This window comes from Mesoplodon bidens, assembly GCF_964165515.1.
Source record: "Mesoplodon bidens genome assembly, chromosome: 13".
In the NCBI taxonomy this organism is placed as follows: Eukaryota; Metazoa; Chordata; class Mammalia; order Artiodactyla; family Ziphiidae; genus Mesoplodon; species Mesoplodon bidens.
In genome coordinates, this window is record NC_138169.1 from 18,173,451 (window position 1) to 18,423,726 (window position 250,276).

The 250,276-nt window shown below is 49.1% G+C and overlaps 5 protein-coding genes and 1 long non-coding RNA gene across 12 annotated transcripts; 2 read left to right on the forward strand and 4 right to left on the reverse strand.

Moving 5' to 3' along the window:
- Window positions 1-61,834: 61,834 nt before the first annotated feature.
- On the reverse strand, window positions 61,835-82,313 carry MVK (mevalonate kinase). Of its 2 annotated transcripts, none has more exons than XM_081251626.1 (11): window positions 82,243-82,313; window positions 81,223-81,314; window positions 80,190-80,337; window positions 77,355-77,499; window positions 75,389-75,544; window positions 72,153-72,256; window positions 71,517-71,562; window positions 67,458-67,548; window positions 66,966-67,082; window positions 63,666-63,740; window positions 61,835-62,570 (listed from the first exon to the last, which is right to left on the reverse strand). In XM_081251626.1, exons 2-11 carry the CDS (start codon window positions 81,298-81,300, stop codon window positions 62,541-62,543), a joined length of 990 nt encoding a protein of 329 aa, XP_081107752.1. In that variant the 5' UTR covers window positions 81,301-81,314; window positions 82,243-82,313; the 3' UTR covers window positions 61,835-62,540. The 2 variants fall into 2 exon arrangements, with proteins under 2 accessions (XP_081107752.1, XP_081107751.1); XM_081251625.1 differs by having other exon boundaries at window positions 63,587-63,740.
- Window positions 82,314-82,575: 262 nt separating this feature from the next.
- Window positions 82,576-95,150, forward strand: MMAB (metabolism of cobalamin associated B). 2 transcript variants are annotated; one of them, XM_081252004.1, is made up of 9 exons: window positions 82,576-82,730; window positions 83,864-83,925; window positions 85,342-85,435; window positions 88,106-88,163; window positions 90,105-90,177; window positions 90,427-90,524; window positions 90,863-90,927; window positions 92,466-92,525; window positions 93,933-95,150. In XM_081252004.1, the coding sequence occupies exons 1-9, from the start codon at window positions 82,615-82,617 to the stop codon at window positions 93,988-93,990; spliced, it is 684 nt and encodes a 227-aa protein (XP_081108130.1). In that variant the 5' UTR covers window positions 82,576-82,614; the 3' UTR covers window positions 93,991-95,150. The 2 variants fall into 2 exon arrangements, with proteins under 2 accessions (XP_081108130.1, XP_081108129.1); XM_081252003.1 differs by having other exon boundaries at window positions 93,965-95,150.
- Window positions 95,151-97,474: 2,324 nt separating this feature from the next.
- Window positions 97,475-99,256, reverse strand: LOC308626925. The gene is made up of 3 exons (XR_014017324.1): window positions 99,018-99,256; window positions 97,876-98,103; window positions 97,475-97,778 (listed from the first exon to the last, which is right to left on the reverse strand). It is a non-coding gene; the product is annotated as an uncharacterized lncRNA (long non-coding RNA).
- Window positions 99,257-106,169: 6,913 nt separating this feature from the next.
- UBE3B (ubiquitin protein ligase E3B) lies at window positions 106,170-164,013 on the reverse strand. 3 transcript variants are annotated; one of them, XM_081251985.1, is made up of 28 exons: window positions 163,682-164,013; window positions 159,772-159,878; window positions 158,202-158,383; window positions 157,929-158,049; window positions 156,557-156,616; window positions 156,033-156,137; window positions 154,478-154,574; window positions 153,147-153,232; window positions 152,176-152,258; window positions 148,709-148,814; window positions 148,290-148,410; window positions 147,112-147,289; window positions 146,502-146,665; window positions 145,194-145,361; window positions 131,160-131,331; window positions 129,470-129,588; window positions 128,719-128,833; window positions 127,844-127,943; window positions 123,396-123,515; window positions 119,004-119,180; window positions 118,766-118,876; window positions 116,703-116,840; window positions 116,281-116,346; window positions 114,175-114,233; window positions 111,618-111,800; window positions 111,031-111,142; window positions 109,255-109,347; window positions 106,170-108,367 (listed from the first exon to the last, which is right to left on the reverse strand). In XM_081251985.1, the coding sequence occupies exons 3-28, from the start codon at window positions 158,360-158,362 to the stop codon at window positions 108,176-108,178; spliced, it is 3,207 nt and encodes a 1,068-aa protein (XP_081108111.1). In that variant the 5' UTR covers window positions 158,363-158,383; window positions 159,772-159,878; window positions 163,682-164,013; the 3' UTR covers window positions 106,170-108,175. The 3 variants fall into 3 exon arrangements, with proteins under 3 accessions (XP_081108111.1, XP_081108110.1, XP_081108112.1); XM_081251984.1 differs by having other exon boundaries at window positions 163,667-164,013; XM_081251986.1 differs by lacking the exon at window positions 163,682-164,013 and adding an exon at window positions 161,505-161,524.
- Window positions 164,014-164,034: 21 nt separating this feature from the next.
- KCTD10 (potassium channel tetramerization domain containing 10) lies at window positions 164,035-196,915 on the forward strand. Of its 2 annotated transcripts, none has more exons than XM_081252002.1 (7): window positions 164,035-164,198; window positions 171,162-171,375; window positions 179,978-180,147; window positions 182,779-182,868; window positions 183,194-183,246; window positions 184,767-184,962; window positions 194,158-196,915. In XM_081252002.1, exons 1-7 carry the CDS (start codon window positions 164,196-164,198, stop codon window positions 194,380-194,382), a joined length of 951 nt encoding a protein of 316 aa, XP_081108128.1. In that variant the 5' UTR covers window positions 164,035-164,195; the 3' UTR covers window positions 194,383-196,915. The 2 variants fall into 2 exon arrangements, with proteins under 2 accessions (XP_081108128.1, XP_081108127.1); XM_081252001.1 differs by having other exon boundaries at window positions 164,095-164,198; window positions 182,782-182,868.
- Window positions 196,638-243,264, reverse strand: MYO1H (myosin IH; the record flags this gene model as incomplete). Of its 2 annotated transcripts, XM_081251987.1 has the most annotated exons (31): window positions 196,638-197,660; window positions 198,712-198,811; window positions 199,419-199,516; window positions 199,650-199,717; window positions 200,083-200,218; window positions 201,081-201,136; window positions 201,339-201,432; window positions 202,218-202,301; window positions 203,152-203,311; window positions 203,994-204,078; window positions 205,484-205,552; window positions 207,163-207,239; window positions 209,781-209,894; window positions 214,738-214,855; window positions 215,574-215,679; window positions 216,828-216,908; window positions 220,545-220,591; window positions 223,682-223,776; window positions 225,496-225,587; window positions 227,549-227,629; window positions 227,928-228,033; window positions 228,370-228,437; window positions 229,471-229,590; window positions 230,253-230,324; window positions 230,647-230,760; window positions 231,879-231,977; window positions 235,056-235,235; window positions 237,566-237,646; window positions 238,611-238,809; window positions 240,086-240,201; window positions 243,124-243,249. In XM_081251987.1, the coding sequence occupies 31 exons, from the start codon at window positions 243,247-243,249 to the stop codon at window positions 197,637-197,639; spliced, it is 3,066 nt and encodes a 1,021-aa protein (XP_081108113.1). In that variant the 3' UTR covers window positions 196,638-197,636. The 2 variants fall into 2 exon arrangements, with proteins under 2 accessions (XP_081108113.1, XP_081108114.1); XM_081251988.1 differs by having other exon boundaries at window positions 196,638-198,811; window positions 243,124-243,264.
- Window positions 243,265-250,276: the final 7,012 nt, after the last annotated feature.

Below are 250,276 nucleotides of genomic sequence, written 5' to 3' on the forward strand. Positions count from 1 at the left end.
CCTAGGAAAATGCCCAAACTCACAGCTAATCACAATGTAGCCTGCATTTCAGGGGGCTCATGGGCCACCGAAGTCCATCGTAAAGCTCCAAGGACCCAGGGTCAAGAATCTCAACTTAGATCATTTCATGGACCTACTACCAGTATGGTTGAGTTTATTCCACCATCTGGGTTCTGAAGTTGCTCTCTGCTGGATATTGCTGCCATGTTGATTGGGACATAGGTATTCATGACAGTTAACTGCTGACTTTGGATTGGACTTCTTATCATAAAGTGCCCAGCGTTGTCCCTCAAGGCTTTTTTATTTTGCCTTGAATTTAATGGGCCAGCTAATTTCTACAATGCTGCCCAAACTCTGACATTCTAGGATCCTTGCTAGTAGGTAATGCTCATCCTCCTCGAGGTCTGATAAAAAGAGCTCTGTTTGGAGTCAAACAGATCTGAGTTCGAACCTCTCCATACTTCTTTGTTGGCAAGCTACCAGCTTCCCTGAGCCTCTGTTTCCTCTTCCAGGAATCCGGTTGTCATGAAGGTTAAATGCATCAATGCCCCTCAGGTGCCTAGCATAGAGTAAGCCACCAATACATGCCAGTTTTTCTGCCCCCATCACACTCTACCACCACACTGAACTCAGGCCCTCCTCTCCCTTTCCTGGAGGGAGCTGAGAAGGAGTCCTGGGGAAAAGCTCTCGGGAATGGAGAAGCCTATTTCCAAGTCATTAGTCCCCCAGTGTCGGGCTGCAGGATGGATTTTGATCAAGAGCGGGGTGACATTTGGCAAAAGTTGCTGATGAAGGATTGAATGATTAATCGTCATGACAACCAGGCTGGAGTAATGACAGGGATGCGATGGCGCCCGAGTTAAACACAAAGCGGCCCTGCGAGCCGGGGCGGTAAATTACTAGGCATGTCACCGCTGCGCTTTTGGAGAAAGCGGCCGTGCGTTCCTAATGAGAGGTTAACTGTGTCCCCAAAGTAATTACAGCCGATTGAAGAGGTGGCTGGTAATTAGAGGATTAGCAGTGATGAGGCTCACCTGCATGGTTGCCATGGTGATGGAGGGTGGGTGGGGTAGGGTGGCAAGGAGGGTCCAGGCTCCTCCTCAAGGCAGGTACCAAAGGCTTCTCTTCTGCACCAGTCTTGGTGTCCACCACCGATGCGACAGGCCCTGGGGAACTGGTAGGCAAGCCCCAAGGTTCTGCCTCTGGTGGCTGGGCCTCAGTCTTCCCATCTGTAAAGTGAGGGCTTGAACCCATTTGAGAATATAGAATATCAAAGCTGGAATTCTGGAATGTGTTGAGTGATGTCACTTTCATAATTCAAATAGTGTTTAATTTGCCACCCTCCCCCCAAGCCTGGCTTTGCCGGGACCCAGGAAATTACACACAAATTCCACTTCTTGGCTGGGTGACTCAAGTCAGGGGTCTGATTGCAATCCTCAGTTTCCACACCTCTAAAATGAGAATAATAATAATGGTTCCTACCTCTGAGGATTATCTGGAGAATAAAGTGAAATCATAACTGCAGAGCATCTAGAACAGTGCCTGGCCACTGCAAGAGCTCTATAAATGTTAGTGGTGACGATCACCTTTGCAATCACCTCTCCTCTCCACTGACCTGGGGCAGGGAGGGAACAGGAGCCTCAACCTTTTGTTGAGGAATGGGCTGAACCCTCCCACAAGTGACAGGTCACAGGAACTCCAGGGAAAGGAAGTAGGCGCCCACTTTCTGCTCACTTGCTGTGCATCTTTGGTCAAGTCCCGTTGCCTCTCTGAGCCTCTGATTCCTGACTGCCTGAGCACTCTGTTGGGAGAAAGTCATGAAATGCTGGATTTGTGAAGCACTTACTATAAGCCAGACCCACCCTCACTATGTACTTTACAGCCATTGTCTAATTTGATCCACCACATAACCCATACAAATATTATTTTGCCCATTTTCGAGCGGAGAAAACTAAGGCTCAGAGTGGTGAAGTACTAGCCCAGGGGCACACAGCTGGAGAGTGAGTCAAGATCTGAACCCAAGTCAGTCCAAATTTCTCACTACTATATGAAGAAGACTGTTTATCTCCCCAGGAGAAGCCCGGCCAGTCACCTCCACCTAAGCGGGCTGGGCGCTGCCTCCCATGGGCGGAGCTTCGAGGTCTCCCTGGGATTGGCCAGGGCTGGTATGACATCAGGAGGGCGGGGCCATTGCTACTGAAGTGCGTGCTGGCACCTTCCTTGGTGCTGGTGGAGTCTGCACGCCCAAGGGTCAAGTTTGAGATGCTGCGGGGGTGGGGGGGAGGGGGGAGAGGGGAAGGGGAGAGCGATAATGAACACCCCAAACCAGTTCAGCTGCTGGTGACGCCTGGTGTCCGGGCACAGGCCTTGGTGAACTGCCGAGCTCAGTGGCTTAATTATTCCATCCATAAATGATAAGCCCCGTTCATTTCCAGGCCTTCATGACAAATTTATGGCCTTAATGTGCTCGCTGCCCAATCTTCCCCGGAATTGCAGGGAAACTGGGGGCCCTTTCTGGAGGGCGCAGCGGGCGATTCTTGCAGCCTTAGCCGCTGGGCCACGCATCCACCCCTCCCGGCAATGGCTCCCAGGAGCCGTGCTCAGGTCGGCTGGTCTGTTGCACTTTGCAAACCCATTTTTCTGTTTTGCTTCTGGGAGGTGCTGGAGCTTAAGCTAAGGGCAGCGAATCAGTGAAGACTCAGGTTCAGGTCCCAACTCTGCTCCCTGTGTGACCTTAAGTATGTGTGGGTCTCTGCCTCGGCTTCCTGGTTATGAGGGTGAAATGAGATGAAACAGATGGGAAATGTTTAGTGTGTAGTAAATTCTCAGGATAAGGTAGTGGTTATTGCAGCTTTGGGGGTTTTCACATACAGTTATATGTTCTGTTTTTGGAGCCACTGCTTGGGGCCTGGGGACCCAGGGATGGGACATAGCTTAAAGTAGAAAGCCGCCAGGCTCAGCCACCAGGCCCTGCTTCTGCTCTGACTAGGGAAGGCTGCAGAAAATGCTGGCTATGTAAGCCTTGCCTCAGCGACCAGGAGCCTGGTCACAGTGTCAGTCTCACCTCCAACTCTGGGCTGGCCTTGGTGACTCCTGCCTTTCCCTCAGTTTCCTCATTTGTCACAGGACCTCCAGCACGGTACTCAGAGCTGCCATGGGCCATAGGTTCCAGCATAATCGAGGAGTGGCAGAATCACTCTTTGGGGGGCCAATTTCTTGAACGTATGCAAGGCCCTCCTGCCTTGATGGCGGACAGGCTCTGAGTTGGGGGGGGTGAAACTCAAAGAACCACAGAAACTTGGAGCTGGCAGGGGCCTCAGAGAGCACCCCCTCCAGCCTCACACTTCACAGATGAGGATGCTCAAACATGGCTGCCATATATTAAGTGCTTACTGTATTCCACACACCACAGTCATAGCTTACCCTCTATTGCCTTATTCAGTCCTCACCACACCAAGTATGGGCCAGAGATGACTAACCCCATTTTACAAACGAGGAAAACAGAGGCCCAGAGAAGTACAGAGTCTCGGTCACGGCTACACAGCACCACCTGCCTCCAAGTCCAGACCCTTCCCCCTTGGCTACAACCATATACATTTGCATGTTCATGCATATGCATGCCTCCCGTGTGTGTGCATGTTTGTGTAGAGGTGCCGATATAAGGATGTGGGTGTCCACCCACATGTGAGCATGTATGTGCTGTACCTGGAGCACATCTCCCGACTCCCTGTCCAGTGTTCTTTCATCCCTACCCAGTGCCTTTTTGCAAAGAGCTGATTGGAGACAGGAGCCTTTCAGCTTGGGGAGTGCCTGGATTCTGAGAGTCTTAGGGACTTAGCTTTAATTTGTATGCTCATTTGCATGCCAGTGTAGCCACTCCCTTAGCAGGATGCAGCCTGGCCAGGGACTGTGCCTGTAACTCCACCCTAGCTACCCACTGGAGGTTCAATTTCTGTGGGGTCATTTCTATCATTACACCCATTGGGTAGATCATGAAAGTGAGGCTAAGAATGGCTGGACCAGGATCATGCGGCCAGCAAGTGGCAGAGCCAAGTTCTGATTCTTGGTTTGGGGACTCCAAATCCAGTGGTCTTTCCCCAGTCCCATCCTGCCTACAGCCTCGAGGTGGGTATGGAAGAGTGAACAGTGAGGAGGGGCTTCAGGGAGAAGAGGCCATGAAGTCCTTGAAGGTTCAGGAGGGGTTGAGGAAGCAGAGATGAGGGAGGGTAGAAAGTGTGTTTGTGTGTGTGTGTTATGTGTGAATACGTAGGCGTGGAAGAGTGTGTTTAATCATCTTCAACAAAATGATTCAGAGCTTATTATGTGACAAGCACATAAACAACAATAATAATAACACAGCAAATATGTATCTACTGCTCATGGTACACCAGGCAAGTGACTTCCATTAACTCATTGGTTTTTTTTTTTTGCGGTATGCAGGCCTCTCACTGCTGTGGCCTCTCCCGTTGCGGAGCACAGGCTCCAGATGCGCAGGCTCAGCGGCCATGGCTCACGGGCCCAGCCGCTCAGTGGCATGTGGGATCTTCCCGGACCGGGGCACGAACCCGTGTCCCCTGCATCGGCAGGCGGACTCTCAACCACTGCGCCACCAGGGAAGCCCCTCCATTAACTCATTTAATCCTCACACCAACCCTATGAGATGGTAACATTATCATTCCCATTTTACATATGAGGAAACAGAAGCAGAGAGAGATGAAGTAAGCTGCTCAAGGTCTCACAGCTGATAAGTGGCAGAGCTGGGAGTCAAACTCAGGCTATCTGGGCCCATGGTTCATGGACGCTTCCCTCTCAAGTTGGGAGACCTTGCCAAGTTGCTGTGCTGCTCCCAGAATGATGAGACACATGAGGATGTGTGTATGTGTATGTGTGTGTGTGCGTGTGTGTGCGTGTGTGTGTCTTAGCTCAGGCTGCCATAAAAATACTACAGACTGGGTGATTTAAACAACAGAAATGTATTTTCTCATAGTTTAGAGGCCTAAGAAGTCTAAGATCAAGGTGCTAGACTATTCAGTTCCTGGTGAGAGCTCTCTTCCTGGCTTGTAGACAGCTGCGTTATTGCTGTGTGCTCACATGGTCTTTCCTTGGTTCATGTGCATGGAGAAAGACAGATTTCTCTTTCTGGTATCTCTTCTAATAAGCACACTGATCCCATCATGAGGGCTCCACCCTCATGACCTCATTTAACCCTAATTACTTCCCAAAGACATCATCTCCAAATACCATCATCACATGGAGGGTTAGAGTTTTAACATATAAATTTAGGGGGCAGGGGGACACAGACATTCAATCCATAACAGTATGTATGCTATATACTTGTGCATATGTACATGCATGAGTGTGCATGTACACGAGTGAGGTGTGTTTGCATGTCCATGCATGCATTTCATGTATGTGCGTGTTTCTGTAAAGGTGCCTATTGGTATATAAGGATGTGGATGTATATACATGTGCAAGTATGTGCATGTAAGCACGTTCTGTGTTTATGCATATGTACATCTGAGTGTGTACACTCAGATAAGAGGTTGGGAAACCTCATCCCAGGTCAACCCCTCTGCCAGTTGGTCCAAGAGCCCTGTGAAAGTCAGGGTCACACAAAGGGGACTAAGGTGGGACTTTGGGGAGCTAGGGCCTAAGAGCTAGTGCTCCCTGGATCAGGGGGGAGGGGACTCCCCAGCTGCTCCTGCCTGTCACCCTGGCCTCCGGCAGACATTAATAATAGATCAGCAAATTCCAAATGTAAATAGGGCAATCAGGCCCGAAAACACAGACATTCATCACCCAGATACAAATTATGCTGCTGGTCCTGATGTAATTACTGGAGTTCAGCTCGATGCATGAGCCACCCCCACTCTGTACCCCTGCACGTTGCTTTGTGCTGGTGTTCTTCCCCGAAAACACTCCCAATCTGACCCCACAGGGTCTCTCTGGCCACAGCCAAAGGTCCCCAGCTGTCTTAAGCAGCTATGAAGATAGAAAACCAATGAGATCCTTGTGCTTTGATGGCAAAGTCCTGAAGTTCATGGAGGCAGACACCAGACAACAAATCTTCCCCAGTTCTGGCTCCAGTTTTGAAATGACTTGCTGTGTGACTCTGGGCAAGTCACCCACCCCTTCTGAGTCTCAGTTTCCTCTTCTATCCAAAGGAGCTAACAATACAGTATGGTGTAAGAGCTTTGGGTTTTACAGTCAGAAAGACCCGGGTTTGAATCCCAACCTTATTACTCTTGAGTTGGGAGACCTTGGGCAAGTTTCTCCCCCACTCTGAGCCTAACTCCTTCATCTGTAAAGTGGGTGTAAAATGCCTCTTATGGGATTATTTGAAGGAAAGAATGAAATAATATTTTTTCTTTTAATTGGTGAATTTAACTCATTCACATTTATTGTGATTATACTATCATATATAAAGTATATGCCATCAACATATAAGTAGATTTTTAAAATCTGTATCCATATGTAGTGATTATATAATTATGTGATTATATGGTTGCACTCTTTCTTGCCATATTTGTTTTGTTTCCTATTTACCAGTCTTCCTTTTGTTTCCTTCTTTCCCATGGCTATTATATTAGTTATCTATTACTCCAAAACTTGGTGGCTTACCACAATAACCACTTAGTATCTCATAGTTTCTAAGGGTCAGGAATTTGGGAGCAACTTAGCTGGGTGTTTATGGCTCAGGGTCTCTCATGAGCAGCTATCGTGTCAGCCAGGGCTGCAGTCTCATCTAAAGGCTTGTTTGGGCTGGAGGTTCCACTCCCCAAAGTGGCTCCTCAGTTCCTTCCCATGTGGAGCTTCCCATAGCTGCTTGAGTGTCCTTATGATATAGCTACTGGCTTCCCCTAGAGCAAGTGATCCAATAGAGCAAGGCAGAGGCTACAATGTCTTTAATGAGGGAGGCTTGGAAGTCACAACTGTCATTTCTGCAGTGTTGGTTACAAAGGTCAGTCTCTTCATGTAGGAGAGAACTACACAGCAGATGAATACCAGGAGGCAGGGATCACTGAGGGCTGACTTGGAGCCTGGCTACCACACCTGTCTTATGTTAGATTGAATGATAATGTATGTAAAGCTCTTAGTCCAGGCACTGGGAGAAATTTATTAATCACTGTAACCCCAATGCCTGGCACAGACTAGGCCTCCACAGTAATGGGATGGCAAGTAAAGGACAATAGCAGAATTGGGTCTCCTCTCCCCAAAGCCATTTCCTAGAAGCCAGTGGGTCAGTAGCTACTTATAAGCCCACATCCTCCTTCCTTGCTGCTGTCCAGGCCTTGGCTCTGGATGGGCTGAGAGATGGAGGGCCAAGACCTCCTGCCTTCTCTGAAACGGAGAAGAGAGTCTAGACCAAAGGCAGTTTCCTGGCCTGTCTCGTCCCAACTTTATATTGATCAGTAGTTAAACACAGCCTCCAATTACTATAACGTTTGGCGAGGCACCAAGCTTGTGTGAAACCTTGCAATAAACAACTGCTTTATAAATGGCTTCTTGGTGTAGTGCTGCACCTGAGGGGTTCTTGAGGGTTGGGGAGAGAGAAAATCAGAGAGCTGGGAAAGGGAGGAGAGGTTAGCGAGGCAGAAAGACAAAAGGAGAAGTGAGAGAGAGGGAAGAGGAGGAAGAGAGGGAGAGAGGGACATGAAGGGCCCGCTCATTCCTCCGTGACCCTCACCACCCTCCAAGGTGGAGACCCAGGACTGAACCGAGAGCGGAGGAACACTTGTCTCTTGAGATTTTGTCACACACCTAATGCAAATTACTCTTCTGTTGTTTTTTTATTTTACCAAATCCCATAACATCCCACTCATATGCCATTTACATTTAGAGGAAGAAACATAAAGATGTATTTGCTACACCTGCAGCCCCTGGTGGGGGTGAGATATTCCCCCGGCTGCAGAGAAAGAGGCAGGTCAATGGTTTCCCACCACAGGCTTTCAGCCCACTCCCGCCAACTACACACACTGTCCCCTGAGCAAGAAATGGGCCTGTGCACCCCACTCTGTCTCCTGCACGGTCTTACTCAGGGAGGCCACAAGGAAGGGCAAACCCAGGATGGGAAATGAGATGGAACTGGGCTGAGCTTTGGCTCAGCTCACATGAGACTTTGGGCAAGTGACTTGCCTCTCTGGGCCTCTATTTCTACACCTGTGAAATGGGCACAAAACCACACTCGGAGGTTTTGGGAGGATTATGGGAGTTGTGGAGGCAGGCCTCAGGCCAGAGCTTTTCCTCTCGAGCCTCATCTGAAAATAGGAGTTCGATAGACCTGTCATCCTCAGCCTGCCTGTTTGTTCACCCAGCACTGGAGGAGGTTGAGGACTTCTGGTGGGTGGGGTGGGCAGAAAGGGGAGGGCTGCCTGAGGCCAAACTGCCTGCCTGGGGGACCCTCACAGCTGCCCAGGGCAGCTGAGATGAAACGAAATAGCACACGTGTCACATGTTCATCTGGTCACGTTAATACTGCTACTGTGATCTGAAACCCCACCTGGGGGGTGTGGGGCGCGTCCATCTCTCTTATTCCGTCCACTCTGGTCAGGTAAGATGCAAGGCGAGATGAGTGGGCCTCCTCCCATCTCTATGCCCGGGTGAGCTGCCCAAGCGCCCGGGAGTCCACCATTAGAAACCCTTTTCTTACCATTGACACGGGATCCCCTTTAAAAATGAAAACGGCCCCTAGAAGGCTGGTGGAGGGAGTCCTCCTATCTTAGCAAGAAATTCTTTATGAAATGACCTAATCTGAGAGTGAGGGGGAATGTTCAGTCGAGTGCTTGGGTCATAGTGAATATTTGATGAATGAATGAATGAAGCCTTCCTTCTGTCTGGCGCTGGCATCCTTACTACGACATGTTTACCGCACGGGAGCCCAGCCTCACTGTGAACTCTTACCCAACACAGGGAGCTCATTGCCTGGAGGGCAGCCTGTTCCATCCCTAGACAACGTCAGGCACTGGAATAGTCCCCTCTGAGCTCAAGCTCATGTCCCTCAAACTCCTCTAGGAATCTCTTTCCCCTGGAGCACAGCACCGAGATCATTCTCCAGAAAACCCTAAGCCGCAGATAAGCAGTTGCCAATAAATTTTGTAAAAGCTTACCTTGCCATCTCGGGATGTTTGTCAATGAAACTGACGTAGGAGGTGAGGTTTCACTCAGAGCTGTCAGCCCGAGGCAGCACACAGGTGCTCCGACGAGCAGGAACATGGCAGAATAATAACAAGAGCTCCTGGCTATTGTAAATAGAGCTGCAATAAACATTTTGGTACATGAAATAGCCAGGAGATGGAAACAACCTAAGTGGCCATCATCGGATGAATGGATAAAGAAGATGTGGCACATATATACAATGGAATATTACTCAGCCATAAAAAGAAATGAAATTGAGTTATTTGTAGTGAGGTGGATGGACCTAGAGTCTGTCATACAGAGTGAAGTAAGTCAGAAAGAGAAAAACAAATACCGAATGCTAACACATATATATGGAATCTAAAAAGAAAAAAAGGTCATGAAGAACCTAGGGGTAAGACGGGAATAAAGACACAGACCTACTAGAGAATGGACTTGAGGACACGGGGAGGGGGAAGGGTAAGCTGGGACGAAGTGAGAGAGTGGCATGGACATATATACACTACCAAATGTAAAATAGATAGCTAGTGGGAAGCAGCCGCATAGCACAGGGAGATCAGCTCGGTGCTTTGGGACCACCTAGAGGGATGGGATAGGGAGGGTAGGAGGGAGGGAGACGCAAGAGGGAAGAGATATGGGGATATATGTATATGTATAACTGATTCACTTTGTTATAAAGCAGAAACTAACACACCATTGTAAAGCAATTATACTCCAATAAAGGTGTTAAAAAATAATAATAATAACAAGAGCTCACCCAGGCCAGGTGCCAGGCACTATTTAAATGCTTTCACGTGGAGCAACTCATCTACTGCTTCCAACCCTCCAGTGAGGTAGGCGTTAGGAAGTGGAGACTCAGAGAGGTCAAGTGACTTGCCCCAGGTCCCACAGCTGCTGAGGATCAGGGTAGGGATTTGAACCCAGACTGTCTTATTCCAGAGCCTGGGCACCAAAGCCCTACACTAAACTGCTGCTCTACTTACCTGTGATTCCAAATTTTCTTGACACTGGGCAATCAAAACCAAATACAGGGTTCTTCCCTGGCAGCCCAGTGGTTAAGACTCCACGCTTCCACTGCAGGGGGCATAGGTTCGATCCCTCATTGGGGAACTAAGATCCTGCATGCCGTACAGTGTGTCCAAAAGAAAAAAACAGAAACAAATATGGAAATAAATTAGATGTGGGGCTGATACAAGACAGCACCTGTCATCCCCAACTCCTGATTTCAAATGTTTACATCTGTCAAAGCAACTTCCTTGTTTTTCCTAACTGGCTTTATGAATACATATATTATCTTATTTAGCCTATCTTTGGTCACAAGTGATAGAAAACCCAACTGGCTAGAGCATAAATGGCTCTTGCAACAAAAGTCTCCAGAGGTGGTGCTACTTTCAGGCACAGCGTGATTCAGGGGCTCTCGTGATGTCGCCAGGGTGCAAGTATTCGCCATCTCTGAGCTCTGCCTTTCAGGGTACTGGCTTCATTCTTAGACTCCAGGGGTGAACTCTGACAGCTCTAGGCTTACCCAACCCCCATCTCAGGCTCAAATCTAGGAGAAAAAGGACCTTCTTTCCCTCTATAGTTTGTATGGAAATCATAAGCCTGACTGGCTCACATTGGTCACAGTCTGGTCCTTGAACCTTTCCCTGTGGCCAGGGGATGTCTTTGGCAGTGAGTAAATGCCAACTCCGGTGGGGGTGGGGAGCTGAGAGAGGGGGAAGGACAATCCCCCTGAAGGAAGGTCAGGATGCTATCACCAAAAGGAAAAAGGATGCAGGATGGCCAGAAGGCTGCAAACATCCCTGAGTACAAATGTCATGCTTTGAATGCTACTAAAACGTTCTTGTTCCTGTTTTACACGTATTGGGCTTCCACCTAAGATTCCATTTGTAAATGAATTACATACCTAAAAACTGTTTGAGGATCATTTAAAATAGCTTCCTAAGGTCTGTCAAAGGGATGGGTATGAATTCACCAACTGGGAGGGCATGCAAGGGTTTGCCATTTCTCTCCATGGGATAATGATAATTATAAGGCTAAAGCTACCATTTACTGTGTGCTTGCTCTGTATATACGATTTTTTAATTGAAGTATAGTTGATTTACAATATTGTGTTAGTTTCAGGTATACAGCATAGGGATTCAGTTGTGGGTTTTTTTGCAGATTATCTGTATATACTATTAACATCCACTGTTGCTGGAGGAAATTGATGCCCAAAGGGATTAAGTAATTTCCCTAATGTCACGCAGCTGGTAGAAGGAAGACTGAGAACAAGAACCAGATCGGCTTGACTCCAAAGCCAGTGTTTTGTTTAAAAATTTTGTATTACATTTTTATACTTACAGACATCTTAGTTGGTTATTGTAAAAAAACTCAAACCATGGAGAAGGTTATAAAGGAGACAATTAAATTACCCCCCTGGAGCTGAACATTTTAAAAGAGTTAAAACTTTTAAAAAATACAAGTCCTACTGCACATAGTAAAAAGTAAATTAAACTAGCACGAAAGTGGATGAAATGAAAATCAAAAACTGACCCCATCCCCAGTTCTTTGGTCTCACTTCCCAGAGAGAATTGCTGTGAGTAGATATTTGTGTGACTATTTCTACATACTTTTCATGCACATCGAGCACATATATGCCTACTTTTATGTAAATGAGAGCACATTATAAACTGTCCTATAACTTGCTTTTTCCTCTCAGTAATACCTCATATACTTTCTTCTCTATTGGTACACACAGGATGATCTCATTCTTTTTCTTAGCTGCCTAGTATTCCACTCAAATGGCTGTATTATAATATACGTGTATCTAGTCCCTTGTTGAAGGCCATTTAGACTGTTTGCAGTTTTACACTTTTTTTAAGGTTGCCATGAGCATTCCTGTACTTTTCTCTTTGCCCATTAAGCACAGACTTGGCTTCCATGCTGTAACCACCTGCTCCACAGCCCTCGGCTGCATGGCCACGCTCCCCCTGCCAAGTTTGCCTTCCCCACCAACCTCGGCTTTGGGGACCTCCACAGACCCAGCCTTGACCACTTAGGGGACGTGAAGGGGCCTCCCCTCCTCGTGTCCCAGCCAGTCTCTGCTCTGTTTCCTCTGGAGGCCCCAGCTCGGAGCTCTCAGCGTCTCTCTGTGATGAGATAATTTACATTTTCTGTTCTTTTTCTTTTTCAGCAAAAAGGGGGCACTTAAAGTGAAATATCTCTTGCAACGCTGTTAATAAGGATTCATAAACGTGAACTGTTCACCTTGTCTGTCGGCAGGCAGTTATGACAAATCAACAGTGCACAGAGGAACCCTGCTTCTCGTGTCTGACGCTGCCTCTTCAGTGGTGCGGGAGGGCGGGAGCACCCTGCCCTCCTCAAACACCCCACTGGGAGCCTGGTGAGTTTGCAAACATGGGGCCCCTGGGCCCAGGTGACAGCCCAGATCAAAAGTCAACGCAGACAGCTGTCATGTGGTGTAGAAAAAGCTGCCTGGCCCTATACCCTGACTGCTTTCTTCCCCAATACCACCAGGAGAGGATGGGTCATAGGCCACTTCTTCTAGGAAACCTTTCCAGACTGACACGTTCACCTATTCACCCAAGAAACACATATGGAGGCCCCTACTATGTGGCAGGTCCATGCTGGGCACACAGAGGTGACGTAACATGTTCCCTGCTTTCTACAGTGGAGAAGAAAGACAGACAAACAAAGAAGGGTGAGGTGTACTTCTGCAGGGGACACTCGGGGATGGTTGGGGCCCAGAGGGGACCCCTGATCCAGTCTAAGGGGTGGGGTGCTCAGAGAGGTTCCCTAGAGGATCTGTGTCTCTGCTCAGAGTCCAGGGAGCATGGGGGTGAGCCCGATGGAGTACAGGAGGAAGGCCATGCCAAGCAGAAGGAACAGGCCCATGCAAAGGCCCAGAGACAAGGGGAGGGAAGGCAGGTGGGTCTGGGGGCATCAGAGGTTTGGTCTGACCGGAGCGCATGGTCAGAGAGGAGATGAGATGGGAAGGTGGGCAGCAGCTGGCCATGGAGGGCCTTGCAGACCCCAATGAGGAATGGGACCTGCCAGGGGCTGATACCTCGAAACATGGTGGATGGTGGTATTTGAGGGTGAGTTTTAATTTGTCTTTGAAATTACCTCTTTCTTGATTTTTCTATCATGAACATGTGTTACCTTTGTAATAACTTAAAAATAACAATAAAAATTACAGCAGAAGGGAAAAAAGGGAGAAGGAGAAGAAGTAACAATAATAGTGATCATGGCAGCAACAGTAATAGTAATATTGGTAATAGTGGTAATAGTAGCAATACTGGTAGTAATAGCAGCAATAGTGGTGGTAGTTATAATAAGAGTAGTGATAGTGGAAGTAATAGTAGTAATAGTATAAATAGTACTAGGAATAGTAGTAATAGTGGTGGTGGCAATAGTAACAGTGGTAATAGTACCGATAATATCAGTAATGGTGGTAGTAAGAGTAGTAGCAGTATTGGTGGCAGTAAAAGCAACAGTAGCAATAGTGGTGAAAATAACAGTAATAGTATAGTAATAGTGGTGGTGGCAATAATAGTAATAGTGGTAATAGTGTAATATTACTAGTAATAGTGATAGTAATAGTAGTGGCAGTAATAGTAATAGTAGTAATTGGTCTGGGGTGACAGGCCTCTCATCACCACTTTTCCAACGCTGAGAAACTTAATTGTCTCTCTTCCCAGCTCTGAGAATCCTCAACAGTCAGAATTTTCCTCTATCTTTTGTTTTCTCCATCTATTCATCAACCACCCACCTCCCACCCACCCACCCACCCACCCATCCATCCATCCACCCACCTCTCCCTCATCTATCCATCCATCCGTTTGTCAATTTTTTTTTTTGGCCTCGCCACACGGCTTTCAGGATCTTAATTCCCCAACCAGGGATCAAACCCTGGGCCACGACAGTGAAAGTGCTGAGTCCTAACCACTGGACAGCCAGGGAATTCCCCATTCTGCTATTTTTATTTTTTGTTGTAAAAAGTTTCCTTGATTTGGGACTTCCCTAGTGGTCCAGTGGTTAAGACTCTGCACTCGTAATGAAAGAAGCCCGGGTTCGATCCCTGGTCAGGGAACTAGATCCCGCGTGCCTCAACTAAAAGATCCCACATGCAGCAACTAAAGACCTCGCCTGCTGCAACTAAGACCCGGCGCAGCGAAATAAATAAATAAAAATTAAAAGAAAAAGTTTCCTTGATTAAAGTTCACCAAATGTTAATTTCTGGGTAGTGGAATCTTGAGTGTTTTTTTTCCCCTCTAATCTTTGCACTTTTCCATAGTGTTTGAATTTTTACATCACATATTTTTACATCCATCATATGTGCTTGCATAAAAATGATACATTCATAAAAATAAACAAGCATACCAAAATAGAAAACACACCCAAGATTTCACATTTCTTTCTCTGGTGGAAGTCAGCCGCCATGAAAGAAGCCTGACTACTCTGAGACCGCCACGCTGTGAGGAAGCCCAAGCTAGCTAAGTGGAGAGGCTGTGTAGAAAGGAGGGAGATATTGAAGAAGCTCCAGCTGTCCCAGCCATTGAGCCCAGGCATCAGATATGCGAGTGAGCGAGCCATGTTGGACATTTCAGTCCCAGCACATGCAACTTGGAGAAGAACCAAGGAGCCCATTTGGCAGCCAGAACTGCCACCCCAGACATATTTCTAGTCTTTCAAACCACTCCAAATTAGGACCCAGTCATTGGTGAGCAAACACAAGCTATCCCTTCTGTGCTCTGCCTAGGTCAACATACCAAAACAGTTATTTTTTAAACATACACGCACACAATTAAGACCCGGATTTGAATTCCAGCCCTGACACGGTTTGGGTATGACCTTGGGCAAGTCCCTTTACTTTTATGGTCTTAGTTTCTCTACCAGTGGAACAGCAGCTGGATGGCAGTAGGTGATCACACTGCTGGTTTCTCCCAGATCTCTTACTCATCATGTCAGGAAGGCAGCATCATGGGGTGATATTAACTTGGGCTTTGCAGTCAGAGTCCCAGGTTCAAGCCTTGGCTCTGGCATTTATGAGCATGTGACCTTGATTCTCCATGCAATGCTTAGCTTTTTTTTTTTTAATTTTCTGTTTGGCTTTTCTATCTTGATGAAAAATATGTTATGTTGAGGGACTTCCCTCGTGGCCCAGTGGTTAAGAATCTGCCTGCCGATGCAGGGGACACAGGTTCGAGCCCTGGTCCAGGAAGATCCCACATGCCACAGAGCAAGTAAGCCCGTGTGCCACAACTACTGAGCCTGCGCTCTAGAGCCTGCGAGCCACAGCTACTGAGCCCATGTGCCACAACTACTGAAGCCTGCGCACCCAGAGCCCATGCTCCACCACAAGAGAAGGCACCGCAATATGAAGTCCGCGCACCGCAACGAAGAGAAGCCCCCGCTCGCCACAACTAGAGAAAGCCCGTGCGCGGCAACAGAGACCCAATGCAGCCAAAAATAAATTAATTAAATAAATAAATAAAAAAATACATATATATATATATATATATATGTGATGTTGGGTGTCACTGCCAACAGAACTGTGGCTAATGCTGCCCAATTATATTGCTGGTACTTTTGACGGTTCAAACATATTCCGACAATTTTAAAATAAAGGTTCCCTCTGCGAAGTTGTTGGGGGGATGCAATTGCCCCCCTCCCATACCTTGAGCCTGGATTCTCAAACTAAGTGCGCTGGGGTTCAGGAGACCTCTTAGGCAGCCTGTGCCCCAACCATCAGCCCCAAACAGGCTGGGATGACGATCTTGGCAGGGGTGTCTCCCTGCAGCCTGTGAGTGTGCGGGTGCACACACACACACACAGAGCCATGCAGAGACCTGGCCTGATGAGAGTCAAAAGGGCGAAAAGCCAGATTAAATATGTGTTGATTATGCGAGCTCGTGCTCCTGTTTATTTCTCATAAATAAGACATGAGACCTGTTTTCCACCCACAACACACACACGCACACGCACGCACACACGCACACACACTTCCAGGGGGTGATATTTATTGTATGCAAATCAGAAACTGAACTGGGAGACGTAATCACTTGTTTATCGGATGGTGAGTGGATCAAGCAGAAAATAATCACCCTGGGTAACAGTGTCACATCAATTTGAAAGGAGATAACATAGACTCGTGTCTGGATTTGCTGCGCCTTGGACAAGTTAAGGGCTGGATCTGGACCCACTGCCCCTTACCTGCTCAGGTCAGCCGGGCCCCTTCTGCTCCGCCCAGTGGTCTTCGCTGGGTAATTGGTGGAGGGTAGCACAGCGTTCATGAAACAGCAGGAGGAAGACAGCAGTTACCTGCAGCCTGCGTGAGCTTGGGCAGCTGTTGGCAGGAAAGACAGCGCAGCAGGCAGACCAAGTTCAAGTGTGGGATCTGCTGCTCCTCGCTGTGTGACCTTGAGCAAGCTGCTACACTTCACTGGGCCCCCATTTCTTCATCTGTGAAATGAAGATGATCCTAATTCCAGTCTCGTGGGTGCTGGGGGCATGAGAGGACTCGGGTGTGTCTGGAGCAAGGCACCCGGAGTCACCTTAGACCCTTCTTTCACCCTCGCCCCCCGTTTCTGCTTCATAATATTTCTTGCATGTGAACACTGCCCGACACCCTGTGAGGGTCCAGTCAATACTGAGGGCTCACCATCTCTCCCAGACTGACCACCTGGCGGGCTTCCCTCCCTCCCCTCTAACCCGTTCCTCACCCTCCAGGGCAGATAGAGGGCTCTTTCTCATGTCAAAATCCCATCATCACATCGCTCCCCTGCTCAACAGCCTGCTGTGGCTCCTTGGTGCCCTCAACACGAGAAATCCATGCTCCTCCGTATGCCCCACGAGGACCCCTGGTCCCCGCCCAGCTGACCTCAGCATCCTGGTGGCCTCCTCCTTCATCACGCTCCAGCCTCTCGGATCTTTTTTCAGATCCTTAAACATGCTGAGCCAGTTCCTGCCCCAGGGCCTTTGCCCTTGTTGTGCCCTTTGCCTGGAATCTTCTGCCTCGGCTCCTTTTCCATGAGGCCACTTAAATGTCACCTCCCCAGGGAAACTGCTCCGTTAAATTAGGTCCCCTGCCAGCTATTTGCCTGCTCTGAAAACCTTGTCAGTTTCCTTCATGACACCGCTTACAATTTGTCATGGTGTTACTTACTTGGGTTTACTGGAACGTGGCTGTCTCACCAACTGACTGTGAGCTTTGGAGAACAGGGACTGGGCCTGGTTTGCTCATCATGGTGGCCCTCTGAGCTGATGTACAAGTAGCCACTTCAAATGGGCCAAATGGCCACTGTGGACGTGACCATGGAGGCACTGGGCGGGGGGTGGCCAGGGCAGAGGGGTGCTCTGGGCTGGCGACCATGCTTCTTGTCCCCCTCCCCGCTCCCTGCCAACTCCAGGGCCCCCCAAGGAATGTTTTCCTGCCTCTCCCTAATGACCTGACATACAGGGTCCCGGTGATAAACCTCCCTCTGATAAAAGATGCAAAACTAACATCTGGTGGTTAATTAATAAAGAGCAGCGGTGTCTGGCTGGGGCATGCAGTGTGCTGATGCTGGCATTTTCTCCCGCCCCAAGAGATGCTGACACTGTGAGTGAAAACGGGGGGAAAAAGATCGATTTGGAGCGGGCCCTGCTGACAAGGCTCCTGAGGGGCAGGACACCCCCCTCGGCCCCTCTTTAGGGGGCTGATGCTTGGTCTTCCACTGAAGGGGAGTGGGTGGTGGGAGGGGGGAAATCATTTATTGAGTACCTATTATGTGCCAGCCCCTAATCTCATTCTTTCCTCCCAGAAGCCCTGAGAGGTCAATGTCTCTGTTCCCATTTACATACAAGGAAACCGAGGTGCAACTGCTTGTCTCAGAGCCTAGGCTCCTACTCCCTTACTAGGAAGCAGGGGTGCTGGGGAGTCACTGGGAGCCCTTGGCACAAGTGCAGACTCCAGGGCCCCAGCATCCAGGCTCTGCCGGTCCAGGCGGGGCCCAGGAGACTGTATTTGTAACAAGCACCCCATGGAATTCTGGAGCAGGTAGAATGGGCAGCTCACCTTGGAAAACACAGGTATTGCGAATACTATCCGACCATATGCCAGGCCCCAGGCTAATCCCAGTAACACTATAAGCAGGAAAGAGTGATGTCTCCATTTGACAGACATGGCCCAGAGAGGGGAAGGGTCTTGATCAAGGCCACACAGCCATGCAGGCAGGCTCCAACCCAGATCCTCTGACTGCCCCTGGCCCCAAGGCTTCCCAGCTGTCTCCGCTTGGCCTCTTGGGAAGAGAAAGGATCCAGCTTCCCAGCTGCAGCAATCACCAGCCAGGACTGGGCCACTGAAATATTAATTGAGCTAATGTTTCAGTTACTACTTGGGGAACCTTGGAAGGCCTGGCCCCCAACCTCTACTGAATGCGAATGCCAGGGTGACCTTAAGCAAGCGGGTAGGGGGCCCCACCTGGTTCCCCAGGCTTCTGGGGACAGGCAAGTGGCTGCTGGAAGTCTTATTTGAAGGGATGGGGGGAGTGGCAGCTGGGCTGCTCTCTGCATTGACCAGAAGGCCATGGGGGTGGGGGAGGGTGGAGAGAGGTCAGCAAGGTGGGCTGGAACGTGGAAGGGTCTGAGGCTCCAGAGGGGTCAGACAGAGGGCTGTGTGAGATCGAGATTGGAACAACCCACGTCTGAATCCCAGCTCCTTCTCAATCTCTCTGTGGGGCTACGGAGGGTCTCGCCTGCAAACAGCACCTAAGGCATCTCCCAGAGCCATGGTGAGGAGAAAGCCAGGCGCTGGCTGTGGACTGAGTCTGGGGGGCAGCCCAGAGCTACCAAGAGGCTTGGGTTTCAGGTCAACAGGTTCAAACCTTAGCCTCACAGCTTTTGAGCTACATGAACAAGTCGCCTCACCTCTCCAGGCTTCAGCTTCCCCATCGCCTCTGTTCACAGGGTTCTAATGAGAGTTAAATTATATAAAATGCTTAGCACAGGGCCTGGCACAGAATAAAAGCCGACATGCTATTGCACAAGAGGTGTGCGGTTGCCTTATTACTACTACTCATAGTGTTATATTGAGAGCACGTGAGTGCACGCTGCTTCCCTATTTTTGGGTTTTCCTGTCCCTGCTGAGCCCAGCCAGCGCTCCTTGTGGCCCCCCTGCTCCAGGGCCCCCGCTTGCTTGCTCGTCTCTGAGGGGTGGCATGGTCATCCACCATGGGAGGGGGCACCAGCCAGCCCGGAATCTCTCGGCATAATTGGATTGTTACCGACTTGCCCTTGTGACTCCGGTCCACAGACATGATAACGCTCCTGGGGGCTGAGCCGACTCCCAACTTGGAGACCTCCCGGCACCTGGGAGGGCAGCCAGATCAGGCTAGGAGTTGTGGACTCGTGGGGATGATAGGATGTGTGTGTACTTGGGGTCCCTGGCTCTGTGTCATCTTGGCCAAGTCCCTTAACCCTTACCCTCTCTGGGACTCGGTCTCCACCTCTCAAGTCAGCTCCTGTCTGTGACTGGGGTCACAGACAGGGTAGGTTTGGGAGGGAAAGGAGCCCTGGCTTGGGGCTTATGCGAGGCTTCTCCCCCAGCCCTAGCCCATGCCCCGTCCTGAGCCCCTCTCCGTCCTGCCTCCCTAATCACAGCAGCTAACATTCGCTGCTTGCAAAGGAAATCTTAGCATCAACCCCATTTCCCAGCTGGGCAAACTGAGGCTCAGAGAGGTAAGGTAACAAAGGAGACCCACAATAAGGAAGTATCAGATCCTGGCCTTGAACCCACGACTATCTGACTTCCTTCCACCCCATGTTCCTACCCTCCCTACCATCCTGCCATCATTTCCACCCCATCTTCCCCATGGCCTGGACCAGAAGTCGGGGAGACCCTCCCATTTCCTGCTTTCCTAGCCACCCCATTTCCTCCTCCGCCCCCTCTCATTCCTGCCCTGGGCAATCAGTTTCTTCAGATATGATTTGGGATTCTAATGAGCAGAATGATTTGGCATTTAAATAATTATCCACTCCCTGTTAGTGGTGCTGAGTCGGGAGAAATTTCCGAATCTTATTTATGAATATGGCTTTTCTCCCTCTCCGGGTGGAGATTTCCCAGCCCACCCCCCTCCCAGCGCCTCCTCTCTCAAATGACTTTTCAGCACATGTTTCCAGGGGAGCTCCCCCCACCCCACAGAGCCCCTAAGCGCCTATTAACAACTTGCCTCTTCCACTATGAGCCCCCCTCCCGTTCACGCCCCCTTTTATCTTTACATTTCAATATCATTATAAATCCTAGTGTTATTCAAATTGCATCAATTATTCAATTTCTCCTCCCCGAGTGGAGGCAACAGCTTCCCAGTGGCTGAGCAGGAAAAAGCAGAGGCCTTTCAAGAAGGGTTAGAAATTCACGGGGGATTCGGCTGTGTTCCATTAACCTGGGCTCTTTGGCTCCCACAAACCATGGAATTGATTAAAACACACATGCAGTTTCAATTTGGTTTGGGGAGAACGCCTGCTGCTGAGAAGCACTGAAGAGACGGTTTGGAAGAGAAAATGCTTTTGCTGCCCTATGATACTCATTCAGTGACCATTTATTGAGTTCCTGCTATAAGAGCAGCCACCATTTATGGAACACTTACTGTGTGCAGGATGTCACTTGAAGGTCTTCATAGAAGATACCTCTGTTACCCGGCAAGTGCTGGCTGCCTGATGCATGTAGGAGCTGATACTGTGGCACCAGCTTTTGAGGAAAGAAAGAGCTTTACTGCTAGGTCGACCTGCAAGGAAACAGGAAGCAGGGCTCAAATCTCTCTCCTCAATCCAGGGTTCTGGGTGAAATTTAAAGGGTTAAGGGAACTTCAAACTTGGAAGCTGATTGGCTAGTCTCGAATCAGTCCAAATAAGCTACTGCTGGAAGCCAGAGTCTCCTTATTGAAGGACTTCACGTTTCGTAAAGGGCTCCGGTGGCAACATTTCTATTCTTTAAGTGCCGTCAGCTGAAGATTCCTGGTTCCGGGGTCATCCTGGAGACATGCGTTCCCATTTTGCACATGCGCAATGCTGTCTGTAAAAATAACTCCAGGTTAGATTAATCAACGACCCATTTTTAAGGAAGCAAAACCAGTTTAAGCTGGTCAGTGTTTTACACGCTGTTTCACCACCTCTAATTTTCGAGAACCTAGAGGTAGTTCTTTCTATAACCATCCATTTTACAGATGAGGAAACTGAGGTTCAGAGAGGGGCGGTCTCGAGCCCAAAGCTGTGCAGAGGTGGAGACTGCTTTTGTCTTCAGGGCTGGGCCTCTTAACCATTATGCCATCAGCTATGGTTGTAGGGTTTGGGTGACCCCAAGGAATAGCTAGAGAAGGAAGTGGGGGAGTGGAAAGAGAATTACCCTTCCCACAGGCCCTGTTTTTGAAGACTCACATGAGAAATCACTCATATCGCATTACCAAGAAAAGTTATTTTTTTTCCCTAAGCAAGCAGTAGTTTCTCAGCTTATGGACACCAAAAGTCACATAATGGTCGTATTTCTCCCTTTGCTGTGGCTGCCAGGAAACTCTGATCCAGATGTGTGGCCCCCTGCTCGCAACCATACAAGACTTTACCCCACCATCTTGTCATCCTGTCCTCTCATCTAGGTCTTTCCTGCATTGGCATTGCAGTGTGTACTTGTAAGCCACTTCTAAGCCTTTTTTGAAATGAGGCCAGATATAAGTGCCTTTAGAAAAAGACTTCTAAGCATCCATTATGAACCAGGCATTTTACACAAGCTCTCATTTTAACCTTGGCAAAGCATTTATTCTCACTTTACAGATGATGAAACTGAGGACCAGAGAGGCTATGTGAGTTGCCGAAGGACACACAGTAAGTGGCAGAACCAGGATGGAAACAAAGTCTGTAGGCCTCTTCTTCCCATGACTTAGGGGATATGAAGACCAAGAAAGGTGGTTCCTCCCCAGACTCCGACATCCCTGCTCTAGATCTTGGTCTGGCAGGAAGATGTCACGGAAAAAGCACTCAATTGCGAATCAGTAGACATGTGACCTTCCTCTCTCCAGGCCTCTGTTTCTCCACGGAACACTGTTGGGCTGCCCTAAAAGGCCCCATGTAGCTCTGACCTGCTAACACTCCTTTTCTGCCCGTTTTACTGGTGCATCCACCAGCATCCGAGCCCAGCTGCACCTCTGAGTCACAGCCAGCACTCCCCGAGGCACGTACACTCCCTGGGGAGTTGTGTCACCTGGTTCTCAGGGTTTCTTGATGCCACAGACAGGAGGAGGGGGCCGCCGTGCTGATGACGAGGCTGTGACACGTACCTCCCACACCAGCCACCTGTGTGCTCTGTGATCCTGGGTCCCCAGGCAGGCAGCGCCTTCCTGGTAAGACAGGATCTCCAGGGATGGGGACAGAGGAGGGGTGAGGATGGCCAGAGGCTTAGATCTGGGTAGGACTCAGCCTCTTCCTGAACTCGAGGGTTCTAGGAAGGTCTGAACTCCTAGCAGGCAGGTGGCGGCATAGAGGTGGATGAAGGAGAGGCTCCCCAAGAGAAAGGGACCTCACTTATCGAGCACCTGCTAAGTACATCACCGTCCGCCAGAGGCTACACCCTGGCAGTCCACAGATCAAATTCAAGCCACAAACGTGGTAGCTTTGACCCACCTTGTGCTTTAAAAAAGCTTAAATTAGTTTCTAACACTTACAAATAGGGATATCCTACATAAAATCGGGATTTAGGGCTCTCTTGAGAAGTGAGACTAATTTGGGAAGTCTCCTTTACATTGTCTGCCTGGTCCCTGTGGGCATCTGAGTGTCTGACCCACTCTTATAACCATAAATGCCTTCTGGGTGTTATTATCCCCATTTTACAGATGAAGAAATTGAGTGCCTCAAGGCATCCATCCCACCAAGTCCCACAACAGGTTAGCACTGGGGTCAGGACTTCACCCCACCCCTCAGCCCCCCAAGCCTCTACTGTTTTCACTGCCCCACACTCTCTCCCATCTAAGGAGGCTGGAACAAGCAGCCCCAGCAGCCTCCCTTTCCAGTGGATTTCTCTAAAGTCCTCTGTGCTCCTGTCTGTACAATGAACGGCCTCTGAAGTCCTTTCCAGCTTTGATGTGGGGTGTGGCAAACTGAATGTGGCTTCCCTGGGCTTGGAACCAGGAAGCTAACCAATCACCATGAGTGCTCAGTCTCTGTGCCGGGAACTTTAAACACACCATCTCATTTAACCCTCACAGCTTTGCAGGAGGTAGGTTCTACTATTATACCCATTTAACAGATTAAGAAACTGAGGCTCTTCCATCACTCTCAATGGTCCAGCCCCTCTGGCTTCTTTTTAGCTCTTGGATGGTGTCCTGCACCTTTCCTGCCTAAGGGCCTTTGCCCATGCTGTCCCCTTTGCCTGGAATGCCTTCCACCCTCCCCCATGCAAGCTTTCATCATCCTTCAGGTCTTCCCTGATTCTCTGAACAAAGTCTGGCTCCCCCTGTTATTGCCTCTGAGAGCTCCCTGTACAGTTCAAGGTATAAATAATGACAGTAACTCGAGCTAAGACTTATTGAGCACTTTCCATGAGCCAGTCTCTGTTCTAAGCACTTTAATTACATAATCACAATCCTCTCACAACCCTCTGAAGTGGCTATGATTATTACCCTCATTTTACGGATGAGGTCATTGAGGCACAGGGAGGTTAAGTAACTTGCCCAAGGTCACACAGTTAGTGTCGACATTTTTTAGGTTGTATGACTGATTGACATCTTCAGGGACTATGTCCTGGGGAAACTGTTCTTGATAAATAAATATCCTTTAAATGAATGAACACAATAGGAGTATGGCTCCAAATTTCATGTCCATAACCATGAAAGTATATGACTGTCACCTTCCTCCCCTGTCAGTGTCTCACCACTGGGGCTGCCCCCAGCTCCCATCTGATTACAGGGTAGCACTGAGTTCACAGGACTCCCCCACCTCTGCCCTCTTTGTCCCCAGGGAGAAAGAGAAAGGGGCAGGTGGGATTCAGCACCACGGGTAGTGCCACCTCCCCGCTTATAACAGCTCCCCTCCGAGGCTGGGGCTGCGAACTGGCCTCTGGGAAATTCCCAAGGAGACCCCGCCCCCTGGCTGCCTCCTTCCTCGCTGCCCTCCCCCGCGCCAGTTTACTGCCAATGACATTCAGATAAATGGCTGCTGTCAGCCAGGCCGGTCCCACGGAAAGGCGTGTCGGGTGATGTATGGCACAGGACTCACTGCTCAGGGGCTCCGAGTGGGGTTCTCCCCTACCCCCATCAGCCTCCAACCCCAGGCTACATCTGGGCTTTGGTATCCCCCTCCTCTCCAGCCCTGGGGATGAGTCCCCTGTCAGACACAATTACTAGGGTCTTTAATCACATGCTGTTAAGACCCTGGCCCACTCCCCTACTCTCTGGGCTGCTATGCAACCCCAAACCCAACCTCCATTCCTGTCTGCCCTAGGTATGCCCTCCTGGATTATTCAGGGGCTCAGGGAGGAGACCCAGCCGAGCCCAGCCCACCCACCAATAGGGCAGCTAATAAAACCCTGGTTTATGATCCCTTCACTTGACTCAGATGATGTGGAGAGACTGGGGCATGTAATGAAGTTGCTGCCCCTTGGGACCCTTGCCCCTTGCCCCTTGGGGAGGATGGAGGTATCTGAAGCCACCCTGTCCTCACATGTCGGGGGGCACCAAAATGCCCTCTCCCGCCCTTGGCCTTCTGCCAGCTGCCAGCTTTGGCACCAGGTTTGTCATCTTTAAAATGGGATTAATAATAATAGCTAACACTTACACAGTACTGTTCAAATGCTTTCTAAGCTGTAACCCCCTGCCATAATATTTAAAAGTAGGGGCCAAAGCATTCAATTGCATACAGTTCAAAGTCATGTGTGATGTTAACCAGAGGACTAGCGCCAAACAACAGAAATTTACTCTCACGATTCCGGAGGCTGGAAGTCCAAGATCAAGGTGTGGGCAGGTTTGATTTTTCAGAGCCTCTCTCCTTGGTTTGGAGACTGCCATCTTCTCCTCCCTGTGTCTTCAGATGGGCCTCCCCCTTGTGTGCATCTGTGTCCTGATAGTTTCTTATAAGGACACCAGTCATATTGGAGTGGCTGTGACCCATATGACCTCATTTTACCTTAGCTCCCTATGTAAAGGGTCTGTCTCCAAATGTACTCACATTCTGAGGTACTGGGGGTTAGCACTTGAACATACGAATTTTCCGGGGGACACAATTCAGCCCATAGCAGTGTCCCACCACAGCCCCTCACCCTTGCCACCTGGGTGCACCATAATCCAGCCTCTAGCTACCAGTGTGTGAAGCCTGCTTTGTCACCTGTAGGCCAAACTGGGGGATTCATGTCCCCTGGAGCAACCCCAGTGGTGATGGGAGTTGATCTGTAAATACCCCAGCTCCCAGCTCCTTGAGCTGGCGTGTTCCCAGCTGCATCCCAGAGCTCCCTCACTCGCCACAGTGACAGCTGGGCTTTATAACACGCCTTTTACTGGCGGCCTCCTGCCCTGCCTCACTTGCCCGCTCTCCTCGTGGTGTGCGCTTCATTTCCAAAATAAACGACTTGCAGGCTTGCAAATCCCTGTCTCAGGGTCTGGGGAGCCAGCAGTTGGGAAGGGTGACTGGTCCCTTCGCATCCACGGGAGCTTGGGGGTCATGAGGACTGTTGACAACCATCCCTGGAAAGGGGCAGGCCAGCGTGAATGGGGTCCTGCTGATAAAGCAATAGTTACACCTACTGTTTACAGGTTGCTTCCTCTTCCCCAGGCATTGTGCCCAGCACTTTACTGGCCTCCTCTTCTTAAGCCCCACCTACAGTTCTATGTGACGCAAATACTATGCTTAGCCCCTCTTACAGATGGGAAAACAAGGCTCAGAGAAGTTAAGTTACTTCCCTGAGGATGCAGAGCCAGGTTCTCAACCAATTACCGACTGCGCTGTGAGACTGGGACCTCTGTCCCCACTGCACAGAATGGCAGGCGCCCAGGGTCCCCTTGATGATGGCTGGGGCGGTGACAACTCCCCTCCCATGGATGCCCCCCACAGCTGGGACCCGTTATCTGTTTTGCGCACGGCCTGCGCCCGTCAGGGTAATGGACTGTGCTTGTCCTAGCGGAGGTGGCCTCTGGCAGGGATGATGTATGAGGCGCTATTGTTTGATATGAATGCATTAGGCGACATTCCCGATAAAGACTTTACCAGCAGAGCTGCACTTGCTGGCAGCAGCCCCTGTGGAGGTAGGGGGGCAGAGGCAGAAGCCCGAGTCCCCATCAAGCAGGGCTCCGGGGGACCAGCCCCCGTCAGGGAGGCAGAGACCGGATCACTCTTGCTTTCAAAATTCTGGGTCCTGGGGCTTCCCTGATGGCACAGTGGTTGAGAGTCCGCCTGCCGATGCAGGGGACACGGGTTCATGCCCCGGTCCGGGAAGATCCCACGTGCCACGGAGCGGCTGGGTCCGTGAGCCATGGCCGCTGAGCCTGCGCGTCCGGAGCCTGTGCTCCGCAACGGGAGAGGCCACAACAGTGAGAGGCCCATGTACCGCAAAAAAAAAAATTGTGTGTCCTGAGATGCACGTCTTACCCCCTTACAAGCAGCAGAGTGTAGCCCGTGGGTCTCACACTTCAGAAAGCATCAGGATTGGCTTGGGAGCTGACTAAAAAGGCAGAGTCCTGGGTCTCAACTCAGATCCATTGAAACAGAATCTCCAGAGTGAGGCCTGGGATCCTGCCTTTGCAAACCAGTTCCCTCAGTGAATCTAATACAGATGGGCCAGGGCCCAGACGTGGTCTACAAAATGGTCTGGGATGAAGCGAATGGGGTTTAAAGTCAGAAAGCCCTGGATTTGAGTCTGGGCTCCTCTGAGAAGCAGCAGGAAACCTTAGGCGGGTCACTCAGGCTCTCAGTGCCGCGACTCCCCTCGACAAATAAGCCTTAGTTTCCCAATCTGTAACGTGGGCACAGAGGCGATACCCACTGTGGCTACCTCCCAGGGCTCAAGGGGACACATCTTGCCTGTGCTCCGTCCACACACTCACGAATCCCAGGGGCTGGCAACCTGGACCCCCTACATCTTCCCTGGGGGTCTTCTGAGGACACCACACGTATGTTCAGACTGATGCTCCAGGGGATTCCAGGCACCCTATGAGGAATGGGGAGCCCTTTTGACGGTTAGAAGATCCTTCAAAGCATCTACTCCGGGGCTTCCCTGGTGGCGCAGTGGTTGAGAGTCCGCCTGCCGATGCAGGGGACACAGGTTCATGCCCCGGTCCGGGAAGATCCCACATGCCGCAGAGCGGCTGAGCCCGAGAGCCATGGCTGCTGAGCCTGCGCGTCCAGAGCCTGTGCTCCGCAACGGGAGAGGCCACAACAGTGAGAGGCCCGCGTACTGCAAAAAAAAAAAAAAAAAAAAAAAAAGCAAAAAAAAGCATCTACTCCATGAATCCTTTATGCTGAGTGGGGCAGGGAGGGGGCATCTGCCATTTGCACGTTCAGGATGTGGAGGTGAATGGAATCCAGATGCTGCCCCGGAGGATATCTACCGGGGGGGAGGGGTCCTCCCCTGGGATGGCATCCCTGGGGACAACCTGGAGGGTCCCAACAGAGACAACGTGACCCAGGGCTCCGGGAGGCCCAAGGAGAGAGAGGTCGGGTACACCCAGGAGGGGGAGATGCAGAGAAGATGCCCCAGACAAGGAGGTGGGTTTTGTGTGGATTTGAAGCAAGAGTGGCTTCAGCCATACAGGGGGGATCCCATGTCAAAGTCAAGTCTCTCCAACCCCACCATTCATTCATTCATTCAATCATTCAATTAATGTGGATTGAGCTCCTACTCTGTGTCAGGCTGTCTTGGATGCTGGGAGTATGGGGGTTCTTTTTATGTGTCAACTTGCCTGGGACCAAGGGTACCCAGACATTTGGTCAAATATTCTGTGAAGGTGTTTCCGGATGAGCTTAACATTTGAATTGTGATCTGAGGACAGCAAACTGCCCTCCCCAATGTGGGTGGACCCCAACCAATCCACTGAAGGCCCGAATGGAACAAAAAACGGAGTGAAAAAGAATTGTCTCTCTCTCTGCCTGTCTTTGAGCTGGGACATCCATCTTCTCCTACCTTCCAACTCAGACTCGGACTGGAACTTACCCCATCAGCTCTCCCGGGTCTCCAGCTTGCTGACTGTAGGTCTTAGGACTTGTCAGCCTCCGTAACTGCACGAACCAACACCACACACACACACACACACACACACACACACACACACACACACACACACACACACACACACACACACACACACACACACACACACACACACACACACACACACACACACACACTCCTATTGATTCTGTTTCTCTGGAGAACCCTAATACAGTGAGAAAGTCCCTGCCCCCAAGTGGCTGACACTCCAGAGGGGACAGGCAGACATGGAGCAAATAAAGATGGAAAACGTCACCGGTCGGCCTCCAAGGCCGAGGGTGCTCTGACTGCTACCCCAGCCTCGTTTCCTGCTCCCCCCCATCACTGTCAGGCAACAGCTCACTTAACTTCATGCAGATTTCTAAACCTAAAGGTCAGCTCTAGCCTGTCCCTCTGCCTGGAATGTTCTTCCGTGTTAATTAGGTTTCAGCTCAAGGGTCGCCTCTCCCGGTCCTATCCTCCACACCCAACCACACCGCAAGCAGCCACCTCCTTACACCCCACGATCACTTTTGATCCTAATAACCTCGCAAGGGGCTCTTCTCTGAAACAAACAAACAAACAAACAGGGAAACTCACGAAACATCGAGTGAGGAAAATCTTGACCTCTTCCCCACCTTAGGTACAAACTCTATGTCTCACAAGTAAAATGCAGCCTGGCCTCACTGCTGCTCTTCATCAATGCTAGGACGCGCGTTTCTTCACCTTTGAACGTCTCTGAAATCCGGGTGCACCTTGCAGTAGCTGTGGCCTCCAGTCCCACTCCTTTCAACCCTCTACCTCCTGCTGCCAGGCAGCAGTGACGGTGGAATTGTCATTGCCCGCGTGTCCTAACCCCGTCGAGCTACTGCTATTGTTGTCACTCATCTACTGGGTTTAATCACCATCTAAGTATCTTCAAACCAGGATGGCAAAATGTTGGTAAGTGTTGAGGTTGGAGGATGGGGTCGTGGGAGTTCATTATTCTATTCTTTCCCCTTCATTATGTGTTTAAAGGCTTCCACAATAAAAAGGAAAACATTTCCCCCCAAATAATAATAACCGTGCAAATACAGGAGGCTCTGCTTTGGAGATGAGAATGCAGAGGATCCGAGAGGTTAAGAAACCTGCCTAGACTCACACAGCCAGTGCATAAGTGCTGGGGCCAGGATTCCCTCAGGTCTATTTCATTCTCGGGGACATGCTTTTCCTAGTTGAGCCTCCCCAAAAAGCCGTTCCTCCAGACATCTTAGTGCTTCCCCACCTCTGCGCCGCAGGGTCCTCAGCCAGGATGATCAGCCACCCCAACTCTGCGTGCTGAGAACCTGCCCATCTTTCAATCAATAGTCATTCGACAAACACGTACAGGCGCAAGCAATTGTGGTGTGCCTGGCACTGCGCTGGGAGCTGGGATTCAGCATGAACCAGACAGACATGGTCCCTGTGCTCGGGAAGCAAATTTCCAAACGCCACCCTCTGGAAACCTATCTCTTTAATCTCTTAGGACGCCAACCACAGTTTGCTACCAAGTTCAGCTGTTCCACGGCTGCCCCCCCCTGCACTGGAGAGCGAGCACCTTAGGGTCAGGAACTGCCCCACTCATCTCGTGTCCCCAGTGCCTGGTCCAGAGACTGGATTGTAGTAGGTGCTCATGAAATGGCCTGTGAAATTGAATGAATGAGTAGGTGGGTAAGCGGCTGTGTGCGTCAAAGCGCTGGTCCTGTGTACAGTAGGTGCTTAAGACCGGAGGATGACTATCCACGGTGGCCCTGCTGATTGGGGCAGGAGGGGGAAAGGAGGTTCTGGTTCCCACACTTTGATCTTGGGTTGTGGCTGCCTCCCCTCACTTTCACACACACACTCACACGCTGACACTGCACACATGTATTCACGTATTCACACTCATGCACACACATGTGCAACACCCTTTCTTCATCAGGTGCAAGGTGACACAATGAAGATGAGGAAGAGTCGAAGCACCTGGTTTGGGCCCTGGTATAGGTGCCTCTTAATGGTACGATCTCAGCCCCTCAGTTTGTTCATCTGTAAAATGCGCACGATACAAACCACCCTCACAAGGACATGGTCAAGGTTAGATGAAGGACAATGACTTAATTTATGTAAAGGTCTGGTCCACGGTGGCCCCTTGCTCCCCCACACCCCTGGCTGGCTCTGGGACCCCCAGCATGAGGTGGGAGGGAGGGAGCACGGAGAAGGGTGGGAGGGAGGGAGCACGGAGAAGCGTGGGAGGGAGGGAGCATGGAGAAGGGTGGGAGGGAGGGAGCACAGAGAAGGGTGTGAGGCTCTTGCTTGTGCACCCGCCCATGGCCTCTTAGCCACTGGGTCTTGCCCTTACCTTCCTTCAGCCCCGGAGGTGCCCCTTCCCTCCTTCTCCACCCTTCAAATTTCCTCCTGTCTATGTCCACATCTCTTAACACCCCAATTCCACCATCTATGAAGAGAATCCTGGGTCCCATGTGTCCCGAACATGAACACATTTCAGCAGAAGCTTCTAAACACAGCGATGCTATCAGTGAGGGTTTCAGGCACATATGGGGCCAGCTTCTGCCCTCCTGCCCACGCCAAGCCCACCCAGGGCTCGGCAGGAAACAGACTGCAGCATGGCGGCTGCAGATGTGATTGTTAGAGCTAATTTATGCTCCGTTTGCACGGGCTCCAGATGTCACAAGCTCCTCTGTGGGTTTATCCAAATGCCAGGGAAGGTGGGGAAGGGCTGGGGGCCAAGGGTGCAGCCCCTTCCCCCCAGCCTGCCTCCTTTCCTAGTCCAGCTCTGAGGGCAGCATTCCAACACGTGGCCCCTTGGCACTCACACCCCCTGCTTGAGCCCCAGTCCTGTCCCGCAAAGCTTCTGCCACATGTTTTGGTCATAGACTGTAAGCTTCGTGAGACTAGGAGCCCCATGCCTGGGCTGGCTCTAGTGCCCATGAGGTGCTTATTAAATGCCTCTAGTAATGAGCTGCTAAAATAAAAGGGGGACTTCCCTGGCGGTCCAGTGGTTAAGACTCCACGCTTCCACTGCAGGGGATGCAGGTTCAATCCCTGGTCGAGGAACTAGGATCCTACACGCCACGTGGCATGGCCGAAAAAAAAGAAAAAGAGCTGCCAGTGTGCCAGTGGCTGTAGTGGGTAGAATGGTGTCCCCAACCCTCAAAATACAAAACCCCTAGTACCTGTAAATGTGACTATATTTGGAAATAGGGCCTTTGCAAGTGTCATCAAGTTAAGATGCGCTCATACTGAATTGGGGTGGGTTGGTGTTGACACACAAACACAGAGAGGAGAACGTCATGTCATGCTAGAGGCAGAGACTGGAGTGATGCATCTAGACTCCAAGGGACACCAAGGATTACTGGCAACCACCAGAAATTAGGACAAAGGCGTGGAATGGTTTTGACCTCAGAGCCCCAAGAAGCAACCAACACTGTTGACACCTTGATTTCAGACTTCTGGTCTCCAAAACTCTGAGAGAATACATTTCTGCTGTTTTAAGCCACTCACTTTATGGTACTTGGTTACAGCCGCCCTAGGACACTAAGACAGAGGGGATGAGGATGAGTTGCCCAGTGAGGCAGCCCAGCCAAGGCTGCTTCCTTCCAGGCTCCCGAGGCCCCTCCCACAGGCCTCTGTCCCAGGTGGGGCTGCCCCTGTCCCCCGACCTGGAGGACCAGCCCAGCCCCCCCCCAGTCTCCTTGGGAATCTCAGGCTTGTCCCCTCCATCCATTCTCCACCCACCAACTGGGAGAATCTTTCCAACTCCCAGCCTGGTGCCTTCATCCACTCCCACCTTCCATTCACCCCTCAACCCACTGCCATCTGCTCTGGGCCCCCATCCCCTAAGAATGCTCTCCTCTACCCTGGGATGTGCGCCAGCCCCACCTCACAGGCCTCTCTGGGGAACCAGACACTGTTCTAGCTCCCTCCTCCCTGCGAGTCTGAGATTCCTGCTTTCTCTTCTCCTCCTGCCTCCCCAGATGTGACTGCTTGGCTGTCTGCCTGTACAGCTGCCTCCTTTCCTGCCTGCCTCTGAATGCAGGTGTTCCCCAGGGCTCTGCCTTCTCCCTCTTTGCTTCTCCTCCCACACTTGGTGGTGGTGGTCATGAGGGTGATGGTGATAGCGGTCGTCATGATAGTGACAGTGGGGATGACGGGAGATGATGGTGGTCATGATGGTGATGATAGTGGTGGTCACGATGGTGATGATGGTCATGATGGTGATGACGGTGGTTGTGATAATGGTGGTAGTGGTGATGGTGATAGTGGTCATGATGGTGGTTGATGGTGATGACAGTGGTGGTCATGATGGTGATGGTGGTGATGATGGGGGTGGACGTAGTTATGGGGATAGTGGTGCTGTTGTTAAGAGAGTCTTTCAACACAGAAAGTGCACTAGGCCAGGCTACGCTGAAGACTTCGTTTTCACAGGCACTAACGCACGGTGTTTTTGCATCTTCATCTCTCTCTCTCCTTTCCTCGCTTTCTTACACACACACACATATGTATACACACTACTTTAATTTTCTAGGGCTGCTATAACAAAGCACCACAAGCTGGAAGCCTTAAAATGACAGAAATGTATTCTCTCACAGTTCTAGAAGCCAGATGTCCAAAAGCAAGATGTCAGCAGAGCCACTCTCCCTCTAAAACGCTGGGTGGAATCCTCCCTTGTCTCTTCCTACCTTCTGGTGGTGGCCCTAAATCCTTGACTTGCAGCTGCATCACTCCAATCTCCGCCTCTGTCGTCTCATGGCATTTCCCTTGTGCGTCTGTGTCTTTTCTCCTCTTCTTAAAAGGACACCAGTCATATTGGTTTAGGGCCCACCCTAATGACCTCACCTTAACTTTTTTTTTTTTTTGGCCATGCTGCGCAGCTTGCAGGATCTTAATTCCCCGACCAGGGACTGAATCCGGGGCCCCAGCAGTGAAAGCGCCGAGTCCTAACCACTGGACCACCAGGGAATTCCCTGGCCTCACCTTAACTTGATTATATCTGCAAAGACTCCATTTCCAAAAAGGTCACATTCACAGGTATTGGGGATTAGGACTTCACATATCTTTTTTTGGTGGGGGACATAATTCAACCCACAACACACACATGCGTGTGCACACACGTGCACACACACACACACACACACTCCTCTGCACCTTTCTCTCAGGCTTCTATCATTTTCATACCCCATCCCTCGTACTATCAAACCTTTGCCTTTGGTTCCTCTTACCTTGTCTGTTTTTCTGTCTTTCCCTCCCTTTCTCCATTCTTTCTTACAACCTTTAAGCCGCTCTTGGTCAAGGAACTGGAGGCACAGAGACAGAGGTGGCACCCGTGGTGCCTGTCTTCAAGGAGCTCACTGTCTAGAAAGGAGAGGGAGGTTGCACAGGCTGCTGGCCACACAGCCTCAAGAGGGCTTTGGCAGGGACTCAGGGGGCTGAGGGCACAGCTGATGCACCCAGCCAGCCTGTCCTTGGTCCTCTGTGCCCCTCCTCCCCTCCAGGCCTATCTCATCTTCCTCCCAACTCCACTGCTCAGACACCCATCTGGTCGGTCCCCCTGGGTCAGTGAAGGCTTCTGGGGGACGTGCACCGCCCCCCACTCGCGCATGCGCACCTCCCACCCTCTCACTCCTTCTAAGCATCTCTCATTAAAGGGGCTGAAGACTGCCCGGCCTGTCTCTGGGCTTTGCGCTGAAAGGGCTAAATGATATGCTGACACCTTAATTATGGCCCATTGTCGTGGAGCACTGCGGAAATTGTCTGAGTGATCCGCAGAGAATGGGTGCTAACAGGCCCCTCAGAGCCTTTGATTCCCTGTGGCAGGTTGGAAAATGACACAAACGACGGCTCTCCTCCAACCGCAGCCCCTGGGTGATGCGTGGACCGCCCCCCTCAAACATCTACCTGGGCGGTTGCCACAGGCAGGGGGTCAGGTGTCACCCTGTGGTCTTGATCCTATAACCCCTGATTCGGTCTGCTGCATAGCAATCTGCTGAGCCGGGCGTTGCACACGTAGCCCCGACAGATAGCCTCACCACAACCCAGCTGAGTGAGGACTATTATGCTCCCATTTTACAGGTGAGGAAACGGAGGTCCTGAGTGTTTAAGTCACCTCTCCCAGCTCACCTGTTTATGCAGAGCAGAGCAGGCAACCTGGCTCCCAGCCTGGGCTTCGGCCACCGCAAGACACTGCCACTGTACGGAGGGTGGCTCCTGGCTCAGAGGGGTGGGATTTCCCAAGATCACTTGGGCCATAGCAGATAGGGGCCAGAACCCAGGCCCCTCAATCCCACCCCACAGTTTTTTCCACCAGGGCAAGCAATTTGCAAAGTGTATCTGTGGAGAATGTTGACAATAATAATAATGCAATAGCAGCACCGACCTGTCGCTGAGGTTGACAAAGCACAGGCTCTGGGTCTTGCAACCCCAGGGGACTTTCAGCTCTGCAATCAATGGTGCTACCTTTGTGAGCTGGTTCAGGGAAAGGCTGGCCGTTGGGAAGTGGGGAGGCCTTGGTCCCACTCCCCTTCCCACCAGCCCACAGCCCACAGGGGGCAGGGGCCGATTCCCTGGCAGAGTGGTGCCTGCAAATGGGGGGAGGGAAGCTAGGGCCCCCTCGAAGCCAGGCCTCTGACCACCTCCACCTTGGGGACACCCCTCCCTCTGCTACCACTTCTGGGTGGGCAAGGGGCAGGGCTGGGCCTCTGATAATCTGGACTTTAAAAATCTGGCTGCTGTAGTGGAATCACAGGGGAGAGGCCTCCTGACATCACTAATTGGCTCCATTAGCTGGAAAAGGAGCGAGGGCACCTCTGTGCAGAAGACGTACTCATTCGGCACCCCCAGGATGGGCAGAACTTGAGGTCAGGAACCCAGAGAAGTGTGCCGGAGCTGACTGATGGGGACCAACCTGGGAAGAGGGAGAGGGCAGCAGGAGAGGCGCCAGGTGCCCCCACAAGCTCTAGGGCAGGACCAGCCATGGACTCTGACTGTCGTCCCATTCTCCTCCCAGGGGACCCGCCCCCAGGTGAGGGCTGGTCTCCCAGCCCTGCCCCAACACCATCCCGGTGGGGGAGGAGGGAGAGGCGGGAATGCCATCTGAAAAGCTCAGGCTCTGTGCCCTGTGCTTTCACAAGCGCAGGGGCTGGATGTTATGCCCATTTCACAGATGGGGAAACAGAGTCTCCAAATCATGCATCCTTCTGGCAAAATTGCCTAGCGCCCTCTTTGTGCCAAGGACTGTTCTGGGCACTGGGACCACAGCAGGGGACAAGACAGATCGTCCCAGCCCTTCGGGGACTCGCACCCACAAAAGGAACCTGGCTTCTCGTTGCTTCTCACGGCAGCCAGGAGGAGGCAGGGCCAGGCTGGGAGCGGGTTGAGGGAAAGACTTCATCCGGCAGATGTGGGGACTGCAACTGTGACCCGGGAAGTGACTTTGCTTCTTGAGGCCTCCGTGTTCTCATCTGCAAAATGGGGGCCTAATGACATCTCCCTCTCAGGGCGATATAGTCAGTGCCATTAATCCTGGCTCTTCCACCCCATCCCCTGCTGGCAGGGGTGGCAGTCCTGGACAGTCGACACGGCATCTCCAGGGCCCTTCCCACACCCAGCAAAGGAGAATGTTTCCTGTGAGCCTTCTTCCTGCAGCCTTGTTGTTTCCCGTGGCCCCCACCAACTCTGGGAGGCGCCTTGGTTGTCCCCGTTGGGCAGATGGTGAGCCCAAGGCTCAGAGACAGAGTGACTCTTGTGTTCCTGGCAGGCAGACAGGGACTGCTGTGCTCCCCTCTTGCTGGTGCTCCCACCCCTCCCACCACGTCTCAGCACAGTCCCTCCCTCGCCACCTAGAAGGCTGCCAAAAAGCTTCAGAGCTGCCAAAATGCCATCACGAAACCCAAGCATATTCTCCTCCTCAGGTTCTTTTTTCTTTTGGCCGCACCATGCAGCTTGCAGAATCTCAGTTCCCCGACCAGGAATTGAACTCAGGGCCACGGCAGGGAAAGTGTCGACTCCTAATCACTGGACCGCCAGGGAACTCCCTCTCTTCCGCAGTTTCCACCCCCGAGAAATGAAAACATGCGTACACACCAAAAACTTGTGCACAAATGTGCATAGCTGCATTATTCATAACAGACAAAAGGCAGAAACGACTCAGATGTCCAGCAGCTGAGGAAGGGATAAACAAAATGTGGCCCATCGAGACAATGGAATAGCATTCAGCCTTAAAAAGGAATGAAATGCTGATACATGCTACAGTGTGGATGAACCCTGAAAACAGGATGCCAAGTGAAAGCAGCCAGTAGCAAAAGACCACGTGTTGTATGATTCCATTTATATGAAATGCCCAGAATAGGCAAGTCCACACGACAGAACGACTAGTGGTTGCCAAGGCTGCGTGTGTGTGTGTGCGCGTGTGCACACGCGCTAATGAGCAGGGAGTTCCCTTCCGGGGGAAACGGGGAAATGTACAACTGTGGTGCTGGTTGCAATATCTGTACTCTGTGCAGATACTGCAAACCATTGAATGATACACTTCGAATGTGTGAATTATAACTCACTGAAGCTGTTCCCAAAACCCCGGCGAGTAGACCCCTGCCCAGTGTCTCTGCGATTCAGGCCCTGCACCTGAACTGAGGGGAGAGCCCAGCTGGGGTACCCCCAGGCCTTCAGACTCCCCACCAAACCTGGGCAGGGCCTCGTGGCACAGCCCAGGGGGTGACACAGGGAATCGCCATACGAGACGCTCTGCGCCCGCCCCTGAACCCACGTGGCCGTTCAACCTTTATTCCCCATTCCAGGCTCAGTCCTGGAGCTGGGGACTTGGTGGGGAGCAAGAAACACTCCCTACCTCCAGGGAGTCCACAGACAGATGGAGTGGGGCTGACAAGTAGGCAGAAATGACAGCCCAGTGTGACATTGCTACAATCCCGGCCAGCACAGAGAGGAGGGCTCCTAACCCAGCCTGGGACCCGGACCATCTCCCAAGGAACGGACACGTAGGCAGAGATGGGAAGGAGCTCAGGGGTGGACAAGTAGCCAGGCAGGGGGAAGAGGAGATGCAAAGGCCTAGAGGCTCAAGAGAGCATGGTGTATCCAGAAGAAGAAAGGGAGGGACGAGGGGCTGGGAGGGACGAGGAAGGACCCCTGGCTCTGTGAGGAAGGGGCTGGGAGGGTAGAGTTGGAGCAGCCCACAGGTCGGCCCTGAGTAGCCCCTTCCCAGAGGCAGAACCAGCTCCCGGCCATGTCCCCTGCCTTGTCCGCTGTTCCGGGCTGGGGCGCCTGTGACCCCAAAAGGGAGGGCGTCAGCTCCGTACAACTAGGATCCCCTAACCCGCTCCCCACTCAACGTCTATGTCCGCCCCCCCCACCCCGCCCCCGCCGCAGCTGCCTCTCCCATGCCCTGAGCGTTAATCAGAGCAGACGAAAAAGGCAAGACTAAATTTTAATGAGACATCGCCGGGATGTCTTAAGCTGCATTGAAAAGCCCCCAAGCTTCCCGCAACAGGGGGACCCGTATGAGGCAGGGTAAATATTTACAGCTCCACCTGAAAAGTCAGGCCCATTTTTCACGCAGGATTTTAACAATAGAGTTCATGCCGAGAGTGAGACACAAATAAAGGGAAATGAAACCATGGGCGGCTGCAGCACCAGGCCCTGAATCATGGATATGAACCTGTCCCCAGCTTCTTGTTTTTAATTAAGAAGCCCTTTATGGTAATTCCATTAAGAGGTGGCTGTGGAGCGAGAGTCTCTTGCTTGTTCTCTTTAAATTATGGAATGTCCCGTCGGCTCCTTCTAGTTTCAGGGGTCAGAGGACAGGAGACAGGGGACTATTCGGATTCAGGAGGGGACAGGTCAGGCCTGGCAGGGGCTCTGAGTCCTGATCCTCCTCATTGCCGTCTGCTTCTCCTCTGCCCTAAGTCTCAGCCAGACTCGTGACTGTGCAGCGACTGTGTGCCGAGAGCTTCTATCTCCATCATCTCTCTTGCTACCCACAATGCCAGTGAGGTTGGGATGAGGGTGCCTAGCGTACGAGCAGAGGAAGCTGAGTCTCAGAGAGGGGAAGGGACGGGCCTGAAGTCACACAGCAAGTAGGAGGTAGAGCTGGAACTCGGATCCAGGGCCACCTGGCTCCAAGTCTCCTGCCTTTCCACCTCCACCAAGGATGGAGAGGGACTGGAGTCCTCATCCCGTCCACTGGAAGGGGCTGGTGAGAGATGGGACACACTGGGACCTTGATTGGCACAGACCTGAGATCCAGGGAGAGGGGATCTCTGAGCACCTGTTCTGCGTGGAGGCTCGGGCCAGAAGATGGGGATTCAAAGCTGGGAGATGCACACTGCCTACCCTTGAGGAACACACAATACCCTTCTCTCTGTTTATCTGCAGCTTACTTCCTCCTGGAAGCCTTCTCAGACTTCCCCAGCCATCACGCCTCCTTCCATCTGCCATTCCTCCATCCACCTGCTACCTAGACCCTAATGTGATATTCATCCATCCACCCATCCATACTTCCATTCATCTGTTGTCTCCTTCAGCCGTTCATCCATCCATCCATCCACCCACCCATCCATCCATCCACCCACCCATCCTTCCATCTACCAGTCCTTCCACTCATCTAATCTCCCCTCCATCCATACATCCATCCACGCATCCGCCCAGCCAGCCAGCCGGCCAGCCATCCTTCCACTCATCTAATCCGTCCACTCATCTCCTCTCCATCCATTCATTCGTTCACCCATCCACGCATCACCCCACCCACCCACCCATCCATCCTTTCACCCATCATGAAAAGGAACTAACACATCTCACGCCGTTACTACGTGTCATTCAACGTGTCTCCCTCATCTAATCCTAATAGCACCTCTGCCAAGCGAAATCTATCATCTTCATTTTACAGGTGGAGAACCAGAAGTTCGGAGATAAACTTAAGTTGCTTGCCCAGAGGGAATAGAGAGCTACTTCTACATTTTCAGGCAAGGTAAGAGACCACTTACAGAGGGGTGTTTGGGTCGGGAAAGAGAGACCTTCCTAATCCTGCCATGTGGGTGGGCTGCCCATTCCCCCTCCCACCACCACCATGTGTGAGCCCACCAGCCCCTCGCCCCTTGTTCCTAGGCCAGGCAGTGGCTGCCAGGGCCATCTCTCATCCCCAGAGGGGTGCAGGGAGAGGCAGGCCCCTGAACACAGGGTGCCTATTGTGCCCCACCCCCCAGGAGCATAGGCTTCTCATTGTCTGGAGGAAGCTGCAGGTGGGCTCCAAGCTGCTCTTGAAGCCCAGTGCCTGTCATCTGGCTTGGACTGTCACCATTGTGCGGCCACAGCGGCTCTTTGTCTCTGACAGCCTTCTCTCTTTGCCTCCCAGCCCTCCCCCACCCCACCATGGTGATTTGCACTCAGGAGGGTAGAGAGATTAGGGAGGGGTGGGAGAGAGCACTGGCTTTGGGAGTCCAGAGACCCCAAAACGTCACATCCCCTCTCTAAGCCTCAGTCTCCCCAGCTGTAAAAGGGATAGTCATTCCTGCCACGCCCCATCCATACTGGAGACAATGGTAGGGGACACGGGAGTTGTTCTGAATACAGGTTTGGTTTAAGCCTGTTCGTTTCTTGCTGTGGTTGCCTTGAGCAAGTCATTTGCCCTCTCTGAACCTGTTTCCCCATCTGCAGAGTGAAAATAAAAGAGGGCCTGCCTCCGAGGAGCTACAACACACAAAGAGCTTGGCCCCAGGCCTGTGCTAAGAGACGGAAGTTGCCATTTCTGGCATCATCGGTGGTGGCGGCAGCAGCCCTCTGAACACCGCAGAGCTCTGTGCCATGCAGGGCAGTCTGCTGTGTCTGCTGCCCTTCCAAACCGTCAAGCCCTTTCTTAGGTCATCTCATGTCTCAGACCAGAGGAGTTAAGCAATATATCTAAGGTCACACAGCAAGGGGACATCGGGCAGGCTCAAAAATCCCATCCCGACTTCCTTATCCTCCAATTCAGGAGGCTTCAGCTGTGCTGGGGTTACCATGGGGGCAGAAGCTAGGCAGGGGCTCAGCATCCAAGGGTGGTCTAATGGGGGTGCTCCAGGCCTGAGCACATCTATTCATTGTGCTTGGTGAGGGCAGGGAATTGATTGAATCCCCAGTGCCTGGAATAGGCTTGGCTCATTGGAGCTTGATAAGTGGATGGGGGGGAGGGTCCTGGGGGCCCCACAGAGGGGCCAGACTTGGACATGGCTGGGATGGGGTGCAGCCCCGGACGGAGGGCTCTGCCACTGCTGCTGCTGAGGACAGAGAGTTGCTGGTGAGAGGTGCCCCCTGGGGTGGAGGGATGACAAGATGACATGGGGTCAGCCCTGCCCAGTGGCAGGCACTCTGGTCGGTGTGATCGAGGACCGCAGCCTCTGGGGCCACTTCCCCCACTCAGGGGCCCAGGCCTCAGGGTCCCCACATGGCCAGGTAGGTGGGCAGGGTGGCTGGGACTGCAGAGATGGGTCCAGCAGCCACCAAGCTCTGCCAGCACCCAGTGTCCAGCGCGGCCTCTCGACCCTGCGAATTACCCAGTTACAGCTCCTCACTGGGGACAGCACCACCCGTACACAAGGTCACCCAACAATGTCATGAGACACGGATAGATGGGGGTCACACAGACACAGGTCACCCAGATGGTGTCATCAGGCATGGATAGACACCGACACTGATATCACACAAACAACTTAGGGTCACATGGCCGTGTCCTAAAGACATGGAAAAACATAGCGTAACTGGGACAGTGTAACCCTGGGAGACGCATTTCCCATGGCATCCACGGGCATGACTTACCAGACACGGTATCACACTCAGCATGGGATACACCCCATCTGTCACACAGGGACATGAGTGGCCACCCACACACACAATCACATTCTCTCTCACACCACGTGTCCCGAGCACAGAGGCCAGGCCCCCTCATAGGAGCGCAGACCCAGGGTTGAATCCTGGCTCCATCCCTCCTTCTGTGTGTCCTCCTCCCCGCTTTGAGTCTCATTCTCCTCTGAGAAAGGGAGAGGGAACAGCCACCAGCCAGGATACCATGCAGCTTGAGTGGAATAATGCTGGAGGGGCCTGGAGAAGAGCTGGCATACTGCAGGCGCTCAATAAAGGCTGTTGCTTACAGCGTGGTTCTGGCTGTGGAAGGCCCAGCCTCAGGCCAGACAGGCAAGCCTCTGATTCTTCCCGGCAGGCTTTGGGTGCAGTGCCTGCAGCACCCCCGGGCGTGGATGCCCCTCGGAGGAATTTCGGGGCTGGCTCAGGTTGGGGAGCGGTGAGGAGGGGAGAAGCCCAGGCCACCCCCTCACCCCTTCTCCCCCCGCCTCGTGAGCAAGTCTGGCTGGGCGGCTGCACCACCTTGGATGGGCGCCACCTGTGTCTTACAGGGCTGACCACGCCCCTTCCCACAGGGTGAAGTATCTACAGGCCCAGGGGATGTGCCCACCAGGAGCCTGTGCCTCTGCTGACCATACTCAGGAAGCCGGCATCCTGGAATCCCCTTCTCTAAGAGCCCTGAGCCCACTTCCAAGGCCTGGAAGTCCTCTTCCGAGGTCCATCCTCCCAGAACAAACCTGTCACAGATGTGAGCACCCCCAAGCCCAAGGTCAAGAGGTGGCTGTTTGAAGGGGGTGGTGTGACCCTAGCAGGCTGGTGTCCCCCTGTGTGGGAGTGAGGCCCCTCCAGTTCTGGACATGGCCCATGATGGGAAGAGAAGGCCCCAGGGCTGGTGCTGGGGCCTCCATTTGTACCCGATCCAGAGCCTTCAGAGTGTCACCGGCAAGCCTGGCGGGAGCTGCACCCAATCCTCAAACCACTCTGCTCCCAAAGACGGCAAGAAGCCTGCTTGTCAGGGGAAACTTCCCTCCCCAGCAAGTCAAGTTCTGTGCCTGGGACTCTGTCCAGCCTCCAATCCCATCAGACTCATGGCACCCACGGGACCCTCCATATGACCCAGGGATTCTAAGCCTGAGCCTTGGAGCCTGGTAGTCGACCCAAACATGGGTGCACAGAGGATGCAAGTCTACAGTTCACCCGGGAGCCCTGGGCAGACGACCCTGCCCAGCCCAGGGCTTAAGCTGGTAGAATCCAGGTCACTAGAAACAACTCAAGACTCAGAAACTCCATCAGGCTTGGGTTCAAATCATGGCCCCATCTGGTACCAGCTGTGTGACATCCAGAAAGCTAATGAGCCTCTCTGAGCCTTAGTTTCCATTCTTTTGGAAACTGGAGATAAGACCTGCCTCCCAGGGATGTTGTCGGGATGAAATGTAATCATGGCTTTGAATCCTCCCCATACCCATCTACACAGATGTCCTTGGCCAGTCCCGGGGAAGCATTTGTTGCACGGATGATTTTAAAAGACAATCTGAAAAGCGGGGCCAAAGGAAGCCGTAGACCTCTGCCCAGCCCCCAGCTCCCGAATCCCTCCCTCCGCGCAGCTGCAGCCCCTTCCCTGGGCTGCGACCCCCTGCCCCTGATCCGGGCCCCTTCTCTAGCCACAGGAGGCCCAGACACATGTTGGAGGGGGCATTATCTGTGCTCAGCTGACTGTAAACGTTTAAGCGGAATTGACTGTGTACTCAGCCACTTTCAAACACAACTAATCTTCATCGGGGCGACGGGAAGTGAAATATGTTATTGTCGGCAGCAGTAAATTACCCATGCCAGAGCTGGCTTGTGAGGCATTAAGGGCCGCGGCCAATGTACTCCTTCACCCAGCCACCACCCGCCCGCAATCCATTACCGCAAATGGCCCTGGTCACCTCCTCACCAGCCGGAGGGACGTGGGGCCAGCTGCCAGCTGCCCTGGCCTGGACCCCGCCCAACCTGGGCAGCAGGGTAAGAAGCGGGCTGGCAGGGGCCAGGGAGACGAGGCCTGGCTTTGCGCCGCTCCGCCTCCCGGATGCCTGGGCAGGAGCCGTGAGAAGACGCTTGGCCAGGGGATTCTTGGAGGTCGGCAACCAGATGAGATGGAGGCCCAGATGGGGAAAGGGATTTGGTCCAAGGCTTACCTCTGTCGCCTTCTGAGCCTCAGTTTCTGCATCTGTAAAATGGAGCGGTTCATTAATTGTTTCACAGTTTTACAAATCTCTTTAACATATGGCCTACCGAGACAGCTGGATTCCCACATCTGCCTCTGCATTTCAATCTGTTGCTATGTTTTATTTCGGTTGAAGCATAGGAAGAATATCTGACCTGGCACAGATGTGTGCTAGAAAAGGGAAGAATATTCTAATAGCCTTCTCAGATGACTATGGATATTCTACTTTGATATTAAACCAAAAGTCCTTCTGTGGCAGTTCGCTAAAGGTTAGCTGCAGTATGGCACCTGAAACCACATCCATTAACTCTCAGATTCTGTTAAATTAAAACCCATTGGTCTATTTTGCACTTTGAATGGCTCTTTTACTCATTTTGTAACACTCTGCATTAGTCATTGGGAACGTACTGGTTTACTGAGTTATGTAGCTCTTCCAAATGTTGACATATTTCATGATACAATATCCAAAAAAAAAAAAAGTCACATTCACTATTACCACCCAGCTCTTTGGTAAGCCTTTCCATAGGAAGCTGTCAAACCCAGAGCGGCAGGTACAAGTTCTCCAAAATTCAAATTTTTGCTTGAAAGTCAAATTTTATCATTGGCAACAAATACTGTCAGCTGACAGGCAACTTTGTGCATTTTCGAGAAAATACCTGCCAAATCGCCGAGCCAGCAAGGCTATAGTTTGTCTGTGTGTCATTATTTAGAGTGAAAATGATGCTGAATGAAAAAAGTGGCTAGTGCAGCTCGCAACTCAAACAGTCACATGGCACTTTTCTGGGCCTTTCCGGGTGTGCTTCCTATTTTGTCACATGGAGTATTTAAAAGATGTGTACTCAAAAGTTGAGATTTTTAAAAATTAAAATTTTTATTTTTCATCAAGAACGTTCTTAAGTGAAACTAGCTGTCAAATTTTTAACCAAGGGAGTGTTCAGGATAAAAAATGCAAACACCTCTATTCCATGTTGGTGCCAATGCCGTGATTCATGCTATGAGGCCAGCAGGTTTTATCCACCCATGACTTTTACACCATCAACACGTGAAAAAGGGCAAGTAGGGACTTAGGATTATTATGAAAATGGTCTTGATCTCACAGGCTCCCTGAAAGGTGTCCCAGGAGGTCTGTGGAGCACACTTTGAGAACCACTGATCCAGGGTGATGATCCCTGGTGCCGCTAGAGGTGTTGGAAGACGCGGATGAAGTCTGATGGGCAAGCGGTCCTTAACGAGTTGCTGTCCATCATCAGATACCACCGTCCCTGCCCCTATCATCAGGCCGCCTCTGCATTCTGGGGGGCAAGTGTCCTCCATCCCCACGTGCAGCTCCTCCCTCGATCCCAACCCTAAGTCAAGCTACTAATGGAAACCTGTTGGCTCTTTCGAGATCCTGTTCACAGTCAAGTTCTTCCTGAACACAAGCCCTCAGCGAGGATCGTGTCTCCCTCCTCTGAACCTCCTGTCCACTCTCTCTTCCAGCCTCACCTCACTCTCAGCCCTCATCAGACATAATAAGTCCTCAGCAGAACCACATTGATCCAAAAGAATGAGGAGATGGAAAGTGTGACTCGGCCAGTGGCTGGGGCTGATTAGTGACACCGGCTAACCATGGGTAGCAGACCAGAGGATCCTGGGAGATCCTGCTATGAATCCCAGAACATGGGCCTATCCCCAAGAGTTGAGCACCAGGGACCAGCACCCTGGGGGGACTGGGACAGGTGGGGCTTGGAGGAGAGGAAGGAGTTACATGTTTTCTGACGGCTGACCCAGAGAAAACTGTGACCTTGATGAAACTTACATCTGGGGGGGTGGTCCTTCTCGCTGTGTGACCTTTGGCGAATCACTTAACCTCTCTGGGCCACGGTTTCTGCATCTGTCAAATGAAGAGTTTAAATCAATCTCTAAGACTCCTTACAGCTCCCAGATTCTCTGAGTCAATGATACTCATGTACTAATGGTCCTTGACGTTGACTGACACTCTGACCTCCTGTGAGAGGGAGATTCAAGCTTTCCAGGCCACTGACATTTGAACGTAGCATGGCGTTGACATTCCAATGTTCTGTGACATCATCCAGTGATATCGACATCCAACAGTCTATAATACTAACACGTGAAAAGACATTATGCTGACATTCACAGGGGTTGTGGCTGACATTGAACGCTCTATGACATCAGTGTGAATTGAGTGCCAGCTGTGTGCTGGTCACACCAACAGCCAGGGGAAACCTGTGAGTCCATAAACTGTCCCTCCTCAGAACTTTCCTTTCCAGGAATCTAGACCCCCATGGTGGCCCAGAGAGTGGCTTCAGGAGACCTTAGCTGTCCCCATCTCCCACAGTCCATCCTCTTATATGAAGGATTGATTTTATCTCAACATAATGCAAAGGTAACTTCCATACAAGGTCCTATGGCCCTCTTCCAACCAGATTCTGTCCCCCCAGAACCCAGAGCCATCATTGCTGTAGGTGCAGTTCCCTAAGATTTCCCTCCTCCCTGATTTCTACCCAGGGCCTTGCCAGCTGGACCATGCTGGTGGGCATCAAGGAGAAACCAAGGCTCAGGGTGGGACCCACAAAGGGCCGTGGAGGAACGGTTCCGGGACCGTGGCTCAGCCCCCTCCTCCTGTCCCCTTGTCTCTCTGGCTGCAGCTGGGGCTCCTGGGGGTCTCTAGGGGCAAGGAAGGCAGTCACCACAGCGATGTCTGCTCCCCAACCCTCCTGAGGCTGTTGCCCAGACAAAGATTCCAAGCCCTGGCTTTCGGTCTCAAAAAAAAAAAAGAAAAGAAAAGAAAAAAAGAAAAGAAATTCCTGCAAGTTGAACAATCCTTGTGTTGGATTTGGGAGATGTTATTCCTAGTGACAGACAAGGGCAATTATCTGCAATCCGCCAGCAGTTTTAGCCTAATTTCATTACTGCTGTGCAATTCTCCCTGAGCTGCGAGTCTATCAATGTCTTCCAGAACGGATTAGCGGGCACTTTCTTCATCTTCAAATGAATTTTAGCTGTCATGCCCTTGATGAATAGAGCAGGGACAGGCAGCTGACCTGGGCTGGGGAGTGGCCAGTGGGTGGCAGGCAGGCAGGTGGCCTCAGGGCCTGGCGGGAGGTGAGGTGGTGAGGGGGCACCCGGGAGGTGAGTGGAGGTGGGACATTGGAGCCATCCAGCCTTCCTGGTCCCCTCCAGGCACAGGACTTAGGGCTGTTTGGACCCACCTAGGGGGCTCTGCACACGAGCACCCCCTGCATCTAAGGACAGGACAGAGGAAGGGGCTCTTTCCTGGAAGCGTGTTGCCGACTGACATCAGGGGCCTCACCCCACAGCCCTCTGGGTCACCCCCTGCTACAGCACCTCAAACTTTGGGAACTCCCACTCCAAGTCTGCCTCCATAAGACCCCGTGGACCTCGCAGGAGCAGAGTCCAGCACTGTCCTCTCACTGCCGTGTCCCCAGAGTCCAGCTCGTAGGAGAAGCTCTGTCAGTCTTCGCCGCAGGACAAATGACTCCAGCTTCCCTGCAGCTTGGGTCGGGGGCCGGAGCCCAATCACTATCAGATGAATGCCTGATGCCCCAGGGACTGATTGGGAAGAGGGTGGCGAGGGGGGGAAGGGGATGCTTTGTGGACCACCTACTTTGTGTCAGGTACTGTGCGAGGTGCTTGGCTGATGTGGCCTCAATTAATCTCAGGGAGGTGGAGCCCCTAAGCCTAGAGCACAAGCAAGTTGAGAACTGGAGAACCCAGCCTGTCTGGAATCCTCTCTGACTCCCCAGGGAGCACTGTTTTGGGAGCACTGGTGCCAAGTGAGACTCTGATGGGTGGGATGAGGCCCCAGGGGGGGAGGGGAGGAGCCACGGGCAGAGGTCACATGGGACTCAGCATCAGCAACATGGGGTGAACACCACGCCTGCTTAGGACCCCCTCATCCCCACTCCCACCCAAAGCCTCCCCTCTCCCCAATACTTATCCAAAGTCCTGGGAAGAGAGGCGGTGGTGGGTTCTTTCCTTTTACCACGTGTCTGTTCCCAACTTTTCTGGCCCGGCTCTGTGCCCTGGGAAGCTGACCTCCACAGGCTTCCCACCCTCTGGCTTCCAGGAAGGATCACCCGATCGGAGGCTGGGGGTCGAGGGAGAGGGTGAGTTTGGGGTATGCCTGCCTTGGTGTGGCATTCCTGGAAGCGGCCGTGTCCCTCTGAGTGCGGGGGCCTCAGTGTCCCCAGCTGGCTTGCACCTCTGTGCACAGAATCCCTCCACAGAACTCTCTTCACTTGTACCATCCGAGGGGGACACTGGGTACGGCTGGACGCTGCCAGATGCGGGTGGGGTCGGGGTGGGGATCTGCATGGACAGCAGCTTCCATCCTCCCCACAGCTGCTCTGTGCCAGCACCAGGCTGGGCCGCCGGCATCCCCTGGCCCATTGGAAACTCCCAACTGCTCAGTGGGGTGTGCGATTTCCAGAGGGGAGCACTGGGGCCCCAGGAGGCCTGGAGACTGGCTGGGGCGCCGAGTGGAGAGGTGGGGGAGTAGGGACCTGAGCCATCCTTCGCCTGACCTCTAGCTCTGCCACCTTCCCCACCAGGCTGCACGCACTCAGCTCTTAGGCTGACCAGAACCTGGGGCAGTGGAGGGCTCCTGGGGCTGTACACTGACGATTCCTCAGAAAGACCAGATGTTCAATTTTGTCCTTAAAAGGCAGTCTCGGTGAACCCTTTCTGCTTCCTCAGTCCCCAGTAGGCTCCCAAGTCAGCAAAGGGAAGCTGAGGCCACAAGAAGAGGGGCTCCCTCCACAGCTGCTGCCCTACTGGCCCCCTGTACCCCCTTTTCCCCTACACCTCCCAGAACTTATAAGAGAAGAAGGAAGATCCCTGACTGGAGGCAGCCCAGACCCCCATCTTACAGGTGGGGAAACTGAGGCTCGGAGAGGCAAAGGGACTTCCTCAAAGCCACCAGGAGGTCACAGAGCTGAGCCCCACCCAGGAAGCCAACCAGCCCTCCCCAGGGCTCGAAAACAAGGCTCAGACCTGCCAGAGCTGGTCTTCCTCCCCCGCTTTCAAGTTCTGGTCCTCTTCTCCAAGCACCCGGGAGACTGTCCCAAGTTTATCGATTGCCAGGGCAGCCTCCAGTCAATATGGTGCACTTTGCTAATTAATCTTTTCCAGATAATTGCAGGAAATTATTGGTTGGTGTGAAGTGAGGGTGGAGAGGTGGCCTCTGTCCCCCCCACCTGCCCAGAGCAGCTCCTGGCAGAGCCCAGGATACCGGCCTAGACCCTCTGCCCAGCCTCCCGCCTTTACCCACTTCTCTATGCCTTGAATCTGAGGCAGATGAACCCTGCTCCCTCCTGCGCCCTGCCCAGTCCCGTTCCAGAATCCTCAGCCCAGGCCTCCCACCAGGACAGCTCTCCTGGGATGCTGTGGGAGACACTGGAAGCAGGGATGGTCCCAGGTTCAAATCCTGACTTTGGCAACTACTAGCTGTGCAACGGGCAAGTTGTGTGACTTCTCTGAGCTTCAGCTGAAAAACAAGATAGAGTTTACAGTCTGCATCATGGGCTGCTCCAAGAGACGAAACCAAAGAAGGCATTTTAATACTGATTTACTGTGACCTCTCTGAATAGTAATAACAACTCCAACAATAGCAAACATGAAGCAGGGGCTTTGCCACGTGCTGGCTACTGTTCTGAGTGTCTGATAGGCGCTATTATTATGCCCATTTTATGGAAGAGGAAACTGAGGCCCTGAACTGAGGTCACACAGACAGTGAGAGGCAGAGACTGAATCCTTGCCTGGGATGCCCATGGCCGTCCCACACGGTGTCACCAAGCCCAGCATGGGGCCCGCCATGGAGCAGTGTCACCAGGAGCAAGCCCTCCACATACTCATCTCAGAAGCCAGGGGATGCCAGCTGTGAGTGGGAGGGAGGTAGGGGTGGGATGCCAGGGGTGGCACAGGCCTCAGCGGCACCCATGGCTTCCCACTCCAAGCTTTTTGCCCTAAAATTCAGGCTCCACCTCAGGGAGCCTGAGAGATTCATTGGGGTCCCCAGGGGCTTCCCCAGGCCCCACAGTAATTAATCATAACTGGACACTCTGGATAAAGTTTCCCATCCCTTTGGGGTTTCTCTCGTTCCCCCAGATATCATTTAATACATCACCTCGCCGGGCTGTATATACCTGCTCCTAATAAAACTCTAAGACTTTAATGAACTAAATAGCAAATTACTTTTTTATTCAAGAATGAAATTTCATCATATTCATAATTCATATTTTATTTCAGACATCTGCTGCTGATTACATTACATTTAACTAAAATTAGATGATGCTCAGAATGCAATTAAGCTTCTGCCAAATTCTTTGGCCCACCAATGCCGGTGCAGCTCAGCGGGGGCTGCTAGGAACCTAATATGTAATTAGGAGCTATTTTCTAGCTGTTTTTAAAGTCTGAAAATTAGCTGCCTTTATTAATCACACAGACAAATATAAAGTGGAACCAACGCTCGCTGAAATTTCTAAAAGGGATTTTTTGTTTAATTATACACCGCAGAGGGCCGCCACTCGTTCTGCATGTTGATTTGTTGTGCACTGACATTTTGACAACTGGTTTTCAATTTGTCTGTCGTAGTTAGGCAACAACAAAGCCGACGGTAATACTTTAACTTTCAAAACCTTCAGTGTGCCGGAGAGAGGGAGAATGGCGGGCCTCGCTGCGGGGCCTGTGGCTCGGGCTCTCGAAGCCACGGGGGCCGGAGACACGGGGAGAAGGATGGGCGAGGGCCGGAGGGACTCGGCTGACAAGTTGGGTGGGGAGGTGGCGGAGCGCTGAACTGGGAGTCCGGAGGCCAAGGTGCGAGCCCCACTCTGGGGATTGGCTAAGAAGAAACCCTTCCCCTCTCTGGGCCTCTGTTTCCTCCTGTGCACCATGGAGAGGTTGGCAGGCCGACATCCTTTAAGAAGCGTTTAGGTGCTAAAATTCTGTCTTCTTTTTGTGCCAGACCCTGTGCTAAGTGTTTTCTGTGCAGTGTTATTTAGCTCCTGGACCTTACGAGGGGGACCTTTTATTATCTCATCATACAGAAGATGAAACTTAAGACTCAGTGATATTTGGCAACTTTCGCCGGCCAGCAGGTGGCCACACCAGAACTCAAACTCGTGGACTCCAGGATCTGTTTTAACTACAGTATCCACCCCCCTCGCTTGGCGGCCCTGAGCAGGGGCAGCTGTCCAGCCCTCATTTCCCATTGGGTGGCTTGGACATGGTGAAGCGGCTTTGCAAGGTCTCAGGCTGATGCTGTGGTCAGCTGACCTTGCCCTTGCCCACTTGGTAACTGACAGCTCTGCCTGGAGCCCTGCTGGGAGCCAGGGAAGGGGAGCGCAGAGGGGGCTGCAGCATGGAGCAGGATAGGACCCGCTGATAGGGCCTTCGGCCCCTGAGCTCACCTTGCTGTGTGGCCAACACCTCCCAGTGACATCCAGAGAGTCCTCGGGGCAGAGTGGTTGTAGAGGGGCCCGGTTCCACCCCACAAAAACAACAACGATAATAATAGCAGATGGCTTTTCCCACACGCAGGCACCGTGATACTTTCATGCCTGCACCCTCCCACTGACACCATGAGGTGGTTCACAGCCAGGCTTGGCGTATCACAACCTGGGTTCAGACACAGCCTCTGTCACTTTCCAGCCATGGAGGTCTTGGCCAGGCTGCCCCACCTTCTGAGCCTCGGTTCCACATCATTAAAGTGAGGATACTGACGGCACCAGCTCTCTGGGTTCTGGGGAGAACTGAATAGGATAATGGGTGCTTGGCTCAAATGGAGCCTCGGCCACTGAAGCTACAAGTTACTACCCCATTAGACAGATGGGGCCGTTGAGGCTCCGCAGGGTTAAGGACTTGCCCTGAGGTGCATCGCCGAGCTGAGAACTGCACCCCAGTGGGCCTGATCGCACAGCCCGTGCTCTCACCCAGCCCCCTGATGCCACTGAATGTCCACCGCGGAGGGCTGGAGAAAGGTGTGAGGACCCCCTATGGGGTCTGGGCTGCCCCATCTGGCCACCGTGGCTATTTCCAGGGCCCCTCAGGGTGCCTTCCTCTCCTACCTCTCATTCCCTCTTGTCCCCCGGAGGGGGATGCCGAGCAGGGCTGGAGCCAAGGCTGGTGGCAGGGGGCTTCTACCCCGACTGACCCCAGGCGGGAGGAACCAGTGCTCACTGCCTGCCAAAACCAGTTTTCAGGAACCAGCCCTGCCTCCCCTCTTGCCCCCAGGCTCTCCTGATGAAAATGCCACTGGAGAAAAGGAGGGTTTTTTGGGTGACAATGAAACTGTCAATAAAATCTCAAACGCAAGGATAGGCAATGACTATTTCACTTCCTCTGACAGCTGAGACTCTGCTGGGGAAGGAAAGTGATAGGCATCTGCTGACATCGACAGCACTTCTTTCGGAGAACAACCCGTGGGAGAGGCCGCCCCCGAGACCTGCCTGGCCTGCCTGCCATTCGGGCTGGGGTGGCTGCAGTCACAAGAGGAGCTAGGGTCAGCCACGGAGGAGAGGCTGGACGCCCGGACTCAGTCCGCTCATTTGTTCATCCCACGACTCCCTCTGAGCTCTGACATACGCCAGGCTCTGTGCCAGGGACCGCAGATGCAGAAACGAACCCGGAAAACCCCTGCTCTGAAGAGTGTTATGATGTCAGCTGCATCCCCCGCAAAAGAGATGGTGAGGTCCTAACCCCTGCTACCTGTGAACGTGACCTTATTTGCAAATGGGGTCTTTGCAGGTGTCATCAAGTTAAGACGGGGTCACGAGGGTGGACCCGAATCCAATGTGACTAGTGCCCTTATAAGAAGAGGAAATGTCGTGTGAAGACAGAGACACAGAGAGGAGATGGCCACGTGACGACAGAAGCAGAGACGGGAGGGAGGCAGCTGTGAGCCCGGGAATGCCAAGGATTGCCAGCCACCACCAGAAGTTAGGGAAGAGGCATGGAAGGATTCTACCTAGAGTCTCAGAGGGAGTATGGCCCTGCTGACATCTTGATTTCAGACTTCTGGCCCCCAGAGCTGTGAGACAAGAAATTTCTGTTGTTTTCAGCCTCTCAGTGTGTGGTACTGTGTTCCAGCAGCCCTTGGACGCTAATATGAGGCGCTTTCATGCCAACTAAAGAAGTAGCGAAGAGGCCCCACCCCAGGCAGGAGACTATCCAAAAAGGGGAAACCTGCTCCTTGACTGGGGGAGTGTAGTGGGACTCCAAAACTGAAAGGCCCCTCTGGGCACCTGGGTAATCCTTCCATCTGTCACCTCCAGTCCGTCTGTTCCCGTTGCTGCCACTCCCTTCCAGCCACTGCCATCTCTCACCTCCCCTTATCCCCCTGCCTCTGTAACACCACAGCCAGAGGACTCACCAAAGCACAATTGTGACCTGCCGTCCCATGTCTAACACCCACCATGGCTCCCCAGGGCCCTTGCTTCGTGTTGGCCCAGACCCTGCTTCATACAATAGGTGCCATCTGAACACCGAACCATGTGTGCCTTCTCTGCACCTACTCCAGCACTGCTCCCCTCAGTGCCTTTGCTGCCTAGAATGCCCTCGCTCACTTCCCAGCTCAGCCAAAATTCTGCAAAGACACTTCCTCCTCCAGGTAGCCTTCCCTGATTCCCTGCCCACACTCTAGCTGGGACACGTACCACGCCTCCCTGGGCTCCATGGTAACTCGGAACCTGCTGCTCTTTACTCTCATTGTCATTTTGCTTAGCTGGCTCTGCCTGTGAGCCCTGGAGGGCAGGGACAGGTCTCATTCACCCCTGTGACCCTAGCACCCAGCACATTGTTCGAGGTCAGGTAGTATGTCTACTTGATCCCTCGGCCCCAGCCAAACTCAGGCCTTGGCCAAGAAGCTGGCTCTGGGAACAAATGTTAGCTCAGCCACCTAGACCTGGGCCAGTTACTTTCCTGCTTGTGACACTCAGATTGCCCAGGGTAGGGGGAGAGAAACTGGCTTTGGGGTCAGAGGACCTGAGCTTGAGTCTCACTTACCAGCTGGCTGGCCTTGGGGATGTCGTTTTCTCTCTCTGAGCTTCAGCATCCTCATCTGTGAAATGGGAACAGCAATGGGGCCTAATTATAGTGATTATTAATGGTTTTTGTCATTATAATGATGATCAATTCATTGTAATTGTAATGAGTATCATGTGGACTTCTGTCTCTAAAAAATCTTTCAAGGACACATTCCCTGACCAATTCCTCAGAATTGTGGATCATACACATGCCCTTGTGAGAGTGCCCAAAGTTTCTCTTTGTCATTTAATTCTTATAACTCTTTACATATTAATATGTCACCCTCCCAACTGGATGACATCTTCCTTACCTGTAGGGACGGTGTCATACTTTAGGGGCTTTTGAGGGACCCAACAACTGCTGGTTGATTGATCTGACCCTTCACTACCCAGGGCCTAATACAAATCTGAAACAACCTGGACACTTGAGCTGAGGAGCGAACTGCAGGGTAGAGACTGCAGAGTGGATTTGGAGTCAGGCAGACTTGTGTTTCCACTTGGCCCTGCCTGCCTCTAACAGGCTGTGAGACTGAGGGCCAGCCCTTTCACCTCTCTGCTGAGCTTCAGTTTTCCCTTCTGCAAAATGGGGGACAGAATACCCACTTCTCAGGATGTCTGGAGACATGAAGGCGCCTGGCACACAGCAGACGTTAGATGAACAAGCAGGTATTGAACCTCAGAGTCCTGGGTTCCATCCCAGTGCCACTCCTTCCTGGCTGGGTGATGTTGGGCTTGCCCTCCCACCACTCTGAGCCTCAGTTTCCTCTTCTGGAGAATGGAGAACTGTTGTGGGAAATAATTCAGTCCTGCATGTCAAGCCTGACATGGGGAATGTGTGCATTTACTGGTGGCTGTTATTCTCTTGCACTGAATGTTATGAGCGTCCAGACCTGCACTCCCCTAGGGCCAGGGCCCCCTCAAGGTCTGGTAAGTGGAGTGAGGAAAGGGTGCAGATGGGTGCTGGCAGCATCACCCCTCCCCCAACAATGAGGACACTTCCTCCTCCTCCCCACCCCCAGACTTCAGAAATGCTATTTGTTCCCCAGCCCCTGGTTGCTGGGAGAGGGAGGGTGTGTGGAGGCCCTTCTTTCCCTCTGAGTGAAAATAGGATAAGAAGGGAAGAGCCCCCTGCCTTCTGACCAAGACCCCGACCCCCACCCATTCCTAAACCCAGCAAAACCCCTTTAGAGAGGTGGTCTGGAGAGGTGGGCTTGGGGATGGCCAGGTTTCCTGAGCTGAGCAGGGTAGCCACGTCGCAGGCAAGAGTGGCCACTCTGTCTCCCTGCCTTCTCATCCATCCATCCATCCATTCATTCATTCACTCATTCACTTTTCACTCTTATCATGTGCCAGGCACTGTGCTAACCTGGGGAGGGGGCAGCAGTGAGAAGACAGCCTTGGCGCCTGCCCTCGGAGAGCTGGCGATTGACTGGGGAGACAGGTGATGTAAGAGCAAATGACGGCACTTTGGAAATAAAACAAAGAGAGAGGTGAGGTGGGGTGGGGTGGGGTGGGGGTGTTCCAGGCAGAGGGAACAGCAGAGGCAGAGGCCCTGCAGTGGTACTCACTTCCATCACCATCACCACCATCCTCACTCTCACCTGCCTGGTCCTCCCCATGTAGCACCGGGAGGGAGTCCATGTTTATTTTCCAACTCTTGCACTGGAATGTAAGCTTCCTGAAGGCAGGCACAGGGGGCCTTACTTCCTCAGTGACGCAGACCAGCGCCCAGCACAGGGCTGTCCCTCAATCATATTTGTTGAGTGATATGCCAAGTGAATGCACAGGCACCGTGTTAAATGCCCTACACCTGTTTCTGCAGGTCGTCCCTACACCTGCCTTAATGGAGGCGATGGAGTTGGCTGTCTCCATTTGCCGGATGAAGAAATTGAGTCTTGCCCGCAGCCATACAGCCAGCAAGTGGCAGAGCTGGGATTCAGATTCAGTTCTCCCTGAGCTCTTTTGCTCTACTGCCCAGGCCTGGAGTGGGGGTGAGGGAGGCGTGGGGCTGTAGCAGACAGCAGGCCCCCTAGCTCCCCCAAGAAGGAAGCAGGTCGAGAGAAACAGTGCTGCACGTTCCATAAATAACCCGGTCCCCGGGCCCTGCCTGTGGTTTAGCAGCCCGAGAGAGTGTGTGTGTAATACAAACAGCTCTAATCCCCTGTCAGTTAAACTGGATATCAGAGGAGACAAGCTTCCGAGCGGGGAGGCCTAATTGAATCGAATTGAAAAGGCGGAATGGGCGGCCGGGACGCCGGGAGGGAGCAGGCGCGCGCGCGCGCAGCTGCCTGGGCCTCCCCTGCCCTGGGCCGGGAGAGCACCGCAGCCCCCGCTGCAGGAAGCCGGGCTTGGCGGGGCATCGCAGTAATGGGGGGGCGGGGGGCGCCCCAGCCGCGGCACTCCGCCCCCTCCGGCCTCCCCTTTATCTGCTGGCTCTGCCATTTTCTCTCCGTCGCTGACCCTTTCTCTGTTCCCTCTGTTATCTCGAATAATGTCACTGCCTCTTTAGAATCTATTCATCAGAGCAGAAAGAAGCCAATGCTGACACTGATAGAAAAAAAAAAAAAAAACCATCTGTGCCTGACGGGGAAGCGCTCTCAACCCAACCTCTGGCGCCCCGGCCCGCCCCTGCCTCCCGCCGCCTGCCATTGGCGGGGGCGCCCGGGGGTAATCAGATTCCGCTGGGGGCGGGGTGCCCTCCCACAGGTGGAGCCCCTGCTCCCAGGCTCACTCTCCAGAGCCCCGGGGAGATGGGCTCTGAAAGAGGTCTCAAGCCCTGGCGGTTTTCCATCTGCAGAAGAGCTTGATTTGACCATTCGGGGTTTTTAAAAACTGGTTGACAGCATTTAAAAAACAGGTTATTTTACCCCCCAAACCCAGATGTCTGAATTCTCCTTAAAAACTAAATAGAAATGTTGGGCGATAGAGGGCCTACCACCCCGCAAGGCAACACCTGTCCGGAGCTTGGGGTGGAGGTGCTGCACCCTCCCCCAGGCCTGGTTTTTCTGTGTTGCCTGGCTGGCCCCTGGAGGCTTGTGAATGTGAGACCCCTGGGTGGGTAGGGTTCCTCAGAGCAGGGCTGAGGGTCAGGTGGAACACCCCAGGGTACTTTTCATGGAGCTGAAAATAATATCCTCAGGAACGATCAACCAAGGCCCAGAGAGGGAAGGCCTCAAGTGTAAGTCACACAGCATTTTAGAAATCTCCCAATTCGTGGGTAGTGCTCTCCTCAACCACATGAGGCTGGTGGGGAGACGGGGGGTCGTGAGTCTGGTCCCACCGTACCTCCCCTCCCCGCTCCCCATCGAAGCCGTGAAGACTCCTGCATCTGTGCGTTATCCCATCACCCCTCCTGGAAGCAGGCTCTGGTCGAAGCTCCCTAAGGGTGTCAGGGGAGGTACTAGCACCCGATCTTCTCTCTCCTAGGGCAGGACGTTGCATCGGCAAAACCCAGCCTCGCCCAGCAAGGAAAGCAGAGGAACCCCTCGCCCAGCAAGGAAAGCGGAAGCGGAGGAACCCCTCTCCCAGCAAGGAAAGCGGAAGTGGAGGAACCCCTCTCCCAGCAAGGAAAGCGGAGGAACCCCCGGGCTTTGCCGTCAGACACTGCTGCATTCCAATCCCGGCTCGGCCACCTCCCAGCTGTCCGGTCACCTCTCTGAGCCTCAGCTTCCCGATCTCTGATAAGAAGAAGAGCTCCTGCTTATTGGACACTCACTCCACGTACCAGGCTCCAGGCTAAGTGTTTGATGTGCATTGTTACCTAGTATTCCCACTTTACAGACGAGGAACCTGACGCTCAGGGAGGTGATGTAGCCACCCCAAGCCCCACAGCTGGAGGTGATCAGACCACAGAACAAGGCCAGACCTGTCTGACCTCGGAGACCACAAAATAGGAATCACTGGGAAGATGAAACGAGGGCACAAGGGCAAGCTCCTGGCACGGTGAACGGACCCCATGATTTCTATGGATGGGGCAACCAAGGTCCAGAGAGGGCAAGAGACTTGCCTAAAGTCACACAGCAAGCTGCCTTTTGGTTTTCTCTTCACAGCCAGAGCATCTTAGGAAGAGCACTGTACTGGTGTCTAGAGACCCACCTCAGGGCCTAGCTCCTGCACCTGCTGACTTCGTGGCCTGGAGCAGGGACTCCCTCTGGGCCTCAGTTTCTTCATCTGTAAAATGGGGCTCACCACACTTTCCTCACAGGCTTGCTGTGGGTACAGGTGGAGAGAATGATCATGAAAGCATCCAGAGCCACAGGCCATCAAGCCTACAAGGGTAGGAGCAGCTCCATCAGTCACCTAGCTTCCCCAGGGCCCAGCCCAGTCCCTGGCATGCATAGGTGCAGATTTAATATCTGCTGAATGAATATCGTCCATGAGCTCAGGGGCCAGGATCTGCCTACAGCCCTTGGCAGTCGTGGGGAGGAGGGCAACCCCTTTCTCTCCGGGCAGGGAGGATGCCCGGGGGGAGGTCAGGTGCATCCCAGGAAAGCCTCGGTGTGCCCCCATCAGCATTCATGGGGGACACCTCAGCCTCAGCCAACACATTATGTAAATGCATTGAAATGGAGGTTTTCCTTATCAGATTTAAAACAGTGTGTGAGAACAGACCCAGCTCATCTTCTGTGCAGGCGGGGGGGCGGGTGGTTTTGGCAGAGCAGCCTGCCAAAGAGGCCCAACTCCCCCGTCTCTTCCCCTACGTGTGTAGTTAGGTGGCCTCCCCGTTAGCCCATGAGTGTGGTGAGAATGGATGCGTTCGGCCTCCCCACCCCTTCCCGCCGCCTTGGAGGGAGGAGGGGCGGCCCAGGAGGAGAGGGAGGCCTCTTCCCTCCCCTTCAGGCTATGGCCCCTCACTTCTGCCCCCAGTCTTCAGGAAGCAGCAGACCCCTCAAGAGGGCCCAGCAGCTGGACTGGGCCATTTCCTGCGGTTGCGTTTGTCACATTACAAGCTTTACCGTGGGAAAGAAACAAATACGGTGGACGACTCCAGTTTGACTTACCAGCTGGAGCCCAGCGCCCCTCACCCTCAGTCTGTACTGACACCCCAGCCCTCTCACCCCGGTGGCCAAAGATGGGCCCTGGGCAGACCCTGCAGTGAGGGATGTCGTGTCCAGCCTGACAGATGGAGTTCAAGCCTGGGCTTCACCCGCTTAGATCTGTGGCCTTGGGTGAGTCATTGAACTCTCTCAGGGAGCATCTGTCTGCTCCTCTGCAAAATGGGACGGCCATTCAGGCCCACGGTCCAAGACTCTCTGAAACCCAGAAGCTTGGCACCAAAACTCACTTGTCAGCAGATGCAACACGGGCTGACACACTATGTGTGACCTTTACCCTTCACACCCGTCGCTGCAGTCTGGAGTGGCGCTGCCCCAGATGCCACAAAGGCTGGAACATAGGGTGTCTATCCCTAAAGCTGCAAAATTCTGAATTCCAAATCACATCTGGTCCCAGGGTTTCAGATAAGGCACTGTGGTCCTGTCCTACAGGCACTGCAGAGTTGCTGTGGGAATTAAATGTGACAACGCCTGCGGGGTTTTTAGCATGCTGCCTGGCATTTTTCATGTGAAGAAACTGAGGCACATCTGGCTATAACAGCCAGATGTGTGGTCCTGGACAGGATTTTGGACACTTGGGGAACAACTGGGAGGAAATGTGACTATGGCCTGGGCACTGGAGATGAAAGCATACTGTAGGCACGTTGCTTAACCTCTCTGGGCCTTGCCTTCCTCACGTAAGCTGATGATTGAGACTGGCACACAGTAAGCGCTAAGAGACAGCCAAGGAGCTGGTCCAAAATGAGCTGGAAGGTGGGAAGGGCGGGGGAAGGGGGTGCCTACTAGTTTTTTTTTTTTTTTAAACAAAAAGCTTTCGCAGGAGAACAAGAATGAAAATGGGGACCTCGAGAGGCAAAGGGATGGGCCCAAGCACACTGGTATGTGCCTGGTATGGCAGGGCGGGCCCGACCAACCTGCTGACCTGCAGCCAGCGCCTGACTCAACAGGCTGCCAGCCGTCCATGGGAGCCGGTCTCAGGGAGAAAAAGATCCCCACCGACAGAACATGGGTGTGACTGTAGCGGCTCCTCTGTCTGCTGTGGATCACAACGTCTGTTGCCTGTCTCCCAACGCGAGACCTCTGCCAGAGCGGGCAAATGTCCTGTGAACTTCTGGCTGGTGGGGGGCGGGGGGTGAGTGTTAAACTGGCTGCAGAGGCTGGGAGCTGCTCCAAATGCTGACTTGAGAAACTGCTGTCCTCTGGCAGCCAGAGAGGGCTTGGGGCTACGTCACCGCCTCTTTGGGGAGGAAGCCAGGAGGCTGGAAAGCCAGTTGGCATTCGCTGTGTTTCTCGAACTGCGACCCCTGGGCTCTCCACCTAGGGGCTTTGAACAGACGGAGCTGTGTGCATCTAACCAACTCTGTAAACCATTTCTGGGCTCTGAGAGACACCGTCTCTCAGCACAGGACAGTTAAAATGAGCATTTACTGAGCGCTTACACTGTGCCAGGCACCGTGCCAAGGGCGTTACGTGCATTTTCTCATTCAATCTTCATGAAACCCTGTAAGGTGGGCATTACTATTACTTCTATCTTCCCGATGAGGAGCCCACGGCCCCGAGAGTGGACTGGCTTGCCCGAGGTCACGTGGCTAGTGGCTGGCAGAGCCGAATGGGGGCCCAGGCAGAGGCGAGCTCTCAGTGCTGTGAAGGCTGCAGAAATGACCTTAGGTGTCATCTAGTTCAGTGTCCTCGGCCCTGGCCGCACACTCGAGTCACCTAGGAGCTTGGACAAACTACCCATGACTGAGTCCCGCCATGATCTGTTAAATCAGAACAGCTGGGGGTGGGGCGAGGCATTCGTACAAATGTTGTATCAAAGACAGGTGGCCAGGAGTGGGGGCCACTAGGCCCATATGGTGGCCGGTGACGGTGGCTGGGGTGAGAGCCTGCAGGCCAAGGCACGCCAGGTGGCTGCTTCAGTGGGGCAAGAGTTACGGGTTGGCTTCTGCTCCAGGAGTGACACCTGGTCCCCAGGGAGCGAGGAAGAGGGAGCGTCTCAAGGAGCAGGTAGGTTCTGGGGCCTCAGCCTCTGGACACCCTCCTCTCAGGCCCGCCTCCTGCAGTGTAGAAATGCTGCCAACCAGCCTCATCCCTGAGAAAGCATTTGCAACCCTGAGTGCTCATTCAAGCCATATGGGGAACTTTCAAAAAACACCCAGGCCCAAGCCCCACTCTGACCACGTACATCAGAGTCTGGAGGAAATCAGGAGCCCAAGCGTGGAAAACAGCAAGAATCATGACAAACCTGTGTCCAGGCAGAAGCACATAGGGGCTGAGGGCACGGGCTGGAGTCAGACCATTTGAGTTGGAATCCTGCCTTGGATGCCGATTAGCTGTGTGGCCTTGGACGAGTTACTCAACCTCTCTGAGCTTCAGTTTCCCGATCTGTAAAATGGGACTGAGACTGGTAATTATTCTCCAAGATTGGGGTAGATGAAAAGCGATGACTGAGGGACAGTGCTTAGAACAGTGCCCTCAGTATTATCATTTTATGCATTATTTGTTTTGAAGGGCGGAGAGAGGCAACCCCCCATCAGTGATGCTAGGGCCATTTTCACATGTTAAGCTGGGGCAGATGTTCTTCCTATCGCCCTCAGATTCCTGGCAGTGACCCCAGGCGGAACCTGGAGAACCCTGGTGTGGGGGGCAGAGAGACTGCTCTAAGGCTGGCTCCTACTCACCCTCCCCGTGAAGATGCTGGGAAAGAAGCCAGCTGCCCCCTAGTGGTCAAGGGCAGAAGCACAGAGCCATTTTAACCAAATCCTGCACTCCCTGCCCCAGCCCCCCAAACTTCTTGTCCGGCCTCTTGCAGACCCAGGGCTTCCAGAGCTTCTGGTGGCAATGTGCTAGCTACCAGAGTTTTTGTATGGATTCTGCCATTTCATAAAGAGCCTTGACTTGCAATACAAAGTTCAAATAGGGCCAGCAGGCGCCAGGCACTGGCTACCAGTGCTCGTCTCTTTCCCACCCCCAGTCAGTTTTAGAAAGAAAGGAATGTTCCATGACCTACAGCAGGTTTGTTTCCATTTCTTAAAAAAGTCTGCGGATTAGTGGGTACTCACGATTTGAGAAGCAAGGAAGCTTAAAATTCCCCTTTTTGGAAAAGCGGGCTGGAGCTCTGCTGAGGGGCTGAGAGCTTGATGTCTGGGCATCCGTCCCTGTCTGGCCAGGGCCATCTGGGGAAACCCCGTCCCATCCCCCGAGACACACAACCAAGTGACCTAAAGCCTTTCTTTCCACTGAGAAAGTGGCTGCGGAAGGGACAGGACAGGAGAGGAAGGTGTGGGCAGCTGGACACTACCAGACCCTCCCCCTCTTTCCGGACACGAGTAAAGCACCGTTTACTCAAGATCTTTTTATTCTCCCTTTGCCATCTTTTCTGCAAATCCCTTGGGTTCAGGCTGGAAGAAACTGCACATCAACCCTGCCTTTGGCCAACCCTTGGGCTGCAGGGTAGAAGACAAAGACCACCACCCGGACACCCCCCGAGGGGACCCACAATCTAGCTGGAGAGAACAGCCTGGGAAGGCTTCCTGGGGGAGGTGAGCAGAGGTGGAAGGAGGGAGAAGGCCCGCTGCTCTGGGAACCAGACCCCTGCATCTCGGATCCAAGCAGCCCTGCCAGGGGATTTGTGGGTCTGTGGGCGCTTCAGGGAGGACAGGAAAGAGGCCCTTGAGTCTCAGAGGACTCCACATGGCCCCACTGCCCGCCGGCTCCAGAGAATGTTGTAGAACACAGACATGGCTTCTGGGCCGCCTGACTCACTCCGGGCACTGGGGGGCATGGCCAGTGGGAGGGACGTCACAGAGGGGCTGGGGGCCTCCCGGTCAGTGTCAGGAGCTGGGTGCCCACTGGCCGGCACAGAGGTCAACTCCAGTGCCCAGAATAATCCGGGAAGGGGCTTTGTGGCGGGGTGGTTTCATCTCAGAGGGCATCCAGGGCTTGCCGGACAGGGGCGTCCAGGGAGGCGGCCGTGTGGACGGAGACACCAGGGGCACCAATGCTGGTTTCCCAGCAGTCAAACCCACAGCTGGTCAGCGCCTGCTTCATGGCCTCCACCTCTGGCCGCTCCAGACCTGTGGGGAGGAAGGGTGGCAGGTCACCCCTGACAACGATCCACTCCCTGTGCTCACAACACAGGCCCAGGGGCTGGTCCTCCTGTTGGTATGCCGAGCCTGGCACCCTCCCTGGGAGGGTTGTGGATCCCGAGTCACAAGGATCTGGCCTTGGCTCAGCCGTGGGGCCTCAGACAAATGACTTCCCCTCTCTCAGCCTCAGTCTCCTCATCTGGGAAAGGGGCCAATAATGAGACCTACCCCTCAAGGGTCACGGTGAGGCTGGCATGGGCTACTGCAGGTGGAGAGCCTGGCACAGCCCCTGGTACACCACACACGCTCAAGAAATGTTCTCTCGCCATCGTCATCGCCACCTGAACTAGGTCCCCACAGTCAAGGTCTCCTGAAGTGAGGACACGGTGACTCCCTGAGGCCTGGGAGTCCCACTGAGGCAGAGGGGGCCTCTGTGGGCCACTGAGGGCTTACAGCAGAGCAAAGGGGAAAAGCAGGACAAGAAAAGGAAGGAGGAGGAGGCCAAGAAGGAGAGACGGAGAGAAAGGAAACCAAAAGGAGCAGTGACTCCCAGCCCAGCACAGGGGCTGCTATAAGCCCGTTCCTCATCCTCGGCCCTGCTCTTTCCCCAGAGACTACGAGGAAAGAGACCCCTTTCTTTTGTAGCAAGGTCAGCCCGCATCGTGGCCCCATCAAGAGGTGACAGCAGGGGATGCAAGGCTGGTAGGGTTGGTGGTGACAATGTCCTGGTTACTTCTCAAGCTTGTGGGAGGCTCGGCAGGTAAGGAGGTGGTAGGAACAAGCCCGGCACCAGCCTCTCTAAGTGCATTTTTCCTCCTTGAATCTAGGCAACAATCTTACATAAACTAGATTGCTAGCACCCTTATTTTACCAATGTGGCAACAAAGGCCCAGAGAGGTTAATTCACTTGACCAAGGCCATATAGCAGAGCTGAGACTGTTCAGAGGCCTCTTCTTTCTCCCAAGGGAACTGCCCAGGTGGAACCCTGCCCATCCCCTGGGTACCTGGCCTGAGAAGCGTGATGCCACAGCCCCCGCCGCCCGCGCCAGTGAGCTTGCTGTGCAGTCCGTGGGCCACGGTCACCTGGCACAGCCGGTCCAGCGAGGCATGGCCCACACCGAGGGCATTCAGATGGTGCTGGTTCATGTCGATGAGCTCCTGAGGGAGAGAGGTCTCTGTTCCTGCTTGGTCTGCCTGAGGTCGAGGTCCTGTGCCCGCCCTGTCCACATGACAGCTGCTGGTTTGGGAACGCAAACGGCTCTGACTACCCAGCACACTGTCCCTCTCCACTGATAAAAGAACCTCTCCTTCCTGCAGGACGTCCCACGGGGCTGGGATGGAGCTGGTGGTGAGCACATGTCCCAGGCCTGGCCACAGAAGGCTCCGGCCATGGGGACTGATCAGGCTTGTGACCCCAGCTGGGCCAGTGAGATCCCTCCCAGGGTTTACTCTGCCTCTTTCCTTGGAAGCTGCCAAAACTGGGGGACTTCAGAGGTAGGCCGCCAGAGTTATCTTCCCTGCACATGGTCAGAGATTACAGAGAAGATGGAGATTTCAGACTAGATCTTTGGCCCCTGGATCCAGCTATGCCTGAAGCTGTCCCCTCTGGTCGTCTCACTTATAAGCCAATAAATTCCTTTTCTGCTCACGTCTAGCTGAGATGGATTTCTATCATTTGCAGGAAAAGAAGTCTCAAGTAATATGCCATCCTACAGCTCCCTCAGGTACCGATCTTCAGAATAAGAACAGGTTTGTAGTTCTAAGAAGGTCACAAGTGGGGGAAACTGCTAAATGTTTGTTCAGGTTTCTTTGATTATGCATAATAAAATTCCTGCCCTCCTGCAGATCAAACAAGATGCAGGTTGATGAAATAACAAAGCTAACAACCCTCACTGCCCAGGCGTTCCCTATTTACATTTCTTTTACTCCATCGGTGTCTGGCAAATCCCTTCAACATGCTGCCGGCACCCTGCTAGATGCTGAGGCTCTGAGGATGAGCTCCGGTCTGCAGGGAAGTTACAAATGTGGGATCTGGAGGCAGAGGGGCCTGGGTTTGGGTCCCAGCTCTGCCACTTCTTGGTCGTGTGTCTTGGGAAGAGGCCTTTCACTCTGAGCCTCAGTTTCCCCCCTTGTAAACCAGGGATTGTAAGAGTATCTGCCTCATTGCTGTGAGGATGGAATAAGGTGTTGTTCACATGATGCCTGGAACGGGGTAAGTGATTGGCAAACGTCAGCTGCTGTTAGTACTTTAACGGTTGCACTACCATCATCCCCAGCTTTCAAAGGGGAAAACTGAGGCTCAGAGGAGAAAGTGATTTGCCTAAGGTCACTGAGCTAGTAAGGTACTGAGCTGGCACGGGAAGCCGGGTCTGCCTGATGTGAAGCGTGCATCTACCCCGCCTCTGAGAGCACCCTTGGCATCCCTCCCGCCACCCACTTCTTGCCGTGTGCGGCTTGACAGCATGCAGCTCTGCCCCGGGGTCCTGGGAGCGCCTGTGTGCCATAAGGGTTGCCAATCACAGGGCTGTCTGCCGAGGCCCACCTGGTTCTCCTGCCTGGAGCCGTCGGGCAGGGACGGGTCTGCCTCCTCCCCGCAGCCCGCCTCACACACCCCAGTACTTTTGACAAACGAGCAGACAGGCGTGATGGCCCAGTGGCAGCCTCGGGTGCCTTTCACCAGCCCCGAGGGCTGGATGGGAGGGAAAACTTCTGGGGGCCTCTCTCTGTGCCTGAACACCAGGTGTCACGTTGCCAAGGCAGGTTCCAGACACCTGTCACACTCTGATCCAAAATCTGTCAAGGACCAGATGACAGGCTGTGACACAGGAGAACAGCTCGCTGGCTTGAGTGCAGAGCTGTCCGGGAGGCGAGCTGCACATTTCAGCGGCTGCTGAAGCCAAAAATATACACGATGTATAATCGACGTGCTGTTCTGAGGCATTCTCCAGGGGCTCAACAGGGTGTATTTTAGGCAGCACTCCATCATTATTAATTTCCTACTCGGGAGGACTGTGTTCCCTTCCTTTCTACGTGAAAGGAATTGAGAATGAGCAGGCAAAGGCTGGGGGAATGGAGGGAGGTGGCTGGGGGAATGAGGGCAAAAGCCCAGAAATGAATTAGATGGAGTCCCTACACCGGGCCTGTAGTAGATACTCATTAAAAACTTGTTGGGAATTCCCTGGCGGTCCAGTGGTTAGGACTCGACGCTTTCACTGTCGTGGCCCAGGTTCAATCCCTGGTTAGGGAACTAAGATCCCGCAAGCCGTGCGACGAGGCACCAAAAAAAAAAAAAAAAAAAATTGTTGACTAAAGGAATAAACAAATAAGTCTGTGACTCCCCAGCTCAGGGCCACTCACTAGTTGGAAAACCTTAGGGAAAGTCATTCTCTTTAGGTCTTGGTTTTTGTATCTGTAAAAGGGTGGCAACTTATCCACTTCACAGGTAGGTTGTTGTAGGACTAAGTGAGGAATCATTTGTGAAGAGACCTGGGAGAGTAGCAGTTCCCACTCATTACAGGGGCTGCAGGCTCAAATGCCTACAGCGGGACAGGGAGGCACCAGGCAAAGAGTATAGTGGCTGTGGGTAATACTTAGGGAGTGGTGGGGACTACGGAGAAATGGAGACCCCAGGGCCACTCTCAAGGGGGTCCCCTGGGCACCTCCAGCTGACCGCTGCCACACAGCTATGTCAGCTGGGGCTGCCGGATCTTCTGATTCTTGCAGGGAAGCCAGATGGCTTTTTAATGCAGTCCATTCACTGGGCCAGATGGACCGGGTCTGGGAATGAGCCTGGGCCCTCTGGCTGAGCTGGTGGCTCATCAGGCATTGTGCTCGCGTGTTACCCACAGGGCCTCACTGCACTCTTAAGACACTCCAGTGAGGCCAGATTCAGACCTGGGCCTGAGGAAATCCGAAGCGTGAGGTCTCAACCTCTACACTAGAATTAGGCACAGGGTGGTGGCTGGAGTACTGACAGTGAGAGAACAATTTTAGACCATGTCTGATCCACAGCATGCAGGTGAGAAACAGTTACTGCATGAATAGATGCACTTAGCAAACATGACGGGAAAGAAGCGGCCAGGGGAGAAATTGCTCCTGGACCTATGGAGGACTGTGTCCTTACATGCATGATCCCCAACTTGGCCTGTTGTACCTAGCACATGCCAGGCACCGCCCTCAGTGCTGTCTGTGTGTTCACTTGATTATTCCGAATCACCTGGGAAGAGGCTTCAAAAGAAGGCACGCTTGCTCATGGGTGCACACATGGGTGCCCAGGCCCAGCCTCTGTGTTTTAACTCCCAGGGATTCTGAGCACAGATGGGGAGCCCCTGCCTGGGACAGCTCCATGGGTGAGGGACGCCGATCCTGCAGGCGGGCTCTTACCTCCAGCACGACGTAGTGCTCTGGGGCCGGGGCCGCCGCCATCTCCCCCAGCACCCGCTCGCACTCCAGGGAAATGGCGTCTATGGAGGTCAGGAGGGGGGTCACGATCTCTGGGAACTGCAGGGAAAGGGATCGAGGGCCCATGAGGCCTGGGGGCTGGCAGACACTGGACAGCTGCTCCAGCAGCAGGGAAGGGGGAGGAGGTGTCCCCAGGGCCCACACCCACCCTCTAAGGAAACCCCCTCTCCTCCTGGCCTGGTCCCCGCCTTGTCCAGCCACGCTTGACCCAAGCGGGGGTTCTCACTGCAAAGCCAGCACGTCTAACAATCCCTGTTCTGCCTCCCGGCGGGGGTATGGACGGACGGCACCTTCCCAGGTCCCCTCCACCCCACTGCCCTACACTAACCCACGAGGCAGAGGGAGGGCTTGGACACCCAAACGTGAGTGTCGTGGCCCTGCCGGGAACCCGCCCAGGAGTGGAGCCAGCAGCACCTTCAGCAGCCTGCTCCTGACGCCGTCCACCAGGGCCTTGGTGCTGCGAGGGACTTTGGTGTTGGTCAGCAGGATCTTCAGAGCTGGTGGCCTGTGGGGTGAAGAGGGTCCACGGTGAGCCCAGGACGGGGAAGCTGGGTCAGGGCTGGGGGCCCGCCTGTACTCCACCCCACCCTGACCCAGGAAGTGCAGGAAGCAGAGGCCCAGGGAGGCGACGTCAATGGCAGGCTGGAGACAGGTCCAGGGAGCATGGGTTCCCGACGCCCACCCCGGGGTGCCCACCACCGCCTACAGCTGCCTCCCTGCTTTGGCCCCTGGGCGGACGGACATTTTCCTTTGGCTTGTGACTCACTCATTCATTCATTCAACCTCGAGCGAACATGCACATGGAGGGCCTGGCATGCATGGAGTTAGAAGTTCAAAGGGTACAAGAAGGGGCTGAGGTTCTGTCCTGTGGGCCACCCCGGGGAGCTGGAGAGGAGGGTGCTGGAGATTCAAAAAGAAAAAGCCACAGGACCAGGGATGGGTCATGGAGGGGGCGTGGGGGAGAAGGATGCTCCAGTGGGCACAGGAACGCGAGGGGAGAGCAGCCTTATGGGAGAGTCAGGGTCCCAGCACTCTGAGCCACTTCTTGCCCTGCCTCGACGGTGCCCAGACCGGTGGCCCTGGTATGATACCAGGTGTGGTTAGAGGAAGTCAGTCACCCCCAGGTGGGAAAACGGAGGGCCTGGGGTGGCCACGGTCAGCCGGCTCTCCAGCACGACCCCGCTGCCCTCATCTGCCCTCCGGGCTTTCTAATCCCTCCTAAAGCCACCACCCCAATTGTCCTTGTGGTTGGCTGTCTTTGGGGACTTAAGCCACTGTTTCTTGTCATCCCAACCTGCCTTTCAGAGCACTGCTCCAAGGCCAGAGACAGAGCGTGGGGAATTTGGATGAGCTCTAGCCAGAGATAGCTGGAGATGGACAGGCCCCTGATAACGTTTATTCGCTTTTCTTTTCACAGATCAAGATTGTAAAATCCAACAGGGCTGGAAGAGGCTGTCAGAAACCTGCTTGTTCTCACTGCCCATAAGCCCATGAAATTAATATCGATTCTCAGCCTTGGAGACTGGCTTTTTTTTAACTTTACAAACGATGAACATTCTATTTGGCTTTTCTCTTCCCTTTAAAGACAAGCCGTTCCTCAAAAGGGCAGCATTCTGGGAGGTCGCATCTTGATCCTCTCCGCAAACAATGCTTTTTTTTTTTTTTTTTTTAATTGAGAAGCACCAGGCGTGGTCTGGGGTGCAAGGGCTCCTCTTTAAGCCATTGGAGGGATTAATGTGGAGTCTGGCCTCCTGGCTTCTCAGAGAATCTGCCATCTGCTCGCCGCAGCGCCCTGTAGCCAGCAGCAAAGGTCGGTCGCTCTGTGTCACCATCCATCGGGGTGGGAGAACTTTGGGTATCACATCTTCATCTTTCTCAGATAAAGTCCTCTGCAAACGGGCCTGCTGCTAGCCCTGCGGGCCCCACAAAACTCAGGGTCCTATGGCATCCAGTGACCACCACCTGGGGCTATGCCCTGTAAGTGATCTGGGCCTGGCTATGTCCTCAGCCTCATCTCATCTCTGCCCTCCCTTGGAGCTCACTCCACTCAGCCATGCTGGCCTCCTGGCTGCTGCTAAGCACGCCAGGAACACTCCTGCCTCAGGGCCTTTGCATGTGCGTCTCCTCCTCCAGAGACCTGCCCCGGCCTCGGCAGCTCTGCTCAAATGCCGTCTGGTTAGAGGCTTCCCTTGATCAGCCTATCCAACTCCCCCCTTCACTTTCCGGCCCTCACTCTGCTTTATGTGTCCTAAGGCCATGGGGATGGCCTGCCGTGCTCTTACAGAGACATCTGTCTGTGGGTTGTCCTCCCACAAAGTGGGAGTTCCGTGAAGGCGGGACTTTGGGTTCCCTGCTGAGGCCCCAGCACCCAGTAGTTGTTCAGAGATATTTGTAGACTGGATGAATGAATTTGGTCAGGAAGGAGTGAATAAGCACTTGATAGATACCGTTTCTGATTTCATGCCCAGGATCCCTATTACGTAAATGAGAAGACAGAGGCCTCAGGAGAAGTGACTCACCTAAGGGTCCCCAGCAGGCAAATGGCAGAGCTGGGTTCAAACTTGAGCCTGTGGACCCCAGAGAATCTGCCACCACCCCACCACCACCACCGGCCACTGTGCACACCTTGGGGCCTCTCCCCACGCCTCCGCATGCCTAGGAAACCCTCCAGCGCTCAGCTCTTAATTCCCCCCACAGGCCACGCATGTGCCCGGCCACATCTGCATTGATCTTCTGTCCCCAGGGCCCAGTTCAGGGCTTAGGATGCAACAGGCTCGCAGGAAACAGAGTGAATGACCTGCCCCTGCCCCATGAAGGACTCCCCAGATCTGCAGCCTGTCTGTGACTGTCATCCCCAGCGGCTTCAGAACCCCGAGGACACCTGTGTGCCGAGGACCACAGTCATGGCTGCCTCCTCCAAAAGCCCGTGGGCTGAGGGCAGGCGCGGGCCCACGCACCTCTGCATCCCGCCTTCGCTCCTGCCCTCACTGCACATGGATTCGGTCCACCTGGCAGGGCCAGCCGCCACCTGGGCACAAGGCCCCCCTGCCATCGCTTCCACAAGCAGCCGGAGGAAGCTGTTCCGAGCTCCTAAATGGCTCCGCTCCCTCCTTTGTGTGGAGCAGTGGTTGTCACCCAGGGGGACTTGCCCTCCAGGGGACAGGTGGCAATGTCTAGAGCTATCTTTGGTTGTCACACTGGGAGGCAGGGGAGGTGCTACGGGCATCCGGTGGGCAGAGCCCAGGGATGCTACTAAACATCCCACGCTGCACAGGACCGCCCCCACTGCAAGGAAGTCTCCAGCCCCAAATGTCCGCAGCGCCGAGGCTAAAGAAACGCTGATGTGGGTCCTCAGGAAGGCAGGCTTGGCTCCCAGAAGCTGACAGAGCAGGGGTGGGGAGATGCCAGAGGTGCAGGCAGAAGGAGTCCGCACCATGGCCTGCCAGGTCACTGAGCCCCGAATGGAGTGGCCCAGCTGGCAGAGGCGGAGGGCCGGGACCTGCTGTCCAGCTGCCAAGAAGACCACCCTGGCTGCAGAAGGTGACAGGGAGCCCTGGGACCCTCAGAGTGTAGAAAGGCGCCCCGAGGCCACAGAGCACCCTGGGACAACCACCGCCCACACACCCCCAACTTGATGGAGGGCTCAGGGAAGAGCCAGGAGGCACCTGCTCCTGCTGGCCATGGGCTCCACTCCTGCCGCTCACGTTTCCACACTGACTGCGAACAGAACAGAGGGTGTTGGAATTTAACACACATCTCTGTAATTCCAAGGCTTCCGGCGGGAGGGCGGAAGGAAATATAAAACAAGCTGAAAGTTGCTAAATGTCCCTTCCACTCAGACTCCCACGAGCCTGCTGTGGGCTCCAGTCTTGCTCGGCCATGGTGCCGTCACTATGGCAACTCCCATGTTGTCTTCTGGTGGCTTGTGTGTGTATGTCTGTCCCTAACCGCCCAGGACTATGTCCAAGATTCATCTTTATACCCCTAGGCCCTAATGCAGTGGCATCTGGAACACAGGATGGTATCAGTTCTTGTTTACTGAACAAATGGACGGATGAACAGGTAACTGAACGGATGAACAGGTAACTGAATGAAGGTCTGGGGAAACAGCCACTTCCTGGAAGCGGAATGGCGCAGCCTCGCATGACCTCCCCCTCTGATCTCTCTGCAATTTAAGAGCTAAAGTGGGGAATTCTCCGGCGGTCCGGTGGTTAGGACTCTGCACTCTCGCTGCTGAGGGCCAGGGTTCAATCCTCCCTGGTCAGGGAACTAAGATCCCACAAGCCACACGGTGCAGCCAAAAAAAAAAAGAGCTTAAGTGGAGAGGAAAGAGCAGGCTTCCTCGCGGCCCACGCCCTGTGGGACCACACAGGGGAGGGGACGCCCAGGGGCACGTGCCCCTCACTCCTTCCCACAGAAATGAGGCTCCCCCTTCCCTGCCAGACGCGGAAGCTGCGGCTCCCCCAGAATTACCTCTTTAAGGATGAAATCTTCCCTTGCTGGTATCGGAGCGCTCCTCCTAAAGAGAAGAAAGAGTGGGTCAGAGTCGTAGGAAAAGCTCCGTACCTGTGCCCCTTGGGAAAGGGGCTGGGTTTGGGGTAGGGGTAGAGTGTCACCATGACTAGACTCAACCCCGTAACCAGGCACCTCACTTCAGGCAGCAAAGGCCCAGGAGGGCGCGAAGGCGCTCTGCGCCCAGGACTTGGGGTCCCTCCCTTACATCCAGGCATCCAGCTTCCCTCCGACGGGCTGCACGGCGATGGGGTGGAGGTGGGACCACAGCAGGCGTCCTCACCGGAGGGGAGCCCAGCTGGTGTGGTCTGCAGACCCCACAACAATGGTTCTGCAGCTTCACCATCTGGACCCCTGGGGCTGGGGGTCCCACTGAAACCGTAGCTTCCCAGGCCCTGGCCCACCCCCCAAGACTGGGATCCAGGACGTGCGAGGCCCTGAGACGTCCCCCATCCCTCCTCCACCAGGAAAATGCCATCTTCTTCAGAACCCACTGACGCTGCTCATCCCAAACCCACAGAGCCTGGGCAGCTACGCTTGTCCTAAGAATTTCTAAAAGAATAAAAATAAAGAACACAGGCCCGAGGCAGCACCTACCCCAGGTGCTGACAGCGTTGTCCACTCCGGAGGGGTTCCCATGAATCACCTTCTCCCCCTGGAAGGCCCACTTGTTAATTAGTTCCAAGCTCTCCTCAGTCCACCTGAAGGAGACACAGAGATTCGTCTTTACTGTCCACGGTGGTGAATAGGGGGCTGGGGGTCACCGAGGGAAGCAGAGGGCAGGGGTCACAGGCTGGGCTTGCTGGAGACCAAAAGGCAAAGGGGCTTGGGCCCCCGAACTCATAAAGAAGAGAAAAATAAACAATTCTGAACCTCTCCGGCTAAAGAGCACGCCCTAAAGCATGCCTTTTCGCCTGGTGCAGTGAAAAGAGCCAAGGCTTTGAGTTCACGGGATCCTGCTTTTTGCCTCTTACGAGCTGAGTGACCCTGGGCCCCTTGCCTGCCCTCTCTGAGCCTCACTCTCCTCTGTAGGATGGTAACTCCTCCCTCCTCACAGGCTCAGCGCAGGGGTGTGGAATGTGGGTCATCTCGGGATCCCTCCCCAGCCCGCGGCCACGGTGCCTCCCCAGAAGGGATGGGGACTCAATGACGGTTTCAGTGAACAGACCCAAAACATGTGAGTATCGAACGAGGGCAAGCGCTCAGCCCCACTGCCCCACCTTCTCTCTCAGCTCTTGTTTCCTTTCTGTCGAGTCTCTGCCCCGTGAAACGGCAGAAGCCACTGGGGCTTGTGCAGCTGAGCTGGGAATCAGACAGGCAGCTGGTGTGAACCCCATCCCGCCGCTGACTCACTGTGTGTCCCTGAGCAACTGTGTCACCTCCGACCCTCAGTGTTCTCATTTGGGAAATAGGGATAAAGATGTCTACCTCACAGAGGATTTTGTGGGATGGAAAAACACACAGGTGCTTTGTAAAATGCCCAGGGGAGAGTATGTGCTCCGGAAAAAGAGGCCACCTGGGATCACGGCACCTGGAGTCACTCCAAGCCTGGTCCACCCACTCCTTTGCTGTGGAGCCTTGGGCAAGTCAATCACCCACTTTGAGTCTCTTTCCTCATCTGTCAGATGAGGATTTTAGGGACCTGAGACTCACACGGTGGTTGTGAGGCTATGATTCATAGTGAGTTAACACTGCTCAAAGCTACTGATTACCCAGGGCCAAGCACTGCGTTAAAGGCTTTCTCTAATGGACCATCTGTAACCCTCACAATCACAGTAACTTAAAAGGGAAGGTACAATTACCATCCCCGTTCTTACAGCAGAGGACACCGAGGCTCAGATCACAGTACCACTCACTGCGACATCAGAACCACATCTGCTAATGGAAGCCTGAGCTCGTTAACTACTGACCTTTTTGGTGCCGACAAGACTCACTCACTTGTCCAATATTTACTGAGCACCTACTATGTGCCTGTGACTAAGCCCACACAGACGTGGTCCTTAACTGCTTGCAGCTTGGAGTCTAATACAGAGCAGATGTCAGGAAGCCACCAGAACTTAACTACAGCCTCTGGGAAGTGCGATGCCAGCTGGATGGGGCACACCCTGTTCTGAATGGAGGGGCTGAGGGACAAGGTAGGTCAGTGAGGCAAGACACAGCGGGAGAGCAGTCCAGCCTGAGGCCGTGCAGCCTGTGTTACTCCTGGAACTGGACAAGAACTGGCCCTTTCCAGGACCGAAAAGCAAGCGAGTGAGCAAGCCAGCAAGGTGGGGAAGGGGTAGCGGAACATAGCCCAGGGCCTGGCCCACTCTGCAAACTCCAGTCTTCCTTACGATTGGGAAATGCTGGGGGGCAGGGCGGGTGGGTCTGCTCTCTTCACAGCTTCTGAGAAGGAATGATGGGAGAACTGGGTGGAAGGAAGCAGCAAGAGAAAGACCACACCCACACGCACATTGGACACTGGCTCACCCACAGGCGTGTACATGCACGCACGCACACACCCATATCCTTTGAAAGGCAGAGCCAGTTGGCCGGCCTGTGGGCAGGTGTCTATCTGGGACACCCAGGGCAACACGGCCTTCACTGCTCTGGGCTAGAATCAGTGATCAGCACACAGTGATGAGCGGCTGTCTTGAAGCCTCCGTCCTGAGTCACCATCTTATCTCGGGATCAGCACATGTCAAGGCTGGAAGCTCCCCCCACCCAAGGGATCACAGGTGCTGCCCCTCACTTTCAGATGAGGAAATGGAGCCCCAGAGAGAAGCCAGTTAACCGGCAAACCTGAGATTCCTGAAAACCATTCTGGAGAAGAGCTGTCTCACATCCCCCACAGGTGCAATCATTACGGGCTCATTACCTGCCAGATGCTTCCCACGGCCACCTCCACGGGCCCCTCCCCCCCCACCCCGCCCCAGCCTCTCTCCAGCACACAAGCCCTTCAGAGCAGCCCTGGGGAATTTGGACTGGGAATCACATCAACAGTCCCACACCTGCTGCGGCCACGGGGACCAAAGCGACCTCCGGGCTTAGCCAGCAGAGCCCCCGACACAGCACAGCTGGGCTCACGTGGCTGGTATATAAGGCCCCCCAGTGGGAGGGCTCCCCGGAGCCATGAGGGCCCAGGGCAGGCGTCACCAAGAAGCTGCCAGGCTGGATGCTGGGGCCTCATCCCCAACTCCTAGGGCAAACTGCATTATCTGCGCTCGGGCCGGTTTCTCAAGTTTCCCCAAGTAACAGAAACAGTCTGCCGGCAGCCCTGTCTGGACAAGCCTCAGTGACTTACAATAAGCCGCGGAGGAGACGCTGCGACCTCGTGGGTCGAGGACCCGCGGGAGGGGAGGCGCCCTGACCTGACGGACACTCCTCCTATGTTTATTTCTCAGCACGTTACACTGCTTTTCATAACCATTTGGTACCGGCTGGCAACACCCGCCGGGTATCCGTATCACCATTTACAGAAAAGAGCACTGAGTGAGGCTCCCAGGGTGGCGGGGCGGGCAGCAGGCTGGCCAAGGTCCCTCAGCGAGTCGATGGCAGGGGCGGCCCGGTGGCTCCTCTGATCCATTGCCCTCTACATCCGGGCTCAGGCTCTTTCTACCAAATCACGGGCACCTGAACCCAAAGGAGGCAAGGAGGGGTGGCGGGTGGGGGGCAAAGAGCTCAGGCTCTGGATTCAGACCGCCGGGTCCAGATCTTGCTCTGCCATCACTAGCTGTGTGGCCACCCTGTCCCCCAGCGTCCTCAGCTGTAAGGTGGCCAAGGGACACCTCTCTCTTCTTGGCACGGGGTGCGGAGCCCAGGAAGGACAAGGAGCGAGGCGAGGGCCTGATTACCTGCTGGCGGCCTGGCCATCCTTCAGCGGGTTTGGGATCTCCTTGCATGCCGTCAGGAGGGCAGCTGCCAAACACACGGAGTAGGCGGCACTGGAGCCGAGGCCAGCCCCGGTGGGCAGCTCCGACCACACGGCGACGTCCAGGCTGGGCAGGGCTCTGAAACACAGCAGGCAGCAGAGCGTGACTCTCCTGAAGGGCCGTGAGGGGCCAGCGCTGAACCGGTGGCCCAGACCCAGGACTGGACACGGGCAGGGCCTGACTCTAATTGTCTGGCCCGGTTTTCTGACCTCGGGGAGATCTCCCAACCCCAAAGGCACCCCTGTTGGATGGCAGAAACTCATGGTGAATCAGACAACTTGAAAATAGGGAGAGGATCGTTTAAGTCACTATGTTGTTGTCCAACCGGAGCTCTTCCTAAAAGTGCCTCGCGATCCACCGACCATTCCTGTAAACTCCTTCCTGCTCCCCACACAAGCAAGGCTCTTTCAAGGCCCTGCCCTCAGCATAGGCTGGTCCCTCTGCCCAGGACAGCTCTGTACCCCTTTCTCCCCCAGGGGAATTCCTACCCATCCTCAAGACCGTCCTCAAATGATCCCCCTGGGCCCTGATACTGTGTTCATGGGATGCCTCTCCCGCTGGACAGCGTTTCCCAGCCGCGTGTAACACAGGCCTGCTCTGGATCAGCAGAGAGTTCCCAATCACTGCATCTTACCTCTACTTCCCCCCAGTGAGAACTGTCAGACGTCAGGTTCTATCATTTCCATTAAGCACTCTTCCCGTTTTCCAAATATAACATTATAAGACTGAATCTGCCTTTTCAAACTGCACATGCCCACCCCACCCACATCAGATTCTGGAATGTGTCCCCCGCCCTCACCCCGGAAGGGGATACTCCCCAATCAAGGTGAAAACCCTGGCATTGGACAGCAAGTGTCAAGACGTCATTGAATGTGTCTGCAGCGCAGCGCCCAGGTCCAGTGGCCGCTTAGCCAGCGTCTGCTGCACAAGTGAAGGGCTGCACCTCGAGGTTTTCCCTTCAGGCTCTGGACCACAAATCACAATGAACACGCACTGTGTGCCAGTTACAGTGCTAGGCCCATTTCATGTATAATGTTTCTAATCCTCTGATAGTTTTTCTGAGGAAGGTGATAATAATAATAGCTAACATTTATCAGGCTACGTGCCAGGCTCTGAATCAAACACTTTAAGTAAATGAACTCATTTAACTTCACAGGAACCCTACAAGGTAGGTGCTATTACCACCCCCATTTTACAGATGAGGAAGCTGAGGCTCAGGAAGGGTAAGAACCTCACACAAGCTAGTAAATGGTCACGCTGGGGTGTGAACCAACGCCGTCTGACCCTCAGCCTGTGCCCTCTGTCACCATGTGATACCACCTCAGCAGGAATGTGCCCCTCTAGGAGCAGGCTTTCCCGAGAGAGCAGACAACCCAGATCTTATCATAACACAGGCTTCACTCTGCTAATCACGAAGTTCCCCTGGAGCCTGTGGGATGTGGAACAAGGGTGCCTCTCTGGGCATGGCTTGAAGAAGACACACAGTGGATCTGAGAATGGAATCTGGCTTTGGTTGAATCGAAGAGGCCAGAGGAAGCAGTGTGGGGTTAAAAGGGCAGGCACTGACACTGAAGGGAACTAAGTTATTTCCCAGCTCTCACCACTTACTAAGTAGCTGTGTGGCCCTGAATATCTCTACGTCTCTAGGTCGCAGTTTCTCCCTGTGCAAAATGAGGAGAGTGTCCTTCTCGTGGGGTTGCCATGAATATTGAAAGCAGACCATACACATAGGGTCTAGCACGGCTCCTGGCACGTGGCGAGGACAGCTGCTGTTATTTAGAGCCTGGGAAGGAGCCCGTGCATCGTCCAGCAGCCAAAACTACCGCCACCCTGGCTCAGTTTCCGGGGCAGGCCGCACCCAGACTCCCTGCCCCGACCACGCACACACCTCTGACTCTGGCAGATGGACAGGTACAAGTAAAGGAAGGACAGCACAGCCAGGTGCTCGTGGTCAGCACAGTCCTCGGGGAAGCCCGCCACCTCCTTCAGCTTCTCCACTTGCTCCGGGGTGAGTGCTGTGACGTCACCTTGCTCTGTCGCATGGGCAAACAAGTGCAAGCGGGTGAGTGAGAGGGCCTCGGGGCTATTACAGACGCCAGAATACACAAGGCCGAGCAATCACGGGAGTCAGCATCTGGATGGACATGGACTCAGGGTCCAAGCACCACAGCCAAGGGTGTCAGGGGACTGCAGGCTTGGGAGGCAGGCGGACTGGGGTTTGGGCCCTGACTGTGCCAGTTACTGTGACCTTGAGTAGGTGACTTAATCTATTTGCACCTCAGTTTCCCTCCTTGGTAAACAGAGATAACAGCAGTACATCCTCCCAGGGTTGTTTAAATAAGGTACAGAGTATCCTTAGCACTGCTCCTGGCACGCAGTAAGGGCTTAATTGCTAGTACTTTTCAAACACACACAAGCAAACACACACACACGCACACACAATCACTCAAAGGCCTAGGACTGAACTCCACGGTACAAAATCAAAACCAAAGTATTATTTCCCCAATATTTCCCTCTCCCAAAACATAATTAGTGAGAACAGGACACACACATAAAACCAGGACACATAAATGCCCGAATGTTCACCATGTTTAGGACTGTTAGGAGGGAACAAAAAACACGAAGAAAAACGTGGCAGACGCTGGCAACCTAGCAGAAAACTTGACACCAAAAGGTTCAGATCCCCTTTGTCTCCTTGGAGAAGTAGCCTAACGAGCCCTTGCGAATGGACTACACTCTATATCACAGCCTCCACCCACCACCCACCCTGCGGGATCCTCACAGCAACCCTCCCAGGCATCACGACGCTGCTCACAGGGGCTCAGAGAGGTAAGTGACCCTCCCAGGCTCACACAGGGAGTCTCAGACAGGTGGTCTGAGACGTGTACCGCTATACCTGGCTGCTCAATCCATGCTACTGACGTACAAAAGCAGCAGCCAGTTCTCATGGAATGTTTCCGGCCAGGCTGAGTGGCCTGGGGTAGCACAGAGAGCAAGGGCCAGGTTGCTCCAAAGTAGTGACTCTGAATTGAGGCTGTCCCTGCAATCACCCAAATACACAGGGTCACCTACCACCACTACCGATTCTCAATAGGAGAGGGGCACGGCCAGGAAGCCATCTGTACTGTTAAAACAACAACAATAAAAACCTCCCCCAGGGATCTCAAGGAAGAACTGAGGCTTGCTTGAAACTGTGGGTTTTAAACTCTTCCTTCATCTCCCTGCAGGGTTTGGGAGTGGCTGAGTGACTAGATGTGGACTGATTCTCATGGGGGACAGGGAACCGTCTGGAAAAGGCTCCTGGGCTTCCCTGGTGGCGCAGTAGTTAAGAATCCACCTGCCAACGCAGGGGACATGGGTCCGAGCCCTGGTCCGGGAAGATCCCACATGCCGTGGAGCAACTAAGCCCGTGTGCCACAACTACTGAGCCTGCGCTCTAGAGCCTGCGAGCCACAACTACTGAAGCCGGAGTGCCTAGAGCCCGTGCTCCGCAACAAGAGAAGCCACCACAATGAGAAGCCCGCGCACCGCAATGAAGAGTAGCCCCCGCTCGCCGCAACTAAAGAAAGCTCACATGCAGTAACGAAGACCCAACGCAGCCAAAAATAAAAAATTAATTAATTAATTAGTTTTAAAAAAAGAAAAGGCCCCTGGAGGAGTCTCACTTGCCCCACCCTGGCTGGGAGACACTGTTCCAAAGGACGAGGCGTCAGCCCAGACAGGAGACACTGAGAGTGAAGAACACAGCGCAGCTTTGCTGCAGACAGTCACTCCGCTGATGAACGAACCGTGTCTGCTCAGGAGTGGACAAAACAGTCCCAATACTAGCAAAAATATGCACCGAGGCCTTTATTTATTGGCATGGGAAGAGAGCCCCAATATATTGAAGAAGGCAATAATCCCACAGGCTTCTAAGAAGTTTATACGGAAAAAAAAAAAGAAAGAAGAAAAAGAAAACAGAAAAAGAAAGAAACAAAAAGAAAAAGAAGGAAAAAAAAGAGAAGAAAAAAGAAAAAAAAAGTTTATGTGGCTTGATCCAATTTTGGGCAAAAAACAAGCTCTCTCCCTATCTCAATCAATCAATCTAATTACTGGTCTACAGGAAATAACCCAGAAGGATGAACACCAAAATGCTTAGCGTTGTTCTGGGTGGGGGGCGGGTAGAGTGGGAGGCAGTGACAATTGGGGATTTTTTTTTCCTGGCAACGTCTCAGCATTGACCGTATTTTCCAGTAACATAAGTTACTTTTATTTTTAACGATCTTCAATCACACAAAACACCAAAACATTCTCTTTGTTAAAACAACATTGTAGAAGGGAGGCTCCCTTTGTCCACTCCCCGACCGTAGGACTCTCCAAGACATAACTAATCACCATTGTCAGTGGATATACATCTTCCCAGGCCTCTTTGCATTTACATACCCACTGATACTTAATCTATACGTGCTGTTTTGCATCTTGTGTTTTTTCACTCAACAGTAGGCCCTGATGACCTGTCCCAACGGCTCACATAGACCCAGTGCATCATTTTATGTTTTTAAATTTTAAAAAAATTAATAAATAAGTGAAGCTATTTTTGTGGGGACAGGAGAGAAAACACCCCCAGAGTGGCTGGCTTTTGGTCCCTTGGGGACAGCCTGGGCTGACAGCCCAGCTGTCCTCCTTCCCCTTCTCTTCGGGGCCCAGGCTCTTCGCGCACCTGGTTCCTGCTCCCTGCACTTACTCAGAAAGCTGGTGTCCAGCATCTGAAGCTTGGCCACATCCCAGGTCCGCTGGATGCCAATGTTGGGTAAGTTGAGGCCCACTTTCCCATTGCTGTGGGGCTGAAGCCGGAGGAATGTTCTCAAGTTCAAGGCCACAGCCAGTGCTACCTATAGAATGAAGGGCACAAGCAGTGAGCCTGAGGGTGGTTGGCAACAAGCATGGCTCCTGTCTTAGGAAAAAGGGGCCCTTCTCAATGAGCCGAGAAGAGAGGGCAAATACTAGCACACAGGCCACTCTCACCTATGCCCTTGGCGAACACTGCTAATCAACCTCGGCACCCTCTCCTAATCAAACGTTGGCACCCTCTCCCACACGCCTAGGCACAGCCACTACCAATCAATTAGGAGTTAATACCTACTTATATTTGCCCTCCCCACGTAAAACTTCACACGTTCTCAACACCAAGGAATGGCTTCCCCATAATCACCATGCTTTCAAAGAAAAATATAAGTTAAAAATATGAAAAACGACAGCTTGAAAGAGTGGAAAAAGCATGGCTTTGGGTTCAAGCAGACTTAGGTTCACTCCTAGCTCTACCGAGGTGTACGGGACCTTGATCAAGTTACCGATCCCCTCCTAAGTCCCAGCTTCCACGTCTGCAAAACAGGATAATAAAAGTTTAACATCAGAGGGTAGTTGTAAGAGGTAAATGAGACAATGCATGTCTCAGACTCCTTTGCAGAATCCTATTCGTTTTCCCCAGAGTTTAGTCCTTAAAACTCTTCTCTTCTCCACCGAAGCTCACTTCCTAAGTGACCTCATTCCACCCACGGGGCTTTTCATGTCATCTTTTTGCTCTCTTACTGGCTGGGCCAGAGAAGCCCTTCGGAGGGCCTGAGACCTGTCTTTTCTTTGCCCAGCTGGGGAGAAACTGACCTCCTCTCTGATGTTACTCCCAAGCTATGCCTCAAGGCTCCCTTTCAGCTTCTTTTAAGGTTAGCATCAGGGAGAAGCAGTTCCTAATCCTCAAAGGCTCAGGGGGCCTTGTATACCTTGCCATGGACCACGGCATGCTCTCCGTGAAGGATGACTTTCCCTGGAGCAGACACCAGCAGGACTTCTGACAACATGGCTCCTGGGAGTCCTGCAAAGGAAAGCCAGAAAGAGGATGGAAGGTCCCCAGAACTTAGAGAATGCCTAGTTCAAGCTCACCATTATAATAAAAAAGGCAGCTACCATCAGCATTTGCTATGTGCCCAAAAAAAGCAGTGCAGGGTAGCAGTCAGCTAGACACATCAAATAGATCTGGGTTCAAATCCAGCTCTTCCACTCCCCAGTGATGTCATCTTAGCTAACTCACTCAAATAGCTATGAACCTCAAAAGTTACACGGGGACAATAACTGTACTGACCTCAATGGGTTTTGAGAAGGTTAAATTAAATAATGCAAGGGAAACACTTACGGTCTGGCACACCATAATCACTCAGATACTCATAGTTACTTATTAATGGCTCTGTTCTTGGTTCCAGTTTTTATTATTACTACTATTAAGGACAGAAATTTAAATGAAATCATGGACCGGAAGGAACCTTTTCCTGGACATTTAGGCTGTTTCTAACGTTTCACAATTACAAACAGGCTGCAGAAAACAGCTGTTATACTTTTTTTTTTTTTTTTTTTTTGCACACTTAAGTCAGGATCTCTACAAGACAGAGTCCTAGAAAGTGACTTGCTGGGCGTACGTGTGCGCGTTTTAGATTTTTATAAATAATGCAAAACTACCATCCATTTAAGGCTTTACCTCAATAGCATGAGAGCAGAACCGCACTATGCGCTAAGTATATACTACAGTGATCCCTGTTTCTTAGGGGGGGAAACTCAGGCTCGGAGTGGGGGGACCTATTGCTTGTCCGAAACTCCAAATCCGGTCTGTCAGATTCCAGGTTGCCGGCTCGTCAGGGTTCTCAGAGTTGGGGAAACTAAGCCAGAGAAGCCGGGAGCCCGGTCCAGGGTCGTCCTGGGTCTCGGCCTCGGACTTCGCGCCACCCTGTCCCGGGACCCCGACCTCTCACCTGTCGCCACAGGCCCTCAGCTTCCGAGCCCGAGCCGCTCCGAGACTCCATCCCCAAGCTCGCGGGCGGCGCGGGGGAAGAGGCCTCTTCCTTCGCCCAGCCAATCAGAGCGCGCGAACCGAGAGCCCCTTTACCAATTGGCTTGAGAGTTGGCCAATAGCTGCTGCTAACTAAGTCCTCACGGGTTTCCCCGCCCATCTCCTTCCATGAACCAATGAAAAACAAGTCTCTGGGAGTGTCCCGCCCTGGGGAGAGAGCCATGGACCAATGGAAGATGGCGGCTGATGGGTGGCGCGGCCGGAGGTAGGTGGAGTCACCCCGGGATCTGGACGGGAGCCTGGCAGGGTCAGTCCCCTACCAGAGCCCTGGAGCATGGCTATGTGGGGCCTGGGAGGTCGCCTTGGCTTGCGCGGGTGCCTCGGCGCCCGCAAGCTATTGTGTCCCCGTTTCCAGAGCCGCGGCCCCCAGGGCGTGGAAGACGGGGACCGGTGAGTACCTGGCTGGGAGGGTAACTCAGGCACCTGCCCTGAGTTATGTTGTCGCCGTGGTTCCGTCAAACCGCTGGGAGGTCTCCGCAGTAGTCGCCAGGTGACGTCCTCTTTAGTCGTGACGTCACCGTGGCAACGTGGGCTCCTTGGAAGCCAGAGACCAAGGCTTCTTGGCACAAGACAAGTCCAAACGAAGCCCAGCATCCATCAGGACAGGGCATATCCCACGTGAGCCAAGAGGGTCATCTTGCCTGGCCTCACAATCAGGAGGGGCCTCAATTCGGATATTAACCTATCTGTAAAGCAGTTTATACTTTAAGGCACAGAGATACACCAACGCGGTCTAAAGATGGCTGTCATCATATACCTTGAAACTTGCACCCCGTTCCCGGACCTCAGAACCTGACTTAATAATGGATTAATCTAATTCACAGATCCAGTAATTTAACCTTTGAATAACCTTCTAATGTCACATTTTAATGTTGAAGTCTTTATTAAAGGTGTTGCTATTTGAAAATGCCAGTTTTCGAACCCTGTTTTGGCAATTCTCCATTTCGGAGTGTACTTGAAGCTTTACAGTATGGAAATGGCCCAGGGATTTTTCCTTCCAAGAGTCCCTGGCTTGGTAGAGCAGAGGTAACAGTTTTGGGGTGTCAAATAAGATAGTCTTGGGCAAGAATCCCAGCCCTACCGCTTCTTCCCTTGGTGACCTAGGAGGGTGAGTCTCATCCCGTCAGCTACAGATTCCTCAGAAACAAAATGAACATCATAGGTAGTGCTTGGGAAGGTTCCAGGGATAATTCAAGGAGATAATGCCTGTAATTCACTTAGCACAGTGCAGAGACTGTGGAAGGTGATCGATAAATTCTTTCAGCCAATATTTATTGAGCGTCTGCTTTGAGCAATGCGCTACATCACCTATTCTGCACGTACTCGTGTGGCAAGACACAGAACTTGCCCACAAAGGGCTTAAAACTAAAAGGAACAGAGGGGAAAGATTTCAAGAGATCCAAGCAGAAAGGGGTAAGTGCTGCCTCTGAGGATATGGGTAGCAAACTGTGACCCACTGAAAGACGTGCCCCACTATATACGCCATCCTCACTCATCATCTCTTGATGTTTATTTCTCCTTAGGCCACAGCCTTCCTCGAACACACCCAAGCTCCCCAAGATCTACACCAAAACAGGAGACAAAGGTAGGGTGGGGACAGGTGAAAAATGCAAAGAAAGACATGGCAGATTCCATCTTAAAGTTCTTCCAAATTCTAGGACTTCCCTGGCAATCCAATGGTTAAGACTCCACGCTTCTACTGCAGGGGGCATGGGTTCGATCCTTGGTCAGGGAACTAAGATCCTGTATGCCACACGGCACTAGAAATTGATGGAAAATTCTGGAATGAGAATTAAATAAATAATAGCTTTAAAATATTTTTTTTAAAGTTCTTCCAAATTCGTTGCAGACATTAAAAGTATGTGACAGATCTCAATAGGCATCACCCAAATGTGATGTGAAATGAAAGATGCCCAAGATACATTAAGTGATAAAAGCAAGTTGCAGAACACTCCAAATAGTTGGAATCCATTGGATAAAAGTGTGTGTGTGTATTTATATGTGTGTTCAGGTGTGCATAGAACATTGTGAAAGGTTATACCTTGGACTGTTACCTGGGAGAGAGATTGAATTCTGGGAGAGGGGAATGAATAGACGGGCTTTCATTGTTTCCTATACATACTTTTATTCTATTATTTATTTTGTAATGAGCATATATTGCTTTGATAATTTAAAAAAATGCCAGAACATAACGTACAGAAAAAAAAGATGCAGAAGAACATATCAGTGTGATACCATTTTCTAAAGTTTTAAACCACCCATGGACTTCCCTGGCGGTCCAGTGGTTAGAACTTGGCACTTCCACTGCAGGGGGCGCGGGTTTGATCCCTGGTTGGGGAACTAAGATCCCGCATGCTGCGTGGCATGCCCCCCCCAAAAAAAGAAACACGCAGATTACCAGTATTTATTGCTTTGGGCGTATATTTATGTAGTAAGAAGATAAAAACATTCATAGATGTACTTAATGCCATTGTACACTTAAAAATGGTTAAAATGGCCAATCTTACATTATGTTTATGTTACCACAATAAGAAAAGAAAAGATGCAAAGGGATGACAGTGTTGATGCCCTCCAGCCAAAGACTCCAGGGACGGAATTCCCTGGCGGTCCAGTGGTTAGGACTCCACGCTCTCACTGCCAAGGACCTGGGTTCAGTCCCTGGTCGGGGAACTAAAATCCCACAAGCCAAGCAGTGCAGCCAAGAATAAATAAATAAATAAATAAAGTAGATCAGGAAAGAAGTGAGGACAGTGGTTACCCCTGGGGCGGGGGGCAGTGACTGAAAGCAGGGACATGGGGGCTTCTAGGGTGAAGCTCATATTTTATTTCTTGACCTGGTTGCTGATCACAGAAGTCTGTTTCAGTTAGTAACAATTCGTCAACTTGTACACTTTCGATTCGGGCACTGTTCTGTGTATGTTATCCTTCAAGTGGAAAAATGCTTTAAAAGAGCCTATCAAGAAAAAAACTCTTTAATTTGGGCAGCAAAACATTCTCACAGGGTTTTCCAGCACCTTCACCGGAGAAAGGAGACCGAAAGACGACCAGGTGTTTGAAGCCGTGGGAACTACAGATGAATTAAGTTCAGCCATTGGGTAAGGGGGACGGGATTGGCCTTGAGGTCGGGCTTGAGTTGGTTGGTAGAGGTCATGACTGACGTGCAGCTCTCCCGAGTGCCCGCCAGTCCCAGAGGCTGCCAGCCCTCGAAGAACCTTCCTTGGCCTGTGGCTTCCGTCCCTCTCCGCGTGATGCTTCCTTGCCCCTCCATCCCTGCCCCCTCACTGTGCTCGTTCGTATGTGTGTGCCACTGAGGTGCACGTGCTAAGTGACAGGCGAGTCGAGCACAGTACACAGGGCGTCAGGCACGATCCCTTTCGTGAGACTTATTTTGTAAACAAGCATACACACAGCCAGAGTTTAGAAGGTGGACTCGGGGAAGTAGTCAGGACCGGCCGGGCCATGCTGCTGTAACAGACAACCCCCATGTTTCGTAGCTTAAACCACCAGAGGTGGAGTTCACCCTCTCACTTCAAGCCCATCGTGGGTTGGGTATGTTTCTTCTCTGCCTGGCCTTCACTCTGGGACCCGGGCTGGTGGGACAGCCTCTGTCTAGAATAACACCAGTAATTGTGGCAGAGGGAAGAGAGATCACGGTGATGCCCACGCTGGCTCTTAAAGCTTCCACGAAGTGACACGCCACCTCTGCTCACATTTCATTGGCCAGAGCCAGGGACATGGACACATATGACAACAGCAGGGGTGGGAGGGGCCGCAAATACTTGAGAACAAAGTTCAGGCCACCGTGCTCAGCAAGCTGTTGGCAGCATGAGCTGCAGTGTTTATAAGTACTAGTTCACAAGTTCTGACTCAGCCTTCTGGGTGAAGATCATGGTAATCAGACAGACCTGGGTTCAAATTCTCTCCCACTGCTGACTGGCTGTGTGACTTCAGGCAAATCACCTGGCCTCTCTGAGCCTCAGTTTCCTATTCTTTCAAATGATCCTAGTAATAGTATCCAATCTCATTGGGTTCTTCTGAGGATGTAATGAGAGAACTCCATGTTTCCCCCTTAGGACGACAGTACCTAGCACCAATCATAATGCTAGCTATTATTATCATCATAATTATTAAAACTTACCTGTTCATGGTCGCCATTTCTCAGTGATGGGCCTAAGTGAGGTTCTCAGGAAAGATAATGTAGCTAGTCTGCCAGCAGAGGAGAGAGGGCAGACCCCTTGGTGTGTGTGGGAAGGGTGTGGCGAGGGGGAAGTGCACACAAGATGAAGTGGGCAGAGGGGCGGGAAGGCGGGTTCTAGCATCGGCTGTTTAGAATTAGCACATCAGCAGGCCATCATCCCTCAGGTGATGTGGTGCAGGGGACTGGCCACAGCTCAGTTGTGGATTCTTCCGTCCTCAGGTGTTGGCGGAGCATCTGCGTGTGCCAGGCTCTGCTGAGTGGGGAGCCTCAGCCCTGCCTTCATGGAGCCTGTGGTCTGCGGGGTGCGGTGCAGCGGGCGGGGCGGAGCAGACAGACGCTGGAGGGGCAGCCACAAGTGGTGGGAGCGGGGATGGAGCGAGCATGGGGAGGGGCCTCCCGCTGGCCTCAGTCGTTGGAGCATCCTCAGTGAGCAGATATTCCCGAGCATCTCCAATGCGCCAGGCCTGAGGCATACGCCCCCTCCTCACCATCCAGAGGGGAAGACCAACGCGGGACAGCTTACGTGTGTGCTTATTATTTAGTTCTGATTGTAAGATGGGCGAGAAGATGCACAGTAGTTCTTCTTTTGCCCTTTCAAAGCCATTCTCCTGTGCCTGGGAGGCTGGCCTGGAGATGGTCTCACCCCGATTCCCTTGTCCTCTGGCTTTAGAGTTGGTCCAGCCAATGGGCAACACCAGCAGGAGATCGGACAAGGTTGAGAGGGGTAGGGCACCCCGCCCCCAGCCCTGTGTGGCTCTGGCAGTTGTGGGGCTCTCCACTGCTTTCTCCCAGCTGCCCAGCTCCTGGCGGTGGCCTCTGCCCAGAATGCAGCTCTCTCCAGGGTTGGTAGCGCCTGTGACCCTCCCTTGCCCCTTCAGGCTCTTGCTTTTGCTCATCTCTGGATCCATCTGCAGTTCTCATAAGCCTTCCCACTCTGTCAGTAGTCTCTTCATGAAGCTTTTCTCCAGGAACCCTTCAAACACACCACTGTCCGGCCAGGACCCTGACTGGTCCAGAAGAGGGTGCAGCGTTCTGAGGGAGGCCAGGGCCACAGTCCTGACCTGCATCGGGAGCACTCTGATTTTCCTGCCCCACCCAGCCTTACCAGCAAACTCCTACTCAGCCTTCAAAGTCCCACCTCCAGCATCGCTTCCTCCAGGAAGCCCTCCCTGAACCCTAATCAAGGCCAAATATCCCAGGACTCTCACCCTTTCCTTCAGAGCACTGACCTCAGTTTGCAACTTCACTGTCAGTCGTGTGACATCTGATTCACATCTCCCTGCCCTGCCTAACAGGGCCTGTGTCACCTCTGTTCATACTGAATCACCTGGACCTGGCCAGAGTAGGCGCTGAAAGAGGAGTTATTGGTTGGATGAGCAGCGAAAAACAAATACCCCCAACCACATGGAAGGTTACGATGTTCTCAATGTCAGCAAGAAAATAACGGCCTTCCTGTGATAGCTCAATTAGCAAAATGGCCAAACCCCTGAGAATGTATTGCCTTCCAGCAAGACAGGGCCTGGGGATGTTATACTCAAGGCAGATTCTTTTTCCTTCTTCCTCACAGGTTTGCTATGGAATTAATTGCAGAAAAGGGCCACCCGTTTGTGGAAGAGCTTCAGAAAGTGAGTAACATCGTCTCACCCCGAGCTGGGATTTTCCAACCCCCAGGCCTGGTGGCCATAACTGGATTTGCCAACTGACCATCACTTCCTTTCTGCGTCACCTGGGACTAGTTCACTTACCCTCTGTGAGCCTCAGTTTCTTCATCTGTAAGATGGGGACACACAGAGAAGACCCTCCCTCACAGGCGAGTGGTGAGGTTTGCCCTCAGAGAGGGAAATGTGAAGGGCAGTGGTCTCAGCCCCGGGCAGTTCTGCCCCTCAGGGGACACAGGGCAGTGTCTGGAGATGTTTTAAGTTGTCACACTGGAGGTGGAGGTGCTACTGGGATCTAGTGTGTAGAGGCAGGGATGCAGCTAAACGTCCTACAACGCACAGGACAGCCCCCGTGACATAGGATGACCTGGGCCAAAGTGTCAGTGGCCCAGCGGTTGAGAGACTTGAAAGGCCCAGCAATGGTTAGCCCTCGGCGGGGGGGATGATAGGGTTCTTAGAATTACTGTTCTGTTCCTTAAGAGGCAGCAGGGGCTCTGGCCCACAGAGAGGACTTCAGAAATAGAGGCAGGGCCACCACCCCCAGAACATGGAGAACGTACCTGGGGTTTTAGTCTGCGTGCTAACCCGAGTCAGCTGCTCCCTGAAGGGTCAGCCCTCGGCCTGCTTCAGTCCTCCAGGCCAGGCTGGAGCCCACTGGGGCCCCGGGGAGCAGACACAGGGTAGTGAGGGGCTGCAGAAAGATGGGAGGCCTAAACTGCTGGAACATTCTATGAATGAGGCACCTCCCGTATGAGGAAGACTGGTCTTCAGCCTCATAATGAGGAATTGGTGGCATCTACAGTGGTCGTTTCTGTCTGCCGTGCTCACCTCTGAGCGGGGTTTGCAGAGGGAAGAGGGGGTCAGTGGCGTGATGAGCCCCTACCTTGCTTTAGACCACGTCCTTTGGGTAACAGTTTCAACATCACCTCCTCCGGGGCCTTCCCTGGCCACCCCTGCCTCCAGCTGGTGCCTCTCCCAGGCTTCCGCAGCTCCTGTGCTTCTGCCCCTAAAGGCATCACCAGGAGTGTGGCCTGGGTGCCCCAAGGGTGCCCCAAGGGCGCAGACTGTGACTTGTTCAGCTGGGTGCCCCGCCTGGCCCCCGGGGGCTGCTCCGGGCCTATGGCAGGCCAGGCAGCCTGGCTCTCCCTGCAGAAGCCCATGAGGTGGAGGCCAGCCTTCACGTTTTACAGAGGACAAAACCGAGGCTCAGCCCAAGGCCGCACAGCCAGGAATCAGCGGGGCTGGGATCGGATTCCTAGACTGGGGCCACCTCTCTCCAGCCCCCGGGGTAAACGCCGCAGGTGGCCGGCGGCGGGGTAGTACTGTGACGCCCCTTTCCATTGGAAGCCACAGAGACACCACGAGGTCAAGTAACTTACCCAGAGTCTGCTGCTTGGTGGCTCAAGAGGGTTCCAGTCCACTCCCGGGTGGGCACCGTCTACTCTCACCGACTGTGTCCTGCTCCCGGCACACTGCCACGGTGGCTGTCTCATCAGAGGGCACAGCCCTGTCCTGTATAGTTTAAAAAGCACTGTCAATTTGGGTCTCTCCGCCCAAGTGTTATAGGTTAGAAAACAAAGGCTGTCAGTTTAGACAAAAGAAAAAGACCTTGAAGGGCCCGGCACATGGGAGAGGAGGGTCGGGGTGAGAAGATTCCTCCTGACTATCCCTGGGCACTTGACACTCCCCCTCTGTGTCACCCAGGCGTTCCAAGGGAGCCAGGGCCCCTCCCAACAGGGCAGACGTGCTGTGCTGCAGGTTCAGACAGAGTTTGCTGATGAGCCTTTAAATGCCGGCTCCTTAGAGGTCTGACAGCTCCCGGCAGGCCCGCCCCTGCAGGTGGACGCACGAGACCCCTGCCTGGCCCGCGTGACAGGGTCTTCACCCACGCCTTCCATTCCTCCCCAGATCCAGTGCTCCCTGCAGGACGTCGGCTCTGCCCTGGCAACACCGCGCTCCTCAGCCAGGGAGGCTCACTTAAGTACTTCTCTCCCTGAACCCACTGTGTGTGCTCAGAGGGCCCCGGGGGGCCTGGGCCCGTGGGCGGGGGGAATGACTCTGTCCTGGGTGTTGCCTGGGACCCCTGTCAACCTGGCCTGTGCAGCCTGAGATGGAAGGTCCCTCTGAGCCAGGGCAGTGGTTGGCAGGCGCCCAGGCGGAAGGGACGGGGCGGGCTCCTTGATCCGGGAGTAGTGGCCTCACGGCTGCGTCCTTCTCCTGGGCTCCACAGAACACGCCACATTCGAGGCAGGGCCCATCCTGGAGCTGGAGCAGTGGATCGACAGATACTCCAGCCAGCTGCCCCCGCTCACCACTTTCATCCTGCCTGTAGGTACTGGGCTGCCTCAACCTGGGGGTGGCTGCGGGCCAGTGTGTTGACCAAAACACACAGGCAGGGATTCAGCGCCCCCCCCACTTTTAATTTTTAACAGCGACAGAAGCTTTCCCCCAGCCCCCAAGTCCCCTCCAGACCGTCACGGCTCCCTCCCCAGTCCTGCCTGCTTTGGAGAGGGGTACCCAGTGGGTGTGCCCCGGCAGGGCCCCTGGAGACAGAACACTGCCCGTTGTGGGCGGGGCCTGTGTGTCCCTCCGTCCATCCAGGCTCCCTGCCTGCAGTGGGCACCCTCCCCCCGCCCTTCCAGCCAACACCCGCTTTCTCCTTTCAGTCCGGAGGCAAGAGCAGCTCCGCACTGCATTTCTGTCGGGCCGTGTGCCGCCGAGCTGAGAGACGGTACTGGGGTGCGGGGCCGAGGGAGCGGGACCTGGGCAGAGAGACAGTGATCCTGACCGGGGTGGGGGTGGGGGTGGGGAAAGCACGTCGGGATCAGAGCTTGTTCAGAAGCAGGCAGCTCCAGGAAACGGGCGGGGGAGGCCCAGCGCGTCTAGGTGATTATTTGTAATTATAACATTCACGTGGTATGAAATTCAGGTGTGTATTCAGTGAAGACTCCCTGTTCCTGGGGTTAATTTAAATGGTGGGGGTTGTCTCAGCTGAGCAGAAAAGATTGAAAAGCTCCACACCATGATAAGAGCTATGAGGGAGGGTACTTGGCACCAGAGTGACCCAGCCTGGGATGGGGCATGGGGGGTACTGGGGTCACAGTGGACAGTGCCTGGGGTGAGGGGACAGCAAGGGCAGAGGCGGCAGTCTGCATGGAACACACACAAAGGATGCCGAGTGTCTGGTCCAGGGTGAGGGGCGTGAGGTCTGACGAGGCTAGAGGCTGAGCGGAGGCCAGGCCGGGCAGGGCCTCATGCGCCCCGAGAGCTCTGCATTTATCCTGAGAGCCTTTATCCTGCGAGCCATTGATGGGTTTTAGGCCATGAGATGACGTGCTGGCTGCTGGGTGGAGAAGGGCCCAGACCAGCCACCTGCTACCCCAATCCCCCAACTCAGAGTCAGGAGAGGAGGGACCCCCCCCGCCCCCCGCCAGAAGCTCCTGACTGCCTTTTCAAGGAAACTTTAAAAGAGTAATTGCAACATTTCCATTTACACCACTCATAGGCCAGGCTGCCACCAGGTTTTACAGAGAAATGGGAATAAAGCCCTGCTTTATATAACCGGCAGGACCGTGCTGGGCACTTTGTATCCATTATTTCATTGATTCCTTGTGGTAACCTTGGGAGAGAGGTGGTGGCAGCCCCCACTCTACTGGAGTCAGGACTCGGGGGCTCAGCGGTGACACCGTGGCCAGGGTCACCTGGGTGGTCCATGGCAGAGTCTGGATTTGAGCCCAGGTGTGTCTGCTCCATACCTGAGCTCTTTCCGTAGCCCCATGTCATAAAGATTTCACTTTTCATAAAAGGCCCTTGGGGCCAAGTGGTTCCTAAAGTGATGCTGAGTCACAAAAGAGCTTCAGCTTCAAAAGGAAAAAAGTCATTTGTACAAAGCTGTCCACATCAGCAGTGCTCATAGTAGCAAAAAATTGGAAACAACCCAAAGGCCCAACATCAGGGAATGGCCGAGCAGAGGGGGGGTCCTGAGGACACCAAACCCGTGCCCAGGTGACAAAGCCCCTGGGGCAGGAGACACAAACCTGGGGCCTCGGTTTGGGGCGAGCACCTCCCAGCAGGGGTTATGTAGCAGAGGCGACGTGCGTGGAGGGGCTGCCAGCTCACTGGTGCTCAGCAGACAGCACCATCTAGAGTGTCTGCACACAGACTGGCGAGGCTGCAGCGGGAGTGAAATGCTGGCTCAGGACGCAGCTCCTGCCCCCAAGCGTGTTGAGCCCGGAACGTAGTGTGATGCTGTGTTTCCTCCCCTTCTAGCGTGGTGCCTCTTGTCCAGTCCGGTGAGACGGATGCAAACGTGGCCAAGTTCTTAAACAGGTACTCAGATGGGATCTGGAGAGTCTTTCTGAAAAAGTAGGCACTTCGTGGCTCCAGCCCTGGCTCGTGCGGCTCCAGCGTGGGCCAGGCCAGGGCTGAGAGCTGAGGGACCCCAGGAGCTGCCTGGGGTCCAGAAAGTGACCTCACAGCCAGGGTCTGGCCCCTTAATGTGGTCACTCCTCCCCCAGGACATGGCTTGGGCTTTGATGGTCCTGACCAGCTCCTTTCCTCCTGGGAGGGGAGTGGGCCTGAGGGGAGTGAGGACCATTCTGTTCATGTCACAGTAGTGACCCTGGGGAGCCCTCCGGCCATGTAGGTTGTGTGGGCCAAGCCAGTTCGTTCTCTTAGCAAGGAAGGCATCACTGCGCAGATGAGGAACCAGCATATGACAGCTCTGCGGCGGGGGGGATCACCCAGAGCAGTCTCTTCCACTGCCCAGTCCTCCACCCGACTCCCAGAGAGACAGCCAGGCATCAGGAGGAGGGGGGCATGGTTCCAGGATGGGGCATGGGTCAGGGAAGGTTCCAGCAGGACCTGGCATGGAGCTGGCCTCAGGGGGTAGGGTTGGGGCAGGGAGAGAAGAGGAGGGTGGGGTCAGTGAGGCACGGAAACAAGGGAGAGCACAGAGCAGCTTCGCAAACTAACTGCCAGCCCCTTAGGGGCAGGCTCACTGTTTCCTCTCCTGTTTCCCTCCCCACCCACCCCTGCCCAGAGGCCCCATCACTGCTGGGTCAAAGAAAGAAGGGAGAGGGGCACTAGGGTCTAGCCCACTAGAACATTCCAGGCTAGTGCTTCTCAACCGGGATGCCTGGAAATGTCTGGAGACAAGTGGGTGGGGGCCAGGGGTGCTGCCCAGTGTCCTGCGACGCACACAACAGCTCCCTCTTCCTGCCACAAAGAATCACCCAGCCACAAGAAATGGTCCCGAACGTCTCTAGTGCCGGGGTCGAGAAGGCTGCTCTAGGCTCCCTCTACTCAGAGCAGACCAGCAGCACCAGCATCACCTGGGCACGGTTTAGACCTGCCAAACCCTGGGCCGGGCCCAGCCGGTCCTCCCGAATCAGAATCTGATCTGCATGTCACCAGGATCCCCAGCTGACTTGTGTGCACACCCCAGTTTGGGAGGCACCAGTCCTGTTCACTGGAAGGTGCAGAAACCGGGGAGTGGCCCAAAGTCACCAGCCCTGTGACGTCAGAGTAGTGGCCTCATCCTGCAGGAAACACCCCAGCCCTGGCGCCAGAGTCGGGCGCTGGGCTCTCAGGGAGCCAGCCTGGAGCGCCATCCATCAAGCCCAGGTTGGCTGAGCACCCGCTGTCCCACCCAGTGCTCCTGGGGCACGTGACTTATATTTCCTCCTTGAAGGCTAATATAGGGAGGACCCTGTTAGCATTGATCTCTCATTTCAGATCATTCCATTTGCCTTCTTCTGCCCCTCCAGACTCAGTGACTATCTCTTCACGTTAGCCAGATACACAGCCATGAAGGAGGGGAATCCAGAAAAAATATACAAGAAAAATGACTTGTCGGTCCCTGCCTGAGGCGCTTGGAAATAATGGAAAAAGGGAGCTTTGCAGACTCCACAGTGACGATGGGAAAGGAAGACTTTGCCCTCATATCCTGATTCCTGAAGATCTCACCCAGAGGGGCCAGAAGCTGGTCTTTTGTCCAGACTCAGCCTCCTCTCAGGGCCCCGCCACTTCCTTCAGGAGCTGAGGCCGGTGGAGAATTCTGCCCCCCCTCCCCTGGGCTCTCCTCAGCCTTCCAAAAAAGAATAAAAGTGGGAAAGGCTTGAGAGAGTGTGTGTGTGTGTGTGTGTGTGTGTGTGTGTGTGTGTGTGTGACAGAGACAGATGCCCTCCACTGGCAGCTTATTTGGAATGGTACCAGAGGCCCTTGGAAATGTAACTGTGATTTACCTGTGCCAAAGGGGCTTTAAAATGTCACATTTATAAAGAGGAAGGCAGACAGGATTTGGAGTTCAGTCACCTCTGAGCCACTCATCAAGGGGGAAGGACGGCTGCAGATTGACAGGCGAGGCCTCGGAAACACTTGGACTGAAGTGCACGTGTGGCGAGGGTGCAGCCCGGAGAATCTTCTCTAAAGGGGAGCCTTCCTCCATCAAGGGACGGACATCCCTGGGAGAGGAACACCACCACTTTAAGGAGGGTGTGTCCTGCCCGGGCAGGTGGCGTCCAGGGTCAGAGGTGAACTGCGTTCAGCTTCAGACTATAAGCTCTTATGTTTCCAGCGAGGTTGACGCAGACCAGACCGACTTCTCTGATGTTGCACTTGGCTGGTTTATGCCTCTGAGATCCGGGCCGCAGCTGTATTTTATTTCAGTTGTCACTGCTGCTCCTTCCCACTATGGAGTGACCCTGCCAGTGCCAGCTGTGTCCTTGGGAAGGGGGATATTTATGAAGGGCGAGGAGGCAGCCCCGAGAACCTGAAGATTCCACACCACTAATTGCAGGAAACAACTTGGGAAGGGCAGGCTCTCACTAACTGTCAGGGCAGAAACGCCCAGTGAACTCCATCCAGCCATCATTTATTAGCCTGAAGCTCGGAAGTCTGGTCCCTCCAGCCATCCCTGCCAGCAGTTAGGAAACATTAAAATGATGAGTTTTGTGCTTGCTTTTGCTTTCGTTCTTAACCACCTTACCTGCTCATTTTGCTGGAGGAACATCATTATCTCGTCCCTTCTGGGTCCTTTCGTTCCTGGACTTGGGCAAAGTGGCCGAGGTGCAGGTGACCGTGAGTGAAAGTGAAAACCCTCCAGGAAGTGGCCCCGGCCAGCAGTTGGTGCCAGGTCTGGTGCATGGTGGGCGCTCGGCCTGTGTGAACAGAACTGAGAACATTACAGAACAGGCTAAGGGCGGTTCACTGTCGGGCAGGCACTCAGGCTGGACCGGGGAGGTCTATGTTCCAAGAGCTCACAGCAAATCCATCAAGTGACTAGATCCTACCCACACCTTAGCATCTTCCTGGAAGGAGCAGGACGTACGTAATAAAACAACAGTCCCACACTCCCCACCGTAGTGAAACATCTGCAAAGGACAAGAGAAGTTCTTTGAGTAGATACAGCGTCCTCACGGGATGATCTCTGAAACAAGGCCTTTTCCTGTAGCCAAATCCCCTCCCCACCAGCCCTTGCTGGGAGGGGCTGTCGCAGGCCAGATGGTAACTCTGGGTTCCCAGGCCCCGCGCCCCCTGCATCATCCCTTCCACCAGCAAACATCCCGGAGAAACAAACACCCCTGAGAAACGTGCAGGTGCAGGCATGTCCTGTGCCACTGACCTGGGAAGAACTGAGGAGGCCTGCTGGGGAGGGGCTCGCCCAGGGGACGGGTCAGTTTGAAACTTTCGCTCCTCTGCTGTGCCTTACATAGCCATGTGGGAGCTGGAAGCAAAAGGAAAAATGTGTTCACCCCTGTACACTTAGCAAAACATCGTCCCCGGTCTCAAACCCAGTGGGAAAAGTTAATGAAAGCTCCGTGATCGAAACACATGACTATATAAAGCCCGTTTGCAACCGCTGTCAACCCTCGTAAATGGTTGTCCGCATCACACAGCAACGCAGGTCGGGAGAGAAATGGCAGGCTGTTTTTATTTATAATGGTGATACCTTGTCGATCATAGATTTTGTTTTTGCATAAATTTGATTTTTAAAAATATCGTGGTGAGGGACTTACCTGGCAGTCCAGTGGTTAAGACTTCACCTTCCAGTGCAGGGGGTGTGGGTTCCATCCCTGGTCAGGGAGCTAAGGTCCCAAATACCCTGCGGCCAAAAAAACCAAAAACATAAAACAGAAGCAATATTGTAACAAATTCAATGAAGATTTTTTACATGGTCCACATAAAAACAATCCTAAAAAAAATACTGCAGTGGGCTTCCCTGGTGGCGCAGTGGTTGAGAGTCCGCCTGCTGATGCAGGGGACACGGGTTCATGTCCTGGTCCGGGAAGATCCCACATGCTGCAGAGCAGCTGGGCCCATGAGCCATGGCCGCTGAGCCTGCACGTCTGGAGCCTGTGCTCCGCAACGGGAGAGGCCACAACAGTGAGAGGCCCGCGTACTGCAAAAAAAAAAAAAAAAAAAAAAAAAAAAAAAAATACTGCAGTGGAATAAATTATGTAAAAAAAAATTGCATGAAAGTTATTTCTCTCACTTCCTGGATTTGGGGGTGTTCCCATACATTTTGCACCCAAGAAAGTGCTCCATCTGCCTCTCCCTGGTCCAGGTCTGGCTCTCAGGATTGTATTTAGGGCCACAGTCAGAGGTGGTTGGATATTCCAGCGGCAAGAAGCCCACCAGCCAGCATTGTTGAAGGGCTTGACATGCCAGGCCCCAGGCCAGGGGCTCCACAGACATCATCGCATTGAAACCTCACAGCAACCCCGAGGGAGGCACTGTCTATGGCAGGAGGGGGGAACAGACTTGCGAACCAGCTTGTGTCAGGGAGTCAGTGCCAAGATGTGGGCCAGGGACGCGGCCCTGTGACTCCCGGCCCAGTGCCCCTCCCCCCGCTGCCACTTGACGGTCATTTTAATCACGCCCTGGGCCGCTGAGAACGATGTCAGGCACTAATAGATTCTGCTGTCTCATTCCTCAACCTACTTTCCCTTAACTGGTACTTCATGGCTATTGTTAATGTGCATTTTCCACTGAGTAATTTTCATAACCCGAACTTGTAACACATCCCAATGACAAACGTCCCCGGTACCAAATCCCCCGTCAGCTGCAATGTCACCCTCATCTCCCCCCACCCCACCCTCACGCCTTCCTCCGACAACCCATACAGTTTTATGATCCCTCTGTCCCAGTTATCACTACTGAACCTTTAAGAATCCAGATGCATTTCAAGTTTAATTGAATAAAATCCTTTGTGTAATAAATTCCACATGAATGCTACATAAGTCAGTGCCTTGGGAGGATTTGTGGCTCACCCCTCCCTTCAGAACAGGCCCACTGGCGATACTGGACCCAGGCTGGTCCCACCTTGCTTAGGGAGAGGACTGAGGCCCCCTTTGCAGCCCAGCCAGGGTGCAGTGTTCATTTGCCTTGACCTGTCACTTTTCTTCTCTGGAGTCCATCGTGGAAGACAGTGCTTGGGCGCAAGCAGAGGCAGGAGATGAGCCGGTTGGGGACACCAGGATTTGGAAGGTTGGGGGACACCCAGGAACTTTGGGGGTGTCCCGGTGCTCTCGCACTCCACAGATTCACAAACTTCTGATGAAGGCTCTGTGCATCCTCTCCCTAGACAGACACAAAGACACGTGTTCGCAGTCTGCGTACAACCCGTGGAAGCCCCGGGGAAGAACCTCTGCTCTCAGTTCTCCAGTGCAGCACCCACTTCAGGAGTGAATCCATGCACAGGGCTGCCTGCTCCAGCGGCCTCACTGCTGGCTCTGCGGAGCCCCAGGCTTGTGGTGCGAGAAGGAGCACTGGAGTGTGAGCAACAGTCAGCCGCTCGGCATGGGCATCAGCTTCAGGCAGACTTGGGTCCAAGACCAGCTCTGTTACTTCCTAGCATCACGACTCTGGGCAAGTCATTCCATCTTCCTTGGACTTGCTTCTTCATCTGTAAAATGGGAATGAAAATCATATCCGCCCCACAGGACCACTGGGAGAGTTTAATGAGGCAATGTTTAAAAGGCTTAGCATGCTCCCCCGTCTCACGTTAGCTATTATTGGTTTGATTATTATTATTATTTGAAATCAAGTTCCAGCTCTGTCACTTCCTAACTGAGTCACCTTGAGGGAATCTGTAACCACTCTGAGCCTCAATCTTCAACTTTTATTTTTGGGGACAATGATACCAACTTCCAAGGGTTCAGGCAATATGTCCATGGGCCTGGCACACGGCAGCAGCTCAACAAAAATAAAATGTAGCTATTTTTGAATCAGGTTTTATCCTTTTTCAAAGCACTTTCAAATAGCTCAGGCCCAGGTGGAGCGCACAGGACCGGGAGCAGCACCTCTGGTTTGTTAAGACTTCCTGAGCCGGTGGGAGATGGGGGCCTCCAGAGGGTCCTGGGCCAGGCCAGCCCAGGGGGATGTGGCTCCAGGAGCAACAGGCCGAAGTGAAAGGGAGGGTGACCCGGTCACAGAACAGCGAGAGCCAAAAGGGATCAGTGCCCTGCGGGCAGCAGCAGAGCCTGGTCTTCGGATTCCCGCAAGGGGCCCTCTTGGGACAGAGGACATGATTGACAAATAACGGGGGCAGAGGAGAAGAGGGGACCTAAACCCGGGAGGACCCCCTACAAGCTACCTCTCTGAGGAAGGATGAGCAGCAGGCCAGCTCAGCGTGCACCAGGGCAAAGGCAGCCTGGGGGAGGGGCTGAATAAATGGCAGAAAGGCGTCCAGCTGACCCAGGACCTGGGGGTCCTCCCCGCACCAGCTGCTCCCAAGGCACAGACCCTTGGCCCTTGTCTCCGGCCATCTGCAGTGCCCACGTCCCTCCCCAGTGAGCAGGTGCCTTTATTTACGATCACCTTGGAAGGGTCGAGCAGACATATGTTGCCGAGGGTCGTTTATTCTTGTTTATAAAATTTATGGCTTCACCTCGATTACACACTGTCAAAACGGGAAGGATTGGCCCCAAAGTCTCTTGCCGCATGACTGCCTCAGACGTGCGTACATCTGTTAACTCCGTAGGAGCTGTAGAGGGAAATAAGGCTGCCGATAACTCAGAAGCTCGCTGTCCCGTCATGAGGTGTGGGCTACAGGCCTCAAGGAGAGGCATCAGGCGCCTACGTGGAAGGGGAGGAGGTCAGGGTCTGCGGGTGGCCACACCGGGTGGCATCGGGACCCTGGCCTTGCCTGGCAGACGGGCTCTCTCAGGCGCTTTGGGGTGGGGCATGGAAGGGGAGGAACTTGATTCCTGCAGCCCTCAGGGGTCCGGCTGCAGGACTGGCAGCTGGAGTGAGTTCTAAGCCTGTGGATCTCCACCTGCAGGTGTCAGCGGGGAGAGAGAAACATTGATTGACTCCACTGTGGTGGGTGGAGTTAGGTACGACCTCTCAGGAGGGCAATCTGGCAACGCCTATCCCTGGAATATGTGCGTCCCTCTGGCCCAGCAATTCCGTGTCTGAGAATTTCTCGGAAGGAAATAGATTCATCAGTGGAGTCATAGGGTTTTGTTTTTTTTTTCTTTTCAGTGCATGCTGCTCATTACAGAGAAAAACTGGAAACAAATGTCCAACAATAGGGAGCTTATTATTAAAGAAGAAATATTTAACGATAAGGGACTGTAGGAAATATCATAAAGCTACTGAAAATGATGGTACCTATATATTTATTACTATGCAAAAGTGTTCACAATCTATTAAAGTGGGGGAAAAAACCCAAATTATAAAATGATAGGTATAGAATGATCCAAATCCTGTGAAAGAAACATGAGTGTAAATATACCATAGAAAAAAGAGGCAAGGATTCATTCTATATGTTAATAATGCTTATCTCTAAATCGTGGGATTACTGGGTGGGTTTTACTTACATTTTCGTTTGGATTTCCTAATTTTTTTTTACAGTGTATTTGGGTTAGATTTGACAGAGGCGTACTTGTATAATAAACATGATTGAAAAAGTGTAAAGAAACTGACAACTGCTTTCCCTGCCTATAATAAATCATCTACCTCCCTTGGGATGTTTGGAGCCAAGAGAACAGCCCAAGGGGAGGGCGCCCACCAGCAGCCAAAGCCACGGGGCCCCTCCAAAAACTAGAAGCCTGGAGAGTGTGCCCTGCGTTCGTTCTATTGGAGACAGCTGGCTGTTTGGAGTGCAGCCCCTGTGCAGCCTGAATGTGGATGTTTGGCTTCCATTCTAGGACAACAGCTGAGGGAAGAAAAATGATCGCAGCCCCACTGAAGCGCCCCCGGCGGGTAATCACACCAGCTTTTCACAGGATGTTGAGGATGCTGGCATCCTTCTTTGTCCTCCGTTGGTTGCTGCATCTTTAACTTGTATAGAATTTGAGAGTAGACAGTGGACTTTCACATTTAATTATTTTATGTGGATTTTTGTTCTGGATTATCACCCTAACTTTACCTGGACAAACTGGCGCCCCATCGGGTAGAGTAATGAATCCTATGTGCCGTAGTCAGCAAGTGGAAAAACCAGCACTCAACCCGGGCTTCCTAGATCACAGTCCAGCTTCCTTTCCCAACTCTGTTCTGCTGAGACAGGGCTTATCCCAGGGATGGGCAAGAAATGCCAATTCCAACTGACTGGTAGTGGCTGCCTAAAGGGCTGTGGTAAGGAGCCTGAAGCTGGATCCGATTCAGCAGGAAGGAGTTTGGTAATCCATTAGTAATGTCTGCCATGGCTTCCTACGGAGGTAATGCAATAAATAATGTGTATTTGACGCTTCTGAATTCCTGGGCCAAATCCCTCACAGATTTCAAAAGGGTGGGGACCTCAGAGGTAGGTATGGGTCTTCAGGCTGCCTAAGGGTTCTCCTAACCCTACAGCTCCCCAAGAGAGCAAACCAGCAAGACAGGGATTTCTCAGGGCTTTGAGACGACACACCAGGGTCATAGATCTTTGAGACCCAAACACTTGTAAGTCTGACTAATTGATCAGTCAGCCCTGATGAGCTCACCAGCAGAATTTAGAATCCGTAACTACATTTCACATTAAAACATGCAAAGTCAAGATTAAAGCCAGTGAGAAGTGGCGTGACACCTCCCGCCCCCAGCCCACCTCCAGCCTCTGCCTCCATCATCCATCCCTCCTCTCGCCAGCAAGCGGGTCTCCTAGGGGCAAGGGCTATAGTTCTGGAAGCCGCTTCCTTGGGCTGTTTTCCTCTCAGTTCCCTCTAAGGCTGTTTCCTGCTGTGCTAGGGACCAGGTCCTGCTCCCCTCCCTGCAGTGCTACATTTAGTTGAGGCAAACGCTTTGTTCAGGGGGACATTTTTGGGTCTCCAATTTACAGTGACCTCCAGCTAAAGACCTCTAAGAACACACCCACACCCGTAGTTGAGCAAAGTCAGATCGACAGTCCTGTTGCAACGAGAGAGCACACAATACGGAGAGCCGCGGGGTGTTTCAGGAACAGGGTGTTAGAAAAGACATAGAGGATTTGGGCTCGTGTCAGGTGCTTTGGGGAAGGTTCAAGGAAGCAGGGGTAGTTCTAGGACGGGGTGTCTTAATAAACCTCTATAAGGGGGGAGGAATGCATGAGGCTAAAGCTGCAATGGAATACACTGGAGGGTCAGACAGGCACAGCCCCCAACCTGTGTGAGGGGTCAGGGGGAGTGACAGTACGACCGGGCAGGGCACACCTTTATCAGGTACCCTCCCAAATCCAACCCTGCCTTTTAGCTCTTTAGCTGGGGACCTGCGCCGCTGTGCAAACTGTCACTTCTGGTTTTGCCAGGACTCAGGGAGACTGAGCTCTGGGGTCCTCGGCAAGTCCTTAAAAACGCTGCAGGGCCTTATTTGCAAAGTGGGCGCGATTTTGTCTGTTTCCTTCAGCCCCCGAGAGGGTAGGTGGGACAGGGGACAGCAGCAGACACAGCGGGCTCTGGACAAGGGACAGAACAGCCCCTGGGGCTTCCCTCAAGCTCGGCCCCTTGGCTAGAAGGCTCTCCCGCCCCTCTTCTGCCTGCTCAAACCAGGTAAGGGCTCTGGAGTGTGGCAGACCTGGGTTCAAACCTTGGCTCTGCCGTTTACTGATGCTGAGACATCGGACAAGGGGCTTACCATCTCTGAACCTCAGTTTTCCTGCTGTGAAGTGAGCATCCTAGCAGCAGCACGCTGGAGATGAGTGATGACCGTATGTGCTCACACACGTCCTCCTTGGATTAGTTACGCCCCTTCCCCCACCCCATATCGAGCTCTGCAGGGCAGGGTGGTACCCACATTCTTCCCTCTGTACCTCCAGCACCGAGCCCAGCCCAGAGCATAGTAGGTCCTGGCTATCTATCTGTTAGATGAATGGACATGAGCCTGAACTCCCTGGCAGTATGGCTTCCTGGGCCAGCTCCTGGCTGGGACACCTGCCAGCTGCCAGGCCCATCTGGCACCATCTGTAATGGTGACCAAACCATCCAGGCTGCACAGCAGACTCCATGTGGCCCTGCACTGCCCCACTTGGCTGATGGTCCCTTCCCTGGACAGCGTCCCTGGGTGGGCCACAAGCAGGGTGGGGAGCCAGTGGGGCCAGGCCCAGAGGGAAGGTGAAAGGACCATGGAGCCTGACGTCTGGGATAGGTGTCCAGAGCAGCCCAAACTGTCAAGAGGACAAAGTGTCACTGTGTCTCCCCGACCTGTCTCTTTCTGCCTCTCACTTCAGGCTCCCTGGCCTCCCCCTGGAAGCCCCTCCCCTGCAGCCCCCCTGGGTCTGTTTGCACCCAGTGACTTCTAGCCCCCTAGGCTTTGCCACCTCCAGCGCCCCTCACGGCATGGGGTGTCCCGCACGGACCGTTCCCTGTGGCGGCAGTGCTAGTAGTGGTGGAAGGGGGACCTCCGTGGTCTCACAGACGCAGGGCTGAATCTCACTTCTGGCACTTTTGAGCTGTGTGGTCTCATGCAAGTGAACCCACCTCTCTGAACCTGTGTCCTCATCTGCAGAACAGACCAGTTACACTCCCAGGGCCCAGGGTCCCTGGGTGGATTGAATGTGACCACTTGTGCAGAGGGCTGAGCGCAGTGCTGGGCTTGGGCGAAGGCCCGGGGGATGGCAGCTACTGCCACTACGTTTATGGTATGATGCTCCCACTCCCGTCCTTGGTGATAGATGTGTTCTAATTCCCACCATCCACCACCTTAACACCTTTGGTCTGGCTGCTTCCTCTGCCCAAATGCCTCCCTTCCCATCTCTGAAGTGGAAACCCTCTAAGTGAAAATGAAAGAACACCTCCTTTACGGCTCCCTCCTGCCTAAACAGATGTGACCCCTCTTCTCTGACCCCCGCACACTACTTGTTACCATGATGATGCTCTTTAAGGCACGACTCACTATGCCCAGTTCTTGGATAAGGAGAGGTTGGCGGAGGTGGTCCAAGCTCCTGCAGCCGAGGAGTGGCCAGGATGGGCCTGGCACCCGTGTCTGTGACCCCACAGCCCATGTTTCCACCCCAACTGTTCGTGAGGTTCTCAGGACAGATACTACCATCACTGGGGTGATTTTACTGATGAGGAAAGAAGGTTCAGGGAGCTGGAAACTTACCCAGGGTCACGCAGCTTTTGATGCCAAGTCCAGGGTCTTAGCCTGATCGCTGGGGCTTGGCAGATGATACTCCAACCCTTGCTCCTCAGCGTGGTCTGCGGCGCAGTGCCCCAGCCAGGCCAGCTGAAGCAGCGTCTCCCTGGGGACTCGTGTGCACGTATTTTCGACGCTCTGCTTTGGCTTCCTCTGCGGCCCAGCTTCAGTGGGGTGTCTTCTGCTGTCGCTGGGGGGATCCCTGCTGTCTGGCTTCTCGTTGTAGCCAGTCCCCCCAAAATTTCCAAGAGCTGAGAAAACCACAAAGGGAATGCAGCTGTGAGTCCTGGGTTGGGGAGATGCCTGGCCTGAGTGCACGGGGAAGCGCAGAGCTCGGCCAGGGCTCGGGCAGAGGAGGACCTGCACCCCTGGGGCTGGGCTGAGCGTGGAGCCCAGCTCCTTAGGGTCCTGCAGCCGCTGACTCCTCCTCCTCCTCCATGGCATGGTGAGTGCCGCTCGCCTACTTAATGGAAGCCCAGGGAAGCGAGGGGCCTCGCCCACAGCCTCCCAGCTGGTGGGAGGCAGAGCTGGAACGCGAATCCAGTTCCAGATGCTCCGAAGCCCTTGCTCTCTCTAGCGTCCTCAGTTAGAGCTGCGCTCCGCCCGACTCGGGAGTCAGCTGCCACCTGTTAAGCACATGCTTGTAACAAATGTTAACCATCACGATTATAATGAGAGGCTGTTTCATTCTGACTCCATGCTCCAAAGGCTGGAGAAAACCGTGGATCCCGTCTGGGCCTCAGAGCAGCCCCTTCTCAGTGTTACTCAAGTGTCACACTGTGTGGGTGTGTGGCTGTGTGCACATGTGTTGGTTGGGGGATGGGGGGCACAAGCCTGGGAACACTTGGGCCAGGATCCTCTGGCTGACGTGCTCTTGCTTGTGTCCTTTCCTACTCAGCCCCGCGCCACAGGCAGTGCAGAGGAGAGTGCTTCTCCCTGCTCCGCAGAAGCTCCACAGAGATCACAGAGGACCCTCCTCCGTGTCATCTCTCGACATCCTGCTGTGACTGTCGGTAGCACCAGAAGCTACTCTGGAAGCCTGGCCAGAGCCCGACGAGCAGGTGCGAGGGTAGCCCGGGTTTCACAACATGAAAGGTGAGGAAGGGCAGGAAGAGGGCTGACATCTGAGTGCTGACTCGTGCTGGGTGCACATCACGCCACGGAACTCTGGCCGCCCCCATGGTGGCACCAGGACTCCTGGAAACGCACACAGCCAGGCCGCCCCATGCGAATTAGAGCAGGAAGTGAGGGACCGGGTTTGCACACGTGCCTGTTTCTTGGAAAAGACACCAAATGAACACTTTACACAGTTCTCCACCAGCTCTTATCAATTTAAGACATTTCCAGGAAATAAGACTTCAGCCTAAGGGGGGCCCTGGGTCTACATGTTAGCCAGGCTTAGAGACAACCTGCCTGTCCATACCTCTCACAGTTAGCAGCGTGTATCGGCTACATCAGCAGCACAAACATAGGTTGATGGCTTTGCTGGAGTCAGAAACAGTGGTGACCTGTGTTCCTCAAACTGTGTTCCACCTAAATATTCTTAGGCACCTGCAAGTTCTATCAGTGTATTGAATTGTCCTCATTTTAATAGTAATGGAAAACACCCCACTTGTTTTTCCTAGTTATAAAGACAAACTTTCTCTTTGTAGTACTAACTTGTAATTAAAAGCCAAAATATCACAGGATAAGGCTTTAGTTTTTTAGGTGGGCGTTTCCCACACTGGAGGCCACTGATGGACTTGGGGGACTCTGCAGAAGGTTTTTCCTTTGCAGGATATAAATGCTCTGTGGGAGGGAGCCTGGCATATGCGAATTCCTCTTGGGAGCCCAGGTGGCCCAACTGGCAGGCTTTCAAGACCTCTCTCCTGATGCTCAGATCCTCAGGTGCCCCCAGGCCAGGGGAGGCAGCAAGAACTCATGGGAGGAGCTGGAAAGACTGGCAGGGTTGAGATGGGCTTTCTGCTGAGTGTAAACCTGGGCTTGTGTAACAGCAAGAGACAGGGCTGGCCGTGTCCTGCAAATGCGACCCTCAGTAATGGAGGAAAGCCGAATACACCCAGATTAGCTGGAAAATCTTACTTTGAGCACTTTTGAATTATCTGGATTCTTTTCAACCAACACCTGTCACCATTTTACGTTACTGTGGAAGGCATGTAATCCAGGGTGGTGGCTGCCTCTGGGAAATGCGTGAGAAGGATGGGGAGCATGAAGGGTGCCTAAGGGGCCTTTAGCTTTATCTGAAAGGTGACACACTGTCCACCACTGTTGACCCTGGTGAGGCAGTGAGCCTCGGCTGTCTGCTATATCATCCTCTGTGTCTTCTTCCCACTGTGGGAGCCTGCATGCTCTTTAAGCCCCAGATGCCCCATCTTGAGCTCTCCAGGCCCTCGGTTGGAAAGTGCTCCTTCCCGACATAAAAAGCAGAACAAAGCCACTATGTGCTGAGTACAAATTTAATAAAGCTTTTGTTGTTTCAATCCAAAGTTATCTATGAAAACAAGCTCCACCCCACAACTTTTTAGAGCCATCAAGAGCCATCGAGGTGTCTGTGAACACCACCTAGAAAAGTACAGACTCAGGGTTTCAGATAGTGCAATACTTCCAGCTGCTGAAGTTAAATGAAATTACAAACTACCCCTCCTCGTCAGAAGAACAAAGTTGATGCTGGTGCTCAGGAACCCACTCTCTGCACCCCACACTGGCAGGCCCATAGGGAACAAGAATCAACCCTCTCAGTGCAGGCTGACAATCCTTTAGGCACCAGCATAAATGCACCCACCTGCCCAGAGCACAACACGCACGTTTAAAAGGAATTTTCCCAGGAATCGAGTGTTTAAAGATAGTGGCAAGTCCACAGAATCGGAGATTACTGACAAATCTTAATAAGAGTAATAAATTCCTATCTGTCTTTAAATTCCTTGCCGTCTCCCCATCAAGGTAAAACACGTGCTCTGTTTTGTAGAAGCCTGGGGCTCTAAACATGGCCAAACCTGGGCGTGGGCAGGACGCCGGCACCCGGCTGAAACCCTCTGCCGGAGGCCATGGAGACAGGTCCTGCCCGCTTTGCCGCCAGCATGAAGGTTCTTTCTGGAAGGTGTTTTGCTATTTGGAAGAGAGCTGCGAGCCCTCTGCCAGCTCCTGGCCTCTAGTCTGGCTTCAATCTGGCTGGTGGGGATGCACCGGGAGTGTGGTGACGTGGGCGAGGTGGGTGGCTGTCCACACAGAACACTACCATGGCTTCTGCCTCAATTCCCTGGATCTAGAGTACAGTTCTCGTGATGAAGGTGAAGAATGGCGGCAGAAGAGTGCAATGGGTTGGAAGAGAAAACAAAGTGAAAAACCCAAAACCAAAAACCCCGGAGGGCCCGTGAGTCTCCTCGGCCTCGTGAGCCTCCGTCAGTGCAAAGGGCTCCCGGGTTCCCAGTGCTGAGGAAGGACGGGAAACAAGACCCAAGTTTCTTGGGACTTTTACAGTCTACAGAGTAAAGCCACTGCCCAGATGGGACAGGTACCTTCAGCTGGTGTTTGTTCCTCACTAGATGACAAGTGTGGCCAACAAGCAGGGGAAAGGCAGCCGGCCTCCCCAGGAATCAGCAGGCTTCGAGTAACAGCCGGCGCCTTCTGGAAACGGAGCTGCTCTTAAGGACCGATGTGTTTTTTCTCCCAAACCTGGGATGCCAACGTGAGTGCCCAAGACGGGAGCAAGCCAGAAGGGGCTCCCTGGCAGCCCGGCTGCTGCGGACCCGGAGCATCTGAGGTGAGAATGGGCAGAGGACCGCCGCCGAGTGGAACTCGTGGCTCTGAGGTGGGAGCAGCGCCCTGAGCTTCCGGTGCTCCGTGGTCTCACCGGCAGGCACCTCTGCTGCCCGGGAGCAGGTGGGCCTGGCTATCTGGAGAGAGGCTGCTGCGGACGGGACGGAGGCTGAGACTCTGTCGGGTGCATAGAGGCTTGGCGAGGCCTTACCTGAGTAAAGAGTTTTCAGAAACGGAAGGGGAGCATCTCACGTTTGGTCGGCTTCGTGCATTCAGGCCCACGCCCTGAAAACCACTCCGGGGGCTGCTTTGGTGTTCCTGGGACTTGTTCATGCATGGCTCGCTCAGAAGGTTAAGGAGCAGAAACTCAAGAAAAGACCAAATTAACAAGAAGGGAAGCCCCACTGCCATCACAGGCCTCGGCTTCAGGTCACTGTAAAGCAGGAAAGAAGGACCAATGCTGGCGGAACCTGGAGGTTTATTTTCAACACCCCCTTCCTGTCAGTGTCACCTGGAGAGTGCTGGGTAGCTTTGTCACATGCATCCAAAGTTCTTGAGGCCACAGGGGGGTCTCATGGCTATAGAGAGGGTCTGGGGGCCACCGTCCCCTGGCACGTCAGTCGTGCTCCCAGGGGAACGCCGCCTCTTGGGGCTGAGGGTGCCTGGGAGCCCAGAGTCTGCGAGGACGGGAGCTAGGAGAGCTCGAAGCCCGTGTTCATGCTGATGGCGTAGCGCAGCTTCTCCCGCAGGACGCTCTTCTTGCTGTAGTTGGGCAGCTTGAGCAGGTTGAAGCACGTGGAGGAGGTGGGCAGGCGGCCACCTGGCTCCCGCTTGCGGATGGTAAAGAAGCCGCGCAGGACGCTGCCCAGGGTGTCCCCGGTGTCCTGCAAGCACACCCCACAGCCTCAGGTTGGGGGGCGCCTGGGGAGAGGGCTGGACCGGCCCCCTGCGGAGGACAACCAGCCTGGAGAGGTGGGTGCACAGAAGCAAGCCTGGCTCCTGGGGTCCCGCACTGCAGAAGCCTGCGTGAAGCAGCACTTGGAAACAGGACCTCTGGTTTAACTGCTAACCATCAGTAAACTAATGTGCAAAGAGCCGGAACACTGTAAAAATGTTATGGTAACAAACCCCTTCCTGACCTTGCCAGCGCTGCAGCCTGTGACAGACCGTAACTTGGGGCAGCCTTCCGTAAGTAAGGGGGCTGAGGGTCGTCTAGTGTCACCTAAGAGGAGGGATCGGCGTGAGGGTGGTGGCATCGTGGAAGGCTGCTACACTCAGAGGCCACTGGGTTTTTATGGGGGGTGAGAAACTTATAACAACGGCTACCATCTGAGCACCCACTATGGGTCAGGCTTGTGGCACACAGAACACGATAACCCCTAGGGCGTCCACTCTCCCTCTGCAGAGGAGGGAATGAGGCCGCGCACCCAGGTGTGCACAGCCGGCAGGTGGAGGAGTTGAAGCCTGCGCTTGTCCAATTCCTGAGCCCACGTTCCAACCCCTCTCCCACACTGCCGCTCAGACCTGTACCAGCAGCTACGAAAAATGCCCCGCAGGTATTCTTCCCTGAGGGAGTAACGAGAAATGGACCTCCAGGAGAGCTGAGGCCCCAAAGTGGCCCGCCTGTGCTCCTGGCCCAAGAACCGCGACACCTTCTCACCCGGCTAAGGAGCCTGGCTGCCCGCCCTGTGGATACGACTAGGTAAGCGCCCCACCCGGTAGGTGCAGCAGACCCCACCAAGCGGGGCCGGCTCTTCCCCAGCAGTGGTACCTGATCATCCGACACTTCCACACAGCGGATGGAGAAGGGAGGCTTGAGGTAGGCAAATCCCAGGAGGGGGGGCCTGGAGCAGCTGGTCACAAACTGCAACACAAAGCAGGGCCGGGAGTCAGAGTGGGCCTGGCTGACGTCGTCCTCAGGGAGAGACCACTCGACAAGAGCGCCGGAGAGGGAGGAGCCGGTGGGCCCGCTGAGCGTGTCAGGGGGAGGCCTGGGCCGAGGGCCGAGGGCCGAGGGCCGGGGCCAGGGGCACGCAGCACACCACCCATCGTGAGTGCTTGCTCCGCACCTGCTTTCCCGCTCGGCTTCTTCGCCACGCACAGAGGATGTGCGCGTGGGCCTGCTGGGCTGCCGGGCGGCCCCTGTGGGCTTGGTTCCTAACCTCCTCTCAGCACGCTAACAGAAACCAGGCCTCAGGAGCCAGCGGGGCTGAGGGCAGACCAAGGTACTGGATGCCCCAAATGGGGCCTGTGGGCAGCCAGCCTTGCTTCCTTGCTACACTCTTGGAATTCCTTGCATTTTCCAGATGGCAGCTCTTGTGTCATTTCCCAAAATGACTAGTCCTGCGTGGACAGAGGCATCTACCCACCTGGAAATCCAAGTGCTTAACCTGCACAGGGAAATCCTAAGAAACCGTTCGCTTTCTTTAGTTCAACATTAGCCCAACGCTCTCCCTTCTCCAGGGGATCTAGGGACCTGCTACTGACAACACTGAGCTGTGCTTCAAAACTCCGTGTCAGGCTGAGTGTTTGGGTCTTAAAATAAATACTACCATTTACACAATGTCATAAATGGTAGTGAGATTCCTAAGACGATCCAAAAAGTTTACGTGTCATGCTTCAAAAACGGTTTTTAGGGCTTCCCTGGTGGCACAGTGGTTGAGAGTCCGCCTGCTGATGCAGGAGACACGGGTTCGTGCCCCCGTCCGGGAAGATCCCACATGCTGCGGAGCGGCTGGGCCCGTGAGCCATGGCCACTGAGCCTGCGCGTCCGGAGCCTGTGCTCCGCAACGGGAGAGGCCACAACAGTGAGAGGCCCGCGTACCGCAAAAAAACCCAAAAAAAAACAAAAAAAAACAAAAACGGTTTTTACAAGAAGCATTGACAGGATATATCACTATCCTAATACCCTGTACTTTCCACCATGAAGACCGCGGCAGCGGATCCTATTTAGAAGCATCTCCACACTGTGCCGTGTCCTCTGTGAACCCGAGCTCAGCTAATCATACCACAGGTGCTGCGTGACTCGACCCGTGTGAAGGATTAGGAGACAGACGCAGGCGAGTCTGTGCCCCTCCCCATTCAGGCCGATCAGGCCTGCTGCCCGCTGCCAGCCAGAGCTGGTCCAGGGAGGGAGGGGTGGTCAGTCTCCTGGGACAGGAGGAGGAGGACTGGAGGGCAGGGAGAGCCTTGGGGCTCTGTTATCATTATATTTAAAGAAAGTACAGTCACATTCTCTCCTGTACAACAGTTCTGTGGCTTCCCCCTGGCTCTGGGGCTGTCTGCAGCCACAGAAAAGGGCAGGCACAGGACAAGGAACTGCAGGCGTGGTGACAGGCCACCCAGAGACATAAACATGCCTGCTGTGAGGGGCACTGACACGTGGTTAGGAGAGACCGGCTTTCCTCTTTCTAGGAGAGGGGGGTAAGCAGCTCTACAGGTTGGCAGAGACTGTTATGCCTACAAGAGGCCCTGCTGGAAAAACTGGTTCTCTTGAGAATCAACTTCTGGAATGTCCCCCTGCACGTATAGGTAACATATGAAATACCTTCAGAAACATGGCTCTCTCGTCGGGCGTGAAGTCAGAGGCCAGGATATCCCAGAGCCAGATAATGACCCTGTGACTTCCATGGAAACCACCGTAGTACACTGTGTGCTTCCTGAAAACAATGCAGACAAGGGCTCAACCACACATTCTGACGGGCGCTTACAGACACAGGCAGGCATGGAATTTAGACAAGCGGCACAGCAAACTCTGGCCAGCCTGGGTGATGACAAACTTCTCTTAAGCCAGAAGTTCATGCCTTAGTAACCCCAGGTCCCGGAAGCTCAGTGGGTGGAGCATTGCATTGTAGGCCCTGTTGTTTCCCAGCAGAAGCCGACAGGAGACCCTGCACCACTGTTTCCTAGGACTTTGGAGAGCCTCATAGGCCTCAAGCTCTGCTTCTGCTTCTCAGTCTCCAGGCAGACAAGGGCTTGAGCTTTTCTTCCAAAGCAACTCACCCAGAGATCAGGGAGGAGGAGTGCATCTGGAGACAGGACCCTGAAAACTCTCCAAAAGGAACCCAGCAAAGGAGCAGCTTGCTTTCTTGGAGGCCTAAGAATTTCAACCTTGCCCCTGCACTCACTCCTTACTTTAAATCTTCCAGATCGATCTCAGCATTGTCCCCGGAGATGAGTCGCTGTAGCTCAGGGGTCGAGAACATCCGGGTCCACTCAGGTTTGATGATGGAACGGAAGCCACTAATGAGGGCAGCTGTCTGGTTCTTGATTTGAGTGTGCATTCGAAAGTGGGCCATCAGATGGATGTAGCTAATTCTGTTGCCAATAAGGGAAAACAACGGAAATTAACAAGACAGGGTGGGCAGCTGCTGATGGGCTGGAAGATGAGTCCAGTCAGTTCTGAACCATTTTACAAAAACACAAATAGCACCAGAGCACTTCATCAGAACAACAGCGATGAGGATGACAGGCCTCCTGAATGGCCCATGGTGTGCCACTGTGAAAGCGTTAGTGTCAAGGGCGTCACCTCATGCACTCCTCCCGAAAGCCAGTGGGTCAGACGTTGGGGTAACCTCACTGTCAAGAATCAAAGTGAGGCATTCTCCAGCTAAGGAGAGGGCCCTTCTTAGGACAAAGGGACTTTTATTTAACTTCATCCTTTTGGACATAAACCAATTAAGATACTGTTCAGTCCTCCAGAGAAAAATTGTTCCATGTTGAAACTTCAACCAAAACCTTGCTAGACCGGACAAGGAGCCTAGGCCATGAGAAGGTAAGGCTGCGGAAAGTTTTAACCACACGCAGCTGGCTGACGATCAGGCTTAATGAGGAAGCTGGAGCACTAACAACGGTTCCAAGCAGCCGGTCTTGCAGGTCTGCTTTCACCAACACAAGTAGTTCATCTGCAGCTGCATGGCACAATGCAATGCTTCTGCCCAGGTGAAGTCCCTTTTCACAGGCTTGCCAGCATTGCTGATTTCTTAGCAAACCATTTATTCAGATCAAAGAATGTGAGCCCAGCCCAGGTACAACTCTCAAAAATCCAAATTAGTACAGTACAAATAAAACTGTTTTACCCCACGATGCTCAGATCTGAGTTACTCACCTGGAAAATATGCCTATTTAAAATAGCTTCCAGTGGCAAGCTTGCACACTGATATACTTAAATATGATTTTTTTTCTATCACTGCTACTCCTTTCATGTACTCGTTGAAGCAGGTGACTAATACTGTTCCATTTTACCAAAAGAGGGAGGGAGCCTCGGAGACTTTCCCGTCGAACACCCAGGAAGTGCAAGCTCAAGCATCACTCTGCAGGAGCAGGTCCTGGTGATGTCAGGCCTTTTCAGAGTCTGCAGGACTGAACGTCCTTGCCCTTATACTGAGGTTTTATGCTAAGAACACGTAAGAGTTTGTGAAATGACTTTCCACATAGGTTTCCAGGCAGGACAGGAACCTCACTCCAACCCAGGCTGTATCAACCCACCTCCACTGGCTGCTGTACATATGGCTCCTACCATCATCCCCGTGCCATGCCTGGCAAACCAGGGCCCATCTGAGGGTAGCATATCTGATGATGGTGAGATCACTGCTTTCATTTATTAAGGGCCTCCTTTGAGCCAGACATCCTGGAAGGTACTTTACATGCGCTCTCATGTGAAACCCTCTGAAGGGATGATGACAGGCACACAGTGGGCAGGCTTAGGACCCACCCTGCTCTCTGACACCCCCAGGCAGCTTCCACCCACCCTGTGGCCCCTGTTCTTTCTCAGCTGTCACTCTAAGGCTCCGTGGCCAAGAGTCAAAATGGGTGTAATTTCAATCATGACGAGATTTGGGTCTGCTCTCCTGACTATTCTGACAGTCTAAATAAAAGCTCCCCGAGCGCGTGGACTGACTGATCCGACCCGAGAGGGACACGATGCTTGGGGACACTGGGCTGTGACGTGCATCTGATCCAAATGACTCACCGGGTAGGACTAAGCTCTCACCTGTCACTGAAGAGAGTGATGCTCAGATTAACAGTTCAGATGCTCAGCTGAGCCTAGTGGCAGGAGATTGACAGGTTGACAAAAGGGCCGATATCTACTCCTTGAGCCAGGTCCTACTGTTTAATTAGGTGAGTACAGGGCTGGGTGGAGACATGCATGGAAGGGCTTTGCTTTGAGGGACCATTTATGATAGATTCCTAAAAGCCTGTTATCTGTGACAAGAGCTGCTGGGCCTCAGGGTCTCCCCACGTCTGAGGACCTGTCTGCTGCATCTGAATTCATCACTGTGTCTTCTCAAGAACAGTGTTTTATACAACTGCCACACACCCTCATTCCAAAATGATCTGCCCCTCCAAGGAGTCTTCCCGCCTCCGTGCCCTCTGGGTTCAGGACTTCGTGCCCGACCGGCTCAGAACCCATCTGTCTCCATCTAGAGCCGTCACTAAATTCCTAGGAACACCATGGCCTGGGTGCCTCTGACCTTAGAAGTGCTATGGCAAAATATAAATTGTCAATTCTTATTTTGCAAATCGAATTTAATACGATTTCGGCCTATGAACTGTAACCAGTCAATTCCATTATGATATTTATGGCCTCTTTCTACTTCAATTTATCTTAATAAATTCTCAAAGTAAGCCCAGAGAGCTAGAATGAAGTCTTTTCAAGTGGTGACCTTAAAAATCTAATTGCCATACTCACTTATTTTCATTTGTAACAGGAATGGTCTTCCCTCCAGGAATCAGTTCATGGCAAACAAGCTGGGGGAGAGGAAGGGGAACAATTACTCAAGAGAATTCTAATGAGAAAATAAAGCTTCCTGAAGATGAAAGGGCCTGATGCCGACATCCATAATAACGACAGAGGAAGATGAGACATGTTTGGGAACAATCATTTTCACAAAAAGCCAGGGCTTAAATATCAACAAGCCGGCCCTGCATGATCAATATGACAGGTTCCTTCTCATCTGATCCTCGTTCAAACGTGTGTATTAAGGCTCCGGGGTGTCGTGGAGGGGAACGTGTTAGCAATGAAGAGCACAGGAGGATGGATAAATAAATGCTGGTACAACCATACCTTGGAATACAGTGGCGCTATTAAAAAATATGATGAAAAAGTATATTTCTTGAAAAGGTGGGGGGAGGGCTTCCCTGGTGGCGCAGTGGTTGAGAGTCCGCCTGCCGATGCAGGGGACACGGGTTCGTGCCCCGGTCTGGGAAGATCCCACATGCCGCAGAGCGGCTAGGCCCGTGAGCCATGGCCGCTGAGCCTGTGCGTCCGGAGCCTGCGCTCCGCAAGGGGAGAGGCCACAACAGTGAGAGGCCCGCATAACGCAAAAAAAAAAAAAAAAAAAAAAAAAAGAAAAGGTGGGGGGAAAGAGCAGATTATGTAACAGCAGGCAAGGTATGCAAAAAATTATATACGTGCCCAGGGAGAAAAAACCTAAAAAGGCTCAGGCCACATGTTAACAGTGGCACTCTCCAGGCACCAGCACTATAGGTGGTTTTCACTTTCACCTTTATGCTTTTATTGTAGCTGATTTTTTGGTTAGAAGTTTGCATTATTTTTGTAGTCAGGACAGAAAATTAAGAATGTCAGGAAGAAGTCTCAAAATCTGATTAAAGATTCAAAAACGCTATAGAATCAACTGCTTTCCTCAACTTCAAGAAGTCTTGTGTGTAGCCTAAAAATCAAAGAATGCATCATTTCAAAGCTAATTTTAATAGAAATTCTACTAACATAATATACTGTAACTCTAGAGACCTGGAAAGGAGTTAACGGTGCCCTCTAGTCCCACTGCTATCAACATCTCGGGGCTGACGCCGCAGGATGTTAAAGCTGGATGGCCCTAAGGAATGCCCAGCCTGGTGTTTCCCACAGTAGGTTCCAGGGAACTCCTGGCCTGTGCACCATCTGGAGAATCTCTCTGTGAGGTGGTGTGTCCTCCCTGAAGGAGTTCTGTGACCAAATGAGCTGGAGAAGGTTGAGGTTAACACAACCACAGCAGGTTTCTTTCTCTTAGGGCCCTGACGTGCCAGCGTGCTCAGTGGCTCTTCAGGAGGAGGACAGGGCGTGTGGTCTAGAGGGCGTCTGGTGACACTGGTCCCAGCAAGGACTCATTTGGCAAATGGTATTCGTTGAGATAAGGCAAGTGTGGCTCAGGGAGACTGAGTGACCTCGCTGAGGCCCTGGGAAGCCGGCCCTGTACTACGAGCTCCAGAGCAGCCCTAACACCACATGCACACTGGGGCTCATGCAGGGGTCCGGGGATGCAAATGGAGGGGCTGGGAGCCCTGCAAGGAAAATCAGGACAGAGCAAGTCTGAGGGAAGCCCCTCTGCTGCCACGACTTCAAGGATCTCTTTTCCCGGCTCTGCTCTCCAAGCAGAGGAGGAGCAAGGACAGGACTCTGTTAGAGGCACCACCCTGTCACGTGGTTTCTTCCCCATGTCTGTCATGATCCTCTGGAACAGCTAATCCTCACCATGGTAACGAAAGGCAGTGTACAAAGAAGGAGTCACAGCTTCCATCAGAAATGACCCCAAAGTGCCCTGGAAGCAGAGCAGGGTCTCTGTGGGAGCTCTCTGGGTGGCGAGCGGGCCAAGGCGAGGTCAGCTGGGAAGGGGAGGGGAGCGCCCTCCCTCCTGGCAGGGTGGCAAAGGGGCTGGGGAGGCAGAGGAGAAGGGTGGACACACAGACAGACAGAGCCCCAGTCTGTGGGTCTCCTGGGGAAAACACCCAGAGTAGGGCAGGTCTTAGGAAGCCAAAGGGGGGAGGGGGAAGAAGGTTCAGCCAGAGGCCCACCTACCTGACCCATGACATCCTCATCATATGACAGTGTCAGGCCCAAGTCAGCAATGTCCCCATCGTACCGCTAAAGCAACAGAGAAAGGGACAAGGTAGGGGTCAAGGAGTGCTACATCCTTGAAGGTTTTAACACTCCCGCCTATGACATCGGCTTGGGCAGCTACCACTGTGGCTGCCGTACAACTTGAAACAAAGGAAAAGGCCACTCATCACCTGGAGGAAGGAGGCTGTGAGCATCAGTCCCGGGAGGAAGTGCTCAGGAGGGGACACGAGACCCTGCAGTGGCTAAGGAGTGTGCCACTTCACCACAGCAGGAAATCCCACTCCACCCCATGACGACGGGGTACAGCTGAACCCCACGGGGCGTCACTCGGCTGAGTTCACACCAGCACTCAGCTAAGCCATGCCACCTTCCACACTGACCTTAATGGAAGTGAGGTTTTTATAGAACTCGGAGTCCAGAGAAGGCAGTTCATCCACAGAGCTGTAGAAGACACTGTGGTGGTGCCCGAGCAGCTGGCTCAGGAAGAAGGATGCAAAGGGCACGTCCACCACAATTCCCTGCCAGAGAGGAGACAGGAGCTGCCACCTGCCGCCCAGGAGCCCGTCTCGGTGATCTCATCCAGGGCGGCTCGGGCTGCAGACGGGGCTCCAAGGGCGCCAATGACATCTCTAGACTTCCTAAATTTTCAATCTGGAGAGCAATACCTCCCTACCACCTAAACACAGTCGAGCGCCTCCTGGGGACATTACCACATAGTGGTTAAGGGCCCAGGCTTTGCAGCTGCACAGCTCAGGGATCACATCCCAGCTCCGCTGCTGCTAGGCCACGGGGCATTGGCTTTATCGTCTGTAAATGGGGACCAGAAGAGCCTCAGTTTTAAGGGTTAAAGGAGCAAGGTGGGGAAAGTTTCCAGGAGGAAGGGATAGCTGAGCAGGAGGCCCTTAGTACAAGGCTCACAGGTGCCCTCCAGGGCTGGAACACAGGTCTGTCTGGCCCCAGCACGGGGTGTGAAGGAGGGGGTGAGCGAGAAGGCCAGGGAGGCGAACAGGGCAGATCAGGAAGCGCTCATAAGCCTCCTGGAGTCTGGATTCCATCCAGAGGGCAACAGGGAGCGCTGGGAGGGCTCTCCGCGCACGGGTACTTCCTGTAGGGAATGGCCTGGAGGCAGGGACACAGGCCAGAAGCCCTTGCACAACACCAGGAACTTCAGACAGACTGTACTGGGTGGAGAGAGGTGTGCGGGCTGGAGAGACGGAGAAGGGAGAGCCAATCAAACCCCACGACGGGCCTGTCCTGAGGACGAGTGTGAAGTGAGTTAACACAGGCCACTCCTCATCAGGACCCAGGAGGTCCTTATTGCCGGAGAGGGAGGAGATGGAGACGAGGCCCAGGAAGTGGGGGAGGGCATTTACAAAGCGAGGAAGTGGTGTTTTTCAGCTGGCCCAGCCTCTCCTGGGTCTCATCACAACTACACGTTCAAAGGAAAAACACGGCATATGCCCAGGCAGGGCCTCATGGGGTTTTTTGTTTTGTTTTGTTTTGTCTTGTTTTGTTTGTAAAAAAGGGGAATCAACTGAGAAATTGTCTCCATTTTGCAGATGTGGAAACAGAAGCACAGAGAATGAGCCCCAGCCACCCAACCAGTCCAGGGCAGGAGGAGGCCTGGAGGGTGCTTGGACTCAAGACGGGGCACCTGACATCATCACAGCAAGGGTTGAGGCCGCGGACCAGGGCTGTTTACACAGAGAGAATGATGGACTAGTCGAGAGTCAGAGCACGTTCACCCACATGGCCTCCTCTCCCAGCCTGGCCCGCTACAGCTTCTTTGCCTCTGGAAGGCATCCTGGCCTCCCTGGGCTTTGTGATGGGTGTGACATGAGCACTACTCAGGAGGCGGCCACTGGGAGTGAGGCAGGGTGGGGACGGACTGGTCTCCTGCGGCTCTGGAGTCCACTGTGAGGCCACAGGGACAGGCTGCTGATGAGCTCAAGCTGGAGCTTTACTTCCTTCCTGGGGAGGAGGATCCTAAGGGCAGGGGGTAAAGCGCCACCTGGAAGCAGTCCTGCCAGTTGGTGGGCTCTCAGGGGAGAGGGACCAGGAGCCGGGAGGGCTGGCCCAGAGCCTGCGGAAGGCCACACCACCCCGACCCCACAACACCGGGAGCAGAAGCTCAGACACCCTTCCTCCTAATAACAGTGAGGATGGCAGCTCCGACTTCCCCCGTGACCAGCTGCCAGCCACCATGGGAGATGTTTACCTGTATTACCTCATTTACCACCTACAGCAACCCAATAACGTAGCTCTACTATCCCCTCTTCACTGACGAGAGCAGTTGGTGCTGGTTCCTGTCCCTCTCTCCTCGCCTTTATCCTTGTGACAGGTAGTTGCCACTATGTACCTGATCACTTACGTGTATACGAAGCCCACGGTACTTAGAACATTTTATTTTCCAATCCTGTTCACTGGTTCTTAACGCGCCTACCTCATACACAGCTTTCCCCAGCATCTTGCCCACAAACTCAAACAGCTGCAGGTAATTCTCATGAATGTAGGACGTGGGCGAAGGGTAGAGTCTCTCGTCCCCACTGGTCGTCTGCAAGGCAACAGGACGGGTAGGGACAGGGAAGTTAAATGCCTTTTGCAACGAGCAAGGCCTTCACTTCTCATCTGTCACCTCGAATCTGGCTGCCATCAACCACGATCTCGTGCCCTTTAAATACCTTGAACAGGTTGAGCGCTGGGTCAAACACCCTCTTGATGATCTCTTCTAAGAACTCCTTGAAAACGCCGTCTTGATCAATCCCTGCCTCGTCCACCCCGAGGTCATTGACAAACTTCACACGGATGACGCCCTTCATGGCGTGCTGGGAGAGCTGCCGAAGTTGCTCGTAGCCGTCCTGCCAAGGGCAGAATTATAGCCCATTAGGAACCCAAGGGCCCCTGCATAATTCAGGTCTCCCTCCTCAAAGCTCCCTCTCCCCTGTGGGAAGCCTTCCCAGTGTAATTACTAAATGTGTCAGGACGCACGGGTGCATGAGGAGAGCCAGCAGTTTTCACCTGCTTCTAGAGGAGAGCCTGTTAAAAGAAAAACTCATTTTGGGGATGTGACTTTACCACTCTCTGGCAAGGGGAGACTGCCCTCAGGAGGATGCAGAGCAGTGAGATGGAGAGGTCAGACAAGATGAGCCACGACAAGCTCTCGGTCATCAGACAGGACAGAAGACGCTGAGACAAGATGAAAGCTGTAAGATGAAAAATCAGAGTAGCCCCCCACCACTCAACTCCTGGTACCTTTCCCCATATCATGAAAGGCTGTGAGTCACGCTGGGAAATTCAGGTTATTTCCTGAGGGCGCTGGGGAGCCACAGAAGAGTTTAGGCAGAGAGTCACATGGCTGGCTTTCTGTCTTAGGAAGATCTTTCTGTTGGAAGCAAAGCAGAGGGATGGCAGGAAGCAGGGAGATGGGTGCCAGGAGTGCTGCTGGGCCTGGAGGAGGGCAGAAGCAGGGGCAAGAGAGGCCTCAGCACCTCCGGCTTGCGGTCGGCTCCCTTGAGACACACAGCCACTGGGCATGTCTCCCTGTCCAGAAAGCTAGGACATGACTCTGGAGCTCTCCTGCTAAATCATCGTGCACAGTCTATCTCTTGATTCTGATCTGTCGAGGACTTCCTGGCTCCAGAGCCTGTCCTCAAATGTATTCCTGGCAGGTGGGTGCTGACAGGCAAGCTGCTTAGGCTTTCATTTCAGAGCAGTGATTATAAAAAACCGTGCTTAGAACACGATAGGGCCCAGGGAGGAGTACTTCGGCCCAGCCTGAGAGGCCCCATAACCAGGGTCAAACCGATGTCTTTAGATACTGTCACAGAATAGGTTACAAATCAGCTGCCACGTCCTATTGTGGCCACCCCACGTTCCTCCCCTCAGGCACAAGTGCAGTGCTCTCAGATGCTCTGTTGACATCAGACAGGCCATCTCCACAGCACCCACTCACCTGCCAGTCTGGTTCCTTGTCACAAAGCAAATGAGGCCAGTATGGCAAGACCCGTTTTGGGGAACGCTTGCTGCCTTCCTGCCGATCATGTTTTCCTTGTGCTCACCTACGGATGCAAAGGCCTGTGCCATGGTGGCTACCCATCTTATTTAGGAGTTAGGTTCCAAAGTTAGTGAGCAGGGAAAAAAAACTACCTCTGAAGTCCCCTAAATCACCTGAAGGAATAAGAACACGGTTTTGAGTGCACAATCCTGAAAAGTACTTTTTTATGCACATGAAATATGAAAATCATTAAGTCAGACGAAAAGGAGAGAAAAACAGGGAGTTAGTTACCAGGCAGCTGCTGCAGCATTTCAATCATTCTGCCTAAATGTAAGGTAATTATCTTGGCACTGAGTGGGGACGGGGAGAGAATTCTAACATGCCCCTGCCTGCAGGACTTCCTCCATTCTGCTTTAAAATGATGCCTCCCTAACCTTAGCATGTGTTAGGAGGTGTGTCAGAGTCATGCAGATTAAACGAGCTGGTCCATGTGAAAGCTCTTAGCAAGTGGTCAGGCTCATGGCAGGTGCTCCAGGAATGTTTGCTGGACTCAAATCTCAGTTTTGCTGGATCAGCCCCTCTTTAGTCTCCCTTTGAAACACTGTAGAGAGGAATTTGCTGCCCACCTCCTCTGACATACTTCCTGTTGCACCCCACTGCCCTCTCTGGAGGATTCTCTATCTGTGCCCCAGGGGAAGGTGAAAGGGGACAAGGCGTTCCTCTTCTCTTCTGCATCTCAAAGAGCGGATGCACAGAACACTGACGGGGGCGGGAGAACTGGCTTCCAGGCCCAGCTCTGTCATTGACACCTGAGTGACCTTGAACTCCTCTGGCCTCAGTCCTGCCTTTGACGGGGTGAGGGGAAGGGGATGAGCAAGGGTGTGTCCATGGCTCCTTCTAGTTCTGCAGTGCTGCTGGTGTTCTGGCCCCCGTTCACCCCTGTGAGGAGAGGCCTTCCTGCAGGACTTTGGACCACCACCTGGAAGCCTAATATACAAGCCTCACCTTCAGTACAAACCATAAACAAGGGGACAGAATAAAAGCCCAGGATATCATGGGTCAAATATTGGCTTTTTGATGCCCCCATGTGTCCTCATCAAGCAAAGGCCACTGGGCTCTCAAGTTCTGATACCCAAACCACTGAATCGTGAGAACTGGGGTCACTGAATCAATGACCCTCTCTCCTTCCTCATTCAGTACGAACACCAGTGATCAATTTCATGACAGGATCTATCCCAATGGAACGTAAAGAGGAAAATGGACTTTGCCTAAAATCTAAGACAGAAATCCCTCCTTCGATGTCCCTGAGGGATGTGTTTAAACAAGCCGGCCCAGGGTAAGTAGGTGTCTGGTAAATCTCCCAGTAACACTTGAGGAGGGCATCGGGGATTGTGTGACTCTCAGGAGACACCCCAGTTTCCACCACCAAGACTCCCCGTTGTGCAGGCCACACAGGAGTGGGTATGACGGGCGGTGGGATGGAGGAGTTTAAGAGACAGGAAAGGTGCATCTGGGTCCAACAAAGAAAGTGCTGGAGAAGTGAGTTCCTACAACACAACTGGGCTTTTTTTTCTTTGAGTCAAAGCAGAGGCTGCAAACTGGTGGCCAGCAGGTTGAATTTGATGGGCAGACAGGTGTTATCTGACCTTCCAGGTACTTTACAAAAACTGACTAGTTCACAACACAAAGGATCTGTGGATTTCACACAAAACCCTAAATTTTGGTCTTTTCTTAACAAGCCAGAGCATTATAGAGCCCAAATCTCCACAAGGTGGCCTCTTTTAGAGGAATGTGTTCTCCACCTGCCTACCCTCTCCTGCGCCCCAACACTGAGGCTGGTTGTCAGTTGTCATTATCAACTCACTTGTGAGGTCAGTCCAAGGGCTGTGTTTCAAGAAAAACGGGAGCAAGCAGTGGAAGTGGAGAATATTTCTATTCATTTAGCATGCAAACAAAATGTCCCTGTGCCGAGACACTCTCAGCGAGCGTTACTCATCTCCATGACTGGCAGTGCCCCTGGGGGCACTTACATTTCTTATCCCTACTTTTGAGAATGTCAAAATCATCTGTTCACACCTGCTGCCTTTCCCCGGCAGCTTTCAGTGTCAATCACCAGTGGTCAGAGAACTTAAACAAGTTCTCCAGGAGCGACAAACACAGCACAGATGCCCCGAGGCAGAAATGAAAACGCGTGGGGAGGAAGGGCTGCTGCCGATGCCGTTTGCTGGTGGCTGGCGATGCGGCCCCGTGCTGTCCTGGGATCCCCTGACTGTTCTACACTGCAGAACATGCCGATGAGGAACTGCGGCTGGAGTGTGATGAAAGGCAAGAGGGCAAGCATGGGCAAATCAACAAAGCCAAGCCGCTCCTGGGAATGGGGACATGGGGCTCAATCACCATACATGCACATACACTGCACAATGCCGGAGGGGCGTGTGGCAGGCACGACGCAGACACTGCAGGTGCACGCATTTATTATGACAATGTTCAGGGTCTTGTTCCAGCAAAATCAACATATCATGACAACTTCCTGACATACGGAGGACAGTGTCCTGAGGACAGGCACCTATTTCAAAGTCACACAAAGTTGCTGCATGGGAGGAACCCTGGACGCTGGGTTTGGCATAGGTGGGCCACTTCACGTGCAGCCCCTAAGTTTATGTCCAAAAAGAACATGTAGCTCTGTGATCGATGTATTTCCCGGATGGCTCAGTAACTTAACACCCGCACTCCAGCCTCCACACTCACAGCTGGGCGGCTGGGCAAAGCGCCTGCCAGGACAGACAGAGTCTGCACAGGTATAAGCACGTCTGTCCTCATTTCAGAGGCACAGACTGTTGGCCACTCTCACCTTGTGGGGTAAAGGGAGGGAACTGCTGCGCTGGGGTCTCCAGAACTGAGGGCGTGTTTAATCAAGCAGTGCTCAGAGCAGCTGGCAGGACAAACAGGACCTTCCTGCACCCACAGCACTGGCTTCAGTGTCATTAGATCAAGGAGTGATAAGAACAGTTCAGAGGCAACAGGTCACCCACTAGAAACCCTCCGGTTTACAGAGCGCACTTTGCAACCGGCTTCTCACCTCCAACATCCGGGACCGGCGGATGGTAATGTGAGTGACATGAGGGGAGGCGGAGCTGGTTTCCACAAGCCCCAGTCTCTCCTTCTCCTTGGTCACCATGTTTCGGAACAGGAGAACTCTCTGAAATGAGCAAAGGTGAGACCGATAAAGGGGTCAACAACTGAGGATCCCCTAAAACACACTGTACAAAATTAATGAAATGTAAGCACGTGAGAGGCTCCCAGAATGGGACGCTTTGATGTGTGCTACAGGTTAGAAGTGTTTTGTGAGGACAGTAAACATCCCCCCAAACGCTCCTGGGAATTAGAAATATAGCTGAATACATGCCAAGGGGAAAGGTTCCAGAAAGAGTGGTCTGGCTGCAGCCAGAGCCCAGCTAAGAACAGTCTGGGAGAAAAATCATTCTCCTTGTTTAGTCAATAATCCACCGTAAAAACCTTGCGGCAGCACGCATTACAGAGGGTGCTTTATATAGCCGTGCCTGCTTTAGAGGAAATCAATAGCATGCATTTAAAACACAGAAACATTTCACAGATATATATATTTTACTGTCAGAAATGCGTAAATGACCCTAAAGGTCGTTGACCTTTCCACCTGCCTCCTCTGTCTCCTCAAGCACATCACAGTCCCACCAGTAATATTTCTCAAGTATCATTTAAATAGAAGCCTCTCGCATTCTCAAGATTCTGATAGGCTCCTTTAGGAGAGCATTGACCTTTGGCCCCATCCTGTAATAGCACTCAAATCATGTCAGCGGAATGAACGAATAACTCCAACCTCAGCTGTTTTTCTGAAAAATGGAAATCTCCCCAAAGTCAAGAGCATTGTTAAATACAAATAATAACAGTAATAATAGTAACAGCCACAGTAGTAATAAGAGCTAACTATACACGAGGGGAGGCTACTGCATTTTCATTTGATCATTCTATTAGCTCCCTGAAGTAAATATGGTTGAGACAGAAAAAGCCACTGCCGACAACCTCCTGAGATGGGGGATGTGCTCAGTGGAGGGACTGGTCAGTGAAGGGGCGCCATGTGGCTGGTTTACAAGTCTAGAAACTAGGACTGAAGTGCCCTGAAAAACAGCAAAAGCTCTCGGGGTTCCTGGGCAACGCAGAAGGGAGAGAGCGGGCTGAGGACAGCGAGGGTGGCTGGAGATGCACATGCCGGGGACTCCCGCCTCTGCCTTCTGTGCTGGGGAGCTGGAGTCAGGCACAGGTATTTAACTCGTGGGGGGCCATGTGGCATGACTGCTTCCCGTGACCCCCAAGTCTTTAGCACGATCACCTGAACAAGGGGTGCTGTCTTGTGGAACTTGAGGCAGAAGATAAGCCTCCTGTCAAGGTTAATGCCGTATGGAGCAGAGACAGCGGACACAGAGGCAGAACTACAGAGGTGACCACAAGATTGCTGGCCTCCCATGAATCGCAGAAAGACTGGATGGGCCTCTGGATTTCCATGGGGCAGGGAAGAAGGTTTGGGGTAACTGTCACCAGCTCTCAAGGGGCTACGAGACCTCAGTGAGCACAGTGGACATCTGGGTAAGGATCATCATCTCACTTTGCAGATGAGGAAACTGTCATGCAAGGTCACACAGCTGGTGCACCGGGGACCAGGGCCCATGCACAGACCACCACACTACCCAGCCCTACCCACCACACGTGGGCCTAGGCCTTCTAGGCCAAAGCAAGAGAGAGAGAGAGAGAGAGAGAGAGAGAGCGAGCGAGCCTTAAGTACCAGTCAGGAGATGAACTGCACGTAAACATGTAAAAGCAACATAAGAGAGTGCAGGGGTTGAAGTGCTGCATGTGTGAACCAGGCAGAGCTGAGACTTTAAAAAATATTAAGGAAAGCAGTAAAGGCACGATAAGCCACCCACTGAGGCGGGATCAAGAACGAGGGAGAGGTTCGGTGTCTAGGGCAGATGGCATAACAGTAACAGATGAGAGAGACAACGCAGGCCTGGAGAGAGGCTTTCACCCCCTGTACGCCCCAGTAAGAACGTCACCGGAAGAAAACAGCACACACGCTGTGAAGAGAGAAGGGAAGCCTGAGACACAGAAAACACGCCAAGCCTCAGACACTATCCCAGACCTGCTGGTGCCATCACAGGAGCAGGATAGGGGCCAGAAGATGAGGAAGGGCCCTATTTTCCCAAGGGAGGCAAGAGATTTATGAGCCAAGGACGAATGGCTCATAACCTTCATGCTGTCGATCTTAAGCGCCCCCCACTCTGCCCCTTGGTGAGGATTATCATACAGCCTGGACTCTGAAGTCAGGTCAGCTAAACCCAGAGCTTCCCAGACTTTCTTGTTCTCAGCACCCCTAATGGCTCAGTAATATTCCTTACCGCACTCTTAGGTCAAAAGAAATACCTAACAGTTCCATTTAGTAGACAGTTAAGTCCTGACAACTTAATAAGTGTTTATGTCCTAAGAACTTAGTAGCTGTATTTAAAAAACATGCATAAATTGAAATTAAAAATATTTTAATTTCATTTTTTTTTAAACCCAGCTTAGCAAATAGGACATCATCGAGAAGAATGGAGCAGAATTTAACGCTGACGCTGTGAACTCAAGCAAGTACTTCACATGGTGCCCAACAGATTTCACTGTGTTTCCCTCAAAAATTTAAAATATCCGGTAGCAACCAGGGTGCCCCAGCACACCATTTGTTAACTGCAGACACGCGGAGTGGAGATTCCAGACCAGACGCTGTGGGCCAGCGCTGAAGTCACAGACACCCAGGAATGGAGCGAGGAGCCGCATTTCAAGTCCGATTCCACCAACCTGGACCAGACCCACGAGGTGAAGGGCTGGAACCCACTTCAAAGGAGGACTGGCTGGAGAAGGGCAGGGCACCACCCCTGGAAAACAGACCACCCAGAAAGCAAACCGCAGAAGGTGACACCGTCCACTTTTAGTGGCTGTTCAAGGACCAAAGGGTAGAAGTTACAGAGAAGTAGATCGTGTGAGACAAGGAAGGATGTTCCACCACTGGGAAGACAGAAGCCATACAATGGTCTGCTTTGCAAAGCTGCGCATCCTCTATCTGAGGCAGGGGCAGGGATGCCGCTGAAGGGGCTCATGCATAGAGGGCGCGTGACTAAGTCATCTCCACGAGAGGCTTAGTTCTGTCTAAGCCTTCTGAGAGGCTCTGCTGTCAGGCGCAGTAAGAATTTAAACAGCCACATCTGTTTGTGAACCGCTGCCTGAGGGGAGGTAAAGAAGGGCAACCACAAGTATGACATCAAGGTCAAGACAACACCAGAGAACAGTGAGGAGTACTAAGTAAGTCAGGAGAGAAAGGAAAGGGCACCTGTGGGTTCTAAGGAGCCTCCCCCCGAAGGAGCAGACATTTCTGGAGCGCTCACGACACACCAGGGATGCCCCTCATCTCCCGGGTGCCCCTGCCGCAGCACCCGGCCCTTCCCAAGGCTCTCACGCCCCGTGGCTCTATATGCCACACGCCCCCCGTTCTCTTCCTTCCTCTGATCACTCCTCTCCCCGTGCAGGGCTCTGGCCTCCGTCCCCGGTCTGCTCACTCCCTCTGGCTCCCTGACCACCTCAGCCTCGTCCATGAATGCACCGAGGAGGTCGCAAGCCGTCCGCATGTCGAGTCCACCTCCAGCCCCGTCTTCTCTCCTGCACTCCAGACCCTCGTGTCCACTGGCCTCAAGGAGCCGCAGACACGCCGCCTGCTCCCGGCTCTTGCCAGTCCCGCTCCTGCCTGTGCCCCCACCTCTGGCAATGGCTCTCTCGGGCAGCCAGGCCCCCAGGCCGGGAACCCGAGCGCGCTCTGAATTCCTCCTCCTTCCCACCGAGTGCCATCGCTCTTCAAGGCCTGCAGGTGCTGGCCTTGAAGAATCTCTGGATGTCACTGTCTTTCTACTCCCGTGGGCCCACCTGAGTTCAGGCCAGTTGGCCACGACACCTGCCTCTCGCCAGTCCTTCACGCTACGGCCAGAAGGAATCTTCTAAAGCAGAGCTCTGACCAGGTGCCTCCACAGCTAAAAACTCTCCAATGGCTCTGGACAAAATCCACGCTCCCGCCCTTGGTTTACGAGGCCCTTCCTGCTCCAGCTCCTACGAACCTCCTCAGCTTCATTTCTGGACTCCACCTGGCTCTCCCTTGGCACCACATTCTCTCTCACCTTGGGCCTGCAAGCACTGTCCACTTCTACCTGTGGAGTCTTCTCCTGAGCCCCTGCCCTGGGTGCCCACGGCATCCATCCCCGTAGCATCCATCCCACACTAGCCAAATGGACAGTTCACACTGTCTTCAATCTCTGCACCCCCAGCACTTGGCATAACAGCTGCAACAGAGTAAGAGCCAGTCAGCATCTGCATTTACTGAATGGTCGTTTTTCTTCATTTCTAATAATCGCTATAACAAAAATGGACAGTCAGGAACTTGGTGGGAGGACGCCAGCTCTGAGCGCAACTCACGTTTTTGTGAGGAATGACGTGCGGGATGTACTGCAGGGTCAGCTGGGCCCGTTTTCTGTCCTTGTCAAGTTCCTGGAAGAGCACGCTAGGTTTGAGATCCCTTAAAAACAAAGACATGGATTTGGGATAAAAAACAAGAAAACCATCCTCTAGCGCAGGGTTGGCCAGCTACAGCCTATGGGTCAAATACAGCCTGCTGCCCATTTTTGTAAATAAAGTTTTCATGGAACAGTCACACCCATTCATTAGGTACTGTCTCTAGCTGCTTCTGCACTACAATGGCAGAGTTGAGTTGGTGCAACAGACACTGTCTGGTGTGCAAAGCCTGAAATATCTACTGTCTGGCCCTTTACAGAAAAAGTCTGCTAATTGCTATTCTAGTGCCACAACTTAAGTAGTTACATAAGAGTTGATCTGTCATTGATTAAAAAAAGGCAGACATGATCTTATGTTTAGTTGTTGCAAGAGGATTTCCCTACCCTACCCCCCAACAAGCCTAGCTGTGGTTTTTATCGCCCTAATTCTGCTGATAAAAACTGCCATTTAATGATCATAACCTGTTGCTTAGTTCAGCTGAAAGAACTTTTCTTTCCGGATTGCGTATGAAACATCTGCTCAATGTGAGCTGGCCCTGGCTGCCAATAATGAGCTCTAATCATCTTCAGCGTATTGTGTCCTAACAGAAGCAACTGTGAGGTGACCTGTCCTGACAGGTGCTTTATAGGGACATATGCAGATGAAAGGACAAGATGAAGAAGACGGAGCAAGTCCTCTCTGCCCTAAAACATGAGTGCTGAGCATCAGGCCACGCTGGTGCTGGCGGCATGACAGAGGGACTCCAGCCTCCGTAAACCCCCTTCCCACCCCGTGCTCACTTTCGCAGCCAGTGGTCCTCGGGGGCGAAGCGCCGCCGGCAGTCCCGCTCGTAGAGCACCATCAGCCACCCGTGGACGGACTGGAACAGCTCCAAGGTCTCACCCTTGGCATTCTCTGTGGGGCAAACAACCAGGAGAGCCACAGTCTCGGAGCTGCTCAGAACTGGAGGGGACAGGAGGATAGCCCGTGTCTCCTCTCGTCAGCCCCGAGGCCCAGCGGTTCTTCGTCTCCCTCATGCTGAACGTTACATGGAATCAACAGAATTAAAAGGCTCCCTGGGTACATTCTAAGGGCCTGTGGGACCCGGGAATGTCTCAGACACAGCCACTCGGGCTGCCTCCCACTTGTATGTCATCCAAAGGACCTTTTAATCTAAGGAGTTTGGTGCTGAACGACTGGAAACACTTCAGGAGGTAGACTCTAACTTGAAGTGGGACCAGGCACGTGTTTTATCTTCATGAAGATCAACTCAAAGAATCAAGAGGAGTTTCAGGGCAAAATTAATCATGAATAATCCTTCACACACACATGTAAATCCTGAAGGATGCCTGGGAGAGTAAGACTTCCATAACCACACTACTATCTTAAGAGGTCATAAAGAGTGGAGAAATAAAACTTCTAACTATGTGAATAAATGTGCATTTTCAATTAACTTTGATGGACAACAAGGCTAAGAATCAGTTGATGTTATAGACTCTAGACTTCCCATGTGTAGCAGCAATTAAACAACAGCTTACATCTTTACCTTACCTACGATTCCATCCCAGATCATCTTAAACACAAAGGAATTCAGAAAAGAGGAGATGGTGACCAGTTCTTCTAGTTTGAATGAAATCTGTTCTTCATAAACTTCAATGTCATCAAGGATCCTAAGTCAGACAGAAAATTATTCACAATTTCCCACTAAGAAGAAGGGGAAAAAAAAGATCTATTCCTCATACTAGACAAAATAATGTTACGAAATAAGCTCTATCTTTTAGATAAAATTTACAGGTAAAAGGCTATGATGGAAGGGTGGGTGGAGGTATAGATGAAGCAAGAGTGGCCATGAGTCAATAACTAATGAAGTTGGTGACAGGTACGTGAAGGCTCGTTATACTATTCTTTCCACTTTCTATTTATTTGAAATTGTCTGTAGTAAGAAGTTAAAAAATACAATTGAGAAAGGAAAGAAACAACACGTTCTGCTCTACCCTTTTCTTATTCATAAGGATCTGACTGTGACACTGCTTATGAATTCATGTCTGAATTATCAAGGAATCTTGAATGAGAGTCTGTCTACTGAGGGAAGTTGTGGAATCTTATTCTGCACCTGTAACAGACACTAGGGGCACTGAGTAAGTGCTTGATAAGTATTTGAGGGTGAATGAATAAATGTCTGAAAGCATATATGAATAAATGAACCATAAGATGCAGCTCTATCTGAAAATCTGCTATAACTGCTCTATTCACTTTAGAGCCTGACTCACTCTTGGGTCACCCTTGACCAGGCAATTAAGGGTGTGTCACCAGCAGCTACAGACCCCTGTTCTCCCCTCTAACTACTCACTGGGCCCTCCCTCCATGTCTCATACCCAATCCGCCACCTACATACCCCTAATCCCCTCCTGCCGATCTCTCCCAGACTGAATATAACTTCCTGAGGTCCATTCTACCTTACAGTTCTTCACCAACCTTTTGGGAAAAAGTAGAATTAAAAGAATACCAAATACTCAAGTAGACACATAAGCTTAAAGGAAAGGAACTGAATGGGGCTAACATTTGTTAGTTTCTCACTGTGCCAGGCACTGTACTAGGTACTTGACATTCCTTTTCTCATTTACTCCCTATCAGATTGGTAATATTGTCTCCATTCCAGTGTTGAGGAAACTGAGGCTCAGAGAGGTTAAAGCAACTTGCCCAGGGTCAGCTTGACAACAGTTGTAAGAATAACAGCCAACACATACTGACTGCTTCCGGTGCCTGGGACTATGCCTATCACTGATCTCTTCTGTACCTTCCCACACGGCTAAGAGGTAGGTGCTATGAATTCCTATCTACAGATAAGGAAACCGAGGCCCAGAGAGGTAGAGCCCCTTCCCCTCTGGCCCAGGGTGTCTCAGTGAGTGGCTGAGCCAGGTTCTGCACACTGGCTCTGGAATTTTCCAATTAACTACCTAGCACAGTGAGTAAATAGCTGAGGTGTGATTTGAACCCAGCTCTAGAAGACCCCAAAGACCACATCAAGTGGTAACGACCCAGCTCTCCTGAAAGGATGGGAACTAACAACTGCTGAATCCCTACTAAGTGCCACCCACTTTGTAAATGTCTTGTCTAATTCTTCTAATGACAGGTCCAAATGCTTGCAGTCATCACATTAACAACTGCTTCCTTGCTGACACTGTAATTTGGTCTCTCCACATTCTAGGAAAGGAATTCAGCCCCACAGCAGTCAACCTACGTGATGAGGTGCCGGGAACAGTCACAGAACAGCATCAGCATGGCCAAGAGCTGCTTAGACTCTTCAGTGTCATTGTTGAGGCATTCCAAGAAGAGCTTTAACCCTCCGTGGGGCCCCAGTTCACAGATAAACGCCCAAAGTTTGGGCAGCAGGTCATCAAGGTAAGTGAGACCTGGAAAAGGATAGAGAAACCCAAGCTTCAGGTGGGGCTCCACCTGGTCCCTTACGTTTCCTCTCCTTCAGGAAAACAAAACACTTAAACCTATTAGTGACCATTTAACGCACGTTGAGAGAAAGAAGGTGCAATTACGAAGAATAACATCACCCTGAGAACAACAACGATAATAGCAGCTAATACGTAATGGGTGCTTACTATGTATCAGGTACCATTCTAAATACTTTACAGGCACTATTTCCTTTTCACCTTGGAAAACCCGCTGTTATCACCATTTTGAGGGAGGACACTGATGCTCAGAGAGGTTGAGTAACTGGCCCCAAATCACACGACCATGAAGTGCCAGAGCCAAGAACAGAACCCAGATCTGCTGGCTCAGTGTTTACGTTTTAAATCAGGGATCGGCAGTTTCCTTCTGGAAAGGGCCAGACAGTCCGTATTTTTAGGTTTTCGGTCTGGACCAGAGTCTCTGCCACAACTAGTCAACGCGTTACTATCACAGCATGAAAGCAGCCGCAGACAACAGGTAAACAAATGGATGTGGCTGTGTTCCCAACAAGACTGTAATCACAAAAGCAAGTGGTGAGCTGAACGTGGCCCATGGGCCATAGTTTGCCAACCCCTGCTTTAAACTATCTTGCAGGCTTATCCACATTTAGCCAAGCTTTCCTCTCATCTACTGCTATTATTCTATCTCTGTTAAAAACGGGAAAGCAGCGAATGACAATATGAGATACTCGGAAGTGTCCCACAAAAATCTGACCCCGGGAGAAGCAGAGGGGCTTCTCGATGGCTAGGCCTCAGGCACACAAGCTGCATCACTGGTATCTGTGAAGGCTTTTAATATGGCTATTGACCTAGAAAGTGTGGCTCTAAAGTTCCACGTGTCACTGAATGTACAGTAAGATGTGTTCCTCAAATTATTCCTCAGAGAAGGAGGAGTCACCTTATATTTGAGTCCTTATAATGCCTCTCACTTTATAGAGCACTTTGAATGGCTTAATTTGGAACAAAGAACTGTTTGGGGAAGATATATTAGCCTGGGGGCAGACTCAATCAACGTTACTTATGGATGTTTAGAGGGTGAAGTGAAGGGATTGTAATGGAGGCAAAGAAATTTAACACCCATCTCATTATTATTCCTAAAGGTTTGACCTCACATTTTCAAGGGTAAGGGGATGTGGTTATAAAATGAAGAAACCTCACAATTTAAAAATAAGTTTAAAAAAAACAAAAACAAAAAACAGGGTGACTGAGAGGACCTTCAAGATGGCAGAGGCGTAAGACTTGGAGATCACCTTCCTCCCCACAAATACATCAAAAATACATCTACACGTGGAACAACTCCTACAGAACACCTACTGAATGCTGGCAGAAGACCTCAGACTTCCCAAAAGGCAAGAAACTCCCCACGTACATGGCCATGTGGCTGACAGGGTCTTGGTGCTCTGGCCGGAGGTCAGGCCTGAGCCTCTGAGGTGGGAGAGCCAAGTTCAGGACATTGGACCACCAAAGACCTCCTGGCCCCACGTGATATCAATTGGCGACAGCTCTCCCAGAGAACTCCATCGCAATGGTAAGACCCAGTTCCACTCAATGGCCAGCAAGCTCCAGGGCTAGACACCCCATGCCAAACAACTAGCAAGATGGGAACACAACCCCACCCATTATCAGAGAGGCTGCCTAAAATCATACTAAGTTCACAAACACCCCAACACACACCACTGGACATGGTCCTGCCCACCAGAAAGACAAGATCCAGCCTCATCCACCAGAACACAGGCACCAGGCCCTTCTACCAGGAAGCCTACACAACCCACTGAACCAACCTCACCCACTGGGCGCAGACACCAAAAACAACGGGAACTATGAGCTTGCAGCCTGTGAAAAGGAGACTCCAAACACAGTAAGTTAAGCAAAATGAGAAGACAGAGAAATACACAGCAGATGAAGGAGCAAGGCAAAAACCCACCAGACCTAACAAATGAAGAGGAAAGAGGCAGTCTACCTGAAACAGAATTCAGAGCAATGATAGTAAAGATATCCAAAATCTTGGAAATAGAATGGAGAAAATACAAGAAACGTTTAACAAGGACCCAGAAGAACTAAAGAGCAAACAAACAATGATGGACAACACAATAAATGAAATTAAAAAGTCTCTAGAAGGAATCAATAGCAGAATAACTGAGGCAGAAGAACAGATAAGTGACCTGGAAGATAAAATAGTGGAAATAACTACCACAGAGCAGAATAAAGAAAAAAGAATGAAAAGAATTGAGGACAGTCTCAGAGACCTCAGGGACAACATTAAATGCACCAACATTCGAATTATAGGGGTCCCAGAAGAAGAAGAGAAAAAGAAAGGGACTGAGAAAATATTTGAAGAGATTAGGGTTGAAAACTTCCCTAACATGGGAAAGGAAATAGCCACCCAAGTCCAAGAAGCACAGAGAGTCCCATACAGGATAAATCCAGGGAGAAACATGCCAAGACACTTATTAATCAAACAATAAAAAATTAAATACAAAGAAAAAAATATTAAAAGCAGCAAGGGAAAAGCAACAAATAACATACAGGGGATCTCCATAAGGTTAACAGCTGATCTTTCAGCAGAAACACTGCAAGCCAGAAGGGAGTGGCAGGACATATTTAAAGTGATGAAAGGGAAAACCTACAACCAAGATTACTCTACCCAGCAAGGATCTCATTCAGATTCGACAGAGAAATTAAAACCTTTACAGACAAGCAAAAGCTAAGAGAATTCAGCACCACCAAACCAGCTCTACAACAAATGCTAAAGGAACTTTTCTAAGTGGGAAACACAAGAGAAGAAAAGGGTCTACAAAAACAAACCCAAAACAATTAAGAAAATGGTCATAGGAACATACATATTGATGATTACCTTAAACGTGAATGGATTAAATGCTCCAACCGAAAGACACAGGCTTGCTGAATGGATACAAAAACAAGACCCATATATATGCTGTCTACAAGAGACCCACTTCAGACCTAGGCACACATACAGACTGAAAGTGAGAGGATGGAAAAAGATATTCCATGCAAATGGAAATCAAAAGAATGCTGGAGTAGCATTCTCATATCAGACAAAACAGACTTTACAAAAGACAAAGAAGGACACTACGTAATGATCAAGGGATCAATCCAAGAAGATATAACAATTGTAAATATTTACATACCCAACATAGGAGCACCTCAATACATAAGACAAATGCTAACAGCCATAAAAGGGGAAACTGACAGTAACACAATAATAGTAGGGGACTTTAACACCCCACTTTCACCAATGGTCAGATCAACCAAAATGAAAATAAATAAGGAAACACAAGCTTTAAATGATACATTAAACAAGATAGACTTAATTGATATTTATAGGACATTCCATCCAAAAACAACAGAATACACTTTCTTCTCAAGTGCTCATGGAACATTCTCTGGGACAGATCATATCTTGGGTCACAAATCAAGCCTTGGTAAATTTAAGAAAACTGAAATCATATCAAGTATCTTTTCCAACCACAATGCTATGAGACTAGATATCAATTACAGGAAAAAAACTGTAAAAAATACAAACACACAGAGGTTAAACAATACGCTACTATGTAACGAAGAGATCACTGAAGAAATAAAAAAGGAAATAAAAAAATACCAGAAACAAATGACAATGAAAACACGATGGCTCAAAACCTATGGGATGGAGCAAAAGCAGTTCTAAGAGGGAAGTTAATAGCAATACAATCCTACCTCAAGAAATAAGAAACATCTCAAATAAACAACCTAACATTACACCTAAAACAATAGAGAAAGAAGAACAAAAACCCCCCAAAGTTAGCACAAGGAAAGGGAATCATAAAGATCAGATCAGAAATAAGTGAAAAAGAAATGAAAGAAATGATAGCAAAGATCAATAAAACTAAAAGCTGGGGGCTTCCCTGGTGGCGCAGTGGTTGAGAGTCCGCCTGCCGATGCGGGGGACACGGGTTCGTGCCCCGGTCCGGGAGGATCCCGCGTGCCGCGGAGCGGCTGGGCCCGTGGGCCATGGCCGCTGGGCCTGCGCGTCCGGAGTCTGTGCTCCACAACGGGAGAGGCCGCAACGGTGAGAGGCCCGCGTACCACAAAAAAAAAAAAAAAAAAAAAAAAAAAACTAAAAGCTGGTTCTTTGAGAAGATAAACAAAATTGAATAACCATTAGCCAGACTCATCAAGAAAAAAAGGGAGAAGACTCAAATCAATAGAATTAGAAATGAAAAAGGAGAAGTAACAACTGACACTGCAGATATACAAAGGATCATGAGAGATTACTACAAGCAACTATATGCCCATAAAATGGACAACCTGGAAGAAATGGACAAATTCTTAGAAACGCACAACCTTCCGAGACTGAACCAGGAAGAAATAGAAAACATAAACAGACCAATCACAAGCACTAAAACTGAAACTGTGATTAAAAATATTCCAACAAGGGGCTTCCCTGGTGGCGCAGTGGTTGAGAGTCTGCCTGCCGATGCAGGGGACATGGGTTCGTGCCCCGGTCCGGGAAGATCCCACATGCCGTGGAGCAGCTGGGCCCGTGAGCCGTGGCCGCTGAGCCTGCGCGTCCGGAGCCTGTGCTCTGCAACGGGAGAGGCCACAACAGTGGGAGGCCTGCATACCGCAAAAAAAAAAAAAAAAATTCCAACAAACAAAAGCCCAGGACCAGATGGATTCACAGGTGAATTCTAACAAATATTTAGAGAACAGCTAACACCTATCCTTCTCAAACTCTTCCAAAATATAGCAGAGGGAGGAACACTCCCAAACTCACTCTACGAGGTCACTATCACCCTGATACCAAAACCAGACAAAGAGGTCACAAAAAAAGAAAACTACAGGCCAATCACTGATAAACAAAGATGCAAAAATCCTCAACAAAATACTAGCAAACAGAATCCAGCAGCACATTAAAAGGATCATACACCATGATCAAGTGGGGTTTATCCCAGGAATGCAAGGATTCTTTAGTATACTCAAATCAATCAATGTGATACACCATATTAACAAACTGAAGGATAAAAAAGATATGATCATCTAGGGCTTCCCTGGTGGCGCACTGGTTGAGAGTCTGCCCTGCATGGGACACGGGTTTGTGCCCCGGTCCGGGAAGATCCCACATGCCGTGGAACGGCTAGGCCCATGAGCCATGGCCGCTGAGCCTGCGCATCCGGAGCCTGTGCTCTGCAATGGGAGAGGCCACAACAGTGAGAGGCCCGCGTACCGCAAAAAAAAAAAAAAAAAAAAAAAAAAGATATGATCATCTCAATAGATGCAGAAAAAGCTTTTGACAAAATTCAACACCCATTTATGATAAAAACTCTCCAGGAAGTAGGCATAGAGGGAACTTACCTCAACATAATAAAGGCCATATATGACAAACCCACAGCCAACACTGTCCTCAATGGTGAAAAACTGAAACCATTTCCACTAAGGTCAGGAACAAGACAAGGTTGCCCACTCTTACCACTATTATTTAACATGGTTTTGGAAGTTTTAGCCACAGCAATCAGAGAAGAAAAAGAAATAAGAGGAATCCAAATCAGAAAAGAAGAAGTAAAACTGTCACTGTTTGCAGATGACATGATACTATACATAGAGAATCCTAAAGATGTGACCAGAAAACTATTAGAGCTAATCAATGAATTTAGTAAAGTAGCAGGATATAAAATTAATGCACAGAAATCTCTTGCATTCCTATACACTAATGATGAAAAATCTGAAAGAGAAATTAAGGAAACACTCCCATTTACCATTGCAACAAAAAGAATAAAATACCTAAGAATAAAACTACCTAAGGAGACAAAAGACCTGTATGCAGAAGACTATAAGACACTGATGAAAGAAATTAAAAATGATACAAACAGATGGAGAGATACACCATGTTCCTGGATTGGAAGAATCAACGTTGTGAAATGACTATACTACCCAAAGCAATCTACAGATTCAATGCAATCCCTATCAAACGACCACTGGCATTTTTCACAGAACTAGAACAAAAATTTCACAATTTGTATGGAAACACAAATGACCCCGAATAGCCAAAGCAGTCTTGGGAAAGAAAAACAGAGCTGGAGGAATCAGGCTCCCAGACTTCAGACTATACTACAAAGCTACAGTAATCAAGACAGTATGGTACTAGTACAAAAACAGAAATATAGATCAATGGAACAGGATAGAAAGCCCAGAGATAAATACCCACGCACCTATGGTCACCTTATCTGTGATAAAGGAGGCAAGAATATACAATGGAGAAAAGACAGTCTCTTCAATAAGTGGTGCTGGGAAAACCAGAGAGCTACATGTAAAAGAATGAAATTAGAACACTCCCTAACACCACACACAAAAACAAACTCAAAGTGGATTAAAGACCTAAATGTAAGGCCAGACACTATAAAACTCTTAGAGGAAAACATAGGCAGAACACTCCATGACATAAATCACAGCAAGATCCTTTTTGACCCACCTCCCAAAGAAATGGAAATAAAAACAAAAATAAACAAATGGGACCTAATGAAACTTAAAAGCTTTTGAACATCAAAGGAAACCATAAACAAGACGAAAAAACCACCCTCAGAATGGTAGAAAATATTTGCAAATGAAGCAACCGACAAAGGATTAATCTCCAAAATATACAAGCAGCTCACGCAGCTCAATATCAAAAAAACAAACAACCCAATCCAAAAATGGGCAGAAGACCTAAATAGACATTTTTCCAAAGAAGTTATACTGATTGCCAACAAACACATGAAAGGATGCTTAACATCACTAATCATTAGAGAAATGCAAATCAAAACTATAATGAGGTATCACCTCACACTGGTCAGAATGGCCAGCATCAAAAAATCTACAAACAATAAATGTTGGAGAGGGCACGGAGAAAAGGCAACCCTCTTGCACTGTTGGTGGGAATATAAATTGATACACCCACTATGGAAATTCCTTAAAAAACTAAAAATAGGACTACCATATGACTCAGCAATCCCACTACTGGGCATATACCCTGAGAAAACCATAATTCAAAAGTGTCATGTACCACAACGTTCAGTGCAGCTCTATTTACAATAGCCAGGACATGAAAGCAACCTAAATGTCCATTGACAGATGAATGGATAAAGAAGATATCAATTCTTCTTTATATATGTGGCACATATATACAATGCAATATTACTCAGCCATAAAAAGAAACGAAATTGAGTTATTTGTAGTGAGGGGGATGGACCTAGAGTCTGTCATACGGAGTGAAGTAAGTCAGAAAGAGAAAAACAAATACCGTATGCTAACACATATATATGGAATCTAAAGAAAAAAAAAATGGTTCTGAAGAACCCAGGGGCAGGACAGGAATAAAGATGCAGAAGTAGAGAATGGACCTGAGGACACGGGGAGGGGGAAGGGTAAGCTGAGACAAAGTGAGAGAGTGACATTGACATATATACACTACCAGATGTAAAACAGATAGGTAGTGGGAAGCAGCTGCATAGCACAGGGAGATCAGCTCAGTGCTTTGTGACCACCTAGAGGGGTGGGATAGAGAGGGTGGGAGGGAGACGCAGGAGGGAGGGGATATGGGGATATATGTATACATATAGCTGATTCACTTTGTTATACAGCAGCAACTAACACAACAATGTAAAGCAATTATACACCAATAAAGATGTTTAAAAAAAACAACAGGGTGACTAAATAGCCAATCGGTCAAGTAAGAAATCAAAAGAGAAATTTAAAAAATACCTTGAGACAAGTGAAAACGGAAATAAAACATTTCAATATTTACGGCATGCAGCAAAGTGCTTCTAAGAGGGAAGTTCATAGTGATTCATGCCTACCTCAAGAAACAACAAAAATCTCAAACAATCTAATTTTTTACCTTAAGGAACTAGAAAAAGAATAAATGAAGCCCAAAGTTAGTAGAAAGAAGTAAATAACAAAGATCAGAGGAGAAATAAATGAAATAGAGACTGAAAAGGCAACCAAAAAGATCAATGAAATTAAGAGCTGGTTCTTTGAAATAAAGTTGACAAATCTTTAGCTAGACTCACCAAAAAAAAAAAAAAAAGAGGCTCAAATAAAATCAGATATGAAAGAAGAGAAAACTGATTGAAAAAATACAAAATATCCTAAGAGACTATTATGAACAATTATATGCCAACAAACTGGATAACCTAGAAGAAATGGATAAATTCCTAGAAACATACAATCTTCTAAGACTGAATCATGAAGAAACAAATTCTGAATAGACCTATTACTAGTAAGAAAACTGAATCAAAAACCTCTCAACAAATAGAAGTCCAGGACCAGATGACTTCAATGATAAATTCTACCAAACATTCAAAGAAGAATTAATACCCATCCTTCTCAAACTCTTCCAAAAAATTGAAGAGGAGGGAATGCCTCCAAACCCATTTTACAAAGCAAGAATTACCCTGATATCAAAACCAGACAGACAAAACAAAAAAAGAAAATTACAGGCCCTGATGAACATAGATGCAAAAATCCTCAACAAAATATTAGCAAACCGAATTTGACAAGATATTAAAAAGATAATACACCATGATCAAATGGGATTTACTCCAGGGATGCAAGGATGGTTTAGTATCTGCAAATCAATCAATGGGATATATAATATTAACAAAATGAAAGATAAAAATCACATGATCATCTCACTATATGCAGAAAAAACATCTGACAAAATTCAACAGTCACTTATGATAAAAAACTCTCAACCAAGTGGGTACAGAGGGGATGTACTTCAACATAATAAAGGCCATATATGAAAAGCCCACAGCTAACATCATTGTGAAAAGCTGAAAGCTTTTCCTTTAAGGTCAGGAACAAAACAAGGAGGCCCACTCCCACCACTTTTATTCAACATGGTACTGGAGGTCCTAGCCAGAACTAGGCAAGAAAAAATAAGTAAATAAAAGGCAACCCAGTTGGAAAGGAAGAAGTAAGATTCACTATTTGAGATGACGTGATATTATATATAGAAAACCCTAAAGATTTCATTTAAAAAATTGTTAAAATAAATTAACTCAGTAGAATTGCAGGATACAAAATCAATATACAAAAATCCGCTGCTATCAGAAATGAACTATCAGAAATAGAAATTACAAAAGTAATCCCATTTACAACTGCAACAAAAAGAATAAAATATCTAGAATAAATTTAACCAAGGAGTTCTGAAAGATCTGTACACTGAAAGCTATACGACACTGATAAGGGACTTCCCTGGTGGCACAGTGGCTAAGAATCCGCCTGCCAACGCAGGGAACACGGGCTCGAGCCCTGCTCCAGGAAGATCCCACATGCTGCAGAGCAACTAAGCCCATGTGCCACAACTCCTGAAGCCCGTGAGCCTAGAGAAGCCACCACAATGAGAAACCCACGCACCACAATAAAGAGTAGTCCCCACTTGCCTCAACTAAAGAAAGCCCGCGCACAGCAATGAAGACCCAATGCAATGAAAAATAAATAAATAAAAAATTAAATTAAATTAAAAAAAATTAAAGACACTGATAAAAGAAATCAAAGAAGAAACAAATAAATGGAAGATATTTCATGCTCATGGACTGGAAGAATTAATATTGTTAAAATGTCCATACTACTCAAAGCAATCTATAGATTCAATGCAATCCCTATCAAAATTCCAATGGCATTTTTCAGAGAAATAGAATCAAAATTTGTATGGAACCAAAAAAGACCCTGAATGCAAAGCAATCCGGAGACAGAAGAACAAAGCTGGAGGCATCATGCACCCTGATTTCAAACTATATTACAAAGAAACAGTAATCAAAACAGTATGGTACTGGCATAAAACCAGACACACAGATCAATGGAACAGAATAGAGAACCCAGAAATGAACCCACACATATATGGTCAATTAATTTACAACAAAGGAGGCAAGATACAATGGGGAAAGAACAGTCTCTTCAATAAATGGTATTGGGAAAATGGGACAGCCACAGGCAAAAGAATAAAACTAGACTACTACCTTACACCATACATAAAAATAAACTCAAAATGGATTAAAGAATTGAATGTAAGATCTGAAACCATTAAACTCCTAAAAGAAGTCACAGGCAGTAAGCGCTTTGACAAGGGTCTTAGAAATCATTTTTTTGGATCTGACTCCAAAAACAAAGTCAACAAAAATAAAAATAAGCAAGTGGGACTACAACAAACTAAAAAGCTTCTGCAGAGCAAAAGAAACCATCAACAAAACGAAAAGGTAACCTATGGAATGGAAGAAAATATTTGCAAATCATATACCTGATACGGGGTTAATATCCAAAATATATAAAGAACTCATGCAACTCAACAAAAAAACAAGTAATCTGATTAAAAAATGGTCAGAGGATCTGAATACATTTTTCCAGAGAAGACATACAAGTGACCAACAGGCACATGTAAAGGTGCTCAACATCACTAACCCTCTGGGAAATGCAAATCAAAACCACAATGATATCACCTCACACCTGTTAGAATGGCTATGACCAAAAAGACAAGAAATAACTAGTGTTGGTGAGGATGTGGAGAAAAGGGAACCCTTGTGCACTGTTGCTGGAAATGTAAACTGGTGCAGCCACTATGGAAAACAGTATGGAGATTCCTCAAAAATACTGAAAATAGAACTACCATATGATTCCACAATTGCATTTCTGGGTATTCATCTGAGGAAAACAGAAACACTAATTTGAAAAGATGTATGTACCCCCCTTGTTCACAGCAGCATTATTTACAATATCCAAGATAAAGGAAACAACCCAAATGTCCACCAATGGACAAATGGATAAAAAGATGTGGTGTGCATGTGTGCGCGCACACACACACACACACACACAGGAATACTATTCAGCCATAAAAGAGAATGGTATCTTGTCATTTGTGACAACATGGATGGACCTTTGAGGTCATTATACTAACTGAAATAAGTCAGAGAAAGACAAATACCATATAATCTCACTTATATGCAGAAACTAAAAAACAAAGAAAAAAACACCCAAGTTCATAGATACAGAGAACAGATTGGTGTACCTATGGTTGCTGGGTCAGGGTGCTGGTGGTAGGGGAAAGGTAAAATGGGTGAAGGGGATCAAAGAGGACAAACTTCAAGTTATAAAATAGATAAATCAGGGGCTTCTCTGGTGGTGCAGTGGTTGAGTCTGCCTGCCGATGCAGGGGACATGGGTTCGTGCCCTGGTCCGGGAAGATCCCCCATGCTGCGGAGCGGCTGGGCTCGTGAGCCATGGCCACTGAGCCTGTGCGTCTGGAGCCTGTGCTCTGCAAGAGGAGAGGCCACAGCAGTGAGAGGCCCGTGTACCACAAAAAAAAAAAAAAAAAAAAAAGATAAATCATGGGGATGTAAAGTACAGCATGGTGACTATAGTTAATAATATACACTGCATTTCTGAAAGTTGCTAAGAGGGTAGATCTTAAAAGTCTTTAACACAAGAAAAAAAAGAAAAAAATTTAACAATGTATGGTGATGGATGTTAACTAGGCTTACTGTGTTGATCATTTTGCAATGTGTACAAATATCAAATCACGTTGTACACCTGAAACTAAGATAATGTTACATGTCAACTATACCTCAATTTTAAAAAATGGAGTAAGAAGTTACAGTGCAGAGATCACAGGTATACTTCTACGGGACAAATATACTCATTTACAGCATGATATACCAATTCAACGAGGGCTGCATCCCGAGCAACTTAGATAGAAATGAAGATGCCACGCTCTGGTGAGCCGGGTCAGAGGAGCAGCACGTGGCTCCAGGACCAACACATGTATGTGAGGAGCACGAACAAAGACATTTTCTAAATTGTGAAAGCAGAAAAACAGCAGTATTTTTAAAACAAGTATGTTATTTTCTATAATCTAGTTTGTGTATAGTTTTGTGTATAGCCAAGCTAATAGAAAGAATATTATACATATACTTTAGACTAGCTCATCTTCATTTTAAAAATCATGTATTTTTTTTCCTTTTTTTTTTTTTTTTTGGCCACGCAGTGCAGCTTGTGGGATCATAGTTCCCCGACCAGGGATTGAACCCGGGCCCTGGCAATGAAAGAGCTGAGTCCTAACCACTGTACAGCCAGGGAATTCCCTAAAATCATATACTTTCAAATTGGCCAAAAAACTTCTTTTTCAATTCCCTCATTGGGACAATGGGGGATGCTTAATGTGGTTATCTTATAAAGGTGGACACAGGCTATAACCTCAAAATCATCTCACTCAGTATGCTTCCCAGACCCTCACACTGTGCTGGGGTGCCAGCTCATCTGGGCCCTTTCTCCTTCTGCACTCTCCTTAGGGAAATGGCCCTCAGGCCCAGGCCTTTCACCCCAGCCTTTTGCTCAAGCCTCCACACAGTACACAGTATGCTGGCTTGGCATCTCTGCTGCAGGTCCAGCAGGTACCTTACACTTATCACAGCCAAACAGAACTCTCGATGGCCCACAATCCCCCCTCCACCTCCTGCCCCCCGCATCCAAGCTGGTCATCCCCTAGCTCAGCAAATGGCCCCACCATCCACACAGTTGCTTGGGTCAGAAATCTGGCAACATCTTTGAAACTTATAGTCCTCACTCCCCCAAATCCAATCTACCAGTAAGACCTGTAAACTCCACTCCTGGAGTGGATTGTAAATCCTCCTGCTTCCACCTCCATCAGCCCAGTGGTTCTCAACCAAGGGTGATTTTGCACACCGCCCCATCCCAGGGGGCATTTGACAATGTTTGGAGACATGTACAGTTGTCAAAAGTGGGAGAGAGGTGCTACTGGAATTTATGGGTAGGGGTCAGGGGCTGCTAAACATCCTACAATGGATAGGATGCCCTCCACAACAAAGAATTATCTGGCCCCAAATGTCCACAGTGCTAAGGCTGAGAAACCCTGCCCTAGTCCAAGTCAACAATGTCTCTCATTATTTTCATTGTCACAGTGTCCTTCATTATATTAAATATACTTTCCTCTCACTTATCATTGGTCTCCTCACTACTACAGTGCAATCCTCTTGGGAACACAGACCTTGGCTGTCTTACTCCCCTCGGCATCCTCAGTGCCTGGCACACACAGGCGCTCTATAAATATCCGAAGATGAGTAAGTTAAGTGTGAAAGACAGAAGTAGCAGCACTTTGATTTAAAAAAATGTAAAATGTAACAGAGAAGTTCTTAACCCTTTATGTAGTCAACAGCTTCAAGGCTTATAGACATTTTGTCCTCATAACACCCGTCATACTAACAACTCCTGTGCTGCTCACAGCAGGGACTTTCTTCCTTGCTCAGCTAAAAAGGAAAATGTCGGGCATATCCATGCAATGAGATCTTACGCAGCCAATAAAAATGAGGATTTTAAAGAATTCTGACATGATAAAATGCTTATAATGTGATTAATGGAAAGGGAAAAATAAAACTATGTATGTCAATCTAAATATATATTTATGTAACAGACTCAGGATCAGGTGGTTATCTATGGACTGTAGGATTAAGAGTGGTTTAAGTTTTATTTTTTCTGCTTCCTTGTCTTTTCTAGTTTTCTATTCATAAAAAAATATTAACTTTTAAAAAAGCAAGTTGCACTTCAAAATGAAAATAAAGGCCAGGTCACAGGAACAAACTAGAAGTGCTAGGACTGCAATGACCTTAAGCTATTTAACTGAAGAGACTCAAGTTCTAAGAATAGCTCAAAAATACCCTTCTTCAGAATCTATTTTCTGAGTCAAGGAAGCCAGGAGAGAATCAACTTCTAAGAAAACTTGTCTGGCAAATGTGAGAGATGGCAGAGACTGCCTCAGGACTCCAGACCTGTGAGTATCTGCAGCCGTATCTGGGTGAGAGTCGTCAGCGAGGTCTGGTAGAGGACGCAGATGTTGCAAACCTTCTGTACCTCCGCAGAATCAACACGTTTACCCCCAACAGGCCTGAGAATATTCCGAACTGACGCCGACTTCTGAAATGCACGCTTCAGGAGAGCTGGCGTGGAGAGGAGGAGGAACGTGTGAGCAGAAGTTCAGCCATCTGCCAAACTCCACCCCATAAAGGGGAGAGCACTTCAGTAAAGCTCCTAAGTTCCAGCCAGAGCCAGACAGTGAGGCTGCGGCTTTGATTCAAATCATCTCTTTTGGATAAATCAGAAAAGCAGTCACAAAAGGTTTTCAGACAGAACACAACGACCTCTTTAGAACAGCACAAGACCTGTCAGAACAAGCCAAACATATTTGATTCTTACCGTGGATTCTTTTACTGTAACCACTTAACTGCAGAACCCACAAAGGTGAACCTTCCAAGGACTGAATTATGGGAAGGGGGGCAAAGGTGGGGGGCCTGGCTAATTCCCAGTGTTCTGTGCTTTCAGAGGGAAGTAGGAGCATCAACCTCAAGTACTCATCAGTTTGGGGTTGTACTCTCGTTTGACACCTTCGCATCTATATCCTGCTGAAGTTACACTGAGCCCATGCTCACTGACAGCTACAAGATGGAGCTTTGTGACACACTGGGTGGCAGAAGAAAAACCGCACCGAACCTGGCAATCTGTCATAGGCAAGTAACTCCACTGAATTATGTGTTAACAGCATTGCCTTACTTTTATCAGAGTGCGCAGTAAGAAACCTTTCCAAGGAACCCATCTGTGACCCTGCAACGGGGATGCCGCTGAGGTGGTAGCCTGGTCAATGACCACTACCACCTGTATAAGGAGCTCCACAGGGGAGATTTATTTTATGATTAGGAACTCAGAAAAGCTCTACTTCCCCTAAGAAATAGATCTTCCTCCTTCTTCCTACTAATGAGAAGTAATAAAGGGTCCACAAATCCCTTTTCATTTTTGGCCACTGGAAATTCAGAGCCAAATGGAAGTTCAGAGATAAACACAGCAGCCCTCATGGATCATCTGCGGATGTTCTCTACACACAACCTTCATTTTGTTCACACAGTTACATTTCCCTAGTCCTTGTTTACTATCCCTAAGGACTTCCAGTCACTGTTTTGCTAAACGTGAACTTGATTTAAGCTGTCTCAAAATCTTCAGGGGAGAAGTCAGAGGTCACATGACAGAGGGGAACAGGTACACAGGGCCAGTCAGGCGCTGCACTTTGGGGAAGGAGAGCCACTCACTCTTCACGGGAAGCACATTCTGTGGGGACGCTGGTGGCGCGTGGACCGGCTCCTGGTTCTCCAGCAGCTTCTTGCTCAGGATGTCACTGAAGAAGATCCGGATCAGAGGCACCCCCCACAGGAACTGCAGCTGTCTGGTGACCAAGGGCATGGACTCGTTAAGGCTAGGAGAGAGCAGGAGAGCGGGCACGTCAGTTCCACCCGCCGGATGGCCACACGGAAGGGTAGCTGGGGACTGCCACTCAGCATGGCAAGTAAGATGCTAAAAGAGAAGTGGGATCCACAAATTGCCGCTGAGGCCTGGATGCAGAAGGCACCAACCTCTTTCTTGGCTCTCTCGCTCCACACAGACTTCCTGTACTGCCAGCAGCACTGTTGCTCCCCCCAGGCCCCACGTGTCCCAGTCACTCCCCAGACACCCTCTATCTGTTCCTCATGCTAATTCCATCCTGTTTACCGCCCAGTCGACAAAAGCTTCCTGATGCCTACTGCGTTGTCCTCTTCATAGCTGGCTTGCAGGCCTGGCCCACAAATCTCGATGAAAAGGGGGAAGTGGTGGAAGAGAGGCAGGCAGAGACAAGGAAGACGGTGATCTGCCTCCAGGACTCACCCATAGTCCACGGATTGGGAGAACCAGCCAAGGACAGGGTGCCAGTGGGTCAGGTTGGATTTCTTCTGGGACACGTACTTCTGACAGTAGCAGAGCATCTGGGTGAGCAAACTCACAAACCCATCTGTCTCCTCCTCTAACACCCTGGGGCTGAGGGAGCCCAAGTGCAGGAGGTTGCCTATGAAGAGAGAAGGCTGAATGCGGTGGGCCCGGACAGACACGCTTCCTCACCTCCCAGCCCTGCTCTCTGCCTGGGGCTCATGCGTCCATGTCTACGTGCAGGAAGAAATTCCACGCAGAGAGGAACCCATCAGTGCTGGGGCGGCAGTGCTGTGCAGGGCTTAGAAACAGGCAGACCTGGCCTCAAATCCTGGTTCTGCCAGAGGTGAGCTAGGTGATCCTCAACCTACTTCTTGAGTCTGTTTGCTCATCGGTAAGACTGGAGTGATGATCCCCACTCTTGATGTGAGGACTATGTGAAGTAACGTGTAAAATGTCAGGTACACAGATTTTTAAGTTAGTATAACATTTTCTTATATCAAGATTCTAAAACCAAGGGTCAACACAAGAAATGACCTCCTGAAGAATAGCTGAAAAGTCCTGGAAAATCAGTTATTCAGTGTTCACTGAATTTATTTAACGTTTTCTGTGAGGACTCTTACCATCAACTCCCTTAAAATGTAGCCCCAAGAACCTTTTTCTATGTAAAATAAATTTCCTCTCATTAGACAACGAGACCTGTGTACCTCTGCTGTTTCAGATGCTTCTCTATCCCCAAGCCCTTTCTCCTCATCTAAATGAAAACACCGTAAAATAGACATTGTAGACCCTACTCTGATCTAAGCCCCAGCCAACGGTGCTCTCTTCTCTCTTGAGATGAGAGTTATCCAGGTAACTCAACACGTTTTCATTTTTCCCTTGGCTGCCAGGAAGCTAAGGGCTGAAATTTAACATTCATTTACAGTCACTCAGCTAGTTTGCCAGGCTGATGTATGTTTCCACGTGATTTTCAGTTTCACGTGTCTACTTAAACTGTTTACCTCATCACCTGTCTTTTATTGTAAGCACTTCCAACTTTTACTAAAAACAGCTTGTGGCCTCCAGAATGGTGGAAAGCAAAACACCTGGGCTTTTCCCAACACCCAGAACACAATAAAATTCCAGCCATAGACACTTACCCATGAGACAAAGTGTATGGCATCCTTCTAAACTTTCACATACATCACGGCATCGATCTTCGTCTCTTAAAAACGTGATGAATTTACGGAGCATGTCATGAGATTCTAAAATAGTGAGGCGCTGCAAACAATCGTAGACTGTTAAAGCGGAAGCTGATAAAAGGAGCTTCCCACCAGAGTGTGAACTCTATCCCTGCAGATCACCCCCTAGCTGCCAAACATGTTATCCATCACCAAGAAGAAAATGAACAAAGATGAGACCCCTTTTCTCTGGGCTTCTAACACAAGTGTGTCTACGGTAGCTACTGATTTAGGAGAACCATCAGGAGACGAGGTAGAAATTAACAGAGAAAACATTTTACTTTCTATTTTAAGGACAAAGGCAAAGATGGAATTGGGGGAATTCAGAGCCCACTCACCTCGGGGGTCACTGTGCTGAGATGTGTCATGAGAGCGGGCACGGACACAATGTGGATGAGGAACGGCCGGATCAGATTGTCTGAAAATTGTGCAGCAATCACAGGGCTAGACACAGACATATCACCTTACTCAGACACGTTTAATGTGAACCTGGAACAAAAGAACAACCCTACCAACACCCCCAAATCCCTTGGAATTATGCTTCACAGGACTTCTAGGAAGACTGAAGGCTGAAAATGGGCCCATTCACTGGGGGAAGTTTGAATAAGTGGTACTTAGTCTATGATGCAGCTATGAAAAATCAATTTACTGAAGTTTTACTGACATCAGAGAATCCTCATGCTATAACCAACTTAAAAAAAAAGCAGAATGAGAAACTATATACATGGGAGAGGAGGATGGGGATAGTGACTGGAAAGGAGGAAAAGAGGGGCTTCTGGGGTGCTGCTACTGTTGTTCTATTTCACAGGTGGGGTGGGGCTTACATGGGTATGTTTACTGGGTGATAAGTCACCAATAACTCATACTTCAATTAAGCAATATATTCTGAATATATATCCAGATAATAAGTGGAACAAGGTGAGTTTGGGAAGGTTCCCATGGGCCATTAATTTAAGAAATATATATTGATCTTAGAATATAAAAATGTGTTGAATATATGAAGCAAGTATAAAGAGTAAGGAATAAAAAGTGTGGGCTCGAGTCAGATGGCCCAGGTTTTTAATTCCAGGCCCTGCCCCTCCCGGCTGTGTGACCAAGGGCAAGAGACCTAACCTCTCTGGGCCTTAGCTGCCTCATTTATAAAAGGGAGATAAGAGAATGTGGTGAGGAGTCAGTTAATGTGTGTAGAGGTCTTAAAACAACGTGCAGCCCATGAATGTTAGCTATTTGTATTATAGGACTTGGTGATCACATCTAAACATATCAGTTATGACTTCATAGACTTTTAGTAGTAGTATCTACATATTGTATGACAAAACCACTGAATATCTTGTTTTACAAGGTCCTGGTCCTGTTCCATTACTTACAAATATTCAGAGGAGGAAAAGAAGTGCACTGTGCAAAGAAAAAGGCTTCAGAACAGCCCGGCCTTAACAAGTGAGTCAATGGATTCTGACATATGGAAAGAAAAAACTTAAAATCATGGACGCTATTATATTCTCAAAGGAGAAGAAACGTGGTGGAATGACTAGATGACCCCCTTGGTGGATCACAGTGTGAACTGCAGCCACAGTGGGACAGGGGAAGGATGCTGGGACGGAAAGATGACTTGTGTTCTTGGGAGATGGAAGACAGGGGAGCTAGAGGATGCTGCTGCGCTCCTGGGCTCAGGCGTCTGTGTGTCAATCCTCTGCTGTCTCTGACAGAGGAGAGAGTGGGCGATGCTGCTGGAATGAGCTGCTCAGGTGACTCAGGAGAGGGAGCTGCAGTAAACCTGATCTAGGAAAACATGTGTTACGACACATTAAATACATCTCTGTAACTCCTCTCAAAGTATGTAACGAACATATGACTGTTACCTAGATAATCTGTTCTACTTCTTTAATCATAGCATAACTGGTTGGATTCTGTTCCTGTTATGAAGGTCTAGCCTCTAGAGGTGTGCTGTCCAATGCAGTAGCCACTGGCCACATGTCAGGGGCTACTGAGCACATAAAATGTGGCTAGGCCAAATTCCTATGTTTTAAGTGTAAAATATCCACCACTTTTTGAGGACTCAGCACGGAAAGAAAAATTAATAAATTATCTAATTTTAATTAAAATAAATAATTTAAAAGTATTGATTCCATGCAAAAATGATAAATTTGGATACAGCAGTTTATATAAAATATATCGTTAAACTCAATTTCCCCTTTCTTTTGACTTATTTAATGTGGTTCTCATCATATTTCTATTGGATGGTGTAGACCAGCCTTGCCCAAAAGAACTTTTGGTGATGATGAAAATGTTTCACATTTGTGCTGTCAATATGGTTTTCAACTAGTCACGTGGCCCCTGAGCACTTGAAATATGGCTAATGAAACCAAGGAATTGAATTCTTAATTTTATTTAATTTTAATAAATTTCCATTTAAACAGCCCCACGTGGCTAATGGTTAGTAGAAAACACAATCTAGATCAGGTCGGCAAACTGTGGCCCACAGGTCAAAAACTGCCCACTGCCTGTTTCTGTAAATAAAGTTTTATTGGAACACACAGCCATTCTCATTTGTGTACGTACTGTCTATGGCTGCTTGGCGGCTATAGTGGCACAGTAGTTGTGACAAAAGCTGTGTAGCCCACAGAACCGAAAATATTTACTAGCTGGCCTTTTGCAGAAAAAGTTTGCCAACCTATAATCTAGACCATCATTTTTCAAATTGGTGTTCCATGGAAAATGATTCCACAGGATAGTAACAGACATGTTCCATCATCTAAAACTTGGGCGAGAGTACTCCATGTTCAGATATGTTTGGGTCAAATCAGGTTAAACAAGCCCAAAGAGTTTGCTACCACAGGATCTGTTAGAGCTTTCAGCAGGAAGGTGCCCGGTGAATTACCAGGAAAGGGCAGACGGGCAGCTTTACCAAGCTGGTTTGACCACAACACTCCTTCTTTCCCAAGTTATTATTACCTTGGGGATTAAGATGATCTCAGATTACCAAGCGATCTTATTAACAACTCCCCAGGTTACTGCTCCTTTCAACAGTTTAAGTATGTTCTGGACCCATTAACAAGCACAGCTCTTTACACTTGGCAGTTCTCAGACTTGCTGGTATGATTTCTATCAGGAAATATGTAGCTTCTTACGTACTTTACATCTCCAAACTGACTAAGTGAAGATAAATATCATATCCTCTCTGGTCCTCCGAACTCCAGTGTCTTTTTTTTTTTTTTTTTTTTTTTTTTGCGGCATGCAGGCCACTCACCACTGTGGCCTCTCCCGTTGCGGAGCACAGGCTCCGGACGCACAGGCTCGGCGGCCATGGCTCACGGGCCCAGCCGCTCCGCGGCATGAGGGATCCCCCCGGACCGGGGCACGAACCCGCGTCCCCTGCATCGGCAGGCAGGCTCTCAACCACTGCGCCACCAGGGAAGCCCCCGAACTCTAGTGTCTTAAACCCGTGTTCGCAACACTATTCCCTGAATCCTTTCACCCTGCCCTTTGCTGGGCCTCTTTCAGCTCTTAGGTTTCCTTTATCAATTAAAAGCTCAAAAGGAAAAATGGTCATATCTTGGCCCCTGGCAGAATAAAAGCAATTCATTTTGAACAGCTTCCCTCAAATCATGATGCAAAAACACTCAAGGGTACAGCCGGAAGATTAAGAACAGGGCAGTCACAGATGTGTCATTTTCAAGAACAACGCTTCCTGTAAATTCTAACAAAGTGGGCAAGCCCATAACTAATACCAGTAACAAGAGAAGAAAAGCAGGAGGAGCGGGCCTTCAGAAGCATGCCGGCTCCTCGGGTGCAGTTTCTTACTCACCGCATTGCTAGGGAAAAGGCTGCTGTTAAAGTGCCTTTGGACAGACAAGGCCGGGGTCTCGCCAGGCCACGGGTTAACAATACCTGCAAAGAACATTGTAATTGGTCAGGGGGCGACACCAACTTTATATTCATGTGCACGTAAAAAATGCACAGTAAGTGCTTCAGATAAAAAACTGTATTGGAATGTTTCTAAAAAAATGAAAGAAAAGCAATGGGTATGTATGGAGATTCACTGTACCACTCTCTCTCTCTCTACTTTAAATATTACACTTGAGTTTTAAAAAATAATAAATAGTTAAAAAAATTAGCAGCCGATTAAAAGAACAACAGATTTAAAAATCTCAATTATTTTAGAAGCAATTCAGAATTATGGCATCAAGTAGACGCTTCCACTGAGATGAACTGTTGAGAATCCACCTTTGGTTGCCACAGCACCTCGCAGGGTTGTCGTGAGGAGAAACTGAAACCCAACCAGGAGCCCATCTCAGTGCCAGGCAGGAGGACAGCCTAGATCAATGTCACTTCTCAAACTCAAGAATTCCAAAGTGTCAATACTTTTCAACAGTGATTAGTTACATCTCTGACAATTCCCTGGATGTACAAACTGGCAAGATAACATGCAGTGTGGACGGAAGGCTGTTTGAGGACACAGAGCTGGAAAGACGATTCCAGACACCAACCAAGAAGGAACCTGAGGGAATACATCCTGAGGCCTCCTTCCTGAGTTTAAGTCTCAAATGACTGGATTATCCTCATAGTCAAAAATGTAGCACAGTGAAGGGGTCCCAGTCACTGTCCTCCCTTCACACAAATCGAGAGGGTCTCAAAGCCGGGGTTGGGGAGGGAGGAGAGGGCACTTCCTGCAGAAAGCACTTCTGTGAGGATGGCAGCAGATATGCCGAAACCAGAGGTAAAAACCCAAGTTCAGGTATGGAGAGTGAGTCCCATATTAGGGATGGGGTCACAGACCTGCAGCACAGAATAAAATCCATGCTGGTTGAGATGGCCCATTATATTTGCACAAATGTGGTTCATGGCTGGTCGAAGACTCTCACCTAAACGAAGAAAAAAGTCTGAGAAAAAAAACCTCTGGCCATAATGTGAACTGTTTACATGCCCCAGGCCCCAGGCTGTAAGGAAACGAGAGCTCCTCTGGCTTGCCTTCCTGCTCCCCTTGGGTCTGGCACCAGAGGACAGGGACACGCCACATCTCCAGAATTCTCTCTCCTGCAAGGCCCAGTGGAAGCGTAACCTCTTAGGTGACGGGACCTATGGTTTCCCAGAAGTATCATCCCCGGCCTCCAAGCTCCTGCAGCACATTTTCTACTTCCCTCCGAGGGCCTGGCACTTTCTACCCCCGGTGGCTACCTCCTCTCCCCACTGGGATACAAGCCCCCTGGCAGGGCCCAGAATGCACCGAGTTTTAAATCCCCCCTGGAGTCCAGGATCATGACTTAAATGAACCCTCCTTCCTGGCCTGGAGCCTTGGCACACAGTTTCCTCTGCTTCAGAGTCCTGCCCCACACCTGTGCTCTGCAAACTCCACCTCCCCCTGCAGCTCTCAGCTCAGATGTCACTGCTTTGGGAAAGGCCGAGCCCCACACAGGGCAAGGCCTACCTCCCCACTGCACTCTCGTTTCTCCTGGGCTCTTCCTTCCAAGCGCCCCTTGTCACACTGTTGTCATGACCTACATACCCATGTATACTACTCAGATATTCATATATATATGACCTCTCTTTAGTGTCTGTCTCCTCCCCACCCCGCCAGACTCAGGTGCTGGGAGGAAGGGTGGGCACACAGTTCAGCACCTCAAGCCCCTGGAGGGCAGTGACCTCTCCCCGATCTCCAGTGCCTGCAGAGTGTCTGGCACACAGCAGGCTACTGGGTGAATGGATAAATAAAGTGAACGTATGAAACATGTAAGGCCGAGTTCAGTGTTCAAGGAAGAAGGCAGCTTCACATGCAATTTTATGGGCAAAACAGAATTATTTGCTGCCGAATATTCTCCAAATGAAATGATGAGGCTTAAGGGAATATTATCAGTCTGAAGGCTGAGGTGCTGTGGGAGTTGTAACAAATGAGCTCAGAGGGATTGTGCCTTCAAACGTAAATTCCAAGAAGGGAGAGAGTTGAGCACACGATAGTGAACTTATCCTAGATACCACAGTGCAACGTCTCCATGTGTGTGGTTCTAGGGCCTTCCCTGAGGCTTGTGGCGGCAAAAATACTTCTTGAAAAGGTCCCCGAACTCTCCATGGAAACGCTACTTAGGAAAGATTTTGAAGCAAGTCCCACAGACCTTTTCCCCGGAGAATTTTCCATGTTGAAGTGTCTGTAAAGGTGACAAGCATCGTGAGGTACAGTGTGATGAGTCTGGAGTCTTGTAAAATTTCAGGCTAAAAACAATAAAGAGAGTAAGATTAAGACACACACCCTCCAGTCCAAGACAGTAGAGCAACCGTTTTACAACTTTTCTGAATGCAAACGAGTCAGGATTCTAAGTCTTTATTCTTTTTCTCTTGAGAAATGACCACTATAAGAGTTAAACAACAGGGATTTCAGCACACTAGTGCTTGACCATAGAACTGAAATACTCCTGGGAATGGAGAATTGAGAATTCTTAGAAAACAAGATGACCAGGGCTGGCCTGCTGCATGTATGCATTTAGTATTTAACATATGTATGCATGTACACCGGAGCAACAGAGTATAAATGCAATTGAACATAACAAGGACTCTGGGCTCAGACTTTTGGCTTTACCACTTACTAGCTGTGTGATCTTGGGCAAGTTTCTTAACCTCTCTGTACTTCAGCTTCCTCCTCTGTTGACTAGGGACAGTAACACTGCTTCCTTCATTCAGTTGTTGTGAGAAATAAATGGATTAATGAACATAAAGCACTAAGAACAGTGCCTCGCACACAGAGAACACTATGTATTGATACTATTGGTTATTACTATAATGATGACTATAATTCATGCTTGATGCTGGGTCAAGGCCAAGAGAGCCATTCACAAGTGCCTTGAGAGAGATGTCTGGGAATGGATCACTGGGTGCTCTGGGGACATCTGCTCCATTGCTCAGTTACTACCAGAGTCCTTGCCAAGCCTCTGCTCCTGAAACTTCTCCCTCCCTACATGCAAAGTGGAAATGGCTGCTGTTTGTGCACACTTACACCCCTGCCCACCTTCCCATAACACAAGGGTGGGCACTGGACCAGGCAGGGCTGGTGGCAGTACCCCACCCATCTTGCCACTGTAACCAGTTCAGGGTTGAGACCAGGATCCCACTGGACCTTTATGAGTCCTCTCAGATTTCTGAATCAATGGGGGAAGCCTCCCTTTTGTCTTTGGTCAAGACAGAGTCAGGATGTGAGGCTAGAACTGCCAGCTGCCATGATTACAGTGGGAGAGGACAAGGTGATTCCAAAAGGGAGCACACATGAAAGAAGGAAAGAGAGGGAAAATCCAGAAGCCCCCTGGCTCTTGTATGTATTACCAGCTGCACTCGTGTTGGGTTTCTGCACTGTAACGAGGGGCCTGACTAGTATAATAATGCCAGCTACAAAGTATCCACTATATCAAAAGCACTGAAAGGAAGACAAGATTCCCTGGCATCAAGACTGTGGTAAGTGCAGGTCAATGTTCAAAATACCCTGCATGAAAGAAGCCCTCAAGTTGATAACAGCATCTAACTCACTCTCTCTGGGAACAGGGGCTCCAGTAATTCTTTACTAGACTCCAACTGATATATCACAAAGGTATAACCTATGAGGGAACCACGAGGACTCTGAAAATACACTCTACAGGCCTCAAGTGGGAGGGATAGATTTACAGTCTTGTTTTTATTTTTTACCTTGAGCTGCTCAAGAAACTCGCAGCAATACCACATAATGTCTTTGATCTGTTTAATCCATAGGAGGGTGAGATCCTTGGAAAGAGCCAGGGACACGTACCATACCTACAAACAGGAAAAAGAGAAATGTAATGGGCAGTTAACAGGGATCAAATGACACACATTCCAGCTACTGGAATGGGACCAATTATCTAGGTCCAGAGCCAGATAAGGCAGGGGGATGAACAGAAAAATAAGCAGCAAGGAGGACTTATTTTGACACTAAACCCAAAGGTAAAAATAGCCTGGTAAGCGGATTTACCATCCTGAGTATGAGGCAAGAACAGAACACGGCTTCTTGGATAATGCAAAGACTACGGAATTCACCTGTACTTTGTTAATGTTTTCCATCCATTACTTATTTACACACGGGTGTGAACATGCAGAGTCATACACAACAGTCAGAACATTCATCAGGAATTTTCAGAGGCAAACAGGCCAGCTTGAGGGGTCATGGGAGACTTTCTGGCTTCCGCCCCACTTACCTTGGGTTCATTCTCGACATCCATGCTGCTCAGGATGCAGCGACACAACTTCTCAAATCTCTGCAGAGAGGCAGAATGGGGGTTATAAATTCTCACAATGAATGGAGAAATCAGAAAGCAGCAAATGTTCCGTGGACCCCTGGCACGGATGTGCCGGCCTGATGCCAGATGACTCACATCAGGATCCTATTTAATTCCGACTTGTAGATGTGGAGACCAAGGATCAGAAAGCCTAAGGAAAGGCTCTCAAACTGGTGACCCGCAGGCAGGATGAGCCCTACATGTGTTTTAGAGTGGGGCTCCTTTTGAAAAACAAGATCAACCTGGCAAACTGGGCCTGGATTCCTGCAGACTAGCAGCTGTCTCCTAAATTGTGCTCAGCCATTTGCCGTTTTGTAAGCACCACGGATACAAACTGTCATACCACCACTTTCATCTTGAAATGCAAAAGCAAGAGAAGTGGTACACCCTGGCTGTACCAACCCTGGATCCACCCTTAAAAGAGGAGTGGCCCTGGCTGCTGCCCTACCAGACTGAGCTGTGGATTCCTCCTCTGTAAACAGGCGTCACCTCCCTGCGCCTGCCTGTCCTCATCTGCGTGACTGTGTTTACTGCCAGCGTCCTCCTCTCTCTCTCTCCTGCTGGGCTACAGGCTCCTCGAGGGCAGAGACCTTGCCCGCTTTGTTTCCTTCTGGGGCCCCGTACCCAGAAGAGGGTCTGGCACAATGTGAAGCTTAGCAGTAATGGATGCCTAACCCCCAGGAACACAGAGGCCCTCCTCAAGGGTCTCCATTAGTACTGTTACAGATGACTAGCTGCTCCCCTGGAATTTTACTTTCTAGGCTGATTTTTCTAACTCCAAAGGTACAACTAGCCTGTTTTGTTTGGTTTGCAGGATTTTAAGAGAAATTTCAAATTAGTGGCCGATTTTTACAAATTAGAAAACTGAGTGTCAAAGAGCTCTGGAGGGTCTTTAAAGAAATCAGAGTATCAGTCCCCCGGTGGCTGGAGCAGGGGAGCGGCCACCCCTCTGACGGCACACCACAGCCCACCGCTGCCTCCGACGTCCTCACCACCGCCTGTCAGTTACATTTATTATGACTTGTAGCATGTTGTGTCTCCTAAATCTGCTAACCTACGCATCTGAGGACAAGTGCCTGTAAGAGTCAATGTGAAAACAATCGTGATGATTTCCAGCACTGGGCATAATCCCTACGCAACAGGTTCCAAGAAAGCAAAAGGGGCAGGATGTGGGGGTAACAGAACCTGTCTCATAGAGTTGCTGTCAGGACGAAATGAGTTAATATCTATGAAATACTTACAAAAAGGTCTGACACATAAGCACAATGTGGGTTTGCTATTATTATTTTACCTCATCATCCTCTTTAATTCTGAACAAGAACAGCAGTTTCCTGGCAGTCTTAAAAATACAAAGTGCACTTCTTTTACTGGACCCAGAGTCATCTGCTTTGAAAAACTCATCAATCTCTCTCCTAGTGAGGGAAGGGTAAAAAAAGACGTTTTAAATTAGGAGCTCATAGCAGCTGGAAGGCTGTTCAAGAACTGTTAAGAGCAATCGGTTTGGTGTTTTTTTGCTATGAATTGGAAACAAAAGAAAACGTGCTGAGGAGCTCCTGACACCCACCTGATTTCTCTTTGCAGTCGACGCCGACAGAGAAAACTCCGTACGTGGGCCTGAATCTCCACAGCTGCCCTCTCCCGCTCCTTCTGCACCAGCCTTTCCTCTCGAGCCTGACGGGCTCTATCAATGAACCAAGCTCTCGAGGTCTGAGAAACAGTGAACATGTTTGCAAACTTGCAAAAACCCTGCAAAGAAAATGGCAAGTGGCTGATGTAGGTCATTATACTAAAAACACTCACGGAAAGGGGCTCAGGGGCAAAGGGCAGGAAGGGACTTAGGCAGCAGCAGAAAGCTACTCAGGACCCCCCAGCTCCCTCCCAAAGGGCTGATAGCTGTCCCCGCACAAGTCCCAACTTCCTGTCGGCTCCTTGCATGCAACTCCCCAGACCAGCGATGCTTTTTCCTGTATTAAGTAATCACATTTTTTTAAGAGAAAGAACAGAGTGCCTGGCATAGGGTCCGGGCTCTGCAATGGTTTAATGAATAAACAAAGCATGAATCAATTCCATCCACAAAGCTCTAACTCAAACCAGGCATCCTCTAAGTCAAAGGTCCCTGGATATTTCACTGAGCAGTCAACTTTTATTTTGCCAAGTAAAGACTTGAGGGCAAAACATTAAACATAATTATTTACTGGCACCATTATTTTATTCATCCATTCACTCAACAAATATTTACCGATACCTACTTTGTGCCCAGCACAAAAGCAGCCTTTCATTTTTTTTTAAAGGGCCATTTAAACACTAAAACAGCCAAAGGTACATGATTCCAGAATGGCAGACAATCCATTAAATCGAACATGTTTGGTTTTAAGCATAACTTATTCTGTTGTCCTCACCGTTCCCATACTGCCAAGGGCTGAGGAAGACGTTAGAGTAGAAAGGCCCCCATCCACAGACTGGTATTTTTGGACAGAGGCTCTAAATTAGCCATTACATTTTAATCTAAATCATCAGTAACTGTCTTTTCCCAAAGGGATGGCTTTGGCTATCAGCCTAGAGCACATAGCACTGGTCCACAGAGCCTCCCACACTGAGATGATGTCTTTAGGTGCTTGAAAACTTTGTCATTCTATCCAAAATATATAATCAGACCAGCTGACATGGGCACTGAAATGAATTACTCAGAAATCTAGACTTCTTGTAAACCATCTCTTTACCAGGTTACCTCACTCAAAGCAGTGTCCACGTGAAAACATTAGGGATAAGAAGGTCACGAGAGGCTCCTCCCATGTCAACACATCGGGGGACCTCTGTGGCCCCTGTTCGACATTGATTCACATCTGTTAAACAGTAAGCCTTTTCCTACACGTGGGTCTCTCATCAGTAATTCTCAAGACAAACGAACATGGAGACAGTCCCTCATGGGGTGTCGGGGGGGAGGAAGCAGAAGAGAGAGCCTCTCTCCAATAGTAAAACAGGAGGTTGCACACACACTGTGACTAAGTACCTGTAAGACTATCTTGAAACTTTTACCTGATGATGGGAGGGAGTGTGAGAAGACAGGCAATAAAAAGGTACCAGTCTTCCAAACCATTCACTCTGCCCCAGAAGTGGAAGACTGGAGCACTCACCTGAGGACCTGCCAGTGATGCAGAAATGTCAGGTAATCAGTCATTAGTGATTTTGCACAGGGCTCACTGCTGAGGACATCTTCTCACTTCAGAGGAGCTTGTGTTTTCTGGCAGAAGCAGAAGAAAAAAAATCCAGATTTAGGATTAGTTTTATAGGTAGGCATCATATATCTTCCTCACTGAGAAAAAGTAATAAAGACAGTGCCTCTGGTTTTAAAAAAAAAATCTGTGTCCTCTCTAGCTAATGTTGGATCTAAATGGTAGATGTATCTCCCCAGTCCTCACAGTTTAAAGGGAATAGGTTGAGAATAAGCCCAAAGAAGTTCCTGAATTAAAGCTGTAAATGTTTTGTGATGGCAACCAAGAATAACAGAGGGGATGACATGTTTAAAAGCCATTGCAAATTATGTTTGACATTTTCAGCAAGTTGGAAAAATATTTATGTCTAAGAAATGAAAAGGAGGCTGGCTGCAAACCAACACTGTTAGAGTCCAAGGTCATACTGCTTGCCACACAACAGGCCAATAAATTGAGAGACGAGTTGATGGGGCAAGGAACAGCAATTTTATTTGGAAAGCCAGCAAACCGAGAAGATGGTGGACTCATGCCCCAAAGAACCATCTTGCCTGAGTTAGAATTCAGGCTTCTTTTATACTAAAAGGGGAGGGAGTAAAGTCAAACATTTCCTGGTTCTGGTCAGCCTCCAGAGGGGGTGTGTTAATTTCTTCCTCCCTGCAGTCCTTCAGAGGTGGGCCTGGTCAGGATGTTTCCTGTGAGCTAAACAAAGGTATTTTAGCTTAATGCTCATTACCTGGGAGGCAGGGTTCCCAGAGGCGGGCCATTATGTATAATTTAAGCTTACAGACAACATTCCTTTAGTGATTAACTTGTAATAGAATACAAAGGGTTCTTCCCTAGTACAACATGATCCCAATTACGTAACGAAACAGAAAAAATCATGTGCACAGGTAGATACAAAACTGGGGGGAAAACACGTTAGGAATGGTTGTTTTAACTAATGAATATAAAAAAAGAGAAGCAGACTCACAGATATAGAGAACAACTGGTTACCAGTAGGGCGAGGGAAGGAGGGAGGGGCAGTATAGGGGTAAGGGATTAAGAGGTACAAACTGTAAGGTATAAAATAAGGTACAAGGATCTTTTGTACAACATGGGGAATATAGCCAGTATTTTATAACTACAAATGGAGCAAAACCTTTAAAAATTGTGAATCACCATATTATACACCTGTAACTTATATATAATATTGTACATCAACTATACTTCAATATTAAAAAAAAAAGAATGGTTGTTTTGAGGTAGGGGAACTGTGGGAATTTTGCTTCCCTAACTAGTCTGTTTTCCAAATTCTCCATAGAAGGCATGTGGTAGCGTGACATGGCACTGTGAGTCACACAGAGCTGGAGCCAGCCCCCAGCTCTGCCATGTACCGCGGGGGAGATATCTCGGAGTCGTTCTGTCTTGTCTGTTAATCAGCTTAGAGGCCGATCATGAACACTGAATGAGATGACGACATCAAGCACCTATAGAGGTGGCTGACGGGGCGCACAGTCAGTAAGTCTAACTGACGTATTATTTTTATAGACACAAAGATTTTTTTTTAAAACTCTTCAGCAGAGGCCCTCCTCTGTACAGGCACTATGGTTCTCTGGGTAGGAAATAACAGTCACCCGTTAAGAGTTTTTTCTATCCCTGGGTGCACTAAGACTCACCAGTCCTGTCACTTGGGCTATGAACCCTGGGCCCTGTTTATATTGGGTAACAGCTTCAAGGTTCTGAGAGCTACAAACAAGCCGGCCCAAGCCACGAGCACAATGGTATACTCTTTCCTTAACGTGGAGACAGTCCCTCTTGGGGGGCAGAGGGAGGAAGGGGAGGGAGCAGAAGGAGAAGAGAGCACTTTTTCCCAATAGAAAAACAGGAGGTTGCATGCTAACAGTGACTAAGAACCTCTAAGACTATGTCAAAACTTCACTTCTCCCAACGGGCCCTGCAGGATAAGATCCCTTCCTTGAGATCATCATCTCCTTGGCAACGCTATATGTTGGTTTCTGTTTACACCACATAATGGTCTATACTTTGCAGTTCTTCAAATTCTTTCTTATTCACCTCCTCTACCTGCATAACATCTACTACAGTTCATCAATCAAATAAAAACACATCAGAAGTATTTATTAAGTACTTACTCTGCTAAATGCCCTGGAGAATCAAAGAAAAGGCTGTGCATAGAAAAGGCTGTGTGTAGCAGAGAAAGCCTTGCATCAAAGTAGCCCTTGATTCTCTCTAGTTCTGGTTCTACCTTATTTGGCCAAGTTACTTATCCTCTCTAGGCCTCAGTTTCCTTATCTGTAAATTGAGGATAATAATAGTACGTGCCTCCTAGAGTTGCTAAAAGGATTAAATGAAAATTTACCCTTCTTGTATCTCGATTTAGTCATCAGGATACTGGGATTAGATTAAATGGGAAAATGTTAATACGGAGTATCTGAAAGCAGACAGCAGGTAAGTGAGCTTTACCGTTCTGTCTCTAAGAAGTTTACAATCCAGTTAGGGAAACAAAAATGTTATAGGTGGAAAGATTAGGAAACAAGAGATTGGTGATAACCAAGATGGTCTGAAAAGCAAAAGGAAACATGTTGATTTGAGTACCCACTGCCTGTCAAGTCCTTTCTATGTGATCTCATCTAACAAGAAGAGCAACCCTATATGATCATTTAATATCTCCCATAATCCCATTTAATATCTCCCATAATCCCAAAAGGGGCAGAGTCAAGATTTTAATACTGAGTCAGGACTTTTCTCTACTTCTATAGTTCCATGAGACTGTTCAAAATCAATCTTTTCTAGATCAGGCCAACTTCATGGAGCACTATGAAAGAGCCTGACAGTCTAGAGAGTGTAGTCCAAAGGTGAAGCACCATAAATAACTGCTGTCTGAGCCCAAGACAATTTTCCGCTTATGGTGGGAATAGCTGGGCAGCCAGGTTGAATGACCTGGTTGAATGACCATTTGTTAAGGGTGGACCATGGATCAGACACTGTACAGATATTTAACCACCTCTGTCTTTTCAGCTCTATCAGGTCTCAACAGTGTACCTTTCTTAAGAATAAGCAACAGATTTTGAAGGCTACAGCCTATGTAGGTGCATCCTATCAAATCCCACCTTCACACAGAGAAAATGAAATGTAGAAAGGGACATGACTTGTCAGAGGTCACTAGGCTCCTGAATTTGAACCCACTTCTAACCCCAAAGCAATTATTTATTTTAAGTGAAACAGAGAAGACCCAGGGATGCCACTATTCACGGAAGGCAAAGAAAAATCGAGAATGCAAGGCTGCCCGTGGGGCTAAGTTAAGAGTCAGATTACTACCAAGCTTTTCTTTATTGGTATCATTAACACCAGCCGCTTCCATTGAGAGCTGAATGTCAGACATGGTTCTAAAACTTGAAATTACACAACACCCTTTGTGATACGAGCTAATTACTCCATTTTACAGAGTTGGAAACTGAGGCTCAGAGAGGAGAAGGAATTCACCCAAGGTTACAGTGAGTAGGGTTTGAACTCCGGTTTGGGTGACTCCTGCGGCCCGGCGTCTTTCCCTGTCATCAACAACCACAATAACAAATCTTTTTCGTCCAGCGCTAGTCCGCTTATAAAGGCCTATTGCCCCTTTTTATCTCATTGGCCCCAGAGATAAAAAGATCACGGAGAGCCCCTCCCCCTCTCCACTCCCCCCACCGGAACCCGAAAGCCAGTCCCCAGCACCTGCCCCTCCGACCAGGCGAAACAGGGACCCAGCCCCAGGTGCACCTCCCTCCAAGTCCCCGGCCCCACTACCCAGAGAACCCACAACCCTGTTGCTACTCGCTACCCGCAGGCCGTAGACCTTTATCCGCTCGAGGCCCCCGCGCTCGGGGTCGGGGCCGCAGTTTACCACCGCCTCAGCCCAAGACCACCGAGCTCTGCCTCACCCTGGGCAGCAGCCTGGGCCCGACCTCCATCTTGCCCCGGGGTGTTCACTCTGAGAGCTCCGCCGGGAAACAACTATCCAGTCCCGGAAACGACAGTTCCAAAGAGCTTCTTCGTCCGGAAAGGAAAACCTCCCTGCACCTTGTCCTCCTCTATGGAAGCCGAAAAAGCGGAGCATTAGGAGAGGGATAATTGCCTGACCCATCCGAGAAGAGATGCAACCCATTCCAGCCAGGGAACTTGGAAGGAAAGCGGCCCATATCTAGGAGTACAACGGACCCTTTAGGAAGGTGTCCTCTGCGGGGCGGAAGTGGCGTGGCCTAGTGCGGAAATTCTCGCCCCGGCCCCGCCTCCGCCCTAGGCTCAAGCGAGCTGGGTGTTTCCTGTCTTTCTTAGTCCGGGTTGGAGACTCCGGCGTCCTCCGGCTTTTCATGGTAAGGAGGGCGTTGCCCGCGGACTGGGGGCTCTGGGCGGGCGAGAGAGCGGGACAGAGGTAGAATAAAGGGGGCAGGGACCGAGAGGAGGGGGTTTGATAAGGGGCTGTCGCGATAGGAGAGAGGTGGTTGGGGGAATGGATGGGGGGCGAGGCCGGGGATGGGGGAAGGGCTCTGGACGGAGAAGTGTGTGCGTGTGCTTGTGTGTGTGTGTGTGTGTGTTTGTTTGTGTGTGTAGGGGAGTGCTGTCCCTGGCTGTTGTGGGATCCGGGAAAGGGCATTTGGGCTTCGGGAGTAGATATGTGCATGGATGAGTGGGGGGGCAGTCTCTGAGACTTCAGCGCTGGTCGGAAATGAGAATTGGTGATTGTAAAGAGAACAAAGAGATGTCACTGAAGATGGATATCTGGAGTGGAAAATGAGGATTTGGGCAGGGTTGTGAAGGAGAATGGGTAGTTTATGAGAGGGCGAAGTGGGATTCCTTGGAGCGGAGTGTTCGGGGTTTTTGGAAGTTGTGCTAGAGTCGCTGGGTTTCGGTGAAGTGGGGACGAGGCTTACAAGTGCGTCTGAACACACGGGCCAGTGGAGCGGAGGAAAGAAACCGAGGGAGCCCGCCGGCGGGCGTGCGCTCGGTGCTGGGAACTCCGCGGAGGTATGATGCCAGGGTCCTGAGGTCAGGGTACCTTCGCCCACGGAATCCAGCGCCTTAATTGGCGCCTGGGTACCTATCTAGTCACTTGCGTCGAGACCCGGGGTGGCCACACCCAAGGAGCTGGGGATGCCTCACACTCTTATCTTCTAGCTGTGGGAAGTTTCTCTGTGCTTGGAATCCTTCAAAGGTCTGTTCTTGAATAGCCCTTTTTCCCTGGGTGGGAATGACCAAAGTTCAGCCCAGACCCTCTTTTTACTTGTTTGCCCCAAGTCTTTAACCTGGCAAGTGCAGTCTTTAGGGAACACCGGTCCCAAGGCCAATGTTGAAGAAAAAAATGATTCAACCTGTATCTGACTTTAAACAGCTCCATTTTGTGCAAAGTAAGTTCCACTTGAGGGAGAGAAGTCATTAAAGCAGTGGTTCTCAAACTGTGGTTCCCAGACCAGCAGCATCATCTGGGAACTTGTTAGAAATGGTCAAGTTTTCTAGACCTACCAGACTACTGAGTCAGTCTGGGGGTTGGGACCAGCAATCTGTTTTAGCAAGCCCTGCAGCAGATGAGAGTGATGATTTCTTGATTTGGGCTCTGTAATGAGAGGTGCATGAGAGTGGAAGGCAGAGGATCCTAATAGTTCTGGTACTTACTTTTCTCCCCTTAAAAATGGGAGTGATGATAACCTTTTCCTCACTAGCCTGCTGAAAGAAATAGGCCAATGGTTTGTGTGCTCAACACAGGAAGAGAAAGTAATTCGACAAAACTCTTGGAAATATCAGTGGCTGTCCTGTAAGTTTTGGATGCAAAATAATGCTACAGTTATGTGGTTGGTTGAATTTTTATTTTTCTCATAAATTTATTTATTTATTATTTATTTTTGGCTGCATTGGGTCTTCATTGCTGTGCACGGGCTTTATCTAGCTGCGGCGAGCAGGGGCTACTCTTCGTTGTGGTGCGTGGTCTCTAGGCGCCCGGGCTTCAGTAGTGGCACACAGGCTCAGTAATTGTGGCGCACGGGCTTAGTTGCTCCGCGGCATGTGGGATCTTCTCGGACCAGGGCTCAAACCTGTTTCCCCTGCATTGGCAGGCGGATTCTTAACCACTGCGCCACCAGGGAAGTCCACTGGTTGAATTTAGTTTTGTTGAAATGGAACAACAGACCTCTGAGTTGTAGAAGTGCCCTGATTTGGGGGGTAGAGGGAGTTTTATAGTTAGCCTCAAGACAGTGACTCTTAGCTAGTTAAAGAAACACCTGAGCTTTGTGGCTGCACATTAAAATCACCTGAAGAGCTTTTTAAACACTAGTTTCTGAGTTGCCGCACCCTTCCCCAATTTGATTAATTGTTCTGGGTGAAGCCAAGGCATCACCACTTTTTAAGTGCACCCAGGTGATTCCAGTTCAGTCAAGGCTGGGAAGCTCTGGCCTCGAGGACAACTTGAGCAAAAGGGAAACTACACTAAATACTTAAATATTTATTCCTTGTGGGTTATTCTGAAGATTATGGCTTTAACTTCACTTTACAAGTTAGGAAGCTGAGACTCGGTGAAACCATTTGTCTGAACGTCACACAGAACTGCAGGTTTAGGTTTGCTGAACTCTTATTCAGACCTTCCACACACGTCTCCAACACACACACACACACACACACACACACACACACACACACACACACACACACACACACACACACACACACACACACACACACACACACACACACACACACACACACACACACACACACACGAGAGACAGTTCTACAGAGAGAGGTAGAGGGAACTTCGAAGGGTGAGGGATTTGGTGCCTTTTCTCCTGTTGTACTTGCCTGGGTCTCCTTTCGAGTCAGGGGTTTTACCCCTTAGGCTGATTTTTATTTTTAAGCATGCATACAGTTGCTTCTTGTCTGTGTGTGGCCTGAAGCTGTGAAGCAGGGGCCTGCTTTTGTTTCTGATTTGGTTTGTTTTTCTGTGTGGTCAGAAATTCATAGGGCTTATAGAGCCAGAGGTTGGGGAGCTTCTCCAAGACCAGGAAGTTAAATGTAGGCTGATTGGAGTGGGGCGACACAGAACTTTTAGAACAGCTGGTTGAAATCTTGGCTGCACATTGGAATCACCTTAGGGAGTTGGAATTCTAAAGTGCTATTGCCTAGCCACACCCCCAGACCAATTGCATCAGAATTTCCCTGAGTAGGGCCCAGGCATCAGGATTTTTTTAAAGTGGAGAGCCACTGTTTAGAATCAGCAACAGTAGGCTCAGGGGAGGTGGGAAAGAGAAGCCTGGACTTACTGATCTAACAGGAATAAACTTCTGATTGAGTAGAATCAGTAACCAATACGGCAAGTGTTAATTACCTCTGTTTCTTGTAACCAGTTGTGCTCTCTCCTGCCTCACCTCCCCAACCTCATTAACGATGAAACAAAGGCAGGATCCCAGCAGGGATGGCTGGGGAGGCCTCCGAAGAGAGGTTTGCTGTGAGAGGCATATTGTCTACTGCTTTGTGTCCTCCGCTCCCTGTGACTCAGGCTTAGGGATGAACACAGCCAGAATCTTTTTTCCAAGGGCCTCTCCTAGTATTGAAGTGACTGACCTTTGGAAGGGTGGGCTCTGGAAAGGTTCAGGGCTTTCTCTGTCTCCTTGGAAGTCTCAAGCTAGATCAGGATGGTTTCTGCCTTTCTCTCTTAGTGATTCGGTCGAATGTCAGTAGACCTGGAAATGGACTTCAAAGAGAAGATAATTTGAGACTTGGAGCGCATTCCCAGATCATCGTAGTTTGAGTGTTTTGTGTTGTTCTGAGGCAGGGGCTGGGCTGAGTGCTCTCTGGGGGCATCGCAGCCCTGGAAGGTGTGGCCGCTGTCCCCACTCGCTAGACGGGACTAGACTCAGACAGCTGGTAAGTGGCAGGGCTTGGGGCCTAAACTCAGGTCTGACTTCCAAACCCAAGCCCTCAGCCACACATGACCTGCTGTCTTTCTTTCAGAGCTTTTTTGTACTTTCTGAAGAATGGGGGGTGGGGCCCCCTTCTCAATTTCTGTGTCACAGCTCTGTGTATACCAAGCATGCCCACTGGTAAAACCATGGGCTTGGGGCCAGGCAGGACTTGCCCACATCCTTCACTCGCTTCCTCAAGACACCTCCGTCACCCATGCACTTGGAGAAGTGACTGATTGTCTGTGGGCTGAGGTATCCAAATCCACAAAATGGAAATAACGATAACTGTCTTCCAGCATTGTTTGGATTTAAATAGTAGTATGTGGTGATAGAAATTAAAACAGTGGTATCTCCTGGAAGGGAGGAGTGGGAAAGGGTCAGGGAGGGGCTTTCTGGAAGTGATGGAAATGTTCTCTATCTTGATTTGAGTAGGGGCTACATAGGTGCATAAGTTGACCCAAACTCATCAAACTCTACACTTAAAATACACTTTAGTGTATGCAAATTATCTTTAAAAAGGTATTGGAAAGCAAAAAAGGTACAGCACATAAAATTATACTTTATGACTTTTTTTGTCTGTTTCACAGTAAGTGCCTTACAAAATGCCACACCATTTCCCAAAAACATATTTATTTTTGTATAAATTTAGATCTGAAATAAGTGCTTAAAAAAGTATTTCCGTTTGGGGGCAAATTTCCTTAACTAACTCCCCACCCCCAAAAAAAACCTCCCAATCCATAATTATAAGCTTTTCTTTCCCCCCTGCTCCAGGTCATCAGAGTTTTCTGAAACTCTTTACTCCCGTAAGCCATTTCTGTCATCAAACGGACAGTGTGTCTTTCTGGGGGAAATGGTTGGTCATAACTGTTAGTGGCAGGTCTCTGAGGCCTGATTTCACAGGAAAGCTAGGAGGGAGGCATCACTGCTTCCTCTTGGCCTCTGTCTTTTGTGTTTGACATCAGGCCACAGAGACCCCACGTGAGCTAAGCCTGAGCTTTTGAAAACTTAACCTTCTTGTGATGTTTTCACTTGATGAATGAAGCAGGAACAGTTTCTTGAGAAAACACCTCTCTCTCCAGGAGGCCATTCTTCATCCATGTCATTCTGCAGTGCCCTGACAACAGTGGGTTCCCCAGTGGGTGATTTCCAGGCCACTCTTTTGAGGGGATGGAGGTCAAGCAAGTTGGCCATTGCCTCTACCATCACTGGTGGATGGCAGGTTGCCACCCGTTAGTCCCTTACCCCACTTAAAAAATAACACTTGTGGGGACTTTCCTGTTGGTGCAGTGGTTAAGAATCCGCCTGCCAATGCAGGGGACTTGGGTTCAAGCCCTGGTCCGGGAAGATCTCACATGCCACGGAGCAGCTAAGCCCGTGTGCCGCAACTACTGAGCCTGCGCTCTAGAGCCCGCAAGCCACAACTACTGAGGCCTGCATGCCACAACTAATGAAGCCTGCCTGCCTAGAGCCTGTGTTCTCAACAAGAGAAGCCACCGCAATGAGAAGCCTGCGCACCGCAAGGAAGAGTAGTCTCCGCTCACCTCAACTAGGGAAAGCCTGTGCGCAGCAACGAAGACCCAATGCAGCCAAAAAATAAATAAATGAATAAATTAAAAATGAATAAATAAATTCTAAAAAAAATAACATTTGTGTTTTACCAGCTATAAATGTAATATGTGTTTATTGTGGGAGGTCTGAAAAAGAAAAGCATAAAGAATAAAAAAAAAAAAAAACAGTCCTTTTTCAGTCCAGGGTATAGTTTTAAAGGTTTTGTGTTGTCAGTGCCCTCCAGCTGAAACCACCAAGAGTATGTCTGTAGTCATAGTTGGGTTTGTTTCCTTGGTGCATTGAGGGAGAACTGTGGAGAGTCTCAGAAAGAGGACTCGGGCTTCTGGTGGTGGGTGATTGTGGGAAGGACTCAGGGAAGTGGGGCTTTGCTCTGTGTTGAATGCTGCCAGGAAACAGGGCTAATTCTGGGACTGGGTCTTAGTAATTCCTCACTTGAAGGTGGGAAGGATGGAATGGGGCTCTAATTGGTAAAGAAGCAGCCATGACTCTTACTGGTCATTTTTGGGGGGACAATGTCCTTGTTTTTGTCTGTGTTCGGACATAATTACGGAGTGGCCTCGCTTGTGTCTTGATGCATCAGCCGCCGAGTTGCCTTGTCTGCTGGTGATGTGCTGTGAAGTCATTCACATTCTGTGGGAACCCCGAGGCCTCGGCGTGAGTGCTGGGCCAGCTCCTGGCCAGCAGGGGCTGCCTTCTCAGTGCTGTGCTCCAGATCAAGTCAAGACTCAGCCACTCTTGGAATCTTCAGCTATAGAATGTTCCCTATTCAAGAAATGTTTTCTACTGGGAGTTTGGGATTAGCAGATGTAAACTATTCTATATAGGATGGATAAACAAGGTCCTACTGTATAGCACGGGCAGCTGTATTCAGTATCCTATGATAAACCATAATGGAAAAGAATATTTTAAAAATGTGTGTATAACTGAGCCACTTTGCTGTACAGCAGAGATGGGCACAACATTGTAAATCAGCTAGACTACAATTTAAAAAAATAGAATTTGGGAAAAAGAAGTTTTCTTTGAATACACACATGCCAGCTACCAGTCTCCTTTCCTACGTCTGCTTAGATCAGACACTGCATCCATTTCTCTTACGGGGATGTACGTGGTCGCTGGCAGTGCTCTTTAGGGAGCCTCAGCGGATCCTGCTGTTTGGGGTAGCACTAGTACAGGAAGTCTCCATTTTGCAATAACTTGCTTCCAAGAGTTTTTATGTCTTCTGTTGAGTCCTTAGAAACACTTTTCCCCTGTAAGGGAATGGTAGTTGAGACCCCACTCAATTCCCTGAAAGCTTGTTTCATGGGTAATTCAACTGAAAAGTGGCACTTTTAGCTGTTCCGTGGTGCGTAGCAGTAAGAAAACGAGACCTTGGCAGTGCTTTCGGCCGCTTTAGGATACAGCCAGGGTGTTCATTTATACGAGTAGTGGGCACAAAGGAAGTCCTTGTAATGCAAGACTTGAGTGGCAAACTGGTACTTGCAGGGTCAGCAGTGAAGCCAGTGTATGAGGCTGTCTGCTTGGAGTTTGGGGCAGGTTGGGGAGTGCATGCTCCTCCCCATGGGGCAGCCGACGCCCCAGCTTCCACCACTGGTTCCCCTGCTGGCCTAGTTGGCCTCTGATTTTAAGAGAAGCCAGAAACCCAGATTTTCCTGTGAATTCTCCCGAGTTGTCAATGCTGGGAGCAAACTTTGTTTTCAATGCAGTATACACTTGGACTAAGCAGAACACATCTGGAGGCCAGCTGCAGCACACTGGCTGAAAAAAGTAAATCAGGCCTGGTGCTGTGACCCTAGTGCCCCTGTGTTTGTCCCCTGGCAGGAAGAGATGTCAGGAGAAAGTGTGGTGAGCTCAGCGGTGCCAGCGGCTGCGACCCGCACCACTTCGTTCAAGGGCACGAGCCCCAGCTCCAAGTACGTGAAGCTGAACGTGGGTGGAGCCCTGTACTACACCACCATGCAGACGCTGACCAAGCAGGACACCATGCTGAAGGCCATGTTCAGCGGGCGCATGGAGGTGCTCACGGATAGTGAAGGTAAGCCCAGCCTCCGGGGCCTGGGATGTGCTTGTGGTCGAGGGCTGCCTTGCAGTTCAGAAAACCAACGTGAAACAGGCAGTGTCCACAGGCCCAGGTTTCCTATTGTGCTCAGTGTTACTGGGCGTGCAGGGAGCCTTGAGAGTGAGTAACAGGGAGACTAGATCTAATCGGGGGGGTGGGGGAGGTGGTCAAGGAGGGCTTCCCTGAGGAGGTGACACCTAAGCTGAGAGCTGAAGATGAGTAGGAGTCAGCGGGATGGGGGGTCATAATCTCGACTTAGCTGTTGATTTGCAGTGTGACTTTGAGAAAGTCACTTCCCCGCCCCAGGCATCAGCTCTGTACAGTGGACGCTGGACTGGCTGCCCTGGTTGGCTCTCTTCCCACTCTCTCGGTCATGATTCTGTGATGTCAGAGTGAAACTCAAGTGTGACAGAGGTGAGAGCGTTTTCTCTGGACCGTTGTCCTCCTAGGATGGGTTCCTGATAAAAGACTCAGAAACCTGGATTTTGGAGTCTCAGCTCCCCATTTTCTTGTCTGGTGACCCTAATCAAGTTGTTTAGCTTGTCGTTGTCTCATTTCTCCATCTGGTAAATGGGCACAATGACACCCACCCCAGGGGGACTGCTGGCCCATAGTAAGCATTCAATATATGTATATTCAATGTGTGGGTTTTTTGTTTTTGTTTCTTTGTGTGTTTTTAGTTGTGGCATGGGAACTTAGTTGTGGCGTGCGGACTTCTTAGTTGCAGCATGCGAGCTTCTTAGTTGCGGCATGTGAGCTTCTCAGTTGCGGCATGCATGTGGGATCTAGTTCCCTGACCAGGGATCGAACCCGGGCCCCCTGCATTGGGAGCATGGAGTCTTACCCACTGGACCACCAGGGAAGTCCCCAGTGTGTGGTTTTTTTGTTCTTTTTGTGGAAAGTCATGTTAATGAAGGGCAAAGGATTGTTTAAAATGGTCCTACTTCCCATAACTGCTTCCACCCGCCTGGAACACTCAGACCCCTGCAAGAGGGAGCATCCTTCCTGGGCTGGGTTTATGGGGCAAGTCACATGAGGTTTAAAGATGGCCCCATCCTTCATTCCTTGGCCTGAGCTTGCTTGAGACCAGGCCAGACCACGGCTTGGCTTGACCCTACCTTACCTGTTTCCGAGGCTGGCCTCTGTGCTGACTCCCCTGCCTTTCTCGAGATGGTAGTTCCTGGAAGAGTGGCGAGTTTTGACACAGGGGGTGGGATTGGGGGCTCTGGGCCTGGTGTGCACAGCGTGTTCTCCTTTTCCCCCTTTTTTTTTTTTTTTTTGCGGTACGCGGGCCTCTCACTGTTGTGGCCTCTCCCGTTGCGGAGCACAGGCTCCGGATGCGCAGACTCAGCGGCCATGGCTCACGGGCCCAGCCGCTCCGCGGCATGTGGGATTCTTCCCGGACCGGGGCACGAACCTGTGTCCCCTGCATTGGCAGGCGGACTCTCAACCACTGCGCCACCAGGGAAGCCCCAACACAGCGTGTTCTCCTATCCTAAGAGGACCACACCCTGGACTTTCGGCTAGTGGGGGAGTCTCCCTCTGTGTCCTGGAGAAGCCAGGCTGCTGGGGGACCTGCGGTCCCAATTCCCTGGGTTCCCCACAAACTCGGGTTTCTGGCCCAGTAGCAGGTGAATGAGGTCAGAGCCCCAGAGCTGCCTCCGTGCCCCACCCAGAAAACACCAGGGTTTTTATGAGTAGGAGGATCCCCTCTGCTGGGCCGCACCCAGCATTGCCCGGGAGTATTTGTGGAAATCAAGACAATAGCACCCCAGCTGCTGAAGGAAGTGGACCTTATCTGAGACCCCAGGATTGTTGTGGCCTTTCTTCCGCCCTGCCCAGTCTCTGGCGGGGCTCAGGAAAAGCGGCTGGCTTGCTTCCAAGGCAAAGTGGAAGCCGTGTCTCCTTGAGAGCCCTCACCTTGGTGGCTTGATGCCATGTCACAAAGGAGACAGAGTCCACAAGCTTTCCCATCCCCCAACTGGGAGACGCACGAGAGTGGAACCAGTGGGCCTGCGCAGGCTTCTAAACAGCTGCCAGAGGATGTCCTTTCTCAGTGCTTCGTGGAAAACCCAGCATCTCCAGGGAAGCAGTGCTGCCTTTGACACTCCAAACCTCAGCTATTTCCACTTCACAGAACTCCAGCCCCCTTCAAGTCATCATGAAAAGCTCACAGTATGGCCTTTTATGGGTTTTGTTTCATTTAAGCCTCACCTTAACCCTTTAAGGGGTGGCTGCTGTTGTTACCGATTGCTAAGTGAGAAATCCACATCTCAGAGAGGTGAAATGCTTTTTCAAAAGCCACAGGGCTGGAAATGATGAAGCTACTGAACCCAGGACTTGCTGGCTCTTACTGTCTGTTGTGCGTGGTTTGATGTGGGCCCAGCCCTAGGCCTGGTCGTCTGAGTGTGGCAGCCTTATGGTCCAACCACCAGCTTAGAGATGAAGCCCTTTTGGGCCTGGGATGTCAGGCTGGGTGTCTGGTCTTCCAGCCAGCGCTGGGCTGGCAGAGCGATCCTGTTGGCCCCTGGGGAGTACACTGCCCAGCCTGACCCGTGGCCTAAGCACACCCTTGGATCTACAAAATGCGGTCGATTTTCCGCATCTCACAGCTTCACCCTGGCCTTCAGGCAGGAAGCTTGCCGGCAGCAGTGAAGTTTGCCACAAACAGGCCCAATTGCCGAGTGCGGCTCACCCAGGCGAGTAAAGCCAGCAGGACGGCATGCTGGTTAAAGAACAAGGGCTCTGAAGATACCGAACAGTATATGCATTGTGTTGCTAGAAATCTGTACAGGATACCTGAGAAGCTGGTTGCTTCTGGGGAGGGGACCTGGGGTCCTGGGTGGGTGGCAGACTCTCTTGCACTACACGCCCTTCTGCCTGCCTGAGTTGTGTACCGTGTGCACGTAATTCCTCAGCAGAGAGGAGCATGGGTGTTGGAGGTGGACCTGGATTTGAGTCCTGCTCTGTCACATGGTAGCTGTCCCAGCTAACCGCTACGGAGCAGTTTCCACGTATTGGGCATTGTGCTCATACAGGCTCATGTGCCGTTTACTGGTGATGTGACACTGGGCGAGTGACTTTTCCTCTGAGCCTCTTTCCTCATTTCAAAATTGCAAATGATAATGCTTTTCGGGGCTGTCATGGGGATTACATGAGGACGTTAGAAAGCCCTTGACAGAATGCCTGGCACTTTGGGAGACTCAGTAAATGGGGGCTGTCTGTTATTGCTTTAGTCCTACCTGGGCTGGCGTGTAGAGGGGGCGGGGCTATGGGGAAGGGTCTCAGCACCCTGGGGAGAAGTGGCCTGCCTTGGCCTTGTGGGATGAGGGTGTTGCGGTCTCACGTTCCCCCTACAGGGGTCGCTCTTCTGAGAGAACACGGTGGCAGTGATCAGGCCTTTCCCAGACTCCTCCCCAGAAAGGTTCAGTTCCTGCAGTGCTAGAACTTCTCCCGGAGCCCTTGTCATTGTCGTCATTGGCGGGTGGATTTATGTGGCACCTTTAGTAACACGACTTCTGTCCGGCCCTCACCTGTAGTTGCCTGCCTCATCCCTCCCTGTTGCTTGTAGTACTTTCCCGCCTTAAATGGTGTCTGGTCTCTGGCTAATGTTTTTGGAGTAAGGAAGTCTATACACTAGATCAGAGAAGAGAGTCATTAATCTAATTATCAGTAGACCTTCCCTAGAAAACCAGTGGGGCAGTGTAATAAGCAGGAAAACTGCAGTACCCGTTTCCCTGAGCTCTCCAGGCCTCCTGCCTTATGCAAAATTCTGAAATAAGTTGAAAGCGTTTAAACTGCATAATGTAACAGACTCCCCTGTGCCCCGACTCAGACAAGGACTAAAACGTTACCTGGACCCATGGGGCTTCTCTTTACCCTCTCTGCCTCTCTCCCTTCCAGCGATGACCTCTAAGTAGCTTGACTATGGGGTCACTGGGGTGGATTTCAGTCTTTGCTGCACAGAGTCACCCTCAGAGCTAAACCTTGATGCCTGTCGTGTCCGTCCCCCACCCCCTCCTCAGCCAGATGTAACCGGACAGGGTGTGGTGGGCGTTAGGACTTTAAGAGCTCGCCGTGGGATTCTACGTGGGATTCTAATACGCGGCCAGGGCTGAGAACCACTGGTGTGGGGCTTTGCATGAATTACTGTTACTACAACTGTTTATGTCCGTAACCACTGTATAGCTGGTGCATTTTTAAACATCATATAAACGGTGTTACGTGTTATAGCTTGTACTTAGCCTTTTAGCTTTTGCTTTAGTGAGCATTATGCCTGTGAGATTGATCCATGAAAAAACAGCTCTAGTTCACACATTTCCCTGAAGTAGAGTGTTCCATGCAGTTTATGGATCCATGTTCTGTGATGGTTATTTAGGCTGTTTCCAGCATTCACTGTTAGGAATATTATTCTCCAACACTCTCCCAGTGCACGTGTGGGCTCTGCTTCCCAGCCTTTGCCACATCATGGCACACCCAGAAAATCATATTTTTACTTTGGTGAATGAAGAAGCTCTGGAGTCCCCAGGCCCCAGCCAGCCCCCCGCCAGGGCCCACAGCATTAAGGTCCTACCCACCATTGGGAGCTCTGTCCTGGAGTTGATTCCCAAGCGGGGAATTGGGGATCATATCCTCGGCTTGATTAGGTATTAGCGGTTGTGTCAGTTATCCTCCCCACAGGGGTCTGAATTTTTGCCAACACTGGGCACCTGTCATTGTTTACTTGCTGCCAATCTGATGGTTATGATACAGTACTTTGTTGTTTTATTTAGCATTTCCTGATATCCAGTGCATTGAGTGACTTACGTTTATTGGCCGTTGTGTTTCATCATTTAGCTGCCGGCCAGTATCTTTACACATTTTCCCGTTTTCCTTTTTTTCTTTCTTTGTATAAGTATATGTTCTGGATCATATTTCTTTGTGGTCTTATGTTGTAAATATCTTCTCCCAATCTGATTTGTTGACTTTGATACCTCTAAGTTTTTACATTATTTTTTACATTTAGGTCTTTGATCTATTTCAGTCAGTGGTGCTCAACCAGAGATGATTTTTGACCCTCAGGGACACTTGGCAATATCCAGAGACATTTCTGGGTGTCACATTTTGGGTGTGGGAATGCTATTGGGTGGAGGCCAGGGATGCTGCTACATACCCTATGGAGAGTCTCTCCATAACAAAGAATTACCCGGTCTAAAGTGTCAGTGCTGAGGCAGAGAAACCCTGCCCTAGAGATTCTGATTTAGGAATGAGGCTACTTCCAAGAGTCTGAATTTGTAACAAGGACCCAAGTACCTTAGGCAACTTATGAACAGGCAAGTTTGGGGACCATAAAAATCTAAATAGCTTAGTGTGGAGAAGGAGAGGTCAGTGAAAGCTCCCTGGAGGAGGTGGGGGAGGGAAGGAGAGAGGAAGTACCTGGTCTGCTGGCGGGGCTGGGAGGGGGCAAGCCCGGCGGTCCAGTCCCCCGTCTCTGAGCCAAGCCTCCTCCCAGGCACCCCAGAAACCACGCAGACCCCCTTCCTGGGGGCTGGAACATTCCGCCTCTGGATGCCGCTGCCACTCCTGTCTGTTCTCCAGTGATGATGACATAGGTAAAGGGCTCACCATCAGACACCTATGTGATGGCTGCTGGCAGACCCGGCATTGTGCTCTGTGCTTCCTGTACATCCTCTCATCTTACCTTTATGCCAGCCCAGGGAGGAACCATTTTTAGAACAGGAAACCGTCGGACAGAGAGGTTAAGTGAGACACCGACGTCATCCAGCAAGTAGGTGCAGAGCTGGGTTTCCAGTACAGGCCTGTACTGTCTCACTCAACCCGTCCCAGCGCCTCCGGGTCTACGCCCCTCACTCTTCTTTCCAGCCCTGCCGAAGGGGCCAGGGAGCCCAGGTCGCCCGGACCTGGCTTGGCTTCCCTCAGCTTGTCTATATGCTGGGGACTGGAGCTGACTGTTTCAAAGGGATCGATTCCTGCTTTGAAAGCAACTAAAATATTTTCAATGCTAATTGAAACCTCATGGAGAGTGCGCCTGGCTGTGCTCTTTTTTTTTGCCCTTATTTGTCCAAAGTATGATTCCTTCACCACAAGCATTTCCTGACAGCATTCTTGAGCCAGAGCCCAGTGTCACGGTCCGCCTGTTCGTTTATGGAAACTCTGGACTGTCACTTGGGTAACTGATTTCAGGGGCCCTGTTCTTTCTGAGCGGCTGCGTTGTCCACGCATCAAAGGCAGATGAGGGCATTTTCTTTCCAGAGCAGCTGGGTGGAATTTGTTGCCCTTTCTCCCAAAGACTGAGGTTCTACGTGTCTTCTCAATTTCGGATGATGAGAAGAGTTTTCCTACGAGTTCCTTGCTTGTTCTCTGTGGTTTAGTTCTGCCTCCCCAACTTGGGAGTGTCCCTGAACCTCTCCGAGCCTGTTTTCATCTGAGGAGAATGCAGGGGAATGAGCCTCCATCAACAAGAACTGTTGGGAAGATAATATGGTCTTTCCATACCTCGTCAGCTCTCTGGAAGGAGAGCACTTGATCCACAGTAACAACAGGGGTCACAGGCTGGTGGCCAGCAGGCCCTGCTTTGGCTGCCCTGTGGTGGGTTAATGACAGGTTTTTAAAAAAAAAAAAATCAGTTTACTGTTATTTAGAAGTCAGGAGATTTCACAGGGAAATCTGCATTTTTGGCATCTCCTGGAACATCAGGGGCTCTCTCAGCCCTGGGCCTCACTCCTGCCTGGCCAGTTTTGGCTGGAGCGGGAAGAACCCCCTTGAGGGGTGGGGGGACAGGCAGGGCCTGGCCTGTGGTCCGCCCTGCCCACCCGCACTTGGTTATCCTGTGTGCTCAGGGCCCCTGTAGGCACCTGAGCTGCAGAACAGATGCTGAGTCCGCACTTTGTTGTCTCAGCTAGGGAAAGGAGCAGGAACATAATGTCCAGCGGGCACTGTCAAGGTGACAGGATTCACCACACCTGTGAAGGCCTCGTCCTTGCTCGGATCCAGGGCCTGACTCCAGGCCACACATTTGCTTTGTTTTTGCCGAGGTTAGGGATGAACTTCTTGCTGTACTCAGGAAGCCATAGCAGCGTGGAAGTGCCACGCAGAAGGCTCTGGAGGGATGAGACGGGACCTTTAACCAAAGGCCCAGGAACCGTGGACTGAGGAGTAGTTGCAAAGCGGAACGTGGAAGTGGCCTCGTTGTCAACTCTCCTGGTGATGGCGGCAAAGAACACTAACCAGTGCACTAGAACACCTGAGCACACTTGGTGGGGCTGGACTCGGGGGAGGCGGGCCGACTTGTGACCGGACGTGAAAAGGTGCCTTGGCTGCCCTTGGCCTCTGCTGCTGCTCCAGGGCCCGGGGGCTGAGGAGGATTTGGGAAGACATAGTGGTCTTAGGAGTGGAAACCTGGCTCTTTTCCCAAACTGAGGGAAAGCAGGGGCAGAGAAGGAGTGATTCCTGTGTGAACCTCCTAACTTCCCTGGGCGCTGGCGTTCCCTCACCTGCAGTGTGCAGCAGGAGACCTGGGGCCCCCTTCCCGGGGTGACCCTGCTTATCAGGAAGGCCGGGACTTCTCCATCTGTCTGGCTTCACGTTTTCTCTTGAGATGTACTTGGTCTTCACTTCATCCCTGCTTCCCCTTCTGGTACCTCCTCCTCCCCTTCCCAGGCTCCAGTCCTCTTTCCCCTTCCCAGTAGCATTTGCATTTCAGCGGAGGAATTTCGAGAAGCCGCATAGCAGCCCTGCAGACCAGGGCCAAGACTGGAGACTGGAGAAGACGCTGAGAAGCAGCAAGGCTCGCCTTGTCCCCACCCACAAGGCACGATTTCGCACTGTGCCTGGCTCTGGTCAGCAGCTGGGACGTGTTTCTGTATCTCATGAATGCCAGCGCCATCTCCCCGAGTTAGACTGAACTGCTTGAGGGCAGGGTCTGGCTGGTCACCATTTTATCTCTGATCGCTGTCTTTAGCCACTAAACACTTGTTTGGGGAGTTACGGATGGAATTTTCTGTGGTGGTGCTGGTGAGTGCCTGGGGGTCACCCTTGGGAGTCAGATATCAGAGCCTGCGGCAGTGAGCCGTCTGCTTCCTTAGAAATGGCTCTGTTATTTGGGAGTCTGAAAAAAAAATGTTGTTGAAAAAGGGAATAGATATTTTCACACCAGAAGCCTTTCCCCTGTCAATGGGATGTGCTCATTTGGACCCATTTTATCCAGGTGTGGGGTAGGCCCTCTTGCGATATTCTTAACAAAGGGATTTTTGAGGTACTTTAGGAACATGCTTTTAGGCCCCAGGGGCCGTGGACTTCCCTGGCAGCCCGGTGGTTAAGACTCCGTGCTTCCTTTGCAGGGGCCACCGGTTCAATCCTTCCTTCGGTGTGGCCAAAAAAGTTAAAAATAAATAAATAAAATAAAGGAGCCCAAACCAGTGAGTCTGGGGTGTGCTTGTCCGCAGCCAGCAGGGCCTGGTCAGCCCTTTGCTGGTAGCTGGGCAGGTGGGGCCTCAACCCTCTCTGTGGTCCTGCTCTCCCCGGAGGTGGTGGGAGCCAAGAGACACCCCAGCTCTCCTCCCCCCTCCTCCCACCGCAGGCTGGATCCTCATTGACCGGTGCGGGAAGCACTTTGGTACCATACTCAACTACCTTCGTGACGGGGCAGTCCCCTTGCCTGAGAGCCGCCGGGAGATCGAGGAGCTGCTGGCAGAAGCCAAGTATTACCTGGTCCAGGGCCTGGTGGAAGAGTGCCAGGCAGCCCTGCAAGTAGGCATCACCCTTTCTCCCCGTGTGGGCGGGGGGAGCCCCAGACTCATCTGCCTTTCTCATTGTCCCCCTCCCTCATTGAGCTGTTGTGAGAGTTAATGAGTTGGCCCCGGAGCTGCTCCCCTCTGGCCTGCGCGACCCCCGAGAGGCTTCCCTGTGATGCTGATGCCACCTGACTGCTCTCTGACTTATTTCAGCCCCCATGGTGTTGGGTCCTCTCCCTGTGTGCATTGTAACCCTTCAGTACCGAGCCATGGGGTATAAAACCTGATCCTTTTTCTGGACTCTTTGGGAGACTTATTCTCATCCCACAAGTCATTGTTGAGAGCCCAGCGTAATCTCTACAGACAGACACCCCTCACTCCTCAGCTGGAGCTGGGACAGGACCACTGGGGTCAAGTCTAGGGACAGTAAAATCCCTACAAAACCAGAACACTTCTAGATGTAGCCAGCAGCCATTTATTTCAAGGCAAGTTAAAACATGGCAGAGAATCAGAAGAACCCCTTTGCGTTGTCCTAGGAATTGGATCTGTAAACGTGAGGCTCTTGGGTGGCTCTCCACTGGGGCAGTACCCACAATGCCAGTCTGCCTGAGGAGCTGTTATTTGCCTGAGGAGCTGTTATTTGCACACACCACCCCTGCCGCTACTGCGAGTCTGTGAACTCCCTGTAAATTTAACTGAATGTTGTAGCTTTTACTTTGTTATTTTTTATTTCATTTGTATGTTTATTAAAGTAATGCATGTAAAGCGTTTACCAAGTCAAGTTAGTATTGTAAGCTAGGTTGATGTCAAAAATCTACCATATGCCTTCCACCCACTCCCACCCCTGCAGCAGCCTCTTTTAATTCTTGCAGCAGTTCTTTCTTTACTCACCTGTTTTTTATACTATTTATTGAGTTTTCAGTTTACCACATTATCTACTGGCGTTTCTGTAGAAAATTAAAATTTAGCTCATACACCACCCCCAGCCACTACCAAATTTGCATGCACATATTCCTTCTCCCAGTATAGTTTATCACAGTTTTGATTAAATCCGTACTCAGAGTTTACGTTGAGTCGTGTAAATATTGTTAACAGTTGAGCCACAGAGTATGCAGTGATTATTTCCTTTCTCTTGTAACTTTTCAGTTTGCCAGAATTAGTGATTGCTTCATTGTCTTTCGTTTGCTTGGTTTTCTAAGCGCACATCCCTAATTCAGCCCTAAATTCTCAGAAACTTCAGTCTCCTTTTGGTATGTTCAGACACATCAGGGAATCTCTGTTTCATCTTTGTCTTAGAGACATGCCCTCTGGGTTCCTTTTTGTGGTTTCTGTTAGTCTGAGATTAAACCTCCGGGACTGACCTCCTAGTTTCTGTCGCCCTTATCCTTCTGTTTTCTCAGAGGGTTTTTTCAGTTTTATCTTTTCAACGCTTCTATTGAATTTTTCATTTCTGCTATCGTATTTCTAACTCCCTAGAGCCTTTTCTTGTTCTCCGAGTGCTCTTTTTTATATAGCACGCTGATCTTGTTTCATGGGATGCGATATCTGCTCTCATCTGTCTGATGATACTATTTGAAGTTTTCTTTCTGCTGCCTTCATTGTGTGACTCCTTCTCTTACTTTTTCTCTTTGTTTTGGTTTCAGTCTCATATTTGAGAGGCTTTCTGGGTATAATCTGATGGTCCTTGGTCTGTTGAAACTCAAGAGTAAAGGCTCTGAAACACTGTATGTATTGTTGTCCAGTGGGCTTCAGTGGCAGATGATAAGGCTGGCGTTTTCAGTGGGAACTCTCAATGTCAGAATCTGTAGCCTTATTTTTTTTGGACAGGTGGTTCCCTGTAGAGGAATCCTCCACTCTCTTGCCTGGTAGGTATAAGCCTGACTGGCTGCCTTCTGAGATCTGAGCAGGAGAAGGGGCTGGGGTGGGGGTAGGGCTCACCATTTAGCGTGTAGATCGTTCACTGAATCTCCCCTTTTTGGAATAGCAACTCAGCCCTGTCCTCTCCTGTGCAAACTGCTCCAGGAAAGTGGGCTTTTCTCCTGCCCAGCTGGGGTAGGGGATCCATCTGGAGGGCTCACCAGTGCTTCTGCCGACTAGCACGCGACCCTCTGCTCTTGCCCTGAGCCCACCAGCCTTCAAAGCTGTGGATTCTTTCCCATCCGGCAACTTAGGTTTCAGCGTTCTCCTCCTCAGTTATCACTCACTTGAGACCTGCTTTCCAGACTTGAATTTTTGACATCTTTTGTCTGCTGACCTCACTTTTCCCATTCTTTCTCTCCTCATGGGCTTATAATTCCTCTGCAGTCATTGCAGTGGGGTTTTAGGAGCTTTGATGCAATCATATTTCATCTGCCATGTTCAGGGTTTATTTTTGAGTGGCTTCCTGGGCTGTGAAATGTGTCATTGTTGTTAGTATGTATATGCCAAGCGCCCTGGCATATAACAGTCCTGGCCGAAGAGCGGGTTCACTGGAGAACTCCACTCCTGGTCGTCCCCCATCCTACTTCACTGGTGCTGAGAATCCTCCTCTCTTCCCAGCCATGGCTGCCCCATCTCCCCTCACCAGAGTCCGTCTTTGCCCGGCAGGCCAGCTTAAACAGTCCAGTGCTGGGCAGGCCTCCCAGGCTGAAAGCATGTTTTGTTCCAGCAGAACAAAGATACTTATGAGCCTTTCTGCAAAGTTCCTGTCATCACCTCATCCAAGGAAGAACAGAAACTTATAGCGACTTCAAATAAGGTATGGTGGAGGCAACCTTGTGGCATTTCTTTTGCTACCAAAAGTGGTGGAGGCTCTTCTGAGTAAGTTTTGGAATAAAAATGTGCGAAATTGCCTTGGCAAGGCCTGAGAAGGGGTCAGGAATGGGGGCGTACAGCTCATCTTGTGTTTCTCCTGGTGCTGGCTCACGCAGTCTCCCTCTCCAGCCCCACCCCAGCCAGCAGGCTACGCTTACCTGCCTCTTCAGGTGGATGGCAGGGCTCCAGCGCTGTGGGAAGCCGGTGGTCCTTCGCACCTGCACTCCAAGTGACTCTCTTCTTCCTTTTTTTTTTAAAACAACCCACAGCCAGCCGTGAAGTTGCTCTACAACAGAAGTAACAACAAATACTCGTATACCAGGTAAGGTGTTGGCCAGAAAAGACATCTGCACTCATACCAGCCAGGCCCAGCTCCCCTCGTTCCCCTCAGATGAGGGTGGCCTTTTTGCACCTCTAGAATGCCCAGATGGATTGATAGATATGAAATCTAATTCACACATACCATAAAATTCACCGTTTAAAAATACACAATTCAGTGTTTTTTAGTATATTCAGAGTTGTGCAACCATCACCACTTACCTAATTCTAGACCATTTTCATCACCTCAGAAGGAAACTTGTACCTGTTAGCAGTCGCTCCCCATGTCCCCCCCACCCTCTTATCTCCCCCAGCCCTAAGCAACCACTATTTTGCTTTCTGTTTCTATGAATTTGCCTACACCGGACATTACATATATGTAGACTCTTATAATATGTTGCTTTTTGAGTCTGGCTTCTTTCACTTAGCATAACGTTTTCAAAGTTCATCCGTGTTGTAGCACGCATCAGTACTTCATTCATTTTATGGCTAAAAAATATTCCATTGTTCAGACAGACTACACTTTGTTTGTCCATTCATCAGTTGATGGACAGTTAGGGTTGTTGCCACCTTCTGGCCTTTAGGAATAATGCTGCTGTGGACATGCATGTACACATACATGTTTTCATTTCTCTTGGGTGGATACCTAGGAGTGCAATTGCTGGGTCATATGGTAACTCTACGTTTAATCACTTGAGGACCTGCCGAACTGTTTTCCAAAGTGACTACGCCATTTTATGTTCCCACTAGCAATATATACAGGTTTCTAGAATGCCTTTTGGCTCTTGGGAACATGTGGCTCTAAATCAGGAACTTATGGGTTGTAGGGGTATTCGATGAAGTTACTCAAGACTCATAAACGGACCCAGGATCAAAAGTCTCCCTCGTAGGGGCCTCCCTGGTGGCGCAGTGGTTGGGAGTCCGCCTGCGGATGCAGGGGATACGGGTTCGTGCCCCGGTCTGGGAGGATCCCATATGCTGCGGAGCGGCTGGGCCCGTGAGCCATGGCCGCTGGGCCCGCGCGTCCGGAGCCTGTGCTCCGCAACGGGAGAGGCCACAGCAGTGAGAGGCCCGCATACCACAAAAAGAAAAAAAAAAAAAAAAAAGTCTCCCTCGGGCAGGTCACTCAGCCTCTCATGTGGCTCCGTGGGGCTCTCCTCCATGTCCCCCACCTGGTGCCTCTGCCTGCAGACCCCGTGGTTTCAGCATTTCATTCCTGGCTGTTGCACAGCAAGGCGTCTGCCCCAGCACGCTGGTGAGGAGTGCAGACTTAGAGGCCAGAGCTGTCTTTTTGAGGCTCAGCTCTGCCATTTATTAGTTTTTGGCCTCAGGCAGTCCCCTAATTTCTCTGACCCTTGCTTTCCTTTGAGCTTTGGGGACGGTAGTGCCTTCTTCACGGGCTTACTGTGAGGTTGAAAAGGGATGGTGGAGATGATGGGCCCGGTGTGTGGAAACACTCCCCCACTAGTGGTGGCTGTTAACACCAGCTTGTAATCAACCACCTTATCAAATGCTCTTTTGCAGCAATTCTGACGACAATATGTTGAAGAACATCGAACTGTTTGATAAGCTGTCCCTGCGCTTTAATGGAAGGGTCCTGTTCATAAAGGATGTCATTGGGGACGAAATCTGCTGCTGGTCCTTCTATGGCCAGGGCCGCAAGATCGCTGAAGTCTGCTGTACCTCTATCGTCTATGCCACCGAGAAGAAACAGACCAAGGTAAGTGCCTCCAGAGGACAGTTCTGAGTGGCTAGTCTGAAATCTGTATTTGAAAAACTTCCCTTTCTCCTTGAGCAAAATACACTTCAAGAGGGAAAGGCTCTAAAAATGCTTTCCTTGGCTCATGACTGCTCATTGTTCAAATATTCATTCTCTTTTGGGCCCTGGAAAGATCCAAATGTAGGCTTGGAAAAACAGAATGGCGTTTCCTCTCTGACACCCAGTAAGTATAGACAGTCATACTGCTCCTGGGTTCCTTTTCTGTAAAGGTTGATTCAGACGGGTCCTTGTACCCGTGTGTACCCCGCTGCCTGCATTTTCTCCTCTGTCATCAACGATCTGACCCCACCTGTGCCAGCTCCTTGCCGTCTTCCGCTCAACGCTGTTTCCCACCACACTGGCCCCATCCGTCTCACTCATCAGGAGCAGTGCTACCTTCAAGGTCTTGACCTTGGCCTTCTAGTTGTGAGCTACTACTTCCTTGTCATCTGTCCTCCTCTTACCCACCGACTTGGGCAGCCCTCCACCCTCACGGGGCCCTCTCAGCACTCCTCGTGAACCTGGGTGGCTTCGTCCCAGCACATGACTGCCTGACTGATCTGGACTCTGGACCCATTTTTATGTCATCCTCTGCAAACCAGTGGACCTGACCTCTCCCTTGGCTTCTGTCCCTGTGCTGTTTTCCAAAGCTAGATCATGCTGAAGAGGGTGGTTAGAGATCTGGTCCACTGTTAATGGATATTTACTCCCTTTAGGTTTCTGCTTGCCTACCCTCCTCCTTAGGCTATGTGACTGGGTTTTTTGTTTTTTTTGTTTTCCTCCCTTCTTTTTTTTTTCTTTTTATTGCAGTATAGTTGATTTATAATGTTGTGTTAATTGCTGTACAGCAGAGTGACTCACTTATACATATATACATTCTTTTTCACATTCTTTTCCATTATGGTTTATCACAGGATATTGAATATAGTTCCCTGTGCTATACAGCAGGACCTTGTTGTTTATCCATCCTATATATACTAGTTTGCATCTGCTAATCCCAAACTCCCAATCCATCCCTCTCCCATTCTATTCTCTGTGTCTATGATTCTGTTTCATAGATAGGTTCATTCGTGTCATAATTTAGATTCCACATATAAGTGATATCATATGGTATTTGTCTTTCTGACCTACTTTACTTAGTATGATAATCTCTAGTTGCATACATGTTGCTGCAAATGGCATCATTTCTTTATTTTTTATGGCTGAATAGTAGTCTATTGTATATATGTACCACATCTTCTTTATCCATTCATCTGTTGATGGACATTTAGGTTGTTTCCATGTCATGGCTATTGTGAATAGTGCTGCTATGAACATAGGAGTGCATGTATCTTTTTTTGAACTATAGTTTTGTCTGGGTATATGCCCGGGGATTGCAGGATCATATGGTAATTCTGTTTTTAGTTTTCTGAGGAAATTCTCTACACTGTTTTCCACAGTGGCTGCACCAACTTACATTCCTACCAACAGTATAGGAGGGTTCCCTTTTCTCCACACCCTCTCCAGCATTTGTTATTTGTAGACCTTTTTCTTTTTTGTGAAGGTATTTTATTTAATTTTTTTGTGTTTAATTTTTAAAGTTTTATTTTATATTGGAGTATAGTTGATTAACGATGTTGTGTAGACTTTTTAATGATGACCATCCTGACTGGTGTGAGAATGTAGTTCATTGTAGTTTTGATTTGCATTTCTCTAATATTTAGTGATGTTGAGTATCTTTTCATATGCCTATTGGCCATCAGTATTTCTTCTTTGGAGAAATGTCTCTTTAGGTTTTCTGCCCATTTTGCGATTGGTATGTTTGTTCTTTTGTTGTTGAGTTGTATGAGCTGTTTGTATATTTTGGAAATTAAGCCCTTGTTGGTCGCATTATTTGCAAATATTTTCTCCCATGCTGTAGATTGTCTTTTTGTTTTGTTTATGGTTTCGTTTACTGTGCAAAAGCTTGTAAGTTTGATTAGGTCCCATTTGTTTATTTTTGTTTTTATTTCTATTGCCTTGGGAGACTGACCTAAGAAAACATTGGTATGGTTTATGTCAGAGAATGTTTTGCCTATGATCTTTTCTAGGAGGTTTATGGTGTCATATCTTACATTTAAGTCTTTAAGCCACTTTGAGTTTATTTTTTTGTGTGGTGAGAGGGTGTGTTCTAACTTCATTGATTAACATGTGGCTGTCCAATTTTCCCAACACTGCTTGCTGAAGAGACTTCTTCCCATTGTATATTCTTTCCTCCTTTGTTGAAGATCAATTGACTGTAGGTGTGTGGGTTTATTTCTGGGCTCTCTGTACTGTTCCATCGATCCATATGTCTGTTTCTGTGCCAGTACCACACTGTTTTGATTACTGTAGCTTCGTAGTATTATCTGAAGTCTGAGATGGTTATGCCCCCTGCTTTGTTCTTTTTCTTCAGGATTGCTTTGACAATTCTGGGTCTTTTATGGTTCCATGTGAATTTTAGGACTATTTGCTCTAGTTGTGTGAAAAATGTCATGGGTGATTTGATAGGGATCATGTTAAATCTGTAGATTGCTTTAGGTAATATGGCCATTTTAACAATATTAATTCTTCCAACCCAGGAGCATGGGATATCTTTCCATTTCTTTGAATCATCTTCAGTTTCCTTTATTAACGTTTTATAGTTCTCAGCATATAAGTCTTTCACCTCCTTGGTGAGGTTTATTCCTAAGTATTTTATTTGGGGGGTTGTGATTTTAAATGGTATTGATTTTTTTACATTCCCTTTCTGATACTTCATTGTTGGTGTGAAGAAATGCAACCAATTTCTGTATGTTAATCTTGTGTCCTGCTACCTTGCTGAAATTCATTTACCAGTTCTAGTAGTTTTAGTGTGGAGTCCTTAGGGTTTTTCTGTATATAGTATTATATCATCTAAATATAATGACAGTTTTACCTCTTCCCTTCCAATGTGGATACCTTTTATTTTTTTTTCTTATCTGATTACTGTGGCTAGGACTTCCAATACTATGTTGAATAGAAATGGTGACAGCGGGCATCCTTGTCTTGTTCTAGATTTGAGGGAAGGCTTTCAGCTTTTCACCATTGAGTATTGGCTGTGGATTTGTCATAAATAGCTTTTACTATTTAGAGATATGTCCCCTCTATACCCACTTTGGTAAGAGTTTTTATCATGAATGGATGTTGCATTTTTGTTAAGTGCCTTTTCTGCATCTATGGAGATGATCATGTGGTTTTTGTCTTTTCTTTTGTTTATGTGGTGTATCACGTTGATTTGCATATGTTGAACCATCCTTATGAATTTGGGATGAATCCCACTTGGTTTTGATGTATGATCTTTTTTATGTGTTGTTGGATTTGGTTTGCTAATATTTTGTTGAGAATTTTTGCACCTATACCATCAAAGATATTGGCCCGTAATTTTCTTCTTTGGTGGTGTCTTTGTCTGGTTTTGGTATCAGAGTGATGGGTGGCTTCATCGAATGTCCTTGGGAATGTTCCCTCCTCTTCAATTTTTTGGAAGAGTTTGAGAAGGATAGGTATAAGTTCTTGTTTGTATGTTTGGTAGAATTTGCCTGTGAAACTGTCTGGTTCTGGACTGTTGTTTGTAGGGAGTTTTTTTTTTTTTTTTGTAATTGAATTCTTTTTATTTTTTTAATTTTTTGCTTTATAACAAATTTAATTAGTTATACATATACATATGTTCCCATATCCCCTCCCTTTTGCGTCTCCCTCCTACCCTCCCTATCCCACCCCTCCAGGCGGTCACCAAGCACCGAGCTGATCTCCCTGTGCTATGCGGCTGCTTCCCACTAGCTATCTACCTTACGTTTGGTAGTGTATATATGTCCATGCCGCTCTTTTGCTTTGTCACAGCTTACCCTTCCCCCTCCCCATATCCTCAAGTCCATTCTCTAGTAGGTCTGTGTCTGTATTCCTGTCTTACCCCTATGTTCTTCATGACTTTTTTTTTTCTTAAATTCCATATATATGTGTCAGCATAGAGTATTTGTCTTTCTCTTTCTGACTTACTTCACTCTGTATGACAGACTCTAGGTCCATCCACCTCATTACAAATAGCTCAATTTCATTTCTTTTTATGGCTGAGTAATATTCCATGGTATATATGTGCCACATCTTCTTTACCTATTCATCCGATGATGGACACTTAGGTTGTTTCCATCTCCGGGCTATTGTAAATAGGGCTGCTATGAACATTTTGGTACATGTCTCTTTTTGAATTATGGTTTTCTCAGGGTATATGCCCAGTAGTGGGATTGCTGGGTCATATGGTAGTTCTATTTGTAGTTTTTTAAGGAACCTTGTAGGGAGTTTTTAAATTATAGATTCTATTTCAGTTCTATTGATTGGTCTGTTCAAATTATGTATTTCTTCTTAATTCAATTTTGGTGGGCTGTATGTTTATAGAAACTTGTCCATTTCTTCTAGGTTGTTGAATTTGTTGGCATATAAATGTTCTTAGTGTTCCCTTACGGTTTTTTGTATTCCTGTGGTATCAGTTGTTATGTCTCCTTTTTCATTTCTAATTTGTTTGAGTTCTCTCTCTTTTCTTCTTCGTGAGCTTGGCCGGAGGTTTATCAATCTTGTTTATCCTTTCAAAGAACCAGCTCTTGGTTTTATTAATTTTTTTATGTTGTTTTTTAAATCTCTATTTATTTCCCCTCTGATCTTTATTATTTCCTTCCTTCTGGTGACTAGATTTTGTTTTTTCTTCTTTTTCTAATTCTTTTAAGTGGTAGGTTAGGTTGTTTATTTGAGATTTTTCTTGTTTTTTTGAGGAAGGCCTGTATCTATGAAGTCCCCTATAAAGACTGCTTTTGCTGCATCCCATAGATTTTGTATGGTTGTGTTTTCATTGTCACTTGTCTCAAGGTATTTTTTAATTTCCTCTTTGATTTCATCATTGACCCATTGGTCTTTTAGTAGCATGTTGTTTAGTCTCCGTGTAATTTTTTTTTTCTCATTTCTTTTTCTGTGGCTAATTTCTAGTTTCATGCTGTTGTGTCAGAAAAGATGCTTGAGATAATTTCTGTACTCCTAAATTTGTTGAGGCTCATTTTGTGCACTAGTATGTGGGTCAATCCTAGAGAATGTTCCATGTGCACTTGAAAAGAATGTGTATTCTGGTTTTTTTGGAGGTAATGTCATGAAAATATCAATTAAGTCTAACTGTTCTATTGTATCATTTAGTATTTCTGTTGCCTTATTGAGTCTGTGTCTGGAAGATGTGTCCATTGATTTAAGTGGGGTGGTAAAGTCTCCCACTGTTGGCTTGGCCAAAAAGTTCGTTCAGGTTTTCCTGAAAGATGTTACAGAAAAACCCGAACGAACTTTTCGGCCAACCCAATATTGTATTTCTGTCAATTTTCTCCCTTTATGTCTATTAGTATTTGTTTTATGTATTTGGGTGCTCTTATATTAGGTGCATATATGTTGATGAGTATAAAATCCTTTTCTTGTATTGATCCTTTTATAATTATATAGTGTCCTTCTTTATCTTTCTTTATGGGCTTTGGTTTAAAGTCTGTTTTTGTTTTTTTGTTTTTTGTTTTTTTTTTGCGGTACGTGGGCCTCTCACTGTTGTGGCCTCTCCTGTTGCGGAGTACAGGCTCCGGACGCGCAGGCTCAGCGGCCACGGCTCACGGGCCCAGCCGCTCTGCGGCATGTGGGATCTTCCTGGACCAGGGCATGAACCCATGTCCCCTGCATTGGCAGGCGGACTCTCAACCACTGCGCCACCAGGGAAGCCCTGTTTTGTCTGATATTAGTATTGCAACCCCCACTTTCTTGTCACTTCCATTTGCATGAAATATCTTTTTCCATCTCTTCACTTTCAGTCTGTGTGTGTCCTTTGCCCTGAAGTGGGTCTCTTGTAGGCAGCGTATTGTAGGCTCTTGTTTGTTTTTTTTTTTTTTTTTTTGCTGTACGCGACCTCCCACTGTTGTGGCCTCTCCTGTTGTGGAGCACAGGCTCCGGATGCGCAGGCTCAGCGGCCATGGCTCACGGGCCTAGCTGCTCCGCGGCATGTGGGATCTTCCTGGACCAGGGCACGAACCCGTGTCCCCTGCATCGGCAGGTGGACTCTCAACCACTGCGCCACCAGGGAAGCCCTAGGGCAGTTTTTAGTATGGATGCCCGTGGCCTTTTTCTTCAGCATGTGCTGGTCGTTATCCCCTTGATGGGGGTGTGCAGATGCAGTGGCTGATGCCCAGTCCTGGGTTCTTGGTGGCGGCGGGCAGCTCAGGCACACCCCCAGAGCACACGATGGGCGTGATGGCATCTCACAGCCACTCCTGGAGTTTGGGCGGGCAGTGGTGGGGGCCCTGCAACCCCTCCTGGGGTCCAGGAGGGAGGTGGTGGTAGCCTGAAACCACTCCTGGTGTCGGGGGTAGGGGGGTGCTGCGACTGCTCCTGGAGGCCATGCAGGTAGTGTCCTGCCCTCTGCAAGCACATGCACAGAGAAAAAGGCTACAATGCAGATCCCACCCCTCCCCTCATGCACCCCTCAAACAATGGCGACTGGCCTCTAAGGTGGCCCAGGCTTCCCCTGCATACACCCCCAGCTGTGGTCACACTGGATTCCAGCCCCCCTGGTCCGTCTGCACAACATGCCAACCCCAGTCCTCTCCCCAGTTCTGATCTCTGAAGCCCGAGTTCCAGCACTGGCAGACTCGTGTGTCAGGCTGGGGAGTGCAGGGCGGCAGCACTGACTGACTGACTGTGCAGCCCTCTGTTTGCTTTGGCTGACGCCAACCAGCTGCTGTTTTCTCCTCTGAGGCTCAAGCTCTCCTTCTGTCCCAGCTCATCTCCCCACCGGTGAGGGGGCTTCCCAGGGTGCAGGAACCTTTCCTCTTTTTCACAGCTCCTTCCCAGTGACACAGGTTCTGTCCCATTCCTTTCTCACTTTCTTTTCTTTTTCTTTTCTTTTCCTTTTTCTTTTTTCTTTCTTCCTACCCAGTTTCGTGGAGATTTTCTTGCCCTTTCAGCAGTCTGAGGTCTTCTGCCAGTGTTCAGTAGATATTCTGTGAGAATCATTCCACATGTAGATATATTTTTGCTGTATTTGTGGGAGAAGGTAAGGTTCATGTCCTACTATTCTACCATCTTGATTGTGCTTTTTTTTTTTTTTTTTTTTTTTTTAATCATCCCATACACTGTGTCATTTCCTTTTCAACCTCTCTGGGGAAATCTGATGACCAGGGACACATGCAGCAGGTCATGCCTCTAGTTACCTTCATACAGATCTGTAGGTCATCTGCTCAGGTTATTATCCTCACTGCAGTCCAGGGAGCCCACAGCTTTGTGTGATGCTAGAGCAGCCTCAAAGGCAAAATGCAAATGAGAGAAAATCAGACCACAAACTAGAAACCAGAGTTAAAGTCTTTTTTTAACTTCTTTTTTCTTTTTTTAGAAGGGTACGTGTTTTTTTTGTTTGTTTATTTTTGGCTGCATTGAGTCTTTGTTGCTGCGTTCAGGCTTTCTTTAGTCGCAGCAAGCAGGGGCTACTCTTCGTTGCGGTGCACGGGCTTCTCATTGTGGTGGCTTCTCTTGTTGCGGAGCACAGGCTCTAGGCACGCAGGCTTCAGTAGTTGTGGCATGCGGGCTCAGTAGTTGTGGCTCGTGGGCTTAGTTGCTCCACGGCATGTGGGATCTTCCCGGATCAGGGATTGAACCTCTGTCCCCTACATTGGCAGGTGGATTCTCAACCACTGTGCCACCAGGGAAGCCTTTTTTTTTTTTTTTTTTTAGCTTCTTAGAACATTTGATTCATTAGTATTTAGAATGTATCCTAAAAGGTATGTATTGTTGTCAGGTAGCCAGGAAGGGAAAAACACTGAGTTTCTTTTTTTTCCTTTCAAAGATAGTGGGGGGACCAGAATTATTCACTTTTTCTCCTATGTTAACAAGACGTGCCTCTTTTCTTTCTTTCTTTCTTTTTTTTTTTTTTTTTTTTTTTGCGGTACGCGGGCCTCTCACTGTTGTGGCCTCTTCCGTTGTGGAGCACAGGCTCCGGACGGTCCTAGCTGCTCCGCAGCATGTGAGATCTTCCCGGACCAGGGCAAGAACCCGCGTCCCCTGCATCGGCAGGCGGACTCTCAACCACTGCGCCATCAGGGAAGCCCGTGCCTCTTTTCTTTAGGGCTGTGAATTCCACCTGTAACCAGACTCTCCATTTGTCATAGTTTGGTTTTCTATGTACATGGATTGCCTCTGCCCTTGGATATTCAAAAGCTAATCATAATATTGATTAAACTTTAAAATAGTGACTTTACGTTTTTAGAGCTTAACTGCGAGCAAAGGCACTCAGAGACCTCGTGGTTGGATCCCAACTGTGTATAGATTCGTGGACGGGTTCCAGAGTGAGCCTATGCTCATGTTCGTGCAGCTGGTTAGTGGTGGAGCCGGGGTGGAGGCCAGAGCCCCTCTCCTGGCTCCCTTCGCTCTGCCTCTTGTCCCTCAGGGCTCCTTCCTTTTTCCAGGGAGTTGGTGTTGGGATGGCTGCCCCTTCAGGCACAGTTTCCTCTCCTTCCATCCCACACTTCCGGGACCTGTGCTTTGGAGCTGACACTCATGGTTCGTTGTCTCCCGTAACTGCACAGATGTTCCACCTGGGTTTCTGCATAATCGGTATCTTCCCTGGCAGAACGTTTCAAGTGCTTTACCAGTTCTTACTGATTGCCTGGGACCCACCTCTAGTTCACGGCGCCTGACCCCGAAGGGCAGTAAGCGCGCGCAGGGATTTACTGAGTGGGAGGGATTATGTCCATTTTATGAGGGTCCCCAGCTGGTCCCTGTTCAGAAAGGACGCTGCTTTAAGGTGTGGAATGCCTCGTGTACAAGGCTGCAGCCCTGATTGTTAGAAGCAACACATTGGGAATGACGTAAATGTCCAAAGGAAGGCAAACTGGGGGGCAGAGAGGGCAGGGCGATCTGTTTCACTGTGTCCCTTTTGTCTCTTGTGAATGTAGCGCCATGTGTAAGTGTTGCGTACTGACAATAAAAACTGCTTTAAACATAATAACGACGGTCTTACGGAGTCTTAGGGGCCTGGTGTAGACAGATGGCCCTGCTCAGAAGTCCTGGGTGGTGGCGGAGCTGGTGGGGTGAGGGGTTTGAGATGCTAATGTACCTGCCTTGTGTTTTGTGGGGCTACAGGTGGAGTTCCCTGAAGCCCGGATCTATGAGGAGACCCTGAATATTTTGCTGTATGAGGCCCAGGATGGCCGGGGACCTGACAACGCACTCCTGGAGGCCACGGGTGGGGCGGCCGGACGCTCCCACCACCTGGACGAGGACGAGGAGCGGGAGCGGGAGCGGATCGAGCGCGTGCGGCGGATCCACATCAAGCGCCCGGACGACCGGGCCCACCTCCACCAGTGAGCGGGCAGGGGGCCCCCAACTGCACCCCGCCCGCCCTGCTCCTCCCCGCTGTGCACTGATTCCCTGAGAGCTCCCGGGCCTCCCGCTTCCCCCTGCGTCCGGAGAGACTGCCTAAAAAGCCAGATGACGATTTTGGTATTTCTCGACCAGGTGAATGGATTGTCTTTACCCAGGTGAACACACCCCTGCTATTGACCAAGCTGGGTCCAAGGTCTCTGCTTTCCTGAGAATCCAAGAAGCACTGGAGCCAGGCTTTCCTGGTTCTGGAGGAAGAGGATGAATGGGTGTGGTGTGTATGTGAGAACTTGTCTGCGGTATTTATTTCTGTGGGTGTTGATTGCCTCTTTGAGCTTCTTGGGTCACCTTCCCTCCAGGGTTCGGTTTGTCAACTCTGAGACGGGTCCTGTAGTCGGTGGTCAGCAGCGGTGTCTGCGAGCTCAGTGTTTCCACCCCAGCACCCTGGCCCCATTCCCGTGCCCGGCACAGGCTCCACGGCTTTGCGAACAGCCCATCCCGCCTCGGGCATCGATCCTAGAGCTTGTTGGTGAAGGACCACAGCTCGTGGCAGTGGAGATACCACCTGGGGGTTCCTGCCTCTCAGCCGCTGTTCCTAGTGTGGCTCTGGATGCCCAGCTCTGTTGAACGGGCAGGCCTGTCGCCCCTTCGGCTGGTCTGTGGGCTGGTGCTTGTTGGGACCCCACAGGGTCTGGCCGAGAGCAGAGCTGCCCCTTCCCCTGCCCTCCTTGTTGACCCACTCCATTCCAGGAAGGCTGCCTGGCCTGCTTACGGGCACAGCGCACAAACCACTGCCCGGTGGGCTCCATTCCTTCCTCCTTGGCCTTGTGCCCCATTAAGTAGGGCTTACTGCCCCCAGCGGATGCCCTGCCCTTTGTTCTGGTATCCAGACAGGACCACTGCTCACACCAGCAGCCTCAGGACGGCTCACCTGCTGTCAACGCAGCCGTCGCCTGGAGATCCCTTCCTGTCTCTCTGATTCTTACACAGTGTCGAGTGGCCATTGGTGAGCAGACGGAGAGGACGTGCAGATCCTTTTGGGTCCGGTCAGTGTGCGTGTTCATGTTTGTTTAAGGGACGTGTGCAAATGTGGATGAGGATGTGTGCCCATGGTGCCTGGGTGGCCCGCGCTGGAGCCCTGCTATCTGCACGGCGCTCGTGTGGGACGGACGTTCTCGGTTACCTACCTCCCCGTCTCCACGCCCGTGACGCACAGAGGGAGTGGTGACGAACGTGGGTGGTTGAGACTAGGCTGGTAGAGTAGTTGCAAGGAGATTCGGATGTGTGTAAGGTATGGATGGGTTTTGTCTGCTATTCAAGGGAAACGTTTCCATTTTATACCAAAGGTATTAATACGGGCAGCCTTTGATACAGTGTATTCGAACAAAACGAGTTTATATTTTGAAATGGTTTTTACAGCTTAGACTTCGTACATCCTGCCCTACTTGTGACAGTTGTATGCCTTTATTTTGTATCCAGCAGCAAAGCCTACAATAAAACTTTAAAACAATCATGACCCAACCTAAAAATCATGTATCGGGTAGATGCTTTTTAAACTGTTGTGTGGGAAACTTTCATATTAGGCCATTTGGACTTTATTTAAAGTGCTAAGGAGGGGAGGGGAGGGGAGGGGGCTTAAATAATGTTTTGTAAATATTTTATACTGTTTAAGTTTTAAACACCAACCCTGCTGTTTGGGTTGAACTTTTTTAGAAAGTTAAAGTGAATGTCAGTTCTGATGTTTTCTGTAGGAATGGAAAAGCCATCATGTAAGTTCTGTTTTTCAAATGTTTACGTGAAGAGTAACTAACTTTGTGGAACAGTCTGATTAGTTGGGGCTTGTACACCTTATGACCAAATGTTTCTGGCCGTCTCTCTACTTTCACATTTCCTTCAACTTTGCACTTGTAGTTTGGAGTCTTTGCTTCCCTGGGGTATGAACAAGTTCATGAAACATTCCATGGTGAGTGATACTGTTAGTTGCATACAGCCGTGAGCTGACCATGACAAAGTGTTGGCTGGTCCAGGCTCTGTTATCAAACATATTCTACAAAGAACTGATTTCTTATGTGAGCACTAAAGGGCAACAAAAGTCAATATTTGTATTTAAGAACCATCCAAGTAAAACAAACACTGGCCTAAGATTTGGTGAAGAGCGAAGTTTTATTTCACTGTAATAACTTACAATGGAAAAAGCAGAACAGCTTTGGGTCCCTCGTAATGAGGCTTTTTTTTCAAATAAGAAGTCATCTGATTGTGGTGACTGGGGGCCTTGCCTCTCCTTCGTCCTCCTGTAATGGCTTAGCAGGGGGGGTTGCTGTGCAGGTACCCTGGCCCTCCCTCTGGAATGTGTGTTCTCTAGGGCTCCACCCAGAGTCACTGTAACACGTCTGTGTCACCTTTCTGTCTCTTTGTGCCATGGAAAAAAACGCTATGAGCTTCAGAAGTAGTCACTGTGTGTTGTACAAGCATCTGTGGACATACGTAAAATAAAAGTTATATAACGCTTCTACTTAAATCTGTTTTTCTGGGTCTTTTCAGAAACACCCAGCACAGTCCAGCCACTGAACTGAAGTGCAGTTCACAGGAAAGAGAGCAGAGATCCCACCTTCTACTTCACCACCTAAAGGTTGCTGCTCAGGGTGGAAAAGATGAGTCATTTTTCCATAGTGTTTGAACTCAAACACTGGAAGGAAGTCTTGGGTGGAAATGCTGCTGGGCTTGTGAAACAGCAGTTGGCTGCTGTTGCCCCCGACTGCAGGTTTGGGGTGGGGAGAGCTACACCTCACCACGTGGAACCTAAAGCTGTGAAGGAATTGGGTATGTTTCTGAGTTCCATTTATTTAAAGCAGAATTCAGATTTTGCAGCTTTATGCTCTCAGACCACGTATAATACTTCATTGTGCCTCAGGGGCAGCATGACAAAGAGAATCTGTCATCCCCCCATACTGACACGTTCAAGTGCCCGTCAAGTGTAGGTCCTGTTGGGGATGTTTAAAATCACCCCCTTGGGTGACTTGGGGTTGGCTCCCTAAAGAGAACATGCAGTGTGACAGAACACCTGAGGGTTTGGCCTTTGGCATAAGATGCCACTCTGCTTCTTCAGGGACGATCCTTTTCCTAGAGCTGCTGGAACCTTTGCTTGAAGGTGTCGCTAGCTGGACCAAATTCAAGCTTCCTGGGTGCTTTCCTCAGTTGCAGCAGAAATGGCGATGGGAGAGATCAGACGTCATCCTCCATCAGGACTTCATGCGGACCGACACCTGGGGAAGGTACACGCTGAGGTTTAGAGGTCTCCTCTCACTCAGGAGGCGGCAGTTAGCGGTGCAGCCGCCGGCATGGCTGAGGGGGATGTGGACAAGCCGCGAGCGGCCAAGCCCCGTCCCCCGCACCGTCTCCTGCCCCACCTCCCGTGAGACAAGCCATGTCCAGAAGTGGGCTCACTGAGGCCTCTCAGCTTCAGCCTGAGCCAGCCAGGGAGGAATGGGGGTAAGTTTACAGCATGTAAACTGAAAAGTCACCTTATACTTTACATTAAAACTCATGCTTCAGTATTTTAACTTGTCCCCAAAGGAGTTAACGGTATCCGGGGGCAATTACATGTACTCTTTGTCCACAAAACAATTTCATCGTTAAATGTGTATGAGACAGTCCATGTTGTCAGACCATTTTTTAGTTTGTATATATATACCAGGTATTCATAATTTGCTACAAACTACGTTTTAAAGATTCATCCCCCTCAGCTTTCAGTTTGTCATTTGCCAGCAGAATTGGATCAGACTTGCTAGGGAGGGCAAAAGCACCGAGCACTCAGGCTCGACTTCTTAAGATGCGCCTGGTTCCCAAACCTCTCCTCCTCAGTCCTGGGATCCTTGTTTTCCAGAGCCCAGGCCTCATCCCCAGCCAGTTACGTCATGGTGTCGGGGAGCGGGTCGGGGGAGACACACACACTGGTATTTTTCGAAGCTCGCCAGGAGTTTCCCCCGTGGAGACTCACTTGAGAACCACATGATAGGGCACAAGGCCTTTGACACCCAGTGAAGAGTTGGGCTTTGACATTTAATATTGTGAAAAGTTTAATGTCAACTTCTGGTTCACTGACAAATGTGAGTAAACTGTTTTCATCCAGTTTTGAATGTACACCTCTAGTACCCATTCCTTCCTATTTTTCAACGTAGAATCAGGGACAGAGGGAGAAATAAACTAGATTCTGATTCTGGTCAATCGACAGGAGGACTGAAATAGGGAGAATTTTAACCTATAGTCTTATTTGAAACTGCTTACACCTCCCCCTTCCCAGACACGGCCACTCACCACTGTTAACTGTCCGTTTTTATCTTTATAGATTTGTTCTTCTGGTCCGGTGTCAAAAACTATTGTGCCTTCTTTTCCAGGACTAATATAAAACTGTAAACTTAAAATACACAAAGTGATAAATTACTGGCATACTCTATTTTTTCCTTCAGCTTTGGGTCTGCAAAAGAAATTCACTTGTGGTGCTTACTAGTTTCAAGATCAAATTCCTGTTTCATTACAGAGTTTTATTGTCTATTTGAGTAATCGAAAGAAAACCGTTTCTGCAACTGGGAAAATGGCCATGCCTTCCTGTAGTTATTTTCAAATCAGTTTAGCACAGTTCTTCCACAGGCATCAACAGCAGAGGTGTGGTTGGCACCTGCTCTCGCCCAGGGGAGGGGGGGTCCCCCTTTCACTGGGTGACAAATTCCCTTAGGACCATAAGCACCTCCTTTGAAAACTAGATGGTGAAACCACTGTTTATTCCCTTGGGTGAATAAGTGATCACTGACTTCATTTCTGTGGAGCCCAAGTCCTAGGGGGTGAGGAGGGAAGAAAGCTGGTGATCGGAGGGGGCAAGGGTACCCCACCCCTTGCGGGTAGGCAGTTCTTACTTTGCGGGGAGGGGCAGGCCTGGGTGAAACGATTAACATTTGCGTCTTCCTTGATCTGTTAATAGACACTTAACATTGAATGACTTCCTAAGTACAGACGCAACCACCTACCTTCCCTGAACAACATTTACAATGTTCTCCTTCTTAACCAGCATGACGAGTTTAGTAACTGCCTCAAATATGTGTTTGCACTGTAAGACGGCATCCCCCTGCGACAGAGAGGAGAGAACACGGCCGGTTCAGTGGTAGCGGCTTCAAAGAAGAACATCACTGAGGTTTCACTGGGGGCAGCTAAAGATTTTGGCAGTGTTTCCCTCTGTAGCAGCCCTGTAGCTGTGTTACCTTTTGCTTGTGTTCTGGCGAAACGTGAATGACTAAGATTCCGTCACTGAAGCTGCTGGTAGAGACACCTTAGGACAGATCCAAAGTTAGAGGCCAGGAACTGGACAACTTGACATTAATATAGAAAAAAGGCGTGCCTTGGGGGGTCCCCAACCCCAGGCTTTTTCCCTCCTAGCTGGGCCAAGTGGGGTGGCCCTGCAGTCAGCACCTGTGCTCGGAATAAAAAGCTGGTCCCTGTTAAAGGTGCCTAGTGTCCAACCCGGATGCCGGAGTGAGATGCCGTTGGCGTTTATGCTAGAATAAGAGGCACAGCCCGGGCGGCCCTGGGTTTTGTGGGCACTCTTCACTCTTTCAATGAAAGGCTGCTTCATTGCTGGTGTGCCCGGGAGCTGAGTCAACCCAGTGAATTTTCTGAAGATTGCCTGCTTCTTACCTTTGAGCGCAGGGTACTCTATTTTCTGCTTGATTTTGGCAAGTTCCACCACGTAAGCTGCTTTCTCAGTGAGAATGAGTTGCCTCTGCCGTGTCTTGAAGCCTTTCCTGTCATATTTAATGACCGGGATGCCGTACTGCAAGGAGGTGACCGTCACTACGAGGCGACGCTTGCTTCGCGGGGGAGGGCGGCCGCGTACCGAGTGCCTTGTTACTCGGCCTCTGGAAACGTTGCTTCGAGCGCCCGAACGGAGAGGGGCTCAAACGGATTTTGCATAAATGAGTTTTCCCTGAACCCTGGCTCTCTGCGTGAAAGGCTGTGATTCCTGGCTCTGCCTATGGCGTTGACCTTCTGAGGTATTCAAGGCCACAGCCACTTGCCTCACGGGGCTGCTCTGAAAGGTCAGCAGAGATGAAGATGCTCTGCAGGCGTTAAGAGCCCTGACAGCCAGAGGGTAATCCAACCTAGTCACAGGTGTCTAGTCCCCAGGGACCGAAGTGACCGAGCAGCCACTGGAGCCAGTCACCAGCTGCTGCATGCCAGGCCTGTGCCCTTCACACCATCAACCCCTCTGTCCTCCCCGTTCACAGAAGGATGGAGGCACCGAAGGCGTAAGTCACCTGCCCAGGATCACAAGTCACCTGCCCAGGATCACACAGCTAAGTTATGAAACCCACGTTGGCGCCCAGGCACACTGCTTCTGATGGGATGTTTAATGATTAAGTGTATGCCTGCGTTTCTCTCAACTTCATAGAAAGCCAAACACAGTTCCTGGGTGACAGATGAGGACCATAAGAACAGCCACAGGTACCTAACAGTCACGTTATCATGATCCCTGTCATCTTAACACCCAGAGCATCACAGCTGAGAGCCCGGCCCACGCACACGCACCCCTGCCTTTAAATAGTGCTTCCAGACCCCCTTCACGTAGAAGACAGACCCTGTTCTCAGACCCCACGGGGGAATCCTGTCTCAGGCAAGGACCCACATTTCCTTACCTGGATTTTATCACTGCTGATGAGTTGAAGCACTTTGGGATTAATGTCTCCTTCATCTAAGGAAGCAACCAGAACACAGCGAATCATCACTAAATACCACCCCAGTGCACAAGCCACTGGCATCTGCTGGTTTTCTGTCCCTCTGTGACCAAGAGCTCAACCTGGGAGATAGCTGTCAGGAAATGTGGATCAAGCATCTTCCTTTGACTTTTTTCTTAAATAGGGGAAGTGAGCACATAGATGAAAAAAGGGACTTACCTATTCGGCTGTTGGCAAAGGGTTGATTTAAGCTTTCTGCATAGCCTTCTTTCTTTCCCCTGAATATTTCACTTGTAATCGCCTTTTGCTGCATCTGGTAATACATAATTAAAAGTACAAAATGGTAGCCATGAGGCTTTTGGGGACCTAAGGAGGTCCACACTAGTGCTTGCTTCCCTGAATAAGTAAGGCTCCTCAGGAGCCTTGTCATACTTCTGCATAGGAGTCAGAACACATAGAAGTCAAACACATTTGGCTTTGGCCAAAATGCTCCAAAAATTCTACTGATTAGAGTCTGAAGTTGACACTTATGCTTGTCTATGCTTGCACTGACTTCCTGGAAGTGGAATTTTCAGAGTTGCCAGTTTCTTCTAGGTCAGAGATCCCAAACTGCAGCCCGTGGGCCAAATCCAGTAAAAAAAATTTTTTGGAGCGCAGCCATGCCATTCATTTACAGGTTGTCTCTGGCAGCTTGTGTGTACCAGGGCAGAATAATTTCAACAGAGATGGTGTGGCCGGCAAAGCCTAGAATATTACCCTCTAGCTCTTTACAGAAAAAGTCTGCCGACCAGCAAATGAACATAAACAGAACTATGCCACCAGCAGAGAAGGGGCCCTGCATGCTTTACAGTTCTGAGGTCGTCTAGATGGTGTTCCCATGGTAACAAAAGAGCGATGCTACTTTTAACAGCTGCCAGTTAACAAGGGCTCTGTGCTAAGTGGTCTCCATGCATTTTATCCTCAAAGCATGTATGAGGCATGAGCCTTGTGTGACCCTTGGCTTACAGGTGAGATGGTGGGTGAGGACTGCTGACCCTCCAGGGGCCAGCACCCACCCCTCCAGCATCTTGCCACCTGCCCGCAACGCCACGTCCCTACCAGGGCTTTCCTCTCGGCTGTGATCCCTTGGCAGTACTTCCGGACCAGGTTCCTCACGCACATTTTCCTGAGCAGATTCGATGCCTGCGTGGAGAACACTCTTCTTTTCCACCTGCCTCCCTCACCCGCCCCCGCTTTAGGCTTCAGCTGCCAAAACAGAAGCTTTGAAAGCACAGCTGAATTCAGTTTGAGGTAAAGGACAGCCTTAATATTTTCTAGTCAAAGAAAGCAGCTCATCTTCCAGTCTTGGACTCACTGTTCGCTACTGCTAAACAAGTGGTTCCTAGTTTTGTTTTTTTCTTGTGGTACGCGGGCCTCTCACTGTTGTGGTCTCTCCCATTGCGGAGCACAGGCTCCAGACGCGCAGGCTCAGCGGCCATGGGTCACGGACCCAGCCACTCTGCGGCATGTGGGATCTTCCCGGACCAGGGCACGAACCCGTGTCCCCTGCATTGGCAGGCGGACTCTCAACCACTGCGCCACCAGGGAAGCCCTGTTCCTAATCCTGAATGAGTTTTGAGTCACCTGAGTTGCTGGCCAGGAGGTTCCTAGAGACGCCGATTCAATGGGCCCGGGTTGGGGCCCAGGAATCTTAGTCACCCCCACTCTGTGCTCCAGACACAGAGGGTCCCCAGAGCATCTTCTGAGAAACACTGTTCTAGGCAACAGTCCCTAAACCCATCTGAAATGTTACATCAAGGACAGAAACCATTCAAGAGTGCTCTGTGTAAACAGACCTCCACGGGCTTTGTAATTCTAGAGAGGATATACGAACTGTGAAGAGTTAAATTCCTTGGGCATCGCTCTTGCAGGGAAGTGGTTTGTCCGCTGAGGCAGCCCTTTCAAGGAAAGGGAAGCAGCACCAAAAAGTACACAAGTAAAGCTCCATCCGTGCCCACGTCATTTGCAACGTGAGTTCTAGAACAGTCCTTACATTTTCCAAGAGGCCAGGAGGCCTCAGCCAGCTCTTGTCCAAGACGTTCTTTGGGACATGATACCGAAGGTTCAAGATGTAATTCTTCCGCACGTACACAATGAACTCCTCATTGTCAGGACAGAGGGGCTTGTTGCGATTGATGAATCCCTTTATGAACCTAAGCGGGAGAGAGTTTTGTTCGTTTTCTATTGCTTCACTTCCCATTTCTTCACTGAAACTTGGGTTCTGTCCCCCACTGGTTTGATTCAACGGTGGCCAAAACAGTGGAGATGATTTTGTTCGCCAAGTAGGGCCACAGGCCAAATCTGGCCCAAAGATATGTTCTATTTCACCCACACCATTTTTTTTTGTTTTGTTTTGAGTGACTTGAATTCATTGCCAACAACAACAAACTGGGAAGTATTACATGAAAGCCAGATTTCCAGCTTTCCTTGAAAAAAACAAGACCTGCCAACACTGGCCTGGCCGCAGTCTGCTAAAGTGGAGTAGTGACTGCCCCTCTTAGGTGGACTGAGCTTTCCAGTTTGCCGCAGTCCCTACCCTACCTTATTGCCTTATCCCAGCTCATGAGACTTGCTGTCCCTGCCTGGCCTCAGAAGGCATTCGACTTTGTGACTTTTGAACTAGGCTAAGAGAAACCACAAACGTTCTGAGTTGTGATCCCTGTCAAATTAGGGAGCTCAGAGGAAGGAGATGGAACAGAATTCCTAAGGGTTGACATCCTGCAGGGAAGATTACTTTTCTGCCCAAAGCCAAAACCTCCAAGTCCATGACCACCCTCTGCAGCACAATAGCACTTAGAGACCTTTCCTCCCTACTGGACCCAACTGAGAACTTACTTTCTTATAATCTGCACAGCCCACTTTCTCCTTTTGGCCTCCTTCCGAGCCAGGGCTCCACGCCAGTGGGCTTCAAGTTTAATGGCTGAAAGAGTTCACTGCTGGCATTAGAAGGTGAGCACAATCACTTAAATACAAAAGCCTTTTCCAGAATTATTCATCCACTCCACAAACACCTGGATGCCCAGCACAGCACTCCGCTAGCCCTCGAGATGGAAAGTGGGATGAGAGTCATCAGTCTCTACCTGGACGTGCCCAGACGGACAACTGAACCAGAGTGACAGAGGAGCAGAGGGTGCTGGGAAGCATCAAGGGAAGCTCCAAAATTATGCAAGGGGGTCAGTTTTCTGAGGTCTATTTGAGGGACCGGAGTGGCACTTGACGGCACAGATAAGTCTCGCCACTGCATTTGCTTTGTCTCACCCCGCGTTTAGTTTTAGTTGTCTACGTTAAAAAATGGGGATACATAAATTGGGACACAAAAATCAGATTTCTGGCTTGTGTCCCAAATTGTAAATGCTTTTCAGGTTGTTTTTCCAGTTAATTCAGATATTTAAAATGCTTTTATTTTATTCCTCATGGCCACATTGTTACAAAAACAAACAACTGGAAACAACCCAAATGTCCATCAACGGAACAGCTAAATTATGGTACGCTCATATAGCACACAGGGGTCAGGAAACTGTGGCCCTCGGGCTGGCCACCTGTGTCTGTAAGTAAAGTTTTATTGCAATAGAAATGTCGCAGAAGAAAAATACAAACAGCATAATATTATGGAGTTCAAAACATTCCAGCCTACAAGTATATTATTTAGTGATGCATCCATAGATGATAAAATTATAAAGAAAAACAAGGAAATAATGCAAAGTTCAGAAGAGTAGTGTGTGTGTTGGGGGGTGCTGAGAAGTGATTGGGGAGGGACAAAGTGCAGGGGCTCCAAGTGCACTCATGGTGTTAGTAACCTTTAAAAAAATTATTCTTTAAACATGCATGGACTTCTCTGGTGGCACAGTGGTTAAGAATCCGCCTGCCAGTGGAAGGGACATGGGTTCGAGCCCTGGTCCGGGAAGATCCCACATGCCGCAGAGCAACTAAGCCCGTACGCCACAACTACTGAGCCTGCGCTCTAGAGCCCGCGAGCCACAACTACTGAAGCCCGCATGCCTAGAGCCTGTGCTCTGCAACAAGAGAAGCCACCGCAATGAGAAGCCCGCGCACTGCAATGAAGACCCAACTCAGCCAAAAATAAATTTAAAAAACACATGCATATGTTGTGGATCAAATAAAACGTGTGGAACAAGTAAAGGCTACATTGTTATATAGAGTAAAAATGAGGCCCCAGAACCAGACCCCGAGAATGCCCGACACCGAGGTTTCAAGGCCAGGCAGGCAAAAAGGATGCTCAAAGGAGCCTGTGGGTCTAGGTGCCACGTGGATAAGAGGGAAACTGGGGGCCATGGCAAACCTGAGAGGTCCTGTTCAGTTCTTACCTGCTTGTCTTTTTCTCACGTATGCTCTCCTTTCCAGGCAGCCTTTGTACATGGCTTGGATTCTCGCAACTTAAAAGAAAACAAAAACTTTTGGTGAAATGGCTTTCAGTTGCGCAGCTTGGTAGGTGTGACCTTCAGAGGAGGTGTCGGCAGTGGCCCTAGGGGCGTGCAGGGTAGAGGTGACAGGAAGCCACGGGATACGATAGGACAGAAACGAGAGTGGGCGGGCTACATTCAGCCTGAGCGCCAGAGCTGGCCAGTAACTGGGGCTCCCTTTCTTCCTCTTGCCTTCCCCCAGCTAAGGAACAGAACCACCGTCTGGAGGGCTTGCTGGCCCCTGGTTCTAGGCATTGTATTTCATCCTCCCACCCAACCCTGCAAGGCAGGCAGGCAGGCAGGCATCAGCACATTTCACAAAGGGGATCACAGACCCAGCCGGTGAAGACCCTTGCCAGGTGCGAGGCAACCACGCAGCTATGAAGCAGGAGTGTGAACCCAGGGCTGTGGAACCACACACAGGCCCTGTAGCTCCTCCATTCACAGCGTGCCCCCTCCACCCAGTGACTGGGGTCCCCCCACAGACCAAGCTCCTCGAGGGTCCCGCACACCAGCAGCATCACATCCCCTGGGAGCTGGGGAGAAATGTTAACCCAGGCTCCCACATTCAGCACCTGCCCATGAACCTGATCTGGGTGATCAGTGTCCGCTGCCGGAGGGGTCAAAAACAGACCACCAAGCACAGTGGTTACGAGCCCATGCCCTGAAGCCAGACAGACACACACTCAAACCCCCGGTCTGCTGCTGTTGGACCTCAACTTCCCCACAGGTAAAGTGGAGATAATAATAGCAGTCGTCCACAGGTTTGTTCCGAGAATACGATGAGATCCTGAATACAGCAAAGCACTGAGGTGACTCAGGCAGAGCTGGTCTCAGCTGGCCAGGTGAGACCTCAGAGGGGAAGCCCCTACCCCCTGGTCGTTTTGATTTGTGATTTCTTGCATTTTCCTCCCGTCTAAGTTTTCTCAGTTACCATATTCACAACAGACACCCCGGCTGTGGGCTTCACAGCTACGCCTTCCGACATCAAGACACTTACACAAATGAAGTCTTAAAAAAACCTTGGGCTTCCCTGGTGGCGCAGTGGTTGAGAGTCCACCTGCTGATGCAGGGGACACGGGTTCGTGCCCCGGTCCGGGAAGATCCCACATGCCGTGGAGCGGCTGGGCCCGTGAGCCATGGCCGCTGAGCCTGCGCGTCCAGAGCCTGTGCTCCACAACGCGAGAGGCCACAACAGTGAGAGGCCCGCGTACCGCAAAAAAACAAAAAAAAAAAACCTTCATTTAAGGGGGATGGACTCCATCGGTTTAGGTCCTGGTGTGGCACAACAAAGTTGGATCCAAACTAAAAATGAGGCAGAACTGCAGTGTTTAAGTTTCCAGGTGCATCCATGACAGCCCTCCAAACATAAGGGATAAATTCACCTGTGTCTCATAATCCTGTTGCCTTGTTCTGGGTTAAGGCATAAATTCACCTGTATCTTATAATCCTGTTACCTTGTTCTGGGTTTCCAAAGCCGTGCTTCTAACATTATATCAAACGCTCATGTTTAAGATGTTTCCCAAGCTAAGCTTGTTCATATCACATTCTGTTAAAATCAGGGCAGGAAAAAAAAAACATACCTAATTGATGTTTACTAAATTCAAAGGCATCTTCAGTAGCAAACAAAGTTCTGGGGAAGCGAATGAATATTTTGGATCTAGAAGTGAAAAAAATGTTTTAATTATTAACTGGTCATCACCATCTGTAGTGGATTCAATAGTGTCCTCCCCCTGCCCCCAAAGTCACATCCACTTAGATCCTCAGAATGTGATTCTTATTTGGAAATACGGTCTTTGCAGATGTCATCAAGGTAAAGATTGAGATAAAATCACACTAAATCCAATGAGAGTGTTCTTATAAGAGAGAGGGAAAGACACACAGACGCAGGGGAGAAGGCCACGTAAAGACAGGCAGAGATACTGCCACAAGCCAAGGGATGTCAGGAGCCACTGGAAGCAGCAAGGAAGCATCCTCCCAGAGAGACATCAGAGGGAGCACGGCCCTGCCAACACCCGGATTTTGGCCTTCTGGCCTCCAGAAATGTGAGAAAATAAATTTCTGTTGTTTTAAGCCAACCAGTCTGTAGTTAATTCATTAGGCAGCCCTAGGAAGTTAATTCACCTTCCTAACCCAAAGTGACTTCCCTGGGCTTTAAAAAGTGATGACAGAGAATATGGGTCTAAGTTTAGGAGAAGATCCCATCAGCCAGCAAAGATAAATTATAAATATTGAGCTCATATTGCCTGCCCTCTCAGGCTCCCCGGCAACCCACCCTTTGAGGGAAACTTCCCAGGCCAGCCACTGGGGGACAGCAGTGCATCGTGCCACGTGAACCCATCAGAGGTTTTATACCGGGGACAGATAACACCTCTGACCTCCATGACCCACCTTCCACTGGATGTGCTAAGCCCTATTCCTCAGAGATCTGGCTTGGAAAAGTGACTGCTCCTTGGAGCAGGGCCCAGAATAGAAGGATAAAGGATGGAATGGGGCCAGGGTGGTCATAGAGGGCCATGTACAAGTTGGCAGGGAAAGCCCACTGACAGATTCAAAGGCAGAGATCCCTGACGCTGGAATCTCTGCGGCCTGGGAGTAGATCCTCTTCATGCGTGGGCCCTGTTCTTCGCAATCAAATGAACGCTGACCAAAATGTCTAAGAGAACAGATGAAAATTATCCTGGTTCACCCCACTGAGTTCTGCCTTGACGCTTGCAATGTGTACGAAAAGTCCTCCTGCTCACGGACGACAACTCTACAGTGATGATACCTAGAGTTCTAGAACACCACTTTCTGGGAGATGCTAGAGGAGCTTTCTCGTCGCAGAAGTCCTGCTGTTCCCTCTGAGAAGTCATGCATACATTTTGAACAATGAAAGAATGTAGGCATAGAGAGATTAGGGAATTTGTGCTGACACCCTCCTCATTTTGCGCACAAAGAAGCTCATCCTAGTCTCCAGTGCAGGTTTAGAACCCAGGGCTCCTTTATACTTAATCTCCTCCAATAGGCAGCTATGTAGTTTTTCTAACCATTTAGCGCTTGTGATACGGTGCTTTATAATAAGAAATATGTATTTGGTCTTTGTCCCGTTCCAGTGTCACAGCTCCCAAAACCCTTGTAATTTCCTAAGTGATTACAGCAGTGGGGCATCTTTTGCTATGATCTTTTGGTTTTTGTTCCTGAAATAGCTTCAAAGTGATAAAGGGGAAATGGGTGTCTTTTTAAAACTTCTTTTCCATTATGGTTTATTATAGGATATGGAATATAGCTCCCTGTGCTATTATGGTAGGACCGTGTTGTTTATATGTATAGTAGTTTGTATCTGCTAATCCCAAATTCCCAATTTATCCCTCCCCACCCCCTTTCTCCAGGTGTCTTTTATTATTTATAACAAACCCCTTTCAACCACACCACACCTGAGTTTACGCTAACAGCTGATGTTTGGAAAGCCCCTAGATAATGGGAACTGGTTGCCAGGGAAACCAACCTTGAGATTAGAGGGTTGGAACTTTCAGCCCCACTCCTGGGGAGGGGAGAGGGGCGTGAGGTTGAATGAATGACCACTGGCCAATGAATTTATCTATCATGCTTGTGCCTCTATAAAACCCCCAAAAGGCATGATTTGGAGATCTGGGTGCACCTGGAGAGAGCATGGGCCCTCCACACCCCCTCCCACATACCTTGCCCTGTGTATCTCTTCTACCTGGCTGTTCCCAAGTTATATCCTTTTGTAATAAACTGGTAATCCAGTAAGTATTTTCCTGATTCTTTGAGCTACTCTAGAAAAAATCAAACCCAAGGAGGGGTCATGGGGACCTCCAATTTATAGCTGATTGGTCAGAAACACAGGTAACAAACTGGACTTGTGATTGGTCTCTGAAGGGAGGTTGGACAGTCTTGGGAGACTGAGCCCTTAACCTGCGGGATCTGACACCATCTCCAGGTAGACTGTCAGAAGTGAGTTTAATTGTAGGACACCCAGCTGGTGTTAGAAGTGTGATGGATTGTTTTGAGTGTGAGGGAAATGTTGAGAGTAGAGACACACAGGAGAGTTTTTTCTTTACAGAGATGCATTTAAATTGAGTGAATGCGAGTATCTGCTTATAAATCTATGTAAACTCCTGAAGAATGAATCTCCAGGCTCAAGATGGATACAGATCGATTAGAAAAACATTTTGACAGCGATTTCCAGGATACTCACCTCCCTAACTTGTACTCCTCGGGTTCGTAGCCAATGTACTTGATCAGTCGCTCTACGCCCTCTGCTGGAGGCCCGTGCCAGTGCGGCCAGGTGTCTGGGCACAAGGACTTGTACCTAGGGAGGGGAGAGGCATGTTTAGGAAGCCGCAGACCTTACACTAACTAGCTCCCCTAGAGGTCAGCTTCACTCCGCTGGGCACGCCAACCACTCAGAGTAACAGAGTAGACTCATCACACCCACTTCCTAGAATTCAACGATATATACTCAGCAATAAAGAAACAAGAGGAACTGTTTCAACAGGGTGGGAGGTTTGGCCTGTCTTCATAGAACAATGACCTCATCAGACACTCTACCCAAGAAACTCAATTCTGCTCCTAGATGTATACACAAGAGACATGAAAACATATGTCCACACAAAAGCTTATACGTGAATATTCGGAGCATCATTATTTATAATTGACAAAAGGTGGAAACAACCCAAATGTCCATCAACAGACAAAGGAATGTATAAACACGCTTGATAATTGATGAGGGATTTTTCAAGGGTAATTTTGGACCCAAGGTTGACTTAAGAACCTGATTTCAGTATAAAATGCAACTCCCTTCTAATATGTGGTCGCGATAAAGATAACCATGATGTCTGTAATATAATGAAAAAAGTGAATGCAGAATTCAGAAGTGCCTGTGGACTAAGGCTTCAAGCGATACAACTGGAGCCATGGGACTAGAACCGCACTGCTTGGGTTGGAGCCCAGCTCAGGAGCTGGACAAGTCACTTCACCTCCTCACTTTGCAGCATAAACAATGAATGATAGGACCTTCCTTGTGGGGTCGTCACGAGGTTGAAATGAGATACCCCTGGAAAGTATTTGGCACAGTCTGAGACTTCAAAAAATGTTAGCTACGGTATTCCTATTACACTTCCTTCCCTTAATATCATTATATGGTTTGTATTATTTTAAAATCAAATGTCAAACCATTAAGAACATGTTTATTTTCCTGGAATTATACTTTATGAGAAAATCCATTAAGGACATTGTAATGAACTGAATGTTTGTGCCCTCCCACCCCCAAATTCATATGTTGAAGAATCCTAACCCCCAATGTGATGGCATTAGGAGATGGGGCCTTTGGGGGGTGATTAGGTCAGGAGAGTGGATCCCTAACCCTTGGGATTTGTTCCCTTATAAAAGAGACCCCAGAGAGCTCCCTTGCCCTCTTTCTACCATGTGGGGATGTGATGAGAAGAAAGCAGGGTGCAATCCACAAGAGGGCTCTCACCAGAACCTGACCGTGCTGGCTCCCTGATCTTGGATTTCTAGCCTCCAGAACTGTGAGAAATAAACTTCTGTTGTTTATGAGGCACCCAGTTTATGGTACTTTGTCATAGCAGCCTGAACTAAGGCATTATGTGTCACATGTTCTTCCCTGATTACTTCCCTCTGTTACTGCCACACACAAAGGTACAGACACATGCCAACCCCAGGGAACGCAGAGCAACACCAGGCCCTGCTCCCTCCTGTCTGCTGCAGGCCCATCACTAGCACACACCATCAAAGCTGTCTAAACATGGGCTAGACAGACACAGAGGAGATGGGGAGATGCTTTAAATGCCTGCAGGGTAGAGGGACTCATAACGTCTGTCCTGTTTAACTCTGAGATGCAGTCGCTCCCTGGTCAAGGGAAGCAGTGCCAGGGAGGGTGCACACATTCGGACATCTCCAGCCCATTCCCATGGGCCTCTCCTGCCTTCCCCTGGGCCACTGTCCTGCAACAATGCCAGCCTCCTAGCTGGTCCTCAAGCTGCCCACTTCCCACCTCCAGGCTCTCCTGCCCAGACAGCTGCCTCCAGTTATCCCCATGGCTCCCTTCCTTACTTGGAGAGGCCCTCCTGGACCACTCTTTCCCCAACCCGGATTCATTTTCCTTCAAAGAATGTACGCCCCACCTGACCTCCTATATCTCCTTGTTATCGCCTGTAGAAAGTACACTCCATATGGGCAGGGGTGGGGTCTGTCTTGTTCACTGCTGTTAGCCAGCACCTTGGACAGTGCTGGTACAAAGCAGGGGCTCACTAGTATTTACAGAAAGAATAAACAAGCCCGACAGCAGCAAAGTAGGAAAAAACACAGGAAGACTGGAACGGCAAATGCCTGTGTGTTTTGGTGCCTGGGTGGGCAGTGGCTGCTGCTTCCATCTTCACTAGACTTCAGATTCAGAAAAATGGATGAGATAAGGGTGGATGACGAGTCGCTGATGAACAAAACTGGTATGTCAAGGAGGTTCCCCCCACCTAACCCTTACCCACCACCACCAAAAAAAAAAAAAAAAACCCTGGCAAAATGACTGGCAGATCCTCAAACAAACACTGAGTTACCATCTGACCCAGAAATCTACTCCTAGGTATGTGCCCAAAGAAATGAAAGCATATGATCACACTCAAACTTATACTTGAGTGCTCCCAGCAGCATTATTCAGAATAGCCAAATAATGGAAACAACCCAAATGCCCATCAACAGAGGAATGGATAAATAAAATGTTGTCCACACAATTGAGTATCATTCAGCCATAAAAAGGAATGAAGTGCTGACATATGCTATAACAGAGATGAACATTAAAAGCATCATGCTGGGCTTCCCTGGTGGCGCAGTGGTTGAGAGTCCGCCTGCCGATGCAGGGGACACGGGTTCGTGCCCCGGTCCGGGAAGATCCCACATGCCGCGGAGCAGCTGGGCCTGTGAGCCATGGCCGCTGGGCCTGTGCGTCCGGAGCCTGTGCTCCGCAACGGGAGAGGCCACAACAGTGAGAGGCCTGCGTACCGCGCAAAAAAAAAAAAAAAAAAAGGCATCATGCTAAGGGAAAGAAGCCAGACACTAAAGTCCATATATGATACGACCACACTTGTATGAAGTGTTCAGAATAGGGAAATCTATAAAGACAGAAAGTAGAGAGTGGTGGTGGCTTAGGGCTGGGGCAGGGTGGTAAGGAGTTAGGGCATTTATAGCTAAAGGGTATGAGGTTTCTTTTTGAGGGCATGCAAGTGTTCTCAGATGGACTGTGCTTGCATAGATCTGCGAATACCAGAAATCACTGATGCTTTAAGTGGGTGAATTGTACAGTCAGTGAATTATATCTCAATGAAGCTGTTTAGGGAAAGAAAACCATGGCTATCCACTGGCAATGTGGTCCCCAAATGGTGACAGATGAAAGAAAAAAGGAGAGAGGACAAAAAGGAGAGTGGGGTGACAACCAGCCTCTGACACTAGGCTGCTTGACGGTCCCATGTTTCCTTCCTACCTGCCTTCCAGATGGGCCTCCAGGGGGACACCTGTGATGGTGTTTCATCTGTGAGGATTGGGATGGAGATGCTTATCCAAATGTACCTATAGCATAGAGCAAAGCCGGGCAGAGATCTCCCAGGCTGGGGTCCCAGGCCCCGCTGAGCCTTCCAAGGTAGTATTTGGGGTGGGGTTGTCTGTAACTCTTTTTACTGTTTCTAAAACCCAAAGACACTTACACTGTTTCTCAAGATAGAAACACACAGGTCAATAAAATCCTCAGTGTATTTAGCTGAAATTGTATCAACTCAAAAGGTTAATGCTGATGATACTCATCAGAGGTTTAGATCGGCAGGTAAATCATTAAAAAACAACAGTGAGGAAAGAGATGGTTACTTAATAAATGCATATAAACAGATATTAATTATCAAGACACGAGGCTCATGGGAGAAAAATAAGCAAGATCCGTGGGTAGAGAAAAATCTGAGATTAAATGAGGGGCTGAAAATAAGAGCACCAAAAAATGAAGTTTCAGAGCACAGGATCTTGATGTAAATTGCAAAATGCGAGGAATTGGATTGAAAATGTAACCTCATGCATGTGCTTTTTATAATTATGAAGTTGTACTTCAAAAGAAGCCTAATATTCACAAATGAACCTATCTACAAAACAGAAATAGACTCACAGACATAGAGATCAGACTTGTGGTTGCCAAGGGCAAGAAGAGGAGGGAAAGGGATGGACTGGGAGTTCAGGGTTAATAGATGCAAACTATGACATTTAGAATGGATAAACAACAAGGTCCTACTGTAGAGCACAGGGAACTAGATCCAATCTCCTGGGATAAACCATAGTGAAAAAGAATATTAAAAAAAGAATGTATATATGTGTATAGCTGAGTCACTTTTCTATATAGCAGAGACTGGCACAACATTGTCAATCAACTATACTTCAACTTAAAAATTTTTTTTAAATAAAAAAGAAGTCTAATATTAAGTTAAAATATGAAATTACTGATATTCAACCATGCTGACCCACAAAAAGAACCATTTGATTATGCTTCTCTTGCGAGTGTAACAATGTGTTGTTTTCTTGGTAGCACAAACGACATGCAGCCCAACTGCATGCACAAGCAATTTGGGCCACAGTAATAGTGGTGGTGGATGTATGATTAAATCCTTCCAAACTCCTCGAGAGCAATTTAATCCCCGTGTTACACATGAGGAATTAGGTCTCAGTTGGAAGAGAAAGAATGGGGATTCCCACCCAAGAATCTGTGGCTCCAACGCCCATGTTATCACCACTACACCTGTGTCTCTGGACAGCCCACGAGGCCAAGGGGATTGCTCCCAGACTGACCGCGCTAAAACCAGCACCCATGGTCACCATGGGAAGGTCTTCCCCAGCCAAGTACAGACCCCAAGGGTGCATGTCCCACGTCTGCCCCCTGGGGGCAAGTCTGTGCATCGCATCTTGTACTTCCTAGATTCCAAGAAGTTAGGGGCTTAGCGAAATGAAGAGAAGGTGGCAAACTAAGTCAGCTTCCTATTCTCTGAAATGTCAGTGTTCATCACTGTCACCGCTACAGCAGTTAAGAAGCAAATGGAGTTCCCTGGGGGGTGGCCTTTTGTTCATCGCCACACACTTCACTGGCTTCAGATCAACAAAACAAACTTTACCTTTGCAAGAAATGCTCGTATTTCCGTCGGTACGCAAAGCCAGCCCGTCTCACCCGCAGGTGCTCCATCAGCCCTAGGTACTTGACCTGATGCCTTATGAGGAAGTCATCGAACTTGCCTTTGGAAACACAGAAGGAAGAGTGACAGTGAAGGACCCTGTGGCTCTGTTTCAGCCAAGGCAGACCAGAGGCTGTAAGCTGACGATATGTGGGCTGGGTCTGGCCACGAGGCATGTTTTGTTAGGTCCTAATTGTGCTTCTCTTAATGGGGGAATTTTACAGGAAAGTCTGAATTTCTGGTTTCTCCTGAAAACCCATGAGATCTGGCCATTCTGGGCCTAGAGCCCCACGTGGCAACAAATGGCCCTAAGGAAGGAGGACTGCCCCTTTAGACAGGGTGTGCTCTCTCCAGCTGGCCACAGTCCCCTCTGTTCCCTATTGCATTACAGCTGGTCTGTTTCGCTCTTCCTGCCTGGATTCTATAAGCCTTTGACTGTACAGCTTTGTTATGAGACCATGGCACAAGCTTAGAAAATACCCAAGTCATAGACCATTTTGGAAGATTCTTCACTGGCTGGAGAGAAGCAGGGTTGTTCCCCTCACCTCTGAGGTCTGCTTGGCTCAGCTGTGTTAGTCCTGAAACTGGCCACGCTCTGAGCAAAGCTCACACAGGACCATGAAAGGAACCCTCCTCCTTATTCATTTGCCTTCTATCATTTAATACAGAGAACAAGCAGCAAGCCTGTGGTGGTTTTTAGGACTTTGCCCACTGTCATCTTGGTTTTCCGCCCAGCCTCATTTCTCTGAGCTCAGTGTCCTGAACAATTCACAACTCACTGGGTTCTTTACTCTCGTTGGGCTTGATGCAACGGATGTACGAAGGTTCCTTAGAGATGAGAATTTCCAGAAGGCTACTCAGACTGTTTTTAAACTGAGTTCCCACCTGCAGGGAGAGAGAGAATGAGCTAAACAGACGCTGTTGCTCCCCATTTATACAGAGAAGACTGGTTAAATCACAAGACTGGCCCTTTAGACCCAAATGCTCGACAGACTGTTCTGCTTGTTACCTGTCACAAATTGTTTTGTCCATTAAGAGAAGGCTTTGAATGTCCTGGCCTGAGAAGCCCAAGCTCAGTCTGGTCAAGTGGAGGCTGGACAAGCATCTTTCCAGGATGCTTCCCTCACTTGGAGAATACAAAGTGAGCACCTCGTAGGAGCCAGCATTGCCGCTGAGCCAGTCACCCTCCACCACCTTCCTGTTTCCTTGTTACCAAGCTTCCTTTATGACACTCGCACTACTGTAATTTCTTTCTTTATTTGATGATACAGTAAGTCCCCTACATATGAACAAATTCCGTTCTGAGAGCACATTAAGTCCAATTTGTTCATAAGTCCAACAAAGTTAGCCTAGGTACTGACCTAACACAATCGGCTATGTAGTACTGTACTGTAATAGGTTTATAATACTTTTCACACAAACAGTGAATTAAAAACAAACACAAAAAATAAGAAAACATTTTTAATCTTACAGTATAGCACCTTGAAAAGTACAGTAGTATAGTACAACAGCTAGCATACAGGGGCTGGCATCGAGTGAACAGGCAAGAAAAGTTACTGACTGGAGGAGGGAGAGGAGGTGGGAGATAGTAGAGCTGAAGGATCGTCAGCAATGGGAGATGGAGGGCAAGCTGCAATTTCACTCATGCCTGACGTTGTTGGCATGCACATCTACGGCTTTGAAAGTTCGCAACTTGAAGGTCTGTGTGTAGGGGACTTACTGTATCTTCCTATACTATCTCCCACTAGACTGTAAACCCCACGAGGGCAGGAACACTGTCTGTTCCGTTATTGGTAGATACCCTTGTGCCCAGCACAGTGCCTGACACACAGTAGGTGCTCAATGAATGTCTGCAAATGAACACACTGGTTCTAACCTTGGAAAATATATATTTAGTAGAACATTTAGAGAGTAATACTTCCAAAAAAAGGAGAGGATAGCTTAAAAAGCATAGGTAACTAAAGTACTTGCACCCTCTGGGTGATTTTTGCTACCTTTCCAATTTTGCACAGGCATTTCCCCCTGCCACTCACTGTTGGTGGCCTTCTCCGGTTTTCTAACTCGGCCACCCGGAAGCATTCCTTCAGGATTCTGTTTTTGGACCTGCACAGCACCTGTAGGTAAAGAGAAATGAGTACCACATTTGCTGCTTCAGAAATCAGTAAGGGGTCTTCAGGAAAGTTCATGTAAGTGTGTACAATGGACCAGAGCCATCTGCCTTGGGAGCACTTGAAGAAGAAGAGGGGAAAAAACACAATCATAGGGGCTTCCCTGGTGGTGCAGTGATTACGAATCCGCCTGCCAATGCAGGGGACACAGGTTCGTGCCCCAGTCCAGGAAGATCCCACATGCTGCGGAGCGGCTGGGCCCGTGAGCCATGCCACTGAGCCTGCGCGTCCGGAGCCTGGGCTCCGCAACGGGAAAGGCCACAACAGTGAGAGGCCCGTGTACCGCAAAAAAAAAAAAAAAAACCCACAATCATAGGGACTTCCCTGGTGGCGCAGTGATTACGAATCCGCCTGCCAATGTAGGGGACACAGGTTCGAGCCCTGGTCCGGGAATATCCCACATGCCGCGGAGCAACTAAGCCCGTGAGCCACAGCTACTGAGCCTGCGCTCTAGAGCCCGTGAGCCACAACTACTGAGTCCGCGTGCCACGACTACTGAAGCCTGCACACTTAGAGCCCGTGCTCTGCAACAAGAGAAGCCCATGCACCACAATGAAGACGCAACACAGCCAAAAAAATTTAATTAATTTAAAAAAAACAACACAATCATATGTAGAAGAAAATGTTCAAATACCGACCGTCCCCGACTTACGATGGTTTGACTTTACAGTGGTGTGAAAGTGATGAACATTCAATAGAAACCATACTTTGAATTTTGGTTTTTGATCTTTTCCCGGGCTTACAACACTCTCATGATGCTGGGCAGCCCAGCAAGCCACGGCTCCCAGTCAGCCATGCGATCATGAGGGTGAACCACCAATATACTCAAAATCATTCTGTTTTTCACTTTCATTACAGTATTCAATCAATAACATGAGATATTCAATAATTTATTATAGAATAGGCTTTGTATTAGGTGATTTGGCCCAACTGTAGGCTAATGTAACCATTCTGAGCACTTTTAAGATGGGCTAGGCTAAGCTATGATGTTCAGTAGTTAGGTGTAGTCAATGCATTTTCAGCTTATGATATTTTCAATATATGATGGGTTTATCAGGATGTAACCCATGTAAGTTGAGGAAGATCTGTACTATATCCAGTGCTTTGTCTACTTGGTGAGGCCATCTGATTATTTTTCCTTGGACATGATGAAGCAATAATTATTTCCAGTCCAGCTAGGCTGCTACAGAACAAACCAGCTTTTTAAGAATGATCTCCAAGATATGGTGTTAAGTGAAAAATAGCAAGATGCAGGACCACATGCATAGTGTGTATGAAGAGAAAAGAAAAAGGGGGAGACACACACATACATACACACACACACACATACACACATACGCACGTCGTGGTCTGTACCATCCCTGGGAGGATACACAATAAACTGGCTCTCAGGAGAGGGACTTGGTGACATGGGTCCAAGGACTCAGCTTTGGTATGTCTGATTTTTCCTTCTGTGCATATCTTTTCAAAAATTTTAATTTGACACACACACAAATTTTTTTTCCTTATAGCCATAGGATGGAGGATGATTCAGCCTTAAAAAGGAAGGAAATTCTGACACATGCAACAACATGGATGAAGCTTGACAACATGATGCTAAGTGAAACAAGCCAGATACAAAAGACAAATACTGTGTAATTTCACTTATATAAGTACCTAGAGTAGCCAAATTCATATAGAAGGTAGAATAGTGGTTGCCAAGGGCTGGAGGGGAGGGGGAATAAGGGAGTTAGTGGTTAATGGGTACAGAGTTCCAGTTTTGCAAGATGAAAAGAGTTCTGGAGGTGGATTGCACAACAATGGGAAAGTACTTAACACAACTGAACTGTGCACTTTAAAATGATTGACATAGTAAATTTCATATTATGTGTATTTTGCCACAGTTAAAATTTAGAAAAGAATTTTTAAAAACTCACCCCAATTTTAAACTCACAGTGGCATGAGAGAGTAATTTGCAGATAGGAAATTTTAAAAATTAGAAAGCACCCATCTCAGAAAGTACAGGGAACTTCAGCCCTGGTGGAAAAAGTGGGAGATTTAGAGATTCTTCCTGTGGGAAGCACCCTCCATGGATGGGTTTGTGAAGGGGCTGGGCAATGCCCACAGAGGGGAAAGCCACAAGGGGAATACTGTCTCCCATTTGTCCAACAGGACCTTCCACTCCAAGAGGAAGGCATCAACAGACCCACTTCACCGATGGGGAAATCTGCCATGAGACCCCCGAGCTGGGACAGGGTCAGGCTGAGACTCAGACCCAGAGAGCACCTGGAGCAAACATCCAAAGTTAGGAATCGCTTATCCAACCTGAATCCCAGAGGTTGGGACAAGTGGTCCTAAAGTGGTGGAGAAAAATAGGGAAAGGCAGAAAACACTCCTGAGATGAACCATTTGCATGTTCTCTCTGAAAATGTCTCTCTAGGTTTATTTAAGCTTTTTATAAACCAAGCTCATTAAATACGATCCAATTTTTAAAAAACAGTTAACTATTTTAATACAAAATAAAGGCTTAAAAAACCCCAAGGTTTCTCTGATCAGTGAGGCATATGAAAAGAGATGGAATTTCATTGGTAGCCCCAGGGGCATAACCGGGTTCCAGCCCCACCTTGAGATATGATCTTGAACAAGTCATGATCTCTCTGGGTCTCAGTTTCTTCATCCTTGGATTGTGTCACCCCAGTGTATTCCCACTGTTGCAAGACAAGATCTCTACTCCTCCCTGGGGACCTCATCCTGCTGAGCTCTCAGCCCCCTCTAACACTGCCCCTCACTGAACACATGCTGAGCTCACCTGGGCCTTGGGGCCTTTGCACATGCTGGTCTCTCTACCTGGAGTAGCCCCTGATCTTTCCAAGGCCAAGATCCTTCTCATTCAGGTTTCAGTTCAAAGTCACCTCAACGAGGGTGTTTTCTCTGACCACTTAAACTAAATTTAAAATGTCCCTCTCAGGGGCTTTCCTGGTGGCGCAGTGGCTGGGAGTCCGCCTGCCGATGCAGGGGACGCGGGTTCGTGCCCCGGTCTGGGAGGATCCCGCATGCCGCGGAGCGGCTGGGCCCGTGGGCCATCGCCACTGGGCCTGCGCGTCCGGAGCCTGTGCTCCGCGGCGGGGGAGGCCGCAGCGGTGGGAGGCCGCAGCGGTGGGAGGCCTGCGTATCGCAAAAAACAAAAACAAAAACATGTCCCTCTCAATCATAGTTCCTTATTTTCTTCATAGCACTTCTCACTGATGGATAACTTAATTGTGTATATATTTATTCTCAGCCACTCCTCCCTCCCTCCCCACCCTGCCCCCAGCCCCCGATGATAAGCTCCATGAGAACGAGGACTGTCTTGTTCACCAGTGAGACCCCAGAGCTAGTACCATGCCTGGCACACAGGAGGGACACCACACACATATGAATGGGTTTGTTGAGTCAAGTGTTCATACAGATGATCTTAAATGTCTGTTCCGGCCATGACATGCTGGAGTTCTAATCTAATGTATGGAAGAGAAAAATCCAGAAGGCCAAATCTACCCCAAAGTCAGTATCACAGGTGATATCTCATAATCATCAGAAATACATGTACTTAAGTTTCAGACTTACTTCTTTCAGATGTCTGTAGAGGAGATCATTGTTTTTTTCCAAGAATCCTGTAAAACATTGAATAAGAAATCCCTGAATCAATGCTTTTGACTAAAAATACAATTCCGTCCCAACTGATTGTAAAGGGAAATTCTAAAATAATCTTTTAGGATTAGAGTTTCTCAGCCTTGGCAATACTGACATTTGGGGCTGGATCATTCTTTGTTTTGGGGGCTGTCCTGTGTATTGTGGATGTTAGCAGCAGCCCTGGCCTCTACCCACTAGATGCCAGATCTCTAGACACTGCTAGATGTCCCTGGGGGGATAACTCCATCCTTGGTCAAGAACCAAGTCCTCAGAACTGACCTATAGCTCACATGCTACACGCTAAACCCCGATGAGCTATCACATGAATGTAGAGTCTTTACACTGAGTATTGTACACGTGCCCTAGTAAAGAACTACACATACAATGAATGACATTGAAACAATGGAAGGGAGCTGATTTCCAAGGGCGGCCAGGTGAGACTATGTAGATGGATGAGAAAATCACCCCACCACTGACAAAAATCAAGCTCAAGCACTTGGACTAGTGGTACCCAATGGCATCAAAGGAAGACACATTATTTCGAATTTTAAAACTTGGCTTATCAATGCTCACTTAAAACCTAGCCAGTTAGTAATTACATTAGTAATTAGAGGGGGCTTCCCTGGTGGCGCAGTGGTTGGGAGTCCACCTGCCAATGCAGGGGACATGGGTTCGTGCCCCGGTCTGGGAGGATCCCACATGCCGTGGAGCGGCTGGGCCCGTGAGCCATGGCCGCTGAGCCTGCGCGTCCGGAGCCTGTGCTCCGCAACGGGAGAGGCCACAACAGTGAGAGGCCCGCGTACCGCAAAAAAAAAACAAAAACAAAAAAACAAATTAGTAACTAGATGGCATTATAAAGTCAAAACCAGCTAAAGATGACATGCATCAGGAAAAAAAAAGATGCATCAGCAATGTCTAAGATACAACCTTTTTAGATGACAATTTGGACTTATCAAAACTAACATTTTTATTGCAGTAAAACATACATAACATAAAATTTACCATTTAAACTATCTTTAAGTGTATAGTTCAGTGGCGTTAAGGGAATTCATATTGTTGTGCGACCATTCATCCATATCCAGAACACTTCTTTTTCCCCAACTGAAAATTTGTACTGGTTAAACACTAATTCCCCATTCCTCCTCCCTGAAGCCCCTGATAACCCCTACTTTACTTTCTGTCTTTATGAATTTGACTACGTACCTCACGTAAGTGGAATGGATTTGTCCTTTCATGTTTGGTTTATTTCACTTAGCATAATGTTTTCAAGGTTCATCCATGTTGTAGCAGGTGCCAGCATTTCTTACCTTTTTAAGCCTGAATAATGTTCCATTGAAAGGATAGAATACATTTTGTTTATCCGCTCATCCATCGATGGACACCTGAGTTGCTTCCACCTTTAGGCTACTGTGAATAATGCTCCTATGCACATGGCTGTACAAATATCTGTTTGCGTTCCTGCTTTCAGTTCTTTTGGATATACGCCCAGAAGTGGTCAAAAGGAACTCCTGATAGAATCTTTAACTTAGCAATGCCACTTCTGGGAATTTATCCTAGGTATATAATGTGCACAAATTGGCTAAGTGGAATAGACAAAAAAATAGTCAAACACACCAGTGTTTACAAGAGACAAACCTGGGAACAACGAGAGGCCATCAAACAGATGACAGGACACAGCCCCACAGGGAGTACCTGTAGCTTTTCAGAAGAAATGCAGAGGAATCTGTCTGTTGCTATGGAGAGCAAATGCAGGTCTGGAGGCAAGAGGCCTGGGTGTGTGACCTTGGTCAAGTTATTTAACGTCTCTGAGTTCAGTGTCTCATAGATTAAAAGGGGGCTAATAAGGCTACCCACCTCACAGGGTGGGTTCTGTAAGGTCTAAATGAGCAACAGAGGTAAAGCATTTGGGACAGTGCCTGGCCCATAGTGAGAGCTCAATGAATATTAGTTGGAGTCCAAATGATTGCCAATATCCATTAAATGAAAAATGCAAAAGAGATAACACAAAATAACAATATGTGTTATTTAGATGTGTGTGTGTGTGTGTGCACACATGCACGTCCCCACGTGTATAAGTATATGCATAAGACATTTGTATTTTCCAGTTGGTTCTTGTATTTACCTCAGGGAGAGACTAAGAATAAAAGGGGTTTTTAGTTTTCCTTTTGTACTTTTCTGTACTGTCAGAAATTTCTAGCCTTGCATGTGTACTACTTTATTCTTTAAACAAAAATCAATGTTATATACATAGAGAGATTTGTCCTATTTAAAACGTTTTTTCTTTTTTATACCACTGTACTTAAGGGAAAAAACCTAATATACAGTATTTTACTTTTTAAAGATTTTTTAGCAAAATAAACTTATTTAGAAGTAAAAATTATCTAGAACCTAAAGCAGAAGTGACAAAAGAAAGTGTTTGAAAAATGCTTTGAAAAAATGTTCACAACAGCATTATTTATAATAGCGAAAAAGAGGAAACAACCCAAATGCCCATCAACTGATGAAGGGATAAACAAAATGTGGTGTAACCATGCAATGGAATATTATCTGGCAATTAAACAGGAATGACAACGTGGATGAACCCTGAAAACATTATACATTATATAAGTGAAAGAAGCCAGACATAGAAGTCCACATGTTGTGTGATTCCATTTCTATGAAATGTCCAGAATAGGCAAATCTACAGAGACAGAAAGTAGACTGGTTTGTTGCCTAGGGCTGGGGGAGGCGGGCTGGGGGAAAATGGGGTGTGACTGCTAATGAGTAAAGGGGCTCTTCTTGGGGTGGTGGGGAAATGTTCTAAAACAGAATGTGGCGATAATTGCACAGTTGCAGAGTGAATATACTAAAAACAGTTGAACTGCACACTTTAAATGGGTGAAATAGATGCTATGTGAATTATCACAATAAAGTGGTTATATATAAAAGTAAATACTTTTAAAATACTTTTAAAATGGCATGTTTGCACGCGGGGCTAGGGAACATTTGAGACAGATGTGCAGCAGTTTTTCAGTGGACTCGGGGGCACCTGCATGGCTGTGACCTGTAACCTGTGCCCCACAGACACTCACCCTTGGTGCAGTATGTGACCTCTCCCGCATAGTGGAAGAGCCGAAACTCCATCCAGCCAATCCTCTTTCTGCCCTTTGGACCTGCCAGCTTCCGGCTGCAGCAAGACAGAAATAGACACGAACTGAAACTTTCTACTTCACTGCAACAAAATGCACCAATATATAAAGCAAAAGAGTTGTTTAGGATTGTGACAATCAGCTGAAGGCCAGCACTGAAAGCTAACCACAAAGGGCAGCTCCCAGGAAAACTTGCCTCCTATTTCTTCTGGCTACAGACCAAGGTCTCTCTAAAATTAGATCCTTCCTTCTCATAAGCACCGAGGAATGGAAAAAAAAATACATGAGTCACAGAAACACATTTATTTGTACAATGAAATAACTTCCATTTTTCTAGGTGATGCCTAAAAGTCAGTTTTACTACTTTACATTTTTATGATGCTGAGAGACTAAAATACTGATGAAACATTGTTTTTCAGATCCTGGTGATTCATAATTTTTAATAAATTTTTTGAAATGTATACACATATATATTATGTACACACGTATCCCAAGTGCACAGCTCAGTGAATTTTTGCAAGCTGAATTCTTCTGTGTGACTCGCATCAGATCAAGAGACAGAACATTACTAGTCCCTGAGAACCCCCAACCTTGAGCCCTCTCCAGGTACAACCTGACAGCTAACAGAAGAGGTTGTTTTTACCTGGCTTGATATTTCATAGGAATGGAACCATATAGTATGTACTCTTTTGTGTCTGATTTCTCTTGATTATATGCTTTTGTGGTTTACCTACATCATTGCATGTATTATAGATTGTTCATTCTCATGGCCATATATTATCCCATTTGTGAAGATGTTACAACTTATTTTCCCATTCTTGATTCATATACTTATCCAGTTCCACTTATTTAGCCTTTCAATAGTCTATAAGAGGTTTGATGAAGCCACTACAATTTACTGAATCTTTGCTATGGCCAGAAATTACACTAGGTGATTTATGTAGTCATCTACAATGCTATATGGTAGGTATATTAATTATCCCATCTTGTAGAAGGGGAAACTCAAACTCAGGAGTATTGCTTGCCCAAAGTCACGTGTCTAATTAAAGTGGCTGAACTGGGATTCATAACCAGCTCCCTACGACTCCAGAGCACATGCCCTTAAATTCTCTCCTCCTTGTCTCAAAGACTATGTTAAATTTCTAGTTGATTTTCTGGGGTGCTGTAAATGCTCTATGTCTTCATCTGTGGGATGGTGATGTGGGTACACACAAATATCATAATTCATCTGGTTGTACAATTCAGATCTACATACACCACTGCATGAATTTTATACCTGAATTAAGAAGAGACATTTCATGCATGTGGACATGTCCAAAATGAAATGATGATGAATAAAGACACAAAATCTTAAAAAAAAAATTCTACTTGGAATTCACATGAGCTTGACCCCTACCAACAAAAGGTGTGCAGTTGGCATATCATCGTGATATTTCTAGGAATGAAGAAGTATCTGTACTCTTGGAGAGCACTGTCCATATATCCAAGATAATGGAGATACAGTTGACCCTTGAACAACATTGGGTTTAGGGGCACCGACCTCCACGCAGTCAAAAATTTGTGTATAACTCATAGCTGGCCTTCTGTATCCACGGATTCAACCGACAGGGGATGGGATCACGTAGTACTGTAAGTATTTACTATTGAAAAAAAAAAAACCCATGTATAAGTGGACCCATGCAGTTAAAACTCGTGTTGTTCAAAGGTCAACTCTAATGACCTTCCCTCATGCAACAGCCTCGCAATGAGACACCTACGTTTGGAAGTGTGCGTGCTTGCCCACTTTCTCTTCCAATCTCTCCAGGAAACTCAAGTCTGTAGCAGGACCAGGACGAATACATTCTTCATCCTACAAAACAGAAAGAGAAGTCTGTTCATGGCACCACCCTCCATCAATTCCAAGTTTAAATGCTCCCACCAGCTGGGGCAAAATGTTGTGGATTGAAATATATCATCTCACACAAGTTTGGGTGAACATTTCTGGGGGAGGAAGGGTAATCCATCACATGTGCTCAGCTTCTCAAATCTGATCAGGGAACCTTGGAACCCGAGAGACTGGAAATTTCCATGAAAAGTCAACTCTCCCACCTGTCTTGACGCCTATGTCCAAAGTCTTCCCAGGGACACTTCGCAGCTTTCATAACCAGCTGAAACACTCAACTTCATTGTCTCTTAACCACTCGTAACCAGCTGGCCAAGAACATACCCTCTTTTACTAGGAGCAAAGCCCTCAGGGAAAGCAAGCCGTAAAACTAGTTGAGTCTAACCTTTCCTATTTCACAAGCTATGTCTATTTCCTGTTTTGGGTCCTCAACAGTGATAACATTTAATTGACTATCTTAAAAAAATGAATCAACCCTGTAGCTTTTATTAAAACAACGAAAAAGCTGGGTTCATGTTGGTGAAACAATTCTTACAATGCAACATTTCTATGCTTTCTGATTCCACCTATGGCAAACCAAATAGAAACAAGTACTTATTACTAAGGTATTTTAAAATACTAGTCTAGCAATCTGCAGGCACATTGAACATACATGTACTGGCTTACATCAGTCTGTGCTTCCTGGACGTCCACGCAGCTTGTCCCCCCTTTCAGGTCTTTGCTCAAATGTCACCTTCTCAGAGAATCCTTCCTAGGCCATCTTACCTAAAATTGAACCTCCCTCCCCCCAGCACATCTAATCTTTCCTGCTTTTTTCTCCATTGCACAATCTGTGCATTTTGCCCATTCACCTGTTTGTTGTTAGTCTCTCCATGCTAGAATTTAAAGCCTCTGAGTGCAGCTGTTTTGACCTGTTTTGTCCACTGCCATGTCCCAAAGCACAAGGCAGAATCCTGGCACAAAGTAAGCATTCAATAGGTATTTGTTGAACGGATAGAGTCTGAATGCTTGCCATGCACCAGGTATAGTTCTAAGCCCTCTGCATGTATTATTTCACTTAATTTGTCCTTACAGCTCCTCTCTGAGGTAAGTGCTGTTATCATTGGACCCACTGAAAGATGATGAAATTGGAGCTCAGAGAGGTTAAGACACCTACCTAAGCTTACACAGCTAATAAGCAGTAGGGCTGGGATTTGAATCGAGGTGGTGCCTATGTTCCTGGCGACTACAGTCACCACCCATCAATGTCCCTGCTGTGCTTCAGAATCGTGGGTTCACACAGCAGTTAGTTGTCGGGGAGGCAGGAGGAGGAAGGGGACCAGTAATTCTCATTAACAGGGAGGCAAACCGTAGTACAGATGATCCTGAATGGAAGGCAAGGCAGGGGAGTCATTTCTCACTGGCCTTCAGAATTTGTTAGAGACATTGATGTTTGAAGTGGAACAATTGTGGATTCGAGGACCCTGATGTTCTCAGAAGTCACAATAGTTTAAAACAAGGTCACAGGCCCACCTCACAGAGCCTCAGCTCAGGATCCGTGGATATTCTTTATAAAGCCTTCCTTTAAGTCTTCTGTCTCCCTGCTCAGTGCTAAGGGTGAAAGCAGCCCTTCCCCCAAGAACCTAAACCAGGTCCCCAGTTCCCTGGCTCATCCTGCCATGTCTATCGAAGAGAGACACGCATGCTTTCATTATAAAAGGTCTTTCCTTGTGATCTCCTGATGGGCTATAATTTAGGTCTGTGAATCTGAACAAGAGGAGGAAGCTCAGCCTAAAGCCTGGAGCAAAAATTCAGCAAAAAAGTTCACCTTGCATCCTTCAATAATCCAGTGGATTTCACTCTTAACCCTTTGTAAGCCTGGGGAAAAGATCTTCCGGGGTATTGTAAATACCACTGAATGGGCCCCAAGTCAATGTTAATTTTCTCACCAGAATGGAAATGATTCCTTTGTGTCTCTCTTCTACCAAGTCACAGATGATCTTGTTGTTGAAATACTGAATTGGCTCCCACTAAAATGACAAAGAGGAAAAATATTCTCCAAGAAGGATTAAGATGAACATCAAATATAATTCTTTTAAATTGATTTTCCAACTGTTTTTCCCAAATCTGATTTTTATCTCTAACATTTCACAAAGAATACTTGCTGAATAACAAAATAACTTCCCATGAAATAAGCAGAGAAGGAGTGAAAAATAATCCTTAGTACCAATCCGGAAAGATCTCCAATGAAATAATATTTCTCAAGTAAATGTCTTTTGCTCGGTTAAGAAATCAAAGGAGGAGAAAACATCGAAACATCGAAATTACCTCTATGCCTTCCAGTTCATATTCTGCCTGTTCCGCCTTTAGGGTTCTCTCAATTAATAGTTGCTGGAGTTTCTCATTGCAGTAATTTATACAGAACTGTTCAAAACTAGAGGTGCAAAAGATTTAAGTAACGAAAGCTACGTGAGTAGACCAAGTTTTAAAAAATTGCTTTTACTTATTTTTAAGGATGCTTTTCCATACAGAAAAACCAAAGCCCCTTATTAAAAAACTCATTTACTAAATAGACCAGAAGAGTCAAGCTAAAAGACATTTGCATTTTTTATAGTTATTCCGGTTCTAGGAAAGTCTATTAGGTAGGGGCTATGCAAATCTGGAGAATTTCTAGAAATAGGAAAATGACTTCCAATAACATCAGAGATGCCATAAACCAGACTCAGACCTTAAAGAAAAACAAAGAACCAGTGGGTAACAATGAACTCACCCATTCTTGTCAAAGACTTCAAACCCATAGATATCCAGCAATCCAATCACAGTTTTCCCAGTGAAATCCTAGTCAAAGTAACACACACCATTAATTGTTAAGGTTGTTTACTTTGTGACCCTCAAAACCTGGTAGCTGTCCCCGAATCTGGGATTTGGCTTTAAATCTCATGCCTTCTCTCTCCAGCAATGGCTCACAGCCTGCCTCTTCCTGCCTGCAGCCTCCCCAGATCCCATCCCAGCTTCCTTATCCATCACCGGAGCAGTGAAACCTTCATCTTCTGATTCACTTCCTTGCTTCAGCCCTCTTCAGCCTCCCAATCCCACATTCAATCCAAAAAAAGAAAAAAGAAAAAAGAGATAGAGAAAGAGGGAGAGAAAAGAAGAGGAAGAGAGAGGAAAAAAAAAGAGAAAACAAGGAAGGGAGGGAGGGAGGGAAGGAAAGAAGGAAGCTATAAACAGCAGGAAGGAGATGTTTTATCCAGGAGGGAAGGCAGATACTTTGGATATCATTTTCAACAGAGGACCAAGTATTGTCCCACAAGGATGGCTATTTAAAGAGAGCATGTCTTTTTTTTTTTTTTAAGGGACACAATTTAACATTGTATATGATGTGCTGAGTCCATGTATCCAAATCTGTCCTTTGCATGCTTCCTCCGTGAGTCTCACCACATCTATGTACCCCCGTTGCCCTCACATCATTTCCTTAATTTCCAGCTTTGAGTAAACTCTCTTTTTAATTTAAATAACTCCACTTAAAAAGGAAACATGCCCATAGGGTAAATTCGAAGGAGTCAGCCTGTTTTTTCTTATACACATTAAAATATACTGTTAAAAGGAAAAGCTTCTGTGTATACTTAAAGCCACCTGGCATACTTGAAATGCTGTGTGTCCCACACTTGGGAACACACAGCCAAGATCATTCAGCATGCATTTTTGTGAGCCTACTGTGTGCTAGACACTGGAAATGTAGACGTGAAAAGACACCATCCCTGCCCACCAGGAGCATACAGTCAATTCTCACAAATTCTTTAGAGTAAAGATGTTGGTTATAAAACATTACCGTGTTAGTGAGCACATTATCCAATGTGTGTGGACCAACCTTGTTCACTAAGGAGGAATTGATTTTGTTGACCAGCCAAGTAAATGTTCGTCCGTAAACGGCCTTTGCCATTGCATCTCTAGCGTAGGCAGAGAGTTCTAGCGTCAATGGGCATATGACCTGAGAAGAACGACAAGTAACACCCTTTACAGAGGTTAAAAGAATTAAAAGGCCTCCTGAGTGTTCAACCTAGGCTTTAAAGATGACTAGGGAAGGATACTTGCTGGGGAAAGATGCCCCTCCTGCCTGTGCTGTTCATGCTATTTCTTGAGTGCCAGGCACTCTGCTGATATATAGCCATGACTAAGACAAACAGTTCCAGCCTTTGTGGGCTCACATTTGGCAGGGGGACATTCAACAAGTCACACAAAGAAGCATCATGTTGCTCTCAAGCTGAGAGTGACAAGTGCTATAAGGAGATACATATGGTGCTTTAGGGTAGGGGTGGGATGAGCAGGGAAAGGACTCTGAAGAAATGATCCCTGGGAACTGAAGGATAAGGCTGGGTTAACTAAAAGAAGCATAGGGAAAAGTGTTCCAGCAGAGGGAACAGCATATGCAAAGACTCTGTGGAGGGAAGGCAGGGTGAGTGTGAGGCACAGAGAGCTTGTGATGGTGGGATGTTGGGGGATGGGCAAGTTAAGGCAGGAGATGCTGACAGAAGCTGGACCACACAGGACCTGGCGGGCAGGATTCAGGCGTCTGGCCTCCCCTAGGGCCACCATCCTGCTGGCAGCAGTGGTGGGAAGGGTGGGTACATTTCCACCTAGAGCCATTTTTACCTCCTCCGTTTTGGCTTCAATCTTTCTATGGGTGAGAGCTTCCAGAAGGACCCATGGGTGGACCCCTAGGAGCTGAATAAATGGAAATCAAAATGCCATTCAGTAACCCAACTTTACTCACTAATAAAGCGTTTCCAGGTCCAGGTGTACCTGCCCTACTAATTGTGCTTTAAGGCAAAACAGATCATATTTGGTCTTTCAACCAACTGGCTTTTTCCCACTCCCTCATCTACCCCCATGCTCTTTAAACCTCCTAACCAGTGTCAGCTGGGAGAACACGATGTGAGCCATGTGGGACATGGGCATCCGGCTGCCTCGCTCCCCTCCCCCGCCTCTCCTTCTCTGAGAGTGTCTGCTCCCCCCGCACCGGGGCTCTCCCAAATTGGACCATCACCTTGGCAATCCATTTGATCTCGTGGGTGACTGGTATGGAGGCACAGCCTTGCTGGTTCTCTTCAAAACAGATGTTCCCCAGGTGTAGGACACTGGCAATAATTCCAAAGAGATTCTAGGAATGTGGGAAGTGGTGAGGAAGGCAGGGAGAGAAGACGGTGGCCGTCTAATTGATAAATATCATCGGAGGAGATACCCGAGGGAGAACTCCCCGCCCCTGAACTCCAGCCTGGAGCTCACAGAACGAATGGAGTTTCCTCCTTCCCCAGATATTAAGGGAAGCCGGGAAAGAGCCTGGGCAGAGGGCAGGATGATGCCTCACTCATCTCCAGCACAAGACACTGCTATTTTGATATCACCCTGTGCCTCTCCACCCATCTAATGTTCAAATGTCACGATCCCAGATATATGTGTGTATATGTGTGTGTGTATATATACACATATGTGTATATATACATACATATATATATATATTTTAAATTATATCCTGGTCCTTGAAAGATCAATAGTTTAACAATCCACCCCCCCACCCAGAAAACAAGGACAAAAAGATGTAAAAACGAACTGTTTATAAATCCTACAATTTGGTCCAGTTTGTTCCAATATAGAAGCATAAATAAATGATATTCCTAGCATTCTAAGGGATTAAATATTTGAGATTGGGTTTAAGGGGAAGAGGAAACATGACCACCTGCTGGCACCCAACACGGGGAAAATTCAGGGCTGCTGGATAACATGCAGAATGCCCAGTTAACATTTGAATTTCAAGTAAGCAATGACTAATTTTTTTTTCTTTTTTCTATTGGAGTAAAATTTCTTTACAATGTTTTGTTAGTTTCTGCTGTACAATGAAGTGAACCAGCTATATGTATACATATATCCCCTCCCTCTTGAACCTCCCCCCCACCCATCCCACCCATCTAGGTCGTTACAGAGCACCGAGCTGAGCTCCCTGTGCTATACAGCAGGTTCCTACGAGCTATCTGTTTTACACATGGTAGTGTATTTATGAACAACGACTAATTTTTAGTATGAAGTTTGTCCCATGCAATGTCAGGACATACTTCTACTAAAAAATTAGTCAGTGTTTATCTGAAATTCAAATGTACCTAAGTGTCCTATGTTTTTATCTGCTGAATCTGGCAACCCTACTGTGTAACCACCAAGAAACCAGGATGGTTTCCACAATCCCAGACCTGATTACTGGCATCTCTGCCCTCGGGGGGCTCATACCTCAAGATCATCTTCAGTAAAATCGATGACAGAAAAGGCATTGGAAACAGTTTTCCAGTCATTCTTGTCATTAATAGACGACTCTTTGGCACAGTGGCCCTGTTGACACAGAATTGGGTCTCTTAACAGCATTTTTATAAGGACAGTTAGGTTTATAAACACCTACTCCTAATCAAAATGATTTTCTCTACAAGCACGAAAAAGCTAGTTCTATAATGTTCTGAGCTGTGAAAAAAAATGGATTTTATTCTAACTGTTTAGCACCTGACGATTTGCCAACTGCTGCTTTTTTCAAATTTATTTGTAATTTTGTTTAAAACTCTGTCTGGGAAAACTTTCAAAGTTACATATTAGTGGTATATCTTTAGTGTGTTTTTAAAAATAGATAGGTTTTCTTGCCATTTTTCTGAATAAATTGGAAACACTTGTCTCAATAGATATCTGCTGAAACATACAGGAAAATGACAGTGTTTAAATTCAGAAAACAATCTTGACACACTTAGCAACCAACATCAGAAACTTCACTGCAGGATTTCCTTCACTCAAGGAAATAAAAGTTTGGCAGCTAGAGAAACACAGATTCTACAGGAAGTGCAATAAGACTTTCCCCATTGACTCTAGAGGCTGTCTTTTAAACAAGTAACAGACTACCAATATCACAATTTAAAGAGAAAACCTTCTAGATGAGGGTTTGTTGTTGTCGCTGTTGTTTTTGTTTTTGCTTTTGTAGTGCAGAGTATTCCTAGTTTCCTGATTATCTGAAGATTTGTTACCTTAAAAGAGTTCCTTGTTGCGTGGGGAAAACAAAGGTGTCATACCATGAAAATATTCACCAGTGAACTGGCCAGTGTTAAATCTGCAACCTCCCAGATATCCCACACAACTAGCAACATCTGCCCTTGCCTCTCCAAGGGCAGGGCTAGTCTAAGTCAGTCCTCAGAGGACACCTAGAGGTTTGGAAGCAATGCAAATATACTACAAAGCAGTCACAAAGTTTGCCAAAGTTACAGGAGAATAGGAAATCGATCAAAATAATACTGGTGAATTGCTTGAGCCATTTCCAAAGCCACTGTGGCATGAGGATCTTGCCAAATTAATCGGGCCAGGAAAAATCGGCAAGGATAAAGGCGTGATACATTCCCAAAGAGAGTGATTTGATAATCGAATGGTTAGGAGAAGCCCTACATAAATGGAGTCCTCTTAAATGGATGAAATCCATCCTTAATGGATGAAGTCCTCAAGGAGTGTAACAAATTGATCCTCTGATCATGCTATGAAAAGCCAAAGGTGATGCTTCCATACAGCTCTGTTGGAAAAATGAGGTCCTCAAAAAGAAAAAAAATCAAATTTGATTTATTCTTTGTTCTAAGAATTAGTACAAAGTTTGTTAAGTATAAAATGAGATTCTTTTATCTTCCTGATTTAGCTGCATTTTTCAAAATACATTTCCATCAAGTCATCTTTTCCTCCATGATTTACTATGACACGCTGGTCTTGATTTTACAATATTCACTTTATAAGACCTGGCTCTCTTTCTTAAATGATGTCCCTGCTTTGTACTCTGCCAAGTGACCTCCGTTCAAGCCAGGCCCAGAGAGAAGAGAAAAATCCAAAAATCTTGGGGCAAAAAGGTGCTAGCGACATCAAACACTGAGAGGTACACTACATCCTGAGCATCCCACACCCTAGTGCTGGTTGCAAAAAAATTAGTGCTGGGAAGTTAAATTCTGGAAGCCACTTTGTACAACACTACATCCTAGGATTGCTCATAGAAATGGTCTGAACTCTTTCTGTAAGGGAGTATGTTAATTCACTTCGCAGAAAACAGTTCTCGGGATGAAAGGCAGGAAGGTGCAAAAAGTCTTTGCCAAACTAGTTCTGAAAGCAGAATGAAGTACCATAGGCTGTGGACACAGATAGACAGTGTGTTTCTATCACACTAGACCAGAAGCTCTCACCGCAGCTGTGCATTAGAATATCCAGGGGATTCACTGAATTACATTTAATCACCAAGGAATGTTTAAAACAACCTGATGGAAAATATTTCTACAGTGGAAAGATCTGTCACCACCTTAACCTAGTGATCAAATTCGCATCACGGGCTTCCCTGGTGGCACAGTGGTTGAGAGTCCGCCTACTGATGCAGGGGACACGGTTTCGTGCCCCAGTCCGGGAAGATCCCACATGCCGCGGAGAGGCTGGGCCCATGAGCCATGGCCGCTGAGCCTGCACGTCCGGAGCCTGTGCTCCACAACGCGAGAGGCCACAACAGTGAGATGCCCGCATACCACAAAAAAAAAAAAAAAAATTCGCATCAGTAACAGTGAAGCAATGGACAACATGTGTCTGCTGAGATGATGCAGGATGCCTACGCAGAGCATCTATGCAGTGTCCTTACAAAAATATTTAATCTCAATTTACTGCTCTAGCATCTTCACACTGTTAATTTTATGAAAAGAATTAAGAGTCTAGATTGAAAGAAACATAATAACTGATGCATGATTTTATCTTAGTTAGAAGAAACTGCTATAGATAGTATTTTGAGGACAATGGAAAATTTGACTATAGACTAGTTAGTAGATGATATAAGGAAATTATTGTTAATTTTTAAGGTTCAATATGGTAGCACGGTATAAGAAAATACTCTTATTTTTAGAAGCTACATGCTGAATTATTTGTGATGGAAGTGCCATAAAATCGCAAATTGCTTTAAAATGGTTCAGCAGAAGTTAGATGATAGAACAGATATAGCAAAGGGGTAATTTTTTAATGTGAGTGAGGCGTGTAATGATATTGATTCAACTTTTCTGAAAACTGAAAATGTTTATAATAAAAAAAATTATAAGAAAAAAATAATAAAACCACCCTGATGTCCAGGTCTTGCTCTAGACCAATTAAATATGAATCTCTGGAAAGTAGAGCCCAGGCATTTGTGTGTTTCAAAAGCTCCTTGGGTGATTCTAACTTCAGCCAGGGCTGAGAACCACTCACCGAGATATCGGTTACTTTACCAAGATGATATACCTGCCAGGTGTAAAAGGAGGGGTCAAGACACCAATCAGTAGAATACCTCCACAATGGTAATGAGAAAGTTACTGAACACCCCACAGAAGTCCCCCAAACACCCCTGATCCCCCCCTCCAAGGGCCACCAGAACCAGGTGCTGGTCTTTCCAACCTGTGAGAGGTATTTATACAGCTGGGGATCTCGCTCAAGTCCCAGGTAAGCAAGGAGCTCTTCTTCCCCACCCTCTAGCAGCTGGTAGAAGATGTGGAAATTCCGTTCACCGTGATTTTGATAGACGACTCGAGACTTTTCTATCAAGTAACTGATGATATGCCCGCCTACAGGAATGCCCTTCAAAAGAGAACAAAAAATTCGGGGGAAAAAAAACCCCAATAATCAAACCACTCTCTTACTGGTGTCTTCTGAGGAACTGAAATTCTGAATTTGAATCAAGTCTGATCTAACGATCTTCTAGGATTAGTGTTTTCTGGGTTCCGTTTCAAAAAGAGTTTTGCCTACGCCCATGGTCATGAAGATATTTTCTGTGTTTTTGTCTAGAAGCAACTGTTTTACCATTCACGTTGAGGACTGTGATCCATCATTATTCAATTTTTGTATATGGGGTGAAGTTGAGGCCAAAGATCTCTTTATCCTCCATATGGATTTCCAGTTGACCAGCACCATTTATTGGAAAGACAATTTTATGCATACTGAATCACAGTGGTGCTTTGGTCATAAGTCTGGTGACCATATACGTGAGCGGGGTGGGGGGAGGGGTCTTTCTCGACTCTCTTCTGGTCCATCAGCCTCTTTATATATTCTTGTGCCAACATCACACTGTCTTAATTATTGCTTTAAATAAGATATCCAATAAAGGGTTTGTATTCCAGAACATATATAGAACACTTGCAAATCAATAAGAAAAAAAAACCAGACAGTCCAATTAAAAATGAGCAAGAGACTTTAACATACAAGAGAATTTTTAAATGACCAACGGGCAAAATTTCATTAAAAATCAGGGAGATACAAATTTAAACTACAGTGAGAAACCACTATACCCCACCAGAATGCCTAAAACTAAAAGGACTGACAATACCAAATGTTGGCAAGAGTGTGGAAAAACTGAAACTCTCAATTATAACATTGCTGGTAAGAACCCAGCAATGCCACCCCTGGATATATACCCAACATAAAGGAATGTGCTTATATCTACTAAAAGAGGTACAAGAATGTTCACAGCACTATTTGCAATAGCCCCAAATTGGATACAACCCAAATGTCCAACACAGGAGAACAGATAAATGGTGACAAAAGTCGAGCAATCAAAAAATGAACAATTCCATGCAGCAACATGGTTGAATCTCACAGACATGTTGATTGAAAGAGGCCAAACAAAATAGAACAATTGTATAATTCCATTTTTCTGAAGTTCAAGAAGCAGCAAAATTAATCTATGATTATAGAGGTCAGAAGAGCGATCACCTTTGGGAAGGGGGGGTATTGTCAGAGACAGGTAGGAGAACCTTCTAGGTGCTAGAAATTTTTATATCTTGATCTGAGTGGTTACACAGGTAGATTCGTATGTAAAAAATTTATCAAGCTGTATACATGATTTGTGTCCTTTTTACTATGTGTTGACTTTCAATAAAAAGTGAAAAAATATATATCGTTATTAAATTTTTTCAAAGTCTACGCACACACCACCAGACACCCATGTTCCAGCCTCTGGGAAACTGAGTCAGTGTGTCCTCACCACTACACCGAATGCTCAGCCAGTTACTGTTCTCTAGCCTAAGTGTCATTTTGTCACTTGGAATTATATGTCCTTGAGAACTCTGTCTACCCCTCCTACTTGCATTAGCCTCATTTAAACTCTGTGTACAACACTACCACACTCATTCAGTATGTGTTGTCTCTGGCTACTTTCATGCTACAAGAGAAGAGTTGAGTAGTTGAGACAGAGGCTGTATGGTCCCTAAAGCCTGAAATATTTACTATCTGGCCCTCTCCAAATAAGTTTGCCAACCCATGTCATATAATTATGTACACATAAGCAATATATTGTTTACTTTGGAATGTTTTCAAGTTTTTTAAGAAATGGCATCACACTGACACCCAGCACGTTCTCATAACCTGTCTACATTGTGCGTAGCTGGCGTTCACGTGCTCTCACTGCCATAAAACATCTCATTGTGTGAGCATCCTGCTATTTGGCCATTCTCCTGTTGATGGGCATTCAGCTCTCTCGAGATGTGTTGGTTCTTTTCCAGTCCCTTTACCATTGTGAGCAGTGCTGTTGTGGGCATCTTTGCACATCTGTAGGAATATCTCCAGGCGTGGAATGGCTCCACCTTAGATTATGTGATTTCAACATCACAAGATGATACATTGTTTTCCAAATGGGCTGTACCAATGTCCTCCCCGCCAGCAATGTGTGAGAGTTCCTAATGATCCACATCTTTACCAACAGCTGGTATTATCAGACTTCTTAATTTTTGCCCACATAGTAAAATATGTCATCGTGGTCTTTATTTGCATTTCCTAGAACTAGCACTAATCCTGGATTTTTCAACTTTTTGAGCGAATAAATGCCCTTCCTCCCTTAAGGTGCCTTGAGATGGGTTTCCATTACTGGCAAGTTAAGGGGTCCCCATGAAGCAGTAATAGGAACTTCAGTGTACCTTAAAGTCAAACTGTATGTCCATGTATTTTCCAAATCTGCTGGAGTTGTCATTCCGGAGTGTTTTGGCATTTCCAAAGGCCTTGGAATACAAAGGGAGGGGAGACTGAACCAAATTGTCACTCACTGCCATTTAAGTCATTAAGTGTCATTCAGTGTCATTTAATGTGTCACTCAATGACATTAAGTGTCATTCAGTGCCATTTAAGTCATTCGCCATGCTCATTGAATTCCTGACCCTAAATGACATGCTCATTGGAGGAGGGGAGGGGGAACCAGGAATGAAAGCCATACTTTATCTTCTAAGAAGGAATCACTATTTACAGAGGATCTGATGCCAAATTTTGGGGCTGGACCAGAGAAAAGAAGGGAAAAATATCTTCTCGCTAGAATCCAACCTAGGAATAGATTGGAAATGGCCTAAGGAGAGGTAGGTAGGACCCTAGGCCCTTGCTGTTCTAGAAGGGCACAGTTAATGGCCCCCATCACCAGACACCTTCCTATATCAAAGATGTAAACTGTTCAGCCCAAAGGTCTACTGGGAAAATCCCTTCAACCATAAACACCTTTTATGCAAAGAGCAACCAAAACACAGGAGAAAATAACGTGTTCAAAATCATCCAGCAAGTCAGTGAATTGCAATAGTAGAAATAATAATCATCAAAATGATTTTAATTAAACAATAAAAATATTAATAAATAATAAGAGTATTATTTTAGTGCTTACTAATTCTGCTGTGTGCTTTTTATGCATTCATCTTGTTTAATCCTCAAAACCTCTTAAGAGGTAGGTGCTATGAGTAGACCCATTCTCCAGATGGGGAGTGACTGCAGAAGCTTGCTGGTGCATGACTGCCCCAGCGTTAGTCTCCAGGCCTGCTGGACTTCAAGGTCACGCCCTTCAACCACAATACTACCCATGTGATCCACTGCCCTCTTCTTAACTTCCAGACCTGCCCATTTTGACTGACCTACCCGAACAGAAGATCCTTCTTACTTGGTGATCTCCCTGGAACTGCCCTCTCTAGGTCCTCAAAGATCGCTCACCTCCAGCACTGGATTGGAGAGTAGCAGTCTGTCACGGGCTATTTGTAGTGACTCAGTCATTGGGCAGGTCACTGCAAAATACTGGAGAATCTTCTTGGAGGCCTCCGTTTTCCCTGCCCCGCTCTCTCCAGAAATGAGGATGAAGTGGTTATTTAGCTCAGAGCACATCATGCGGTAAGCGTTGTCAGCTATCGCGTAGCTGGGGAAGTAGTGAGACAGAAACGCAAGGAATGGAAGTGACTATAACACTCCTTCCCTTGACTCTGATGCCCACCAGAGCAGAAGGACAAAGTACTCTGCCTCCCAGAAGCCACGTCCAGATTGTGGTACAAGGCACTTAGTTCAGACAGATAGCAAACCTTCACCATGACCCATTGACTGATCACTCACAGTGTATACTAGATATCAAAACTCTAACAATAGAAGAGTTACAGTGAAGAATTGGGGCAGGAATAAAAAGATTTTTCAAAATTTACCAATTTTTTAAAAATCTATCAACACTTCTTATAAGAATAAGCTACATACTAAGTTACATCCCCAAGAGATGCTCTATTAACTGTAGGTGGAAATAACATTTTGTCTAAATATTGGGTAACTCAATAGATATAAGATCTCGTGTTTCCTTCCCTTCAAAACCTAAAGTACTAAGAGTATAGAGACAGGAAACCAAAAAGATTTGAAAAGTTCTGTGATAACCTTAGGACAAGTGGTAAAACTAGTATAAGAGCTTTATCTACAATATCAGAAACCAAAGCAGGAAGGTCTCTCAAGGGTATAATTTTAGTATGTGGCTGAGTTTGAAAGCTGGGTATTTCAGAAATCACTGGTGGTGGTGAGGCAGAAAGGTTCATAAATGCCTTGGGAGTGGAATAGGTGAATCACCAAGAAAAATGAAGGGGGAACCTAGATATTAGCCCAGAAGTCAACCAAGGAGGAGAACTGGGAAATTCAGCAAAGCCCAAGTCACATATAGACCAGGCAGGAAATTGCTTTTCCTATGGATCTGCAGCCCTGGTAAGTTCCTACTAATGGGCATTCTTCTCAGCTGCCATGACATTCAGGTAGCAGTAGAAGGCACTATAGCAATCCATTTCCAAGAGAAGACACCTCCCTAGCCACATTTAGATTTCTCAGGAGTCATACAAAGATTCTACCTCTCATCATATTTAAGCTTAGATTTGATCTCCTGATGTTTTCCACTGTTGAAAGGCAGCAGTTTAAGTGAGATACACAACCTAATGAGCATGCATCAAGGATGTACATGGTTGGGTGGATGGATAATGGATGGGTAGATGGATGGGTGGGTAGATGAATGGATGGGTGGGTGAATAGGTGGATGGGTGGGTATGTGGGTGGGTAGATGAATGGCTGGATGGGTGGTAGGTGGATGGGTGGGGTGAAGGGAGAGAGGGGAAAAAAGAGAGGTAGAAAGCAAGGAAAATACTCCTATTGCTGACCTCATGGGTGCTACTTACACATGCGGTGGCAGTTCAAAGAAATTGACCCCTTGATAAAGTTCCATCTGGCTCACAGTGTAGATTCCAAGCTCCTGGTATGGGTTCACAGACACAAGGAGGGTCCCAATATACGTCTAGAGGAACAGACCAAAGCCCTAGTGAGGAATTTCGGGGTGCAAATGGCTACAGCAAAAGACCATCACATGCTATAATCTCCTTGTATTCCTTCAGTGCTGGGACTATAACACGATAAATAAGACAGGTGGGGAGGGGGGGCGCTCTCTGCTGTTATGGAGCCTACATGGCATAGGCAGGCAGACAAACAGCCGAGGGACCACGACTGCTTCAATTAGTGTGCTAAGAAAGGCATAAAGAGAGTAATGAGTGAGTGAATGACTAAGGAAGGCCACCTTAGCTAGTGGGCTTTGGGAGGCTTCTCTAAGGAGATGACATCTGAGCTGAGACTTGAAGGATGATGAGCCTGTCATGAAAAATGTAGGCAGGAAGGGCATCTCAGGCTGAGGGGACATGTGTGGCTCTACGTTGGAGGCCAGTGAGGGAGGGGAGACTAGAAAATGGTAGAGAGGATGTTGGGGAGGGTGTGAGCTGAGACCATGCAGGGTGTCATTCCACATGCAATGGATGTCAGAGGGCCCACTCCCCGCTACTGAAATGAAACACTGCCCTGAACTATTCTGTAAAAGAGATGACTTTGAGGGTGTACACCATAATCTGATTGATTTGTGTTTCACAAAGGTCCTTCTGGTGACTGAGTGAAAGCAGGGCAAGCATATATACCTGCCATCTAAAACTGGGCAAACGCTCCCACTACTGGCATTTATTTCTCTAGATCTCACTGTTGGATTCAACTAATATTCAAGCGTTTGAAGTACTTATATGTGTAATATAGCCACTAAAGAAAGCTTCTTGGAATATGATTATGAATAAAAGTTCTAAGCTCTTATATATAAAAATAAATATTTAGGCTCCTTTAAAAATACATCTGGAGCACGGGCTCTAGGTGCGTGGGCTTCAGTAGTTGCGGTGAAGCCCTGCACTGCAATGAAGAGTAGCCCCCACTCACTGCAACTAGAGAAAGCCTGCGTGCAGCAACGAAGACCCAATGCAGCCAAAAATAAATAAGTAAAATAAATAAATTTATTTTTAAAAATCCCAGTATTAAAAAAAAATACATCTGGTACTCAGATATAGAGAATAAACTAGTGGTTACCAGTGGGGAGAGGTGGGGGAGAGCAAGATATAGGTTTGGGGGTGGGATGTACAAACTATTGGGTGTAAGATAGGTTCAAGGATGTATTGTACAACACGGGGAATAGAGCCAATATTTTGTAAGAACTGTAAATGGAAAGTAACTTTGAAAAATGGTATAGGGCTTCCCTGGTGGTGCAGTGGTTGAGAGTCCGCCTGCCAATGCAGGGGACACGGGTTTGTGCCCCAGTCCGGGAAGATCCCACATACCGCAGAGCGGCTGGGCCCGTGAGCCATGGCCGCTGAGCCTGCGCATCCGGAGCCTGTGCTCCACAACGGGAGAGGCCACAACAGTGAGAGGCCCGCGTACCGCAAAAAAAAATAAATAAATAAAAATGGTATAAAAAATATATCTGGTATTTTCAGATTCTGAGTTTGTTTGTTGCTTTTCATTTCAGAGTCTCAAAAGCTGGAGGTACTCAAGCCTACATTAAATTATGCTAAAATCATTCCAACTATTGTTTCCAATCTCTAGGACAAACTCAAACAGAGAACCGGATCACAGATGAGTATTTTGACTAAAACTCTGCATCGCTTCCATCAGTAGAAATCTTCCAAGATAGAACACAGTTTCTGAAATTTACCTGTTCAGGTTGGAAACATTTCGTTTATCCATGATGATCCTATCATCCCACTTATACTTCCCCAAACCATACTATTTCTCTTCTGCTTATACATAAACTTATAGATGAAATTTATTTCCACGATTAAAAATGTACACTCTGAGAAACACTTTGCTTGTTTCTTTTGGTAACCTTGGTTTCCACATGTAGACTAAGTCACGTGCACTATTACAAACAAAATAACTATAAGAAAAAAATTTTTTTTTAATTTTTTAATATTTTTAAACTGCTTCTGATCATCTCATTTACTCTTAGCAAAAGCTAATAAAATTAAACAATAACACACCCACCCACACAGACACAGACACACACACACACACACAGAAACACTGTTGAGTGCACCCTTAAAGGAATTTACCTGAACAGCAACCAATCAAACCAAGGTGGAGTGATAAATGGAGATCTTAATAAAAATTGACCACTAGAAGCAAGGAGACCAACTTGAACAGAGTTCTGGTAAAATACTGCAGTCTTGACCCTTGAAGATTCCTGGGATATGGTGGACATCTCTTATTTTTGCCTGCCTGGCATCAAGTCCCCCTTCTTCCAACAGATTCCTCTGAGAGAACTTCTCCAGCTCTCAGTCCATATCATGAGGTCAGGGGGCCACTGGCCTCATCCCTCACCTCTAGAAGTGGGCCTGGGAATAGCCTGGCCAGTCAGAATATTCCTCATTTCTACCTATGGGGATTGGTTCAGAGATAGACACATGACCCAACATGGGCCAATCCTCCATCTCCCAGAAGACTTGCTCCCTTCTCAGTAGCAGCTTTAAGAGGATAACATATCAGCCTGGTTCTGCTGGCAGTCACCTCACCACCATGCAGAGAGGCTGCTCCAGAAGGAAACTGATGCAAAAGAAAGCAGAGGGATGGGAAAGAGTCCTCAAGACATCACCCTTAGACCCTAGATCTATTTCTGGACCCTGAAGTTACATAGGTTGATAGATTCCCTCTTGCAGCTTAGGCTGATTTAAGTTGGGTCTCTGCCACCAGCAGACACAAAAGTCTTAATTCAAAGAATCAAAGTGTACCCGACAGTGGTCCCTCGACACCCCCCTTTAATGCCTAACCTAATTAGAGTGATACTGTTCACGATCATCGAGACAAGACCAGAAGGGAGCCACCACTCTAGGAAAAACAGCTGAGAAACGGGTTACATTACATAGATGAGGTTCTCGCTGAAACGCTTGCGAAGGTTGTCCAGAAAAGCAGATTCACTGGTGTAGGCATCCAACAACACAAAATCCTGCACCCCGACCTTGTCCCGGGCAGTCAGCGCGCCTTCCATGTGCAGACGAATGTGCTTCCGTCCCACTTCTTCTTTCTACAGGAAACAGAACATTCCTCAGCAACTCGCTTATTCTGTCATTTTTATTGCTCGTCTAAAATGGAAATAGTAAGATCCCAAACTCTGGGGATAGCTGAGAGCAGAGATTAAATTATGCTCTCTTCATTAAGCATTTATGATCCAGTTAGGGATACAAGTAATGATAGTAAAAGCAATAACTGTAGTAACAGCGGCTGCTGCCAGGAACTGAGCATTTACTATGTTAGTCACTACACTAAATGCTTGACATGTATTATCTCTCTTGATCCTCATTCTGACCCTATGCTCTTATCATGCCCATTCTACAGGCGAGAACACTGAGGACAGAGAGGTTATAAAACATGTCCAAGACCTGCCAAAAGGCAGAGTCAGGATATGCACCTAGATAGCCTGGCCCTATAGCCTGCTTTCCTGACCATGCTGTACTCACTGAATGTTAGTTGCCTAAACTTGCTATGTAATTCAAAGATGAGTGATGAGAACATTGGTCAAAAGGAGACTATCTTGTTGCAGAGGAATATTTCAACATCAACAAAGGACAAACTTGGAGGGTCTCCTCCCAAAGGCTGGGCTTCAGACCTCCCCGGAGAAGGTTGGTGGCAGCGCGCTGGATGGTGGAGAATCTTGCTAGGTTACTAAGGGCAGACCAGGCAGCAGAACAACCCTCCCAGGAACAGACAAGCAAAGGGAGCCGGATCACCGCTGGGCGGGAGACCCGGTGCTGCCCTGTTTGGGTTGGGAGGGCCGTGGGAAACAGCTCTCCAGGGCTCAGGGAAGCTGAGGCTGGGGGTGTGCAGAGGAAGTGGGGAGCTGCTGTGGGTAGGAGGGCTGGAGTGTGTGATGTCTGTACTGGGAGGACTGTGGCAAGGTGGTGACCAGGCCAGGGCTGCAAAGTCACAAGGGACTCTGTGCTCTGGGTACACAGTCCGTGTATGTCTGCCTGCCACATCCCACTGTGCAGCTGATGGCAGCTGAAAGGCAAGGAAAAGCAAAACATCACAAAAGGAGCTGTGAGGAGAAACCGTCTGCTATTGCAATGTCCTTCCAGCACCTTCTAGTGACAAAGACTGACATCATGCCTTCTTCAAGGAGAAATGTTTAAGGAGTCCACTTCATTATCCCAGAGCAGGTACGGAACGGTGAATTTGGATCTGAGAGACAATAAATGGACACCTGGCACATATGGCTGTGCAAAGTTCCTAGAATAGCCGCAACCATCTTGAAAAAGAAAAACAAAGCTAGAGGACTCACACTTCTTTAAATAATCAAGACTGTGTGTCAACTGATTTTTGTCAAAGGTACCAAAACCACTTGGTGCGGAAAAGGAAAATCTTTTCAACCAATGGTGTACAAACAACTGGATATCTATAAGGAAAAATTGCATTTCAACCCCTACATCAGACTACATACATATGTATATTATACAATAAAATATATTGTATATTATATACATTTATATATGTATATATAAGTATATAGAGTTAATATATATTCATTTGAGATGGATTTTAGATCTAGATATAAATGCAAGATCTGTAAAGCTACTAGGAGAAAATAGAGGGGAATATCTTTTCATCCAGAGAAAGGCAAAATTTTCTTAGGACACAGGAAGAAATAACTGTAAGAGACAAAAGAAAAAGAAATTAGAACTTCATCAAATATAAACCTTCTCATCAGAAGATACTGTTAAGAAATGAATCAGCAAGCCATAGACTGGCAAAAAAAAATGTTCATGAACTATATACCTGCAAAGAATTTGTGTCTAGAATAAAAGACTCCAACAGCTCAGTTAAAAAAAAGCAAAAAACACAGAAATTGGGCAAAAGACTTGAATGGCTGCTTCACAAAGGAAGATAGACAGATGGTCAATAAGCACATAGGAAAGTGCTCATCATTAGTAATCAGAGAAATGCACATCAGAACCGCAATGAGATGCCACCAGAAGAGTTCAAACGAAAAAGACTGATGACATCGAACATTCCCAAGATTGTGGAGCAGACAGAACTCTCATACATTGCTGGCAGGAAGGTAAAGCGATGGAACCACTGGGGAAAAGTCTGGCAGTTTCTAATGAAGTTAACCAAACCTCTACCCTTTCATCCAGCAATTCCATCCCTAAGTATTTACACAAGAGCAATGTAGACATATGTCCACAAAAAGACTGGAACATGCAGGTTTGCATCAAATTTATTCATGATGGTCCCAAACTGGAAACAGTCCAAATTCCTATCAACTGGAGAATGGTTGTGGAACATCTATACAATCGAATGGGTACAGGAATAAAAGAGAAATGACAGATATGCACAATGACACAGACATTATGCTGAGTGAAAGTACTCAGACACAAAAGACTGCACGCTGTATGATTCCATTTATATGAAATTCTAGGACAAGCAAAACTAATCGACAGTGAAAATCACAACAATTGTTGCCTGGTTATGGGGGGACTGCCTGGCCGAGGACATTTTTGGAGTGATGGAAATATACCCTAACTTGAGAGGACTCTGAGTTACATGGGTGTATCTATTTGTCAAGATAAATGGTTACGATGTTGGACATTATGATACATGTACATTTTGTTTTAAAAAGAACCATAAAAATAATCAAGTGGGGAGAGGACGGGGAGTACGTGGAGGTAAAAATGATAACAGGATGGCAGAATGTTCATAATTGTTGAAGCCAGGTGATGGGTACAGGAGGGATTATACTCTTCTGTTTACTTTGTATTTGCTTGTAATTTTCCATAATGAAAAGTTTTAAAAAAACAAGATCACCACCAGGTGTCTCCCTTCACTAGCTAAATGGAGCTAGAAGGCACAATCACCTGCTAAGAATGAAAACGATGCATTTAGATCAAACTATATTAGTGATTACAAATATTCCCATTTTAAATATTTTTTATAAGGGAGGCAGTATAGCATAATGATGAAGCACAAGGACTGTGGAACATGAGTCTGTCCAGCTTCAAATCCTTGGGAAAGTCTCTTAATCTCTCCAAGCCCCAGTCTGTTTCATGTCTGTAAAATGGAATATAATTGTACCTACTTCATAGGGTTATTGGTTTGAACAGAACCATGGAAAGCTCTTGGAACAGTGCCAGATACAGTATCAGCTCTGTGAGTACTGGCTTCTGTCCTCATTAATATTAATAGATTATTAGAAACAAGACCATAATAAAGCAAAAAAGAAATCCGCTGGTAAGTAGTCAACAAGCCCCATATTAAATTAGGTGTGGGCTGGAGTCTGAAGTAATTTCTGGAGCTGTACCCACAAATATTACTGCAGTTGGATCTCTGCGGGTGGAGGGTGCAGAGATCGTAACAAAGCTTCTTTCTTATTCCAGTCCTAGAGATGGGATCCACAGCATGCTTACAGGAGTGAGTCCTGCAGTCAGCCCCAGTGCCTTATGCGAACTTCCAGCCCAAAGAGATTTGACAAAACCTCTTAGATTAAGGAATGTGACAATAATTTTAACCTGCAAGGGCCAAAACACAGTCTATCCATGTCAGCCTGGAGTTTTGTTTGTTGCAGTATTTCAATTCTAATATCTGGATTTCTTTTATCTAGTTTGTTTCAAAATAACCTTTAGAAGGTGTGAACAAGCTAGAGGAGCCTAATGATATTGACAAGAATGGTCAGAGGGATGAATATTGGAGCAGAAAGGGGAACAGTAATAAAGAAATTGAAGGGTTTCAGCTTTGACCAAAAAGAAGACGATTAAGAGACTTCATCAAGAAGAGAACATTAACACCATAAATGACCAGATAAGAGGGAAATTAAAGAGTGAGAGGTCTTTACTATACCTATGAAATAACTCCATCTTTGGGGTAATAAAACTGTAGTAGATACCACCACGCAAACACACACAGCAGTGATCACAAACTCTGCTACCTAAAGAGCAGGTACTGGGATTCAATCAAGCTGCAGGTGGCCGGGACTCACTTAAGACTAGGGAGTGAATGGCCATCTGTGTGCAGCCACTGCTCAGTTTTGGCTGGTTGATGGATATACGGCTTGTGTTGCCAAACCTTTCAATTCCTCAAGAGAAGTTTAAAATGTAGAATTTTATGTAAAGTCCTATAGCATGTATTTAGCCTCATGGGACACTAGTTTGCAAGCTCTGCAGCAGACACTGCAAAATAAAGCAGGCCACCCTTTGTCTTGGATGGTTTCGGTATTTCACTCATCTGAAGGCAAGGGATTCAATGAGATGCTCCCAACGGGACCAATGTTTTGGAAGCATCATGTTGTCAATGGTGATCTGATCATATCACCTTCTACACAATCTAGTGCTTGACCCAGTGTGTCCGGGGGATGGAGGGCAGTGCGGGAGGTGGGCACAATGTGAATAAAGATGGTGAGATGCTTTGGCAGCAACAGAAATGCCTGCCAGATATTCCATGGGCTGCCCCACATTTCCCCTTGCATTTAGGTGGTGTCACATAACTACTTCTAGACAACAGGTTGTGAATAGAAGTGACATTTGTGCCAGACCCTTTGGTGGGTTATTAGGACTCCTTCAGTGCTGCAATGATTGAGAATTTCTCTCACTGAATGGATGAGCCACAAAACCAAAACAGCCTAGATTCCTGAGTCATCACATGGAAAAGTTCCAAAGAATCATCCAGACCCTAGTAGACTTTGTGAACACAAGAAATAAACTTCTGTTATGGTAAACTTCTGGGAGTTGTGGGGCTGTTTGTTACTGTAGCCTAAGGCTGCTTAACCTGACTAATACAGATGCCAAAAGGCTTTTCCATTGGTAGAATAGCAGTTTGAATGTGAACCACAGCTCTTGCATGTTAAACTCAGCCAACAGGTTTGGCTACTATCCTTAAGCTTGGAAAATGAGAAGGAGGCGTTTTTTAAAGGGAGAAAGTAAGTCCTAGAGTTGTAGCTTTTGAATTTTATTTTATACTTCAGAACACTTTGTTCAAGGTAAGTCATAAGAAACCTCAATATACAAAATTAAAAAGCAGAGACTTTCTGATTAAGGTGGAAGGGAAAGTCTCCTTGGGAGAGAGTCTGAGGAACCCTGAGGGCAAAGGAGAGTTTGCAAACCCCTGCATGTCCCCTGTGTCATGTTCCCCAATCTTCATTATTTGATGACTTCCTTTACATTTATAGTCATATCAGTATACCACCAGTACTATTTTTTACCTCAAATATTTCCTTAAAGAACTCTTTTCCTGTAAATATATACAGTTAAAGTTTTATTATGAAAAAATGTTCACACACAAAAGTATCAAATGCATACCAAACCCAATGTACCCATTACTCAGCCTCAACAAATATTAACTGACGGCCCCTCTTACTTCAGCTATGCCTCGCCACTCCTCCTGACACTGGAGGGATTCATTCAAGGTAAGTCACAGATACCATATCACTATCTATAAATATTTCAGTAGGTATCTCTAAAAGGTAAAAAGCTCTTAAATTATATGTACACAACACCATTATCATATATAAAGACCTTCACATAATTCCTTGATGTTAATTATCATACACAATCAGTGTTCAAATTTCTCTATCTTATATGATATTGGTATAGTTGGTTTGCTCAAATTAGGATCCAAACAAGGTCTACACATTGAATTTACTCAATGGGTCTTTCAAGTCTCTCTTGTTCTATGGGCTCCCTCTCCTTTTTTCTTGCAGTGTATTTGTTGAAGAAATTGGACCATTTGTCCTATAGAATTTCCCACCTTCTGGATTTTTGTTGATTGCATACTTATGGGGTCATTTAACATGTTTTTCTTTGCCCTGCATTTCCTAAAAACTGGTAGTTTGACTTAGAGGACTTATCAAATACAGGCTTGAGTTTTACTCAGGCAAAAAGACTTTATAGGCAGTGAAGTGTACTTCCAGCGGAAGGCACATAAGGTCTCACTGTCATTTTGAGATGTCAGTGCTCTTATACACATTGCCTAAATCCACATTTTCTTAGAAGACTGCAAAAAAAATGGTAACGTTCCAGTTCTACCACTTCTTCATTTATTAGCTGGGATCTTTCTATAAAGAGAAACCTTATCAATTACTTGGTTACCCTGAGGTACAGTTTGAAAAAAAAAAAAGGCAGGATAAATGCTTGATTTCCCATTTTCAGAATAATCAGTTAGTTCTGTAGCATCCTTCAAAGGGGACAATGAGTTTTTAATATTATGAGCTAGTAGGTTTAAATGTATTTGATATATTTCATTCCATGGCAATTATTTATCCTTACTGATGCTAAAATTATCCGATTTTGGGCCTGTGGGAACCTTTTAAGTGGGCTCTTTAGTCCTTTTGACATGGCCTTAATAGTCTTTGATAGCTTCCCATGCTTATTAAAATGCCAAGCTGTTTTTAGGTTTATTTTATATATTGTCAGCCCAGACCTTGAATCTACCCAAGGAGCTCTGGTTTCTTTCAGGGGGGAGGTGGTAGATACCATAATCAGACACTAGGGGCGCTCATTGCCACTGGGTTGATCATTGTTTCTAAGGCTTTTCACTAGAGAGCAAGGAAGTATTCTTAAAATAAAATACATCATGGGTTTATTCTGATTCTACCAATTCATATACACAACTAAGGGGCTTGTGCTTAATCTTATTTTACTTATATCTCTTCCTCTTTCTCCTATCTAAAATTCCAGTTCAGTGACACAGTCAATTACTCATTGGCTTTATTCCACAATACACACACCAGTCTCAAAATAGCAATACGAACACCATCATCAACATGATTACTGAAGAGAGTTTGAAATTTTTTAAATTATTCGTCTTCAGAATGTACTTCACTGGGTTTGTATAGGCACATTACTGTGTTTTTAAGCTCCCTTGAAATAGTTGGTTTCCATGTGGCCATCTATACCAGCAACCGGATACATATTTAGGTTCATTCCTGTTGTTTTATTCCTTATTTGGGGAGACTAATTTTAAAATTTTGTTTTATCATTATCTAAAATGTATTTAATGGTGCCAAGAACAAAATAAGGCATATTCAAAGA

Excerpts from the sequence above, each read along its gene's own strand:
- KCTD10 (XM_081252002.1), top strand. Across the intron at positions 182,869-183,193 it reads TTATAGCGACTTCAAATAAG|CCAGCCGTGAAGTTGCTCTA; the intron begins GTATGGTGGAGG and ends AACAACCCACAG. Across the intron at positions 184,963-194,157 it reads CCGAGAAGAAACAGACCAAG|GTGGAGTTCCCTGAAGCCCG; the intron begins GTAAGTGCCTCC and ends GTGGGGCTACAG.
- MVK (XM_081251625.1), bottom strand. The coding sequence starts at position 81,300 with ATGTTGTCAGAAGTCCTGCTGGTGTCTGCTCCAGGGAAAGTCATCCTT. Across the intron at positions 80,338-81,222 it reads ATGCCGTGGTCCATGGCAAG|GTAGCACTGGCTGTGGCCTT; the intron begins GTATACAAGGCC and ends TTCATTCTATAG. Across the intron at positions 63,741-66,965 it reads AGCACTACGTCGTGCTGGAG|GAGCTCATCGACATGAACCA; the intron begins GTAAGAGCCCGC and ends TCTCTCCCTCAG.
- MMAB (XM_081252003.1), top strand. The coding sequence starts at position 82,615 with ATGGCTATGTGGGGCCTGGGAGGTCGCCTTGGCTTGCGCGGGTGCCTC. Across the intron at positions 90,525-90,862 it reads TCACCACTTTCATCCTGCCT|TCCGGAGGCAAGAGCAGCTC; the intron begins GTAGGTACTGGG and ends TTCTCCTTTCAG. Across the intron at positions 90,928-92,465 it reads TGCCGCCGAGCTGAGAGACG|CGTGGTGCCTCTTGTCCAGT; the intron begins GTACTGGGGTGC and ends CTCCCCTTCTAG.
- UBE3B (XM_081251985.1), bottom strand. The coding sequence starts at position 158,362 with ATGTTCACTGTTTCTCAGACCTCGAGAGCTTGGTTCATTGATAGAGCC. Across the intron at positions 158,050-158,201 it reads CGACTGCAAAGAGAAATCAG|GAGAGAGATTGATGAGTTTT; the intron begins GTGGGTGTCAGG and ends TTCCCTCACTAG. Across the intron at positions 109,348-111,030 it reads AGAGAGCCATGTTTCTGAAG|TTTGTGACCAGCTGCTCCAG; the intron begins GTATTTCATATG and ends TTTGTGTTGCAG.